We start from the raw sequence: 258,401 nt of genomic DNA, 5'->3' as shown, positions 1-258,401 counted from the left end.
CGGTAGATCAGGGTTGAACTTACGAGAAGTATAGAGGTGCCGGATTGGAAACTACGTTCGGGATTTTACAAGCCCAACCTCCAGTTCAGCCATGTTCGTTCGAATTCACAACTTTTACTGATGTAGGCTATGCAAATTATTAACAGACACCTGTTTGATTACACCTGTACAAAGAATATGGAAAATGAAATCTGGGTCAGCGAACCAGTATCCGGTGGAACACTATGGTGGGTCGACAGCCAACATGAACCATGGAAGACTATTCTATGTCACAGCTGCACTGCAATATGTTGTACTTCCAGGCCAGGTAGTGGTGGTGGGCGGGCGGAGGGGGTCCTTAGCCAGAAAGTTACGGTCCAATATCGAAATTTGCACTCAACCGTAATTGTGATATATTTGAACGTTTTTACAAAGGTCGACAAACTGAAACTGTATATATATAGGAAGTGACGGTCCTATATGCGTCAATATCGAAAGGAACCGAGATCTTTCGGTCTTAAACATATATTGTCATGCAGATTGATCCGGGTGATCCCCCAAAAATATAGAACCCATAAAAATTTTATAAAGTCCTACAAAATTTGCTGGACTTAACTTCAGCCTGTGTACGACCATTCCCCGAAGTTCCAGTTATCTTGGTCGCTTTGCATAAAAGTCATGTTCTTTAAGTTGGTAAAATTAGAATTTTTTATTTAACTTTAACGTCATTTGTCTATACGGTTATATTGGGCATGTCCAAATTAGATTTCAAGCAAATTTTAAGACAAAAGTGCCATCACTTACATAAACATGATAAACCTTGCAATTTACATTTAGTCGTTTTAAACGAGTTTAATAAACGATCGTAAAAAATTCCATTTAACTTGAATGTTTGATAAGACCCTCCCTAGGGTTATTTGGAAAAGAGTATTCAAAACTAATTATATTCTTATATTGGTGATGTACTATAACCTTTGTTCATTGAGTTGTTGGTCTGTGTATTCTTAGTGGTGACAAACAATGAAAGGATTGGGATTAAATTTTTCACTCTGCTGCATCAATGCCATAATGAGTTACTGACTAATCTTCATCAAATTCCAACTGTCAAGGGTTCTTTTTCCTCCAAACCAAAGAATACATAGGTGGGCCTCGTTTTTTGTTTTAACCCTAAGAACTACATATTTTTTCCTTACCATGCCATCCATTTTGCTATGAAATGAAGTAATGAGTGGTAGACAAATATATATATGTAATTATTTAGTCTAAAGTTTGTTTTTGTTTTGTTTTTTTGAAACAGTATATATATGATATCTGAGAAGAAGTACTGATTCAACTATATATATCTGTTTACATTGATAAGTATTAGTGACTTACTAAGCTAAGGGTAGGTCATAAAGTAGGTTTAAAGGTTGGGTTTAAAAGTTGTATCTTAAAGTGGGTTTTAAAGGCTAGGTCTTAAAGTGAGTTAGAGGCTTTGTCTTAAAGTGGATTCAGAGGTGTTTGTCATAAAGTGGGTGAAGAGGTTGAGATAGTTGTCAATAGAGTTTACTGTTAAAATTTCTAAATCAATAAAGTGTATTTAACAAAGATAAAGATTAAATAAATATTAATGATGAAATGAAATGAAATGGGGTTTAATGTCCTACTGCTCCGAACTGGGCTAATGAAGAAGGGCATACGCCTTTCAGCAGCACTGCGGCCTACTCTTATATCGAATTCCAACTGTCAAGGGATCTTTTACTTGCACGCCAATGTGTACATTGGCTTTTTGTCCCATCCGAACGACTAGATAGCTGTCCTTGTTAGGCCCTCCATCCTGCATTACTGACAATGGGGAATCCCGCCGGAAAATCTGGATGAACTTTCTCGGCCAACGCAGAGATCGAACACCCGACCTCCAGGCTAGCGAGCCAGCATCTTACCCACTTAGCCACCGTGATCCAGATCCCTTCTTCAATAGAAATCTTGATCTCGCCTTAACTACATACATCTTATCAAGGCCTTCAGTAATACCCTGCATATTTCAACACTAATTTTGATTGGGTACAAGCCCAGCTTGTGGGCCTATCAGATTCCTCAATCGTCGCGAATACCAAGTCGCACCCTTTCAAGCTAAAATGTCTACTTGTGATAATCGAGTTGCAAAGTTCAAGGTTCATTCAATGTCAAGGTTTCCATGCAGGTCGCGATGTCACAACTTCTGATTGGACGCTACTGCTCATGTGTCTGTAAATAACATAGCTCTAAGTTCGGGAATTGTGAAGTAAACAAGCAACGTCAAGATGTTGTAAAACTCGCAGTCGTTGCTTCAGGAACATGCTGTGACACCCATATTAATGATGAACACATAGGTACAGCCTCTGGCTACTGCTAAGAACAGAAGTGGGTTTTCACTATCAGAAATGTGTGAAAGTGTGAAATGAGTAAATTCAATATTTAAAATTAAATGCAATGAAATTGGCAATAAATAACAGCTGATGTTCTTATTCGAGCACATACCTACAATATTTTATCAAATTTGGTAGAAAAAATTTGCTTAGAAAAGATTATCAAGATAGTCTTAACCAATATACGAAATATGTTAAAAAATTCACACTTATTTCAAATTTCAAGGATTATAAGTATGCAATGTTTTATTCCCAAAGGATGAAAAGTGTTTCAAAGACATTGTTTCTAGGACAAGGACAGTAACTCTTTGAATAACTGACGAATTGTGTTAAAATTTGAAATCATTAGAAAAGTAGCTCTATCTCGGGATACGTCATGCAGTGTACTATAAGGGTAATTTTTTTCCGGACATCCGCGCTACAACAAACACTTATTTTGAATTCCAACTGTCATTGGCTCTTTTACGTGCAAACCAATGTGTACACACCTAGATGCTGTTCCTTGCCAGACTCTCTATGCCAATGTGCTCTGTCCAGACAACTGACGACAATATATGTCGAAATCCACGTTCAATTTAATTTAAATACTCATAAATCAATATTCCATAGTGCATCCATAATATTTAAAAGGTAATTTGCAAAATTGAAAGAAACAATTTCAAACTCGAAAAGTATCAAAAATTGTACTTTGACAAATAAAATAATACTGTTAAAACAAGGTACAGGAAAAAGCATAATATATCATTGTTTAAGAGAAATTTAACCTGATACAGGTTGTATGTTCAATGAAGTATCTCATTCCATCCATAAATATAAATAACATACATGTTGTAAAGCCACTGATCACCCTTTGAATTATTTTGAATCCCTTGCAAACTGTAATATTGTGAAAGTTGAATCTCTAAAATTAATATCTGTGATCAAAAATTAGATCAATTCCATACAATATTCATAGAAAGATATCATGAATAGAAAATTTCATACCATGTATACTATATTTGTGTTTAGTACAAATTTTGATAAGCCTTTTATTTTTATCTGATTGAATCCTAGCTAGTAGCCATATTGATAAATGTTAAATAATCAACTAGATTACATTTTAATAGGGATTAAGCAGGGAAAAATAATATCAACATATTATCAAAAATAAAATGCCGGTCAGCGACTTTAACTGAGAATAATTCTAGATAAATCCTTATGGATTGAACCTGCTGTACCACATAGCACTATGATTAAATTTACCGCTTTGAAAAAATAAATGCATTGACAGATATAACCTACAGGTATGTAAGCAGAAAGATTTCAGTCAACAATAAGGACTACAAAAGTCCAAATAGGTTTAGATGTATAATAATAAATTGCACATTATTCTATAAATCATAAGAATTAAAACCATTCATTATTCATCAACATACAATACACAAATCTGCACAGCGATAAAATTATTACTCATAATTTTATCACTTCAATAATTTTTGCAATACAACAAAATATCCCACACATGTTTTACAATACAATACGATTCAAAGAAAAGTTTTTCTTCCAATAATATGGTATTTAATTTAAAGCTTTGTTTACCCTTAAAAGAAAACATATTTATACATATTGCCAAGTCAAATTGTTAGCACTGTAAGGTCAATCAAATGGAGACAAAAACGGTTCAACACAAAAATAAATCACTCAAGCTCAAATTGTCAATATGAATACACCAAAATATTTGGTGAGTCAAAATCAGTTGTTTTCAAGGAGACTGGAGGTCCAGCATATATTGTCGAAGAGCTCCAGGTAAAGGGAGCATATCCACATTGGCTGCAATCTTCATGTTTAACGATCGATAGATAGAAATTCGTGACATTTGTCTCAAACTTCGAGGATTTTCAGTCAAGTTGTTAATTAAACTCAGAAAGTCCTTTCTGTTATCATCAAACAGATGAAAGCGCACCATTGATTTTGTCACATTCAAACATTCAAAAAGTATTTTGTGATCCATTGTATTATAGAACAAAAGAAGAAGTTGTTCAGCATGCCCATCTGAGAACAATGACTCACGTTCTTTGACTTCTGTTATATAATGATTAACAGGCTGGGTACTGTGTCTCTTTAAGAATATGGAACTCTGAGAGTGAAAAATAACAGGTTCAGACGGGTACGGTTCAATGTTGGGATTAGCACCCCACACAAATAAAGTCTTAAGCCACATAAGAATAATGGAAAAATCTTTTTGGGAAGTAGCATGTTCTGTTAAGCGAACAAATTCTATCAAAGCATTGCCTGTGCCTCCCTTAGGATACTGAGATACCTTTGATGTTACATGATTAGGGTCAAGGCCATATTTAAACAACACAATCAGAATATCATTTGCTAAGTTAGCAAACTTGAATCTGGTTTCTTCGCTAATTGGTTGACCGAGATCCGTTTCACGGGTAAAGAATCGCTTACAAATGGCAGCCATTATAGTAGAACAAGTAACATCATTACCAGCAACAAAATTTACAATTGCACCATTTTCGACTAGAACTTCCACACAATGCAAAACGTCTTCTGCCTGTTGGCACAATAATTTCATATCTTCATAAATAAGACATTGTAACAATAATATAAGAGGGGTATGTCCCTCGGAACATGTAAAACCAGCATCAGCTTTGTATTCTAACAAAACAGACATGGTTTTGTGAAGGGTGTTAAAATCATTACGATAATCAACAATAACATAATCAAAACTTGCTGTCTGCACACAAGTTGGTTTGAGAGTTTTATTACAGGATTTTAGTGCAATATGAAGCATACGGCTTAGAGGCTGTAACCCATGTGCATTTAAAAGATGCGGATCTGCATTAAATTTCAATATTTCTCTACAAGTATTGACAACCTGTTCTTGATAATCACTCTGGACTTGGCTTCGTTTATTTTGCTGACTTGGATCTTCAAAATTGCCACCGATATAAGAAACATGCGATATCAACATATGTAGAGGCGATTCACCTAATGATGTCATAAAGTTTATATCTTGTTCGATGCCTGTCGTTAGAAGATACTTAGTTGTGTCATAAATCGTGAACAGGCCATCACTACTGGCTCGGTACAATCGATGTAAAGCAGTTTCTCTAATGCCCTTGGAGATCAAATGTACATCTGCTCCATTATCCACCAGGATTTTTACACATTCTCTACCCCATCGAACAGCCGTCAACAAAGGTGTGTCGCCATTGTGACCATATTGGTTAATGCATTCTGGATATTTTTGGATAAAATATTTCATACTGTCGGCAGCTCCGGCTTGACAGGCTTGTAAAAGTAAAGAAATGGGACTAGGCCTTTTGTTCAGGGAAATGCTCTTTTCCATCAACACTTTCAAGCACTCTACATTGTTTTTCACTATGGCACAGAAAATTGGAGTGATTTCTTCTTTGTGACATTTATATACTGGAGAATGGGTGAATCCAAAATAGGAACTAGCATAGGAAGTCGGCAGATGTGATTCTGGGTAGCACATTCCACAGGCTTTGGTGTAGCCAGCACCTGAGTGTAGCAGAAGTTTCAGAAGATCAACATCTCCAAGATAGGCTGCTAAATGGACTGGGGGTGTACAATGATATCGATCTGGATTGCAGCGCTTGCTAAGCAGCATATACACCACCCCTTTGTAGCTGCGAATAACAGAATGCTGGAGAACATCAAATCCATTATTTCTGTCAACAACACTCAAAAGATCTTCATCTTCTGGTAAATTTTTCATCAAAGCAATCACATCTTTCTCTTGTGCTGATTCATCCTGTATTTTTGCAATGCATTGTATGAGAACTTCCTTTGTGGTGGATGATAGTTCCTTATAAATCTGACCATAGATGATCGTTATCGGCCATGTTGCTCTAAAATATTGATAAAGCGAATAAAAATAGCTGTATGTCACCTCCATAAAGTGATTCATCATTAATTATACTCCACACCATTCATAAAAAGTTCCTAAAACGAGAAAAAGAAAACTCTTATTAGCTTTTTTACCAAGAATTAACCAACTTCTGAAGACCCTGCTCACAAGAGATTGATAAATATAAAAAATGTCAAACACATGCCCCGAAATGCCCAAATTCCTCAGTTTATGGTAAGTGGACACTAATTCCCATTTCTCTGTCTCTCATACTAAATTCCTGTAACAAATACTAATACCGGTACATCTGCAAGCAAGTTGAAGCAACTAGTACTGGTACTGGGACTACTGTATAATTCAATTAAGTTCTTTATGCGAAGAAGACTCACACAGTTTGCATATTTATAAGTCTGTGTATGTGATCATTTACATGTAGATAGATGGTTTTTAAGTACAAGATTAAAATAATCTACTCTTGACTGTTGAATACACACGTCACAAACATGTAGGACCATTTATCAGTGTTATAACCTACATTATGTAACCTCTTACCCTACTGTAGTGTCTTTACTAATACCCCACTTCTTATGTAGCATCCTTGTTATACCCTACTTTGTACATAGCCTCTTTATACAATACCCTACTTCCTATGTAGCCTCTTTACAATATACCTTACTTCCCATGCAGAGTCTTTATACTATTCCCTACTTCGTACATACATAGACTCTTAAAAACTATACCCTATTTTCTACGTAGCCTCTTTATAATATAACCTACTCCCTACGTAGTCTCTTTATACTATACCCCAGTTCTGTAGCCAGATTGTCCCATGGACTTTTGTAATAATCTATATTATTGAATTGATTTTTAAGAATATGGGGACAGATGTTTGGTAATATTGAATGTTTATCAAACACAAACAAGTTACATGTACTGGTACATGTATGCCATGTCCCAATATGACCAACATCTCGATAAAGTTATAATAAATGAAATACATAAAAATGTGTTATCATACATGTACTTAAATGCAATTATTTGAAAATAAAAATATAATAGATAGTTCTAATCTGATAAATCAGTGCACTAATGCACAATTATATGTACTACCGGTAATGGACAATGTGTTTTTACAAGGGATGTGCCTACGATTCAAGTTACCGGGCGGCAATCCATGAAGTTTTGATCCGATACATGCCAATATCGAAAGGAATCTAGATCTTTTGAACAAAAACCTATATTTCAAGTTCCGTCAAAATCGGATAAGAATTGTGACCTATAGAGTGTCCACAAACAAATTGTGGACGGACAGGGGCGAGGACGATATATGTCCACATGAAAATGTGGGAGTATAAAAAGAATCTTTATTTGTTCCTTTCAACCTCATAAACTGAATAATAAATCATCTTGAGTCACGTCAAACTGACCTCGAATCATAGATATCCCAAATTAACGTAGGGCCTGTTTTCGGGGGAAATTCATTAATTTTGATTTCTTGTTTGCCGTGCATTTATGTAACTGATATATATGTAGACTCTTTTAACCTGTCATATCAGTGCTATTTAACTAGCATGGTTGGTAACGTGACTGGTAAAAAAAGTTTAGTTTGTTTACAGGCACTGCACCGTTGTAGTTTAGCATTATATTTTTAATGGAATATAATTAATAAGTGGTCTTTAAAATATCAGTTTGCTGATTCAGACGGGCATGTCTGTCATCCATCCATCAAACGAACTTAGTTCAGCTATGAACATATATATCTATATAAGTAAGATAAGTTATAAGTGAAATAGTGATCTAATAGATATTGTATAATCATGATAATAGTGTAAAATAATTGAATAAACATCACGCTTAAGACACCGAAGCTCGAGGCAGGAAACCGTGTGGATCAATTCGCTTAATTTTTTTATGTACCGATACTTTTATTATGTAACAATTACAATGTCCAGTGTGTTTCGCGAACTTTCAAATTAATGTATTCTTAATTATTATGGAAATTGAGTATTATATCTGCATACACATCTAATATTGTACGAAAAATTTTGGGGGAGTAAGTCGGTTTATTGGAGTGGCGTCTTTAAGTTATAGACATGTACTAACTTGCCAGTAGTAGCTTTGTTATCGGTTAGTTTTACTCCCCAGATATACATGTAACTATTGAAAACAGAGTGTAACAAATAGATGTATTAAAGTGGAAGTTTCTTGTATTATAAGCTTGTGCTTCAATTTTTTTTCATCAGATTCCCGCTTCAAAATTCCGAACTAGTGAAAAAAAAATGGTTCATTTCAACAAGAATAAGTCGTAAAAACTTCATTCCCAGTTAAATTTTGTGAAAACAAAATAGGCCTGATATTTTTATTAATCGATGCTACTGCAAAAATCTCATTAAGTTAATCTCATTTTTTGGTAAAATTTAATATACCTCCGTATTTTTTCAATCAAAGAAAAATTTGACACCTTGAAAATAAAAGCTATGGCATATAGCCTAGGCCTAAGGCCTTGCTTGCCATGTTTATAAAATTAACTTTTTTTCAAGATGTTACATGCATCAATAATGAAATTAAGTTTGTCAGGTGAAACTAAAGGCAAACAATCGTGGCGTGGTTATAAAAACAAATGAAATGAAATGGGGTTTAACGTCCAACTGGGTTAAAAACAAGCATAGCTTTATATCTCAATATTTTTAGCTATGTTTTCGTAGCTAGATGACCACATGACTAGATAGAGACCATTTGAGTAGATAGAGACGGGAGATTCATAACTATTACATCTATATAGAGTATAGCCCAACCTTGATTCAACAAACAGATCCCAGTTTTTGACACTATATATAAAAACTGATGCAATAAATTTTTCAAACCTATTAGCTTGATTCTACCCCTATATATATATGAATGTATTTTTTATATAGATGTAGGCCACACTGAATTTAATTGCATTATTCATATGGATCAATACAAATAGCACTAGCAAAGAATAACTCAATAAGTCTTAATGTTAATTTAAACATGGACCTTATATGTAAATAACTCTATTGTTTATTTTATTATTTTGTCTTGGTGGCTTTTTTAAATTCAAACATAAGTTGCAAAATAAGAACTGTAAACATTGAAGTATTATCTTGTCATGACACAATTTTTTTTTTACTAAATCATTGCCGAACTCTTGACCCTTTTGCGTAAACAAAACATCTGCTCATATGTCGAATGGTGTCATTTAGCTAAAAACAATAGCTTCTAAACGACAGTAATATGCCTAAAGTCGAAATTTGCATATAAAAGTTATTAAAACATAACACAAATGTAGCATACATTACCTCAACCAGCCATGACATTGTTTTATGGTTGCACTAACACCAGAATCAAAATGCAAAAGATTCATTACATTTGCACTCAGGAAACATGCGATGATTTTAACCTTGATTTTCCATTCGAACAACCAGTCACCTTTTCGTTATTCTTTTTCATGCTCAACAATCACTGGCTTAAATGTTTTTCATTCCTTTGGTCCAAGGGAAAGAAATCTATTTAGATTACTAAATGTAGTTCTCTCCCTTAGACCGTAAAATGAAATAAATTGATAATGTGACACCTAGGCTATTTGATGCCTGAATATAGTTAGTGGAGGTGGATTGTCGAAACAACGGGAAGACGGACCGTAAAATATTGTAAGTTTCCGTAGGAAGTGACAAATCAATTTTGTTTCGTATTAAGCCCTAAGACACATTTTGCGTCCATTGTGCCGTGGAGAGCTTCCCAAGAAATCAAATACTAAGCAGCAAAAAAAGCAAAAAACGTCAGGTTGGTATGTTACTCTGAATAGACGCATTGCATAAAACTTGCCAAATGTTTCTACTGTATATGTTGAGCGCAGATTACCCTCCGAATCTTATCTGTGTCCACATCTCCAAATTTACCAGAGCAATAATATAAGGCTCCTTCCCAAACACAGAATTGAACCCAGGAAATGCAGTTCTCAAAAACGCAACCTGACTTCTGAGATGGTAATGTGTTCTCCATGATTTTCAAGTAACTCATGCTGCACGTGTTGTTCACCGGGACCCACCCTATAAAATGCACCCCCATACCTGATTGAATCATTCACACTACAACGTCAGCAGCATGCCGCGACTCACGACAGCTCAGAGGAACCAGGCACTTGGAAGACTCGACGCTGGCCACACTGCCCAAGCCGTTGCCAATCACTTCCCGGTCAATGTTCGGACCATCTACAGGCTTCAGCAACGCTTTCGGGCCACCAACACCACGGATGATCGCCCCCGAACTGGTAGACCAAGGGTTACCACAAGGCGACAAGACCGCCATGTTGTGCGACAGGACGTGCAGAATCCCTTCACATAGGCATCTGAGACAGCACGCCAGACAGTGGGAACACACGGAAGACAGAGAACATCCATTGCCGTAGACCTTACCGTGGACCGATCCTCACCCCTCGCCAAACGTCTACGGTTTGCCCAACAACACCAGAACTGGCGATACAGGCAATGGAGAACTGTTCTGTTCACAGATGACAGTCGGTATTGCGTATCAACTGCAGATGACAGGGCCAGAATATAGCGTCGACGTGGCCAGCAATATTCTGACCAATGTGTCATGGAACGAGACTCATGGGGAGGTCCAAGCATAATGGTTTGATGTGGAATCGGCCTGAACCAGAGAGTAGGTCCTGTGGTGTTCCAAACTCTTGGTCCAGGGAGAGGAGGCGGCATCACAGCAGTGCGTTACATCGATCAAGCTCTCAGGCCCCACGTCATACCACAATTCGGACGTCATCAAAACAACATTTTCCAGCATGACAACGCACGTGCCCACACCACCAGAGTTACCCGGGACTTTCTACAGCAGAACGGTGTCAACTTTATGCACTGACCAGCCCTTATTCCGGACTTAAACCCGATTGTATATCTTTTGGGATGAAATTCAGAGGAGACTTAATAACGCCGTAGGCCCTACCGAGACCAAACACAGCCGATGGATTGCGCCAGGCTTTTCTAAGAGTGTGGTTTCAGGTGCCAATGGCCCACTCCATGTCCAGACGCTGCGCTGCTGTTATTGACACTCGCGGTGGACACACCAGATATTCATGTATAGGCTGTATACAGACTGTAAACATTCTCGTCATGTCTTGAAATTGTGATGAATTAATCACTAATGTGTCAACATACTGTTCACAAAAAAATGCTTTTGAACTCGGACTAACTGTAAGGTGTAATCCCCCAACATTTTACGATTTTGAACCCATTTTGCTGTCAAAATTTTACAATTCGTAAATTCGATCCCTAGTTATCATTAAAAGCATTATTTTAGAGGTTTAGGGAACGAAGTTCCTGAGAAAATTGTGCAGTTTTGAGCGCATTTTGATCTAATAAATCGCATAAATTCTATTTCCCGTTGACAATGACAGGTCATATTTCGCGCCTTCAGCGCCCGTTGGGAAGCTTCCTAAACAAAAAATTCACATATACGACTTAAAAAAAATCAGCCACATTGTGACTAAGAGCGGCAAAGATGTGGCGAAGTGTTTGTGTGTGTGCGTGGTGTAGTCATGATAAGAATGTGGAGAGCGTGATAGGCAATGGCATGCGCGGCTACTACCATGTCCCAACCGTACTGATCAGGGGCCTGTTTCACGAAATTTTAACTAAGATAAAATCCAAATTTTAGTAATTTGATTGGATAATATTAGATTGATTTTAGTGCTTAGCCAATCAAAACTGAAGTATCTACTAAAATTTGAATTTTATCTTTAGTTAAGATTTCGTGAAACTGAAACAGGACCCTGGCCGTAGGTCGTAGAAAAGTCGTGGTCTGTAATGTGTGAATATATTTTTAGCTTTATTGATGTTTCGTTTTTTACTTTGTTTTTTTTTCTGCTAGGTTGTAACTGATGCACTCGACAAACCTCGGTAGATTCCGTTACTCTACATCTAGCCTCGGCAGTATGACGTACCAATTTACCTACGCCTATAGATACAATTGCGATGCCACTCGGCAAACCTCAGCAGATTCCAGTGCCCTACATCTAGCCTCGGCTGTATGACGAGGTCCGCCATTGGAACTACTTTCACGGATTACCAACGGCGAAGAATGTTTTATCCATAGAAATATATTCTATGGTTTTATTATACAAATATTTCATGCGGCACCGGTTTACTTATTAGGAAAACTTGCGCTTTTAAAAAGAAGTTATCAAAATTGCGTAGTTCGAAGCGTGTGTAGAATTTCAGTGCAAAGTTGTCCTTGTTTGAAAAACAGCTTCAGACTTTGAAATATTTGCATGATAAAACATTCTTCAAATGCGTCGTCATGGGCAACGCCGTTGGTAATCAGGGAACGTGAAAGTAGTTCCAATGGCGGACTTCGCCATACAGCCGAGGCTAGATGAAGGGTACTGGAATCTGCTGAGGTTTGCCGAGTGTAACTGATGGATCGAGGTGACTGGAGCAAGCACGTGATTAGAGCGTCCTGCCAGTGTGGCGCGGTCTTCTAGAGCGCGACGGAAACCAGCCGAGTGCGCGGAAACGTGCTGAGAGCAGCAGGAACACTTGCGAAAAGCGAGCGTAGCGAGGGCGTATGCGACGTGGTGTGCGCGTAGTGAGAATATGGAAAAGGGTTAGAATTTCGGCAATTTTGCGCGTGCCATGGCACGCGATTGGGTTTCCCGCCTTTCAACGGGACCTCACCACAGAAGTTCTGCACGTAGCTTAAAGATACATTAGATACAGAGCTGGCAGTTCTCACTATAATAGTTAAAAATAATAGATAATGTAAAAGGAATTTGCTGAAAATTTCAGTCAAATTGATTCACCCTGAGCCGAGATTTTAGCGATTCAATTTTCAGGCCTAGCCTGGATCATCATTACTAAAGTCGGGACGATAAAAAACTGTCTCGATGATCCATTTCATGATTAAGTCAAGAATGAAAGTGGAGCAGCAAATGGTATCCTAATCCAATAAACATCACGGGCTAGCGTTGACATCGAGAGTTGTTTATGGTCCGGATACGTAAATTAATGTCTAATTAATAATTTAGATAACATTTCAAGCCTAAAGAAAGACCTGCAATAGGCAGATTTAGCTCTTGCATAATGTATGTTTAAGGAATATTTATCATTCTATACAATAGAGTTTGACACGTTCGGCGCCCATTATAATAGCTGCATAATAAAACCAATAGATTTTGATGCCTTCAAAAGAATTGGACATAGAGCATGGCGGCTATAGCAAATATGGGTTGTCAGGCAACGTAACATACGCCCACGGCAGCTAAGTCGTCTGGGGAGTCAACAAGGGTTGTAGCTTATTTTTATACGTCCACATTCATAATATGGACGTATATTGGCGTCGTATGTGTGTCCGTGTGTCGCCTGTAGGGCGCAATTCTTAACTGATCGCCTTGAAACTTTACATACTTATTCGTTATGTATACCCTACGGGTGACCCATATTGTTTTTGGTGCATGCCCGGCCTGCAGGGACAGAGCCACGCAATGACGATTCTTCACCTCAATACCTTAGAGACCTTCTCAACACCAATAAACCTTGCAGAATCCTTCGGTCACAGTCAGACAACCTTTTAATTAAGCCTTTAATTATGGTATGGAATTCAATATCAAACGAAACCAAAAGCGCGAATTCTATTAAAGGTTTTAAAAAGTATCTCAAAACCAAACTTTTTAATCAAATATACAACTGATTGAATACGGTCCTAGCTGTGTTTGTGTCAGACCTTTGCCATGTGTACTAAGTAATGTTCTCCGTTTTTGTTTTTGTCTATTTTAATGGATTAATGTGTTGTGATTGTTGTAATTTTACATTAGCTGTACTTGCGTAAAGCGTCCGAGAGTAGCTCGCTGAGTTGAATTGTTGGCGCTATATAAATCAATTATTATTATACATGTATTAAGATATTTCAAAGTGATCAAGGGTCATAACTCGGGAAGTGATTATTGGAAATCGTTTAAAATCAACAGGTGTCTTCGCCTCATGGCCTTAAACACTGTGTATAAATTTTAAGTAAACCGGAAATTAACTTTAGCCTCTAGATCGCCCACAAGATTTTTTATAGTGATCAAGGGCCATAACTCTGACAGTGATTATCAGAAATCGTTTAAAATCTACAGGCTTCTTCATCTCATGACATTAAACACTGTGTATTTAAATTCAATCGGATATTAACTTTAGCCTCTAGAGCGTCCACAAGACTTTTCAAAGTGACGGACGGACGGGTGCGAGGGCAATATACCACTACATTTCAATGTGGACGTTCTGTTAATGAAATCTAGTTCTGACGCACATATTTCTCGAACATCAGTTGATAAGTGGAGGAGGCGCATCATGGGTTTTTGCGCCCCCTCTGGAGTTTTTCACAATTAAGAACTTCCATGTTTAGATTCTGATCTTCATAATTTCATAACCATTCTGCTCAATCATCGAATCAAACGTATACCGTGATTCAGATATGCTAGTGCTACAGATCGACTCCAGCATTTCCACACCAAGAATCCTTTTCTTTTTCCACACAGCCTACAATAAATTGGTGTGTAGTTTTCCATAAAGCGACACTTTAAAACATCGGTTTCCATAAGCAGAAAATGTGAGTTACTTTCTCTGTAAAACATGATAAATCAACAAATTGTCTATCAATTACTTATTTTTATTAATTTGCACATTACATTAAGTATTTCTGGCAGTACAAAAATGAACGATCTCCCACGGGTATTTACTATTTAGACAATATAGACATATAGACATCTTAATTGGTTATTGTTGGTAAAATTATAACATAAATGTATGAGACAACAAGTCTGTCATCAACGAATTTTCACACCGGTGAAAAACATTTTCTTTGTTAAGTTTATTGACAACCTTGCTACCAGGACTTGGAACAGCAGCATAGTTGCCAACAAAGCTTTATACAAAAGTCAACACCACGGCTGAATTAGAACTTATTTTACAATAGACTTTTTAGTGTTTTCAAGAACAATCAGATATATTTCGTCACCAGGACTTGGAACAGCGGCTAGGATATCCGAACTTCTATAACAATATGACTGTCTAAGTAAAATACATCGTTATTGAAATCTAGAATACGCGGCATGAGTCAAGCCAAAATTCGATTTTCTCCAATTTAGCACAAAAATATTGAGCTCGAAACCAGTGGCTATTATGACTAATATTTATTGTCAAGACGTGCCCCTTTGATGTGCGGTGAGCACGACCGTCTTCTTGGTGTTCTTGCGTCCTTTTACTTTCACCGAAGTTCTACTGTGAACTTAAAATGTTTGGTCAATAAATCCCTGAACCTTAAATAGTAGATTACTCTCACCAACTCAACAACAATCATTTCCACTAGGTTCGGGGATATTTTACAATTTCTTGTAGTTGTTTAAGTTTGTGTGCATTGAACGAAGTAATCGTGGTGCCGTTCCTTCGTGAACTGGTCGAGGGGATAACGTTGGTGTAGATTCTACTTGTCTAGGTTCATTAGATCGTCTCTGGATTGGAAGGACAGGAAAAACTGAAAAAATTCAATTAAAGATTCATTGAAACGGAATGGTCTCTTTATTTAAAAGTGGAAGACTTATTAACCGACCATTTGACATGTTTATGTTATAAGAGCGGGTGCCCATTGGTGTGTGTGGGTGTGTGTGTGTGGGGGGGGGGGGGGCGTATCGAAATAACGTCGAGAAGAAATACTGTCTCGGAGCTTCAGATTTTATAAAATTCGCGGGTAATCTTCCAGACCCCACGCCAAACCAGACCCTCCACTGATAAATTTCTGGACACCCCCTGCTTATATACGATCCATGATATTGTCTGCGATATCATCCTAGGTGGAAGTGGACGTTAAACCTCAGGAGCGTACGAACGGACAATTAAACATACATTATGCAAGAACTAAATCTGCCTATAGCAGCAGGTCTTTCTTTAGGCCTAAAATGTTATACATGTATAATTGACTATTAATGAGATATTTATTAACATGAAAAGACCTTGATCAACTCTCGATGCCATCTTATGTGTTATATTTTCACTGGATTTGAATTCGATCTGCTGCTCAAGTCCAAAAATGGGTAATCGAGACTATGTTGTTTACCTTGGGAATGATGCACGAGGCTAGGCCTAACAAGTACATATGTCTAGTCGTTCGGATAAGACGAAAAAACCGAGGTCCCGTGTACACATTTGCGTGCACGTAAAAGATCCTTTGACAGTTGAAATTCGATATAAGAGTAGGCCGTAGTGCCGCTGCCCGGGCAAAATTTCCGTCATTGCACACTGTATGCCCGCCTTCATTAGCCCAGTTCGGAGCAAAACAGTAGGACTTTAAACCCCATTTCATTTCATTTCCTAAAATTGTATTATCCTGTATACGCGGTCTATTTTATGACTGACCTGTGGGAACGTATGTTTCATAGTTCTGTAATCTAAGGATGTTTCTGTTAATAACTGGATTATCTGCAGGTTGAACTAAAATCTTGTTGACTGGAGCAACTCTGTTTGATCTTCCCTTTACACCAAAACAACATGTAAATAAATCCCGTACCTAGAAGAAAATAAAAAAAAATTACGTTACCCGGTACTTGAAATAAAAAAAAGATCACATTTCTACTCTGGTTGAAATTAAAATAATATAATAGAAACATTTCAGCCCACTTGAAAACCACAATAAAATGTTTTATAAGGTCTACATTAAAATATAACATTTTTTTTTACCAAGATCGACACTAAAATACTTACAGCTCGAATAAAACTCATATTGTTTAAATTCAGGTATTAATCTAATGAAGATATGAATTGATTTTCTGTAGAAATACAACAGAAAAAATCGTCTTTCTTCAACAAAAAAGCCGTGAAAGGTAAGACTATGACGTCAAGGTGATTATGGCGTCACAATATACCTCACCTTTGAACTTTGAACTTCAGTATTCCATAATACTGAATTTAGGGAGATTTTTTCAATAACGTCTCATGACTTGTAGAAAAAAAATGACGGACGACCTGTCCCCCGTCTTGCACCACTGATATGGAGAAATCGCGCTGGGAAACCCCAAGGACTTTTTCGGTCTAAACAAATTAAACTCGCAGCTTCATAGTGCACAGGCCCCTTACTCACCGAGCCACCATGGCTTGGCGGGTTTTGTCGAATATAATTGGTCTTTGTGCAACGGCACTGTTCAATGACGGGGTTGTACATGGCTCATGACCTTAGTAATGGACACAGTCACAAGTCAAAGGGGCCCTTTTCGTGGACATCCTTTTTCAATGATTGAAAGACTGAAAGACACTCATGATCCGTGCATTGGTTGATGCCACCAAGGTAATAATCAATCGCCATTTCGAAACTCGACGAAAATATGTTTATAAACAAAACTAACATGGACCATCGCGTCTATATATCCGCGGATTACTCCCTACGCCCCCGCCCCCCTTTAAATTATTTAACAGAAATAAGATATATAATTTTTTGATCAATTAGATACTTAATAAGATTATAGGTTCATTTCACAACACTTCTACTCGTCCATCCTACATATTTTAAATCAAAAAAAAAAAACAACAACAAAAAAAACAAAAAACAAAATAAAAAAAAAAACACCCACCGAAGTGTTTAGAAAACAGAATATTTGGATTGTTTGACCGGGCAAATGAAACAACGTTTTTAAATTAGCTGACCAGATGAAAGAAAGTTCTCCTGCCCCAGACTGGTAGACTTTTTGGGTCCTTTTTTTCTATACAAATTTCAGCTGTTTTATATTAGATTAGATATTCTTTATTAAAATTAAAGAGTATTCCCGTTGCAATAGGAACTTTAAGTCACGGTTTAGCTACTTTTGTAGATACATTTCAGATTCTCTACTTCGACAGCTCCACCCTATAAAACTAGTAAAGTACCTCATCTCATCATATATTCACCACTTCGTGAGCTATACGTATAATAAGTTGTGCTTGTAAAATAATTGTGAGCTGTTCTGAAAGAAGCTGAAAATTGTGGGTTTGTTTTACAGGTTTATGGGAACGCTCTAAAACACACACACCCCTATTTTCAAAATTTTTGTCTTTTACTTTCAGTTCTATTATCATTATTTCTGTTTTGTCAGCTGATGGAGGTAGAATTCAACACAATCCTCTCGGCATATGGAACGGAGTTTAAACTGAAAGTGTCACCCTATTTAAAAGCTTACTCTTTCTGGAACACTTCATACATTCGAGGACAGCTAACATTTTTATACGCCCACATTGAAATGTGGTCGTATATTGTCGTCGCCCCCATCCGTCCATTCGTCCGGCGTCCACAATTGCTTATAGACACTATAGAGGCTAAAGTTAATATCTGATTGACTTTAAATTTACACACAGTGTTTAAGGTCACGAGACGAAGAAGCCTATTGATTTTCAGCGATTTACGATAAATACTGCCAGAGACGAAGAAGTCTATTGATTTTCAGCGATTTAAGATAATTACCGTGGCTGACAGGCGTGATTTCCATAAAAAAAAATAGTGTTACAGTATCAGTTATGGATGCCGTAATTTTGAACCTGGAAATTTGTAGTCACAAGAGTGTGAAGTCCTTTGTGATAATCACGGGCCAATGATTGGAGATACACAGTTCGATGATATGAAAATTTGCAATTAAAGGATGGACATGAAGAAAGAACAGGGCAAGCACCAAAAACTGCAAAAGACTTTCAGATCAATGGCGGTGGAACAGCGGGGAACAGATATTTTGTATTATTATTGTTTTAGAGGTTAGTCATTTCGTTTTTAAAAGAATGTAAATTATAATTGTTTTTGAACACATATGCTAATCTCTTGGAATTGTGATGAATTAATCACTAATGTATCAACATACTGTTCACAAAAAATTGCTTTGATCTGATCCATTTAGTAAGTCGTTTTCTAGAATGATTTTATTAAAGTATTGACGTTTTTCTTGCTGTTCAGTATATTTTGGCTTTTGAAATGAGTAGTAACAAAGGGTCAAGCTTAAATTAGAAGTGAATGTTATGTTTTGTTTTGTGTCTTGTTCCAACCTCAGCGTGATAAACCTTTGTTAATTTTGATAAGTTCTTTGAAAATTATTTTATTTAAAGATTGGTAAAATGTGTTCAGATCATTCATTATCATTTATCTCAAGTAAAAAACAACATGACAAAATCCTGTGTTAATTTATTTTGTGTAATATGTACGTTTTGTATTTTCTAAAAATGTTTGCTATTTTTTCTTAAAATTATATTTTGATTGTGTGAATTTCCTTTTTTTTGTGATGTTTAGAAATGACGTTTATATCGTGTGTGTTGTTATTATATCGTGTGTGCTGTTACTTTATTGTGTATGCCATCATGTAATACATAAGGTGTCCCACCTGTGAAAATTGTGTTAGATTATTATTATGACGGTTAATTATGGTAATGAGGTGAGAATTGAGGTGAGTTTTAATATAACTCGAGTAATAATCGATGATGTTATATATTATTTTTAAATATAAAATAGAAAACCACCGTCGACTTCATTGAATGGTGTGGTGTTTAAAAGATATAACAATTCCGTACTGATTTACATGATAATATTCAACATGTATCCATGTTTACTTACTAAATAAAAGAGAAGTCGTATCAGGTGTTCTTAAACACGAGCCAATAACTTTGGTTAATTTTGAAAGCAATACAGGGGTGTCTACCTCGGTCTTGTTTTGTAATGAACTTTTTGATTTTATATAAGACTACCAAATTCAGACTTTAAGAAAAACTAAAACGGTTGCTACTTTACACATACGTATGAATAAAAAGGTGGTTTTAGTAGACAATTATATTTAAATTCTTAACATTTACATATTTTCAGATTGATCGACGAATCTGCAGTCACAGTCAGTGATGGGGAAGAATTCTAAAGTAACCTGGCTCCAAGTTCAGGTAGCGGAAGAAAAATCGTTTTCTTTATAAAGAAATTGTTCTTAGGGCATCTAACATTAGGTTTTCTAATTATGTACCTAATTTGTCTGAGTAACCACCCCAAATTACGTCAGCATAATCAAAGTGTGGTAGTAAATGTTATTTAAATATCAAAATTATTCATCTTAGAATATGGCTCTGGTTTGTAGCCGGTTCGTGCATTCAACCACCGCTGAAATAACAATATTACAATACTAAACTGTTATTTCGGAGAGTAAAATTATCCGATATAAATCGATCCGAACCCTATATATCACGATAAAATAGATGGCGTAACTCTATTATCAACAAATTCAAATCATAATTAATATCTATATGTTTCTGCGCCAAACATTAAAAATTATGGTTAATGAAACTAGGAGAGACGGGTATTTTTGTTCTGCAATCTCCGGTAAAAATGCTAATCATGTTAAAAACATATTTTTACAACGAGTAGACAGGTATAGGAGTTGTATGGCTCATCTGAATTCACGTGAGAACAATAACGCATGGTATGTAAACGGTTGGCAACCCCGGTTTTAGATTGATGCTAAGGAATAGAGGAAATTTCAGATTTGTGCTACAAATTGTTATAAATATAATGAGATTTTGGTTCTTGTTTGTTTTTATTTATGATGGTGAAAATTCCGTACATAATGTTGCTATTACATGGTTCGGTCTTCACACTTAGTTTCCACTTGTCAGGTGTAGCATCGTCTTCGGTGATGGAAAGAATTTTTTACGCATTGGTTGCCAGAATCTTTTACAACGTCCTGTCACCTGGGTGAATTATAATACAAGTGTGTCCTGGCACAAGCTAATATATTTAAAAAGAGCAGTCTAACATTTTCCCGACTGCAACAGACCAGGATTGGGGTGCCAAAACATATATTACAGATGACTACTCCCTGTGTGGTGCATGAAAAGGGTCAGGTATAGGGATAGGTAAACTCGTCCAAATTGAGCCATTCCCACAAATACCTGAATTTCAGAATCCAAATCTAATGGAAAATCCGAAGGAGCTTCTGAGCAAACACCGGGATCGAACTAGGGAGCACCAAGTTAACGACCCAGCGCAGGGTATAAGACCACTGATAAATTTTGCGATGGCTGATGTCTCGTATGCCTTAGTACTGGAAACAGTCACCCAAGTCAAATGGGCATTTTTCGGTTTGGTGACTCTGGGGTCTAGCCTTAAGAGTGTTCATATTACGAAGATAAGCGGTTACATTTCCAAATGGTGGACGAGTAACAGTGAAAATCAATAGGGTCCATCCTGTCGAGGTTCAAATGCTTCACATAAACTTTGACAAAAATCATTCAAGAACTTCTACAATAATTTACTGACGCACGGGCGGGCGGATAGACCAACGGAGAATGACAAAATTTATGGGGATGATGCACTCACAGTCCCACTAAATTTGGCCGTATACAAATGTTCAAACCCATCTCTTTAACGGGATATTGTTGACGGACGATGCTAGAAATTAATAGGGTCTGGGCCCCAATATTAGAGGGGCCCCTAAATTAGCTCTAAACACATGGGCTTCGTTTATTTCATAGAAGCACGGGTAGATTATTTTGTATGCATGTTTATTTTTTTCATAGTGGTTGATCTCATTCTCGGTAAAAATAAAACCCCGATAAATCAACAAATTATCTATTTTTATTAGTTTTAATTTAGACAAAAATTGTACATAAATATATTTCAAACCATACATTTTTCAACGTAATCAATTTTTAATGCAGTCAGTGAACATTTTCTCTGTACAATGTACCGATATATTGGCAAACTTTGCTACCGGGACTTGGAACAGCAGCAGGGTTGTCAATAGAATTTTATACAGACGTCAGCAGCACGACAGAATTAAAAGTTATTTTACAATAGATTTGCTTTGATTATTCACCCATCACCAAAGACTTGGAAGAGCAGTTAGGAATTCCAAACGTCTATAACAATATGACTGTCAAAATGAAATACATCCTTACTAAAACAGATTTGCTTTTTCTTTGAATATTGACACATAACCAAAGATTTAGTGTTTTCAAGAACAGTCAGGTATCTTTCGCCACCAGGACTTGGAAGAAAAGCTAGGATACCCGAACTTCTGTAACAATATGACGGGCAAAGTGAAATACATCCTTATTAAAACAGATTTGCTTTTTCTTTGAATATTAATATATAACTAAAGACGTAATGTTTCAAGAACAGTCAGCTATCTTTTCGCCACCTAGACTTGGAAGAGCAGTTAGGATATCCAAACTTCTATAACAATATGACTGTCAAAATTAAATACATCCTTACTAAAACAGATTTACTTTTTCTTTGAATATTGACACATAACCAATGACTTAGTGTTTTCAAGAGCAGCTAGCGCTAGCTAGGATACCCAAACGTTCCTTATTAAAACAGATTTGCGTTTTCTTCGAATATCAATACATAACCAAAGACTTATTGTTTTCAAGTAAAGTCTGGTATCTTTCGCCACCAGGACACTGTATCATCACTACAGCCTACTCTTATATAGAATTCCAACTGTCTTTTACGTGCACGCCGATGTTTACACGGGACCTCGGTTTTTCGTCCCACCCGAAGGACTAGACAGCTGTCCATGTCAGGCCCTCCGTCCTGCATCACTGACAAGGGAAACCAAGCCGGAAAATCTGGATGAACTTTCTCGGCCAATGCAAGAATTGAACGCACGACCTCCAGGTTAGCGAGCCAGCGTCTTACCAACGAACTTCGCAACCACTATGGCTGCCAAAGTGATCTACAACACCGCACAAAAATTCGTGAGCTGGAATTCAATATATATTGTTTGTGATTGTCAATACTAGCCGCTTTTCATCATACGGTACTAATGATGCACCAAGGGTACTGATTCAAATCCCTGCTCCCCAAACGTGAGCACTATCGTCACTGAAGTTCTATTCTGAACTTATGTTTGGTCAATGAATCCCCGAACCCTAAAGTGTAGATTTCAATGATCAGCAACTCCACAACTGTCATTTCCACTGGGTTCAGGGATGTTTTACCCATTTGTTTTAGTTGCTTAACTTTGTGTGCATTGAACGAAGCAGTCTTGGAGCTGTTTCTTCGTGAACTGGACGAGGCGATAAAATTGGCGTAGATTCAACTTGTCTAGGTTTATTAGATCGTCTCTGGATTGGCCGAACAGGAAAAACTGAAATTAAAGATTCATTTAAAATGAAATAATCTTTTTATTACATGTAGGATATGCTAACCGACTAAGACCATGGACAGTACATGTATATTATTTTATATACTGGGGTCTATTTTAAGGAATTTTCTCGGGGCACGTCCCCATGACAAAGTTAATTCTAGGGGGTGGGGGCGTCCGGTATTTTTTTTCTCCCTTCGGCTTTGGAAAATTTTGAAAAATGCATGGTCTGCGGAAACTAGACTGCAGGAGCCCATACCTATATATTAATTTATACTGATGACTGATGCAACTAAAGAATAAATAATAAGCTCGAAATGTAAGTATGATCCGTCGCAAACATGGATTTTTTTTTTTAATTTAATACCCCCTGAAGAGTAGAATCTCTAGCGTATATCCAGAAACAATAAATTCCGTAGAATCAAGAAGAATTCGAAATAAACGTGATTCTGATTGAAGACATTCTAGAGTGAAGACATCGCTCCTCTACTGGCTGGTCTTGATGGCACGACACAGAAACAAATATTGACAACTGACCCAGACACTCCGTAAGTTGAAGACTATCAGGTTCTGGGTGACGGAGTCGGAGACTAGCCAGTAAAACGTCAAAAAATAAAAAATAAAATTTTCACAGATGGCGGCAATGTGAAAAAAAAAGCGAATATGCCAGACTGGAGACCAGGGTAATTCTAGCAAGCTCCAGTTTCAATTCCGACTGCCAAGGTTTCTTTCACGTGATGGGACCTCGGTTTCCGAACGACAACACTATTCGTTATGGCCGGAAGATCACGAGGAACTTTCTTGGCCAACATCGGGATGTTAAGGAACCAGCGCATTAGGCCTCCGTTACTCCTATTTGACAGTTAACTGTGTGCATATAAATTTCTATTATCTTATATAATGTGGCCCATGCTATATAACAACATTTGGCACTTCACATGTGTATTATCTCACATTATATTGTCTATTTTATGACTGACCTGTAGGAACGTATGTTTCATAGTTCTGTAACCTAAGGATGTTTCTGTTAATAACTGGATTATCTGCAGGTTGAACTAAAATCTTGTTGACTGGAGCAACTCTGTTTGATCTTCCTTTTACACAAAAACAGCTTGTAAATATATCCCGTACCTAGGAGAAAATATAAAATTTCTAGCTTAAAATCAAAATAAGAGTTAAATAGTTCGAGCCACATAATGACAATAATATAAGGTTTTATAAATTTTGCCTTAAAATATAAACTATATTACCAAGATCGATATTAAAATACTTACAGCTCGAATAAAACTCATATTGTTTAAATACAAGTATTAATCTAATGAAAGATATGAATTGATTTTCTGTAGATATGCAACAAAAAAAAATCGCCTTTCTTCACCAAAAAGCCGTGAAAGGGAAGACTATGACGTCAAAGTGAGTATGACGTCACAATATACCCAATCTTTGAACTTTAACCTCCATTCCATACGGGATTTCATTTTTTCTTTAGTTTTTATTATTATTGGGTACCGTGTATGTTACTGGGACGAGATAAATTAGGTCTTTCTTATGCTACAGTTTATCTTTTCATGGTGTTAACCACGACCAAGAAATGTACAAAATTGTCCAGAGATGGACTTTATTATGTAGTATGTTATAATAATTGGTATCTGATATCACTGTAGTGACGGTTCATTCCCATATCGCCGACTCGCCGAGTTTTTGGGGAAAAATTTTGGTCGGCGTTAAGGATCGAGTTGAAGCCAAGAACAATAGACCCAAGCTGAAGGATAATTTTCGGAGCATTTATTTTTTAAAGATTTATAACAACCTTTAACACATAACATAACACATAATTTTAACTTTTTGCACGCATAAAGTGTCCAACATAGTCCAAAAATTCTAACAAATTCATTCTTCCTTGTTCATATCTATGTTTCGAATCTTCAATTTTCCTGTTGATATCGCTGTATTTTTTTCTTTTTAGGTGGTTATCGCTGGAATACTGCAATAACTAAATTTCAATCGTCTTTTGCTCTTTTTGCAAATATGCCATATTACTTCAAAAATATTAAAATGAGCTTTTCTAATTAATTATTTTAGGCGTCCGTGCCATCCCTCTAAAGAGTTGTTGGTTCCTGTAATTTAAGTGAACTATATTCATTTTATTAATTAGTGAGTGAGTTGAATTCTGATAAAAATCAATTTAAGCGAACTATATTAATAATGACTGGTCCCTGCCTCATTAACGCTTTCAATCCGTTTTTAACCCATCGACTTTCCAAATTCTGGTGAGTCGGCGATATGGGAAGACCCGTAGTGACATGTGTTTTGAAGACATTTTTATTCTTGAACACCTGATATCACTTCTCATTTATTTCTGATGTTTACTATATAATTTATTTGTACTTTTGAACTGTAAATCTACTTCAGCAAACATTTTGACAGATTGATTTCATGACCTTTCAATAGTGTTGTTAAGCCCCCAACATTTCAGATGGTTCTCATCTCAAGACTCAAAGTCCCCCTCCACTTTAATATAAGTATAAAAATCCTTTACGAAGAATGGACTCACTTGTTCAATAGAAACCAATGACATTGCAAACAACTTATTGGACAATTTAAATCAACATTGATGTAGTTATCTTACATGAAAAGTTGAGCTTCTGATATCCAATATTTAAGACAAAATGAAAATTTTAAAATTGGCACACAAATTGTGTGCCAGAATGCTTTCGAGCACCATTTGTAATGAAGTAACTCGATGAACGAGGCTAAACATATACCACAGGAGAATACTACTGGTGTAGACTGGAATAACTAGACACCAAAGACCGCCACTTAAAGAATTATTTGACCAGAATTTATTTTAAATAGAAGAACCTTGGATTGGTCTTATTCAAACTTTTTTTATTCTGGCAAGTTGGGGATCAGGAGAAATCACAAACTAAATTTATTTATTTTATTTTGTTTATTGCCATAAAAAATAATTGATACAATACACATACAAATGTTAATAATTGCATTCATAGTGAGGTACAAAATATGTCTATTTTAAAATAACATATTAATTGTCATATCATTAGTTATTGAACATAAATCCTATATGTGATCACTTATGACATAAGTATTTCAAACTTTATTACTGTACCTATAAAACCATAAACAAATGTACTATGATATGAACAGCATAATTGCAAAGTGAACAGTAGGTAGAAAAAATAGTAAAGAAATATAACAGAAAATATGTTTTATAACAATATATTATGTGTAATTGTTAGAAGATATCCATGTTTGAAAAACTTTAACCTCTCCAAAAATATTTGTCATATCTGGGAAGATGTCTGTCTTAAAGTCTTTTCCATATTTAATTTAATAAAAATAAGGACCGAAAAAAAGTTGTTTACAGTAATTTGAATGATTAAAAAAAAAATACAATATAAGACAGTGGGATGGCTTTTTCATCTTAATGTTCATGAGTTATTCGTCTGTCATTGACTGATCATTCTAAATTAATAAAGATGGCTTTGTGAAATTATTAAGTAAAGTTAACTTTTGATAGCCATAAGTTGCGTTTAGATTGCCCAATATATTTCTTTCTCTGATTTCTTTTCATTTTGTCTGACAGTAATTTAGAACATGTGTCTTTAAAAATAACAAATCCAAACTTGCACTTGAATTCTCTCTTGTTCCGTAAGTTACTTAAGAGAGACTGATTTTCAGGTCTAGCCTGGGCCTTCTCTTCAGACAACAAAACAGCCCTGATAAATCTATGAAGTTTTCATTCATAATGTAAAACAAATCAGTAAATGATGACATAGCCTACTGAGGTATTTTAATAAATTTTTAACAAACAAAACAGAAAATATTAAAAAGACAAAAAACATTGTCAACAAAGTGATTTAAATATATTAGACCTGCTAAAATACTTGAACCTGCAATAAAACTTCTCTGCAATTTAAAATCAGTTCAAGATACATTATGCAAGATTTAGATAAAGAACTAGCCATTCGTGCTATAATAGTTCGAAAGTAGATGATGTAAAATGAATAATTTGAAAATTTCATTCAAATTACTCTATTGCAAGCGAAGATATTAGCCTTTGAAGATTTGACAGACGTGTGTAATAATTTCAACCACCGTACTGGTTGACCGAAGCTAAGTCTCGGTCCTCCATATTTGATTAAATCAAAGTATCGCTGAACCATTCTAATCTATTTAATATTGGAGAAATCTGATGCCATCAAGGGTTGATTAAGGCCTGGATCAGTTAAATAATGTCTAATTAATACTTTAGAAAACATTTCAGGCCTAAAGAAAGACCTGCAATAGGCAGATTTAGCTCTTGCATAATGCATGTTTAACTTTTTTTAACTCAATGGCGAATATATATTGACGATCCTGGTCAAATTTGACATTGGTGATTTTATAAATGAACAGTTATAGCACAGATATGTATCTCTTTCTTTTTAAAAGAACATATATCAATTTTTTTTATGTTGAGCAATCCTTCAAAAATTATTTTAAGGTCATGAGTTTTTTGGCTATCAAATTCTGTCCATTAAATACTGTAGTCATGTTAAAACAATCTTCAGCTTTGACTTATTTAATAAAACCATGGGAATCACTGTCTTGCTCATTTAGTATTTTGATGAACAAAAATAGAACATGTTCCACCATCCTGTTATTTTCCTTTCACATCATTCACTAGTTCACATTTTGTTTATTTACTCACTTCCATTTCTATAGCACAACTCTACATTTGACCACAATCCACTGCAGTTAAATTTCCTTTAACAAACACAATAATAAATTCTGTGACACCAAAACAATATAATAACACTTTATAGATATCGCAGTTTATATTTTGGCTTTGTCTTTGTTTGTTAAGGTAGTCTTCAGTTTATCAATTTTCTAGGAATGATCTATTCTCACATTCACCACAATCTGTTGAAGAAAAAATTTAATTACATTATAATTCACAGAAGTACATGTTCAATATGCTGACCAGCAGCTTCTGGACCCAATAAGATTTTGTATAAAACAAAGTGCATATTCTGAGTATGGATATGCAAAAATAACAGAAAAACTTGTCAACGTACTAACAGACTATATAAACATATCATATAATGACTGTAATGATATCAATTACACATTGAAGTTACAAAAACATCCAATGAAGACTTCTGCAGTTTGCAATTATCTTGGAATTGTCTCCCTTGCATCAGAGAGAGATATGGTTCAATTTTATTTCAATAATTCGCTTGCGCGTAGGGGTCTTTAGCAGTGGGAGGAAACCAGAGAAAACCCACGAGGTTGGACAGGCGACCCTACTCCTTGTCACGTACAACAGGGAAATCGAAACCATGCCAGTTGACTCAATGACAGGCCGTATGATACAGCGCACACGCTAACCATTCGGCCATCCAACCCCCCTCATATGGCGTTGAGTGAAGCCAGTTGGACAAACTCTAGCATGATGTACAGTCTTCATATAAACTGATTACTTATATTTTTGATGGTCAATTTTCCACAGCAGGAACTGCTTTCTGCTTTGTATCTTTCATGTGAACTGAAAGATTAGGAATTTTTCATTTTCGGTACTTCACATTTCTTCAAAACGTGCAAAAGATGATGTTTTTTGCAAAATTTAAGCAATACAATAACTAATTTGTACTCCCATTGAGCTTGTATACTAAGCAGCAAAAGAAACGTCAGGTTGGTATGTTACTCGGAATAGAGGCATTGCATAAAACTTGCCAAATGTTTTTATTGTATATTTGTAACCACATCTCCAACTTTAACTGAGCAATAAGGCTCCTTCCCAAACCTGACATCTCAGATGGTAATGTGTTCTCCATGATTTTCATGTTACTCATGCTGCACATGCTGTTCACCGGGACCAGCCCTATAAACCACACCCCTATACCTGGTTGAATCATTCACACTACAACCTCAGCTACGACTCACGACAGCTTAGAGGAACCAGGCACTTGAAGACTCGACGCTGGCCACACTGCCCAAGCCGTTGCCAATCACTTCCAGGTCAAAGCTCGGACCATCTACAGGCTTCAGCAACGCTTTCGGGCCACCAACACCATGGATGATCGCCCCCGAACTGGTAGACCAAGGGTTACCACCAGGCAACAAGAACGCCGTGTTGTGTGACAGCACGTGCAGAATCCTTTCACACAGGCATCTGAGACAGCACGTCAGATAGTGGGAACACACTGAAGACCCATCAGTACCGATACAGTGTGTTGACGTCACACCAGAGAGAACATCCATTGCCGTAGACCTTACCGTGGACTAATTCTCACCCCTCGCCATCGACGTGAACGTCTACAGTTTGCCCAACAACACCAGAACTGGCGACACAGGCAATGGAGAAATGTTCTGTTCACAGATGAGTGTCGGTATTGCGTATCAACTACAGATTGCAGGACCAGAATATGGCGTCGATGAGGCCAGCGTTATTCTGACCCATGTGTCATGGAAAGAGACCCATTGAGAGGTCCAGTCCAACCATAATGGTTTGGGGTGGAATCGGCCTGAACCAGAGAGTGTGTCCTGTAGTGTTCCAAATTCTTGGTCCAGGGAGAGGAGGCTGCATCACAGCAGTGCGCTAGCTACATCGATCAAGCTCTCAGATTTCACGTCATACCACATTTCACACGTCATCGAAACAATGTTTTCCAGCATGACAACGTCCATGTCCACAGCAGAACGGGTCAACGTTATGCACTGGCCAGCCCTTAGTCCGAAATTAAACCCAATCACATCTTTGGGATGAAATTAAGAGGAGACCTAATAACATCGTACCGAGACCAAACACAGCCGATGGATTTCGCCAGGCTCATCTGAGAGTGTGGTTCCAGGTGCCAATGGTGTTCATCAATCGTCTGGTCCACTCCATGTACAGACGCTGTGCTGCTGTTATTGACACTCGTGGTGGACACACCAGATACTCATGTATAGACTGTGTACAGACTGTAAACCGTCTCGTAATGTCTTGGAATTGTGATGAATTAATCACTAATGTGTCAACATACTGTTCACAAAAAATTGCTTTGATCCATTTAGTAAGTCATTTTCTAGAATGATTTGATTAAAGTGCCTCTCTGATTTTGAAATCGTACTGATGTTTTTTTTGTTGTTTAGTATATAAGCTACTTCCAGGTATTACAATACATATTCCTAAATTATATTTTTCAGTGCAAAAAGCTATGTATGTATAATGACAATTAAACAAAATGAAATCCCACCTTTATCGTGATGTCAGGGAATGTCATCATCTTCTTCCCATGGTGGAGCAGTAGGTAACATTTGTTGAAAAGAGAAATCAGTTAAAAACACCTGATCGGAACTAGAGTCAGAGAAAAAGGGGAAGGGGTTTAAACTGTCTTCAGGTGAAATTAATGGATGACATGTGACATGTGGTGCATGATCTTTTAACGGTACAGTTCCTATTATAATGTCTACAGGTAGTTTCACTTTACGTCCTAAACCGGATGGCTTAATACACAACTGAAAAGATAAAAGAAAGGTAAAATCAAGATCAATGTAAAAGATAAAAAAGATCTATTTCTTCGAAGGAGGCAAACTCTTTTGATTTCAATCAAAATAAAGTGTTGAATTGGGTTGATCTGTTGTGTTATTTTCATTAGTTATGGGGCAATGATCTCTCAAATGATGATCAGTGATATTATATAAATTTTAGAACAACTTCATTAGTACCGTCTTTTTACAAGTGCTATTGATTTTGTATTTAGTGCAGTATCTAGCAATACACTATTGCGTTATTATGGATATTAAAAAAAGAAGGCATTTTTCACCTGTGCAATGTCGAGTAATGAAAGCACTGGTGGAGTAATAAAATTGATAATGTTTGATTAATGGACTTCCAATTTTCAGATTTACTAATTAAAGATGCATTCTCAGAGAAGTATTTAATGGGTGGTTATTTCGAATAAGAGTATGGAAATTTTGGAATATATGGAGAGTAGAGACACCCAATCTTACTAGAAAAGTACTGGATTTCCTGTAAAACACCCTTGGAGCACACAGGACAAAAATGAGAGGGTGTCACTAAATGTCAGCCCATTGATTAGGGCTGTCTGCTCAAGTGACGTCAAAGGTTACATGTGCAGATTGTCTGACCTCTTTGCATTAGGGAGCGCTTAATGTAGATATTGATAAACATGAGAGCAAGAGGACAAACATGGCTTCTTTAAATAGATTTTTATAGCTTGGAGTATTTCCTCACGCATACAATGTTTTGACAGGGATTTTGAAGCAAAATTTTGATAGATTAATTAGTTTGAATATGTTATTATATCATCAAATCACCCAGTTTGTACATGGGAAGGCATCTTTAACTTAAGTTTAAGAAATAATACATCATTCCAATCTCGATTCCAGAGATAACTTTACCCTTTGTTTATCTCTGATAAAACTTGCCAGCCATTAATCAGCGTGAAATCGTCTCCTAAGCTCCGCCCCCAGTGGCTACTGATTGGCAGGATTTGTTACAATGAAATACTGCCGATTTCTCAACAATTTGGCATTACATATTAATGATCCTTGGAACATTTTCCACCTAAGTTCATTCAAAAACAGCCGAGTAGATGAATTACTGGGAACTACTTTGGCGCACAATGTGAGTGATTTGGCTAAATACGTGAAATTTCTGAAGAAACAAGAGTCTGAGTACCATCTTCGATCTTTGTCAAGCGCGGACGGAAGGATACATCGCGTGACATTTAAAATGGCCAGCAAGTTTTACCAGAGATAAACAAAGGGTAAACTTATCTCTGGGATCGAGATTGACAACATTCAATCCACATAATTATTATGGAATATGCCAGGTTAAAAGATTCTCTGACACTTCATCTATAGATCATTGGTTTTAAAGGTCACAGTATGTGTAAATGCTTGATTTTAAATATTAGATATTGGCCTGGGGGTACCTCTAACTGAATTAGTGAATAGTAAACCAATCTACAGTGATTGTCAATTGTGATTATAACTATAGTATTGTGACTAAGATTACCTCTAAGCTATACTGTACATCTATAATCTTACAACCACGTAAATGTGATGAGGGTACAGTAGGTATACTGAGTAATTCTCTGTTCCATGTTTGTTTACTCCGAGGAGCCACACTTCCTTTATGGATAGTCACTAACACAGTGCATTCACTAAAACGACCACGATAAGAATAATATGTTATGTTCTGAAAAGAAAAAAGATGATACCAGTAAAAAGTATTTTAGAAATGTAGAAAGAGGTTTGTTAGGCCCCTCAATGAGCCCACCCCCAGCAAAGTCGGCCAATCTAAATCTTATATCAATATCATCAAATCCCATGAAATATCTGCAAAAAGTGATAAAAGCTCACAATCCGAAGAATTCTCTCAAGATTTCTTGAATTTGAAAGTAATTGGAGGAGGAGGAGGATAACTTCAAAATATATGATTTTAATTCTGAATTTCTATACGAGTTTCTCTTTATGCCCCTATGAACAATCCCTTCAGGTTGTAATAAATTCCATTAGGAGTTTTTTTTCTGTAACACTCACCAGAGTCAAAAAATGAACATAACCTATTTCAGCAAAATGCTTTTAAAAATTACAATCCAAACATTTTGAAACTCGATTGTTTTTTTTCTTATGCCACAATTGTAGAGAACTCTACAACCTTTTTGGCTATGTAAATTCATGGTTTGAATCACAGAGAATTCAATTTGAATGACCTTTTAAACGTCTCGTTTCATTTTAATGACCTAGAATAATTCAATTCCTTTTAAGGCAACAGGTTAAACCAAGCAGGTCTTTAAATTTACAGAACAGGCTAAATTTAGAAAGTTTCTAAATGAATCACTCAGTTGATAGACTCCATATTCATAGTTTTACATAAACAAGAAAATCCAGTTAAACTTTCAGTCAGAATAAAAATATTTCAGACAGAAAATCAAGTGAAGGTATGGCAAAGATTTAATGAAGCAAAATGACAGCTCCTCTGGGGTTCCTGAACAAATTATATCTTCAAATAGTATTAACTCTGTAATAAAATCTTATTTCACACTTTATCAAATATAAAATACATGAAAGTAAAGAAAAATCTTTTTATAGCCATAGGGTAAACTCTTATTTTTTCTCAAGACTTTGATCGAAAATCAATGTATCCAATTTCTTCCATCATTTTTTAGGGCTTGATTATGACAGAAATAGTGATCAAGAAAATATTTATATAATTTGCTATCTAGAAACAAAAATATCTGAAACATCATGAATGTGTTTATTTCTAATAATAAGGTAAACAAAGCGAAGATAAATTTGGTTTTATCAGTGCAAAATATTTGTTCCCAGCATTGCCTCTAGCTGCAAGATCTAGTTGGGTGCACACGTAGAACTAAAACAGTACGTAATAACAAACTACATGTAAGATAAGTCTGTTTAATAGTTTATAGTTAACAGACTGAGCTCAAAGAGTACATGTACCTAAATACTTAATGTTAATTCCAAAACGTCAAATATATATAACTTTCAACTTTGTGATTTTAGTTTTCTTAACATTAGACAAAAATCAAGTTACAAGCTGAATGGATTCTCCAGTTTGAGAAAAAAGAGCCACATGGAAAATGACCTATTTCTTCAATCAAAAGATGGTCAAATCAAAGAATGAAAAAGTGCAGTCCAATTTAACAAATACCTTACACCAATGGCAGATCAATGCGAGTGCCAGATGGTGCGCCATTTCCAACAAAGTGGCTAAAATAAGATTATAATATCAGGTTAAGTATTGACTTACTGGTTTATAAATTATCCAAGTGGTTATAATAAGCAACTATGTAAAGTAGCTTGTACTTCACAGAGTTTATAAGGCCTAAGGGTATAAACAAACTTTAAGGGGCATTGCCTCCTGGCCCCATGATGTCTTGTGACTTTGTTGCCTGGCTCATGCAGCAATATTCAGACCTTGTTGATTTCACAACCCCAAATAATTTTCAATAGATCCCCTAGCTCCTATTTCCAACATATTAAACTGAATTACAAAAGCTTACAATAATACCCATTTACCATTAACAGTTAATGTGTGAAATATTTAGCAACCACAGACTTTTTTCACACCTTAAATCACTTAACATTTTCCTCCTTTAGTTTCACACGATTTTTATAAATATGTCTTGCTAATGAAGTTTAAAGGAGTCTATTATACATGAACTGTGTCTCCAGCTAATCTAATCACATCGGTAAGAGCTCTTTAATTCCCTGTAGAGACCAATATACCAATGAGATAAATGCACAAATATTATCAGATTGTGAAATCGATGCCGCAGCCATGTTGAAGGGTTTTATCATTCAGAAGTACAACAGTGAAGATAGTCTACTCGCAAAATCACATGGAGCCAGCTAATACAAGTATATGATCATTCTTTTTTTTCTAGCTTTACTTAAATGTCAAGAACCCCAAATTTTACAGTAATGTACCTGAAGATTATAACTGATTTTTTATTTCACGAAGGAAAGAATAATAAAGATAAGTATAAAGTAAATTTACATAAAATTTGCATTTTGTAGTTATGTCAAACTGATTGGAAATGTAGTCTTGAAGGGAATCTTTGGAGAGAAAGACTGAGCAAGCCAAGCCTATCTTGCGAGGGAATAGAGGGAAGTCTCGATTTTCAGTCCTTCAATCGTTTAATAGAGATACTGCAGACAAATTTAGATTAAGAACTGGCCATTCTTACTATAATAGTTGGCAAATTGATAATGCAAAATGATTTTATTGAAAATTTCATTCAAATTGTTCCATTGCGAGTGAAGATATTAGCTTTTGAAGGTTTGACAGGATGTGTGCAATAATTGCAACAACCGCATTGGTTGTTCGAAGCTTAGCCTCTCTTCACCATTTTTAGATTAAATCAAAGTATGGCTGAATTGTTCTAATCTACTTAATATTGGAGATATGCAATGACATCAAGAGTTGATTATGGTCTTGTCATGTAAATAAAAGTCTAATTAATAGTTTACATAACATTTCAGGCCTTAAGAAAGATTTGCAATAGGCAAATTTAGCTCTTGCCTATTTAATTACTTGTATTCTTTGTGTATATTAAAATATATTTCTTCCCAAATTGGCATATAAATCAGAAAATAATGTCAAAGCAGCACCACAAAATATTGTAGCACATACCAGTACTTAAGGACATTACTAGACCGAGGAAGATATTAAACATTGTAAAGCGTAGATGAAACATGTGTGATATAATAGCACAGGATATTGACCTCACTAGAGGGATGGTAAAAAAACCAGATGTGATCATTGTTGGCATGATCAATGATACTTCAATTGATTAGGGAATGTGTACATCAACTATCTCTTCTTGGTTGTCTTACCACTGATTTCATTTCACGATTTATTTACTTTCCCTGCTTCACAAGTTTAAAGAAAGACAGTGAATTAATGAAATAATTACGATTTCAATGTCTTTTATACAAGTTGCTATGCAGTGAACTTCCAATATCACTTCAGAAGTCTGAAGGCACAGACATGTTGAATGTTTCAATATAGGTTGAACATGTTCTTCAGAATTGTGTCATGTGTATGTACACCCCAAATTCAAGAAAACAGTTTAAAATAATCAAATAATTACCACATTTCATTTTCTATCTGTCATCTCCAGATTTTGTATTTTTCCCAACAGACAATTTTTTAACAATTAATTCTATTTTTGTAATTTTCGTATTAAAAGTACTAAAGCAGAATTGTGCTTTTGAATACTCCTGAACAATCTTCATTCAAACAATTTTTAGCTTGAAATTGTTATCATTATTTTGCAAAGATATCTTCATTTGATTTTAAAGTACTAAAAGCAGCAAATTGTGTCGCATGTTTTGAAAACTTCCACAATTTACATTCAAACAAATTTTGGCTGGAGATTATGATCATTATTTTATACCAAAATCCATATTTGACTATGAAATTTTTATAACAAAGATAGGTTGCCAGGCAACGAAACATACGCCCACAGCAGCTAAATCGTCCGGGCAGTCAACAAGTGTTGTCGCATATTTTTACTTCTTTCGGTAATGAAACATTTATAATACACTGAAATCTGATTAAGAGTAACAACTCTTGAAGTAATTATCAGAAAACCATTAGAATTTGTTTGGTTTTTATAAAGTTCTGCCCCATGCTAACGTTTAGTATACAGAACTTTTAAAGATGGGTTCCCACGTACAAACTGGGTGATTTAATGGTATATATGGACCAAAAACATATTCAAACTAATTAATTTGTCATAAGTTTGCTTCAAATCCTTCTCAAACATTGTAATTGCGAAGGAATGCCCTCCTATTAAAATTCGATCAAAGCAGGTCATGTTTACGTCACGTCTCAAGCTCTTAAACTCTGTATAAATCTGAAGTCAACTCTGGCAGTAATTATCGGAAATCGCTGAAAATCAATAGGCTTCTTCGTCTCATGACCTTAAACACTGTGTAAAAATTTAAAGTCAATCGGATATTAACTTTGGCCTTTAGAACGTCCAAAAGATTTTTTGAAGTGATCAAGGGCCATAACTCTGGCAGTAATTATCGAATATCGCTTAAAATGAATAGACTTCTTTGTCTCATGACCTTAAACACTGTGTAAAAATTTAAAGTCAATCGGATATTAACTTTAGCCTCTAGAGCGTCCACAAGATTTTTCAAAGTGATCAAGGGCCATAACTCTGGCAGTAATTATCTGAAATCACTGAAAATCAATAGACTTCATCGTCGGATGGCCCTTGATCACTTCAAAAAATCTTTGGATTTAAGGTGATCTTTTTGTTGGTCAAATATCAGTTAGGTAGAGCATCCACAAGATTTATTGAAGTGATCGATCAGAATTATCAGAAATCGATGAAAATCAATAGGCTTTTTCGTCTCATGACCTCAAACACTGTGTATAAATTTAAAGTCAATCGGATATTAACTTTGGCCTTTAGAGCGTCCACAAGATTTTTTGAAGTGATCAAGAGCCATAACTCTGGCAGTAATTATCGGAAATCGCTGAAAATCAATAGGCTTCTTTGCTTCATGACCTTTAACACTGTGTATAAATTTAAAGTCAATCAGATATTAACTTTAGCCTCTAGAACGTCCACAAGATTTTTTGAAGTGATCAAGGGCCATAACTCTGGCAGTAATTATTGGAAATCGCTGAAAATGAATAGACTTCTTTGTTTCATGGTCTTAAACACTGTATATAAATTTAAAGTCAATCGGATATTAACTTTAGCCGGCCGGCCGGACGGACGGGGGCGACTACAATATACGACCACATTTCAATGTGGGCGTATAAAAATGCTATATTATGAAAGTTAAAATGTTAGATGGAATATATTACAGAGGACAAAAGATATTTAATTCATTAAAGATAACTCTAATTCTTTCAAATCTTTATTACATCAGTGACCATACATGTACTTAACTTATCTTGTAATGAAATATTTCTAGAAAAAAAGGTGACAGAAACATCTTACAGTTATTTATATAATGCTGTCTGTTAGTCTATATCAGTTAAAAATATGAATTACCTACACACAATGTAGGTCAATTACTGTAATAAATGTAATAGAAAAGAAGCTTAACCATAATTATTTTGCTGCAGCCAAATGTAACTCCCCCGCTTCGCTCGTTTGCAGAGCTGATTATCCCAATACTAAAGTGGCAACATCTTGTAATTTGATCAACATATCTCATATGTTTTCTGTAAACTAAAACAATTCACATTTGTACCTTTGGTCAAAATCGTCTTTACGATACTCATCATTCTACATACAAATAAATATTTGCAATCCTCTAAAACTAAATGTACAGCAGATTAAACCTATATTGTTCTTGGTTATAACACCACCTGAACATTCCTTATAATGTAACTGAAAGTAATGAATCAAATGGTAATATAATTGTATATAATATAATGCATGTAATGAAAAGCTATCAAAAGTTAAACAGAAATTACTGAAAACAAGCCAACAGTGAGGCTGATGTCCCCCGCCGAAAATCCCGAAATAAATAGATGACACATATTAATTAATTGCAGGTTATCTTTTTCAAAAGTATTGAACAATCAAACTGATTATCAAATATACACTAAGTTTCATCAGAGAGAATTAAGGTCAAAGAAATTGCTTTGCTCTGCTTAGCTTTAGCGGGAAATGTTAATCATTGAACTCAGTCAAGACATTCACCTAATGAACATCAACATCAAGTTTAAACATTCCACCTCGATTAAAGCAGAGTTGTTAATCTATACTCACAGTTTCATAGCTCTCACTTAATTATAACCAAAGTTATCATGCCCAAAAGCATCAACCAATCAAATTGCTTATCTCTGTTTACCCTAAGCAGACAATGTTCATCATCGAACTCCATCAAGGCATTAACCTAATGAACGCTAAACCAAGTTTGAACATTCTACCTCAATTAGAAGGAGAGTTATTGTGTCTTGACCAATCAAATTGCTTATCGCTCTGCTTACCCTCAGCAAAGTATTGATGTGATGAAACTATACACCAAGTTTCATTATTCTTACTTAATTCTTACTTAATTAGAACTAAAGTTATCGTGTCCCAAAGTATCAACCAATCAAATTGCTTATCTCTGCTTACCCGAAGCAGAAAATGCTCATCTTCGAACTCCATCAAGGCATCAACCTAATAAACCCCTACAACAAGTTTGAACATTCTAGCTCAATAAGGAGAGTTATTGGGTCCCAAAAAGTGTGATGGACAGACAAAAAAGACGAACCCATTTTATATCCCCAGCTTTCTTCGAAAGGCGGGAGACTATAAAAAAATATGTAACTTGAAAGAAGAAAAGCATTTTCTAGTTTATGGGTAAGTAGCTCAAATTTACACTTGACTGATTTAACATTACCCTGATATCTCATCCAAATGTATCCCATCTTCAGAAAAACATAAGCAGATTTGTGTGTAGGCCAACCTGTATGTTATAATTTTTTTAAAAAGAAGCAACTGAATTCTTGGATTTAATTTCTTTATTTTTCACTCTAAATTGTGCTAGGAGATGCTTCAGGAAATCTGCATGCCAGTTCTCTCTTGCTACGTGTATATGTTTGGAACCACTTTCCCTTCCACTGTAGGCATTTTCATGTTTTTATGCTATCAATTTTTCTTTTCTAAAATGCTTTGATACTTGTATACTAACATTATTCAGAAGATCAGGCATTACAGATGTTAGCAATATGGTTCTTACAACTAGTGAACAATTTAAGTTAAACACATTGCCTTCAATGATTTATTCGCTTCAGTTCTATCAAAGGATGCCAGACCTGGCCTGTCTGCTGTAGAGGGGAAGAAAACCTGGTTTTAATACATGCCATATCAAAGATATTGAATAAACAGTTGATCGTATAATTAATGATTTTGACTGGATTAAATTGAGCAGATAGGGGATTAAGGTGTTAGGTCAGACTAGAAATAAACTAATAATAGCAGTAGATTACATCAGATTCTTCACAGTATGAAATAGACCAGTCAATATAAAAATTATGCTTTATTACTGATTATCTAGTGCCTTTTCTTTCTTTAGCACATATGAGTAGGAGATCAGCTGTTTTCTTGTACTTCTATCCCAAAATATATAACATCATTTACTAAACCAGCTTTTTACATACAGACATAAACTAATAAAAAGCAAGAAGTAAAGTAAAGAAAAGCAATTGCTGGAAGGGTTCTCTTTGCTCAGACTCATTTATAAAGTAAAATTGACTTCTAAAATTGACATCAAAGAAAGTTTCGATTTTCAGGCTACCATCTGTAAAGTTCTATAAAATCGCATTTAATCTATAATGGTGTAGATCCTATAGGCAAAATAAGTAATATCAAAGACAATCAAAAAAATTAAAGCAAATAGGACCTTAACTTCTAACCATCAATTACAAATTTATGGCTAGGTATTTCCTTAAGATAATGTAAATGTTTAGGGTTTTTTTTGTCAGTTCTAAGGGGTATGTCTTACTCATTTACAAACCTAGTTCTAGAACTATATAACAAACCCAGATGTCAACTATCCAATTTAGTTTTACAAATTCTAAACTACTTGAACAAACCACACTGAGTTTTAGTTTTAAAAAAATGCCACTTTTCTTGATAAATACAAAATGAACATGATTTATAAAACTTGTCTTTAATTAATATTGTTTTCACCTGAAATCATAGTATTAATATAGTAGCTTCTTCATCTATTTTTAAAATTTATTTTAGATAGTATTCAAAGTTTTTTTGTGTTCCAAACTTAACTGATTATCATAACAATCTGTCCAATATCTAAAGTCTTCACAAGGCCTTTCATAAAATCTCTTGGATATTTACTGCCAATTTCACAGTTACCAATTAGTACCATTACTATTAATGACTAGTGATAAATTTTTATATGTGTATGAAAGTACTAGATGACTCTCCTGTGCTGCAGTAGATCTAATGAGAATATCATGTAATAAACAGTCTTTAGTAACCTTGAAGTATCTTGGTCATCATTTGATTTTAACTATCCAGTTCCTTAATCATTAGAATCAGAATTACATCCTGATCAAAGCATTTCAAATTATGTTCAATTAAAATCTGGTATTTTATCATCTATTACTAACATTAAAGGATGTGAACCTCTTTGAACAAGCCAACAATGAGGCTGACGTCCCCCCGCCGAAATCCCAAAATAAATAGATGACACATATTAATTAATCGCACATTAATTTTTTTCAAAAGTATCAAGCAATCAAACCGATTATCAACTATACACCAAGTTTCATCACTTTCTATCAGATAGAATCAAAGTTAACTGGCCCCAAAAGCATCGACCAATAAAATTGCTTAGCTCTGTTTAGCTTTAGCTCGAAATGTTAATTAATAAAACTATATACCAAATTTCATCACTCTCACTTAATTAGAACTGAAGTTATCGTGTCCCAAAGCATCAACGAATCAAATTGCTTATCTCTGCTTACCCTAAGCAGAAAATTCTCATCATCGAACTCCATCAAGGCACCTAATAAACACCTACACCAAGTTTGAACATTCTAGCTCAATTAGAAGGAGAGTTATTGTGTTCCAAAGTCTCGGCCAATCAAATTGCTTATCGCTCTGCTTACCCTGAGCAGAAAATGCTCATTATCAAACTTAGTCATGGTAATGATGTAATGAAACTATACACCAAGTTTCATTACTCTCACTTAATTAGAATTAAAGTTATCGTGTCCCAAAGCATCAACCAATCAAATTGCTTATCTCTGCTTACACTGAGCAGAAAATGTTCATCTCCAAACTCCATCAAGGCACTGACCTAATAAACACCTACACCAAGTTTGAACATTCTAGCTCAATGAATTAGAAAGAGAGTTATTGTGTTCCAAAAAGTGTGACGGACAGACAGACAGACGGATGAACGGACAGAGAGAGAGAGAGAAAAATGGGGTTTAACTTAACTCGACACAAACTAGGTCATTTCGGGACTAATATATGGTTTAATATTTTTATTTCAATAATTCGCTTGCGTGTAGGGGTCTTTAGCAGTGGGAGGAATCCTGAGGACCCAAAGAAAACCTACGAGGTTGGACAGGCGACCCTACTCCTTGTCACGTACAACTGGGGAATCGAAACCCCACGAGTTGACTCACTGACAGACCGTACGATACAGCGTGCGCGTGCTAAGCATTCGGCCATCCAACCCTCCTTCGGACGGACAGACAGACAGACGGACGAACCCACTTTAATAGTCCCCTGCTTTCTTCGAAAGGCGGGGGACAATTAGGTAAAAGTGTTCATTTGGTTTTATCGGATGTGCTATTTCAAATAGTTATCGGACAAGCTCCATATGAGTAAATTTTCATTTCAAAGTATATGCATCAATTGATATACATTTACATAAATTTTTACAAAATGTTTGGCCATTTCGACCAAAGAGGATTTGGGTTGTTTTGGTTAATCTCTGTTTTGAACTTCTGGCCATGCTCCTTTATATCATCTGCAGAGGATGCTGAATGTTGTGAAATTTTCAATTCATCAAATCAGTGTAAATTCTGAACAGAATTTAACCATTTAGAGATTCAACTTTCACAATATTGTAGTTTTCTTGGGATTCAAAATACCTCAAATGTTGATCAGAGACTTTACCTCAACATTGACTCATTGCTACTCAGTTGTTGGAACCATTTACAAGTGCTTCTTTTTTTATTTTTGTCTTCATGTTAAGATTGTTTGTGCTTAAGGCAAGAAAATCATAATTAGAGAAAATGAGTTTTGTTACCATATTTTTGCTTTAACAAAACCCTTTTTTAAAAGAAATTTTTCTTAAAGTTAAAGAGGCATTATTCAAGAGCTAAATTTGCCTATTGCAGGTCTTTCTTTAGGCCTTAAATGTTATATGAATTATTAATTAGACATTTATTAACACGACAAGACCATAATCTACTCAAGATTTTAACTAGATTAGGACGGTTCGACCATTTAATGATTTAATTTAAAAATGGAGGGGCGAGTACTGTGGTTACGATAATAAACAATCAATGCACACATATTGTCAAAACTGCAAAAAGTGATAACTTGGCTCAGAATAAAGTAATTTGAATGAAATTTTCATTATATTCATTTTGCATTATCTATTTTTGAACTATTATAGCAAGAATGGACAGCTCTTTATCTAAATCTTACATAATGTATCATTAATAGAGATAAGGTAATGGCCTGTGTCAATGGAAAACACTTTTCCATATCCTTTATCACAATCTTCATTTCACCTAAACATTGTACCTAAACATATCCTCTAACAATTATAGAAATATTGTGAGAAAAACCTTCCACATTAAGCTATTATACTTATACTATGCTAAAAAAACCAATCCCCTTATCTTGAATAACTTGTGATGTCCTATTTAAATGTAATTAAAATGTAATTAAATTGAAATAAAAAACAACCATATGAACTTCAAAAGTAGAAAAGAAGGTCAAAACTCAATTTAATTTCATTTTGGCATGGGACATTTATTGCATATGAAGTTAATTAAGAAGTCAATCAAATTAACATTTCTGTGCTTTGGATGATAATTGTCAGTTTGAATAGTTCCAGGTCTTGAAGTTACAACAGAAGAATGGTTTTTTTTATGCTACTATACAGCTTCCCCCCTCATTAAATTGATAATTAAAATACTTTGTTCACAAGAATGCATATCTGCAATAGCATTGGCGATACAGGTGTTATTTTAATGCATAAGAATAGGATACTCTGAATAACAAAGGAAACATTATCATTATAACCGTATTTGTTTTTTAAATTTTCATTTTGAGACTGGTTTTCACAGTGATTTTATAGTTAAGTTTGAATCCAGTTAAAAATTCACACATACATTGTATATATAAATAAATAGTAGACGAAATTGATTAGTCATGATTGGTGGTGTTGCAATATGAATTAGGTGGCCTCAAATTTGCATAAAGGAAAACTTGTCCACATGAAGATTTTATCCCCCCCTCCCATAAATTATAACTTATAAATATCCAAAGTATCTATGTTCATGTATTATAATAAGTGGAAAGGTGTCCAAAATTTTACTTCAGATATTAAGCCCAATGTTAACGCAACATCAGTTTCTTTAACATCACACATAAACTGGTTTGATGATTTGGGAGTGACAATATCTTATAGTTTGAGGTAAATGATAAATTACCTGTTAATGGCACAAGACATATATATACAAAGAACTTGATGCCCTACTTATAATAAATCACATGACTAGCTAGACTATAAGATTTATAATAGACTTTGATTACTTCATCATACAGATACCAGAACTCTTCAGATCAATGGAAAAAATGGATTAAAATCCATTACAAAATATCTGTCAATATCAGACACTTGAAGACTGGTGTTATTATTGATAATTTTTCAGGAAAATTTTTGTCTAAATTCATTTATTACAGAAACCCAGTGGAAATGAAATAAATCAAAATAGATCAAAACAACAACTATCAGTATTGCACAATTAAGCTTGCAAGTAAAACATTTTTTCTGGCTGACTTATAATAAAACAGGTACAAAAATCCATTTAATTGTTTATAAGAACATTTTACATGAATTAGTCATTCACACATTTTTATCCTCCACTTACTCTTTGTTGATTTAAGTGGCCCATGTGAATCTGGAAACCAAAATCTTAAATTAGATCAAGTGTACTTAACTTTAAATTGCTAATTTGATATAGTTTTAACTATATCAAATTAGCAATTAATTTTATTTTAAGACAGTGCATGAATTTAATGTTCAGTATTATTATAAACAAAAAGGATTTTAAATTAATCATCAGGGCTGACTGTTCGTCTTATATAATACTGAACAGAAGTCATGATATGGTCAATGTGCTTGATGACTCATTAGTTGTAAGAATGGGTTAGCACTGATGATTTTGAATGTCTATACCAGTACAGAAAAAGAGCATTCACGGTTATTTTTTGTGGGGATAAATATAAGAAAATCAATCAGTCAATTTCTAATTGTTAATTAGCAAGCTACATATTGTAAAATGACAAAAATATTAATGAGAGAGATAGAGAGAGAGAGAGAGAAAGAGAGAGATGGGGTTTAACGTCCACTCGACACAAACTAGGTCATTTCGGGACTAACATATGGTTTAATTTTATTTCAATAATTCGCTTGCGCATAGGGGTTTTTAGCCAAAGTTTAGCAGTGGGAGGAAACCGGAGGACCCAGAGAAAACCCACGAGGTTGGACAGGTGACCCTACTCCTTGTCACGTACAACCGGGGATTCGAAACCATGCCAGTCGACTCAATGACAGACTTTATGATACAGCGCGTGCACACTTACCATTCAGCCATCCAACCCTCCTTAATAATGAGAAAGACAGGTTGCCCAGCAATGAAACATAGAATGGCAGCTGTTAAGTCATCCAAGCAATGATCCTTGTTTCTTAGCCTCTATAGGTGATTAGAGCATTTAGGAGAGAACAAATGGGATCAAGGACAACAACCCATAAGTAATTATTGGAAATTGTTATAATCTAATATAATTCTTTATGGTCCTAATGTAACTTTATCTTCCAGAAACTCCACAAGATCTGTCATAGTACTCAAGGAGAATAACTCAGTAAGCAATTAACAGGAATTGTATACAAATGGCTTTAAACGATGAACAAATGATGATTATGTTATGATCTGTTAAGTAATTTTCAATATTAGAATACTACTTACCTGAATAAGGGAAACTTGAGTTGAAGCTAAACGTCGAGTACTGAGATTTTTTATTTGGGCCCAAACAGGTATCGCCTCTTTTATTGTATATCCCTTACGATCTAATTTGACAGATGCTGTGACAGTCCCTGATATACAGCACCATGAACCAACTGTTTCAAATGTGTCATTTTCAACAGGCAGCTAAAAAGATCCAAAGTAAGACAATTTAGACAATTATAGGGAAAACTAGAACAATATGGTAAGTGCAGCAGCTCTGGATCTAATAATTAAAATTGGCAAGTTCTGTATTCACAATCAATTTTAATAGGCAGCTGCAGGTTCAGAAACACTGTATTTGCTTTCCATTTATTAATTAATGGACAAAAACATAACATAAACAGCACTGTCATTAGGTATGGTAAATGTATCAAACAAATTTCGAAACATCAATCTGGTACAGTAAGCTTATATATAATCGCTTTATTCTGAAGTTAAATTTTAAAAAAAATAAACCTAAATGACCTGTTCTACGTAATTGCAATTTTGATTTTTCTACCAAAATGTTTTATGAAATAATATAAAGAAATTGCTACTATTGATAAATGTTTCAAAGGCAATGTTTTAGTACCTCTTAACATCTGTTTTCATATAAAAGGTTCGCAAGTATGAATAATAAATATCTCTAAACTTTTATGGAATCAACAGTGCATACCATATAAATTGTACTGTTACTTCTCATAAAATGAAACAGAAGTTATTTGAAGAGGTAAATTTAGATTTTGTATGTTTTGGTGGCACAGATATACCTTACATCATTAATGTAGTGAACTTGATCATCAACAAATAAAGCATATCTTCCCCTTTACACCTCTGTTTACATGATACCTTGCATATCTCCATGCAGTACCTGACAATTCCTAATAATCTTATCCTGATTGCATTCACCACACACCTTATTTCTTTCCTAATCAAGAAGAAAGGTTATGCACAATAATTTTGATCTAAATAATAGAATATGTGACAAATGAAGTGGACAAATTTCATCAAGATTTTTCTTTCATTGGACCAGAGATACAGGCATTTGGTCTGGTATTTTAATCTTTTAATACCATTACTTTTTAAACTCTTGCACAGTTCAAAAGATTTGTGGGTGTCATGCATGAAGTTGAATATGTTTACACTTTCTGAAACAACTAATACTATCCATATCTCAATGACTGATTGAGGGAGAGACCCAGTTGCATTGAGTGTCAATAATGTATATCCAGAATACTGGATATTACTTTGCTATTGGAAAGTCCATCTTAACATGTTCCAGAGGTAAAGTCTGATTTTTTTTTTTAATTTTATCATCCGGGATTTATGGACCTGTTTATAGTCCAACCTTCGACGATGGGTTGTATGTTCAATTTAGTTGGGGGTGTAAGATGTAAGATTGAACAAACAATAATTCCACAACTCATTTCTTCTTGGTATAATCTTATATTCTGTAACAATACTTAAATAACAATATATATACAATAATGACCCACAGGCTAGGTAACTTAATAAGGAACAGCATCTAAGAAATAACTTATAAGAGACCTGCCCTTCAGTCTGTCCTGCTGCCTGCCTGTGGTCAACTCGCCTTTTTTTTGCAATATACAATTTTCAGGATTTTTATAGCTTTAGCTTTATTTCTTAGTAACCCTAACTTTATAATCTTAAATACATTCATGTCTACTGGATTAACTGGACAATAGATAGTAATTTATGAAACAATGTCTCTATAATATAATTACAGAGTTGACTTTGATTAGGCTTCACGTTAATCTGTAATGTTTACCTGGTCATATTTTTAAGATTAGTTCAAAATTTGATATAGTGTTTCAAAAATCTTATACAAAGAATACAAAGAATTTTGCTACATTGCTATATTTTGTGTAGTATAAAATCTTTGCAAGAATTTAATGACTATCTTATCTAACATAATCAATGGTTATACATAAACTATGGTACATGTTGAACCATATGGTATATGTATCATGTTACTGAGTAAATGTCTTTTAACTTCGAACTTCATGTTTTTTTCTTGCATAGTTTACTAGTATTACCACTCTGTTCCAAGGACAGCCTTAGCAAATATTTCTGTTTTTTTAAATAGTTTTCAGAGTTTTAATTTGTTGTTTAAAGGAATTGAGACAAATTAATGTTTAAGAATATATTTTTTCAGATATAATTATTTAATACAACTGGAGTTTTAGTTAACAAGTTTTCCCCAAATCCATTTTACAACTTCTCATTGTTTTGTACTTACAGCAGCATCAGGCTCTGCATTGAGATCTAGAGATCCTATCACAGCAAATTTACTTGTTCTTTCATGATGAGGTCCACCGGGTGAATAGATTGTCATACGCACAAAATAACGTAATCGTCCATGTTTTCCTTTAAATGAAGACGGTAACTTGGATGGAAGAGAAAATTCAAATGGAAAATAATGTGAGCCTGGATGTAATAATCCTTCATCTTCTATCTTTTTTTCACCTAAAAAAACAAAATACCCAAAGAAATGAAAAATGAAATATCAAGACTGAAACCCTGTACTGATAGCTAAACCCAGTTCACGTAATAAACACAATTCTGTAAAGTTCATTACAAATACTGACATTTTGAATGAAAATATTTTGTCAGTTGGAAGATCAACAGCCATGTTTTTCCTCAATTTACCCAAAGTTTTCGCAAGAGGTATTAATCTTTATTGTTGTACAATAACCTTTACCCAAAAAACAGTTTTTATCACCCAGATGATAAGAATCCCTAATCCATGAAATTATAAGCTGAAATGAAATGAGAAACAACCACAAAGGAATATCTTACACCTGAAACAAGACTTGATATTATGCTCAGCTATAAAAAGGAACTCTTTTTTTTTTTAAATCACCCTAATTCCCCAGGGAGCTTTCAGAAAGATAGACTTTGAGTCCAAGTAGTTTGCAATTATGGCACGTCTTAGGGAGAAGTGGAATGACTCAACAGGGAATTGGCAGCTAAAGAGAAACAGGAATTACTTTATTATAGAACTGTAAACAGATTCTATGGTAAATCACTCTTGTTTCAAAGGTCTACAAACTTTATATCTGTCTTCATCAAGGCAGTCATTCATAAAAAAAATAGCTGTCTGATACCCCACTACTTGCCAGCCATTACTGCCAAATGCCTTTCATTGTTATGGGAAAGATTAATTTTGACAATTTCTGCAGTTTGACCACACAATATATTTTTCCCCCATATATTCTATCAATTCTCTCACCCCAGAGTATTGTTTTGTAGGGATTTTATGCATAAAAATGTCTGGTACATGTTAAATGAGATGTTTATCTAGTTTTTCTTTAAACCCTACATTTTCTTTTAAAGTGCTGTCATTTTAAAATTTCACATGGCTAATGCATTCAAATGGGAAGAATATCTAGTGTTTCTTTAAACCTTACTATTTTCTTATAAGTTATTAATATTATAATTACTAATACTAATATAGGATTTTAAAATTTTACATGGCAAAAAACATTAGACAATGAATATATCCAACTTCATCAAGTACTTAATAATTTTGTAATTACTCGTAAATCAAGACATTGACTTTTTAAAATTTGATTAATTAAAGGGTAATTTGAAATCTCTCCCATGCTTTATACTTTCCACATATAAAGGAATCTTTAATGATTTGAATAGTAATTAATGCGAAATTGGAACTAGAAACACATATAAGATTTACTTAGATTGTAAAATTATCTTAAGAGAGTCTGTGATTTGCTTTTAATCTAGCTTACTGCAATTGTAGACTGAAATAATTGAAAACTATCTTGCTAGTGATATTCATAATTTTATTTTTTCATTTCAGATAACAAAACCTAAACAATTATAGTTGTGTCATTGATATATACTGAGCGCCATGGAAAACGCATCACTTAGTTTTTCGTATAACAAAATGATCCTGTAAACATATCTTATTTACTTTGCTTCTTATTGTGAACAATATTCAAATGGGAACACATCAGTAACAACACATTTGTACACTTATGGATGTTTAATCTGTAATCAAGGGTACAAAGTCAGATGGGTCAAAACCAAAAGTACCACACAGATGTCAGTAGCGCGTGTGTCCTCCACTGGCCATCATCACGGTAGGCTACAGCATTAACGCGACCCCTGCAAATGTGTAGGGCGGTTCGGTGATGAAATGTGAAGCCTCCCCACACCATTACACTTCCCCCACCCCATTGATTCGTTTTGAAGACGCAGCAGTCTGCAAGACGTTCCCCAATACGTCTCCACACACGTTGACGGCCATCAGTGTGATAAAGATGAAAGCGACTCTCATCACTGAATAGCACACTTTGCCAGTCTACTCTTCTCCATGTCTGGTGTCCTTGAGCCCATATCAAACGCCGGGACGGTGATGATCCCTGAGGATAGCTCCAACATAAGGTCGTCGTGCACGGAGTCCTACTTCTCTTAGACAACGTCTTACGGTGTTGGCACTTACTGGTCCTTGTTTTCTGACGACTGCTGCACCTGTTCGAGTCGCTGGGCGGAATCTGTCACGCAGATGAGTGACCCGGATGTAGCAGTCTTGAGTCTGGGTTGTAACGCGTTGTGGACCAGGACGTTGACGGTCACGTGTTGATCCAGTAACTCGAACATGTTCCACCAACCTTACAATAGTGGACTGATGACAATTGAAGTGTCTCACAATAGCACGTGTAGACATGCCAGCCCTGGACACTCCCATGGCTTCATTCCTTTGATTTTCAGTAAGTCTCGGCATCTCTAGCTCGATTCCTTCACACGTCCAACAACAACAAATTACGACAGATTGACGTTTCACACTTCATGTACTGCAGATTAAGTTGAAAACATGCTTTTAAAGGGCTCACACACAATGCCGCACGTGAATATTGGGTTTTTCATGTGCATCTCGTCCATTTTTTTTTTGTGCCCACTGGCTGATATTTATTGCGTTTGGGAGCATTGTGTGAAACAATAGTTCATAGTATTGCATAATATTATACATACAAAACCACCTAGTAATAAAATATTTGGGAAAAAAAAGTGATGCGTTTTCCATGGCGCTCAGTATACTTTGTTTCCTTAAAAATGCTGTGTCTAAATTTAAAAAGTCATAATACTCTAAATTAAGCACCTTTTGTTGTACTTTTAGATTTTATACAAACTAACCAGCGGCTGCCTGGCAGGATACACCCTCATTTTGCAAGAGATGGATAGAGAACAAGCTAAAAACAAAAACGATTTTTTGTACAATCTGGGGCAATAATCCAGAAAGTTATGGTCTGAAATGCGCAAATATCAAAAGGGACTGAGATCTTTGGGATATAAAGATATGTTTTAAGTTTCATCAGAATCGGATAAAAATTGTGACCTCTAGAGGGTCCACAACCTTCGTATTGCATACTTTTACACAATTTGGGTACAAAGAGCGGCCATTTTGTCAGGCAGTTTCATTTCGATTTTCCCGAAATTCGATTTCAACCTTCATTATGGTGGAATGGTGAAATATTTAAACGGTTTTTAAAATCGAAAAAAATTTTGACCTTTAGAGAATCTGCAAGCTAAAAATGCAATTTTTCGAACAATCAGGAGCCATAATTAGAAAGTTATGGTCCGATATGCGCGAATATTGAAAGGAACCAAGATCTTTGGGTTATAAACTTACATTTCAAGTTTCATTACGCTATTTAGTACGAGGGGCGGCCATTTAGTCTGTCAGTTTTGGTCCGATTCAAACTCAACCATCCTTAGGGTGTAACTGTGATATATTCAAACGGTTTTTTAAATCGCATAAAAATTATGACCGCTATAGGGTCCACAAGCTAAAAACGTTATTTTTCGTACAATCAGGGGCCATAATTCTGGAAGTTACAGTCTGATATTTGCGAATATTGAAAGGAACCCAGATCTTTGGGTTATAAACTTACATTTTAAGTTTCATCAAAATCAGAAGAAAATTGTGACCTCTAGAGGGTCCACAACCTTGATATACCATATTTTTACACTATTTGACAACAAGGGATGGCCATTTGTCTGTCAGTTTTGGGCCGATTTTCACGAAATTCAAACTCAACCATCCTTAGGGTGTAACGGTGATATACTAAAACGTTTTTTTAAATTGGATAAAAATTATGACCTCTATAGGGTCCACAAGCTAAAAACGCGATTTTTCGTACAATCAGGGGCCATAATTCAGGAAGTTACGATCCGATATGCGTGAATATCGCAAGAAACTGAGATCTTTGGGTTATAAACTCACATTTTAAGTTTTGACAAAATCAGATAAAAATTGTGACCTCATTAGGGTGCACAAGCTAAAAAGGTGATTTTTCGTACAATCAGGAGCAACAATCCATGAAGTTTCGGTCCGATACATGTCAATATCGAAAGCAACCGAGATCTTTTGGAGAGAAACCTATATTTCAAGTTTTCTTAAAAATCAGATAAGAATTGTGACCTGTAGAGTGTCCACAAACAATTGAGGACGGACGGACAGACAGGGGCGACAGCAATATACGTCCAAGTATCTCATGTCATGAAGTAATGACATAAATTGAAGGAGTTAATAAATTAACAACTGTAGGACTCAAATCTCTAAATATTAAAACAACCTGAGAAAAGTTGACTTTACTACTAAATGAATTATTAAGTGTAATAAGAAGAAAGAATGATCATTGCAGATGTTTAATTCACCAAGCATCATCTATCTACGTCATTGGTTTAATTAAATTAGATTGAATATAATTATCAAGTGCATTAAAAAACACCCAATTGTTAATACAAGTAGGTACAGATCGGCAAGCTTTCATTTTATTGTATTACAAAAACACATAATTTTATAGGAATATTACTGGCATAAATTTGAATACCACACAGGAATAAAATATGAAAAATAGTGAGGTGTTCCTATTTGAATATTTTGTTGACATTTTATAAAGAAGAAAACGATTCCTATTCAGGAAGTGTTGCATTCATTTGCTGCATATAAACAAAGACGAGTAATTTTGCAGGAATATTAGGCCTACTATTGTGAATTTGATGTTGAAGCAGGATCGGCAAGCTTTCATTCAATGTATTACGAAAATTAGTTATTTTGTAGGAATGTTACTGACATAATTAAATATGAAAGATAGTTTGCCAGGCAACGAAACATACGCCCACAGCAGCTAAATCGTCTGAGTGGTCAACAAGGGTTGTCGCATATTTATTCCTTTATAGGTAATTGGGGAAATTTACAAGGCAGTTCCATACAGATCAGATTATAATTTTTGCCGTTTGAGGGTTCACAAGGTTCTACAAACTGAAACATGGGACTCAACTCTGGAAGTAATCTTCAGAAATTGTTGAAATTTGACAGGCTTTTTCGTTTTACTAATTTAAATAATGCATATAAATTTCATACTGATCAGATGATCACTTATTTCATTCAAACGTTCACAAGGTTCACAACCGCCATAACACTAGAAATTATTGACGGAAATTGCTGAAATTCAATAGATCTCTGTTTCACAAATTTAAATGATGCATATAAATTTCATACATATCGAATGATAACTTTCATCAATCGATCATTAACAAGGTCGAACAAATTTGAAGTGAAACAAGGGCCATAACTCTAGAAGTAATAAACGGAAATTGCTGAAATTCAATAGGATTCTTTTCTTTACTAATTTAAATGGCGCATGGAAATTTCATACAGATCGGCAGATAACTATTGATGTTAGAGCGTTCACATGGTTCAAGAAAGTGAAACAAGGGCCATAACTCTAGACGTTATAAACAGAAATTGCTGAAATTCAATAGGCTTCTTCGTTTCACTAATTTAAATAATGCATATAAATTTCAGAAAGATAACGTTTGGCGTTAGAGCATTCACAAGGTTCAATAAAGTGAAACATGGGCCATAACTCTAGACGTAATGAACAGAAATTATTGAAATTAAATAATTTAAATCATACATATAAATTTCACAAAGATTGGGTGATAACTTTTGGCGTTAGAGCGTTGACAAGGTTCAATAACGTGAAACGAGGGCCATAACTCTAGACGTAATAACCAGAAATTGCTGAAATTCAATAGGCTTCTTCGTTTCACTAATTTAAATCATGCATATAAGTTTCACAAAGATTGGGTCATAACTTTTGGCGTTAGAGCGTTGACAAGGTTCAATAAAGTGAAACGAGGGCCATAACTCTAGATGTAATAACCAGAAATTGCTGAAATTCAATAGGCTTCTTCGTTTCACTAATTTAAATAATGAATATAAATTTCAGAAAGATAGGATGATTACTTTTAGCATTAGGGTGTTCACAAGGTTAAACAAAGTGAAACAAGGTCCATAACTCTAGAAGTAATAAACAGAAATTGCTGTAATTGAATAGGCTTCTTTGTTTTCCTAGTTTAAATATTGCATATAAATTTCACAAAGATCAGATGTTAACTTTCGGCATTAAGGGCCATAACTCTAGACGTAATAAACGGAAATCATTGAAATTAAATAGGCTTCTTCATCTCACTAATGCAAACAACATATATTAATTTTAAAACATCTGGATAATAACTTTTGGCGTTAAGAGCGTCCACAAGAAATTGTGGACAATGGACGGACTGACAGTAATATACGTCCACATTTCTATGTAGGCATATAAAAATAGCGAGGTTCACCGATTTTTATTACGTAACTTTTTGAATGTTTTGTTGACACATGATTTTTAATTGTGGTATGAATCCGTCTGGTTAAATAATGATAAGAGTTATGCCCCTTTAATTTCAGTAAAATGTCCGACAAGAAAAATTTTGAAATCCCATCACTTCCTTGCATAGAATATGTAAAACCAAAATATCTTGGCAAAGAACATTTTGTTGAATGAATACAGTAGCTAATTCTGTTTTTACCTTTGATTGGAAGAACGGTTGTGTAATTAAAAACTTCTTCATCTGAAGCTTGTATATCACTAGATGTCATCCATTCTACTTTGGCTTCACCAATAGCTTCTAAACACACACCTAAAAATTGTCATAATTAATATAACAATTTGAAACATTAGTGTGTTAACTGTTTTAAAAAAGGGACTTTGTAATGTTACAAATTTTGTTATGTTAAAAATTTAAATAGTACTGATAATACACTTTGACAAATTGGATTTATCACTATATATTTTTTTCTGAATAATTTGATCTCAAGAGAAAATTTGAGCAGAATTTCAAGGACAAGTATAACTTAATAAAAACATAAGTAATGACTCATTTTAACACCAATCCAATGAGTAGACTAGCTTACATGAGATGTTGTTATTTATTCAATAGCCAGTACATGCATACATGCAATAACCCATTTATTTTTTGCATCTGATGAAGCTCTATCTTATTGAAAAAGGTAAATAATAGAGTGTGTTCTCTGGGCTGAGGTTTACATTATTTCTTGAAAACCACTAACAAATGGTGGAATAATTCTTCTCAGCCACTTAATCATTGCTTGCATTAAGAAACGATAAAAAATCCATTGTAAACAATGTGTGCCAAACCAATGATGTAATTTACACATGAAAATTTAACAGTTCTTTGTAGACATCAACACAACCCTGTATACGTCCTTGAAATTAGAAATACAGTAGAACAATTTTTTTTAAATGTTATACATGTATTCTCAGCCATCAAAATTTTCATAAGCAAATCAAAAATGCCATATGAAAAGAAATATCTTTTATTTCATATACTCAAAATAACCTTTGTACATGCACATCATCACAGGAGATTATCTCTTATAATTGTTTTATTAACTAGAAACATTGACATTCTCTGATAATCACAAATGTTCCATGGGATCTAACATAAACATCTCTGATCTGAATATTTGGTCATTCATGTTAAAATCCATAATATTTTATCATTCCACATAACACAATCTTTTACGTGACTAGTCTGATCCAAATCAGAACCATTTCCAAAGAAACCAACTATCCAAGCTTCTCTCTTGTCAAAGAATTAGACATCCTTTTGAAATTTTAATAAAATCTTAACAGTGTTTAGTTTACCTGTACAACCAAGCAGAAGCTACACAATCTTGAAAACATGTGGTAACCAGAGAGTATGAACAAAAACAGACAGGTGAACTGGCAGGGGTGGCAAAAGTACACAACAAAAACAACTGGGAATTTGGTCGCACAGTAAAATTAAGAAAAGAACGCGATATATTTATTGATTATAACGAACATATTTCAATTTAATATTATAAAATATTAAAATACCCAGTCATTAAAGACAGTCTAGCTTCAGTACACACATTCTTTTAATGATGTGAGAAGACAGAAGTATAACGGTAATAACCATGATGAAATTAGTTTCTGAAAATTACGTTTCTGTCTTTATAGCCAACTGAGAAGATGGATAATTTTCTTTCATTTTCCCAGTTCATTCATCTTATATGCTGTGGTAAGGTAATAACTGTCTGTATATTTATTCTAACATAATAAAAGTGGAAAAATAGTAGAGAAATAACGAACAAGATGTTCTGTTACTCAACTAATCTATCATTAAAGATTTCTTTCCAAATTTTGAATGCCTTTTTTTCTAACAGTATTAATCTGATTAGCTAGAGACATTGGTTTACTTTGGAGAGAGAGAGAGAGAGAAATGGGGTTTTATGATGTCCACTCGACACAAACCAGGTAATTTCGGGACTAACATATGGTTCAATTTTATTTCAATAATTCGCTTGCATGTAAGGGTTTTTAGCAGTGGGAGAAAACCAGAGGACCCGGAGAAAACCCATGAGATTGGACAGGCGACCCTACTCCTTGTGACGTACAACTGGGGAATCGAAACCACGCCAGTTGACTCAATGATAGACCGTATGATACAGAGTGCACAGGCTCACCATTTGGCCATCCAACCCCCCGGTTTACTTTGGAACAAGACACAGTAGTATGGTTTAACCACATCAAATTTTTACAATAGATTTATGAAATAGGGTTTCTACTGTTCTGCTCCGACTGGGCTAACGAAGACGGACATACTCCATACAGTGTGCTATGAGGGAAATTTTGCCAGGACAGCGGTGCTACGGCCTACTCTCATATTGAAATAAAATTGCCAAGAGTTCTTTTATGTGCACACCAATGTGTGCACTGGACCTCGGTTTTTCAGACCATCCAAATAACTATACTTGCCAGGTCCTCCTTCCTGCCCTACAGATAAGGTGGAACCTTGCTGGAAAATTCTGATGTTCTTTCTCAACCAACAACTGTATCGAACACAAGACCTCAAAGTTAGTCTGCCAATGAAATACTAACTGATCCACCAAGGCTCCCAAAGTTTTTACAAAAAAGGGCAGTACAATCTGAATAACCATACCGGATATATACCGGTAACTTCCAGAAAGGAAATGAAGGAAAAAAAGTCAAAGTACTCAGGTGTCAACTGTATTGAACAAGAGGATACTATTAATTACCAGTAAATGCAGAATCTTTTTATTTAAACCACAGGAAAGTTTTACATTTTAAATTTATTACTTTTGGAGTACTAACTTATTATAATCTTACAGCACGCAGATAGTGTCTTTTGTGCCTTTGATATAGAAACTTGATGTAAAAATAAAGAAATGTATTTTCCTAACCTAAGATTTTTTTTCTCTTGAACTCTTGCTTTAATCAATCAGCTTCAAAGAACCAAGTTTCTGTTAATTTGATCATAAATTTCTTTTGTCTTTACAAGTTGTTTTTATGTTAACCTTAAGAGTAAATGGTTTCTTTGTTTGATGAGATGATTTTAATATATGGATATTCAGTTCAGAATTTAATTTGTAGATTAAAAGAATAATTTGTTTGAAAATACAGAAGGCAACTTCAAAGATAGGTTGCCAGGCAACGAAACATACACCCACAGCAGCTAAATCATCCGAGCGGTCGACAAGGGTTGTCGCACATTTATTCTTACGTAGATAGTGATGATCCTTAGGGTATAAGGAATAAGTATGGAAAGTTTTTAGTGGATCCATTAAGAAATGTGGCCTGTAGACGACAAACAAATACAAAGATAGGTTGCCAGGCAACGAAATATACGCCCACAACAGTTAAATCGTGCAAGGTAATTGGGGGCATTTACAAGGCAATTTCATACAGATCAAATTATAATTTTCGTCGTTTGAGGGTTCACAAGGTTCTACAAACTGAAACAAGGCTCTTAAGTCTGGAAGTAATTTACAGAAATTGTTAAAATTGGACAGGCTTTTTTGTTTTACTAATTCAAATAAGGCATATAAATTTCATACAGATCGGATTATAACTTTTGTCATTTGAATGTTCACAAGTTTAACAAAGTAAAACAAGGGTCATAAATTTAGAAGTAATTGACAGAAATTGCTGGAATTCAATAGGCTTCTTTGTTTCACTAATTTAAATAATGCATATAAATTTCATACAGATCGGATGATAACTTTCATCATTCCTGCATTCACATGGTTCAACAAGGTAAAACAAGGGCCATAACTGTACAGGTAACTAATCAAATTGCTGAAATTCAATAGGATTTTTCGTTTCACTAATTTAAATGATGCATCATTGCAGCATTCACATGGTTCAACAAGGTAAAACATGGGCCATAACTCTACAAGTAATTAATGATATAGCTGAAATTCAATATGATTCTTCGTTTCACTAATTTAAATGATGCATATAAATTTCGTACAGATCAGCAGATAATTTTCGTCATACGAATGTTCACAAGATTCAACAAAGTTAAATAAGCGTGATAACTTTAGACGTAATTATTATTGGAAATTGCCGAAATTCAATAGGAGTCTTCATGTCACTAATTTAAATGATCTGTACAAATTTCATACAGATCAAGTGACAACTTTTGTCATTTGAGCATTCACAAGGTGCAACAAAGTGAAACAAGGGCCATAACTCCAGAAGAAATTAACGTAAAATGGTGAAATTCAATATGATTCTTTATTTTACTATATTAAATGATGGATAAAAATTTCATACAGATCAGCGGATAACTTTCATCATTCGAGCATTCATAAGGGGCCATAATCCAAGAAGTTATGGTCTTAAATGCTCGAAAATCGAAATATACTAAGCAACAAAAGAAACGTCAGATTGGTATGTTACTCTGAATAGACGCATTGCATAAAACTTGCCAAATGTTTTTATTGTACATTTGTGACCACATCTCCAACTTTACCTGAGCAATAAGGCTCCTTCCCAAACACAGAATTGAACCAAGGAAATGTTCTCAAAAACGCAACCTGACTTCTGACTTCATGCTGCATGTGCTGTTCACCTGGACCAGCCCTATAAAATGCATCCCCATACCTGGTTGAATCATTCACCCTACAATGTCAGCAGCATGCCATGACTCACGACAGCTCAGAGGAACCAAGCGCTTGGAAGACTCAACACTTGTCACACTGCCAAGGCTGTTGCCAATCACTTCCAGGTCAGTGTTCGGACCATCTACAGGCTTCAGCAACGCTTTCGGGCCACCAACACCACGGATGATCGCCCCCGAACTGGTAGACCAAGGGTTACCACAAGGCGACAAGACCGCCATGTTGTGCGACAGGACGTGCAGAATCCCTTCACATAGGCATCTGAGACAGCACGCCAGACAGTGGGAACACACGGAAGACAGAGAACATCCATTGCCGTAGACCTTACCGTGGACCGATCCTCACCCCTCGCCAAACGTCTACGGTTTGCCCAACAACACCAGAACTGGCGATACAGGCAATGGAGAACTGTTCTGTTCACAGATGACAGTCGGTATTGCGTATCAACTGCAGATGACAGGGCCAGAATATAGCGTCGACGTGGCCAGCAATATTCTGACCAATGTGTCATGGAACGAGACTCAAGGTAAAACATGGGCCATAACTCTACAAGTAATTAATGATATAGCTGAAATTCAATATGATTCTTCGTTTCACTAATTTAAATGATGCATATAAATTTCGTACAGATCAGCAGATAATTTTCGTCATACGAATGTTCACAAGATTCAACAAAGTTAAATAAGCGTGATAACTTTAGACGTAATTATTATTGGAAATTGCCGAAATTCAATAGGAGTCTTCATGTCACTAATTTAAATGATCTGTACAAATTTCATACAGATCAAGTGACAACTTTTGTCATTTGAGCATTCACAAGGTGCAACAAAGTGAAACAAGGGCCATAACTCCAGAAGAAATTAACGTAAAATGGTGAAATTCAATATGATTCTTTATTTTACTATATTAAATGATGGATAAAAATTTCATACAGATCAGCGGATAACTTTCATCATTCGAGCATTCATAAGGGGCCATAATCCAAGAAGTTATGGTCTGAAATGCTCGAAAATCGAAATATACTAAGCAACAAAAGAAACGTCAGATTGGTATGTTACTCTGAATAGACGCATTGCATAAAACTTGCCAAATGTTTTTATTGTACATTTGTGACCACATCTCCAACTTTACCTGAGCAATAAGGCTCCTTCCCAAACACAGAATTGAACCAAGGAAATGTTCTCAAAAACGCAACTTCATGCTGCATGTGCTGTTCACCTGGACCAGCCCTATAAAATGCATCCCCATACCTGGTTGAATCATTCACCCTACAATGTCAGCAGCATGCCATGACTCACGACAGCTCAGAGGAACCAAGCGCTTGGAAGACTCAACACTTGTCACACTGCCAAGGCTGTTGCCAATCACTTCCAGGTCAGTGTTCGGACCTTCTACAGGCTTCAGCAACGCTTTGGGGCCTCCAACACCACGGATAATTGCCCCCGAACTGGTAGACCAACGGATACCGCAAGGCAACAAGACCACCATGTGCGACAGCACGTGCAGAATCCCTTTACACAGGCATCTGAGACATCAAGTGGGACAGTGGAACACACGGGAAGACCCATCAGTACCGATACAGCGCGCCGACGTCTCACCAGAGAGAACATCCATTGTCGAAGACCATACCGTGGACTGATCTTCACTCCTCGCCAACAACACCAGAACTAGCGACGATAGCAATGGAGAACTGTTCTGTTCACAGATGAGAGTCGGTATTGCGTATCAACTAAGGGTTCAAGTTTCGGGAAATCGATAGTCGTCTAAAAAATACAGCATGATATAAACCAGTCGCCCGAATATTATAACATGTTTTTTTTAAAAAAGATACATGTATTAACGATCGACAATTATGGGGGCGAATAAGCAATAAGCTACATCATTGATAAATGGTCGACAATAATAATAACGAGACAGTATATACTATATTCTGTAATCGGTCGTGGATATTCTCGCGATTACAAGCGAGTGTGTTTTTGCATACCTAATGAAGTTATTTTAAGAATACGTTATTTGATTGGTCCGTCGCTAAGGTCAATGGTTGAAGTGCCCAATCAGAAACAAGCAATCCTCCAGGTTAGGTCAATAGGCATGCGCACTGAGCTGATGCCCAGATACGCTTTCTGTTTATCACTAATATTATTGATCAATACGTCATTGTTTGAAGTTTTTTATATGTTGTATTTATTACTTTTATTAAAAAGGTTAAACAGGAGATTTGAACAAACTACATAGTACAAACAAAACCAAATTTTTTAATGTACTGGACACATAAAACATAGAACTGTACGTATGTCGCCATTACAGTTTTAAGCTCTGTATATAAAGGCCAGTATATTAGCGTGTATTGTAGACTATGGAAGACTAATATTTTTCAGTTAGTTTTCATTACCGACTAAACCGAATCGGTTCGGTTTTTTAGCTGCTGACTAACCGGTTCAAGTTTTGCTTAGTCGTCACACCCTTAGTATCAACTGCAGATGGCAGGACCAGAATATGGCGTTTACGTGGTCAGCGTTATTCTGACCAATCCATTGTCGCAGACCATACCGTGGACTGATCCTCACTCCTCGCCAACAACACCAGAAATGGCGACGAAGGCAATGGAGAACTATTCTGTTGACAGATGAGAGTCGGTATTGCGTATCAACTGCAGATGGCAGGACCAGAATATGGCGTTGACGTGGTCAGCGTTATTCTGACCGATGTGTCATGGAACGAGACTCATGGTGAGATCCAAGCATAATGGTTTAGGATGGAATCGCCTGAACCAGAGAGTGGGTCCTCTGGTGTTCCAAAGTCTTGGTCCAGGGAGAGGAGGCGGCATCAGAGCAGTACGTTATATTGATCAAGCTCTCAGACCCCACGTCACACCACATTTCGCACATCATCGAAACCTTTTCTAGCAGGACAACATCCGTGCCCACACCGACAGAGTCACTCAGGACTTTCTACAGCAGAACGGTGTCAACATTATGCACTGGCAAGCCCTTAGTTTGGACTTAAACCCAATTGAACATCTTTGGAATGAAATTCAGAGGAGACTTAATAACGTCGTACCGAGACCAAACACAGCCGATGGATTGCGCCAGGCTTTTCTGAGAGTGGTTCCAGGTGACAATGGCGTTCATCAATCGTCTGGTCCACTCCATCTACAGACGCTGTGCTGCTGTTATTGATGTATAGACTGTGTACAGACCGTAAACCGTCTCGTAATGTCTTGGAATTGTGATGAATTAATCACGAATGTGTCAACATACTGTTCACAAAAAATTGCTTTGATCCATTTAGTAAGTCGTTTTCTAGAATGATTTGATTAAAGTGCCTCTCTGATTTTGAAATCGTACAGACGTTTTTTTTTTTGCTGTTTAGTATAGACTGAGATATTTGGGATATAAAGATGTATTTTAAGTTTCATCAAAATCGAATAACCAGCGGCTGCCAGGCAGGATACACCCTCATTTTGCAAGAGATGGATAGAGAACAAGCTAAACAGAAAGCTATTTTTCCTAACATCAAGGGCCATAATTCAGGAAGATACGATCAGATATGCGCGTATATCGACATGAACCAAGATCTTTGGGTTATAAACATGCATTTCAAGTTTCATTAAAATCGGATCAAAATCGTGACCTCTAGAGGGTCTACAATCTTCATATACCAGATATTTACACTAATCAAATAAAAATTTTGACCTCTAGAGGGACCACAAGCTAAAAGCGTGATTTTTCGGACACAACCTTGATATAACATATTTTTAATTTATTTGCGTACAAGGGGCGGCCACTTTGTCCAGCAGTTTTGGTCCGATTTTCACGAAATTCGGACTCAAACATCATTATGGTGCAACGGTGACATACTAAAACGTTTCTTTTTAAATTGGATAAAAATTGTGACCTCTAGAGAGATCACAAGCTAAAAACATGATTTTGCGTACAATCAGGGGCCATAATTCAGGAAGTTACGATCTGATATGCGCAAAATATCAAAATGAACCAAGATCTTTGGGTTATATTATAAACATGCATTTCAAGTTTCATCAAAATCGGATCAAAATGGTGACCTCTAGAGTGCCCACATGCTAAAAACGTGATTTTTCATACAATCAGGGGCCATAATCCATGAAGTTATGGTCCGATACATGCCAATATCGGAAGGAACCAGGATTCTAGGGAGATAAACCTATATTTCAAGTTTCGTCAAAATCGGATAAAAATTGTGACTTGTAGAATGTCCACAAACAAATTGTGGACGGACGTCCGGATGGACAGGGGCGACAACAATATACGTCCACATGAAAATGTGGGTATATAAAAAATTGTGACTTCTAGAGTGTCCACAACCTTGGTATTACATACTTTTACACTATTTGCGTACAAGTAGCTGTCATTTTGTTGGGCAGTTTGGATCAGATTTTGTACGAAACTTTAAGTCAACCTTCATTGATGTGTAACGGTAATATATTTAAACGTTTTTTTTCAATTGTGCCTTCTAGCGGGTCCACGAGCTTTAAATGCAATTTTTCGAACAATCCGGGGCCATAAGCCAGTAAGTTACGTTTGGATATGTGCGATTATCGAAAGTAACCAAGATCTTTGTGATATAAACATAAATTTAAAGTTTCATTAAAATCGGATCAAAATTGTGGCCTCTAGAGGGTCCACAACCTTGCTATACCATATATTTACACTTAATGCGTTTCAGGGGTGGCCATTTTGTCCGGCAGTTTCAGTATAAATTTCACGAATTTCAAACTCAACCATCATTAGGGTGTAGCGGTTATATATGCAAAAATTTTTTTAAATCAGATAAAAAATGTTACCGCTAGAGGGACAAAAAAGTAAAAACACAATTTTTCGTCCAATCAAGGGCCATAATTCAGGAAGTTACGATTCGCTATGCACGAATATCAAAAGAAACTAAGATCTTTGGGATATAAACATGTATTTCAAGTTTCATCAAAATCTGATCAAAATTGTGACCTGTAGAGGGTCCACAACCCTGATCTACCATATTTTTTACACTATTTGCGTACCCGGTACGAGTTTTGGTCCGATTTTCACGAAATTCACACTCAACCGTCATTATGGAGTCATTGTGACTCAATTATTAAATCGGATAATAATTGCGACCTCTAGAGGGACCACCAGCTAAAGACATTTTATTCAAACCTCATGCAACTACCATCAACAAGTCGTAATACCATCAATACAATAGCTTCGGTTATCACACATACATGACTAATATTACATTTACGACATACCCTAAAAGAAAGGGAGATGTCAGGGTATGTCGTAAATGTAATGTTAGTAATCTATGTGTGATAACCAAAGCTATTGATGGTTTTACAACCTGTTGATGGTAGTTGCACGAGGTTTGTATAAAATGTCTTGACTGAGAAGATCTGTTTCTACTAACAGGCAGGGGTGACAACAATATACGTCCACATGAAAATGTGGGCGTATAAAAAGGGCCATAGCTATACAAGTAATTAATGAAATTGCTGAAATTCAATAGGCTTCTTCGTTTCACTAATTTAAATGATGCATATAAATTCTATACAGATCGGATGATAACTTTTGTCTTTAGAGTGTTCACAAGGTTCAACAAAATGAATCAAGGGCCATAACTCCAGAAGAAATTAACAGAAATTATTGAAATTAAATAGACTTTTTCATCGCACTAATGTAAACAACACATATCAATTTCAAAACAATCTGATGATAAATGTTGTCTATAGAGTGTTCACATGAAATTGTGGATGACGGACTTACGTACACACAGGGGTGACGGCAATATATGACCACGTTTCCATGTGGGCGTATAAAAAGAATAGTGATCTAGAGCAGTGGTTCTCAACCTTTTTTTGCCAACGACACACCTTGGAACACATGAAAAAATAGCGACACACCTGGCTAAATATATGTGAAAAATATTTGAATTTTGCAAAATAAAAACATGTCAAGTCATAGACGGCATACAACCGTAGGCACAGACTAGTCATCATAGACACATAGAATGACTCAAACTAAATAAAGAAAAACACCGCTATGAGCTTACTTTATTGCAGTGTTTCGAATTTCATCAGTCAAATAGCTAGCTTCTTTAGTGAGAAATTTTCTTGGTGTGCCGTTCAAAATTTCGCGGCACACTTAGGAAGATTTAGCGGCACACTGGTTGAGAATCATTGATCTAGAGAATAGGTCTGAAAAATTTGATTGGTTTTGCTACATATTGTAACTGACACTGGCAACAATACAAATTAGCAGCAATATAATAATAAATTTAATGCCTAGAATGGCTGTAACAAATTTTGACATTGATCAACCTAAATCATGAAAGTTAAATCAACAGACTTTCCGGTTCCATAATAAGAGCTAGTAATCACTCTTGAAATTTAAGAGTTTCCAGGATATCAGCTAAGGGAATACAAAAGATAGGGTTGTTGAAAAAATAATTCATTTTCTTGCTTATGTCAACTTAAATTCTCTTCTCAAACAAATCCATGTGGGATTATAACGAGCAACATTTCTACTAGCAAATAAGCTAGGAAACCAGATATCGTGATCTCTTGAATACAAATGGTGTGATCCGGTGTCAGTTATATCGAATTCATCAAAATCACAAAAAAATTTCTGGAAAGAAATTGATGGCAATCTCCACGCTCATTCGACTTGAAATAAGAGGGATAAACCTAAAGCAATCATCACATCGTAAAACCACAGAAATGAATAGTTTTATACAGATTCCAGTTGATTTATTTGTCAAATAAAAAGATTCACAGCCAATTTCAATGTTTTAAGCTCATCTCACTATTAACACATAAACTCATAAATAAGCATATTCCCATTAAAATCCAACATTTTCTCCAATTCTGATCACATAGACAACTACAAAAAACGGTTTATGCTGATGAAATTTTCTCAAATTCCTTTGGCTGCATTTTCTTAAAGGATTTCCATGTCAGAACACTTGTCACATATAAAATTTTTACTTAATGCCTTCACTTTATTGATGATTTTGCATGTGACTGAATTAAAAAACAGTCTGTAGCATTGGTTTATTGCTCTTTCTTTTCTGCAATTTCTGATTTATCTGATGGTTATTAAACACTGCCTAAACATGTAGTAAACATATTCAGTTATCAGTACAACCATAAATTCTGTCAGAAAAATACCAAAATATTATTGGTAACCGATTTTTTTTTACCAACAAAACAATATTGGATAACACTTTTCTTAAATTAATTATAACCACTAATTTCCCATTTGAATATGGGGAAATCACCCTGTACTACTTCCGAATATTTTCAGCTGTGGGAGTAAACTTCGGGACATACCATATTGGGGGAATGGGGTTTTAATGTCTTGTCAACACAATGCTTTGGTCACTTATAGACAAACATATAGTAATTTTATTTTCTCTGGTTTATTGTATCCATTAGTCAATTTAAAAACATTTCGATTCACGAATAATGATCGATGCCTGAAAACTGTCACACATTGGCTCCAGACCAAAAAGTCTTGGGATTTCGGGCACTTTATTTTGCTGTCTAGAAGGCAAAAATTGTTTTTTCCTCATATGTTTTTCTTCACTTAACCCAGCTGCGTCTCTCACCCAAGTGCTTATCTTATACGTAAAATTATTCTCTGAAAAATTTCAAATGACATCCTCAGATAAAAATTAACAGACTTGATCAAATACATTTAATGAAGCTTTCCTGTCAAGTTGAAACTATAAGGTGGAGTATTTTATTCACCATCATGAACTCTCTATTGTTTTATGGTATTGATCGTAAAATAAATTACACAATGTATCTCAAGTAAACTAACAAGATTGGAGTTTGATGATTCTATTCAATCAATCTGTGTTTCCTCATGAATTCTTCATTAATCTTAAAAAGCCATTGTTGTTCCTAATCTCCTGTTACAACTCCTGGTAACTCAAGCTGAAATTTTGACAGGAAGATACCCTATGTTAAATTAAACTTGACATTGTGTTGGTAAAAATTTCGAAAAGAGATACAATCTTATAGTGCCAAGTTCTTCTGGTTACCAATTAGAAATTTTCTTTCCTATATCTGATTAAATTAAAAGTGAAGAAGAAAAGAGATGGCTGTACAGTAAATTGATTAAGAATCTTAAATGTCAGTTTACAGAGTCAATAACATTTCTTCCAAAGTTATATATCCTGATGTCTAAGATCACAATGATAAAATGCAGAGAGGAATTAGGGATTGAGGACACTGCCTTATCTTAATACCTTTCTGTTAACATTTCAATTTTCTAAATCAATGATTTAAAGAAGTTAAATCTCTATTCTTTGGCACCTAGAAATTGACACAGATGGGTTGCAACGCATAATAATGTAATATGAATGTATATATGTAGCAAGATTGTTAGAATTTTTGCTCTTTAAATTAATAATAGCATTATATTGTATCTTTAAATAATTATTGGCTTAACATACATGTATTGAAGGGAAGTCAGATCCCATGCACTAAAATGAATGATTGACAAGTTGACATATAAAAAGAGTTATAATTTGATAAACATTTAATTCTAGGTTGATAACAGATATCACTTCTGGTATAAGTTTCCACTATCCACATAAGGGTGGTTTTCGATGTCATTAGGCTAATTTAATTAACCAGTCGTTGTAATTAATTACGTCATATTTGACCAATAATTAGATAATTGAAGGTCCAAAACCCAAAGCTACAAGACTATTATATCTTTGAGCATTCGTCAGACAGCTGCTTGATTCTAGAAGGAGAAGATGTAGCAATTTCTATCAGCAGTCTGGGTGGTTTGCATTTGAGAGTGGTCGTATAAAAACGAACTGTTGAATTGTTATTCCTGGTAAGACAAACGTCTTGACTACTGACTCCGATAGTAAGAAGCAAATACACAATGTGAAGAGCAAGCCAAAAAAGACAATTGAAAATACTAGATGATCACAAGGCTATTAAGATATGTAGTAAGAAAACAATGCATGGGTCATCATAGGCTTACGGGGAAATTTTTGACTGGGGGGGTGGTGGTGGTGGTTGGTGCCAGAAAAAATGTAGTTAGGTTCTTAGTATGTTACATAATAATAAGAAATTTGCTGTTAAATTGGACACATTCAAGAACACAATATTTTTTTAATACAACTTTTACAAAGTACAATTGTGTGCCCAAATTTTCCCAGCATTTGGTACCCAAAATGGAGGAGGGGGGGTCCCCCCAGCTTGTACACCTATGTGGGCCGGGTCATATGTAGGATGTGGCGACCGGTTTCTCGGAGGCCCGCTTTTCATGTCTGACAAAAGACTCATGGTACTACATATGTTATGTTCGTCGAAATTGAATGGCACTCTTTTGTGTTTGGTTATTTCAGTCTACACTGGTAGTATTTTCCTGTGGGATATGTTTAGCCTCAATCATCAATTTGCACATTACAAATGGTGCTCAAAACATTCTGGCGCGCGATTTGTGTGCCAATTTTAGAATTTTCATTTTGTCTTAAATATTGATATCAGAAGCCCATCTCTTCACGGTAAGATAACAACATCAATGTTGATTTAATTTGACCAATAAGTCGTGTTTGCAATCTCGAAGACTGTGGATGATATTGAATTAAAGACGTTCCTCCTTTAACAGGCACGATCAGAACCAAGCATGGATGCAATCACTGATCTCTTTAAATTTCACCATGCAATAAATCTATTTACCAAAATGTTTTTTATAAACATGTAATTTTCAACCTTCATGAGTTTATCAATTTTTTTTATTGATAAATGAAAAATAATCTAACTATTCATCAATCATACTATAAACACATCATTGATAAAGAATTTCAAAGTGGGGAATTTTTAATTTCAAGAAGGAAAAAAATCTTTACAAATTTATCACCTGCTTCTCACACTCCTGTATATTTGGAAGCAAGATCAGTGATAGATATGTCAGATTAATGTCACTTTAATAGCTGGCATATTTCTCAACTTTCTAAATTTAAAGTGATTATTTATATTATCGTGAAGCGATATATCAGATATCTTTACTATTTCAATCAGACAATACACCTCTTGTTTTAGTAATTGACTCATCAGTTTCAGCAGGTGTTGTATGTTCTTTTAACCAGTCTTTTTCCCCCTTCTTTTTAATATTTATGTCCTGTCTACACTATAAGATATGAAGCCAGGTATGTGTTTATAGTGTTATCAAAGGATGGTTTACCAAATTATCTTAAGACATTAACAAATTGATAAATTGAGGACCACCCTAAGGATGGAGATTCTGTGCTATCATCTCATTGAAATATTATTATACCCTGGATTATTAGTACATTACTCAACTATATGGATCTGGAAATTTTCAAATGCATAAAGGGACTATCTGAGCTACCTCACTAAATCATTAAAATGAGAATAAATACCATGTCAGTTACCTCATTTGAACTAACTACACTAGGGCATATGTTTAACAAAATTTCTTAATCAAATATTACTGATAATCTTTAAGTCTTTTTGACCCTTCAAAGTTTTCCTGTCACACCCTTTATTCAAAGACATTTGATCCTAGATTTCGTTGAAATCAAAAAGTTGTAATTGTCTGAAAATATGTATCCAGCGGTTCCCATGCAAGATACACCCACATTTTGCAAGAGAGAACGAGCTAAAAAAATAATGTGATTTTTTTTACAATCAGGGTCCATAATCCAGGAAGATATAGTCCGATATGCACAAATATCAAAAGGAACCAAGATCTGTGGGTTATAAACATGTATTTCAAGTTTCATCAAAATCGAATCAAAACTGTGACCTATAGAGGGTCCACAACCTTGATAAATCTGATGTTTACACTATTTGCATACGGGGGAGGGCATTTTGTCTGGCAGTGTTGGTCCGATTTTCATGAAATTCGAATTCACCAACATTACGGTGTAACGGTGACCTATTTGAACGTTTTTTTTTAAATCAGATAATAATTGTGACCTCTAGAGGGACCATAAGCTAAAAACCTGATTTTTCGTACAATCAGGGGCCATAATTCAGGAAGCTACAATCCGATATGCGCGAATATCGAAAGGAACCAAGATCTTTGGGTTATAAACATGCATTTCAAGTTTCATCAAAATCAGGTGAAAATTGTGACCTCTAGAGAGTCCACAACCTTGATATACCATATTTTTTTTACACTATTTAGCGTAGGAGGGGCGACCATTTTGTCCGGCAGTTTTGGTCCGTTTTTCACAAAATTCAAACTCAACCATCATTAGGGTGTAACGGTGATATATTCAAACGTTTATTTTAAATTGGATAAAAATTGGTACCTCTAGAGGGACCACAAGCTTAAAACACGATTTTTCATACAATCAAGGGCCATAATTCAGGAAGTTATGATTCTATGTGCTCGAATATCGAAAGGGACCAAGATCTTTGTGATATACGCATAAATTTAAGGTTGCATCAAAATCGAAAAAGAATTGTGGCCTCTAGAGGGTCTACAACCTTGATATACCATATTTTTTACAATGTTTGTGTACGAGGAGCAGCCATTTTGTCTGTTAATTTTGGTCCGATTTTCACGAAATTCGAACTCAACTGTCATTAAGGTGTAACGGTGATATATTCAAATGTTTTTTTTAAATCGGACTAAAATTGTAACCTCCAAAGAGTCAGTCCACAAGCTAAAAAATGTAATTTTCCCTACAATCAGTGGCCATAATTCAGGAAGTTATAGTCCAATATGCGTGAATATCGAAAGGAACCAAGATCTTTGGGTTATAAACTTACATTTGAAATTTCAACAAAATCAGATAAAAATTGTGACCTCTATAGGGTCCACAAGGTAAAAACGTGATTTTTTGTAAATCAGAAGCCATAATCCATGAAGTTACAGTCCGATACATGCCATTATCGAAAGGAACCAAGACCTTAGGGAGATAAACCTATATTTCAAGTTTCGTTGAAATCGGATAAAAATTGTGACCTGTAGAGTGTATACAAACAACTGTGGACGGACGGACAGGGGCGACGACAATATACGTCCACTCGAAATATAAAAAGCTATGGACATACTGACTGATGAAGACCATTTCATAACCCCACTGGACAAAAACTGTTTCAGACACATGTACGAAAGATAAAATCAACCAAGGAACAATTTCTGCTGATAAAATTAATTAGTTTATATGGTAACCTTGGGATTAAGGTGCAATATTGCTGTTTAGGTGTTGTCATGACATCAATATTTAAAACTGGTTTCATTAAATCTCTTTCATCATCTACCCTACATCCTAAGGGAAATCAAATACCCATTATAACCTTGCATCCTATAATAAGTCTCTACACAGCCTCAACAAATTTACTTTAACATGTACCAAAACTTCTACAGAATTCATAGGACTCCAAAAAAATGAAATGAAATGGGGTTTAACGTCCTACTGTTCTGCTCCTAAACTGGCCTAATGAAGACGGTGGACTCCAAAGAAGAACAACAAAACATGAAAGAAATGATGTTCAGCACAGCAAATCTTCATTATCTGAGAGATAAACTGGCTTATCCTTACATGCAACTTTTGGAAAATCCTAGTGGATTCAATTCATTCCAGAGATATGGAGTAAGAGAACTCAATGCATTCATAAAATGAAATTATGTTTCATCATGAACAAAATCTCTAAAACAAGTTTTTAATATTCATTGAAGCATTTTATACCCAAGGTTTGATCATTTAGAGAATTTTAAATGAAACACCTGCTGACAACCTATTTGCTTATGATGATGGAGTAAACAAACAAATAATTGGTCAAAGCTAAGTTTAATAGTTATTGAAACCATATAAAAACCCACCTCATTCCTAAATATCCAATAATATTTACTAGAGCATGGGTTATGGGATATTAGGCATGGAGTTTAAGATCTTTCTATTTTATTCTCTTAAAGAGTCTAGACCTTTAAATTGAGGTTTTCTGCTTAAATGATGTTGAACATTAAATGGCTAAGTACTCCTTAAAGGCTTGCATAAAATCTTTTTTCTCGTCAATTAAGCTATATATTTATTGTGGCGACTGAATTTAAGCTGAAAGCTTTTTCTTCAGACAGCTATCACATCTTTTACAAATCTGAAGGAAACTAATTGAACTTAAATATATTCTCATTTAACTAGTCTAAAAAAAGTCAATTCTCCTGGGCACACTCTTCCCATCAAATACAGTGAAGGTTATTTTAATTTGACTTTTTTATTTCACAGATGTATCAAGCTAAGTCGAAGTAAAAAAGTCAGTTTGCTTCAAAACAGTAATTTTGGTACATATCTAATGTTGCAAATGGAATGGGGTTTAAACTCGTCATATGGTAATTTAATTTCAATGGTTATGTATACAATGCTGGGAGGAGAATTTTTCCTGGTAAGTGGGTTTCCTGCTACCATACTCTTCTTTGAATATGAAAAGGCACAAGTTTTTTTGCGTGTAGGTACCAATGTGTAAACAGATGGACCTCAGTTTTTGGTTTCATCCTAATGACAAGGCACACTTTCTTTGTCATTCAAACTTCAAAATTCCTGATAATTCTTCTCTGCCCACATCAGTATTCAAACCTGTGATAGTGTGGTGCAGAGGACACTGCTCTACTACTCAACTACAGTGGTCTGCCTACAACTGCTAGCGTTAATAATGTACAATAAAATAAGAAATTAATGCAATCTGAAGGCAGCATTTAAGACATTAATTTTCTTCAGACCAATAAATGATTATGTTAAGACCTTGGATATACAAGAAAAGAGTAAAGTAGGGATGCATTATGTATTGAGTATTTTTTGTCGATCAAAGCATTTTGAAATTGGTAGGGTTCTTTATAAGTCCATAATGAACAATCTCACCAAAGTTTTTAAATTGCTGTCACATGATTAAAATGTTCCTTCTTAGGTCCCATGAACAATTTTGCTACAGTAAACATTGCGCTGCATTATGCTTTAAAAAAATATTACTCCAAAAAATACATTTTGAAATTTACAATAGATAAGGTTCTTCCTTATACCTAAAATTAAAACTCCACTAAAAGTTTTGAAACTTGATAAGATTCGTCCTTTTAGCCTAATGAACAATCAAGAAATATGCCCTGTATCTTTTTAATCAAACGGGTATATGCCATTCAGTGTACTATGAGGCAAATTTTGCCCTGACAGCGACACTACGGCTTACCCTTGTATCCAATTCCAACTGTCAAGAGTTCTTTTACGTGTATGGCAATGTGTACATGGAACCTCAGTTTTTCGTCCCATCCAACTGACTATACATTGTCTTTTGCCAGGCCATTCTCGGATAACACTGGGATTGAGCATGTGACCTCCAGGTTAGCGAGCCAATGTCTTACTCACTGAGCTACCTTGGCTTCCTAGACAAATGAACCCAACGTATATACAGTGTAAGACAGCATTATGAGTCTGATGATCCTAGATGTGAAACATTTTCAGTTTGTATCTTATTATTTCAATATCAAGAAATTCTCTAACAGCTGGGTTATTTATTATAAAAATCTTAACACTTGTTTAGCCTCATTCTGTTTATAATTTAAACAACAATATTTTTATTGCTTTTCTGTCATGTGATTTGTGTAAGTTAACTATTTTCTAGTGATATAACAAGTTTGTATGTACTTACTTTGAACATACATCAACTCTTTCACAACAACCCAACCATATCCATAAACGGTATCGCCTGCATAGTAGGTGGCCGTGGGATTATTAAATATTATCTGAAATTTATCCAATCTGTCCATCATGCTACGGGCCAACCTAAAAATAAACATAGAAGAACACGGTTATTTATTTGATTTATCAGGTATAAAACAGTAAGGAGTCTTATTATGGATTCAATCATATAATCTCCCTTCATGTGCTCAAAAGATGAGTTTTGAAAAGCAAAACATACTCAAAATGAATCACAACAAAATATTTTGTGCCAGATAAAGAAAATTTAAACAATACATTAGAACTGACTGTTGATACATCACATGTGCAGTTAAAATCATTGAGTTTGACAAGACTGCTACATGGAAATGTTCTTATAATTTTGTTAGTTTCCATGAAAATAGCAAATAATCTTATTATAAGATGTTGCTTAGGAAAACTGAAAGTGACATATGATTATGATTAAACATGATTTAATAATTTTCAAATTAAATGCAATAAAACATCCTTAGAGTACTGCAATTGTTCAATTCTTATAAACATAACATCATTACATGGAAACAGCAGTTAATAGGACGCTGGGGAAGAAAATGAGTTGGAATGTTTCTAATCTGGTTAGATAACAGGTTGACATGTCTTTGATAGAAAGATTCAATAAATCTTTTAGAACTTTCCTATTAAAATTATTATTATTATTCGATTTATATAGCCCTTCATTACACATGAGTATTTCTAAGCGCATTCACAACAAAACAGTTCAAAAACATTTTTGAAATAAGTATGTTTTTAAGTTAGTCTTAAAGCTCTGGATGGAAGAGGACCATCAAAGAGTTTTTGGAAGATCATTCCACATTTTAGCTGATGTGACGGAGAAAGCATATTCACCAGAATGTTTATTATATTTGGGGATCCTCAATATGCTACGATCACTTGAAGAACGAAGGTTGGATCGCCGGGGAGTATAGAAATCAAAGAGTTCTTTTAAATAACTGGGTGCAGTGTCAGAATAAATTGATTTAAACACATTCACAATAAGAGCTTTAAATTGAACCCTCGCTCGAACTGGAAACCAATGGAGTTTCTGTAACTTAGCGGATATATGATCAAATTTTCGTGTTTTAGTTATGAGACATGCAGCATGGTTTTGCGCTATTTGTAGTCTGTTTAAAGCTGTTTCTGGTGCTCCTAATAGAAGAGAATTTGCATAGTCCATGTGCGATGTTACTAATGCTCTAACAACACTCTGGCAAGCATCAGTATTAATTAGATTAGAGCATATTCTCGAAATAGCACTCATTTGAAGATGCATTTTCCGTATGATACTATTGATTTGGGGAACTGGGGACAAAATTCATCGGTAACATAGCCCAGATTGGGAAATATAGAGCAATCACGGATCTGAATGGAATCCGCTTTAAACAATTTACCGGATTGTGATTTTGATGATATAAGAAATTCAGATTTGTCATCATTAAGTTTTAGCCTATTTCTAGTCATCCATCCTCGAATGTCATTAAGGCAAGACTCTAGTCTACTGATAGAATCCTTGGAAGCAAGATAGTTGTTGTGTTGAAAGTAGTCATATATTTGGGTGTCATCAGCAAAGCCGCGTTTTGTACCCCATGTCTTCTTATGATTTGACCAATTGGAAGAATGTATAGAAGAAAAAGTAGAGGTCCCAATACAGATCCTTGTGGAACACCTATCATAACAGCACAGGGTTGAGACACAGACCTGTTTATTTGCACCTTCTGTGTTCTATCTTGAAGATATGACTTTATCCATGACAGTGAGGAACAAAAGATCCCAACCGAACATTCAGGCCTTTGAAATAAAATACTATGATCTATAGTATCAAAAGTAGCACTGAGGTCCAAAAGTACTAGGTGTAAAGTTAAATTCTATTGACCATGAAGTACCAGGGTTTGCAAATGTGGGGTCGCAACCACAAATGGGGTCTCTTGATACTTTCGACAGGTTCGCCCAGTTGCGATGGGGTCGCGACTGATTTCGAGTTTCAATGTGTCTGTGAATTCGATGAGTAAGCTCCTTCTTCTGAAATGCTTGCAAAACGCGTTTTAGTAAATCAGTAAATTTTTAAAAATTTGGGGTCGCTCAAAATAAGTTGTGGAAACCCCTGACGTAGTATCTTCAGATGCAGTTTTACATAATACGGGAAACATATAACACCCTGTGATACGCTTGTCAGCCAGTAGCTATTGATAAGTAAAGGCCAGTCAATACAGTTGGGTCATGCTCGAATGAACACACCAAGTTGCGAGACCTCAGGTTCGTAACAGTTCCTTAGGATTTTCCAGCCTGTAGGAAGGAGGGCAGTGATAGTTCTTCAGGATTTTCCAGGATGGAAGGCCTGGCTGGATCGGACTAAAATCAGAAGTCTTGTGTACACATTGGTGTAATAGTTTGAATTGGATGAAGAGGTAACACAAAAACCACTATTCAGGCACAATTAATTTGACTCAAAGAGCAACGGTTCCGGCAAGTGTGGGAATAAAAAAATTTAAACAACTGTAGAGATGGACGGGCGGACAGACCAAATACTGCAATGGCTGAAATATCAATTTAAGAAACTACTGGCTTAATTTATAATTTTGATATCATTACAATTACTATACTTTTATTTATAATTTTATAAACTATAGGCTTAATTAATCTATAAATTTGATATCATTACAATTACTATACTTTTATTTGTAATTTCATGAACTAAGTACAAGCTTAATTAATCTATAAATTTGATATCATTACAATTACTATCCTTTTATTTGTAATTTCATAAACTATGGGCTTAATTAATCTATAATTTTGATATTACAAATACTTCACTTATTTTCAGTTATTCCAAGTTTGTTTAAAAGGATTGGCTTTTTGATGGTATCAAGTTTACCTAATTATAAAGTCCAATTGCCTTGTATATCTTTCATTAATAGCATGTCAATTTATCCATCAATATAGTAGTAGTTGTTCATCATCTGGGATACTGTAAGGAAGGCAAAATGACAGCTCAATTAGAAAAGAGATATTAAAAGAGGATCGAGTAACAGAAAAATATTACCAGTTCTTCATAAACATTCTGTGTAAGGGTTAACTTCCTTGAAATATTGTTCCTAGATGTCAAGTTTGGAATTTATGTTCATCATGACATTACAATTACAAAGTATTAAATTTACATCATCAGAAAGAATTGTAGGACTCCAATCAAAATCACCCTGTTTAATTATGACATGAAAACGGATAATCAACAAACCATTCCTACTATGTTACGTCACCACCTGTATTAAACTGAATAATTAATTGAAGTAAAGGGCCTCGATTGGGAGGCGAGTGTGTGTGTGTTTCAGCATTCCTGTATATCCAAATTCACACACAAATGAAAATGTGCGAATGAGAAATTACAACAGTGTGTGCACAGCAATTATGATAATCATCGCAGACCATATGGTTGTAAAGTTTGTCTAACTTCCAAATTACAATCTTCAAACTGGGTCTCAACCATTTGTTTTTTTAAAATGTGATTATGAATTGATACCGGACCCATATCCAAACAAAACTTGCAATTAAAAACTGTAGGTAGTTCATAGGAATAGCAAATTATATGATGATGACACACATGATTAAAACTTAATTAATTGCTAATGTATTATCAATAATTAATGTTCTGCATGATTTCAACCTTAGTTAAACTGCTGAACTGTAGTGTGCTATGAGAGAAATCTTGTCTTGACGGCTGTCTTCTATGAATTCCAACTGCCAAGGTTCTATCCTGCACCATTTGACAAGAGGATACCTGACTTTATAATCCTGAGGAACCTTTTCGTAATCAATCACCAGACGTCCTGGTTAATGAGCCATTGTCTTACTGAGTCACAGCAATCGTCAAATTACAAAAGATTACAGCTCAATTTATAGGAAACATCCAAACTAACATCTTCAAAATGACTGCCATTCAACATTATGTGTTATGCACCAGATTGCAGTGAGTTTATAAACAAATCAGTGAGAATATCATGGTGTGATCAGAAGAGTTGTGTTTTGACTGGTCTGTCTATATTGTGATGTTGACAGCAGTAATAATGTCTTTTTATAACTGGTCAGTTGTAAAACTGAGACAAATAAAATGTTAAATATATGGAACATAATACGAAAGAAAACAAATTGTTTAACATTTGATGAAATTTTTAAAACATAACACCACCCACATATGAGCTGACAAAATGAGATGGGGTTTAACGTCCTATGTTTCCGAACCAACAAAGCCAATGAAGATGGGTATCTGCCATGCAGTGTCTTAAGAGGGAAATGTTGCCTGGACAGCAACATCTCCACCTTCTCTTCATTGAATTCCAATTGTCAATGATCCTTTACATGCATTACAACTTATGAACCTTGATTTTTTTTTTCCATCTGGATGACTAGATGTTTTTTTTTAAATCAGATGACAGTATATGAGCAAAATCCTAAAGGAAATTTTAGTTATATTATTATATATTATTGTTACAATTTGACCTTTTATAATACAGACTAGATTTTAGAATAAAATCCATTAGGCAAGTAAACAAAATTCCAAAATTTAAAATCTACCTAGCACCTTTCCCTTACCCTTAAAAATTGCCAGAAAATTTAACAATTTGAATATAACTTACAAAATAGGCACATCATCCTCTTCATGCTTTTCTTTGATACAAGAAGTATCATCATTTATATTACCATTACAGGTATCTTTCTCCATGTCTATATGTATAAGCTTACAGTCACAGTTCTATCCTAACAAGTCAGCAGCCACACACAGCTATTTTGTCCATTATGCATCATACACTAGGTGCTACACTAGCTAAAACCTGAGATCAGTTTTATGTTTAACAATAAAGGTAACAATGCATTTAAGTTTGGAAGAGTAAATCATCATAATGATATCATCATAATGACCTAAATTTAAACAATTACTGACACTAGGCATGTCACTATAAAGTTATTTGCGTACCGGCTCAGTTACATATTCCGCACTGTGAACAAGCTGTAACTTAAAGGTAACATGTCCAATAATAATACTGACTACAGGAAACTACAATATGAAGCATGGAGATGATCCAGTAAAATCAATGACCGTATTATACACAGTGTGTCTCTAGAGTTTCTCTTGTCACACTGTTCACATATCTTTTTGTACAAGACTGTAGGTTCATTTTCTTCATTTAAAAACAAAAATCTTTGTCAAGACCATGTTCAAAGCAGACTAGTTGTTTGATCCTCTATAATTAAAAGTGTGTTAACGGTGCGATAAGCTGGGAATCTCCATACCACTTTGATTCAAATATAAACAAGATTCATCATTCAATTATAGAGTAGTTGGAGGTGTGGTATGATCATATTAGCAATTAATTTTGATATTAGTATAAGTACAAGCTGTTTTGTTTGAACTAAAAAAAAATCTTAATAGTAGTACTATATGGTCAATGTAAAGGGTTTCATAACTACAATAAGTAATTAAATGAAATGAAATGGGGTTTAACGTCCTACTCCTAAACTGGGCTAATGAAGACGGGCATACGCCATACAGTGTGCTATGAGGGAAATTTTGTCCGGGCAGCGGTGCTACGGCACACAGGACCTTGGATTTTCATCCCATCCGAACAACTAGACAGCTGTCCTTGTCAGGCCCTCCGTCCTGCATCACTGACAAGGGGAAACCACGCCGGAAAATCTACAATAAGTAATTAAATTAAAACACATCAAAAATACTTTTCTTAAGGAACATTTATCCAGCAGTTCAATAGTATGCATACCCAACTAATGTGTGAAAACATTGCAACTGACAAAACTATTTCACTCCGAGGATTTGCTAACACTTGGTACCATTTTCTAATTTTTTCTCACTGGTATAATCTTCAAAAAAATAAATAACTTTGATTTCAGTCAATTGCTTACTGCATTTTCCTAAGAACATTTTGCTGTGGTCTTTTTGGGGGGTATTTGTGAATATCATTATCACTGAGTCAATTAAGTCATGGATTATTTTGGTGAGTGATGGACAATTACCATGGGTAAAATTTATTAATAATGAATGAAGTTTACTTTCATCTCTGTAAATGAACACGATTTGTATTGACAAACACAATCAAGTTCTGGTCCATAGATTACTTGTGCTTAGCTGACAGGAAATTATCTTTCAGAATGGCCACAAAACAATATCCATGAAAGTTTATCTTAGCCTAAATCTTTGCAATTAATCTGAATGGTCTATATATAATGTTGACTTATTCAGCTCACTGTAAGACAATATAGTTGCCTATAGTAAATGTTTGTTGAATTCAATATCTATGTATATAATGAATATAGCTAAACAATTTTTTTCTGATTTTCATGTCTAAACTCAGCTTCTAAAAATCCAAATCCATATCATCGCCACACTTACCTTTTGTCAGGCACAAAGCTTAGTATAAGAATACCTAAAAAATTGGGAAGTACAACAGCTTTTTGAAGTACTGTTGTATTTATCAATTTAACAAAGATTTGAACAGTTTTGGATAGTATCTCACAATATATAAAGACCTAAAAATACTTGGTGGTATTTGATTTACAACTAGAACACACCTTAATCATTTTCCATATTCAAACTGCACAACAAAAGTGTTTTCTAAATATTAATCTAGACAATAAAAAATCATAGATTACAAATTTGAAATTTATAAGTAATGGTTTGTTTTACAAGCATTTATCATTAAAGTTTGAAATTCACAATGTTGAATGCTACTTGAATACAGTGCTTTAAAATATTAGATTATTAAAGTGCATGTTGTTGGGCAGGAAGAAAACACAAATTTTTAAAATTTAGAAGAAAAAAAATAATCAACCAGGAAATTTACACTTGAATACAGCTAAAATTCTGCTTAAAACTCTGATTTCCATTATGTTCTCCTCAAGATAAAGTACTTAAGAGCACCGTTATTTTCATTACATCATGAAATCATCTCATCATCTTTTTCTATGATTTCTTAACAGAGAAAATGTGGATCCTGTTTATCAGTGTCATTAAAAGTAGAAACTAGGAACTGTTTTCTATTAGTAGTACTTGAATCAAACAAATCTATTGTACAGATGTGAAGTAATTTGTCATCCAGCATCTTCAGTTCAATCTTCAAGTCTTCTAGAGAATGTAGGTAGCAGGAAATTAGAAATACTACTTGTATACAAACTACAATAAATGTTAAGAAATCCCCTTAATTATCCCTGGCGTCTCACTACTTTGCGTAAACTTCTTGTAAATGAAGCTGACAAGTCGACTGCTTGTTACAGACTAAATGAATCCAGAGGTATTGAAAGACTTTGATGGTTTAATACAAATATTTTTGGAAGAGGATCTTAGTGAAAAAATTAGGTGATGTTTTCATCACTGTTACATCAGGTTTGATTTTTGCGAGGATTATTACGCTCTAGAAATTCTGATTAGCGATTGATGATTGCACACAAATTGTTAACAGAAGATGTAGATATTCAGATATTTGTTCATTTATTGGATTGTACAAAAACGGTGCCCCCCCCCCCTTAAATACCTGATATCTTTATTATCTAGTCCTTCGGATGAGACGAAAAACCGAGGTCCCGTGTATATATTGGAATGCACGTAAAAGATCCCCTGGCAGTTGGAATTTGATATAAGAGTAGGCGATAGTGCCGCTGCCCGGGCAAAATTTCCCTCATAGCACACTGTATGGCGTATGCCTGTCTTCATTAGCCCAGTATAGGAGCAGAACAGGACGTTAAACCCCATTTCATTTCATTTACTATCAAAACAGCATTTAATCAACTTTATCAAGCTTTCAAAAACAAACTCAAATTTTTACAGAAGTAAAACATAGGAAAATATTAATCATACATTGGAATACAAAAGAGTGCAAATGAAAATAATTAGATATCTTTATAAACACAGGATTTAATAAGTGTTGTGGAAGATGAAATGTTATTTCTAATAACATGAGAGGCAATGATGTGGAAACATAATAAATATTCCACATTTTGTTTGTCTGGAAGTAAATGAGCAGAGATCCCATTTACCAAATTCAAAGTCAATTCTGTATTTCAAGCTTTCCAGTATGTTATGATCATTTGTCTAATCCTCATTCTGTTTATTCATAGAGAGCAATAACAAACATGTTTTCATCTTAACCCAATAACATTCTTTCACAGGTGGTAATCAATGTTTACAAACAAAATAAAATCTGTAGAGTGTTGCAAATTGAGATCTAAATTTATTTCATCGCTTACCAGCAAAAACGCTTGAAAAAAAAATAGCATGATGAATGGAATATCAAAGACTCTAATTTAAGCTTCTTTCCCCTCTATGAAGAATAAACTTGAAAAATGATAAGGTCAAACCAGTTTTTTTTTTTTTTACTGTACAATCTTTTGCATGTTGTTCCCTGTCTTTATTACCAATAGATAATTCGTAAAACAATTTCAAGTTGGGCCTACCCTTAATAAATAAATTAAAAGCTATGACTATTTTGTGTGCCTCAATCCAAGAATCAACTAAAACATCTTAATATGGTATAAAATGTCATTTATTAATGATAGACTGTAACAAAATTACGATAAAAATATTAAAGATACATTATGGGAGATTTCAGGCCTAAAGAAACACCTGCGATTGCCAGATTTAGCTCTTGCATAATGTATGTTTAATCAAAATGAGCATTATAAGTAAGCAATAATTAAAATACTGATAATCTAAAATTTCATGGTTGTTTTTTATTTGAGGCATTATCACTTTCAACAAGAAAATAAATACATTAATTCTATACTATATAAACTTATGCTCTAATTTTAAAAATAACTTGAGGCACCACCTACGTATCTAAAATTCACTCAGTGGTATGTGTTTATGGCCAAATCATTTTGAATAAGCATCCTCTGATCTCTTTATAATCTACACGTAAAACTAGTATATATGTGCACTACTTGTAAATAAAATGTCTCTATCTTGACAGTGGATCAGCAGATCCATCTCAAATTTTGCATTGTACCTATTTAGTGACCAACTAAGATAATTCATTCTTGGGAAGTTATTTACTCCAAATCAGAACAGAAATTAACTATCACTTTGATAGTCATATCGGAAAGACATATGAGAAATGTGTTTCACCAAAATTATCAATGCCATCAACTATAAATATGATCAGATGGAAAATTGGTCAGAAAATGTCACATTTATTATATACGATAACATCAAAACAATAATAATGTATAAATTGGTGCCTAAAAATATGTGATAATTCAGTAATTTATAACAATCAACTATTTGCTATGATTAAGGAATAAAACTATTACAATATATCTTTCTACAGCAAATTAAAACATGTTTAGTGACCAACTAAGATAATTCATTCTTGGGAAGTTATTTACTCCAAATCAGAACAGAAATTAACTATCACTTTGATAGTCATATCGGAAAGACATATGAGAAATGTGTTTCACCAAAATTATCAATGCCATCAACTATAAATGTGATCAGATGGAAAATTGGTCAGAAAATGTCACATTTATTATATACGATAACATCAAAACAATAATAATGTATAAATTGGTGCCTAAAAATATGTGATAATTCAGTAATTTATAACAATCAACTATTTGCTATGATTAAGGAATAAAACTATTACAAGTATGTGCTGATAATATCTTACTGTCAGTTCCATTTATTAATCCCACTATCAAAATCTTTGAGATAACATCAGATTCAACAAGAACAGGAAGACATTGTTTAGGAGGTCTTACAAACGCTTAGTAGAAAAGTACCAATGATTTATTTAGATAGCATCTTTAGATTTTTCTTCAGACATTACAGATTATGTTATACCATTTACCAAATATACCGTCCATGCATGGTTATACCAAAATTATTTAAATATGAAACCTAGTTGTCTCATGAAGAGTACCATATCTCGGCTTTCTTTGAAATTTGTCAGTTCAGTTAATAAAGTTCAATTTGGAAACAAAAGGCTCATACAATCATAATAGCAAAGTGTAAGAGGTCTAAGGACACTTCTCGACCACTTGTTAATAATTTGCATTATAATATATCCACTATGTGTGCAATTAAAACTTAGGAAAGAAATTTGTGGGTGTATGGGGAACATCATTGATCAGAACATATAAAGTCTTTAATTTCAAGAAATCTGAATGCTGTCCCTATAGTACAATGAACCCATCAATTCAAAAAATAATCAGTTTTATAGATTTTTAAAATCACAAACAGGTAATATTATAACCAACTGTTTAAACATAATGTTTGTAGAACACATACTCATTGTATTGTTTTATATATAAATAATTCTTGTCTTTTTATTAAAATCAAATATTACAGGGGCAGATCCAGACAGAGTTTTGGGGTCCAAACTGCATAAAAAAAGTTGTAAAACAACACTTTTATGAGAAAAGTGTCCCAGTCGTGTGCTTTATCCTTTATCATCAGATAGTGGGATGGGATGGGCATTCAAAGCGCCAGATAATGATATTGACATGTGATCCTATTAATTCATAATAAAAATTGACGTCAAACAGGGTGTTGGATTTCTCTCTTTACAAAGCTGAGTGTGTACGTATGATTACGTAATTTGGATCCGTCCGTGTATTATAATAAATTGTAGTCTTAATCCATGTACTAAGTACCGGTTCTATTTTATAAAATTCATGTATGGTAATCCTGCCATGGTTATTAGATTGTCCTACGGTATGAAATAGTTAAATCAGATTGGTCTCTAATTATGAGTTCACTCAATGTAGTCATAAGTAATATCTACATTTAAATTAATAGTGATTTATTTTCAATTATCTTGTCAACTTAAATTTCACACTTCAATATGTATGACTAATGCAAGTTTAATAACCTAACATTAAATGAAAAATTTGCCAAACTTTTATATTGCTATCTGATTACCGACCATATTGATATTATTCACCTGTAATACTAACATTTTATTAGCATAAAAGATGAATTGCTACGTTGATTTCTTGATTTGCAATTTACATGCATAGTTATAATACACAGGATGACAATATGTCTGATGATGGTTATGACTAGTAAGGATATCACTGCCTTCACCTTAAATGGTTTAAACATTTTAATCACTGTAATTTCAAATCAATATTTTTCAACATACATCGATCTAATAAAACAAAAATAAAACTTTGTCACTACCAATTCTTGATAAATTCGAGCACTACACTAGACCACAGAATTGGTCCAAAACCAATAGCTTGTTGACGAAAATTTCAACTTGAAAATATGTCCTTTTTCATAGAATCTCCCCATCACTTTTCTTTGCATGTAGAGCTAGTTATATAAAAAATATGATTAAATCAAAAGTTATTTTTCTGAAATGAAGCCTCACTTCCAAATCTTATGAAAAACAAGCAGCTAATGAGATGAAAGCAACAAGCTCTTCAAGTACCTTTTAGAAGTCGCTAGCCTGGAGGTTGGGTGTTCGATCCCTGCATTGGCCGAGAAAGTTCATCCAGATTTTCCGGCGTGGTTTCCCCTTGTCAGTGATGCAGGACGGAGGGTCTGACAAGGACAGCTGTCTATTCGTTCGGATGGGATGGAAAACCGAGGTCCAGTGTTCAAATTGGCGTGCACGTAAAAGATCCCTTGGCAGTTGGAATTCGATATAAGAGTAGGCCGTAGCGCCGCTGCCCGGGCAAAATTTCCCTCATAGCACACTGTATGGCATATGCCCGTCTTCATTAGCCCAGTTTAGGAGCAAAACAGTAGGACTTTAAACCCCCATTTCATTTCATTTTTCAGAAGAAAAACATAGCTGGCAGAATGCTGAACAACTGGACCACAAAATGAACTAGTTTAGAGGTGGCAGATAATCATCTAGATTGATCAAACCATTAGCCTATCTTGTGAAGCTTATCATGATTTCATCTAATATAAACTGAATCTATTTTCCAAGTTGATGGCTATATGGCAAATAGTGGAGTGAGCATGATTGGGAAAAAGAGTAACAAATTTATGCTATGGGAAGCAATTTCAGATATGATAGTTCCCATCATTACTAATAACACTAAACTTTTTATAACCATAATATAATCACAAATAATTCTGCACCCCCATTATAAGGTTAAAGGGTAGCAGTATTACCAACTTAAATTTATATATGGACAATTTTAGTAGGCTACCATTTTATAATTATACTGAGAACCAAATGGATTTTTAAACAGCATATAGCAAGCTAATCTACTTGGTAATGGTCAAATCTTCATTAAGTTTTGAATTTCTGATTCCAATTACAGATCTGTTAAAATGTCAGATAATCGTGTCAAGAAAAGAATTTCAATGAAATCAGATCATCTTGTGTAATTTCAAAAATCAAAAATAGAATATATTTATTTACCATAATTATCGAAATGCATCTTATAACAAGACTAAGTGATTTTAAATATACCGGTAATCAAAACTAAAATGGAAACATCTGAAGAATTTTCAAGCAAAATTGACATAACATTCTCCTTTCCATCTTTGTTTTGCCTAAAAACGATGCCCAATCTCAAAGTCTCTTACTATTGCCATGACATGCTGCCTGATGCTGGTATGATACCTTTTGATGTTAAGAAAGTTATGATTAATACCATTTATAGTTCTTTCATCTTTGTAGTAATGATAAATAGTTTAATTAAGTGGTGAGAAGACTTATAAAGGTTAAAGCTGCTGGTGAGAGGTATAACCTGTCCTTGGCTTTAAAGTTGATAAGTCAGCTGCTTACTCAGATGTAACTATGAACATTTTCCTTTTGAAATACTGTTGGAAAATGTTGTGGTAAAAACTTGCATTAATTAATTGATATGGACATGAATCATATCTAAGATCTATTAAGCTTATTATAAAGAAAACTTCAGGGAAACATTTGTTTTTAAACTGTTTTTCTCAATATTTATCTCAAGATTAAAAGATCTTTCAATGGATAATTATAATTATGTTTAAATTGCTAATTTAATAAATGCACAGAAGTAAGCCAATAATCATTACTAGGTTAGGAAATTCCGCTTCATAAACAATGACCCAGTGCTATTATTAAAACACAGAATCCATGAATTGTTTATTTTTTAAAGCTCTAAATCTAAAAGAGCTTATTAGTTAATTCTATTTAAGATCTTTTACATGGTTTTCTTTCAGACCCACCTCACACTCACTGACCAACTAAAGCTGACTAGTGCCAATTTTAATCACGATGAAGCAATCTGACATCATCTTCATGGTTATCACAATACTGGCATTAACATAAATGGTAGTCAACAGCATTTTTTGACAAGATAATTAAATGGGTGTTACTTCAGAAAGATAAATTTAAAATGTAAGTGATGCATCCCACAAATTCATTTGACTGTCATCCTTGTTAATGGCAAAACATATGATAAATTTTCAGTTATGACTGTATTAAAGTTCTGGTAGTTGCAAGTCTAATTCTCCATTAATGGTATATGTAACTGAACTTCTTTACTAGTCCAAGAATATATCAATCATTTTTTTAACAAAATGCTACTATAACTGGTTTTCATTAAATTTATAATGAAATGAAATGACAAACAATACAGTAACATCAAACTGTGGTTCAGGTTTCAAAGAGCCTCAAGTTTTTTTTATTCAGTTTTATATAATTTGCATGCTGGTCAAATATTTGTAGTAAATTAATTCTACGCATCTAATATTGATTCTTTTGATGTGTTAAGCTGTTGGGGTTATTGAGATTAAAACCTGATTCAACAGCCCAAGTAGAAAATCTACCCACTGAATTGTTTACTGTCTGGCACAACATTTTCCAGTTCCATGAAAAGCAGTGAATTAAGAATAAAAAATATTCATAGCGATAAACCCAATTTCAAACTCATGTATCCCATTTTCATCAGGTGTTCAAACTTTGATCATTTTATCTATATTGATTTTATTGTTATTTTTTAGTCTATTTCTTTCAATTACCAAAACCAACCATGGAATAGAAAAATGGACCGCATAGATGCTAAAGGCAGGAAATCAAGGTTATAGAGCATAAAGAATTTATAGAAAGAGAAAGTACCAAAATGACATTTCTGACCCAACCAAACTTGATTATGATTCCTAAATGGTCAAAGGTCACAAACTATTGTTTCAAAAAAAAAAAAATTTCTACTAAAACAACACATATATATATGTGAGTGAGTAATTCATTTCTTAAGATAAATAAGTAATCAATCACATATTATTGCTCAAAGTTTAGAATGCAGGCTAGCAGCAAATATATGGAGGAGGCTTTTATGGTAATTACTAGTACATGTAGTAGTAATTAGTATCAACAAAATCTGAATATTTACCATCTTTGAGTTAAAATACCTTGTGCTCATCATATACAGTTGCATTTTGAATTGTTAATAATACACACTTTAGGGCTATTGCACAACCCAAAACAATGTTTCTCATCCAAAACATGTACAAATGAAATATGCAGCTTATCTTTCATAAAGCACCTGCGAAAAATACAACCTTACCCAATTTAACATGTCATGTAATATTTAACATATGATTATGATAGTATTTTCAAGTGGAATAGTGACCCCGTTTAGTCTTATTTCGCTACCACTTAAAATACATACTAGTTTCTTTAATAAATATTATTATTCATATTCACAAAGCCGCTGATAGTCATTTGCATTTTTTCAAATAACACTTAATTCTTCATGAATTAATCCACTCTAAAATGTACTTAAACTCTTTAGCATCATTAAACATGCATTATGCAAGATTAAATCTGTCTATTGCAGGTCTTTCTTTAGGCCTGAAATGTTATCTAAATTATTAATTAGACATTGATTAACCTATCCAGACCATAATCAACTCTAGATAGCATCGCTAGCCTGCGATCTTTAGTGGATTATGAGCCGATTTACTGCATAACTTTCCTTCACGATTTAACGATTAAATGGATAATTGAGACTATGCTGTTTATCGTACTGACTTTAGTAATGATGATTGAGGCTAGGCGGAAATTTCAATTGCTTAGTTCTCGGTTCATAGTGGATCAATTTGAATGAAATTCTCAGCAAATTGCCTTCACTTTATCTAGTTTTTAACTATTATAGTGAGAACTGCCAACTCGCTATCAAATCTCCCATAATGTATCTTTAAGTTAAACATACATTATGCTAAATCTGCCTATTGCAGGTCTTTCTTTAGGCCTGAAATGTTATATAAAATATTAATTAGACATTTATTAACAAAACAAGACCATAATCAACTCTCGGTGGCATGTAGATAATATTAAGGCTTGTACTCAGTTGGATTAAAATAGTTCTACCAAAAGATTTTATCCAACATTTATAGTTCATGCTGACTTGTTTATGTATTATTGGCAGAAGGTGCTGAATTTTGGTAATTTCCTATTCATCGTATCTTTGTAAATGCTGAATGGAATTGAAGTATTTTTGGACTGACACTCCTTTTAGAGAATCAATTTTCAAAAATTCCAGTTGACAAGGGATTCAAGATCCCTCACATGACAATCAGTTGCTTGACATTTAACATGGTTTCCAAAAATCTAAATGTTAACACCTATGAAGATAAAGTCTACATGGAATGCAACATTAACCAAATTGGCAATCCATAACTTGAAAATGTCTCCAAGAGTTTGAATACAAGATCATTATTACAGTACAGGTAGGTGTAGATCAAGAGTTTAAAACTAAAAATAGAATATAATCTGTTTTGTAAAGCATTACCCAGCCGGTGTGACATCTTTAAAAAAGACGTTTCATTTTATCAATGGGTGCAACCAGTAGAGATTAACAAATATTTTACCTAAAAGATAGTAATGTTGTATACTGTACATCAGCAGTTCAACTTAACGGTACAATGTACATTCACCAAAAGATATCAAAATATGTCTACCTACCAATTTCAGAAGTATATATAACTCCAGTACAATGACTTCTTTGTTGACATATAATTCTCATGAATCCATCAATAAAATGAATAGAGATACTCAATAAATTCCTTCAGTAAAAAAAAATTCTGATCCAAGTTCAGATACGTATGTATGACGCATGTGTTAAATAAAGTATTTAATTGTGTCAAGTAATTCTATTTTAATAAAATATATTGGACATTAAAGCAGACAACACTTAATCATTATCTAATTTTAAAACTTTTGTATTCCAAATAATGATGCATGTAAATGCTACCAATTAAACCTTTTTGCATTCCACTAAATTTTACAGCACTCCTGTCAAAAATTAATAAATCATGGAAGTGGTGACCATCTTCCTCAGGGAGGGGCAGGTACAGTTTACCCAGTTTATTTTTTGGGTGTTTGATGTTCACATGTTTATGAAAACATTATCTAGGAAACAGTATCCCTATTTATGTGTAATTATTTCAGGATGTATAAAGGTGTATCATTTTCTATTTAATAAACTCAGCATGTTGCACTTAAATACATAGATCTCATATTAAGTGATTAATTGAAATTGATTTCCCTCAAATGGTATACATAAAACAAAACCTAGAAACCATATTGATTTCCAGCTCATTGAACTAAAGCACACATAAAATGTGTGTATTCAATGAATAGTGTAGATAAAAAAAAAAGCTAAGTGCTACAAAAAATTCTTTTACTAAGATACTTTACCTGCATGTAATTTAAATAATTAATACGCATGATAGGCATCGGGTGCTTTTACTTTAAATCTGTGTATTAAAAAATAAATTGACTCTATTGATGAAAAATGTACCCATGTCAAATCTCTGGTTAGTGAAAAAGTAAATACACCATCTTCTTTGGTTAAGGTGTATTTAAGTCTTGGTGAGTTGGCTAAAATAGGTGTGAGAGATATGGGATTTCACGTCCACTAGACACAAACCAGGTCATTTTGGGACTAACACATGGTTCCATTTTATTTCAATAAATCGCTTGCGCGTAGGGTCTTTAGTAGTGGAAGGAAACCGGAGAACCCAGAGAAAGCCTATGAGGTTGGACAAGCGACCCTACTCCTTGTCACGAACAACCGGGCAATTGAAACCAAACCAGTTGACTCAATGACAGATCTAATGATACAATGCGCACGCGCTAACCATCCGCCACCCCCACCCCCTGTTAAAATGGGTACTTTAGAATACAAATGTATGTCAGGTGATCGAAACCACGCAAGTTGATTCAATGACAGACCTAATGATATGAGGGTTAACTACACTCGACACAAACTAGGCCATTTCGGGACTAAGATGGATAGAGAACAAGATTAAAAAAGCCCCCGAAAATAATAAGGCAAGCAAAATAGAGGACAACAAATGATCTCCTGGATAAAGTGTTTTGAACATCACCAAGGCTTTTGATATGGTGAAATTTTTCGTTTATCAAGCACAATACCATTTTAATGCATTTATATGCTCTAATAGAATAGTCCTTGAACATCACCAAGGCTTTTGATATCGTGAAAACATGTAGACCAACAGTTTGGAAAATAATAAGGCAAGCAAAATAGAGGAAAACTAATGATCTCCTGAATATAAAGGAGTTTTGGATTAATAACACCCATTGATATCCTATGCATAGAAGTAAAGAAAGTAGATACCATGTCCATATTATTGACTGTAATGGATGGAAATCCTTTATGAAGGTACTGTCTGGCACTGTAGAAATGGAAGTGAATTATATACATTGTGTAATTCACAATATTAGATAAATAATGAACAGAGTTGAATCTTGTTAGAAACGGATACACCAGAGAACCTGGTCGGAATTATCTAATAATGTTGAATAAACAAACATTATATTGGTCTACTGTCAAATGAAACGCAAAATAATAAAAGTAGCCAATATTTCTAATAGTACACTGATTTCAGCACATTGTACAGGAAAACATAGCACATGAAATAATGTACAAAATTAATGTATCCCAAGTGATCAAGTGTATGATATTCAATGTATACATTATCTTATAATTGCTTCATCAGACAAGACTACTAATTTTCTATTAACTACTTGGACAAGCAAACTAGGTTACTAGGTCTTAGCGATGTCATGAAAATAACTTTGAAACAGAGCTCAATTGAATTCTAAGCAATCTTTGTACTGTATCACAAAGATCATTATTAATTTAAAAATAGATTCATTAAAATTCGCAATCATAAAAAAATAACATTGAAATCAAACAATTTTACTATGGATAAGATGCAAGCAGTGATTCATTTGGTTAAAATTTGAAATTTGTACACACCTATACCGGTCCTGGTGTAACTATGTAAATAAACATCTAAGTACTATACAATTCACAGCATCTGGTAAAAATATTCACACAACTTTGCTTGTTTTTTTTAAATTTCGATTTGAATAAAAATACCAATTTCATTTATTCTATCTCAAAATTACATAGCCTACTTATAGCAGATTTATATTCCTTTTCTGAGAGATTTACTTCAGAGCAAAATTTGAATAATTAATCGTTTCTTTTTTTATCAATGCACAGCCTCTCCTTACTAAACAAACTGTACTAAATACATTGTTACTCTTCCCAACCAATTTGATTAAAACAGATCTATATTTCATTTTGTTTTTTTATACTTTCAATGGTCTCTACTACATGAAGATCAGACCAGTTGTTGTGGAAGGTCACCTCAGGGGTCATACAAGCAGCTTTTGATCCTATGACGTCAGTTTGATTAACCAATCAGTGTTGATGTTTCTAGTGGGTTACCCACAGTTCCGTGCATCTCACGCCAACAACTCGCCGAAACAAACGGTTTCATTGGCTAATGCCTCACATCAACCAAAACACAGGTTAAAATAACAACTCTTCCAGATCCTATTGTAGTAAAGAAAAGTAAAACGAAATTTTGAACTATAAAAAACGAAACGAAATAGGATCTGTGTTTTATCAGATTGCTTCACAAAAGGCTGTCTAAAAAATTAACTTATTTTTTTTCCCAAAAAAGCTTACTGATTCTTTTTTTTGTGAATTGTAAAGATATGTACCATTTGATGACCATACAATATGAATTGATGAACTCATCATATAAATAAACGCCCCTTACCATGATGTGTACACTGGATAATAGCTTTTGATAGAAAATAGCATGTAACACAAAAGATAGTATATTGTACAATATAAACTATAAATACATGTTACCTTTATAATTATATTTACATTGGGAGTTTACAATGCTGACAACATATAATATCTGGTAAAGAAAAAATTAAATTTTCAAACTTCTCTTGAATGTTGAATTAATACAAATTCATGTAAATTATAAATCATACAGTACATACAATATGTATACATAAGCTTATGCCAAAAACTTTCTTTTAATTCGTTTATTTTGCGTTTCATTTGACAGTAGACCAATATAATGTTTGTTTATTCAACATTATTAGATAATTCCGACCAGCTTCTCTGGTGTATCCGTTTCTAACAAGATTCACCTCTGTTCATTATTTATCTAATATTGTGAATTACACAATGTATATAATTCACTTCCATTTCTACAGTGCCAGACAGTACCTTCATAAAGGATTTCCATCCATTACAGTCAATAATATGGACTCTGTATCTACTTTCTTTACTTCTATGCATAGGATATCAATGGGTGTTATTAATCCAAAACTCCTTTATATCCAGGAGATCATTAGTTTTCCTCTATTTTGCTTGCCTTATTATTTTCCAAACTGTTGGTCTACATGTTTTCACGATATCAAAAGCCTTGGTGATGTTCAAGGACTATTCTATTAGATCATATAAATGCATTAAAATGGTATTGTGCTTGATAAATGAAAAATTTCACCATATCAAAAGCCTTGGTGATGTTCAAAACTCTTTATCCAGGAGATCATTAGTTGTCCTCTATTTTGCTTGCCTTATTATTTTCCAAACTGTTGGTCTACATGTTTTCACCAATCAAAAGCCTTGGTGATGTTCAAGGACTATTCTAATAGAGCATATAAATAAATGCATTAAAATGGTATTGTGCTTGATAAACGAAAAATTTCACCATATCAAAAGCCTTGGTGATGTTCAAAAATCCTTACCCAGGAGATCATTAGTTGTCCCCTATTTTGCTTGCCTTATTATTTTCCATACTGTTGGTCTACATGTTTTCACCATATCAAAAGCCTTGGGGATGTTCAAGAACTATTCTAATAGAGCATATAAATGCATTAAAATAGTATTGTGCTTGATAAAGCCTTGATAAACGAAAAATATTAAGACTCTTTATAGTGTTCTTTTGTGTTGATTTGGTATCATCTATATCATTTTCTTGTGTGTGTGCAAGACAGGAGTAGGATGGCCGTATGGTTTAACGTGTGCACTTCACATCATAAGGTCTGTCATTGAGTCAATTGGCATGGTTTCGATTTTCCACTAGTACAAAACAAGGAGTAGGGTCATCTGTCCAACCTCGTGGGTTTTCTATGGGTCCTTTGGTTTCTTGCCACTACTAAAGACCTCTACGCGCAAGCGAATTATTGAAATAAAATTTAACCCTATGTTAGTCCCAAAATGACTTACTTTGAGTCAAGTGTACGTTAGACCTCATTTCTCTCATTGTGTGAAAGATGTAATAAGTACATGCAATAAGAGAAAAAATTGATATTACTATTTAACTGATATTTTTTGACTGACTAGATATTACTTCAAGCAACTGATGAAGCAGGATTTTGAGCAGTTCATATTATGATTGTCTACTAAGAGACTGGAAAACTGTTAATAAGGGTTGCATTAGAATAGATCTAATTCACCCTTTTTTATAACAGAAAACTCCCAAAAAGTTATACCACAGACCATATTACTCGTCCACATAATGTTCAGGGTACATCACTGTTGTAATCATAATTGGCAGTCACAATTTGAATTAATTACAAATGCAATTTATTTTTTTCGTAACGATTCTCCTCTTGGAAATAAATTTATCAAATGAATGGCCATTTGGTGATATTTCTTTGTTGGAACTTCTTCAACTCCGGATCATACAGACTGGGGACACAGTGTATTTTTACATTCTCTCTAGTTTATATAATTCCCAACCACAGATTGATTTAAAACAATTCAAAATGGTTTATTGTAATTGTTTATGACAATACCTTACTGTTCATTGTTCAAAGGATTAAAATGTTCTGTAATTTTGAATTAAAATAAAGTTTATCTGACCAATAACTGAATATCAAAGTGGCTGACATTGACGTAGCAAACAGGACACAAGTTTTTAAAAATGCCTTGAATTCCTGTGCCATATTTGATTCATTCTCAGCGCCGAATTTAGATGAAGAGGGGCCCTATATCGGCTTTTCCACTAAAGACAAGGACAGGAGGTCCCTCCCGATCACTTACCATCCCGACTAGAGGAAGATGAGAGTATGTTTTAAACACAATTGATCACAGCCAAGGATGATGACGGATGTTTAATACTACACTGTGTGTAAGAAAGGTTTATGCCAGGGTCAAAAGTTTCATACACCTTGGTCAGAGGCCCCCTAGATTTTGAAGTCCTTGGCTCCAGTCTGAGAAGCCTATACATGTATAATAATCTGGCACTGGCTCGAGGAAGCTAAATGAAAGTGAGTTTTAAACACAATGGAGAAAATCCGAGAATGATGACAGATATGTTTAAGACTACAGTGCAAGTTTTGGATTTTGAATAGGCGAAACCTGGCTCAAAAATCCTCAGTAACTTTCTCAGCCAACATTAGGGTCGACCTCTGGTACTTCTGGTTAATGAGCCACTGTTTGGGTAAAATTTTCCTGATAATAGCACATTTCATGGCTGTCCGGACAAAACTTACTTAGCACACTGGATATTTCATGTTTTCATTCGTCAGGTTGGTGAAGAAAAGTAATCTCATCTCATTTTATTTCACTTTCCCTTCAATAAATCTCTTTTTGGTACGACTACTCTATTACAACACACCAATCCAAATATTCTCTTGTTGGTCAGCAAGGTGTGTTGGTAAAAAGAATTGCACAACTGTAATGTATAATCCTAAACTTCTTCCAGTCTTTCTCGTGAAGATTGTTTAGTTGGGATTTCCGGAAAATATTAGTATGTCCAAAAGGTAACTAAAAGTACCTTTTTCTGCCGATATCATTTAAAAAATATAAATCCCTGTGACATGCACAAAGAAGAATTTATTTCTTAGGGCATCTAGATGCAAATATATGCTGTTTTCCTGCTAAATATAATTTTATACAATTTAGAAATCTGATCGATAAGGCTGTACAAAGTTTCTCAGGTAATTCTGACGATAGTCTCTAATGAGAGTCTTTCTTCAATTGTTAATATTAATGGGCTGTATTGGTTAACGCCAGGACTAGTCTAGGGTCATTTTGTAATTTGTTTTTATAGGCTATACATGTACGTAGGCCTATATTGCGGTTGGTGTGTCAAAAAGTCAATTTACATTTTTCTACATTTGGTAGGAAATAATCATTTACTTCCAGATCTTAAACACCTAATCCAATCTAAACTTCAAAATACATTACATGGAACTTTGCACCTAGCTTTGTAATAAAAATGGAAAATTTTGCCTCATTATATAATTATAATTATACAGTATAAATTATGCTGCCTCTAATGGGGAATTTAGATCTTTTTATAAGGCTAAATGTTGTTTTTTCAACTCTGTTAGCGACAACATCAAGATATTAATAGGTGTGGGCCGTGTGTTAAGCATGGAGCTAAGTCGATCAGTAGAGTACAAGGCCTACATTGAAAATACATACCTGATATTACCACGTTAATACTGTCACAGCCACCCTGTATTTTAGTCCTAACTTTCACTTTTCAGCGACTTCTCACTCTGTTCTTGTACAGTATAATTTATCTGTCCACTATCGAATTTAATCCTACGTGGTATCGAAACTGAACTTTCGACTATGTAGTATCTTAATACCCGCGAAAGATGTTCTAAAACCCATTGATAAACAAAAAGAACGAAACTTGTTTACAAGTGATGTTGACAATACGCCCGAACGAGACCAGGCGTGCAGACGATACGACTTCGAATGTTGTTAGGTGAGTTTGTGGCAAAAATAGTTTACTAACTTGATAAATGAAAAAGAAAGATGGCTTTCTTCCGACAGTTAATACGTGGTAATTTTTACTGCCCTTAGCTAATGTTGTATTCTTAGCATTTTCACTTTGACAGACCAGAAATCAGCTGAACGTCGTTCACGATTTCGATGCACAATTAGGCTAATATCCAGCAACCCTCTGAGAGCTTGCATAGTGCACGCGAGTGTGAGTAAAGGGAGGTAATAATTTGTAAAATGTAAATAAGAAAATAGATAAATATTTACTACACTAGCCCCACCCCCCTAAAATCAAACACACACACAATTAAAACACAAACTATATTTTTCTTGGGACACTTTCTTTCGTCTGAGCGAATTTTAATAGTCTTACCAAAAAAATACTGTACTAAATGATATGCGGTCAATGCTGGAGCACCGATCCAGAAAACTTATATTATGGCAACAGATAGAGAGAGATCGAGAGAGAGAAATGGGGTTTAACGTCCACTCGACACAAACTAGGTCATTTCGGGACTAACATATGGTTCAATTTTATTGGAATAATTCGCTTGCGCGTAGGGGTCTTTAGCAGTGGGAGGAAACCGGAGGACCCGGAGAAAACCCACGAGGTTGGACAGGCGACCCTACTCCTTGCCACGTACAACCGGGGATTCGAAACCACGCCAGTTGACTCAATGACAGACTTTATGCGCGCACGTGCTTACCATTCAGCCACCCAACCCCCCGCAACAGATAGAACTGTACGATGGCAATGCTAATAAATTATATAATCATATTAACGTATAGTTTACACTGCAGGGTAAACTGGGCTTATTGGTAGGCAATATTTTGTTTGCAGTGTAATTCTTCACCACTTATGCACAGGACCATAGGCAGCTAAAAGTCGCTTTATTGCCTTTATTGGAATGTTGGCCTAGATTAATCAGACAGTGCCGGATTTAGGACAAATGAGACCATACTAGTTAAGTGTAGTGCCCCTTACTTGGGCCCTGTGTCGAAGGTATCTGAAAATTCGTTATATCTGAGAAGATTAATTAGATCAACCTTCTTCTATTAGTGTACGCCCGCTTCCACCGATGGTGATATCGCAGAGAATTTGTCTTATTTTATCATGCTTAGTGCGCGCGTAGGGGTCTTTAAGAATACGCTCCTAGGCCACACATGCTCACCCCAGGGATTGAAACCGCGACCGCAAGCCATCTCCCCTTCGCCTTCCCTCCTTATAAGACCAACCTAATATGTGCAAAAGCTTATGCTGAATCAATGTATATATATTTTAATCCATTTCAGCAGGACCCTGTGCTTAAGCAAGCACACATATGCGTAGGAACTGAATGCAGAGTTAAACTAGGCTATATACCAGTTATACTATACATGTAAGTTTCCGTGGAAAGTCACCGCACGACATAACACGTGAATAGCGATAATGAAATTTACCGGCCTAAATATTGTGGTCACTTTGGATAAAATCTTATTTGTAGAATGATAAACTAATGTTACTAGTGTTATAACACAGATTGGCCTACAGTGTTGTTTTGTTGGGGTTTTTTTAAAAGCTCCACATTAAAATTTATCCAAACACGCTCTAAATACTGATTTACTTATTTGTAACGATTCGATTTGATTTTGGTCTTTAATTTAAATCATTGTTAATAAAGTATATTTATTTCTCAACATGATTTGACAAAATTCTTCCACGATGAAACCGAAAAAACAACCGACATTACAATTTATTAAAACGTTGGAGACTAGACTACTTGTACCTAGACAACTTAAAATCATTCAAAGACAACTACCTATATAATGTTTAATATCTTTCTATTCTTTAACGTTAATAATTTAGATTTTTCTAATCTCTGGCACATAATATTAAAGGGAACTAGAACTGCGATGCAGTAATGACGGGTTTCACCGGTGCCACGTTACCCTAAACATATGTCACTTCCGGTACCAATGAAACCATTAAACAGGTTTCCACCTCATCATTGCACACATCAAATAAAATGGACGCCGAATCAACCAAATCCAGCAATATCAATTCATTTTATATATTTGTTACATGTAAGTGTACAGTACTTCCGGTGATAATGAAAATATTCAATTAGTTTTATGAAATCAGAAATGGCATAAGGCATCACATGGTGAAAATTTTTATGTAAATCGAATAATAATTGCCACTTTTATAGACCAAAAACCTTAAAAAGTGACTTGTAGAAAACCGTCAATTCCTCTGCAACCATACAAGTTAGAAACCATTTTCTGGAATCTGTATGATCGTATGGGTTTATTCTATTTGTTGATTGGAATCAAATATCATAATTTTAAAAACATAACAACTCAGACTCATTTGAGTAAAATATCTGTTTTGAAAGCTAAAAATACAGTTTTTGCCAAAATGACGTTACTTCCGGTGATAATGAAAATCTTAAATTACTTGTATGAAATCGTAAATGGCATTAGGTATCACATAGTGAAAATTTCATGAAAATCGAATAATAATTGACACTTTTATGGACAAAAAACCTTGAAAAGTGACCTGTTGAAAATTACCTATTTCTCTACAACTGAACAAGTTAGAAACCATTTTGTGATACCTATATGATCGTATGGGTTCATTCTATTAGTTGATTAGAATCAAATATCAAAATATTAAACAAACAACAAATACGACTCATTTCAATAAATTATTTGTTTCTAAGGCTATAAATACAGTTTTTACCCAAATTTCGTCATTTCCGGTGACATGGAAAATGTTAAATTGAGTTGAACTAGTCACAATCGACATTATGCATCAAATGGTGTCACTTTTATGAAAATCCAATAATAATTGACTCTTTTACAGACACAATAGCGTAAAGAGTGACTCATGCAAAATTGACCATTTCTCGGCAACTGCTCATATTACAAACTAATTTTGAGATAGATTCTCTTCGTATGGATTAATGCTACAAGTTTATGAAAGTTGCGAAGAAATATTTTAAAATATGAAAAGCCTGAATGGGTTGTAAATAGCTCATTTTTTCACCTTTAAATAAAAATGACCCGAAAACGAAATCGAAATTAAAAAAACTGAGCCCGATGTTTTCTGCGCCTTTACAGGGCACACACTTTCAGTCATACCAGATTTGAAAAAAATAATATTTGCTTTCAAAAAGTGGTACCGAACTGTCAAAATTGTAGTTTTTGCTAAATTTACGTCACTTTCGTTGCCGAAAGGTAACTTTACCGGTAACAAAAAAAATGACATTTTGGATTACGGAGCATATGAACTTTGTTTTATACAAATCGAGCAATAAATAATTAATCCAGGACTGAAAAACTGAATTAGCCAATGGGGGTCAAGGAAATTTACGACGACAAAAAATGGTGTCATTTTTGGTCAAATCAGATGACTCTTTAACCCTGGGTAAAATACCACATTAAAATATTCATGAATAAAAAAGTTTTTTGTAAAAATTTAAATTTTCAAAATTTGGCGCCTAATATCTCAGACGATTCGTGGAAAATCAAAAATCTAAAGAACCGTGGCTATGTGCCTTGTCTCTGGCTATGTCAAAATGTATCCAATGTTAAAATCCGACGATTATTGTTAATATTACGGCAATATTTCAAAAATCGACAAATTCGACGATTTCGGACATTTCGCATTGTCGCAGAACGTTCGAAATAGCTTTAATCTCTAAGTCACACCCACTTTTCCAGTAAAACCGAAGACATCGAATCAATCCGACAAGTAGTTTCTGAGATACAATCAAATTGGAAAAAAAAAAATAATAATAATAACTAGATCTGCATAGCAGATATCAAAGCTTTCATATAAACTTCAAAAGGGGTTATTAGAATCTATGAATCAACAACCACTCTGACGGAAGATATTCTCTGGGCTAAAAAATCTTTTTTCTCTCAGCTACGAGAGATACGTAGAATTAAACCGGCCCAGAGCCGACCGTGTTGATACGAAGCCGCTTATTTGACTTTGACACATAACTGAAGGTGAATAGGCCTACCCGTCCAGTTAATACAATGGGCAATCTCACATCGGTCCACTAAAGAGAGGCACATGCTAGTCCAAACCTTGACTCTCATACATATAAACCATTTGGTACTACATGTACATGTATTTCGTACTTATATCATATTAAACCCCTCGGCCGCCATGTTGAATCACACAGTATATAACGTTCTATATCCTAACATCTTTATGAAATCAACGACAAATCTAAACTTGGGCACTCCAACCATTTTTATTTTTACATCATTCAGTTTTTTTTAAATAAGTAATTCTATCACAAATTATAGTGAAGACTGGACCACTAAACTAGTTACCCATCAGTTTTTCTTTGTGTTAATGCGTTCTACATTTTCAAAGCAATGATTCTTATAATGTGCGAGCCGCCATGACACCGGCGGATATTATAACTTCGATAGGCGAGAAACTTCAGGTAGCAGTTGGGTTTCATCAAATCATATAATTATGCGGTACGGCTTCACCTTTATTTCAATGGGAATTGGTTTATTATATGTGCAGTGCAGTTTTAGGTCAGTTTATGTGTAAATTAAGGGAGCTATACATAGGCCAGTAACCTTTTTGTAGTCATTTGACTAAAAAAAACTTGCGGAAAGGAACTCCGTAGGACAAGCCACTACTGTGGCAGGAGTAAGGCGGAAGACATCAGTAGTGGAACCATTTCTAAGTTAATCCCGAAATGCGTTGCTATTGTAAGAATATATAAAATCGGGTTTCCGTTCCGCTTTTTTTTTGCTGTAGTTTGAGTAATGAGTTAGAGCGTATATTTTGTAGTCAAAAAATCATTGCAAATAGAAGACCTCATCCCCACCACCACCAACCTGTAATACACTAGCTAGCTTGTGTATTTCCATATTCCATTTCCGAGAGATAGATAGAGAACACGCGAAATATAAAGTGATTTTTCTTACAATCAGGGACCATAATTCATGAAGTTACGATTCGATATGCGCAAATATCGAAAGGAACCATATCTTTGGGTTATAAACATGCATGTCAAGTTTCATCAAAATCTTTCACTGTGAAAAACCGGGGCTAAGTCATCTGAAATCAAACAAATTTTACAATGTAGGTAGTGAAAACAAAATGTTATGTTAAGCGTTGTTCGAGGGTGGGGTGGGTGCATAAAATTCCAAATGCAAAGGGTTATTTTTCGTGCACGCCAATATGCACACAGGATTTCGATTTTTCGTCCTACCTAAAAAAACTGCACGCAAAGTTAGTTGTCGGGCCTTCGGTCAAGAACCACAGACAAAGGGAGAGAACGGGGACCTCTGTTTTGCATACCATCCAAGCGACTAGGCACTAATCCTTGTACCATGGACGAGGGGACGGGCGTTTTTCGTCCCATCGAAACGACTAGACACAGATCCTTGCTAGGCCTTCCATACTTCACCACTGCCAACGGGGAACCACTTTGACCTCGGGTTTTCGTACCATCCAAACGACTAGACACTAATCCTTGCAAGGCCTTCCGTTCTGCAGCAAATGAGCCACGCTGGCCTCGTTTTGTCGTAACATACAAACGACTAGACAATGTTTCATAATTTAGTCATGTTCGCGTGGGTGGGTTGGCAGCAGAATTGATATGTACATGATAGTGACACGAGGAGGGGGGGGGGGGGGGAGCGGGGTGTACACAAATCACACAAATCAGAGCTTTGTAATACACGCATATACTTGATATACTAAATACACAAATGGCTGAATTTCGAGACATTTCTGGCACTCTTTTATCACATAATGAGAACACTGCATTAATTTCTATATATCAACAAAATATGCCTCAGACCCATTGTTTATTTTTAAATTTGAATTAGACTTGTAACAAAATATATTTTCTGGCAACAAATAGCATATAAATAAAACTAGATTTACTTTCTGATTATTTTTTTTAAATGAAATCATTCCAGGGCTTTTATTGACATTTCAGAAAATGTAGAGTTGGTCCCATGCACTTGAGGCCAAGGTCCTTGAAGTTGTACAGCTGCACCCGGTGACCGATATTTATTTAACGGGGAATAAGTGATAATTCATATTATAACAGTAAATAATTAAAATATCCCATAGGGATTATAATAATATGTATATCATGTAGGTGTGCATGTAGGTTAAAATTGTGACCTCTGTAAATAGGCCCGTTCCTTGCATTTAGTTTTAGAGTTAGGAGTGCTAAAATTGAGAGAGCGAAATGGGGTTGATCGACCACTCGACACAAACTAGGTCATTTCGGGACTAACGTATGGTTCAATTTTATTTCAATAATTCGCTTGCGCGTAGGGGTCTAGCAGTGGGGGGAAACCGGGTGATCCTGAAAAAATACACAGGTTGGACGGGCGACCTACTCCTTGTCACGTACGGAAAGATACCCCAGCAGTCAAAATAGGTCAAAATAGGCGATTTCGGTTTCTAGTGTCGATGCATCGTTACGGTCAGTTTAAAAAATTGTCTTTTAAGGATAATGTGTATAGTACCAATACCTATCACATACGGAAGAGGCGATAAAATCTCTTTGCATTTCCAATTTCAAAATTAATTAAAACCAATATTAAATTCCGAAAATCGTTTTTTTGCTAAAACTCTTTTCTTTTTAATGTGATCAAAATGGGGGTAAAGCACAGAGTCAGGGGTGGTAATGGGCGTATTGTGTCCTAATTTCATGGTTTTCGGACAATCGGTGCCGGTGTCACGGCGAAATTCCGCTTTTTTCCCCTCATGGAAGCCGTAAATTGACGCAAGGAGTAGGGTCGCCTGTCCAACCTTGTGGGTTTTCTCCGGGTCCTCCGGTTTCCTCCCACTGCTAAAGACCCCTACGCGCAAGCGAAGTATTGAAATAAAATTAAACCATATGTTGGTCCCGAAATGACCTAGTTTGTGTCGAGTGGACGTTAAACCCCATTTCTCTCTCTCTCTCTCTCCGTAAATTGACTTGAGGCCAGTGTCCTTTAAGTTGTACAGCGGCACCAGGTGACCGATATTTATTTAACGGGGAATAAGTGATAATTCATATTATCGCAGTAAATAATTAAAATATTTCATAGGGATTATAATAACATATCATGTCTGGGTATTACAGGGTTAAAACCAATATTAAATTCCGAAAATCGTTTTTTTGCTAAAACTCTTTTTTTTTAATGGGATCAAAATGGGGGTAAAGCACAGCGTCCGGGGTGGTAATGGGCGTATTGTGTCCAAATTTCATGGTTTTCGGACAATCGGTGCCGGTGTCACGGCGAAATTCCACTTTTTTCCCCTCATGGAAGCCGTAAATTGACTTAGAAAAAAAAACGACGAAAGGCAGGTGACAAGAACAAACGACTTGAACGAATGCAGGTATCACCTTGAAATTTTCAGGGTGCCTAGGTACCAACGTGAAAAGTTGCTCGCCGGAATTTAGTACTCATGGTGCCGTTGGTTCCTGTGTAGCTCATGCGCGAAATCAAAACCAGCTAAACTCGAAAACAACCTTGTCGGCACGGAAAACATCAAAGGAGAAATTCGAATTTTTGAAATATTCAAATACCAAACATTTGACCATGATCCAGGCTATCCTGAAATGTATTAATTTCGGTAATAGGAGACAGATTCTCTAAGCCACGACCAATTGTGTATGTTTTCAAGCCCATAAATGTGGATTTTTCACTAATTTTCATTTTCATTTCAAAATGGCGTCCATCAGTTGACCTAAATCAAAATTCTAAACGGATAGATTTTTAGGCTTTCCTTCAAGCATTCAGAAAATGTAACTCTTATGTCTTTAAGTAAAATATTGCAAAAGCCGTATGGACTTTTCACATTTTGAGATGGTGGCACTTCCGGTTTGCTCGACAAACTCCATATTTTGTGTACTCATCAGTACTGTCTTAGCTAGTACAGAAAAAAATTTTCAAGGCAATCTGACCTATATTTCGTCGATTTTTTTGAAAACTTTGATCCTTAATTTCACCAAGGGGAGATAATTTAGAAATTTTCCAAGGACATCATTGAAGTCGCATTGGCAAGATCTACTAACATTCTAAATTTCACGAAAATCGCACAAGTACAACTATTAAAGAAGTTGTCAAATTGGTAATAACTTCCGGTTCGAAATGACAGCGACGAATTTTCGAAATGCCAAAATCCGAAATTGCAGATTTGAAGTAAATGTTTCAAGATACTCAAAGAAAAAAGAATTAGTAAAATAGGTCAAATAGTCACAGAGTTACAGCATTGTAGGTCAAATGCATTCCTTTGTAAAATTCGGTGATTTCGGATTCGTAAAACGTTTTGAAAATATATTTTATCAACAGCCACCACCCATTTCTGGGGGGATAGGTAAAAGTTTCAGAACGATCCTATGGTTAGATTCTGAGAAATCCGATTTGTGGACAAAACACAAAAAAAAAATAACAATAATAATCTTAACAGAAACAATAAGCTTTCATATGTAATATGAAAGCTTAATAAGAACTAGATCTGCATAGCAGATATGAAAGCTTTCATATTAACTGCAAAGGGGGTTATTAGAATCTATTGAAACAATAAGTATAAATGTCATCAGGTATCTGAAAAATTACATTTACCTTATGAACAAAATGGGAAAAATACAAAACAAAAATTGTCGACTTGTGGCTACCATCCAAGGCATATTTAGAAAACCGTATATTATATTTATAGAGTACGCAGGACAGGAATTAGTTGTGCTTCAATGTAAACCGGCCCGTTTCTTGCCTTTAGTTTTAGAGTTAGGTGTGATTTTCAAAAGATTCAATCGGAAATCGCTGAAAATCAATTGGCTTCTTCATCTCATGACCTTAAACACTGTATAAATTTAAGGTCAATCGGATATTGAATTTAGCTTCTAGTACGTCCACAATATTTTTTAAAGTGATCAAGGGCAATAACTCTCATGGTAATTATCGGAAATGGCAGTAAATATCAGATATCGCTGAAAATCAATACTGTAGGCATCTTCGTGTCATGACCATAAATTTAGAGTCAATCGGATATTAACTTTGGCCTCTAGAGCGTCCACAAGATATTTTGAAGTGATCAGGGGCCACAACACTGCGCATAAATTTAAAGTCAATCGGATATTAACTTTGGCCTCTAGAGCGTCCACAAGATATTTTGAAGTGATCAGGGGCCACAACTCTGGCAACGTACCTTTGGTTCCAGCGTGGCATATGCGCGAAGCAAAAAGAAATTACGGTCGATTTTGGGATTTTGGCTATATTTCGGAGTGGTTTGGTAGATGACGGTGGATCAGGGACTCAGATTGATCTAAAATGGCGATCATAACACAACATGATAATCACTTTGAAGTATAGGTACATTTTCGCGACCGGGTTGTTTTGCTCTACCCAGGCAACGTTCCTGTGCTCCGATTGCCTTCAAATTTGCACAGAATGCACCTTGGGATTCTAGCTATCACATATTAAAAATAGAAGAGTGTTGGATTCCGATGGGATTCTAGCTATCACATATTAAAAATAGAAGAGTGTTGGATTCCGAGAACGTTCAAAATAAATTCAAAACCCACCCCCAACAATCAAAGGTTTTTTGCTTAAAAAATTGCCGTATTTTATCGAATTTTTATTGTTCTTGATATCTGAGGATTTTCTCAATTTAATATGTGATAAATATCATCGCGGCGCAGCCAACCGCTAGAAATTCCAGAGATTTGGACCACCGGAAGGATGCCCCAGCAGTCAAAAAAGGTCAAAATAGGCGATTTCGGTTTCTAGTGTTGATACATCGTTACGGTCATTTTAAAAAATTGTCTTTTAAGGATAATGTGTATAGTACCAATACCTATCACATAAGGAAGAGGCGATAAAATCTCTTTGCATTTGCAATTTCAAAATTAATTAAAACCAATATTAAATTCCGAAAATCGGTTTTTTGCTAAAACTCTTTTTTTTTAATCGGATCAAAATGGGAGTACGGCACAGAGTCCGGGGTGGTAATGGGCGTATTGTGTCCAAATTTCATGGTTTTCGGACAATCGGTGCCGGTGTCACGGCGAAATTCCACTTTTTTCCCCTCATGGAAGCCGTAAATTGACTTGAAGCTAGGGTCCTTGAAGTTGTACAGCTGCACTCGGTGACCGATATTTATTTAACGGGGAATAAGTGATAATTCATATTATAGCAGTAAATAATTAAAATATTTCATAGGGATTATAATAATATGTATATCTTGTCTGGGTACAGGGTTAAAACCAATATTAAATTCCGAAAATCGTTTTTTTGCTAAAACTCTTTTTTTTTAATGGGATCGAAATGGGGGTAAGGCACAGAGTCCGGGGTGGTAATGGGCGTATTGTGTCCAAATTTCATGGTTTTCGGACAATCGGTGCCGGTGTCACGGCGAAATTCCACTTTTTTCCCCTCATGGAAGCCGTAAATTGACGAAAGGCAGGTGACAAGAACAAACGACTTGAACGAATGCAGGTATCACCTTGAAATTTTCAGGGTACCTAGGTACCAACGTGAAAAGTTGCTCGCCGGAATTTAGTACTCATGGTACCTTTGGTTCTAGCGTAGCGCATGCGCGAAGTCAAATCCAGCTAAACTCGAAAACAACCTTGTCGGCACGGAAAACATCAAAGGAGAAATTCGAATTTTTGAAATATTCAAATACCAAACGTTCGACCATGATCCAGGCTATCCTGGAGACATATTCTCTAGGTCACGACCAATTGTATATGTTTTCAAGCCCATAAATGTGGATTTTTCACTAATTGTCATTTTCAATTCAAAATGGCGTCCATCATTTGCCGGAAATCAAAATTGTGTTATCTACCGTTTTTCGGCTTTCCTTCAAGGATTCGGAAAATATAATAGCCTTGTCTGTAAGTAAAATATCAAAAAAGCCTTATGTAATTTTCACATTTCAAGATGGTGGCATTTCCGGTTTGAGCTACAAACTCAATTTTTTGTGTACGAATCAGTAGTGTCGTAGCTAGTAAAGAAAAAAAAAATTCAAGGCAATCTGACCTATATTTCGTCGATTTTTTTGAAAACTTTGATCCTTAATTTCATCAAGGGGAGATAATTTAGAAAATTTATAATGATATTTTTGAAGTCGCATTGATAAGATCTACTTACATTCTAAATTTCATGAAAATCGTGCAACTATTAAAAAAGTTTTCAAATTGATCTCAACTTCCGGTTCAAAATCACAGCGACGAATTTTCGAAATTCGAAAATTCGAAATTGCAGATTTTAAGTAAATGTTTCAAGGCACCCCTCAAAAAAAGAATTAGTAAAATAGGTCAAATAGTTACAAAGTTACAGTAATGTAGGTCAAATGAATTTGTTCGTAAAATTCGGTGATTTCGGATTCGAAAAACGATTTGAAAATATATTTAATCAACATTCGCACCCCATTTTTGGGGGGGTAGGTCAAAGTTTCAGATTGATCCTATGGTTAGATTCTGAGAAATCCGATTTGTAGAAATGACACAAAAAAAAAATAATAATAATAGGAAAAAGTGGTATCAGATGCCTCAGAGAGAATATTCAAATGCTCCTTGTGATACGTTTGTAACACAATTATAACCTAATGTATTACACGGGAGTGGAGTGGGTGGGTCGGGGGGCTTTTCGATTGGCAGGGGACTATTAAAATGGGTAAGCAGAGATAAGCAATTTGATGAAACTTTGTGTATAGTTTTATTACATTAGTACCTTGACCATATTACCTTGACCAAGTTCGACAATGAGCATTCTCTTAGTCAGGATAAGCAAAGCAACTTGATTGGCCGGGACTTTGAATTGGTTGATGCTTTGGGGTATGATAACTTTGGTTATAATGAAGTACTGGAACATAACAACCCAGCTTTTAATTGAGCTAGAATGTTTAAACTTGGTGTAGATGTTCATCAGGTCTTGACTGAACATTTTGAGCTACAGCTTGGCAATTTCATTGGTCGATGCTTTGGGACAAGATAACCTTGATTTCTATCTGACAGAGAGTGATGAAATTTACAGTATAGTTTGATTGCTCGATACTTTTGAAAAAAATATGAAAGTGCGATTAATTAATGTGTCATCTTTTACTTTGGGGTTTTGGCGGGAGACATCAGCCATACTGTTTGCTTGTTTAATATCCCCTATACAATATACGCTCGACCTCATTACCCGAACTGGGGTAGAAAAGTGGGATCTTTGACAATGAGGCAATGAACTTGTACATTCTTTTGCAGCTGCACAAGAGGGAACATCAACGCCGGATTAACCATGGTGGTGGGGAGGGGGGCTGATACCGACCGTGAAGCCCCGCAAGGGGGTCGGGTCAGGGGGATTTCCCGCTAAGAAATTTTAATTGGAGGCCGAAAACGTGATTTCATGGCATTTCAGGCACTTGTGTCGGAGCCATTTAGAAATACCTCCCCCAGAAAAATAAAATTCTGCCACAAAATTAGCCACAATCCATGCGGGTGCTGTGAAATTTCTAGAGGAGGGAGCTGGAACCCATGAGCCCGTTAAATTCGCCACTGTAAATGAGCAGAGCTACATCAAACCTAATTTTGAGTCCCTCAGTGATAAATAACTTGATTCAAAATCGTATTATAGCCCCAACGACGATTTGATGAATGGAGACCGTAACGTTACGACAAAGTCTAACACTGTAAGTACCAAATAGTCATACGAGATATGTGCATCTCATCAAATTCAGCTTATACCATACCCACAATAATGTTACGGAGTCAGTGAGTTCAAGTTAGACAATACGCTGACCTTCCACTGACCATGCTTATAATATAAAATCTGTCAATGACAGCTGATTCATTGTTTAGTTTTTTATATGATATATTTAATATCAATAATATATGTATATGCATGCTTTATTTTACTTTACACGACCTCTAAAAATGCCCCAAATCGTAAAAATACGACTTTTTGGATTTCGATCTCCTTTTTTCGGCTACCCCGGACATTTTCAAAAAATGATACAATGATTTCACACAACAGGCCAGCTATTAGCCTCTCGATTGACAAGAGTTTCATCGCCCTCCATTCATTATAACCAATGTCATCGTGCCCTAAAGAATCAACAAATCAGCTTGCTTATCTCTGCTTACCCTAGGCAAAAAATGCTCATCTTTGAACTCAATCATGACATTGACCTAGTGAACGCCTACACCAAGTTTGAACATTCTAGCTTAATTAGAAGGAGAGTTCTTGTGTTCCAAAGTCCCGGCCCTTCAAATTGCTTCTATTTTTCATTTTCAATTCAAAATGGTGACCATCACGTGACCGAAATCAAAATTCTGATCCGATAGATTTTTAGGCATTCCTTCCAGGATTCCGAAAATATGACGCCCGAGTCATATATAAGTAAAATAGCAAAAAAGCCTTTTTGATTTTTCACGTTTAAAGATGGTGGCACTTCCGGTTCGATCGACAAACTCCATATTTTGTGTACGAATCAGTAATTACCTGTCTAGTATCGAATTTTTTTTTTAGGTCAATCTGACCTATATTTCGACGATTTTTTTGAAAACTTTGATCCTTAATTTCACCAAGGGGAGATAATTTAGAAAATTTCCAAGGACATCATTGAAGTCGCATTGGCAAGATCTACTAACATTCTAAATTTCACGAAAATCGCACAACTATTAAAGAAGTTGTCAAATTGGTAATAACTTCCGGTTCGAAATGACAGCGACGAATTTTCGAAATGCCAAAATCCGAAATTGCAGATTTGAAGTAAATGTTTCAAGATACTCAAAGAAAAAAGAATTAGTAAAATAGGTCAAATAGTCACAAAGTTACAGCATTGTAGGTCAAATGCATTCCTTCGTAAAATTCGGTGATTTCGGATTCGTAAAACGTTTTGAAAATATATTTAATCAACAGCCACCACCCATTTTTTGGGGGATAGGTAAAAGTTTCAGAACGATCCTATGGTTAGATTCTGAGAAATCCGATTTGTGGACAAAACACAAAAAAAAAATAACAATAATAATCTTAACAGAAACAATAAGCTTTCATATGTAATATGAAAGCTTAATAATAATAAGAATAATTTTAACAAAAACAATAGTGTTTCACACAAGCTACGCAGTGTGAAACCCTAATTACTTTCGTCTGTGTAGGGGTAAATATTATAGATTGGTACATGAGTTATATTTTTGACAACCACCACAAGCAATATCGACTATGTTATCGATGTCATTAGTGTCTCAATATATGTTGTGTTAATTTCATACTTGGGTGATTCCTGTTTCCAATTCTGGCTGAATCAGTGATCACCGAGGATGTAGTATAGAGTATTTATTACATGATAAGAAATAAGCTGAGAAAATGGCTCCAGTCACAGACGTACAATAAGGAGGCTTAAGATGACATATATCAGACGGACATAGGCCAATGTATCGTAAGGTTTAAACGGCCATTTAGCCTTTGATTCTATAAAACTTAGAATTTCTATGTCTATTTAAGAGGAAATCGGTTGTTGGCATAACAACCTTCTGGTAGATATATTGGATCTAGATATAAAAGTACAGTAAGAATGGTAAGCTATAAATAAAGTCAAAATAGTATATCTACAGAGGTAATATCATGCACGCACAGTCTTATTATAAAATATAATTTCATTGTAAGAGACGTAACATACACTGTGGATATTATGTACACTTTGAAATTACAAAGTCAAAGCCATCAAGGATAATGATCTTAAAACAAACCATGATTCCGATACGAGACCAAAGTTGCAGCTGTGAAAGATGCTTGCAAGAGTTTTGCCAATCTGTTTCACAGAGAATTACGAGTCTCGTATAATATCTCTGTCATAGATGACTGCATGCCTTAACGCGTGCTGTCACAGCACGCTGTGTGAATCATTGGCTGAATGGCGCGTGCATTGTTTACATAAGACATAACTGCTTCGGAGAAAATGCTGCATTTTAGTCATTTTAATACCCATTTACACTAAATCGGAAATAATTTTTAACTACAAATACGTCAAACGCCTTTATTTATTTTTCCAATATATGCAAAAAATGTTTTAGAATTTAATTTGTCGCAGGAAAAAAGTTAATATTTCTAGCTCATTAAGCCGCATCAATGTCATCCTTATCAGTGATTGTCACGGCCAAGCAAATATTCACTGCGGATCAGTGTGGAGTTTTGCAGCTTATGAGTAGCGAAAGGAAGCTGCTGCAATAAAGACGATGAAAGTGATTTTGCAAAGATGTTACAGAGACGTTTACAACTCTGGTTTCGCAGTGCATGAGTGCTGGGATTGTTGTTACTGTCAGGATGACGAGGTTCATTCTTTGATGCAAATGTAATGGTTGCTTCCACAGAGATGGCGGAGTTTTTTCATTAAGGGTAATAATGTTACAGAGCGAACAAGAGCGGATCTAGTGTGCTAGTGTGTGTGTGTGGGGGGGGGGGGGCTCTGGGTCTGCCTTTGGGGAGTGACGGTACTGTTTTAGCAAATTATATGGGGTATGATGACGCCGTTTCATCAACGAAATATTAGATAAAATAATGGTACGAACAAGGATTTCCAATATAAAGGGTGTCACAAAATATTAAAAATAATATATAGTGGACTTGAGATAAATATTGTGCAAAGTCTGGTATTCGTTTCTTATAACAAATGTAATCTTTCGGTTGGACATGTGAAGTCCACAATTCCATACAACCATACAATTCTTAACCAGCTAGTTTACGACACAATATTTAAGACACAATTAACATTTTTTAATCAGTACGCGAGTCGTGTACCCTATATTGTTTCGGGTGCCATTTTGTAATGAACTAATGAAAACGTATCCTACAGCACAATGTTGAAGTAATTAGTAAAGACTGATTCACAAACGACAAAATAATAATTTAAAAACGTGTAGAACGCACTAAGCAGGGGTAAACAACTGCCGTTCAATTTGCACATTTTACGTATTTCACCGAACATAATTGATTAGAAATTACAATATTTTAGTCAAAAATTGAATATAAATCACTTTACATGCATTCATATTACATTAATATGTGATTCTAGAACCATGTTTGTCCCCAGGGCCGTATTTAGCGGGGTAGCAGGTGGTACATTGCACCCCCAGAAAAATAAGGCGCCCCGAGAAATTGCGCCCCCACCCCATCCCCAAAAAAACAACAACAATTATTTGACAATCTTTCAATTATAAAATAATACACTTGATTATGATCACACAGTGATGCTTTTAAGGCACTGATCAGTCGATCGGTTTTAAGGGCGCCCACACGCCAATGGGTTCGTTTGCCCTGATGAGTTAGTTGTATTTTACGTCCGCTTCCACCGAGGTGATATCGCAGACAATTCGTTTGCCCTGATCGAAACTTTCTTATATCACATACGTTGAGGCTATGGCGCCCCACCACTTTGCTGCACCCCCACTTTTAAAATCCTACATACGGCCCTGCCTGTCCCATGACACTACCCCAACCTAATATTCAATCTGTGTCACAGTATCAGAGTATTTTGTATATATATAAATATAAAATGTAGACCTACTATATAATTGTTTGTTTAGTAACCTCGGTGGCTTTATATTATCGACACTCGTCTGCTTATAAAACACCTTGACCCAGTCCTCTAGGCAATTTGATATTAACAAGAAAAAAAAAACACCGGGTATATTGAAACATTGATCACTACCATACCTAATAATTAAACGACATCATTCATGTAGAAATAATGAGAGTTTATATATAGGTCTAACAGCTACCAATATAGATTTTCTCTTCATAGTAATTTATTTTACGCATTGATTTGTATCCATTATACTTATTCGTTTTCGTACATAACGTAAACATTTACACATTTATTACAATTACATGTATAAATAAAATGGAATAAAACCTGTGATTCCATTTATGTATGTATGTCGCGAATTTACTAGTTCGGATAAATCCAAATATATACAACATATCAAAAGTACACTATTAGAAAAACTCGAGACAATGCTTGTGAAGGCAACAAAATGCACTATTAGCAGCAACGAAATTATAAAGTATTCAACTGACAACTTGATCCAGTATGCATTGGAAATATGACAAACGCGCTTGTCTCCCTTATCAAAAAAAAAAAAAAAAAAAAATCCATGCAGTTTTTAATAATATCACTGTAGGCTATAATACCTCTCATTCTCAACCGGATTTAGTCATAAAGTTATACACACAGTCAGATAAAACTAAATAATTAAAGGTATATTTTGTCTTTAGTATTCAACTGAACCCTAGACAGAATTGAATTATCATTTTGCTTTACGAAATAAAATGGGGTTTAACGTCCTACTTAAGTCTGAACCGACATGGCCAATGCAGGTGCTATATGAGAAAAACTTTCCCCGATAGCGGCGCTGGTTCTGTTTCGTGCACGCTAATGTCTAAATGGGACCTCGGTTTATCGTCCCATCCGAACGACTATACGCGGTCCCTTGCCATGTCCACCGTCCTACACTACTGACAAAGGGGAAGCACTCCGGAAAATCCCCATGAACACGGGACCTCCAGGTGAGCGAGCCAGCGTCTTACTCACTGAGCCACCGCGACTCAACTCTTCATGAAACTATTCTGCAAAAGAGCTTTTCAACCGCCAGAACGTTTATTATTATTAAACTCTTTGATTTGGTGTTATATTTCTTGTTTATTTACATATTTTTCACATTTACTTATTATTAGATCAACTTATATAATGTCTATTGTGTACTGCATTGTACTCTATGTATGCCCACTATTTTACTTGCAAAATGCCATGATTGATGTAGTCCCTCTTATTTTAACAAGAAATCCTCCCCGGATAAAAAGGCGTTCGCTAGTGTTTAACATGGTCAGTGACAGGTGGATTGCTTCTCGACTCGTAAATATCTCCTAATACTTTTAAACGATGATCACAGTGAACTAATTATTTATATACCAAACACGAGAAGGGTTTGATAATATACACCTGGTTCGATCATGCCAATTCCTTCAAGGTGTTTCAATTCTTGAGTATTTTTAAAACAATACCTACATCATTATTAGAGTTCTTTTATTTTTGTTTTATGTATAAGCGCTTATTTAGACGTATGATAGAACATTTTCGTACATTGTGCTATATACTCTACATGTAGCATTAATTAATAATTTCTGATTTGTTCTAGAATTATGCAGTTAAGAATACCCATTGTGTTTACCATGCCGCTGATATCACCAGTTTTGTTTTGTTATGCAAGATTAACCACCGATATAATAAACATGGCCCGACCGAAGTTGCATTTGTCCTACACCCAAAAAAGATAACGTGAATCCAAAAAGCACTAACTGCATCCTGATGGAACAATTATTTCTTTTAAGAATCGTTTGAAGATTAATTGGGAACATTGTCGTTTATTTTTAAAACAAAGCATGAAAACGGCCAACTTACCCAATCTTTTTACGTTCCACACCAGCACAACTCATCACAGTATAGAGATTTAGATCTATTAGTCTAATAGTGTTTTCTTTGTCTTTAATTAAAACTACCCAAAAGGCTACACACGTTCACATAACCACAAGAATTGATAAAATTATTAGACAAATCCTTTCAAATCTGGAACATTCCAAAACAAATGTAGTTTTCTTATCCAAATTTCTAAACAAACAGACCAGCTTTTGGTATAAACCTAAATTGACATTCACATTGGAAGTGAACCATTAAAACTGGAAAAGTCTGGCGTATTATTATATTTACCATACAGAACGGCAAATCTGACCCGTAAGCTGTAACAAACGTAACCAGTTTACCACTAAAACTATAGTTGGCCTATCTGGTTGATTATAGACCAGGTTTGGGATACAAGGCAATAACAACCGTATTGCCCTGATAATATTTACTAGTAGACTGGATCACTGGGGTATATACATGTAATTACTGTTAACCCAGAAGAATTCTTTAACTGAATTATGCCAAAAATAACACAAACCCTAGTTTATCTAATTCTGTCAAACATAATCGATAGATAAACGATTCCAAACACTGATTATTTATATTTAGAACTATTTAAAAGAAAGATTGTTTATCACCGAACCAAAAGTGTTTCCGTCAACCAACACGCAATAAATATGGAGAAGCGATAAAACAATATATAATCAAAATATAATTATGGCCATCTATCAACAATACATTGCTTAGAAAATTATTGCCAGACAAAGAAGATCCTCTTTTAGATGCTGTTCTATAATTAGGTACATAGTATCACCATTTTACCATGATAATTTTGCCTTATAACCAAGCACGCTACATATTGTCTAGCATATTGATAAAAAAAGCAGACACTATTTTATTTGATTTGAAACACTTTGGCACAATATATATTTATGTCTATTGGCTTTGACAGTTGAGTTCTAGGCCCAGATATTAAGGATATATTCAATAGCTAACATTTGTATTCTACGAGCATGTCGTGATATTTTTACTATCGTAATTTTGCGGATCATGCCATGGTAAGATTGTTTTTATAAGATTATGATAAATAGATGACAATTTCAGATAATCTAACAATGGCCAATACTAAGGAAAATAGTCCTCTTTGTGACTTGAATCGGCAGGTCAAGTAATAATCGTAATGGAACATTCCATCTGAGATTTGATCCGCTGGCCTCGGACAAGATATGAAAAAAAGACAAAAACGATAGAATTAGTAAAGAATGACGGGTTAAATACTATTATGGAAGGATAGTCCATAGCTACATTAAACTAGGGGTACATTTTTTTATTTTGTAAAATCCACACTTCTATCTTGTGATCATCAAAAGTATAACGTTTCCTTTGAACTCTTCTGATCATCAAGAAACTTCCTAACATAATTAGTTTGTTGATATTGATGGAGATATATTTGGTATTCTAAAAATGGTTGTAAGAACTTATTTTGAATAAGATTTTCGAAATTCCTGTATCTCTTTAGTTCCTAAGAGAATTGCACGTTGTTGTAACGAATAGAAAAATTCACATCGACACATGTATGTTTCTGAAAACTATAAACAAAAACCGTTTTTTCAAAGAATGCATGAACAAAACAGTTACTGTATTCATTATGGGAAAGGAACCATGATTTCCGGATGCAAAAACCTGTTAGCATCGGGGGGGGGGGGGGGTATTAGGTATTCTAGAGTAGGATTTATATGCTTGGAAACCCTTGTGCTAAATTTTCTTTATCCAAGGAGTCTAACTGTTCTATACTGATTATTAATGATGTGAAAGCCTTCTTTCTAACTTAAAATTCATGGGATATGATTATAATGTATGTAAAAAGATGCTTGTTATTCTCGAATTTTTTATTTGATTAAGAGCCATTCCACGAGAAAACCATGCAATATCAGGCAGATGTTCGAAGGTGGGGGTCGGCCGATTGAGTTCATACTCACAGGGTTTGGTCGACCCATCGAGCCTACTCTCCAGCCAAAATCGCCGATTTTAGAAATCAACCGTTTCCGAGATACAGGTAGTAATTAACGTAATAATTCTAAACCCATTTTAGTCAAAGACTGATCATGGTAACTATGGAATCATATTTGAACCATTAGGTCAAAGTCTAAGCGAGTCAAATAGGTGGGAAGGAAGATAAATCATGATATATTTAATGATAGATATATAAACATTTCTTCACTGGGTATATAAAGTTTATATAAAAAGAATAGTCTGTATTTATAGAAGACATAGTGATTATGGGTGGTTTTTATACCTTTCTTTTACCAGATCGCCTAAACTAACACGTAGGTTAATTTTGGGGGCGGACAGGCGTCTGAAATTCCAGAAATGGTAGGCCTACTATACCACTATGCCGCGTAATGCCACATGGAAATAACAGGTTTAAGTTTGTCATGGCTAGCCACATTATAATGAAATGGGTAAAAATTAATAACAAGTTTATAGCGACTGAGACCATTCCTAATAACAGTAATCTTACTATCAAGCCCATAACACTATTTAAGTTTATATTCATTTACAGTTCACAGCCGTTTCTATAAATTTCACGCCGCCGTCGTTATTCGTCGGATGCATGAAATGAAAATAAATCTGAAATCTTTCAATTCATATCAACCTATTCTCTTTACAGTTTTTTTTTGTGTCCTCGGGTTTGGTTAAAAATGTATTTTGTAAGATTTAGATAAAGAGCTGGCCGTTCTTGCTATAATAGTTCAAAAATAGATAATAAAAAATGAATTGAAAATTTCATTTAAATTACTTTATTCTTGGAAGATGTAGCGTAGATTGTTTGTCTCGAATATCCGTTTTATCGTTACATTTTTAAATCTTGCGGGCGTTCTAATCCATTAAAGCTCTGCCATCCGATGGTCTAGAGAGTAGATTATGGGCTTGTCATGTTAATAAATCTCTAAATAATAGTTTATATAACATTCAAACTGGTTAAAACACAGATTCTATTTCGTTTCGTTTTTTTAAAGTCCAAAATTTCGTTTTACTTGTCTTCACAACACAGGATCAGGAAGAGTTGTTATATAACCGGCATTCGAGTTGATGTGAGGAATTAGCCAATGAAACGGCCTGTTACGGCAAGTTCTTGGCGTGCTCTGCACGGAACTCTGGGTAAACGCCCACAAACGTCAACGCTGATTGATTAATCAATGTCTGACTTCAAAGGCTCAAAAGCCGCTCGTATGACCCCTGACGCGACCTACCGGCACAACTGGTCAGATCTTCATGTAGTGTAGGCCATCGAAAGTACTAAAAAAAATAAACGAAATATAGATCTGTATTTTAATCAGATTGTATAACATTTGAAGCCAAATTAAAGCCAGGTGTAGTTCTTGCATAATGTATCTTTAATAGACTCTTATAATTTTAATTAAACTAAAACATACTTTTATTTTACAGATAATTAGGTTGTATAATGTAAAGTAAAAAAACGGAGAGCACCTTCACTCTATTAACATCGATGTACTACTACTCAGCATCTTCGAAGAGGCTCTATTACAGTTTGTGGTGCGCATGTTTGATTGAGAAACAGGTACCGAACTATTTCAAATTGTGCCACCGCTCACAAATAAAATAAAATTCAATTATACCGGAAATTAGTTGCTTTTGGAAGTCTCAATGAAAAATGTCATCGGTCTGATATCATGTTATCCCATCTATATTTTTATCTTCTAAGGTCTACCACAATTAATCAACTCAATACAAACAAGTACACCCGACATTATAAAATTGACAATAAAAATCTGATTTCAATTAGATACCACACAGCTTACCTTGATTTCAATGGCGTATAACTATCTAAATCTCCTCTACTACTTTGATTTACACAATGGAATTCTTGTAAACACCTCGACATCGTGCACATTCTATTCTGATAAATGTCAAATCAATGCTTGCTATTTTATTGTAGGTTTAGCTTTTTAAAGTTCATGTACGATTATTAATTAATTATTCTTCTTAATTGATTGGATCGACGTAAGTGGTACGGAAGGTTGGCCGATAAATTTGAATTCACATCGATTAAATAATGGGTTTTTTTCTGATTTGTTTTGCAACCTAGATTATCCCACTCTAGAATATTGTTTTAAATTAACCTAAAAACCTGTCCTCTTCTACAAAATTGCCACCAATGTCCTCGACTTAGGCAACAAAGTTATAATAAAAGTGCTATATTGTGCTATATTAATATTACCCATGATATGCCTCGAGTACGACACCGGCTAGTCCTTCCCAATCTGATATAACCAGTAGTTAAAATACAAAGTCCATTGAAAGAATTCAGAGCAACAACAAACTTCGGTAAATAAATAGCTTATCTGCATCTGCATACATGCATGTTGGATTTTCGCGTGGTATATATTTGATATATGTATATAAATAATTACCAACCTGCTAAATATTCTGTTTACGATATTAAGGTCAAACTACTACGTATATATTGACATTTATATTATGAATATTATATAAACATGGTTGGTTTGTACCAAATTAACCCTATATCTATACAGGTTGCAGCTGTATTGATGAAATATACAAAATACATACAGTATATATCAACATGTGAACGTTGATGTCTAACATAATGTTTCCACGTTGATATAACATGGTGTCTAACAATGTTTCCACGTTGATATAACATAGTGGAAGTCCGATATTACACATTTCTGTTAAAGTTGGACTGATCATAAATAATGCGTTTGTAAATAATACCCAATATCCCAGCCATCGTCATTAATATTGCCAGGTTTCCAAACTTAAGATGATATTGTTGAGATGTTTTAAAGGTTTTCCCTGCTGATGTCAAGCATTAACCCCACCCACCTAAGCACCTGTCACTCCGTGGTTAAGTTCTTGTCCAGCATTGCCTACCCCCCCCCCTCCACACACATACAAAGAAGAGCTGTATCTTGTAGAAAAGGATCTATATGTGTAGCTAAATACAGAAATGTCTTTGGGGGAGAAATATCGGATTTCTAGAATACAATAAAGATATTTTATTATTGTAATCTGTTCTTATTTCCTCGCCATTTCCAACAGATAATGGCACCATTATTACCTCCTTGGTTTCGTTAAATTCAGTATGATACCAAGTCAGAAAGCCATTCCTTCTACAGACATTCCTCATTGTATATTTATTTAGATGTTCATGTGTTAGTTACCAGTATAGTAAGAGATAGCTACCTGTAGTCTACGGTAGACCGTGTAATATAAAACACTATATAGTAGACTATTTGTTGTTATTTGTAACAGATAGTATTGGTGATCTTTGTCAAAACGAACTCTGATATTTGGTTATTTATTTGCCATGTTTATTGTATATTACCTATAGTTATATCAGTAGATTTTACATACTGCTGTTTATTTACATATACCTATATATATATAGATTAGCTTTACTAACTATATGTATCATATTTATCAGTAATTGTAGCTTTTCTGGATAGTGTAGGTGGAAAGCATGTGTACAGGTGAAGGTTTCGATATACACTACAAATACCATTGTGTGAATGGCAGCGGTCTTTCTTGCTACTATAATCTGGTAGACTGAATACAGTCTTAACGGCGTATAAACGGTCTTGGGGGTCTTGGTGGTGGAGTAAAACCACCCCATGTACGTCCATATTGTATTTTTCAGAGGGAACTGAAATTGTATTGACTACATTACTAGGAGGTTGGCTGCAAATCCAATGTTAAAAATAAATTAATGGTTTATCGAGCCAAATTCGAACTATTGAATAGTTTGATTCCTGTTCTTTGGCTAGCAGCACCTTCGTTAATAATTTGTTCCAAAGTCAAAAATACCTGCATACTCGAACGAGAGCATCGCTAACGCTGCAATATACGTCCACATTCCTGCTTTGATTGGTATGGGACTTTTTAAAATGAAGAGAATGAAATATGAAATGGCTATAATATGACAAGAGGCAAAGAAGGCTACGCGTTTGTTTTGCCAAATTTACAGACAAAATATTAACAAAAAAGTGTGTGTGACACTGCCCCAGGGAGTCGGGGCATGCACCAAAATAAATAGTTGCTGTCTTTACGGTATAAGGAATAATTTATGCAAAGTTCCAAGATGATCCATTCAGAATTGCAGCCTGTAGACGATAAATACAAAAAATGGGCGTGGCTCTGCCCCTGGGGGTTGGATATAGAACAATATAAATAGGTACCACCCTGTTACTGAAATGATTGATATGATGAATTTGAACAAAATATGTTAATTATTGCAACGTGTAGAGTATTTACCGATAAACACTAACAAAAATGTGGGGGGGGGGTACACACCCCTGGGGGTCGGGACATGCGCCAAAATAAATAGTTGCTATCCTTACAGTATAAGGTATAAATATGCCAAGTTCCAAGATGATCCATTTAGAATTCCAGTATGTAGACAAAAACCACAAAAATTGTGCGTGGCTCTTGGTGTTGGAAATGCACCAATATATGTAGGTACAACCCTACGCTGGATCATTCCAAATTGGATCCAAATCTGTTAATAATTACAACATGTATATCATTTACAGACAAAATATCAATAAAAAGTGAGTGTGGCACCGCAGAAAGGGCATGGGGTGAGGTTGAGGAAGGGGTCGTGCACCAACATCAATAGTTGCCGTCCTTCGGGTATAAGAAATAGGTATAACAAGTTCCAAGATAATCCATTCAGAATTGTGACCTTCGGGCGCTAAAGGCAAAAATTAGGCGTGGCTCTGCCCCTTCGGGTCGGGCCATTCACCAAAATCAATAGTTGACGCCAATAGGCTATAAGGAATACATATGCCAAGTACCAAGTTGATACATTCAGAATTGCGGCCTGTAAATGATAAACACAAAAATTAGGCGTGGCTCTGCCCCTGGGGGTCGGGAACACAGAGATACAAAGAACAAAAATGGGTGTGGCTCTGCCCCTGGGGGTTGGGTAATCACCCCAAAAAAATTAGGGGTCATCCTTAGGGTATAAGAAATAGGTATGCAAAGTTTCAATAGGATGTGTTAAAAATTGCGGCCTGTAGGCGAAACACAAGACACACAAACATTGGGCGTGGCTGTGTCCCAGGGGGTCGGGCATGCACCAAAAATAATAATAGAGGTCACCCTTAGGGTATAAGGAATAAGTATAAAAAAGTTTTCAAGACGATCGATTAAGAATTGCGGGCTGTAAGTGACACACAGACACACAAAAAGAAAATGGGCGTGCCTCTGCCCCTGGGGGTTGGGCATTCACCACAAACAATAGGGGTGTTCCTTTGGATAGAAGGAATAAGTATGCAAAGTTTCAGGGAGATACATTAAGAAATGCGGTCTGTAGATGACAAACAAGTAAATACAAGAAATGGGCGTGGCTCTGCCACTTGGGGTCGGGCATGCACCAAAAATAATAGAGATCATGCTTAGGGTATAAGGAATTCATATGAAAATTTTTTAAGACGATCGATTAAGAATTGTGGCCTGTAGGCGACACACAGACACACAAAAAGAATATGGGCGTGGCTCTGCCCCTTGGGATTGGGCATGCACCCAAAACAATAGGAATGTTTCTTAGGGTACAAAAAATAATAATGCAAAGTTTCAAGATGATACGTTAAAAAATGCGGCCTGTAGACGACAAACAAACAAATACAAGAAATGGGCGTGGCTCTGCACCTTGGGGTCGGGCATCCACCAAAAACAATAGGGATCATCCTTAGGATATAAGGAATTCATACGAAAATTTTTCAAGACGATTGATTCAGAATTGTGGCCTATAGGCGACACACAGACATACAAAAAGAAAATGGCGTGACTCTGCCCCTGGGGGTTGGGCATTCACCACAAACAATAGGGATGTTCCTTAGGATAGAAGGAATAATTATGCAAAGTTTCAAGATGATACGTTAAGAAATGCGGCCTGTAGACGACAAACAAACAAATACAAGAAATAGGCGTGGCTCTGCCCCTGGGGGTCGGGCATGCACCAATAGGGATCATCCTTAGGGTATAAGGAATAAGTATGTAAAGTTTCAAGATGATCACTTAAGAATTGTGGCCTGTAGGCGACACACCCACACACACACAGACAGGGGCGACGGCAACATTATATGTGGACGTATAAAAAGGCTTCACAGGTCTCTTCAGGCCAAAATTGTATAGTGTATTAAAACTATGTAAATGGATAGTTTTCATAAATTCAAGAATTCATCTGTCGCTAACATTTTTCAGAATCCATTAGATGGTTACTCAATATCAAAGATTCAGAAAAAGCAAAAACTATAGAAGCAAAGCTCCATATTACACCATTCCAATAAATAATATGCTTAAAATATTTATTTGTTTGGGTTTTTTTTCACAATGCTGTAAGATATTGAATAACACTCTGAATGATTGTTGAACGGGGGTTGTAATTTGCCACAAAGGGAAAAAGAACGTTTGAGGACATAAATTCAAGACTAATCCTAACTATCTAATCAATTAGCTATTATTAATGCAGTGTGCTTTGAATTGGGTATGATATGCTTACTCTTTTAACAACACCTGATACCATTTCTCATTTGAGGGTTTCACATACGTAACAAATATATGTTCTACTTTGTGTTAGTATATTGAATCCTGCTGCGGTTCAAAAAGGTATCACTGATATTCCATTTTTATAAGCTTTAAATAGAGGGGGCGGGGTGGTGCTAAGTTATAAATTGAGGAAAGACCCAATATTTATGGTTAGATTTCCGAAAATCACATTATACATGCACTGATAAATATTTATGTTAAGTTTCAGCCATGTAACTGAAGGCCTCACAAAAATCCCCATTTTTAGGGCGTGGTCGGGCAGACTTTAGAGCAATCTGACTTAGGGAAAGCCTCCAGGCTTTTGGTTAGATTTTTGAAAATTAAATTTTCCAAGTATGGATCTTTGTTTCTGTTAACTTTCAGCCATGTAACTGATGACCATATTATTATTATTAGCCCCGTTTTAGGTCGTGGTCTGGCAGACTTTAGAGCGATCTGACATGGGGAAAGCCCCCAAACTTTTGGTTAGATTTTTTGAAAATTATGTTTTCCAAGTATGGATCTTTGTTTCTGTTAAGTTTCAGCCAACGTAACTGATGACCATATTATTAGCCCCGTGACGAGATATTGGGCGTAGTCTCGCGTGGGGAAGCCCCGGAAATTTTGGTTAGACTTGTGATACCTTTGCTTCTAGAAAATTTCAGTAATGTAACTTATGACCTAATCTTTGGCCCCTTGAGGGGTACTTTAAGGTGCGGCTTAGGCTATATGCCACAGCAGTGCCCGATCTGACCAGTTGATTTTCACTCGTATGGATACCCGCTACAAATTTACGGGGTCAAACCTTTTGCAACAGATGACCATTATTATTTTTACCTCCGGTTTCCTCCCACTGCTAAAGACCCCTAGGCGCGAGCGAATTATTGAAATAAAATTGAACCATGTGTCCCGAAATGACCTAGTTTGTGTCGAGTGGACGTTAAACCACATTTCTCCATCTCTCTCTCTCTCTCTCTCTCTCTCCTGGACCACGTGGGGGGTGGGGGGTGCTAGTATATCTCAAAAGACTGTGCTTATGTAGTTAACATTCATGAAGAATTGGCAGACTTGTATTGACCGAATATTGTTATTACTTTATTTATCTAAAATGCAAAATTGATATCAAACTCGAATTGCGTGCAAGAAAATCATATTCTCTTATTAAGATTGGGCTTTGAAGATTCATCAAACAAACAGACAATAAGGATTGGTAATCATTTATCTCATCAAATGATCTGAACTAATTAGAAAACTGGGATTTGATTTGGAAAGTCTCAATTCCATATGTCCCTTAAAGATTCTATGTAATTCCCTAGACGGATAATATTGCGTCCTGGGTAGGATTTGTCAATCATATAGTCTGATCACATACGAATACCATGCTCTAACGGATGTATGCATAAACTCACAGATCCAATAAGCGGTGATAGATAATTCAGAATTACCGCATACGAAATTTTAAATTACCTACCATGGTTTTAAGTAGGTATTGTGCAGGTGTGTGTGTGTGTGTGTGTGTGTGTGTGGTGGTGTGTGTGGTTGTGTGTTTGATTAAGTCAGTTATTGGGCGCGTCTTATGACAACTAAAACAGACTGAACAGAGGCACCAACATTTGATACATATGAGACGATATTACAGTGATGTGTATAAAATATTAAACATTTATTGTAGAATGGTTAATTACAAAGACCAATGAAGTTGGTATGCGCTCCATGGTATAAACATACGCACAATAACAAAAGGTCATATACTGAGAGAAATAATAGAAACTAACCTTTAATTGTGTTGAGACGGTAAGTATCATACATCATCGGTTGGTACTATAATTGATTGTTATCTTATTAAGTGATAAGTAAAGTGATATTTACATGTTATTTATCTACACTATACTACTGAACCACAACTGATAGCATATAAACAACCAACTTCATTGTTGTCTGTCATTAAACAAAAATAACCTTCCAACCACTGATAGATGTAACATTTGTTTGTCACTATTTCTTCAACCTTTAACTTCCCTTCTGTTTAGTGGTAATACCGTTACTTGTGGTATAATCGTATATTCTTTAAAGTTGTTAAAATAAACAAACTTTTGGACTCTTATTAAGTGTCATTAAACTTTTATCCGACAATTTTATGAAGGGAAGCTTAAAGGTTAACTCTGATACCAATATGCCATGTTCAAACAACAATTTGTTTGACTCGTCTAAGAACCGTCTCTTTATCCAAACATCGCAGTTAATAGTAAATAGTATTCCAGTTCCTGACTATAGAATAGAAAAAGTTGAATCAATGCTTTTAAAACAGATCAATGTTTAACTTCATTTTGCGAATTCACACAGCTATTGTTCAAAATTGACCGCCCCCTTTCATCCAACAAAGAAGTCACAACTTCTACATAACACTAAGAATACAATACATTTAGTATTTAGGCTCATGTTGGGTTGTCTTGAAGTGTCGTATTACTGCTCACGTTTGTCTAAATCGCCCACGGGACACTGATTTTTACTAATGGTTAGGAAAGTTGTATTGGGAACCATCATGGCTCCGTGAGTAAGGCATTAGCGCACTATCTGGGCTGGGGTGGGGGTGTTGAGGTCAATTTCGACCCCGGTGTTGGCCGAGAAAGTTCTTCGGAATATCCCAGACTACTTAGCATTTGTCATTAATGTAATGACGGAGGGGCTGGCAAGGAACAGCTTCTGTGGAGCGAAAAAACGATCAACGAGCAACCGTTCGGGCATAATTGACCACTATCTTTTATTCGACCAAGATGTAACAACTCTACATAATACTCTGAATACAATACATGTACTATATAGGTTAATGCTGTCTAGTTAGTGATGCGTTTTATAAGCAATAGTATATGTTAAGGGTATGCTGTGTAAAGGTGGAGTAAGGTACACGGTATTAGTAAGATGATCTATTGTGTTGATAGATGAATGTAACGATACAATCATTGAACCATCTGTAACAGGTATAACAGCCTCCACACAATATATACAAAACACTGCAGACTAATGTAGATGAACACCAAGAAATGCGCCCGTACAAAATGCGGTTCTGCATCTACCTGCAGGATAATGAAAACGGCCATATGTCATGCAGTGTTTAATGAGGGAAATTTAGCCGGACAGCAATTGAATTCCAACTGCCAACGGTGCCAAAGTGTTCACGGCGCCTCGGTTTTTCGACCCATCCGAACGACTACATCAGACTAAAAATATTAAATGCATGACATTGCACGTCCGATGAAGTTCTTTTCTAAAATCTTTAAATATGTTAAATTTATATTCAACTGTCAACGGCGGTTCTTTTATATTATATGAATGACATTGTATGACCGATGTAGTTCTTTTTCTGAAATCTTTAAACGTGTTGAATTTATATCCTCCCACAAGGCAAATATAGTCTCATATTAATAATGACTGGACGCACGGTGAGAATTTAACAGATCGTTGACAACCAATTTCGAATGACAATTTGGAACATTTTATATATATAGTTTCAAACACAACTCCTACATTTGATCAGTTTGAGCATAGATGACTGGAATTTTGTGTCAAATTTGAGATGTATGCGAATAATCAAAATAATGCTATATACCCAAGAACCAAACATTTGGATTAAAAATTGGAATAATTTTTAAACCTGAGTAAAAGAAAATATGTTAAGAACAGAACGGTGTGTTGAATATATAAGGTCGAGTCGGTGCTTAATCTATGGCCTGTCAGTCATTTTTATAAATAATTTTCAGTTGAATACGTCAGTAGCACAGGTGATGTACCTTAAACAACCCAAACACTTAGTGATTACAATATGCAGACATAATTAATCATTACTTAAAAATCTTGGCCCATAAAGGGTAGTAACAGGTTAGTAATGGCATATTAATTACATCCCTTGCTTGAAGATAATGGGTGATTTGGAAATAAGTATAGTATTATAATACATTATATTAGTAACCCTCAAGAGAATATTGGTATTATACTTATTATAGCAAAGAAGTAAAAACAACTGTTCTTATAGGGATAGTACTCCAGACACTTGGTGTTATGTTTGATATACTATTAGATTGTTGATATATAATACATATAGGAATATCTACAGGTTTATATAGGTATATTGCTGTTTTCAATTGAGGATTTCCATATGCCAGACTAATATGAAAACAAGATCAAATCGTAATCCTTTCCCTGTTTAAGAAGAACAGATGGTTCTGCGATCTATCTATTCCTAAACGACCGTAATAGGTCGTCAAGGGGGAGATATGGATATAGTTCAATAGGTTTTTGACCCAATTTCTTATTATAATTGTATACTTATAGACATTATAAACAGATAAAATTCTACATCAGAAAACAAGCTGAGCATGAGTGGGGTTTATCTTGTAGGATAAGATTTACTGCTAACAGTTTTACTTGTATCATCTTGGTACTGGTGTTTTGTACATCCTTTCTGCGATAGTCTTTGTGAGAAATGACCTAATTTAAATGGATTGCCCTAGATATGTAAATCATCAGATAATTTGTTTGTTTTATGCTAAATTCGTGTACTCAAATTTTAGTGACTGAAGCTGATATAAGGAATAAACTAACTAGCACAAGCGCTGGTCGTGCGGGTGGTGGGACTTATTGTGTTAAAAATAAAGGTAACTCAACGATCAAATAACTAAATATTTACTAAAAATCTGCCAATTAAAAGCGGGAAATACCCTTTCCACTGAGTTCTTAATGCTCTTGTGATTGGGGTGGCGTTAAAGACATGGGCCCTGTTGATTAGTTCCTCGGTCCAAAAAGTGCTGGATTCGCCCATGTGTAATACCCTTTCGCAATAGGCGTTGACTTAATATATTCTAAAATCAAAACCCAGCAACTCGATTTAAATTCCGTAAGTTTGGGTTCCGTGGGAATAAATTCTGAAAGCAAGATTCCAGAAGAAAAAAAACATTTGTTACAAATTTATTCTGAGAACATAACGTTTTTTAATAGAATGAACAGAAAGACATCACAGGTACAACTTTTATATTAATGTCCCTATTAAATGTTTACTTTGGATGCATGACAATGTGTTAATGTTTGCAACAGTAATTACTTATAAAGTTATCATTTGTTTACTTTACGGTTTTTTTTTCACAGAGCGGCGAACAGTCTATCGTATACATCACATAATAATAATAATAATAATAATTTATTTTTATATAGCGTTCTACACATTCGTTTCAGAAACGCTTTACACGAGTTAAAAGTTAAGTGATAGACATAATCACAGATGAAATAAAATATAATGTATACACGTTTCCAGATGATGACCCCGTGATCACAGTACCCAGAATGCTGTTTCTTTAACTCTCATTTCGAATTTATTTATTAAAATGCCTTGCTGAAAAAGTGATCTCACCGATTGTTATTTGTGGTTTTGTTTTCTGCACAATACTGTCGATGATCCCTAAGTATGGTAATCAAATGCAATCTCTAGTGTTAACTAATATCGTACAGTGTGACAATAAGTTCTTGTATGTAAAATTAATAGAACGTATATTATTTTAATATATTACACCACTACCCCACTTCCTGTAGATAATATTTTACCTTCTATCCCCCTACATGTTGATGTTTTAACCAAACGCCATTATCTGTGGGACATTATGTGTATGTGTGTGCAGAAACAATAACCCGTCGTCGAGAGAACTTCGTGAACATGACATGGCTCTTCTGGATGAGTGGAATCAAATCTCCCATATGACAAAATGTAATCTGGTACGAAGTATGCGACGCCGGTATAATGCTTGTTTCGAAGCCAGACGTGGTCCCACCCGGTTCTAGACATGTGTGACTTTTGCACCAGTACCTTAACCAACTTGTTTTCTCCTCAGGATAGTACGTATTTTTGACATTATAAACAATATGAACAATTTGGCTTTCTTGTCTTTCTTATAATTGATACAGCTATATGGGTGGTTAAACAATTATATAAAACCGAACATTGGTGCAGAACAGTGGGACGTTAAACCGAATTTCCATTCATTTACTGTATTATAATGATTACAAACTCGCACATTTCTCAAATGCGGTGTTTGAAAAAAAAGAGAAAAAAAAGAAGCAAATTGAATAACTGACATCCAAAATAGCACATCAGATTAGCAAATTGTTTAAAATGTTGAATACTGAGTCCCTTGTAAGCCGTTTGTCGAAACTCTTCTTTAGTATGATTACTGATGATCTATTAGTTATTAATTTACCTTATCTGTTTTATTTACAATGCCCTTGAATAATAAATTGTTCACTTAACATTAGGTTGCTTTCACCAACGAACCAAGGATTGTAAATAATGGAAAACCGGGACGAGAAATCTAATGAGAAAACCAAGAAAATTACATGAATAAAAGGTATATAATATATGAGAACATAAAGCATACGTTAATATGACATACCCAATGTAAATTATATAACAGATAATACCAAGACAAAATATTGTAAGTTTTTTGTCATACCAGTGATAAGTAAACACACATTTAGTATTTTATCTATTTGACGGTATTATGATAGCTGTATTTTTGCAAGTCAAGGCATACTAGATCATGCTGACATGCCAATACACCGAACATCTACTGATCTGGTACAGCTGCTGAAACGGGAGGACCACAGCAGATAACACCAAGAATATAAACTTCTTTAAATATCATCCTTTGTCATTCGTAAAGGGAAATCAGTATAGTATGGCAAAAATGTTTGCCACGAGAGCTCCACAAACGTTTCTATCAATTGCACAATGCTGTAATAACGCCAAAGAGATATTTGATTCTATTTTTAAAAAGAAATTACTTTATACAATGGGTCAATTTAAGTCCCGGGTTACGCTTGTGTTAAGGTTGTGTTGTAGTGGTGTATAACTGGTGTTCCTTTTAGTGCCTTAACCTGAGCCCCTCGATTTAGCACTAGTGTTTACACCAGTGTCTAACTGAGTGTTAACACCAGTGGACATTAAAAAAAACCACTTATAACACTAGTGTTATTTTTAAATGTTACACTGGGTCAATTCAAGTCCCGGGTTACGCTTGTGTTAAGGTTGTGTTGTAGTAGTGTATAACTAGTGTTCTTTTCAGCGCCTTAACCTGAGCCTCTCGATTTAGCACTATTTTAATATCAGTGTTAACACTGGTGGAAAATAAAAAAAAACTATAACACTAGTGTTATTTTTAAATGTTACACTTTGTTTTTGTCTTCTGTTCTAACGCATTCAATTCTTTGCATGAGCTGGCCAACTAAAAACAATACACCAAAAGAAAGGTAATTGGGGAAAATTAACCGCTTCCAGGAAGTTAAGGAACTAGGCTCAGGTATAAGTTAGTGTTTGGGTAACACAGATACGACACTGGTGTTCATGTTTTGTAAATATATCCATGTTTAACACAACCTAAACACCACAGACCTTAACTCGGATTGATTACAGAGTGGTGCTACACTGATCTAACTGGTGTTAAACACTAGGCCACCTTAACCCAGGACGTGAATTGGCCCAATGGCATGAAATTGGTACACCAGAGCATCCTCACGTATGATACTGGTGGTTCATCATGACAACTGCAGAGTATATATTCTGAGATTCCACAAATTAGGAGTGTTTATTATAGTGCCTTATGCATTTCATAATCTGGGAAATATTCCACTGTGCATATTCGAAACATAGCATAATATATTAATTCAGGTCTCCCACTCCACTTACTATCTTTTCCGTTATCTTACTAAAATGTATATGATATAAAAATATGAAATGGAGTTTAACGTCCCACTGTTCTGCTCCGACTGGACTAATGAAGACGACCAATACGCCGTACAGTATGCTATGAGGAAAATGTTGTCCGGGCAGCGGCACTACAGTCTACTCTTATGTTGAATTCCAACTGCCAATTGGTCTTTTATGTGCAAGCCAATGTGTTCCATCCGAACACCGGAAAATCCCGGTGATTTTTCTCGGCCAACACCAGGATCGAACAAATAATCCCCAGGTTAGCGAGTCAACGTCTTACTCACTGAGCTCCCAGTACAGGATGATATTCCAACTTAGCAATAACTCTCGTCTGTTCACAAATAGATGAGAAATATATATCCACGGATTTTCAGAAATCCAACTTCTTGGTGAATTACAGTAACTAAGATTGTTTGATTTATGTCAAAATAAGAGTAATGAATTGGGTTGATCTGATATGCTGTTTCATCTAGTAATGGGGTATTTTCGAAGTCGGCTTGTTTACTAATTTAAGTTACATTACTGTGTCTCAACACAGGATTTATCTACAGATAGAGTGTCATCTTACAAAACAGATCAACATATAAAATCCACAGAAAGCGGCAATTATTTTCTTAATTCTCATTAACAAGTTCTAGTTATTTTAATTGGCAAGTTTCGAAGTTGTGGTTAGGACATAGACTGAAATAGTAAAAAGCATACCTTTCATCTTCCCGAGATTAAGGGAACATATTTCAGTAAAATTTTGGTTATTCAAAAGGCAAATGAATGGAAATCTGTAAACTTGGACGATGAATGAACAGGGTTATTATTGCGTTTTAGAACATGACGGTAAATAAACAATAATTTTTGGTACATGTATAATATGAAGAAATATACATGATAATACTTACATATCCAGATTCGCCTGTAATCTCTGCCAAGCAGATACACCATTTCAAAACATTATTATATGATGTGTTTTATATACACCACAAGCTACGCGTCTGTGTAAATGAAAGCCAAATGCTGCGGTAGGGATACGGTTGGTACCAATCACTCCCTATAGTGAAACCCAAGTGATGCCACTTATAACATGTCGTATTAGCACTGTACACATATAACTGATGTTTTCTACCTGTTCACTCGGTAACTAGAGACACTTTACTCTTGTTTTCATAACATTTCTTTCTTCCGTCCTGGCTTATGTATAGAGCTGACAATACGTTTTAGCCGATGATTACTGAAACAGTCCAATGAAAATAACACAAGAACTATTTACGAGGGAAATGGAATAGGCTTCTACAATGCAAAATTAGACATTTGGAGCACGGGCCAGGTGATAATGAGTACGTGAGTAGCAATACTCATGCCCCACTACCACAGTGACATTTTTCGCCACTTTTGCTATCATTCTTCATACTATAAAACAAATGAATAATGCCAATGAGTATTTTGATTGTTGTGAGCGGGGGGGGGGGGAGCGGGGGCACTCTGGAAAAGGTAACTTACGTGTTTGAACACTGACGTTCATATTGCATAATCTCCCACTCCCCACTTTTGTTTTCAATTCATCTTTCCAAATTCAAGGTTGACCCGAAAGGGGGCGTACATGTCAAATGCTAGTCCACGGTAAGTGTGATTTTTACGCCGGAATCGAGGTGTATTTTTGTGCCACGTACAATAAATACCATTTCTACCAGATAAAACTATCGGGCTACGTGCATATTGTTAACTAAAAGAACGGTTGGCGTAGAAAATAAAACTCTGTCCTCCATCCCGGGGATTTGCTCCTTTGATGGAAAAGTTAAAACGAACCAAACAAAACTGCCAAAAATGTAATAAAAATTTACCTAAATATACATCAATGGGTTCTTATTAAAGGGCGTATGACTCTATTTTTTGGAACCTTGAAATATATAAAAATGGTTCTAAAAGCAGATATTAATGTAATATGAATATAATATTTGTAAAGTGATTTATATTCAATTTTTGAAAAAAAAAGAAAAAAGGTTATTTCTAATCAATTCTGTTCGGTGAATTACGCGAACAGTTCAAATTAAACGGCAGTCGTTTACTCCTGCTAAGTGCATTCTACACGATTTTTAAATTATTATTTTGTCGTTTGTGAATCAGCCTTTACTAATTACTTCCACATTGTGTTGTAGGATATCTTTTTATTTTTTCATTACAAAATGGCACCCGAAACCAGAGAGTACACTACTGATTATAAAATGTTATTTGTGTCTTAAACATTGGATATTAAGATCATCTAGTTTCACGTCAAGATAACACCAATATTGATTGAAATTGATCAATATTGAATTTTATCCGTGATTTTAATTTCAAATATTATGGAAAATATTGAGTTAGAGATTTAGCTCCTTTAAACATATATTTTGCAAGAGCTAAATCTACCTATTGCAGGTCTTTCTTTAGGCCTTAAATGTTATATAAACTGTTAATTGGACATTTATTAACATGACAATATTTGAATCATATCTGCTGTTTAACGACCGTTGATGACTCACCATAAAAATGGTTTTTGTTTTCGTTCGTTAACTTCTGCAGACAATAAAATTTGTGTAAAGTCAAAACAAAGGAAAACAAAAACAGCCAAAAATCAAAATTTAAAGAATTTTCCGAAAAATATAAATAGCGTTCTGTGGCTTCAGGGAGAGCATTAAAGTTGGTGAATCGTGATATTAGTATGAAGTTAATGAGAGTATGAAAATAACGAATGATATTTATGGGAGCATGACATGAATTTTGCGATTCTGTAACATAAAATAAAGTACGAAGTTTTTGCACTGAAAATTCTACACACGCTTCTAAAGATGCAATTTTGATAACTTCTTTTTAAAAGCGACAAGTTTTCTTAATAAGTAAACCGGTGACGCATCGCAATAGTATAGGCGTGGGTACATATCACTTACCGTCATACAGCCGAGCTTAGATGTAGAGTAGCAGAATCTGCCGAAGTAATAGCTTAAAAATGCGATTTTTACATATTTTGGCGGCCATTTTGAAAATGTGCCCCATTTCAACCCCAAAAATTATCAGATACCAAAAATTCTTCAATTTTCGTTTTTTTTTTTTCAGTCAATTTGTCCTAAGAAACACCCCTGCAGACCAGTAGCATTACGAAAAGGAGAATTATTGTCCCAACCCTGCTGAACTTCGCAAATAATCCGAATAAAACCTTATATATCTACCTCACTAATATTTATAGCAAGATGGTGCAAAAAACATAGATTGATTTAACATATTATCTCTGCAATATTAACTGACCAGGTTCTTTAGCGCTATTAAAGGCACCTATTTGTTTAAATTATTCAATGCAGAACTGATATATATATTTTTTTTTTTTTTGGGGGGGGGGATACTATTTAAAGATACATTATGTAAGATTAAGATAAAGAGCTGGCCATTCTTGCTATAATAGCTCAAAAATAGATAATGTAAAATGAAAATATTGAAAATTTCATTCAAATTACTTCATTCTGAGCCATGTTATCATTGTTTGTAGTTTTTACAAGATGTGTGCATTGTGATAACCATGGCACTGGTATATTCGAGATTTAGCCTCGCTTCCCCATTTTAAAATTAATTTTTTAAATGGCGAACCGTTCTAATCTAGTTAAAATCTCGAGTATCCGATGCCGATGCCACCGGGGGTTGATTATGGTCTTGTTTTGTTAATAAATGTCTAATTTAACAGTTTATATAACATTTCAGGCCTAAAGAAAGACTTGCAATAGGCAGATTTAGCTCTGTCATAATGCGTGTTTAATACACTTCGAATTTAGTGCACGTTTGGCGTTTCTTACGGGTGTATTAAAGTAAAAACATTTTGGAAACCACTGATAAATTCACATAGAATGATACCATTGGGCCGTTAGCAATGTATGTTAGTGTTCTGTCTTTCGAACAACATCACTACTCATATTTGGCGAATTTTAGGGGTTACATGACATAATATTATCTATCACATGTATGTGGTTTTATAAATAATTTATCCTGTGTAACCTACAGAGGCGTGCTGAGCGTCCCCTGGGAAAGTTTGAAATTTACATCGACGTAGATGAGATTTAGACCACTTCCCTGTGGGTTTAGATATAAACTGGAACCGATGGTTTCTTGTCCAAATCTGTGGATAAACAAGCAAATACACCCGTAAGAAACCCCAAACGTGCACTAAATTCGAAGTGTATTAAACACGCATTATGACAGAGCTAAATCTGCCTATTGCAAGTCTTTCTTTAGGCCTGAAATGTTATATAAACTGTTAAATTAGACATTTATTAACAAAACAAGACCATAATCAACCCCCGGTGGCATCGGCATCGGATACTCGAGATTTTAACTAGATTAGAACGGTTCGCCATTTAAAAAATTAATTTTAAAATGGGGAAGCGAGGCTAAATCTCGAATATACCAGTGCCATGGTTATCACAATGCACACATCTTGTAAAAACTACAAACAATGATAACATGGCTCAGAATGAAGTAATTTGAATGAAATTTTCAATATTTTCATTTTACATTATCTATTTTTGAGCTATTATAGCAAGAATGGCCAGCTCTTTATCTTAATCTTACATAATGTATCTTTAAATAGTATCCCCCCCCCCCAAAAAAAAAATATATATATCAGTTCTGCATTGAATAATTTAAACAAATAGGTGCCTTTAATAGCGCTAAAGAACCTGGTCAGTTAATATTGCAGAGATAATATGTTAAATCAATCTATGTTTTTTGCACCATCTTGCTATAACTATTAGTGAGGTAGATATATAAGGTTTTATTCGGATTATTTGCGAAGTTCAGCAGGGTTGGGACAATAATTCTCCTTTTCGTAATGCTACTGGTCTGCAGGGGTGTTTCTTAGGACAAATTGACTGGAAAAAAAACGAAAATTGAAGAATTTTTGGTATCTGATAATTTTTGGGGTTGAAATGGGGCACATTTTCAAAATGGCCATGGTAATGTGGTGATGTTCTGTTGTTGGAGGTAACCTGTAACGATCCTGGCCCTGTGACATCTTGCGTTGTCATCCTGGAAGATGAAACGGCGGCCATGACGTCGTGCGAACGGCACAACATGGACTGCCAAGATGTTGTCCCGGTAGTACTGGCCTGTAACACGCCCTGCAACAACATGTAAAGCCGTTCTTCCAGCAACAGTGATGCCTCCCCACACCATAACAGAACCACCCCCAAATCGATCATGTCTGATGACGTTAACGTCTTGGAAGCGCTCGTTTCGACGACGCCACACCCTCCTACGTCTGTCCAAAAAATCAACAGTGAACCCTGACTCATCTGAAAACATCACATTGCTCCAGCGTCGATTATCCCAGTGTTGACGATCCCTACACCAACGACGTCTTGCCTGAATGTGATGATCTCTCAAACAAGGGATCACGCGAGGACGTCGGGCGCGAAGGTGACCCCTATGCAGTCGATTCCGAATCGTCTGGCCACTCACTCTCACACCAGTGTCTGTTTGAAGACGAGCGCTGATCTGATTTGCTGTGATGACACGATTTCTCAAGGCCAAGGTACGGATAAATCGATCCTGGCTTGAGTTGTCGCCCTTGGTCAACCTGAGCGTGGTCTGTCCTGTACAGATTGTGTATCACGGTATCTGGACCATAGCCTGCTTATGACAGACTGAGAAACATTCATCGTCCGCGCCACAACCGCCTGTGTTGTGCCGATCTGTAGCATGCCAAGGGCACGTAACCTTTCATTTTGGGTAAGCCGACGCATATCAAAATTTGTTTTCTGGTCACTAAAACAATTAAACTGATGTTTCCACCCTGGAATTCAATGCCACAATGACTGTAACATTCAAAGTCAGAGTCGTGCAAATCTTGGGTTGGACCCCCATGATGATCCCAAGCATCACCTGCATTCCATGCGGTAGCTATTGGTGCGTTTGGGCGTCACATGTAACTGGAAATGTTTCTTCTGTTAGGTTCTATAGTGACTTTTTTCGTAGTCATTTGCATATTTTAGTATTATGCCCCCAAAATCAAATATCCCCTACTTTTTTTGAATAGTATATTATAAAATATTTTAAATTTAAATCCCCTATTCTTAGGATGTTTCTAGATTTTTCTAAAAATCGTTTAAAGTAGCCAAGTCTCTAACTCAATATCATCCAAAATCTTTAACATTGAAAACACGATTTATTTGTCAAATTAAATCAACGTTCATGTTGTGATCTTACCAGAAAAAGATGGGCTTTTGATATCCAATATTTAAGACCAAAAACCCCCCATTTTACCATTGGTACACGAATCGTGTACCATAATGCGCTTCAGCCCTAGTTGTATCAAGAGACTCGAGGGACGAGGCTAGACACATTGCACCAAATCAAACGGCGTATGTAGACTCGAATAACCAGATGCTAGTAATTTGCACTCGCTTGAGACTGCTGGCTTATTTCGCCGAACATAACTGATTTGAAATTGGAGTAAAAACGGAAACCATTGAATGTAAATCAGTTTATATACATTCATATTACAGTATTATATGCGTTGCGACCCACTTTTGTCAATTTCTAGGTCCAAAATGTTAGCGATTTAGCTCCTTTAATGTCGTTCTTCGTATCCGCATCAGACTGCGATGCTGTAGGGGCAAGTTTCTTTTATGGAATACGCTAAAGCTTTTTCTTGGCCACATCCCAATTTCAAATTTCCCTGACTTTTTACAAAAACTAGGAGTATATTGCAGGGTCACTATCCAAAAGGTCTGCGCCCAGAATGGCTTCACCAATGTCCAGGTAATGCAACCTTTGTCAGTTGGAATTTTCAATAAAAGTAGGCCGTGGAGCTGCTGTCTAGACAAAGTTTCCCTCATAGCACACTGCATTGGCACAGAAAAGTAGTTTGCTTGATAAATATGCTGGAGTTTAAAATAAATGAAATGAAATGGGGTTTAACGTCCTACTGTTTTGCTCCGAACTGGGCTAATGAAGACGGGCATACGCCTTACAGTGTGCCATGAGGGAAATTTTGCCCGGACAGCGGCACTGCGGCCTACTCTTATATCGAATTCCAACTGTCAAGGGATCTTTTACGTGCACGCCAATGTGTACACGGGACCTCGGTTTTTGGTCCCATCCGAACGACTAGACAGCTGTCCTTGTCAGGCCCTCCGTCCTGCATCAGAGATTAAAATAACGGTGGTCTGTACCTAAGAAGTTTATTTTTGTCACCATGCTGGCTTTTCCATCTAGTATCACGTTGTCAGTGGTGCATGGATGGAAGGGAACAGTGTCTAGTAATTCTGATGGGGGGGGGGGGGGAAACCGTGGTCCCATGTAAGCGTACACGTAATGGACCCCAAGACGGAGTTTGAAATAAGAGTAGGCCGTATCGCCGCTGTCTGGGCAAAATTTACCTCATAGTAGGCCTACACTGCAAAGCGTAAGCCCGTATTCATTGATGCAGAAAAATACCTTGCTTGATGAACTAAGCTATAGTTTAAATAAACGTCGTCTGTCCACAAAATGTTTGTTTTTGTTTATAAAAAGTATATCTATAACTTCTAATAAAAACATTATAGTTTCTTATTAACAAAATAACGTTTTATCACCAGGAACGTTCCAATAACAACATGTAATGATATGTGATTTGAAAATGAAATTAAATGAAATGTGGTTTAACTTTCTATTGGTCTGCCTGACTGGGCTAATGAAGACGGGCATACGCCATACAGTGTGCTACGAGGGCAATATTGCCCAGACAGCAGCGCCACGGCATACCGTTATATCAAACTCCGTCTAGGTGTATAATTGTACGTGCACACAAATGTGTACACGGGATCTAGGTTTTTCGACCCTTCCAAATGAATAAATGGCTGACTTTTTCAGGCCCTCCTTCCCGCACCACTGCCATGGGAAAAACACGCCGGAAAAACATAATATGTGATTTGAGTTGAAATATTATTAGTAGGTTGATTATTGCAGATTCGTAATCTTAGGGAAAATTGTGCTGTTGTTGGTAATCAGTGAACATGCATACGAATTGAAACTTAGGAAGCTCGCATTCTTGTCCTGTTACCTCGCGCTTTCGCACTGTCTCTACCTCGCCTTGATGTCTGGTCGAGATTATGAAATGGCCGTAACAGAGAGAGAAATGGGGTTTAACGTCCACTCGACACAAACTAGGTCATTTCGGGACTAAAACTTGGTTCAATTTTATTTCAATAATTCGCTTGCTCGTAGGGGTCTTTAGCAGTGGGAGGAAACTGGAGAGTCCGGAGAAAACCCACGGGGTTGGACAGGCGACCCTACTCCTGGTCACGTACAACTGGGGAATCGAAACGCCACCAGTTAACTCAATGACAGATAGGCTACAGCGCGCACATGCTAACCGTTTGGCCATCCACCCCCACCCCCCCCTCTGGCCGCAACAGGCTTCCACGCCCAACCGAAGAATGCTTGCCCATGCGCACTGATTGAATTCGCGGCACGACAAACCAATAATAATTGTATTTTGTCGACAAAATGAAGGCGACGATTGTCGGGTTAGTTTGTCGCGTTGTCGGGTTGAATTGGTCAACAACGTACCGGTCAGTGTGATGTACGCACAGGATCTGTGCATTAAACGTTAAAAAAACCCATAATTCCATATTTATAATATCCAAATAAACAGTCCCTTTGGTCGGATTCTCATCCAAACGACGAAGCGTGAACAAAATACAGCAGTAAACTTATGCCAAATCTATGCTTATGAGCGCGTTGAACCAACTACATCACTTCCGGTTTTAATAAAAATTAATTTCTCACTTACAAAAACTTTTTTGCTTGTGTTACAGTGGGGATTATTTATCAATATATATATTTAAGATATATTGAAACCTTCCCCTTTAAGTGCCCAAAGGTTGATCCATGCCTACCCTCATTTGGAACCTCCAGCACGCTTCTGGTAAGCTATAGTTTCCCCATGTAACTTTTAGCAGTAGCCTACTGTGGGCGCTATTGACAAAAAACCTGCCCTAGTTTTCGCTTCTTGTCGATGATTAGTAGGACCCGTGTCTTCTGTCCACAGTTAAACCTGTCGATGAAAACACTGTCTCAAATAAAACATGGCTAATTTAGCGACTATTGGAATTCGATGCTCATTAGATTTCCAGTTTACATGATGATGCAAGTGATGATTGATTGGCTGACAGGTTCTAGTCTCAAATAACATGTCAGGAACCAACTGCTTGAGCCCATATCTGTGATTTAAATGCAATTTCAGTGAAACTATATATCCCTATACATAAACAGTTATTCCTATTAAAAAAAAATAGCTAAGATAGATCAAATTTAAATATTCGAATATCCGACTAGTAATCGAATATTCCAATATCAGACTAATAATTGAATATATCCCAATATCAGACTAATAATTGAATATTCGAATACAGGAGTTCTGCGATCGAGTATTTGAATTCAGGCCAAACACTAATAGATACACTATCTGAACTATTCTGAACCTTGTCAATTGAATAGACATACTAGGTATGCAGAAACATTGCAGGATGTTGCCTCAGATATAGTTCCTGGTTGCTGCAGTATAAACATCAAATAAATTTTTGTAAGCTAAGCATTTTTCTGTATCCTCTATTGATTACTGCAACTAAAAACCACAATGCACATACTCTTTAAAACTCCAAATTTTATTAATTTTGATATTTGCCTTTGATTAGACAATTTTTGTTGATTAATGAAATATTTCCAAGGACGGATAATACAAATTTAAAACAATACATTTATAACAAAATATGTAAATAACATTACTCTTAATATTAGTCAAATAATCTGTTTAAATATTGTTAGTAATAAAGACATCTATAAAGGCAAGCCATTAAACCAAAAAATATATCTCAAGCAGAGAACATATTATATAGCACACATTAAGTATTTTTTCATATCAATTACATAAATAATTTATGAATAACTAGTCCTGAACAGTCATATTAACAGTGATTAAACCCAGCAAATATCAATGATAAATCATCACCATTCCTGACTGAGTTGGTTTAGTTCTGCACAACATACACACAGGCTGTTAATTTAGTGACAAAATTTAGTAACATTAGATAATTGCATAGTAGCACCATAAATTAACTGTGATAGGAAGATATAAAGATAGCAGCTAAATCGTCGAGCGGTCGTAAAGGGTTGTCGCACATTTATTCTTTTGTAGATAATTGGGGGCATTTATTTACAAGACAATTTCATACAGATCAGATTATAATTTTTGTCGTTTGAGGGTTCACAACCTTCTACAAAGGGCCTTAACTCTGCAAGTAATTTACAGAAATTGTTGAAATTTGACCGTTTTTTTCATTTTACTAATTCAAATAATGCATATAAATTTCATACAAAGTAAAACAAGGACCATAAATTTAGAAGTAATCCACAGAAATTGCTGAAATTCAATGTGATTCTTTGTTTTACTAATCTAATTCATGCATATAAATTGCATACAGATCGGATAATAACTTCTGTTGTTGGAGCATTCACAAGGATAATAACTTCTGTTGTTGGAGCATTCACAAGGTTCAATAAAGTGAAACAAGGACCATAACTCTAGCCTTAATTAACGGAAATTGCTGAAATTCAATAGGCTTCTTCATTTCACTAATTTAAATGATGCATATAAATTCCATACAGATCGGATGATAACTTTTGTTGTTAGAGCGTTCACAAGGTTCAACAAAGTGAAATAAGGGTCATAACTCCAGAAGAAATTAACGAAAATTATTGAAATTAAATGGGCTTCTTAATCGCACTAATGTAAACAACATATATCAATTTCAAAACAATCAGATAATAAATGTAGTCGGTAGAGTGTTCACAAGAAAGTGTGGGCAACGGACGGGGGTGACAGCAATATACGACCACATTTCCATGTGGGTGTATAAAAAAGCTAATGCTTATATAGGCATGCCCATGGCGGAAGTCTGAGGGTTAAATTAATGTCATAAATTTATCATCCATATAAAAACAAGCCATATTTATGAATAAGATTTACAGTCCTATATTATAATGTGGAAGATGTGAGGGTCATCCACTAATGGCTTTTACATAAAAAAATAACCTAGATATAATCAGCAATTAAAACAGTTATTTTGATCAATATAATAATAAAATATCATCGATGTACATGTAACTAATAGTTATCAAAAATAAGGTATATGTTGATTAGCATAAATAAGGTAAACAACTTTCTTATTGTAAGTAAAATAAATGTCATGCAAAACACATCTTGGATAAATGGATAAGTCATTGGTTGCCAGGCATCAAAATGAAAATGCTATAAGTGGTTTTAAGCAAATACAGTGACTAATTTTATTTACATGTAGTCCAAGTTAAGAGTGGAATCTATTTTCTTGTAAGCTTTATAATTTAAATACAGATATTACATTTTTAAAAACATAAATTGTTAATTTTCTCATTTTTTCCCCATAAGTCAGATAACATAATACAAATGAGCTGACGGTTATTTCAGAAAATTGCACATTTATTTTTTTTTTAAAGCATTGAGCAATCATACTGCTTATCTAAACATAAATTCCACAATTTGGGAATTGAAAAATCAGATTTTTGATAGTTCTTTGATGTGACCAATGGAACAATCTCTACAAATGTAAACAAATTCCGTTAAGAACTCAGACGTGTAGTGTTCATGAAAAATTGTGGGCAAATGACAGACAATGGACAGAGGTGACGACAATATATGTTTACCATAAATGTGGGTGTATAAAAATGAGTAAAAAATATAATATAATAATAGTAAAGTGACTATATAATTTGTGTATTTATATTTTTGACTAATGCATTTATGATCACCTTTCCCTCCATCATCGGTGGGATGTCAAAATGTAGGATGTAGTAGTATATTTTGGAAGATGTTTCTTTATTATATACAACTATAAATTATTAACCATAACTCCATGTTTCAGCCCTGGATGTTCAATCCAATTTGTGCAGGTATTTACATGTTGTATAAACAGCTACCCGCTACACAGGCATATATTATAGAAATATTGGAAACAATCTTAAGAACATGATATTTTGTGTACATATTGTGACCTGAAACTTTTGTGATTTTTAACAGATATGCATTATTTCGCTCTCGTAAAAATTTGGTAAAACCCATTCAAGATCTTCTGACTCTGCAGCAAGTCAGCATCAATATACACTACAATCCGAGTATCAGCCAATGATCTGCAGAACATCAACAAAGGATTGGTCATTTTTCAGTAGTGACTTGTATTGTTTTATGTTTCAACTTTATGTAAATTAAAAAGAAAATATAATTGTACATGCAAAACAAATTGAAATATGTTTCAGTATTTGGATGTTTTGTCCTGGATGTATGTAGAAACTAGAAACCTTTTCTTTGATCCATGATCGACTGTAGATCAGATAATCACAAATATATTGAAATTTTATGGACATTATATAAATTTTTCATTTACATACAAATATAATTTTAATTTGAAAGTGCAGGCAATAGCAAATGGCATGTCAATTAACCAGTTGATTGGAAGTGTCAAAGGGAACATCAAGAATCAAAAATATACACCGCAAAATAAACATAACCATGTAGGTTCATCAAAATATTTGATTTGGATTTGATGATTTTACAACGTCACACATATAATGATAAAAAATAAATCATAGCTGTTGATTAAAAGACATTTTGAGGATTATATTGCTACACTACAACAATTATATATTTTGAAAGAAACAAATGCAATAATACTGAAAAAAGTGTACAATTCTCAAATATGAACTAGACTTATTTATGGAAGTTGACAAATTATTTGAAACACATATGTTCATGACTGGCAGTTATGCATTTATAAACCTAATTCTAAGAATGCTATCTATGTTGTAATTAGATGTTTGGAAACTTGGGGGTAAAATATATCCTTTACTAAAACCTTTCACAACTTTGATCACATGTGAACTAAAGTATAGTGGGTAAATGAGACTACTTCATTGTGGCTATATTTGTGAAGGGTTGAAGTTAATGTGCCCTTCCTACCCCACTTTCCCCTAGTTTAATCCCTGTTGATTTTTTGCAATTATTTTGAAAAAATATAATATTCCCTGTGAGGACAGCAGGGCTACAATCTTGGGGGTTTTTTTGCATCAAAATTGAATAGTAGTGTAAACTTTATGCTATGTATAAAAAATGTTCTATATCATTTACCAAATCAGTACAAATTGTAACACACCATAACATCATATATTTAGTGACTCATTTATAGTCAATTGTTTCACAGTATAGAATTAAAGATACATTATGGGAGATAAGATAAAGAGCTGGCAGTTCTCACTATAATAGTTAAAAACTAGATAATGTAAAGACTATTTGCTGATAATTTCAGTCAAATTGATCCATTATGAACCGAGAATTAAGCGATTGAAATTTTGGCCTATCCTCGATCATCATTACTAAAGTCTGTACGATAAAAAACATAGTCTCGATCATCCATTTCATGATTAAATGGAAGTCAAGCAGCAAATGGGATCATAATCCAGTAAATATCGCAGGCTAGCGATGCCATCAAGAGTTGATTATGGTCTGGATAAGTTAATTAATGTCTAATTAATAATTTAGATAAACATTTCAGGCCTAAAGAAAGACCTGCAATTGGCAGATTTGGCTCTTGCATAATGTATGTTTAATTTATCCAAAATCTAAGGTTATTCGCAAATTATATGTATATTTAGATATCAAACAAATAACTATAGAGGCAATACTGAGAGAATTTGAAAACCACATTTAATTTCTAAAATATTTCTTGCACAGAATTATATACACAGTGTGCAATTCTATGGAATACAATTATTGTCTATTAGTGACTGACGTTTATACTATAATTCTCTAATCTTTATCAAGAAGTAATAAACAATATTTGTATTCCAAACAATACTATTTCCAGTATTAATTGGGGGTCCTTCCTGACTGGCTAAAAATAAAACTGCCTATTTTACATGATAGTTTATATTCAAACTATTTTTTGATTTCACAAGATTTGGCAGAGAGGTAGAATAAAGAACACATTTTGACTGAAGGGTTTGCTAAATACAGCTTTAGATTTAGATATTACAAGTCAACTTAAATTACCACTAGAATATTGTCATTAACTGATTCAAAGAGAAATGTATATTGAAAATTTGAGATAATTAATTGTATAAAGAGCAATGACAATGTTGTAATTGAGCCTATATAGTAGTTCTATATGAAACTGTGTATAGATTGTGCCAAATGTAAACAAATGAAGTGCCATAAGACTATTATTAACTATTTCCTTGGACCAAACTAGAAAATCATCATATTCCTTTAGGACTGTACAAACTTCTTTTTATTTACATGCATGCATGAAGCTTGACAACAAACTTTTTACAAGTCATGACATAAAATAAAATGGGTGTTTCTGTTTTTTTTTTTTTGTTCTTCTTAAGGCCTTTGTACATGAGTGTCGACACTTGACATAATTCGAATATTCAATATTTTGATCAGATAGAAGAATAATGAAGTTTTTATACAGCATACAACTTCTAGTTTTCAGCAATTCACAAACCCAGAAACCAAGTAGATTAGTTTATACATTCAATGATTTCAAATGAATGAATCTGAAATTTCTAATTGATGTATACCAATCAAACCAGATTCAAAATCTGGAAGGAATCTACATTCAGATTTATCACAAATGAACATTTGAATCACAAAAATCAAACGATACCCTACCCTTATTAAATAAAAGGGTTGTCTATGGTCATTACATCAACAGGCAGAGAAACTCAAACCAATGACTAGTTTGTATGCGTAAAGAGTATTTTATAGGAATTTCTTGCATAAACTGTGTCATAACTTCATAGCTACTTCAATAGCCTGAAAAATATTCATCAATAATTAATAAATGGAAAATAAACAGAATCTTATCATCCAAGTTGGTTTATGGACAGAGAGGTGAAAAATGTTTAAAAGGGGAGCTAACTCTGTACACAATGAAATCTTTCTATTCTACCAACATAATAATTCATTGCATTGATATACACTGAAAATATCTAGGAAGCGGAAACTTGCTGAACACTTAATATATTGATAGGGTTTATTATCACAAACTGCAACCTCTTTTCGTGTTAATGGCGGGAGTTAGGTGGCTGAATGGTTTAAGGCATGCATGTTAGATAATAAGGTCTGTCATTCAGTCAGTGGTGTGTTTTCAATTCTTGCTTACACATGACAGGGCGGTAGGATTGCCTGTCCAACCTCATGGGTTTTCTCTGGGTCTTCCAGTTTCCTCCTACTGCTAAAAACCCCTACATACAAGCGAAATATTGAAATAAAATTGAACTTGACATAGTTTGCATCAAGTGGTTGTTAAAAACAAGGTTTCTCTCTTTCTTTTCGGAAAAGGGGAGGAACAACGGAAGGTAGAGAAACACTGAATTTCGAGAGGTTTCCTCCTCTCATAATGCAATTCTCCATACTAAATTTGGAAAAATAATATATAATGCATAAATCTATAATTGGAATATAAACTGAACAAGAATTACTGATTGTAGCTCATGTTGATCAACAGAATGGACGATTTGACAAAATTATGAATGGATTATTATTTCCACATGTAGGTATCATTTCTTCTTAAAAGATTTTAAAAGTTCTTACGTCTTTAACAGCCTTTTCATTTATATTCACAAGAATCCATGTAAACAATTTCCTACGTGTTATTTGGAGAACTTCATATTGAAGACTATTTAATCCATCTATTTTAAACCTTTTCTGTCCATCTTTTAATAATGTACCTCTGAAAAATTGATGACATTTTCTTAATAACTCTATCCAAGATATAAATGATAAATTAAAATAAAACTGGAACAAAAGGAAATAACAGTATGCAGATAAATGTCTTGTAACACTGTAAGTGTTCCTATGAAACGCATCATCTATCGACAGCATTGTAGACTGTATGTACTCAATAGTTATCCATATCTCAACAAATCCGTCACTTTGTCCTATTCTGAAGATGAGCCAATAGGGGTCATATTAAACATTTGATCTCAAGGATGTCATACCTGTGTGAGATAATTTAGAGTGTTTTTGAGTTATATTGGGTACTTTGCGTGAAAAATCTCAATTAATTATTAATACAATTAAACTACATTTGTTTTTGGTGTATCAAAACACAAGGTCTTCAAACATACCATTTTCAAGCTAGAAAGTTTGTTTTGACAATGAAAGATTAAAATGATTCTTAAACCTACCTTACAGGATTTGGTGCCTCTTTAGCATGCGACATCATTTTATACCGAGCAACCTCTGAAGAATATCTTATAATACTCATTTTATTGTGAGCTATTCTGAAAATATACAACAATAAAACAATACGATAATTTGGTCTCATATTTAACAATGAAAATGCACTATTTGTATTAACGGATGGTTGTAAATCTTTTTTGAGAGATACACACTAAAGGTATTGAGCAGTCTAAAGCTAGCACTGTAAGTTTTGTTCATAGATATGACATTTTTTGTTATTTGGGGTGATAAACTACATATTAATCACCAAAAAATACCAATATTTACCAATTATGTTCCAAACTTAGCCCTAAAGCATGATAATAAATGGTGCTGATGACAACAAAAGTCGAATTTTCTCAGTTATACTTGCATGGATTTTCATCAAATTTGAAAGGAACAATGCTAATTGCTACGGAACAATTTTTGGCTAGAGGCTGTGGTGTGTCTGGCATCCACGGAAATGCAAAAAAACGATGAGTTTTCGTGGAAATTCTATTAGTACATATGCTAAAAAGAGATAGCGATAATCCCCTGCTTGATTCGAAAATAGAGGTTATAAGCGACATTTAATCTGATAAAAACACAGATCCTATTTCGTTTCATTTTTTATAGTTACAAATTTCTTGTCTTTACTACACTAGGATCTGGAAGAGTTGTCATATAACAGGTGTTTTAGTTGATGTGAGGGATTAGCCAATGAAACGGTCTGTTATGGCGAGTTTTTGGCGTGAGGTGCACGGAACTGTGGGTAACCTACTAGAAACATCAACACTGATACGCTGATTGGTCAATGAAATGTCTGATGTCATAGGGTCAAAAGCCACTCATATGACCTCTGACGCAACCTTCCACTATAACCAGTCAGATCTTCATATAGTGTAGGCCATCGAAAGTATAAAAAAAAAGAAATGAAATATAGATCTGTATTTTAATCAGATTAAAGCGACATTTCAACACCAAAAATGTTATGAAATATCAGCTCAAAGTATTTTAAAATATTTACCTTTAAACAAGATTTTGTGATTTTGGGTTAATTCTTTGAAAATTGAATGCGTCCACAACAAGTTTTAAAATACAAAAATTTGGATGTAAAGGTAAATAATTACTTCAGTGAACTACTCTGCTGCTCTCAAAATCATTTTATACATTCAAAAATGGTAGTCTTCGACCATCAAAAAATGAAATTCAGCCATTTTTCAGTCGCGATAGATGGTAGACCTGGATAATTGCATCTTAGAGGTAATTCCTTCTGACGTCATAGATAACTGCTACTGGAGACGGCCATGATTGTTTACTGCCGATTCCGTGAATGGGGTGCACTACATCATAATTTATTCAAGGAATGATCTAGGTTGGGGAAACCTACTCGTTTGCTATAAATATTTTTTTTTCTTTCCACTTGTATCTCCATTATTACACAAAAACGGTCCCACTGTTATGTGTCCTCTGGGTTATGTTACAAATGGAACAGGTGTGCAAAGTCTTAATAAGATTGATCTTGAAAAGTTAGTGCGTATTTAAAGACTACTCAACGCCCTTAATGTAAAAACATCAACATCAGATCACAATGATAAAATTTGAGAATAATGTTTTTATGATCATGTAAATGCACCACATATCAATTCTGTCAAATGCAAAAAATTGAATTTGACAGAATCAAAATGTTGGTAAGAATTATATCAAGGTTTTCTACGTGTTCAAACAACAAAACCAAAAATTTTAATAAATAAAGCACGACATAAATTGTTTGTGCAAATAAAGCAGTCTAATGGACACTGGACAGTATCCAAATCGGGATTCATTTATTTACATTCCAGAAATGGCTATTTAGAGTGAAGCTTTTGACTGGAAATAGAATTATTAGTGGCCAAGTATAAAACGAATCTGGATTTGGATTGAATTAATCCAAACACACCCTAGGTTGAACCATGCAAACTTCTATAATAGCACAGTTCCGATCCTAGATTTAAATGGCTTTTCAAGATATAATTAATTTTGGGAAGTCATCAACTCACCAGATAACCTTATTATCATCGAAAGAATATGTTCTACATAAATTAATAGCATACCTATTATACATGTCATCATCTTCCCCACCCCATCCAAAATATGAATTTGAAAAACCATTAACAGTTTCGAACTGTTCTTTTGTCATTGCACTAACACCTCCAAACAGCTGATTGTAGGGTAATCTGAAAAATATAATATGAAATGAACATTTAAATATTATTATATTGGTATTACACTGTTTATCTTTTAGCAGTAAATTTCTGATTTGTAAACAAAAGATATGTTGCCAGACAACAAAACATACACCCACAGAAGCTAAATCAACCTAGAAGTCGACTAGGGTTGTCGCATATTTATTCTTCTATAATGTGTAGGTAATGGGAGCATTTACTAGAAAATGGTATCAATTTCATACAGATAATGAAAATATTTGAAATTCTATAAGATTCTCTGTTTTACTAATGTTAATAATGCACATAAATTTCACAAATAACGAATGATAACATTTGTTGTTAGACCATTCACAGGGTTCTACAAAGTGAAACGAGGGCCATAACTCCAGTAATTATCAACAGAAATTGTTGAAATTTTGTGTGCTTCTCTGTTTTACTAACTTAAATAATGCCCATAAATTTCATACAGATTGAATAATAGCCTTTCTCGTTAAAGCATTCACATGGTTCTACAAAGTGAAATAAGGGTCATGACTCTAGAATTAACAAAGATAGGTTGCCATGCAATGAAACATACGCCCACAGCAGCTAAATCATCCGGGCAGTCAACAAGAGTTGTCGAAAATTTTTACTTTTTTCGGTAATGAAACATTTATAATACACTAAAATCTGATTAAGAGTAACAACTCATGAAATAATTATCAGAGTTTGTTTGGTTTTTATAAAGTTCTGCCTCATTCTAACATTTAGTATACAAAACTTTTTATATCATAAAAATTCATTGAAAATCAATATACTTGTTCGTCGCAAGATCTTAAAAACTCTGTGTATCAATCTGAAGTCAATCGGATGATAACTTTAGCCTCTAGAGTGTCACAAGATTTTTCAAAGTGATCAAGGGCCATAACTTTGGCAGTAATTATCGGAAATCGTTGATTGTTCGTCTCATGACCTCAAACACTATGTATAAATTTAAAGTCAATCGGATATTTTAACCTTAGCCTCTAGAGCATCCACAAGATCTTTTGAAGTGATCAAGGGCCATAACTTCTGGCAGTAATTATTGAAAATCGCTGAAAATGAATAGACTTCTTCCTCTCATGACCTTAATCTGTGTATTAATTTAAAGTCAATCGGATATTAACTTTAGCCTCTAGAGCGTCCACAAGATTTTTTCAAAGTGATCAAGGGCCATAACTCTGGCAGTAATTATCATAAATCACTGAAAGTGAAAATCAATAGGCTTCTTCGTCTCATGACCTTAAACACTGTGTATAAATTTAAAGTCAAAAGTATTTATAGGATGGTTATTTCCAGTAAAATTTGGTACATTTGGAAAGTAGAGACACCTAATCTAACTAGAAAAATTCTGTATTCCCTGAAAAACACCCATGTTTTTATAGTCCAAATATATCATGAAATCATACAGTTTGTATATGGGAAGGCATCTTTAATAATCTGAAATATTAACTTACCTATACTTCATTTTATCAATGGCTACTGACATGTGACGAGGTCTCTCTGCACATGTGTATAAATTAAGATCATTTTCTGGTATGAGGTCCACATCGTGAAAAATAAAACAGTTATAGTTGTGAAGCTTTAAGGCTTCTACAAACCCAATATTAAATAACATAGCTCTATTAAATTTGACATCAGAAACCTGAAAAAGACAAGTTAATGGAAGCAAGTCTGAAAATAATGATTTTAGTTGTACATGTCAAAATGTCAATCAAACAATAATGAACCATTCCAGTATACCTGACATAAGGCACTAGATGAGTTGTGTCTGACAAAGCCTAAATTTGTGCTTGACAGTATCTGTGAAAGATACCTTATTTCCAAGGCTTGATACGTTATTTCTACAAATGTACCATGTAACCTATAGATAATGGGAATGAGAAATCTTTAGTGGATTAGGTGTGTAACAGATGGACGCATTAAGACTATTACAATAATTATATGCTTCAGCTTCTAATATGATAAAGTTTAGCAGATTTAAAATTACTGGTGATCAATAGACTGTTTATATCATTGTCACCCAGAAGACAAAATGAGGGATTCAAACCAGCTAAAATTTGCCTGGCACTCACTACCTGTCTGTGGGAGGGTGTTATTTTTTCCACCTGAACAGCTTACATGGATTGCAGATATTTATGAGCTGTAATGGATATATGTATGCACAATTTAACGGATAATGATGTCAGAATGACAAAGTGGTTTGGTTAGTTTTTTTGGTTTTTTTTTTATTGTCTGTGTTGATAATGTAAACTATTTCCTCATTGTACATGTATATGACTAGCAATTTCAAACTAAAATAGTTTAACCTTGCCGTTTGAATGGCATAAAGAAGCCTGAATTGAGATTACATTGGGTTGGGTCTTGGGATGCCTCTGTTCAAATACTGTACTAAATTAAAGATCGTGTTCATGACAGAACCATGATAAGCAAAAAAACTGACTAACAAGCAACAAAAAAATATTTAAATTTAAAGCCACTGATTGTCATTTTCTTTTTTTTTTGGAAAAATCAAAATTTTCCACAACTTAATCCATGCTTATAATTATCATGTAATTAAGATAAGATCAACTACTATCTTCTTAAAACATATACTTACCAATTCAATCACAAATATTCCGTAGTCTAATTGTTGTTTTCTCAGGAAAGGATGAATATTTTGTAAGAATAGTTTCAAATGTGATTGTCGATCTCTGTATGGTATTAAGATGGCAACATGGTGACGTGGTGTACAGTTTGAAGGAGAGTAACATCCCCCTGGCTGTAATTCTCTGTTATTATCCTCTATAGTTTTATAACTTAATATATCCCTATTAATTATTATAGAACCAACTGAAATATAACCAAAGTAATATTTCAAATAATAATACTTAGAATTTGTTTCAGTGCTAATTGTAAACTAAAATCATCCCAATAGAAACAAGCCAACAGTGAGGCTGATGTTCCCTGCCGATTCTTTTCATTGATCTATAGAGCCATAGTGTTGCACTGCTTGCAACAATCTCTAATATAATTAAGTTTATGGCATAATGGGACAGGACATACTGTTCGTCGAAAGTCGAAACATAATAGTTATAATACATGTTTCTTGTATTAAATCTTTTATAACTCTTAATTACAAAAACATACTTGATTAAATGTTACAAACATTCTTTATATATATTATAGGTACTGTATACATGTTTTTACTATTCTGTTGTGATCTACTTGTAGCTCGAAAGGTTTCTTGCTTTATTGACAAGACTACACTATATGTACTTTACCCTTGTGGTCAAATATCAATGACTCACTATGTGTATATGCAGTAATACGGTTTCTAAAATTGGCATTCAAGATTGGAATTATGGTGAAATTTGATTATGAGGATTAATATGGAAATCCCCCATACTATTTCATCATGCAGATTTACACAAATGTGAAAAGTGGCAGGTTTTCAAAATTCAATTTAAAATGTATTAATAACACTTCACTGATACATAATCCTCTTCAACAGGTCTGTTGTGTGATATGTTAAGTTTTTATTGTACTTTATTATGTGTAGATATATTGTGAGAAAATTGTTAAATTGAAGTACATAATTATGCACTTCAATTTAACAATTTTCTCACAATATATCTACACATGAAAATCCAGTTATGGTTACACCTCACAAAAACCTTTTAATTCAATTGTTTAGTTAATGCAACTGTCTAATATTGTTATAATAAATGGTATTTATTGCAACAGTAAAATTAATGAATACTAAATACATGTAGTTTTAAATCTGCCTGTTAGATTTGTGTATTGCATTCACAATTGGAAAGTATACGTTGGTGAATAAAACCATCAAGTTTTAATGGATCCAAAATCGAATTGAGATGTGTTTTTTTTCTGTACTGCATTTACAAGCTTTAATAAACAAAACATTCAGAAATGACTTTCTGAAAATATTTAAAATTTACAGAGTTCTTTCTTATGCCACAATGAATAATTTTAACAGTTTTAAAAAAATATGTTGGAAATTTACTATAGGGTCTTTTCTTATACTGTACTCTAATGAACAACTGTAAAACCTTCCATTAGAACACTTTGGTGTATTGTGTACACAAGTTTTCATAAGTTTCAATGTAACCCTTAAAAATAAAATGTCTAACTTACCTAAACCTGGAGGGATGATGGGACATAATGTGGTATTACGGTGGGATGAAGAAAAGTTAATATTTAGTGATCCAATACTGCTATCAGCTAGATACTTTCTAAATTGGAATATACTTAATCTCCGAGAATTTTTATTGGCCCACACCAGATTAAAGAAAGACTTAAAGTTCAGCACTGCACTCTGATTGTATATCATGACATAGCCCAGAAGTAGTAGGATCAACACCACAATCCATTGTACAACTTTACTTCGGATGTTGTTCATGGTGAAAAGTTTTGCAAAACTGAAGCAGCATCGCAGAATATCAGGCATGGCTGACTTGGTCTTGGTTGGTGTGATGTTCAGTTCATCTATTTGAGGCGTTTCATTTCATCTGAAAAAGTCAATCAATAATAATCATGTACATATGCTATCAGCATGTATCCTAATAGTTTATGGTAATTTCACAGACGATGATTAGAGTAATGTAATACATGTATCAGGATCTCAATCTTCAATAAATATTGTTTTTGACCAGGCCATTCATAATTGGCTAATCATTACTATTCCAATTCATAAAGTTGTTCTTGAAAATGAAATTAAGTGTTATTTTGAAAAAACAATGGAACAATAAATAGGGTTTAAGTATTAATAGTCAAAATATATGTATTCAGACAGCAAAAATAGACCCACGGCAGCCCCTGCTGTCTACAAAGGCAGAACATATAAATTTTTCTTGAGCATTGGGAGGATTGACAAAAAACAAAAAACTGAGCAAGTTTAGAATTGGCAGAAATAGTTAAAATCCGCTACTATCAACAAATCCCTTACCTATACATTGTATGTACATAACTGGAATGTATAATGAACTATTAAAGCACTAGATTCCAGTTCTTCATCAGGAATATTTAGTCGTTTTTCCCTATCAATGAGAAATTCTATGGCAAAACATATTGTGCGAACATACAGAGAGTGTTTTATGAGACATAAATAACAATGCAGCAAACAGTTTCAATGGGTCTATTAACAAATTGCACATTGTAGTCAACTTCACTGTTGTAAAAGTCAGTATAAAATGACGATTTTGACTTGTTTGCATCAAGTTTTTCAAATATCCAGTACTTGCTCCTAATGTATACACATCTCTATATTTGATAAATATGAGTTCATTGATTATAAACTGTGGTTAAACTAAATACATTTACGATAGTTGAAAGATACATTATGGGAGATTAGATAAAGAGCTGGCAGTTCTCACTATAATATTTAAAAACTAGATAATGTAAAGGGAATATGCTGAAAATTTCAGTCAAAAGGCTCCACTCTGAACCAAGATATTAGCCATTGAATTTAAGGCCTAAGACTTAGCCTTTATCATCATTACTAATGTCGGTACGATAAAAAACATAGTCTCGATTATCCATTTTTGGTTTTAATCATCAATGTGCATTGAGCAGCAGATCAGATTGAAATCCAGTGAAAATCTGACACATAAGATGACATTGAGAGTTGATTAAGGTCTTTACATGTTAATAAATGTCTAATTAATAGTTTATATAACATTTCAGGGCTAAAGAAAGACCTGCAATAGGCAGATTTAGCTCTTGCATGCTGTATGTTGAACATCTATAATGACTGGTATTAAATTCTTGGCAAAACTGTGGAATGTACAGATAGACTCTCTTATCAAAACACAAAATTCCAGATGGATTAAGCACCTTCAAGTTCGAACAAATCAAATATCAACTGAAAGTTGGAAACGACTGACAAAGAACACTAAAAACCTTGATTTAAAATTACCTGCATAAGCATAAGAAAATTCCCAAAACGCGTACACATGGATGAAAACTGACATGTAGAATAATATAACCTACCGGTATCTACAATCACTTTAAAGAGATATTAAGATATAAACCTGCCACAAAGAGAAGCCACAGTGAAAACACAAACCTCTAAATCTATAATACAAACAGGGTTATGTACTATCTATATCATAGTTTTCAGGAGAAACAATCACTATGTATGCAACCATGCCATTTACAATAAATCCTGTGTATATCATATTTGTATTGTCATTACATTACTCGTCATAAGCATATAATTTCTAGATACCGGCGGTACTGTATATTAAATACTATAGGCATACAGAAAGCATATGTCTCTTCACTAAAATTAATAACTAACATCCAAAGAAGGGTCATATAAGGCATAACATTTATACCACAAATGCTTGACAAAATCTGGAGGGTTAATTCCACCACTGTGCAAAATACATGGTATTTTATAAAGTGAGAACATTAAAATGAAAGGAAGTAAAATGAAACAAGTCTTAATCACTTAATGATATAAATACTAACTATATACTGTCTATAACTACCAGTAAAAGATAAATTTTATATAGTGCAGTATGCACCGTGTGTAGAATACCTTCATTAAAATATCTCATTTCTTGTTCATTTCATTTACTCACGAAATTTTGTATGTCCTTAGAAATGTAAACTACATGTAAGTTGTAACAGTAAAAAGAAATACACGAATATAATCAAACTATTTGAATAGTAAACATGTGTTCATCTTCTTAGTACTGAATGAACTTTGACAAAAATCAAATAAAAAATGATGTACATTCAGCCAAGAAGAACTTTGGGATTTATTCAAGATCAGTTGTCAGACTACATTGATACATACATGTATATAAATAACACATGCAGGATTGGTAATGATGTAGTCTACATGGTATGTCTGGTTACTACATGTATTCATTTATATGACCAAAGCTGAGTTCTATGTCAACTGTTTATACATTAATATGAATTATGAACACAAAGGGACCCCTTGACAATTTGAATTTTATAGTCGAATATCTCAAATGTCATGCTGAATCACACAACAGACCTTTTTCCTGTTATTTGTAGTTAGTAGTGGTGTTGTGCATGAGGCAGTGTATGCTTAATCTTTATAGAGCAAACTGTTCATAATTCTCATTTGAGGTATTCACATAGTTAACAACCTCTTGTAGTACTTTATTAATACATTGTTAGTCTCAAAATATATGCATAATATTAATAAGTTAAAGATATTATGCAAGATTTAGAGAAAGAGCTGGATATTCTTTCTAAAATAGTTCAAAAATGAAGATTTGGCCAGTAACTCTACACACATTTCATGGTCTTGATTGTCAAGTACCTTTGCCACGATAATAAGTCTTGATTGTAAGCCCTTCTTGCAGCAGTTTCCACCCCTATAAGCGTTTAATGCAGATATGACGGGCATTGTCTAATCAACTCAATATCTAAGCCATAATTCAATGATCTAGTGTATTGATTAAGGGCTTGTCATGTGAAAAAATGTCTAAATAATCATTTAAATAACAATTGAAGCCAGAAAGATACGTTGCCAGGCAACGAAACATACACCCAAACCGCTAAGTCGTCCAGGCAGTAAACAAGTGTTGTCACATTTTATTTCTTTTGTCAGTAATGAGAAAATTTACATCACATGAAAATCTGATTATGAGTATTAACCCATGAAGTAATTATCAGAAAACATTATAACTTCTACAAGATTTTTTCAAGGTGGTCAATTATTGAAAATAGTTGAATATCAATAGGCTTCTTCGTCTCTAGAGAGTCAACAAGATATTTCAAAGTGATCAAGGGTTATAACTCTGCCAGTAATTATCGGAAATCGTTGAAAATCAATAGGATCCTTCGTCTCATAACCTTAAACAACCTTAGAGCATCACAAGATTTTTCAAAGTGATCAAGGGCCATAACTTTGGCAGTAATTATTTGAAATCATTGAAATTCAATAGGATCCTTCGTCTCATGACCTTAAACAATGTGTATAAATTTAAAGTCAATCGGATATTAACTTTGGCCTCTATAGTGTCTACAAGATATTTCAAAATGATCAACGGCCATAACTCTGGCAGTAATGATCGGAAATCGTTGAAAATCAATAGGATCCTTCGTCTTGTGACCTTAAACAATGTGTATAAATTTAAAGTCAATCGGATATTAACTTTAGCCTAAAAAATATATTTCAAAGAGATCATGGGCCATAACTCTGGCAGAAACTATCGGAAATTATTGAAAATCAATAGGATTCTTCGTCTCATGAACTTAAGCCCTGTGTATAAATTTAAAGTCAATCGGATATTAACTTTAGCCTCTAGAGCTTCCACAACAGTTTTCAAAGTGTTCAAGGGCCATAAAACTGGTAGTAATTATCGGAAATCACTGAAAATCAATAGGATTCTTCGTCTCATGTTCTTAAGGGAAAATTCCCAAATTGATTTTGGAGAATAAAACTGCTTAAGTTTGTGTGAAAAGCCCTTAATGACCTCTAACTTAGCCTAGAGCAACTACCGCAAGCCATAATCTTTCAGAGGCATTTAGTAACTGGATAGAGCAATACACAAAAACACATACTTATGGAACCAGCGGCTGCCAGGCAGGATACGCCCACATTTTGCAAGAGATGGATAGAGAACAAGCTAAACAAAAAGCGATTTTTGAACAATCAAGGGCCATAATTCAGGAAGTTACGATCCGATATGCGTGAATATCGACAGGAACCAAGATCTTTGGGTTATAAAGATATATTTCAAGTTTCATCAAAATCGGCACAAAATTGTGACCTCCAGAGGGTCCACAACCTTGATATACCAGATGTTTACACTATTTGTGTACAAGGGGCGGCCATTTTGTCTGGCAGTTTTGGTCTGATTTTCATGAAATTCGAACTCAACCAACCCTACGGTGTAACGGTGATATATTTGAATGTTTTTTAAATCAGATAATAATTGTGACCTCTAGAGCAACCACAAGCTAAAAACGCAATTTTTTGTACAATCAGGGGTCATAATTCCGGAAGTTACGATCCGATATGCACAAATATCAGAAGCAACCAAGATCTTTCGGTTATAAACATGCATTTCAAGTTTCATCAAAATCGGATTAAAATTGTGACCTCTACAGGGCCCACAACCTTGATATACCATATTTTTACACTATTTGCGTATAAGCCATGGCCATTTTGTCCGGCAGTTTTGGTCTGATTTTCACGAAATTCAAACTCAACCTTCATTATGGTGTAACGGTCATATATTCAAACGTTTTTTTAAATAGGCAATTTTTTGTACAATCAGGGGCCATAATTCAGGAAGTTACGATCCAATATCTGCAAATATCGAAAGCAACCAAGATCTTTGCATTACAAACATGCATTTCAAGTTTCATCAAAAGGCAATTTTTCCTACAATCAGGGGCCATAATCCATGAAGTTTCGATCCGATACATGCCAATATCGAAAGCAGCCGAGATCATTTGGAGATAACCCTATATTTCAAGTTTCGTCAAAATAGGATAAGAATTGTGACCTGTAGAGAGTCCACAAACATTTGTGGGCGGACCGACCGACGGACAGACAGGGGCGACGACGATATACGTCCACATGAAAATGTGGGCGTATAAAAACAGCTACTTAATTTATATGGGCAAAGTTTCGAAGAGTATTCTCTCAACGTTATCAAGCTAATACATTAATACAAGAATTATGAGATCAATATATACAGAAAGACTACAACAACAATTCATGAAACCATACAGGCCAACAAGATCAAAGGGGGTATTCTACACAAACTAGGGGACTTGAGGCGTAGACCTTTGGGGATGATGTTGTTGTCTCTGCATCGCATCAGGAAAGTGTGGTTACACTTCGTCTTAACATATTTACCCTCTAATCTGTTGACTGTATTGATAGAGGATACTGCCATATTGATGACAATAATAATCTTTCAGAGGAATTTAGTAACTGGATAGAGCAACACACAAAAACACATACTTATGCAAAAACAGCTACTTTATTTATTTGGGTTTCATTTCGAATGTGATACGTTTTCAGACAACTTCCAATTGTCGGTATCACTCTTATGTTATAAGACTGGCGTCCAGGTTGCATGATACAAAGTGCCTGGATAACACACTTTGTTTTGTTCTAGTCCGGTGACAAATGAGTCTTCGTCATTCATATCTCTGTGTTTGACATTTCTGTGCTAAATATGGATATTATTATAGACATAACCACAACTAAACACCATTTGAATCTGGCGTGGAATTATAAAATATCCTGTTTTATGTCTCTTGGCTTCCTCTGTGCTTTTTTGATCAATCTTTTGGATGGGTTGTTGTTTTTATATTTTCTTGTGATGAAATAGATAGGCCTACTTTTGATCTGCAAATGATACATTGTATACTATACTAAAATACAGAATGGATTCTTTGTAATTTTGAAGAGGTTTTGGCTTATAGAGATAGCAGGTTGTCCTGTATAAAAGGAATGGCTGATAATTTTTGTCAGTTGAAAAACTGTCATTCAAAATGGTTGAGAAGTGTGTAAAGTTTAGTAAGGCAGTGAAGAAAAACCAACAGGCAATTTCATGTAACAATGTGCTCAGCGGACTTGACACACAGGACATGTGGTGCAAGTATGTCTTTCTTTATGTAAATTTTTGATAAAACCAAAAACTACCAAATAAATAAAAAGACTATCTTTTGTTGAAAGACTTGAAAAAAGTAATTATGTATTGCAATGTGTATATATGTTTTAAATTCAATAAAAGAAACGTATGACTAATTTATAAACCAAATGACATCCTTGGAATGGTTTTTGTTGATATTTGAATATTTTGTTTTCTTCAGAATTGTCTAGAAAAAGCTATATGTAGAGGCAGCAAATGGGGGAAAGCTATCGATTTTTTGTGCATTATATTCCGAGTAGGTGACACATCAAGTAATCCACCCACCACTATTCCTACACCACTATCAAGTTCTGATGATATTGAAAGTTTGCCGGATTTGCCAACACCAGAAGATGCTACGACTGACAAGGTTGGCAAGGGTGAGATGGATGGATTGATTAATGGATTGAATGTATAAATAACAGTAATTTCTTTACTACAACCCTTATGCTGTATTATGCTTACTGTAGATGAAACGGTTGTGTAGCTACTGCCACAAACCCAGAATGATTTTGTTTAGAGTGCCAAATGACGACAAACAGATAACTGATCAGTTATATCATTTACATTTTGTATGGCATGCAAATCTTTTCTTTTCTTACGTAATAGCAAAATGATTTATCACACAGCACAAGATTACCAACCCAATCCACATTACAAACTTTTAGTTTCCTGTAATCAATTTTGCAACTCTTCCACAAAATAACACTGTCGTTCGTAAATTCGCTCCTGTATGTTGTAGACTTTTCTTGCGTTTCGGAGAGCCAAGGTGGCTAAGTGGGTACGACAAACAAAAGACGCTGGCTCGCTAGACAGGAGGTTGTGTGTCCAATCCCTGCATTGGCCGAGACAGTTCATCAATAGTGCAGGACGGAGCACCTGACAAAGACAGCTGTCTAGCCATTCGGATGGGACAAAAACCAAGGTCTCGTGTATAGATTGGCGTGCACGTAAAAGATCAATTGGCTGTTGCAATTCGAAATAAGAGTTGGCATATGCCAGTCTTTATTAGCCCAGGACATTAAACCCCATTTTATTTCATTTCAATGTTACAGTTCGAGCAGAACAGTGGGACATTAAACACCATTTCATTTCATTCCATTTCTTGCGTTTCCATTATTGTGACAATCTTTTCCTCGTAAAGATTATCTTCAACGGAAACGGAGCAATGGCCGCGCTCGTTTACCGGTATCTTTTCTTTCCCGTTCTTCCCTTCTCCATTCCTGTTAACTAAACCACAAAATTTTAAGATACATGTACTGTAGCTATCAACCACTGGGTCTGAAATATTGAAACATAAAGGACGTTCAATACTAATATTTTAAGGCATTATGTAAGATATATAGAGTTGGCCATTCTGACTATATTTTAAAAATAGATAATGCAGCGGTACGATCGGCCAGTCTCCTTGCGTAATACTTGGCATCGTTGTGAAGCTGTGAATCGCTAGTTTATAAATGTGGCCAAAGTATTACCAATAATCCCAATTTTAATGAATACAAACGAGTTTTAAAACCCATACAATACATAAAAATCATTGGCCCAGACACATTATGGCAACATCTTCGTAAAGTTTGTCATCTTTTCAATCAAAATTAGCTTTGAAATCATTCCAGTTCCCATCTCGCTACTTCTCCACATAAATACACACATTCGTCCTTTACTCGCATATACTCTTTCTTTCTTCTTTTCTTTGCCGTATCTGTTACTGTTCACTCTCTTTGACACTTTCGAGGGTTATCCATGATGAATTGAACAAGATAAAACTCCTAACTTTCAATTTTACCCGGAAGATTTACCTTTTTTAGGCGACAAACTATAGCGATTGGCTGTGTAAAAATCAAAATCCAATCAGATTTCTTTTCTCAAATTATAGCTTACCGCCAACAGTCTGAGTTTATCAAAGTTCTCTATTCATCAAGTTTACCATTGGTATAAAATAGTTGCACTTATCAACTTGCCAACGAAAAGTTTGACTCGAACTTCTTAAAAATGCTTGTGTCCGGAAAAGCAGTTTGGACGATCACATCCAAACAACTCAATATTTTGAACTGAACTTTTTAGACATGGTAAATACACGGACAGGGGGCAACGTTTTCGATATATTTGCTTCCGGACAACGTTTTTAGGGGGGATCTATCGCATTTTAAAGGGTAAATACCACAAAAACCCTAGGTGGATTACGGTGGATTTTCAGTGTGTTGTACTGGGAAAGGTCATCTACAAGATGGTACCAAAAAATGTGTGGTGGGCCTTTCAGTATTTTGACTAGACTAATATGGTCTGATCGTAAGGTGGTATGATATTAAGAATGTCTATTTTGGAATCCAAAACAGAATGGACAATTACACATATGTCAAAAAATGCATATGAGGGTCATTCCATGTCAAGTGGACCAGTGTTTGTAAAGTGAACCCCTCAGAAAATTATGTAAACAATATATGTTATAGTACATACAGCTTTATGTTAAACTGGAAAGTTATATGACTCTAGCATTAATATTGATAATAAAAGGTAATTGAAACAATCTAACAACCTTACTAGGTCTTTAAAATTTAACCTTTTAGGTCTTTCTATCTTAAAATTACTAAATCAATCACTCAATAATCTGTTATACATAGCAGATGACATGATACTTTATCAGTTGGCACATTTGAAAAATGGGTCTTAATTATTTAAGGAAATGTGAGAAATACCTTATTTGTTGCTCTTGCACTCATAAAAGAAAAGGTCAAAGAATGTAAGGTTTTATTTTAGATTCAGAAATCAATTTATGGTCAAACAGTTTATCTATTATTTATATCTAAGATCAAGTAGAAAAGATTAAATCTCGCAACCATTGCATGATATGAGTACATGTAAAAAGGAAACAAGTTCATCAAATGACCAAACTCTAACAACTATATTTTCATCACTGCTAACACGATATCAAATATTCAAGCCAAGATCAAAAGTTACTGGTAGGTATATGGTAGATGTAACAATTTATTTAACATACTTTTGTCTTTCCATATCCAAATTACTTATTGGTACTAAGGAAAAAGTATTGTCAGGAACATTTATTGAAAGATTAAGTCTTAAGACATTTAAAACCATAGTTCAAAAAAACAATTACCGGTAATAGATCCAGATGAATATTTAAATAAACAAGCCAACAGTGAGGCTGATGTCCCCCGCTGAAATCCCAAAATAAATAGATATTAATTAATCGCACATTTATTCTTTTCAAAAGTATCGAGCAATCAAACTTAACACTAAGTTTCATCACTCACTATCAGATAGAATCAAGATTATCTTGTCCCAAAGCATCGACCAACGGAATTGATGACACACACTGAGGTCCCATGTACACATTGGCGTGCACATAAAAGAACCGTTGGCAGTTGGATTTCAATATAAGATTAGGCCACAACGCAACTGCCCAAGCAAATTTCCCTTGTAGTGTATGCCCGTCTCAATTAGCCCAATTGGAGCAGAACTGTCTGTCTGTCTGTCTGTGAGGGGGGTTGGATGGCTGTATCATAAAGTCTGTCAATGAGTCGACTGGCGTGGTTTCAAATCCCCGGTTGTACGTGACAAGGAGTAGAGTCGCCTGCCCAACCTCGTGGGTTTTCTCCGGTTCCTCCGGTATCCTCCCACTGCTAAAGACCCCTACGCGCAAGCGAATTATGTAAATAAAATTAAGCCGTATGTTAGTCCCGAAATGACCTAGTTTATGTCGAGTGGATATTAAACCCCATCTCTCTCTCTCTCTCTCTTTCTGTCTGTCTGTCTGTCACACTTTTTGGGACACAATAACTCTAATTGAGCTAGAATGTTCAAACTTGGTGTACATGTTTATTAGGTCGATGCCTTGATGAAGTTCAAAGATGAGAATTTTCTGCTTAGGGTAAGCAGAGATAAGCAATTTGATTGGTTGATACTTTGGGACAGGATAACTTTAAGTGAGAGTGATGAAACTTGGTGTAGTTTCATCACATCAATACATTGAATAACTTCGATAATGATTATTCTCTGCTGAGGGTAAGCAGAGCGATAAGCAATTTGAATGGTCGAGACTTTGAAACACAATAACTCTCCGTCTTATTGAGCTAGAATGTTCAAACTTGGTGTAGGTGTTTATTAGGTCAATGCCTTGATTGAGTTCGAAGGTGAGCATTTTCTGCTTAGGATAAGCAGAGATAAGTAATTTGATTGGTTGATGCTTTGGGGCACGATAACTTTGGTTATAATTAAGTGAGAGTGACGAAACTCCAAGTATAGATTCATTTTATCATTACCTTGACTAAGTTTGATGATGAGAATTTTCTGCTTAGGCTAAGGAGCAATAAGCAATTTGATTGGTCAAAACTTTGGAACACAACAAATGTTTAAACTTTATGTAGATGTTCATTAGGCGAATGTCTTGACTGAGTTCAATGATTAACATTTCAAGCTAAAGCTAAGCAGAGCTAATCAATTCTGTTGGTCGATGCTTCGGGACAAGATAATCTTGATTCTATCTGATAGAGAGTGATGAAACTTAGTGAGTGTATAGTTTGATTGTTCGATACTTTTGAAAAAAAATAAATGTGCGATTAATTAATATCTATTTATTTTGGGATTTCGGCGGGGGACATCAGCCTCACTGTTGGCTTGTTTATTTAAATATTCATCTGGATCTATTACCGGTAATTGTTTTTTTGAACTATGGTTTTAAATGTCTTAAGACTTAATCTTTCAATAAATGTTCCTGACAATACTTTTTCCTTAGTACCGATAAGTAATTTGGATATGGAAAGACAAAAGTATGTTAAATAAATTGTTACATCTACCATATACCTACCAGTAACTTTTGGCCCATCCTAACAACTATACATTGACCTTTGCCAGGCTCTCTGTCCTACACCAATGACGAGGAAGGGGGAACTATGTCAGAAAAAAATGATGAACTTTCTTGGTCAACACATAGATTGGACACGGCACAACCAGGTTAGTGAGCCAATTCGATTGCTCCTGAACCTTTAGGTAACTAAAAAGCAAAACCTTCATTGGCATTTTGACAAGATATTCTGACATATTCTATGGCAATAACTTTATTAGTGTCTAACAGGCTGCTTCATTTCACTAATCTGAATATATAAATTTCTAGCAGATCAGATATAAACTTTTGTCTCTAGTATAGAGCATTCACAAGATTCTGCAAAGTCAGCAAGGGGTCATAACTTTAGAAGTAATTAATGTCTCACTAATCTGAATAATACAACTTTTGTTGTTAGTGCATTCACAAGCTAGTGTAAAGTGAACAAGGAGACTGGTCAACAACTTAATAATAAGTTATTTCATCACAATTTTCATATGATTTTGATGAAACTTTAAATATATGTTTATATCACCAAGACCTCAGTTCCTTGAGAGAGAGAGAGAGAAATGGGGTTTAACGTCCACTCAACACAAACTAGGTCATTTCGGGACTAACATACGGCTTAATTTTATTTACATAATTCGCTTGCGCGTAGGGGTCTTTAGCAGTGGGAGGAAACCGGAGGACCCGGAGAAAACCCACGAGGTTGGACAGGCGACCCTACTCCTTGTCAATTACAACCGGGGATTCGAAACCACGCCATTCGACTCAATGACAGACTTTATGATACAGCGCGCGCTAACCATTCAGCCATCCACCCCCCCCCCCCCCCCAGTTCCTTTCGATAATCACAACGTAACTTCCTAGATCCTTGCCCTTCATTGTTCGAAAAATCATGTTTTTAGTTTGTGGACCCTCTAAAAGTCACAATTTGGATTCAATTTTGAAAAATGTTTAAATATATCACTGTTGTGTTACACCTCACTGAAGGTAGCGTTCAAATTTTGTAAAAATCCAACTGAAACTGTCGCCCCTTGTACGCAAATAGTCTCAAACTATGTAATACCACAGTTGTGGATCCTCTAGAAGTCACAATTTTTTATGTGTGTTTATAACCCAAACAAAGATCTTTATTCCTTTTGATAATTTCCTGGATTATGGCCACTAAATTGTATGAAAAATTGCATTATTTTTAGCTTGTGAAACCTCTAGAGGTCACAATTTTTGTCTGATTAAAAAAAACCTGTTTAAATATACATGTATCACCGCTACACACTAATGATAATGGAGTTCAAATCACGTAAAAATCAGACAAAAACTGCTTGACAAAGTGGCTGTTTTTTTTTTTTTAAATGGGGTTAAACGTCCACTTGACACAAACTAGGTCATTTTGGGACTAATATATGGTTCAATTCTATTTCAATAATTCGCTTGCACATAGGGGTCTTTAGCAGTGGGAGGAAACCAGAGGAACTAGAGAAAACTCACGAGGATGGAGAGGCGACCCTACTCACATACAACAGGGGAATTGAAACCATGCCAGTTGACTCAATGACAGACCTTATGATACAGCGTGCACACGCTAAACATTCAGCCATCCAACCCCTCCAAAATGGCTGCTGCTTGTACGCAAATAGTGTAAAAGTATGTAATACCAAGGTTATGGACCCTTTAGAAGTCAAAGATTTTATCCGATCTTGATTGATGAAACTTAAAATATATGTTAATATCCAAAAGATCTCAGTTCTTTTTATTTTTGTGCATATCGGACCGTAACTTGATTATGGCCCCTGATTGTACAAAAAATCACATTTTTGTTTAGCTTGTTCTCTGTCCATCTCTTGCAAAATGTGGGCATATCTTGCCTGGCAACTGCTGGGTTTTTTATGAAATGAAATGAAATGGGGTTTAACGTCCTACTGTTCTGCTCCTAACCTGGGCTAATGAAGACGGGCATACGCCATACAGTGTGCTATGAGGGAAATTTTGCCAGGGCAGCTGCGCTACAGCCTACGCTTATATCAAATTCCAACTGCCAAGGGATCTTTTACGTGCATGCCAATGTGTACACGGGACCTCGGTTTTTCATCCCATCCGAACGACTAGACAGTTGTCCTTGTCAGGCCCTGTCCTGCATCACTGACAAGGGGAAACCACGCCGGAAAATCGGGATTAACTTTCTCGGCCAATGCAGGGATCGAACACCCAACCTCCAGGCTAGCGAGCCAGCGTCTTACCCACTTAGGTTTTTTTTATGAACTTAATACAATGCAAAATATACATGTAATAAGTGGTAATTTAAGGTTGACCTTTCAGTCAAGTGGTAATTCAAGGTTGATCTTCTTGTCTTTTCAACCTTGTACCGATACTCATACTGATAATAATGCACATAAAATCATGAATGTACTACATGATAGATCACTCTTGATTTATTTGAACAGCATTCAAAGTCTTTGTGCCACATATGTTTAACAAACCATTAATAGAAAGTAATATGTTAACAGAATGATCAATGTACACTAATATCGCGAAGTAACACAATTAAAAACCTATTATTAACTCTATGTTATTTTATACTGGTTTAAAGGATATAAATCCAGATATCCAAAATTCTGTTCAATGCATTAAATCTATTAAAGAGAGAAAAGTAAATTATTCAAGGCACTGGCAATATGAATAAATTTAATGTCTATTCTGTTTCATTTCAATTCTCAGGTTACATTAGTTACAATACATATATATCATATTTTCTTTGAAGCCCTTTTTCCAGATTACATGAATTTGTCAGCCAGTTAAATTGTCTGCATTGGTATATAGGGTGGCATTTTTTAAATAGTGTTTGAATTCTGCAGTTATAGAAAGTATATTACAATGTACAGTTTAAAATGTAATGAAGCATTTATAGAGTACCTGAACCACATTAATGATGAATTGTTGATTAGCACTATTTCATTAATTAGCAAAGAACAACTCCAATATCTCAAGCTAGCTAAATTTTGGCATTCCCTTTAAGTTTTAAGATTAAAAACATTATCATTTTTAGTATATTATTGGCGATGGCACTGGCACTTTATGCCTGTAGTTGCTGGCCCAAACTCATAGACCATACATTAAGATAAGAAAATGTGGAATGGTTTAAAATCATAAAAAAGACTAGACCATGCATATAAACCCTGTTTGTGTTTGCATAGTCCAAAAACTTTTTTAAAATAAAGTTCCGTAAAGACTATAACACTTGTTTGCAAAGTCTTCAGTAAAAATTACTATTGTAACCATAGACTGGCATTCCCGATATTAATTATTTACAAATTTAATTGATTCTTTTTGTAAGGATTTGCCTTTGTTAACGAAAAAGTGAAAAGTGTTTTTGAACATGTGACATGTACATGTAACTGGCCATATATCAAATAATTTTTTGAGTGAGTAAATTTACAATTAAATATTAATCCACAATCTATACAACATGTTCATTAAAAACACAAAAAAGAATTTAATATTATCCAATATCTAAGACACAATAAATATTTTAAGATCAGTCTGGTTGAGATATTTTTCTTTATAATTATAGACCTCATAACGAGGCGCCTTGATGAACGAGAAAAAAAAGTCGGTGCTTAAGTGATCAAACTGTCCTACTGATTTAGACTCGACTAACCATGGCCATGGGCAAGCGACTGCCATGACTGCTCACGTATTTGATTAGAAATTACAATAAAAATTTAATGTAAATCGGTTTATATATATATATATATATAGACATGTGTGCTCTTTGACCCATTTTTGTCCATTTTAGATTCCGAACATAGGCTCCTTTAAAGGTCACCGGAAAAGCATCAATTTTTTTTTAAATAATGCAAGTAATTGTGCTAACACAGATTGTTTATTTACGGAAAGTTACGACAACCCACGGAGAATGGCGGAAATTACGAATGTTGAAATTTACCTGTTGCAGGTAATATTGACATTCGGGTTCGGGTTATACTTATGGAAAGGATATGCTGACATAATTACTTGCATTATTTGAAAAATTTATGAACCTTTTCGGTGACCTTTGAGTAGGCCGATTTACCCAATATTAACTAAATACATGTACAGGTAATACTAAATACCACCACATACTACCTCATTATTGTGAAAAACAAAATAGTTGAATTATACAAAAAAAATTGAGTTAAAGGAGCTAATCACTAATATTTGGGACCTAGAAATTGACACAAATGGGTTGCATCGCATATAATAATGTAATATTAATGTATATAAACCGATTTATATTGAATCGTTTCTATTTTTACTGTAATTTCTAATCAGGTATGTTCGGCGAAATATGCCAGAAATCTCAATTGAATGATAATCTCTAGCGTCTGGTTACTCTCCAGATAAATGAAATGAAATGGAATGGGGTTAAACGTCCTACTGTTCTGCTCTTAAACTGGGCTAATGAAGACGGGCATATGCCATACAGTGTGCTATGAGGGAAATATTACCCGGGCAGCGGCACTACAGCCTACTCTTATATCGAATTCCAACTGCCAAGGGATCTCTTATGTGCACGCCAATGTGTACAAGGGACCTCAGTTTTTTTGTCCCATCCGAACGACTAGACAGCTGTCCTTGTCAGGCCCTCCGTCCTGCATCACTGACATTGACAAGGGGAAACCACGCTGGAAAATCTGGATGAACTTTCTCGGCCAATGCAGGGATCGAACACCCGACCTCCAGGCTAGCGACCGTCTTACCCTCTTAGCCATGTGATTCCCGACTCTCCAGATAAGAATATGGTGTCACCGTTTGACATGAATATGTGGAATATGTCTCTAGCCATATGTTCTTGGAGTCCCCTGTTATATATATGGCGCTGAATCACATTATCATGGTAAAATTTTTATTTTGTCTTAAATATTGCATATCAGAAGCCCATCTTTTCCCGATAAAATCACAACACCAATGTTTATTTAAACTGACAAATAATTTGTGTTTTCAATGTCGAAGATTTTGGATGATATTTATTGAGTTAGAGACTTCGTCTTAGCTACTTTAATGCAAGACGTTGAATTATTGACTATCATATAACTTTTGCCATACATTTTATGCAATTTTTCCACAAATTAAGTCAATTTTAAAAAAAAAAAAAAAAAGAAAATCTTATGTTAGTTTTTCACTATAATGAGGTAATATGTGGTAGTATTTTTAGTATTGGGTGAGTATTGGGTTCTGTCCGTCTTTGATAATAAAATGAACAGGTAAGCTTAATTAAATATGAAAATTATATCAAACACTGAAACAGAACAAAATTTCTTATATTTAAATCTTTAAAGTATTACAAGTTTACAACCGACAATAAGTCCGTAATGCAAAGATGTTGCAAAAACACACCCAAAAACACTGATTTAATCCAATGCAACTTTGTGCAAGCAATGGAACCTAGCTGTGGTATTGTATAAACAGTAATACTAATATAATAGTCAGTATTTGTAATTAGCTATGACACCTATATTGGAATTTTTTAATGTGAAATTGATTTTAAGCCACCAGAGTGTCCAGAGATAACAGATTTACTTACTGGTAAAGGTTTTTAGAATTGCTCAATTTTGTGGCAAATTAAATTATCTGATTAAAAAAAATATATTGCCCCGAAACTAGCCACAAGGAACAATACAAAATATAGACCAAGGGCAAGGGCTCGGCCTATTATTATTTAGTTTTTTACTTTTTTGACAGTTCAGAGTTATCGACTTTTTTTTTCTTACCATAAACATATTTACCATGCATCTATATTAATATTCATAATAAATAGCCTACCTTAATGCACTTTCCTATTGAAGCTTAAAATACATTTATCTTTATGCATCGCCGTTAAGATAACTTCGGTAACTTTTTTTTCGTCTGTTTTAGTTTTCCTTTATCTTTTTGTCTTTAAGTTCAATACCGGAAGTTAAATGACCAAGTCCAACTTGGTTATTGTGTTCTTAGCACTCACTAATTTATTCAAAGGGGTGTCACTGTTAGGCAGAGGCAAACTTAGCGGTATACAGACAACTCATCCCAAAGACAGCTCATTTTAAGACAGCTCATCCCAATATAAGACAACTCATCCGAAGGTTAGGAGACGAGTCATCCCATGATAAAAGACAACTCATCCCAACTTGGAATGAGTTGTCTTCTAAATTGGGATGAGTTGTCTTCTAACTTGGGATGAGTTGTCTTATATTGGGATATAAACAGACAACTCATCCCAAGTTTTTGTCTGCGATATCACCTCGGTGGAAGCGGACGTAAAATACAACTAACTAACAACAACAACCTAAGTTAGAAGCCAGCTCATCCCATGATAAAAGACAACTCATCCATCTTGAAATCTATGTTTGGTTCCTTTCCATATTATAGCCCCTGATTGTACGAAAAATCGCGTTTTTAACTTCTGGTCCCTCTAGAGGTTACAATTTTTATTCGATTTGAACGGCGTTCGAATATATATCACCATTACACTATAATTACGGTTTAGTTCACATTTCATCAAAATTGGACCGAAATGCCCGACAAAATGGCGCTCCCCTAAAAACATGCAATACCCAGATTAGATCTAAATATTAAGGCCAACGGCAGATTGCGCCAAGATCAGGAGATCTAAATAGGGCTAGTGCCAACCCTAACCCAAAATCTAACCCTTACCCTAACCCACAATCGTCGGCAACAATCACGTGCCCTAACCATGTTTACCGTCGTGGCCTTGACGAAATGTGCCGGGGGCTTTAATATTCAGTTCTGACCGTAATACCCAGGTTGTAGACCATCCAGCGTTTCGAATTTTTATCCAATTTTTATGAAACTTAAAATATATATATATATTTATATCCCAAAGATCTGGGATCATTTCGATACTGGCGCGTATTGGACCGTAACTTTCTGGATTATGACCCCTTGATTGTACGAAATATCACGTTTTTCGCTTATGGGTCCTCTAGAGGTCACAGTTTGCATCTTATTTTCAAAACTGTTCAAATATACCAGCGTTACACCATAATTAGAGTACAATTTTATCCGATTTAGATGAAACTTAAAACGAGTATCACTAGGTCTTGGGCGAGTTCAATTTTCTTACGCATCTGCCCCTGCCTTTACACAAAATGTGAAATATGAATAAAGTTTGTGGATCTTTCATGATGAAACTTAAACTGTGTGTTAAGGATCAAAAGTTCTTGAATGAGTTCGATTTTGGTAGCATCAGATCTTACAGATTAGACTATAGCCCCTGCTTTTCACGCAAAATTTGAAATATGTATGGATTTTGAAAAGGATCAAAAGATCTTGAATGAGAGGATAAGCCCTATTGATTTTACCACTTCCCCATCCATTTCTCGCAAAATGTGGGCATATCTTGCATGGCAACCACTTGTTTTAACTGATCATAACTGATAGCAATGAATTACTTGATGGATAAAGGACACAAGGAAAGATTATAAATGGACGTTAGATGGACTTGGATTAAAGATCGAAAGTTCTGTTATCTAATCGCGACCCTCGCAACCGTGCGTCTCTTAACCCAGGGATCAGTATAAATCAAAACAGGTTTTTCTTCTTCTGAAAGTCTACTGTCTAGAAGTCTCACTTCTAATCACTTCTTTAGAATCCCCGGTTGTACATGACAAGGAGTAGGGTCGCCTGTCCAACCTCGTGCGTTTTCTCCGGATCCTCCGGTTTCCACCCAATGCTAAAAACCCCCACGCGCAAGCGAATTATGTAAATAAAATTAAACCATATGTTAGTCCCGAAATGACCTAGTTTGTGTCGAGTGGACCTTAAACCCCATCTCTCTCTCTCTCTCTCTCTCTCTCTCTATCTCTCTCTCTACTCACTTCTATGTTAAAATCTAGCCTCTTTGTTTTTAATAGAATAGTTACTTAAATTGCTTTGACAGTCGTTCAAATGTACGTAAAATACCCCTTGCAAGTTGGAATTGAAAATAAGAGTGGGCCGTAGTGCTGCTATCTGGGTAAAGTTTTCCTCATAGTACACTGTATAGGGTATGTCCGTCTTCATTAGCCCAGTCGGCGCAGAACGAAATGAAATGAAATGGAGTTAACGTCCTACTGTACTGCTCCGACTGGGCTGATGGAGACGGGCGTACTTCATTCATTGTGTTATGAGGGACATTTTACCCGGACAGTGGTGCTACGGCCTACTCTTATATCGAATTCCAATTACCAAGGGATCTTTTACGTGCACGCCAATGAATACACGGGACCTCGGTTTTTCGTCCTATACGAACGACTAGACAGATGTCCTTGTCAGGCCCTCCTTCCAGCACCCCTGACAAGGGGAAACCACGCCGGAAAATATTGATGAACTTTCTCGGCCAACACCGGGGGCGAACCCGCGACGTCCAGACTAGCGAGCCAGCGTCGTACTCACTTAGCCACTGTGGCCCCCGAAGCAGACTAGCGAGCCAGCGTCGTACTCACTTAGCCACTGTGGCGCCCGAAGCAGACTAGCGAGCCAGCGTCGTACTCACTTAGCCACTCGGGCCCCCGAAGCAGAACAGTTGGACGTTAACCCCATTTCATTTCATTTCATTTTCCAACTTTTCCGAACCAATCGGACTATTCAAGATAGGCATACGCTATGCAGAGTGATGTGACGGAAATTTCCAATGGGCCGTGGTATTTAATTTATTTTATTTGTCCTATCTACAATACTAAACACTGTTCTTTGCCAGGCCCTTTGTCCTGCACTACCGACGGGGAGAAACCGCGCTGCAAAATCTCGGGGAACATAATCCATAATCATAATATATGAGCGGAATATGGCCGATAACCCGACACCACGACAACCCTACATCATGACACCACGACAACCCAACATTTTAACCCGACAATACGACATTTTACACAACATTACGACATTGGCGACACCACGACATCACGACATGATACCAATCAGCCACCATAGTAGTAAGTTAATTGCATAATGTATGTGTCGAACAGCAAGCAAAGGTATTGTATAAAAAGACAGTGTATGTTTAAATAAATGTATACGAAACAATTTTCTTAATACAGTAGTTAAAATTTAATTTTCCAAATGATTGGTCCATATCTTATGTTTTATTCTAGTGAATGTCTACTTTAAACAATTGCCAATAAAAAATGGAGGCGGTTGGGGTGCCCACACTCATTCTCTCTCTCCTAACCCCCGCCCGCCACAACCCTACCCGATGGTCCATGGGAAATAATTCTAGTTTTCATTCACCGTGGTGAAAAGGCTTCCGGAAATGTGAAACGCCGTGCGAAACGAATTTATGTGTTGTTCAATCAAGTACACCACAGTGAGTTTGGTTTTGCATGTGCTTGTTTAGGTTATCGAAATTTGGAGAATTTCTAAATAGTGTAAGTGTGTGGAAATTTTCTACATATTGAAATGGCAGAAGGACTCCAAAAAAGACTTGAATCGGAAATAGAAAAATTTCAAGGTGTCCAGAAAGATTTGCAGAAATACATTTCAAGCCGTCAGAAATTAGAAGCCCAGCTCAGTGAAAATACCCTGGTGAAGGCAGAATTAGATCTTATTAAAGATGACGGAACAGTTTTCAAAATGATTGGCCCGGTTTTAGTGAAACAAGAATTAGACGAGGCTAAACAAAATGTCCAAAAGAGAATTGATTATATAAATGGAGAAATTAAGAGACATGAAAGTCTGATCAAAGATTTGGAGAAAAAACAAGAGGCCCATAAAGAGGTTTTGTCCAAATTACAGCACCAGTTTCAGCAAGCACAAGTGAAAGCAGCAACTAAAGCTTGATAAAATCTAATGACAATTTTTCGAATGATATAATCGTTAACATTGAATTATAAATAAGTTTTGTTATTTATCAAATGAGCACCCACACAACTGAACATTAAAATATCTGTTGAATGCTTGGAATTTCTAATGCAGAAACTGTGTTGAATCTGGCACATAATTAGACCTATATCTTTCTACCTTATCACTTCATACTGAATTAAATATGGAAAGTTTTGTAAATTGGATTATTTTAATATAAAAATATGTCTGATTTTGAATGTTAGTACTACATGTGTATGTTTTCATATTGTTTATTTAATGAATATTATGTAATAACATGCATTCAATATAAAGTTTTGTTTCGATTCTTTTGTGTTCCAGTTTCTCCACAAACCAGATCACCTCAACACTCATTTACTCAATTGATGTAATAATCCCCCCCCCAAACACACCCCCCCAAACACCATCCCACATTGCCCTTCTCATGTAGTTGGGCTGTGTGCATTGTTAAATCCATGACAACCTGGACCAAAGACTACACGAATCAATACTAATTGATAAACCAGTCGGACCAATTAATAGACTAAAAGAGTACTTTGACCATTATGTTTTTGAAATAATAAATTAAAGATACATTATGGGAGATTCGATAGCGAGTTGGCAGTTCTCACTATAATAGATAAAAACTAGATAATGTAAAGGCAATTTGCTGAAAATTTCATTCAAATTGATCCACTATGAACCGAGAACTAAGCGGTTGAAATTTCTGCCGAGCCTCAATCATCATAACTAAAGTCATTATGATAAACAGCATAGTCATGATTATCCATTTAAATTTTAATCGTTAAATCGTGAAGGAAAGTTATGCAGTAAATCAGCTCATAATCCACTAAAGATCGCAGGCTTGCATAACCATCTAGAGTTGATTATGGTCTGGATAGGTTAATTAATGTCTAATTAATAATTTAGATAACATTTCAGGCCTAAAGAAATACCTGTAATAGACAGATTTAGCTCTTGCATAATGTATGTTTAATAATTGTGTTTGTTTTTATAATAAAGGTTACGTACAATACCCGTGTTATTATCTCATCATTGAGCATATAAAAAATCAATGAACAAAAGATAGACAGCTGAGTATTGTGCTTATTTCTTCTGTACTTGGGTTATAAGCTAATCAAATCAACAGACAAAATATGCACCAAATGAATTCAGAAATGAATTCAGAAATGAAATGAAATGGGGTTTAACGTCCTACTGTTCTGCTCCTAACCTGGGCTAATGAAGATGGGCATATGAGGGAAATTTTGCCCGGGCAGCGGCACTACGGCCTACTCTTATATCGAATTCCAACTGCCAAGGGATCTTTTACGTGCACGCCAATGTGTACACAGGACCTCGGTTTTCCGTACCATCCGAACGACTAGACAGCTGTCCTGGTAAGGCCCTCCATCCTGGGTCACTGACAAGGGAAGACCACGCAGGAAAATCTGAATGGACTTTCTCGGACAATGCAGGGATCGAACACCCGACCTCAAGGCTAGCTTGCCAGCGTCTTACCCACTTAGCCACGTGATCCCCTATGAATTCAGTATACGAATAATATAATACATGTAACTGTTAAAATTAAACAAACTAATGACAAACCCAAAAAATCATTTAATAAGAAATAACAATATATTTATTATCAGTATTTTGATTATAAAACGAATTGGACTCTTGATCTGAGTAATCTTCTGTCTTGGTCTGACTGGTCTTTTTGTTTGTCCTAGTGGTCAATAAATTGGTCCGAGTTGGTTGGATACCCATTTTTTTTACCCCCTTTTGTATTCCACATTTATAATTTCTAATCACACTGTGAGAAAGCAAGTATGTACTAAAATCTGAATGCATTTATGGATTAAAAGAAAGTCAATAAGTCTATAGAGACCTCAGCCATATATAGACTTGAGCTCTGATATGCTACCCTTAAAATATTTATAATACAAAAATATATTATGCTTATAGTAATAATAAAAAAAAACTTATTTCATGATTAATCTGAATTTTTGTACTGTGGGGGAGGGAATGGGGTGCAGATGGATTTAAAATGTTTTTACTGAATTGTTAAGGGTTACCATAGCGTTTCGGGTGTACTTGATTTTTTTGTCACAAGTACCGGTATGATCCTCAGTTGATGGATTATCTCCCCTTACACAGGTAAATTGTTGACAATGATATGTGACGTCATTCAGGTAAATTCAAGATGGAGGGTCCAGTTAACATTGTAAACATGAAATTTGCTTTGATCTTCTGGTTTGTTGCTGGTATATCAGGTGAGATTACATTTACGGTAAACACAAAAAAAAAATAAGAACGGTGTTGTGATTAATGAATAAACGAACACCTAACTTCATTGTTTCGATAGTCTGAAATATCAGTCTCCGCCAGCCCTATGAATTACAAAACCCCGAGTTTGACGAATCTCTTAAAATCACCAGTATTTACCCCCCAAATTGTATGTAAATAAATTAACCTTTCGTCTAACACAAAAAAGTTCCATAACATCTTGTTCCCACAAAGTCTTAATTTCGGCTTGATTTGTCCTCTTTTTGTGCCCATTTTTCTGTAAAGAATTCCTTTGAGTGAGTGAGTGAGATATTTTACTGCTGTGTGATTACAATCAGAAGGTATATGATTGTCTACCCGGAGTTACATATAGGTACCGGGACTAGTGTATTTCAAAGAGCTAGAAACAAGTAAATTTGTAATTAAAGACACACAGTACTTTGAAAAGAAACCCTTTGGAAATAATGTAATTTTACTAAAGGATCTTTTTAAGTTTGAACCCTGCAAGTCTCTGTATGGAGGACAAATTGGGTAAAGAACAAAACAATCAAGTCCAACAAGAGCGCAAACCCATTTGCTTTCTTTGTCATGTCCACTAAGGGCTTAAGAATCCTAAAATGTTCATTTGTCAATATCTGTGTGACTGCATCATAATATTATACCTTTGTAGGGGACATTTTTCTACAAGATCGTTACGAAAACTGCGGCTCATATCGTGAACCTGTGGAAATAAGAATTACAGATCGAGATGAAGAGGATATACGGTCACATTCCAATCAATATTACAGTGCAGAGAGAAACTGTGTGGTTACCATCATTGGTAAAAAACAGCACCAGATTTCTTTAGAGTTGACTAACATTGACATAGATGGACATGCTTATCCCACTGATCATTGTGGAGGTCTTTGTTGTAAAGATTATCTCAAGATTTTTAATAGTAAGTATAATCTCCAAAGAGTCGAGTTGCCTATGAATGGATATTGGGCTATAAATTCTTATTACCAGCTAGTGGTATTTATGAATATTGTAATGTACATTATAATATTAAGGGATACGAGACCAAAGCATTTTGTCCAGTCCCACCCCGTGATCAAATACTATTAATTTGTGGAAATCGGCGAAGTTTAAATTCATTAGTTCTCGAGGTATCGCCATCTGAAGTGGTATTTGTTGGAAACAGGGCTACTTGCCTTCAGAATGTCGTGAAATGAAATGGGGTTTAACGTACTACAAGACCTCTGAAGACAGGCATACACCATACCTTTAGGGGTTATTTTACGAACACGTCAACGCCCCACTCGAACGAATAGACGATGTTACTTGTCCGTTTTGTGTAATCTATCTAGTCGTTCGGATGGGAGGGAAAACCGATGTGCCGTATACACGTTGACACGTACGTAAAAGAACCATTGACAGTTGGAATTCAAAATAAGAGTAGGCTGTAGCGCGCGGTCCGGGCAAATTTTACCCCATATCACACTGTGTAGGGTATGCACGTCGCCATTAGCCCAGTCGGTGCAGAAAAGTAGGACGTTAAACCTCATTTCGTGAGGGATGTAGCTTTTCAATATTTAACGAAATGATAGCAAAAATAGCCTTTATTCTTTTTATGTGTAATAAAAAGGGTTTGGGATAAGGCGTCACCGCCACCCCACCCCACCCCAACCTTCGTAGTAATTAGACCAACAGTGTTACATTTTGTGTACATTCATCATTTAAAATATTGAACATCATGATTGAAGAGTGGCCATTTTATATCTGTACAGGTTATAGGATAGATAATGCCCGTCTGTTACCAGGAATAAACCAAGTTGGACTGTGTGGAACTGAATTACCGAGAAAAACAACATTTCAGACGACCAACAACTTTGTAACAATTCAGTTCCGTACTGATGATGTATCTGAATATAAAACTGGTTTTATTCTGAAATTTAGACAATATCCATGGAGGAATCCTGGAATATATCCGGATGGAGGTTTCTATGGAGGTATGTTTTTCTTTTTTTTTTATTGTTTGGTTCTCTTGGTCGAATATAAATTGCGATGTTTCTTTCATGTAATGAGATAATAGTGTAAATTTAAAATCTTAAAATGTCAGGTGCGCATTTCGTCATGTCACATAGTTAGTGAAATAAAGATGTTTTGGAGAAGCAAGGAATGAATTTCTTTTACTCCATTAAAGTAAGACTTTGGTTTTATAGGTTGGAATGACGGTTCAAGAAATGAGCTACAAGTTGATTGGAATGAACAGAGTCAAATACCGGGTGATTATACACCGGATAAAAACCCAGATTATGAAAGTACTGGAGGGAAGTCATGTTATGAGTGTGTTGGTTGTGCTATAGACTATTTTGACGCCAGCAGAGAGGGCGCCACGACTAGAGCTGGCTGTTATGTTTGCTCTAAATCATGGAGTGATGGTGAGAAATTATTGCTTAAATTATAGTTTTGATCAAATTCTAATATCGAATGGCAAATGAATATAAGCTACATTTTCATTGTACATGAATAGTACAAGATTATACTGTAACATTATTGTAATCGACATGACATGTATATACTTAAGAAGTTTTACTTTCCGTTATTAAATAAGGATATTATGATTTTTTACCTTTAGAATTTGCATCAGCTCAACGTCTTTGTTATACAGAAACACAGTATTTTAATCTTCTATTAACGTTGACAGGTAAGGGGATTATATTTTACAAACTATACGTTATATTAAATATACCACCACTTGACAAACAAAGTTTTCGAAGACGGCTATTTTCAGCCAACTTTCACATTAATTGATACAGACTGATAATTTCGGAGATTGGTACTGTTTAGCATGTGGCAATCGAATTAAAAACAGACGTTTTTTTACATTCGATTTACGTTTTCTGTTTTACCCGTGACAAGTTTCATACAGTCAAAAGCCAAAGAAATCGTAACTGTTCCAATCACACCAAGACATTGTCCACTATAAATCACGAAGACGGGTAAACGCCATGCAGTGTGCTATGATTTAAATTTGGTCCGGAAAGCTGCGCTACCTTCTACTCTTATTGGAATGGCAACTATCAAGGTCTTTATTTACCTGAACGCCGATGTATATACGGGATCTCGGTTTTTCGTCCCACCCGAACGAATAGGCACTGTTTTTTTTACTAGCCCCCCCCCCCCCCTTCTGCACGCCCTGCACCACTGATTGACCATGTGGAGAATTTATAAGAACAGGACACTGTTTATGGCACAGGATCATAGAGTAGTAAAGACTGTAGTAAAAATCGTAAGCCAAGAATAGAACCTTTTGCATCGGTACGAATACGAACAAATGTTCGTTTACGTTTACGTAGCTTATAACATAGTGCAGCCTTTTCATTATATGAACCAATTGTATTTGAATCACCCGAAATTCTATTAATCAGACTTTAAATCAATAGGGAAAAGAATTATCATGATAGGCCTACCCCCCCCCCCCCATTTTTATACGCCCACATTTTCACGTGGACGTATATTGTCGTCGCCCTTGTCCGCCCGTCCGTCCACTATTGTCTGTGAACTCTCTATTTTTATCCGAATTCAATGAAACTTGAAATATAGGTTTATCACCCAAGATTTCGGTTCCTTTCGATACTGGCATGTATGGGACTGTGACTTCGTGGATTATGGCCCTTGATTGTACGAAAAATCATGTTTATAGCCTGTGAACATTGTAGAGCTCACAATTTTTATCCGATTTGGTTTAAACTTGAAATGTATGTTTATAACCCACAGATCTCGGTTCCTTTCGATATTCTAGCATATCGGACCATAACTTCCTGAATTATGGCCTATGATTGTACGAAAAATTGCATTTTTAGCTTGTGGACTCCATAGAGGTCACAATTTTTATCCGATTTAAAAAAAACGTTTGAACTTGAAATGTATGTTTATAACCCACAGATCTTGGTTCCTTTCGATATTCTAGCATATCGGACCATAACTTCCTGAATTATGGCCCCTGATTGTACGAAAAATCGCGTTTTTAGCTTGTGAACCCCATAGAGGTCACAATTGTTATCCGATTTAAAAAAAACGTTACAATATATCACCGTTACAGCCTAGGGATGGTTGAGTTCGAATTTCGTAAAATTCTGACCGAAACTGACGGACAAAATGCATGTTTATAACCCAAATATCTGGGTTCCTTTCTATTTTCGTACATATCAAATCATAACTTCCTGAGTTATGGTCCCTGATTGTACGAAAAATGGCGTTTTTAGCTTGTGGTCCCTCTAGAGGTCACATTTATTATCCGATTTAAAGAAACGTTCGAATATATCACCGTTACATCCTAAGGGTGGTTGAGTTCGAATTTCATGAAAATCATACCAAAACTGTCGGACAAAATGGCCGCCCTCGTACGCAAATAGTGTAAATATCTTGTATATCAAAGTTGTGGACCCTCTACTAGAGGCTACAATTTTGATTCGATTTTGATGAAACTTGAAATGCAAGTTTATCACCCAAAGATCTCGGTTCCTTTCAATAGTCGCGCATATCGGATCGTGACTTCCCGAATTATGGCCTCTGATTGTACGCAAAATTGCGTTTTTTAGCTTGTGGTCCCTCTAGAGGTCACAATAAAATTATTATTCGATTTAAAAAAAAAAAAACCGTTCGAATATATCACCGTTACACCGTAATGTTTGTTGAGTTCGAATTTCGTGAAAATCGGGCCAAAACTGCCGGACAAAATTGCCGCTCCTCGTACGCAAATAGTGTAAACATCTGGTAAATCGAGGTTGTGGACCCTCTACTGGCTCTAGAGGTCACAATTGTGATCCCATTTCGATGAAACTTGAAATACATGTTTATAACCCAGAGATATTGGTTCCTTTCGATATTCGCGCATATCGGATCGTATCTTGCTGAATTATGGCCCTTGATTGTACGAAAAATCACGTTTTTAGCTTATGTTCCGTTATCAGGTCGCAATTTTTATCCGATTTAAAGAAAAAAGTGTGAATATATCACCATTACTTACTAAGATCTTGGTTCCTTTTGATAATTGCGGATACCCGAACCTAACATCCTGGATTATGGCCCCGGATTGTTCGAAAAATCGCATTTTTAGCTTGCGGATTCTCTAAAGGTCACAATTCTTTTCCGATTTTAAAAAGTTTAAATACATCACCATTCCACCATAATGAAGGTTGAATTCGTATTTCGGGAAAATCGAAATGGAACTGCCCGACAAAATGGCCGCTCTTTGTACGCAAATTGTGTAGAAATGTGTAATACGAAGTTGTGGTCCGTGGACCCTCTAGAGGTCACAATTTTTATCCGATTTTGATGAAACTTAAAACATATCTTTATATCCCGAATATCTCTGTCCCTTTTGATATTTGTACAAGAACAAGAACAAAGGAATAGATGACGTTTTCGTTTCCGTATTCGTTTCCGTACCGATGCGAAAAGTCCCTACTAGTGGACCTTTTGGAGTTTTATAGCTTAACTTAAACCGTTGATTAAACAGGACAAGGTAATAAGATACAGAAAATCGGCATTTAATTACAGGGATCGCTAGGTAATGGGATTGCCACCGGCAAATGATCTTACATGTATGTTAAGAGCTATATTACACTATCATTAATACTTTCGTTTTCAGATTCCTCAGTTGGTGACGGTAAAGTATCAGAATATAGAGGCTGTAAGAAATTTATGGATAATTTTGGTAGATTTTTAAATTATTGTTTCTGCGATTCTCACAATGAATGCAACAGTGGACAGAACCTTAAGATAAACACATTCCTGTCTCTAGCTAGTATATTTATAATGATGTTACTAAAGTGAAATATATTTATCTTCACAGTAGGCCTATAACTTCAATGTTTTCCATACAGGTACCATTTTAATTTACCACCACATATTAATATTATAAATATTAATGTTAACATCTTAGATGAGATATCAAAATTGGCAAATTGATTTTTAAAATTTTATTAAAGATGCATTATGTAAGAGCTAAATATGCCTAATGTAGACTTTTCGTTTGGACTCAAATTTTTATATAAATCATTAATTAGACATGTATTCACATGCCAAGCCCATTATCAACGTTCTAGGCCATCGGATGCTTTTGATTTTCAACGGATTTAAAAAACCGATGGCTATTTAACAATTTAATTTAAAAAATGAATAATGGAGGCGTTGTTTATTATCGTAACAACGATAGCAATGACAATCGAGACTACATTGTTCTTCAACGGCAATAATCCCGCTCATAATAAAGCGATTTGCTTGAAATTTTCAACATATTACCTTTTCATTGTCTATTTTTAACGATCACAGCGGGGACAGCCTTTATAATATTTTACAAATCATTCACGTCGTTTATTCTATACATAACACTTTTATACTGTAAATTGTTATCATTCCTTTTTTATTTTGAAATGTGATATAATTCCGTCACCCCCGTCCATTCGTCCATACGTCAGTCAACGCGTGGTTCGCAATTGCCTGTGGACAACGTAAAGTGTTTATGTTCTTGAACAAAAAAGCCTCTTTCAGCGATATCCGACTACTTGAACCGTTATATTATATTATAGTTATCATCTGATACAAGTTAATGTTTTGTTGTATACTAAATGTTAGCACTAGGAAGAACTAGACGCCAATCAAATTTTAGTTATTTCTGATAATTACTTCATGGGTTGTTACCCATGATCAGTTTTTGGTGTCTTTTAAATGCCCCAATTACCCACAAAAAATATGCTACTTAGTAGTTGTTGGTGTATGTTTCCCTTCCTCACAACATGTCTTTTTTAATATCATCTATGAACAGATTCATTTTATTATCATCCCAATTATTATAATTATCATCTCGTTTGTACAAATATTTTTCTTATTAAACTGAAAACTAATCTCCAATGCATTTAAGTTTTGATATGATAACCATAAACAAATTCACCCCATACGTTTTTCAAGACATTGTGAAGATATTTTTCCCTCAGATGAATCCACCCTATCCCACACTTTTAACAGTTGCAGAATTTGATTTATTATTAAATACCCAGTGAAATATCAGGAAACTTCGAAATTATTTGAGTATTTAATTAAAATCATACTGTATCGTATTTCCGTGTTCATTAGTCCAGTTGGTGTTGAGTAAGACGTGCAACCCCATATATGTTTGAGTAGTGCTCTCTTTTATTTCCTAAAGGTATAAAAAACGCAAAGAAGAGTAAAAATTGCAATTTGACTGTTATGGAATGGACGTGAACCCCTATAGTAGTAGTAGTAGTAGTGGCGACCATTTACCATGAAACGAATGACTTACTGGCATTAGTGATTTCAACAGAATAGTAAACAACCAACTTTGATACTTAGATTTGGTTTATTTCATAAATTAAACAGAAAAAAATGGGGTATTATCACCAATACAATTGGTTTAAACCTGAACAAACCAGTCGGTCTATCCATAAAAATGTACTATACATTGCAGTTATTTATCATTTCTGCACATATTTACAACAAACTTAATCTTTCAAACTCTTAGATTTACAACGCATACAACTGCTCTTCCGTTCAAGAAATATTAACTCATTATTATTTGGGCCATCAACAACAATAATGGCAGCAACGTCAACCAATTTCTGTAAACAGAGACAATTCCACCAAGGAAAGTATAAAATAAGTAAATAAATAAATAAATACAGTGTTAATTTCAGTGGTTATTTAACACAGTTATTATGATAAGATGGGTCCAAGAAAAGTATTTGTCGGGTGGTTATTTCCAATAAAAATATGGCAATTTTGGTATATATGGAAAGTAGAGATATTCAATCTTACTAGAAAAATACTGGATTCCCCGAAAAACACTCATGGAGCGTATACAGGATAAAAATGTTAGGGTTCCCCTAATCGACAGCCCGACGATTAGAAATTTCTGCACGCGTGATGTCAAAGGTCACACGCGAACATTGAGCGCTTGATGTACAAGTTGATAAACTTTATGAAGAGTTAGACGTACAACACTTTCTGAGATAAAAATGACGGAAAAAAACGCGGGTAGTTGATAATCCGAGAATTTAATTAGGATTCGATATCTGTAATAAATAGTAAGCGATTAAAGACAACATCGTCTTATGTATGCAATGAATTCTCCTCTGACTTCCAAGAGAGGTAAGTCACGTGACGTAAACATGACCTGGTTTGATCTAATTTTTATAGCAGAGCATTCCTTCGCAATTACAATGTTTGAGGAGGATTTGAAGCAAAATTATGACAAATTAATTAGTTTGAATATGTTTTTAGTCCATATATACCATTAAATCGCCCAGTTTGTACGCGGGAATGTATCTTTAATAACAAAATATAATATAAATTAACCCGGAAACGTACACAAATTTGGTTTATCTTAAAATTTGAAAGTGGTACACAGGACACAGACCACCATTAATCCCCCCCTCCACACACACACACTTCGTTCCCTCTGCGCATTAGTATACCTCTCTCTCTATACACCTTGCCATTTTCAATGACAATTTGTGTTTTAGAATGGATGAAAGGGGTTTGAATTTATGATTTCTGCCATGGTTTGTTCAATATTTATGATTTTGAGAGGGAAATATAAGTGATTTTAAAGTGGTTGGTTAGTTGAAATGCACAACGGACTATTACGTGTTTACTAGTATACTAGTTTCATGGGTTTTTTTACACAAGATTTCTATGGGGAACCTCACGGATTCTTTAAAGCAAGAAGTTGCCACAGTTTGTTCCAAGGGGAAATCTTTGGTGATCTGTGGCCATTTACCAGGTGCTTCTTATTACTCTTTTTTTTTTTTTTTTAACAAATTGTTGTTTTTAAATTAGATTGAATAAAACTGTTCAAAATGTTTTCAAAAAGTTTATGGTTTTAGATGTGAGAGCTCTATACAAACAGTCGGCTAGTTATAACGACAAATCAATACTCTCTCGTTGACCAATCATTTGTAGCTTTTCAGTCACATGTCGAGAAGGTCTGTCAAGAGGTGACCCCAGGGAATGGTTGGGTTTGTTTTCGTATTCATTTAATTTCTTCTCCAGCATCTGTAATCGCCTTAAAGCATCGCTGACAATACAAAGATCCCCCTTTAGTTCGCTCACAACCGTAGCAATGCATCTCGTGTTGTCTAAAACATCCACACTGTTGGTGTAAGGATTGTAGCGCACAGCAAATGGTCGTTTTATTGTACTGGCAAATTGCCTGAAAAATATGATACAAAACCAGGTGATATAGTGTTAGTAAGCAAACCTTGTCTGGCTGGAAAAAATTACATGAGCCTGGACTTCATAAACCGATAGACCGGGAGCCCAGGGGGTCAACCTAGCTGAAAAGTGTACCAATTTTCTCCTATATGGTATCAATGTATGTATACATGTATCTGGTATCATCAGAATGTAAGTCTGCCGGGTTTCTGGTGGTGGGTGTGGTATTCCACGCCCTAAATGCCATGATCCCCAACTAGGCTAGATTAGCTCAAAAGTGTACCACACGAAAATCTTACTGCATTGTACCGTACATCTTCAGGTATTACAAAAACACTCTGACAGACACTTCTAGTGGTGGGGTACCCCTGACAGAGCTATTTAATTGCCAGACATTTGTAGTAGTGGAGTATCCCTGACAAGAGTTATCTAATTTCCAGACCAAAGCTAAGCTAGATTAGCTGAAATCTGTACCACCTAAAACAGCTTTGGAGTTGTTCAGTACCACCACAGGAGTCATGAATGACAACTGCCAGACAGTTTGTGCGGTGGGTTACCCCTAACAGACACGCCCCAAAATGCCACGCCCCAAAATGCCACGCCCCCAACTAGGCTAGCTTCGCAGGCACTGTTCCCGTGTTCTAAAAAAATAGATTTTTAGCCAGGATGCGTAGGATACTAATACCTAGCAAGTATGGAAGAGGCGATAAACTGCGATTGCAAGAAATTGATTTTTGGCCAAAAAACATTTTATGGGGCTAAAAATGCGTTTTTGAAAAATAAAATTGTTCCTACAACCGCAGTTTATCGCACCTTCCATATGTGCTAGGTATTAGTATTCTACGCATCCTGGCACAATTTTTAATTTTTTGGACCACAGGAACCGTGCCGACTAATCTATCCTAGTTGGGGGGGGGGGGGCGTGTCTGTTAGGGGCAACCCACCGCACAAACTGTCTGCTAGTGGTCATTCATAATTTCTGTGGTGGTACTGAACAACTCCAAAGCTGTTTTAGGTGGTACAGATTTGAGCTAATCTAGCCTAGCTTTGGTCTGGAAATTAGATAACACTTGTCAGAGATACTCCATCACTACAAATGTCTGGCAATTAAATAGCTCTGCCAGGGGTACCCCACCACTAGAAATGTCTGTCAGAGTGTTTTTGTAATACCCGAAGATGTACGGTACATTGCTGTGCGATTTTCATGTGGTACACTTTTGAGCTAATCTAGCCTAGTTGGGGATCATGGCATTTTGGGCGTGGAATACCACACCCACCACCAGAAACCCGGCAGACTTACATTCTGATGATACCAGATATACATACATTGATACCATATAGGAGAAAATTGGTACACTTTCAGCTAGGTTGCTCTACGATGCTATTGAGTTTAAACCCATCATTAGTCCGGTTGTTGCAGAAAGGTAGGACTTTAAGACCCATTCCATTTGTTATTGGGTAAAGGATAAAACCAACAGGGTAACCCAGACAGGTAATGCTTATAAAACTTTGCTTTCACATCTGGACATACCTGCATTACCAGCGCAGTGGTAATACTGTTATCTATAAAATACTCAGATTCGCCTCAGTTCGTAAACATCAAATGAACATAGTCTGGTTAATGAAAATTCTTATGTGGTCACTTTTACATATACTCGACACCGAGCATAGTGGGCAGCAATAGTCTGTGTGGTACGAGAATGCCGTCCCAGTGCATGGCTGCAAGGGTATTTAGCTACGAAGGTACAATACCTCGCTCGACACCACCTCAAAGTTTACTAAGAGAATGTTTTGTTGTAGCGAATCAGCATTACATTAAATTGGCTCTGTATGAATCGCTCCTACTTTTATCAAGGAATGTTTCGCGTCACCCAATAAACACTCAAAATACACGAGATCGAAGTTCCTACATTATATTTAGCTGAACTATGAGTATATTCTAGCAAATTTGCTATTGGATTGGATTAGGGGTAAGACAATATCCACTTAACTTAATGTATAGTTTTCATTTAATTCAATGACATATCCAGAAAAGTTTCGCGTTCTGGACAATGTCCGTTCCTAGACTTCCTGTACACAAAATAATTCTTTACCTCATTCTTTCCTTGGCGTCTTCAAAGCTATCAGTAAAGAAATAAACATCTTGAAATGTTGTGATCAGACATTCTTGCTGACTTGTTCTCATCGGTTCAAACCTAATCTTCTTTGCTTTATCTGTCAAAGCATGCTGTAATGCAAAATTCCCACTTTAAAATTGGCCTATCTAACATAATATGTAGGCCTAACCCAGTTTTCTCTAATCATTATCAGTGCATCGTCACCATGTAAAATTATTACTATATTCACCGTGAAGATGACTAGGATGCCCCTGATGATATGCAGTTATAAGCTTTGACGGTTTTATAATTCTCAATTGACATATACTATTTAAACCTAAAGACAAAAGGACAAAGAAATGTGTTAGTTGTGAGGAGTGGTGTCAGACGTTCTTAAAAGCGTAAGTATACCCCGCCTCGCTTATCATAACCTTTAGCTATAACTAAAGGGATGGTTTGATTTATGGAACTATATAACCGTGAAAATAAAACTTACTTTTAGTTCTCCAATAGAAGAGAGAAGTCCGGCACCATAAGCTCGTAAATCACCATCTTGTTTACACAAACCAAACTCCACAGTAAAAAAGTAGCACTGTAAGAAGATTATTAAAGTATGAAGATGACCGGAGGGTACAAAAAAAACCCAACGATGGTTGTTAAATAGTTCTACTCGTGGTGATGACCTATTGCAATGCCCGTCTTCATTAGCCCAGTATAGGATGTTATACAGCAATTCGTTTCCTTTATTGCAGTCCTGTTGCGGGGGGTCACGGTGGCTAATTGGGTAAGACCCTGGCTCGCTAGCGAGGAGGTCGGGTGTTCGATCCCTGCATTGGCCGAGACATTTTCCGGTGTAGTTTCCCCCTTGTCATTAATGCGGGACGGAGGGCCAGACAAGGACAGCTGTCTAGTCGTTCGGATGGGACGAAAAACCGAGGTTCTGTGTACGTAAAAGATCCCTTGACAGATGGAATTCGATATAAGAGTAGGCCGTAGTGCCACTGTCCGGGCAAAATTTCCCCTCATAGCAGACTGTATGGCGTATACCCGTCTTCATTAGCCCAGTTCGGAGCAAAACAGTAGGACGTTAAACCCCATTTCATTTTGCAGCACTGTTGCATAATCATGCACAACTGACGTTCGGTTGTTCTCGATGCATAACATAAATAAAGAGAAACTTTCTATGTTCGAATGTCGCCTGACTAATTACTAATTTCTTGCAGTTAATTGGATAAAGAAGTATTATAATATGGGGAAGTAGTACTATTGGTGCTGGTAATTACACCAGAAGTGTGTGCACAAAACACGACGAATGGATAGTTAGTATCTATCTTTTGGAAATAATGATGTTCCACTGAAGCAAGGATGTCCCGCTTTTATTAGAATCGTGTCCAGTCTGATTAAAATGCGAGGGCCATATTCATGGAGAATACTAATGGTCCTTCGTCTGAGCACTAAAATCAAAGCACAAATTTTAGCCCTTAGGCAATGAAAAGGCAGCATTCTTAAAATATTTTAGTCTAGTTTTCTGGAATAAGACCCCAGGTATTTTTTTATTATTTTAAAATTTCGAAATAAAGTAGTGTTTGCATTTTAATTATAATGCTAATTATAAGGTTGCATAATTACCGTTGAAAGTTTAGACACCTCTTCGTCTGATGCACCAAGAGAAGCCAAACCTATTTCCTGAGAAAATTGAGCAAAACTGGCATCCGCCAATAAAGGCATATGACCCATCAGCTCATGACAACAATCTCTGAGATAAAATAAAACACAACAACATTTATTAGACTTATTACTTTTTTCTTAAAAACAATGTTCGGTGAATGGATACTCCATTTTCTAGGGGGGGGGGGGTACGAATGGAAGATCATTAGATTATATAAACAAGGTAACCCCTCCCGCCCCCGGATGGAAGAACATCTGATATAACCCCATCCCGACCAGTTTAATTTTCTAATATGTCAGTACAAGTCAGCTCAATCTGCTCTGCATAGGAAAGTTTCTTATACTTACGGTTCTGGTGTGTAAAAAGGATCAGAACTGTGTCGGATATATTGTGTACAGTGGAATAATCGGAAGGCCAACCCTGCCAGAAAATCACGTGATGATAAATAGCCTGCAACTGGTCGAAGCTGAAATCCGGTTCGAGCTAAAATACAAATACATTAAGAAATAAAGTCAATTACCATGGATATGTACATAATATGCATTTTATCCTAGACATAACGTACGATGGGAAGCATGTTTGATACCGAAAGAAGAGAATGGTGTTTAATTTCTGGACATTGTTTTTATATATACTGAAGTCCAAAAGAAAGTATACACTGTTCATTTCGTCCTGTTTCAAACAAAGTCGTTTTTCCATTGTATGCGGTATTTGGGCACAATGTCCATTTGGTTTGCCTTTTATTTGCTTAGAAATATTGAGTTTGGACGCACGATACTAGTTCAGCGTAGTTTTATCACATGTTTTTGATTTAAACAAAACTTAGTCATATTTTTAGTGTGTATACTTTCTTTTGGACTTCGGTATAGTAACGTACAAACATAGCTGGTTGTATTGGGATTACATGTATATATTTAGCAATGGTCTTACTATTATTATCAAATATATAATTTGGTATAGTTTATTTTAGACGCCAGTAGAGATATATACAACGAGCCAAGATTGCTTTTGAATAGGGTACAAATTAATTTTAGCCTTTAGCCTTTAATAAAAAATGCCGAATAATTACCGATCTTTATAAGCTTAACCAACTAACATTGTTGATACATTAGCAAATATTTATTAAATAGATATTAATCTTTGATGCAAATCAACCGTAATCCACCAATTACTAAACGTCCGAGATTCAATCAGATGATGTTTGTACAATCGATTAAGATGTTACAGATCTAACCGTGATGCCACAAAGGTGTTTCTCAGACATGATTTCGCTTAATTCTTCTCCAAATGCACCCCACCCCACTGACCTTATAACCAATTTAAATATTATTCATTACAATGTGAAAATAGTAAAAGTAAACACATGTACTACCCCCTGTTTGTGTGGGTTGGGGTAAAGGGGTCATGTTTTGAATATAAAAAAGTTACATTCTCGAGATAGAGAGAGTAAAACAACTCTTCATTGAAATGCATTGAACTTTATTAGTTTGACCTACCTTTAAGGAAATTAGAAACATCTTCAAGTTGTGGTACATTGTCTTGTCTGTGTTAATAAACAAAAACAAAGTGATTAACATTAATTACAATACACTGATGCAATGTCACATATCATATTATTATATATTGAAAGGTTTCTCATTTAAACTATTTTGATCATTCAAGTATGTCATTATGAACTGGTACTCTTTTGAAATTGGTTTTATTAATGAACTTACCTGTAGCCACAGTGTTCAACTAATAGAGGTATATTAGTAAGATATTCCCTACAAGCATGAGTTGGATATAATGTTGTCAATTCTCTAAATACTGTTCCCCTACAAACATATACACAAATTGTAATATCAACATTCATACACTTATATCAGACGTTATATATACTAATGGGTAAAGCGGTGAGGTGTCCATCTGTCCCTACTGAAACCTCCATAAAAGCTGAACTTAATGACCAGACATCTATTGCCTATATATGGGAAAGACCTTTGATAATATGGACTCCATTCGATAAATTATGCTAATTATACTCTACCAATTAAGCAATTTTTTATCCTTTTCCCAATTTTCGTCTTGAGGTGAGTACTTAAAGCGAAACGAAGTATTGATAATGGAAGAAATACCGCAAGCCGTCTAGGCAAAGAGTTGGAGAATGGTGCATCATTATAATCCACTATTGTATAATTGTAACAATTACGTTCGACTTACCACGTCCATTTTTCTTCGTTTGAATATTCAACTCTAGGTATGGGTTCCCCACTAAAACACAAAATAGTTTTACCAATATATAGGACATACATTTTTGTTTAACTAACTAACAGTTCAATAGCTCAATTTAAAAGATAATTTATTTGGCTAGAAGCTTGTAAAATATCTACTAGCTTTCTACTCGAAAAAAAAACAACAAAAAACATACCCCCCCCCCCCCCAAAAAAAAAATATAAAAAATTCTTTACAGGATAAACATCTATTTTGGGACTTTAAAATCAATATAAACTAGCAGAAAATGTTCAGGAGCTAATGATTTACCATATTAGTTTGATAGGCAAACATTTAAACAAATGTTTTTGTATCACTAACATCCCTTGCTCCGTTTGACATTCTTGCCAATACGTCATCTTAAATTACATTCATACTTTCTAGTACTTAATTAAATCCTGGATTTGACCCAAAATATTTGAAGCCATATTCAAAGAGTAAACTTTATTTTTTGTGCTCTGAACAAGTACGGATCTGTGCATTGAATTACGAAATAGTAGAATGCAAACATCATTAGCGATGTTTTATAACCGATACTTTTCTCTGTTAAAAGCGGAATACTATGAATACGTAATTTGACGAACGTTTCAGAATGAGATGTTTATCTATACTATGTAAATACGAATGCCGCCTAATTTGATCAATCTATCAAATCAGATAAGTGACACGTACCAGTCACTGGAATAACACCTAATAAATATTCAAACCACCGGATCAAATCTGCCACCAAATCAATAGAAAGCAATAAAATAAGAATAATGGAAAGGGTATCGATCAAATGATAACAATTATTGTTACATGTAACTTTATAGATCCGACGGAGTTCGATTACAAGTTTGTAATACACTAGATTACATATTCTTGAAAGATCTAGTAAGGGAATGGGTTTTCACTCCTCTGGTTCGTTTTAAGTGAACTCATCATGTCTTTAATCAAATTTCGTAGAATTTGTTTTTTGTTATTTGCACAGATGATGTATATCTACAAAATCAATGAAAACTCAATTTTGGTGGGAGGCAAGTACTGACAATAACCAGGCACACCTACATGTATAACCTATATCATGTGTCTATTGTAGACCTTTATTTTGGCTTCAAATGTTACATGAATTATTATTTAGATATTTGTTCACATGACAAGCCTTTCTTTATTGAACTCTCTAGAACATCGGATGGCCGAGATTTAAATGGATTGAAACACCATCGCCCTTTAATAATTTAAGTTAAAAATGGATAATCGATTGTCATGTACCGTTGCTACGATAATAAACAATCTACGTTACATCTTCAAACATTGATACACTGTATCTTCACTCAGAATAAAGTAATTTGAATAATATTTTCATTATATTCATTTTTAGTTATCTTAATTCTAGAAGACAATTTTATTTGCCTTACACGTAAAGAACATGTTTCGAATATGCCATATACACTTATTTGAATTTCTTGATCTCATATCTCAGAATAGTCTGCATTCTGCACATGGGCTTAAAAAATCCAACATTTATATATACAAGTGAACCGTAAATGGACTGAAACACCTTAATACTACTCACTGTTTATATTGCATAGCAATCTTGGAGAAATAATTTCTTCTTTCACGATATACTTCATCTTTAAATCCCTGTAAATATACATATTATTATATTAAAACGCTACAAATATCATTTGGATCCATTGTTTCCACTCCCGATTGCGGCAGTCAGATCTATTAAGAATGGTGGCACCTTTATTCAGTTTCTTATATCTTGTTGCTAAATAGCTGACCTCTAAAACAAACTACACCAAGACAAATTAACTATTATTTAAATTCCTTTAGAAGTTTGACAATCTTGGAACTGAAGCTGTGGTTAAATATACGACACTTAAATATAACCAATACCAATGTATCCGATGGTTTAAAGCCTGTCCTTTCAACATATTATGTTTCTTTTATTGGATATTCACTCAAAGTCTTGGTATAGTTTATTTTAGGCTTCGTGGTTTTCTTTCAGTATTTACAATATTGCAGTGTATTTGAAAATTCGACTTACTGGATGGTCGGCATCTAATTCAGTTCCGTACATTAAAACCCGATGTGCACTGAAATCAAGATCTTGAATACTTCTGGGAAACCATGGTACATTTGACATATCACCTAAAATATAATAATATACCATAATAATATACCTTCATTGTAAATTCATCGTAGAAACGACATCAAAAAATGAGCGCATATTGAAATACGAAACGGCAAGAAGTTCTTTTTGTTATAGCAAAGTCGTTGTAGTATAACATCCACCTCAAGCTGCAATTTAAACGGAGTACCGTCTACAAATGGAGCATAGGTCATTAATACTCCTCACATAATATTTTTAATATTCAGCATGCGTACGTTTTTGGAAGACTATCTGTCTTTGGTAAGCATCACCGGAAAAATACTGCGTTAAAACATTAACCAACGCTACTAACTATAGTTGCTGGGCTTGAAAAAAATATATAAGAAAACTCACATGAATCTTGTACATTTGGTGGTGGAGACAATGGTACCGTTATATCATTAAATGTTATATTAGCTACTTCTTTCTTTAATCTGTTAACCAATTCTTCTAATCTTATATTGTCTGTTTCAACATCAACATATATATCATACTGAGCATCCTTCATCCGAGATTTTCTCGATTCGATATGAACAACATTGATATTATTTTCCTGCAATAATTTATAAAGCTTCATATTCTTAAAGAACATTATCAGACCTTCCACTGAAGTCGGAGACAGAAGGAGGACAAGGTATTTGACATAAAATAATTTCATATTCATTGAAAATATACAAATAATCAGTTTTGACGAAAAACAAAAACAATTTAATAAACTAAAAATTTCAACAACACAGAATATAACAATTTTAAATTAATTTTCTTACAAAAAAACAAAATCCATGTTGGTTGGATACACTCTTCTTTATAAATTACTTGCAATGCATGAGTTCCTATTTCTAAAATCAAAGATATGCTTTAAACTAACCTGGAATATTTGTAGGGCACTAGCCAAATGTCCAATTTGATTTCTTAATGAGAAAACGATGGAGGTAGTTTTACCGAAACCAGATGGGCTGCTGATTCCATCGATATTCCGCAAACTATCCTGTTAAATAAAATAATGAACAACGGATAACCTCATAATTGCAAACACGTCAGTCTGAAATTCATCACATTAGTTTGTTGTATTGATGTTTAACTAAATCTGTAAGTTTTTCTGTCTTTTTTTATTTTATGCAATTGTCGCATGGTATCTGACTTTTTGTTAATTAGCTAACTTTCGTTTGTTCAATAGAAGAACACTTTTACTTAGTAACGTTTCTTTAAAATGCCCTTTTTTACGCGTTATTTTCGTGGAAATAAGTTTTAAAATATTTTGTCTTACCTCCAAAGCTCTCATCTGACTTTCTGATGGTGGTATAATATTATTACATTTTCTTTTTCTTGCTACACTACTTTTACCCTGTGATTCATCTCTAATTGCTGCTACACGTCTGTCCAATGGAGGCGTGGTCATTCGTCTTTCTGGTGGCAAAGAACACCCCGGACCCACTCCAGGGGCATTTCTGATAGCCACTTTACAAATTTCTACGCAGTTCCCCAGTTTGGCGGGTTTTGTGAATCAACAGGAAGACTATGTACAAATCACAATTGCTTGGAGGTGATGCGACGATTTTTGGTATAATGAAACTACCAGAACTAATCAAAGAAAGTCACGGAGAATCAACAAATAAAAGTCAGCACTATGAAGCTAATTACCACAGTATATTTCTTAGCGAAAAACAAGATGTTACTTCAAAATACGGAAATAATAAAATATTTTTAAAAAATTGCAACCTTTTTCTATAAATAACCTATCTAAAAACTAAAGACGGATCGATGGAATACTCAATCCAAAATCAAGAAACAACATCCTCGAATGTCTTCTAATAATACAAAATAACAGGACGAACGATCTGGAAAAAGAGCAACTTTTATATGTCGAGGTCCGTGGCGTGGGCGGAGTTTATCCAACGACAGTTTGGCATCAGATAAAACAGTTATTAGAGCCGTTTTTAGAAACGCGGATAACCGTTTGTTCCCCTAATTATACGCTTGAATGAGATTCTCGTTATCTCAAGTGAATATAAATTAAAGCTGAACAGTTCCTATTGTAATATAGCATGTCATTTAGATTCATTTGTGAATGAGTTGTGACGCAGAGCATCACGTGCTTCTACCTGACCAATCATGACCATTATATTGACCAGATGGGGGAGAGTGTGCATTTGAAATATTGCCTACTAATCGGCAACAAATTATTGTTGTTAATCACCTCGCTAATAATAGTGTGTAATACGTTTTAATTTAGTAAAATGGAAATGCGTATTATTTGTAATGAGGGCACCAATTTATATACACTTTTATTGTCAACACTGGATGTCATTTTATAAGATGTTTACTTTAAAGTAGCTAAGTCTCACACGTTGAAAACACGAATTATTTGTCAATTCAAATCAACATTGATGTTGTGATCTTACCGAGAAAAGGTAGGCTTCTGATATCCAATATTTAAGACAAAATAAACACTTTACCATTGGTACACGAATCGTGTACCATAGTGCGTTTCAGTGTCATTTGTAACAAGGACCAGAAAGAACGTATTCCACAACTCCTGTCAAACGGTGACACCTCTTATCTAGAGAGCATGCGCAATAAACTGGAATAACCAGACGCTAGAAATTGCTATTCGGTTGAGACTCATGCCGTATTCGCTGGACATAACTGATTTGAAATTAGAGTCAAAACGGAAACAATTGAATGTAAATCAGTTTATATACAATCAGATTACATCATTATATGCGTTGCGACCCTTTAGGGCTAATTTCTAGGTCCAAAAATATTAGCGATTTAGCTCCTTTAAAGTTAATTAACGTCGTATTGGTCAGGGTCGTATATTTAGTGCAATTTATCATACGTTAAAAGTCGACGTTACAACAGGAATAATACTGACAGACTCGAACACACAGATTTTATTACTTCCCTTTAAGATTGGTTTTCAATCCTCATTACCACATAAGCGGAAATTAGGTTGTTATCATTAACCAAACAATTGTATTACATAACAGTGATATTAAACAGTTATAATGGAAAACAAATATCACATTATACAAAGATGGTGTGAAAATCAGTAGTATATTCATGTAGGTCTTTTTCTAAAAATAATAATACTATTGAGACGTAATGTGTTTAGCACCTATACATTTGGAATTGAGTTAGGACACTCTTGCTTCATTCCATAAACTTTGGCCAGCTTTAACTTCATAGTTACAAACTGTGAAGGATGTCAAGTAAGAGTAGGACACGCTTGTTATTTCCGGAATATCTGATACCAAATACGGATAGCTTCTAGTCGTTCGAATAGGACGAAACGCCGACGTCCCGTGTACGTAAAATAACCCTTGACAGTTAGAATGAAGAGTAAGCAGAAATACCGCTGTCCGGGCAAAATTTCCCTCAAAGTAAACTACATAGCGTATGGCCATCTTCATAAGCCCCGTCGTCACAGAAAAGTAGGTAAAACCCTATTTAATTTCAACACGAAATAGGACTCGAAATGTTATTTCATGGTGTTAGTAAAACAGCGTATAGTATGTGTCTAATATAAACATCCGAGCGATACTTAAAGTAGCTAAATTTCTAAGTCAGTGTTATCCAAAGTCTTCGACATCGAAAACACGAATTATTTGTCAATTTAAATCAACATTGGTGTTGTTATCGTATCTTGAAAAGCTGGGCTTCTGATATCCAATATTTAAGACAAAATAAACATTTTAACATTGGTACACATACCATAATGCGTTTCAGCATCATTTGTAATAAGGGACTCGAAGAACGAGGCTAGACATATTCCACACGTCATGTCAAACGGCGATGCCATATTCTTATCTGGAGAGCATGCGCAATAAATACTATCGTCGTAGAGTGGAATAACCAGACGCTAGTGATAGCCATTCGATTGACACTTCTGGCGTATTTCGCCGAACATATCTGATTTGAAATTAAAGTAAAAACGGAAACGATTGTATATAAATCACTTTATATACATTAATATTACATTATTATATGCGTTGCGACCCATTTGTGTCAATTTCTAGGTCCCAAATATTAGCGATTTAGGTCCTTTAAGGCCTGGGTTCGGGAAGAGCAGGTTTTTAGTGATGAGAGGCATGTTGTTATTCTCCATCACCCTCACTACTCTTCTATGGGCATGTACAACATTCTGAGGACTTGGTGCTGACAGCAGTGCCGGACTGTGCCCACCTGTCCACCTGTCCGTGACAGGTGGGCCTATGCTCATTAAAAAAAGTGGGCCTAAGCCTATAAAGAAAAAAAAAAAAGAAAAAGGAAAAAGAAAAAAAGGAAAAGAGAAAGAAGGGGGGGGGGGAGAAAAGAAAGAAGGAAGGAGAGGACAGGACACAGAACAGGAGAAAGAAAATATAGGAAAAAAATGACTGACAAACAACACAAAAAAAAAGAAGTGTACTACAAGGAAAGAACTTTATGAGTTTGACCTCATTATACCGAGAACCGTGTAATTCATCTTTTGTTTTTGACATTGAAGAGAATTCTCAAATTCATCTAATTGTATCAGGAAATCAAAAATTTGCCTTGTTCTGCTTTGTTCTGAAATGCTTGGAAAGTGGGTTTGCGGTTGTCAGTTTTCAAAATTTTCAAACTTCTCCAGACCTCCCTGTGGTCCTTGGTCAATGACCTGACAGTAGGGCCTTCGGCTCACCAGTCCGGCACTGGCTGACAGTCTTGTAAAGGTTTGCTCACGTCCAGTTTGTTACTAGTTTATATATTTCTTTCCTGTGGTGATTTATCGTTGACTTCGTGGAAATCTTGTTGAAATAGAAAGTAACTGTCTATTATAATTTGTCTGCATATTGCGCTTTGTCTTAAATAATTGCCTTAAGCGAATCCTTACTGTCGTAAGAAAATTGTTGCCACAAAATCCGGATTTTAAATAGATGTGTCAAAACAGTTTTAAAGAGACAAAATGGTGGCGACCTGATTTGTGGAATGGAAATAAGATCAAACGAAGCCAAGATGAACCATTCAACTTCAACGTCAATATCAATCTGAATAATTACTACAAATTGCAAAATAATTCATATGGATGAATTTCCCGTTTTCTTATCTTGAATTGTATATTAGTTATATATTCTGAGAACTATAATCATCAACTAGGGCCGTTCAGTGCGCATAAAATTCTTGCGCAACATTTACCAATTTTTGATCGTATTGCTCCTTAACCCTTATTATTAAATGGTCGCTTATTTAGGAAAACGTTACCAATACCTTTTTTGAAAGGGAGCCATGCAGGGTGCCAGGCCTGACAGGTCTTAAGTGAACAGTGATAGAATCGCCTATCTAACCTCGTGGTTTTGTCTCCTGTTTACTCCTGTTTCCTTACACTTCTAGAAAGGTCCCTGTGTGCAAGCGAATTTTAAAAATAAAACATGTCATATCTAAGTCATGAAATGACCTGGCTAGTGTAGAAATGACGTTAAACACCATAACCGTCTATTCAACCATGAATTTGTATTCCTAATGTTTCCGTTTGATCATAGTTGGCTTTTATCTAACACGACAGCAGTGAGGGGGAAGGGCACGAGGCAGGGTTTGTTTACCGGTTGGGAAACACGTGGTACCATTATGATACTTTTTCTCCTCTAGCGAGCCTACTTGCTATCCATCCACTGATTTGTATTTGACCACTGGTTAGTAGAGATTGTGCTTAAAGATGCATTATGTATGAGCTAAATATGTCTATTGCATGTATTTTATTGTTTGGCTTCAAATGTTATTTAGACATTTATTAACATGGCAAGATTATAACCATCGGATTGCTGAAATTTAAATGGTTTTAAACATCTGCGAGATTTAAAAACGTAACGACATTCGAGGCTGAATATTGACTGTGAAGAACCGTTACTACGATAATGAACGATCTACGCTATTATCTTCAAACAGTCATAACTGCCCTTAGAATAAAGTAATTTGAATTAAAAAAAAATTCAATATATTCATTTTTCATTATCTATTTTTAAACTATTAGAACAAGAACGCCCATCTCTTTATCTAAATATTACACAATGCATCCTTAATTTTTGTATTCGATAGCAAATCTGCAATCCAAGACAAACGTCGAATATAAAGGAATGTTACTAGGCTATACTTTAAATGAGCTAATTCTTATAATGGGTCGTTAATGTATGGCGTCTTTATTATCCCAGCCATAGCAGAACAGTAGGACGTTTAACCCCATTTCATTTCTTTTCGTTAATGTATGTTAAGTAATTTACATTCAATTTCTTAGATTATTGTAATTTTTATCAGTACTGTTATGTTCGGCGACTTAAATGAGCAGCCCGAACTGAATTACGTCAAAAGTCAGAAGTTCTTCTTTTCAAATCAAAATGCTCATAAATTCGTAATTTTTCCCCGGTGCTCAATTTTCTGGATATATATTATATAAATATATATGAAATGAAATGAAATGGGGTTTAACGTCCTACTGTTCTGCTCCTAACCTGGGCTAATGAAGACGGGCATACGCCATACAGTGTGCTATGAGGGAAATTTTGCCCGGACAGCGGCACTACGGCCTACTTTTATATCGAATTCCAACTGCCAAGGGATCTTTTACGTGCACGCCAAAGTGTACACGGGACCTCGGTTTTTCGTCCCATCCGAACGATTAGACAGCTTTCCTTGTCAGGCCCTCCGTCCTGCATCACTGACAAGGGAGAACCATATAAATATATAAAAAACCTGGCCATTTGTTTAGGTGGAATATGATGCGGATTTAGAACTTTGATATATCAAACATACCGGTATTTATAAGATGTTCATGTAAAACCAATATTTGACATGCTGGTATTTAATGACTGTCTAGAAATTCATGCTTTTACCAAGGATATCAGTTGAAACGGTCGTTTCGCAAGGAGCACCAGACTTCGTTTATATTCATGAAAGTCGAAGGGAATCTTAATTGACGATTCATGAGTTTTCCAGTCTCGGCAGACGCGATAAAGATCGTAGCCAATTTGAATCAAACAGTGTTACTCTACCCACGCGCAAACTTAATCCAGTTCTTCGAATGAAAATCGTTTTAACGGAAAACCAAAGCAACCATAACGATTATAGTAACGTCAAAGTGTTTTTTTAAAAAAAGTGACCGATGTCTTGAATTGTCAGTTTCGTTCATCCTCCTTTTGAGTAAGACCATGTATTTGGTAACTGCTCCTGAACATTGCATAACGATTATAGTAACGTCAAAGTTTTGAAAAAGTGACCGATGGCTTGAATTGTCAGTTTCGTTCATCCTTCCTTTGAGTAAGACCATGTATTTGGCAATTTCAGACTTGTAACTGCTCTTAAACATTTCAATTTCATAGACATATATTTTAATAATTCACATCTTATAAATGATTTCAAACACAGATATATCATTTGTGTAAAATATTGTCTGATGAATCTCTAATGTAAAGATATCGACTGATCGCAGTAATCGGAGAATGAAGAAATGTCACTTTGTGGAGAAAGTTGTAATTTTCAAGATTTCTACGGATATTTTTTGAAATACACTGCACAACAAAACACGGACAGGACAGACAAATACACCACACAACCAGATGCCTATCCTCAAAGATGGCATCTGATCCGTATATATCTTTAAGACAGTTGCATATCCTTGATATCAGACATGCGAGCAGAACGTTTGCAAAATCTGAAAGTTAAATGTATATCGAGAAGGGTTGGTGGGGGAAGGGTAAAAATTGACCCCCAACATCCGCACCCACATATATGGCAGTCGATATTGGTTAATTATGTCAGTTACTGGTCTTGTATTCCTAAGATTCATAATTCGTTTTCCTGTAATGTTCTGGGATTAATATTATTACATTGTTATTGGAAATTATTGGAGATATATAATCTGCCACATATTAACAGCATTAGCGCTAGTTTACCAAGACAAAACATTTGGGAAGTTATACCACACATACCGGTAATCAACCGATGTTCATGACAGGCACGGATATCATACAAATCTTCAATCAAATGATTATTTGACTTTGGTTTAACTGTAATCCTAACAAATTGCCTCCATGTTTTTACAAGCATCCGTGTCGATAATAAGGCTATATAAAGGTTCTATCATGCCATTTAAGCGAATTGATTTTTTGCAACATTCCGTCATGCGTTGGAATCAAACAGGGAAAAACTGTTCTAATCTGTTGCCAATCACCGTAACATACATGTTCAATAACAGTAGAGAAGCCTCTCATTATGTAAATACTTTGAAGGACACATGGTATGACAGGAAAATTAGATACTTTCAGAAATATAAAGCGATGAACGTTACAGAATTACTTATTATATACTTTTATGTAGGTCGTCTTTAGGCCTACAGATTAATTTTTAAAACAAAGTAAAGTATATACCGGTACATGTCTACAGTTTTAATCTGACAAAATTGATTGAAATTCTGAAATATTCAAAGCCGAACAATGCAGCAGTACTTAACTCATATTTCCAACGATTGTTTTCCCAGGTAGGCTGAGTTCTATTTACGCCGGTGTACATCTTTTTCAAACAAACCGGCACATTCTAAATGGTTTATTTATAGAGCTCACTTCACGATATAACTGTATAATTTTTAACTTAGAGGGGGGTGGGGTGGATGGCCGAATGGTTAGAACGCGCGCGCTGTATCATACGATCTGTCATTGAGTCAACTGACGGGGTTAAGATTCACCGGTTGTACGTGACAAGGAGTATGGTAGCCTGTCCGACCTCGTGGGTTTTCTCCGGGTCATCCGGTTTCCTCCCACTGCTAAAGACCCCTACGCGCCAGCGAATTGTTGAAATAAAATTGAACCATGTGTTGGTTCCGAAATGACCTAGTTTGTGTCTAGTGGACGTTAAACCGCATTCTCTCTCTCTCTCTCTCTCTCTCTCTCTCTCTCTCACACACAAATTGCTATGTTACTAAGTAAGGAGTTGAACGCATTAAAGTAAGCATATAAGCATACGCATTACTTGGGTTAAGAATTAGAATTATGTCGAGATTTCAGCTCCATAGATTGACATTGACCAACATGTAATCCCCGAAAAAAACCTCAATAGATACCCCCCCCCCCCCTTCCCAAACACCCCCCCACCCCCAAAAAACCCCCAAACCCAGCCGTTTTCTTAGCCTAATGATTACCAGAATGAAATATCTTAGCGAGTTTTCTATAGATGATCTGTTTTAGTCCATAATTAATGATATAGATATAGTAGATATCAAATTATATCGAAATCATACATTTATTGACGTATCAAGATCAGTTTTTATCGGGTCGTTATTTCCAATTTTGGTATATATGGAAATTATAGAGACGCACAATCTTACTTGAATATTCCCTGAAAAACAACCTTCGGACACCCACAGGACAAAATGTCACGGTAAAGGCTGCCTGTCTCTCGAGTGACGTAAGGGTTACTTTTTATGCGTTGGCCAGCTCTTTCTCTCATAATGCATTATGCATCTTTAAGATTTGCACAAAGAAATTAAAGTAGCTAAGTCTCTAACTCGGTATAATCCAAAGTCTTCGACATTGAAAACACGAATTATTTGTCAAATTAAATCAACATTGATGTTGTGATCTTATCGAAAAAAGATGGGCATCTGATATCCAAAATAAACATTTTACCATTGGTACACGAATCGTGTACTAGAATGCGTTTCGGCGTCATTTGTAACAAGGGACTCGAAGAACGAGGCTAGGCATATTCCACAAGTTATGTCAAACGGTAACGCCGTATTCTTATCTGGAGAGCATGCGAAATAGATACATGTACTATCGGTGTAGACTTTAATAACCAGCCGCTAGAGACTGCCATTTGATTGAGACTGCTGGCGTATTTCTCCGAGGGAGGTCACGGTGGCTAAGTGGGTAAGACGCTGGCTCGCTAGCCTGGAGGTCGGGTGTTCAATCCCTGCATTGGCCGAGAAAGTTTATCGGGATTTTCCGTCGTGGTTCCCCCTTGTCAGTAATGACAAGGACAGCTGTTTAGTCTTTCGGATGGCGTGCACGTAAAAGATCCCTTGACAGTTGGAATTCGATATAAGAGTAGCACACGGTATGGCGTATGCCCGTCTTCATTAGCCCATTTCAGAGAATAACGGTAGGACGTTAAACCCCATTTCATTTCATTTGCATTTATCCGAACATAACTGATTAGAAAAACAGAAACGATTGAATGTAAACCAGTTTATATACATTCATATTGCATTATTATACACGTTACGACCCATTTGTGTCAGTTACTAAGTCTCAAATATTAGCGACTAGAAGAATGCCCGGCTTCGCTCGGGGGTCATAACCCCGAAACCGGAAGTGGTAGACTAACGCCACCTGGCCTATGTTACTCCCCGGTCCGAGCTACCCCTATACCCCAAATTTCAGACTCGGGGCAGACCTAGTGTAGCCGCCAACCCCGAACAGACAGACAGACAGACAAACGACAGTCACAAATATTAGCTCCTTTAACATATTCGGGTATAATCTACATATTAATCGATAAAACCCATCTATTAATTATAATATACTATATCTTTAGCATACTGTATACCGACAGTGAAACCACGTTTTGTATATTTGAACAAGAAACTGCATTAACAAGCAAAATATTTTCTGATCTCAAATAAGAATCAAATATGTATGACGAACATAATTATTGATTTTAACCAACTCGCACTGCATGGCTTGGGAAATTAAATCAGAAAGGGTTCATAAGCCGATAGAATGAGTTCAGTTTTAATGGGCAAGATCTGTTGTATACAGTTCAGTCTCAATCACAGAAATTAGAAACTGTTAAAATTTGAACTGTTAAATGATGTCGTCAAATGAAAAACGATGTAGAATGAAGGACCATAGCGAAGAACCGTGCATAATAGTTTTTAGCAATCATTTCTAAATGGCCAATATTTTGAGGTAAATGGGTCATTTCTTCACTGTTTTGTTTTTGATTTCCATATGTAGGAGCACTTCTTCAGAGATGCACCTGAAAATGTGACCCCTCTTTTAAAAATCCCTGAAAGTTTATTTCTGCAATCAACTATATCTTTCGACCAATTTCTTCTTAAAAAAGAATCCCTAAATCGCTCAGATTAACACCTACAGCAAAATTATATTCCTTCATAAATTTATTGTCGTGGGGTGCAGTGTTGGCTCAGTGACTACTCAGTGAGTAAAAGTCTGGTTCCTTTATTGTATCCCGGTGTTTGCCGAAAAAGTGCATCGCAGTTTTCTTGTGTAGACCCCCTTGTCAATGATGCATGACGGAATGCCTGGCAGGGACGAAAAACTGAGGTCCCATGTACACATTAACGTGCACGTAAAACAACCTTTGATAGATGGAATTCGATGGCATATACCCATCTTAAGACGTGCAGGAAAGTAGGACGTTAAACCTATTTCATTTTGTTACATATCATTTCATTTCCAGGGTTTCGTGAAGAACTGTGAATGTTTAACTTTAAACAAAACAGGCAAGTGAAGTCCTCATGCAGCATGCGCCAACAAAAATTTAAACCGGAATTAAATATAGATCTGTTTTCTTCTTTATTGCATAAGTGGAAGTGAGTTTGTTAGCGAATCTTGTTAGACTTGTTCAAGCTATGTTATGTACGTTTGTTATATTTCTAATGTGGATAGATGCATACACTACGAAACAACCCCAAAACAACGAATTATGAAAAAAACAACAAAAAAACAAATTAGGAACAAAACACCACTAATACTTCTCACCCAAATTAAAGATGTTGGTTTCTATCGATATTTCAAACACTATTTTCATTATTGTGAATAATACAAGTTAAACATCGGTAAACATCATTCATTTTAGGCCGAGAGGAATCGTCAGCTTTTTCAAACCGGGTTTTACTGGTCAGGGATGAATGGGAAAGCATGCTTGGTCGTTCGGATGAGAAGATAAACTGATATCATACCGCCTACTTATTGAACCCTGGACAGTTGGAAATCGAAGTAGAATAGACGGAAATGCCGCTGTTAGGGCAAAATTAATAAGAAATTACCACCCATAAGTTAGTTTCAGTATGGCAGAAATATTGACGAGACATTCAACCCAATCCCATTCCATAAAATATTTTATGTCAACCTTATTTCTTCTGTTTAAATATGAGAGCGGCTTTAATTTTTCTACAATTGTAGAGTCGTGCAGTTTTTCTAATTTTGTTCTATGGGTTTTATATTATGATTTTATAGCTGGGGGCACCCGCGACGGGATTGACGGGCGCCCAACTAATGTCACTCGCCAATCATGTCGTTATATAAGAGCCCCCCCCTCCCCCCAACCCCCCCGCCCAAAAAAAATAAATAAATAAAAAAATGGCGAGGCGCCTCATAATGAATTACACGTACACGATTAACACCACAGCGTGATTGATGGAGTGCCCAAAACGGGTGCCTTATTCCGGAGGGACGCCCATAATGACATGATTGGTGAGGCGCCTTATAATGACAATATATGATTGTCGGGCCGCACATAATGCATAATGCCGAGTGAGATTGACTGGGCGCCCTCGACTTGATCAATAGGGCGCCCAAAACGGCATGATTGGTGGAGTGCCTCATTCCTGAGGGGCACCCATAATGCTGAGATTGGTGGGTCGCCTACGACGAGATCATGGGGGCCCATCCAAGAATAAGACCGCATACCATAAGAAAGCCAACTGGAGATTGTAGGAACGTTTCAAGATCACATTCGCGAAGGGGGTGAGATTGATTCAAGCCCATAATGCTGAGATTGGTGGGTCGCCTACGACGAGATCATAGGGGCCCATCCAAGAATAAGACCGCATACCATAAGAAAGCCAACTGGAGATTGTAGGAACGTTTCAAGATCACATTCGCGAAGGGGGTGAGATTGATTCAAACCCTCACCGGGCGTGATAATCTTCACAATTCAAACAAATCGCACTCTAACGCGATTCCGAACTTTTCGTTTCTCATAAATTATTATAGGTACGCTAAAGTCGTATCCCTTCCTCCAATTTTTATAATGTTCATATCAAAATATCATAATACGCCAATATTGAAATTTTCCGTCATTTTCATAGTTCCTCTCCTCGGGTGCAAACCCTATTTTCCAAAATTTTCTGGGGTGAGAGCAGCCTAGACCCTTCTTTGAAGGGAGGCGCTTCCATGGTACCGTTCGCCGTTGACCGTCAAGTGTAGGTACATCGGCGCTCCCAGAAGCCCCATCGGCGCCCCCAGAGGCCCTTGCCCCCTGCCCCTCAACATTTTTGGGCTAGCTACGGGCCTGTGCATATTTATCGATGCCACTGTTTATTCAGTAAAACCTCATAACCAAACGTAATTTTTCGTTCAATATGAATCAGCAATCAAAACAACCGTTCTGTATGAATTAGGTATTATTACATCAATCAAAACAACTGTTTAGAAATGGTAACGATATCAAATAGGACTCGACATTTACAAACGTTTATCTAAGTCCATATAGTGTAAGGCTTTTGCTAGAATTTTTGCTCTTGAAATTAATAACGGTATTATATTGTATTAATTAATATCTTTGGCAAGTTATTAGATTCACATATATGTATTATGTACTTAAGTTACAATTTCATATTTTCTAAGAAAGTCAAAACATAATTATTTCTATGTCTTTTGCTCAATATTTTGTCACTTTATACGATAATAGGTTATCTTTCCCACACTTAAAAATCTTCACACCGGAAATCATAACACAATTACCTCCCAATTACCTCCCTTGTTTTCCTATTCCCCACCATGGAATAGCTATCTTCAAAGGTTTGAATTTGAAGTTGAAAATGATATTTTTGCCAATTTCTCAACTGGCAATAGTGAATTATAGGATTAATAGGATTAATCTTTAACAAGGTAGGACTGTTTATAGATACCATCTATTTTAGGGCTCTATTTTAATACATTTTAAAAATATAACTTAAAAATATGAAATTGTAACTTTAAATCAACTTAGTGAATGAATGACATATTTTTATATAAAAAAGAGCTCATTCAGAAATTCCTAGTAGCCATTATTATTGAGAACAAAGAACCTTCAAAGCCTTTACAGCTTAGCAATAAAGTTGTAAAACCATTGATGCTGTAGTCTTCTTACGATCACGAAGAAACAAACACAACAAGAAAGAAGTCCGATAGTACTACAGTATGGCAGATAATATCCTTTTAAAGTTGTACTATTACAGGTTGAAGTATATTTGGGATGTAATGTTACTGTTAACTATAGCAAAGATAATAAGATGGATGGTGTAGTTGCAGTAAAGTATTGGCATAACTGAAATTGACTAAATTAATTTTCAATTGAACATTTTACAAATGGATTTGAACAAATCGAAATAGAAAAACGCCCACGGGATGATAAAATATTACAAGTATAGTATGTTATATTTTCAATATATCAATGTCATATAGTTTCTGATTTTTTATAGTCTGTTATTGGAAGGTAATCTTTGGCGTTGCTAGAGATTAATTAACGGTTTGCATGAGCTTCTAGATTTAATTCCAACTTAATAACTTCCTTCTTTTCATATACACGTTCAACCCTTTCTCTTCCTTTTCCAAACCGGTGTTTCAAACAATAAGTAATATAATCAATAATGCCTTTAGGATTAAAAAATCACAAGTATCGTATGATGTTTGAGCACTGCGGTTATCGCGAATTCTGACACAGCTTAATGACGATAGCTGATTGTATGGAGATATCGCGGCTGCTTACAAGACCAATATATCTAATTTATCATCAATTATTCTGGACAGAAAAATAAACATGTACCTTCAATAAAACCACACGATTGTACTGGCTCATTGTAGAAAGTCGGGTGCCTTTGATGTAATAAGGTCACATTCTGGAAGAATAATTATCAGGAGTGACAACAATTACTGATAATATCATAAAGGAACATGGAAATATATTTAGTTTAATATACGTCAAAATAATGGTATATAATTTAAGTTTATGAAATGTATTGGATTATCAAAATAATATTGGTAAGTTTAGATGTGTAATGCAAAATTTAAGAATAAAACCAAATAGTCAGCTTCAAATAATGTACATATTTAATTTGGATCCAAACAAAAATAAATTTTCGATTTCATTGGATTTTATATACCGATTGATCTATGGATAACAATCGTCTTATTTAGAGATTTATGTCTAATGATGGAGAGAAAGTCAAAATTTATACATAAATTAGTAAACAAACAGTCTTCTCTGGCTACATACAATTCAATAAAAATATTTGTATTTAATGACATCTTTTTAAAAGCAATATGTTTGTTCAGATAATTTCTGAAAAAAGATTGGGGCTGTGTCATTCATTTTACCGTTATATAATTAATTTCATATAATATCATACCATACAGAAAGTAAATTTGTATATATTTTCGATGACTGGGAACTTTGTTGTCTCACCTGAACTTCTCTGATATTAAGTAACTGTAAGCTCACGTTAAATAAACCAGCGAGTAATTACTATTCATCATCGGTGTTGTTCATATTTTTCAGATTATTTCATCGGCTACATATTTGTCATCAGCAGGTAAAACAATTTTATTTAAATTATTATATTAGTCTTGAATTTAAGTTCGTATATCAAAGCATCTATAGCAAATAATACTGTCTTAGAACAGATACTGTATTGAACTATGACATTAAGATAACAGTTTTTATTGTCATGTATCAATTTGTATTGAAATATAAGTATTTGAACATAAACAGAACAATTTGAACAAAAACATAACAATTTATACAGAGAAATATATCAATTTGTAGACAAATATATCAATTTGTAGACAAATATATCAATTTGTAGACAAATATATCAATTTGTAGACAAATATATCAATTTGTAGACAAATATAACAATTTGTACACAATTTGTAGACAAATATAACAAATTATACACGAATATATCAATTTGTATACAAGGATCTGTATTGGGATCGGTATATACAGTTCACCCTATACACTAAAGAACTGGGTACGCTTATTAGAGACCGGGGAGGGGGGGGGGGGGTGGATGGCCGAATGGTTAGCCCGTGCGCGCTGTATCATAAAGTCTGTCATAGAGTCAACTGGCGTGGTTTCGATTCCCCGGTTGTACGTGACAATGAGTATGGTCGCCTGTCCAACCTTGTGGTTTTTTTCCGGGTCACCAGTGTAAGCTGCTTCAACAAAATCCAAACTTTTAGGGTGTTATGAACAAATTAAATTGTGGATCACAGCAAATAAACTAAAACTTAATGATGAGAAAACTGAAGCTTTACTTCTTGGTCCTAAATCCAGACGTTAGCTTTGGGGTATAACCCATGTAAATGTTGGCAACCTCTCTATTCCAGTTTCAAACAGTAGAAGAAATCTGGGAGTGATGTTGATAGCAATATCAGTATGGAAACCCATACTAACCATTCTGAGTGACCTCTTACAATCCTATAACCCTGCAACGACCTTAAGATCTGTAGATAAAAAACTCTTTATAGTGCCTAAGCCTAAAACAGCCCGTTTCGGTCAAAGGACTTTTTCCTACTCAGCCTCAACAGAGTGGAATGATCTGCCACTGGAAATAAAGAATTCTCCAGATATTGTTGCGTTTAGATCCAGACTTAAAAAAAACCTTTTTGTTTAAGAAAGCTTTCACTTTGTGACAACTGTGATCGTTTTAGGACTGCGCGTTGAACATGCTCATGGATGGACATTGCGCAATATATAGACTATTATTATATCATTATTATATTATTATTATATGAATTTGTACACAAATACACAATTTGATCATATTGTAGCAATTTATATTCGAAAATAGCTATATGTACTAAATTATAACAATTGTATTTAGATATACCAATAATAATCCGGATTTATTTTTGTACGTTGTACAAATATGTTTTTTTTTATTAAGGAGTAACCAGTTTATGTAGGGACAAGAATAAAATATGTTTCAATGATGCCAATGTACTTGGCTATTTTACTCAACAATGTAGTAATTCCACCTCTGTGAGGGAATCCTGTCCGTATATGTGTGGAGTATGTGGTAGGTAATACTGTTCTATCAAAATGTAATCGATAAAATCAGTAGTAACAATTTAATCGTTAAAACCAGTAGTAAGAAATAAACAAAAACGTTCTAGACACCGTTCAAAACGGTATTCGCATTTTTTTTTATTGCATGTATTCCTTATTGTAATTAGTTTTATTTTAAAAGATGTATATATCTATATAATATCTATACATGTACATTCTATGTTTCCATTTTCTGTATTTTCTGTATATCAGACCATGAAGTATACCGAGAAGCGGAGGTGTACTTTTCCTTTGATGACCTTAATGATTTAAAGGTAGAATAATCATTTCTTTCCTTATTTCCTATCAAAATGGCTTTACAATTGTAATACATTTATTTGAACTGGGAGTAACATTGTAATATTCCCCCATAAGGCAACCATAAACTGTTTTGACAAAAGGCACGGGATGGCTTCGTGCTCATTTTATCTGGATATATTTTCGAAAGTGGATTCATAATCAAATTTAAAACGTTATTGGCAGATGAATTACACCGACTTAAAGCAAGTACTTCCCCGAACAACTTTGTCACGGAATGGATGCACTTTCAGGCCCCGAAATTTAAATGTATAATTGGATCTGGGTATCAATAGAAATTAACTAAGTAATTTACAATGCGTTATCGTTTCCTGCCTAGTTCAATACTCCATGTCTATCAGCAGGTTAAATTACTTTATCACCCACTAATATACATTATACAGAAGATATCGCTTGTGTGATAAATTTCATAATCTACTGCGATATCTCCATATCGCTTTACATGAATTTGATTGGTCAATCAAAAAGGAACTACTTTTTTTTATTTTCAAAAAACAGTTCATTTTGTTTTGTTAAAAGTAACTTCCTTCTTATTAAAAAAGGAACTATCTTTATTTAATTGACTTTCATGGAAACACTGGGTCAATATAAAGGACTTTGCAATGGTTGAATTACTGTCTAAAAATGATGTATCACTACGCCGTAATGTAATCAGGTTCAGTAAAAGTGAAATCTATAGCAAAGAATTATATTTATTTTATTTGTGCATGTACGAAAGGATTGAGTGATAAATAAAATCTCCTACTCGTCTTTTTTGATATCAAAAATTATCAACACTCGCATTGTGTTGATATTTTTTCATATCAAAAAAGATTCGTAGGAGATTCTCTATATCTCATTAAAGTTAGATTACATTTTCGCTCAGTTATCAGGAAAAAAAACCTCGAAACGATTTGATTGAGATTGATTAATTATTATTTTTCTTTGTTTTATGTAGAATCAAATTGTCGGGGGAATTATTGAAGACGGTATTATAATAAATGAAGTCGGACGCCGTAAAGGCAGTCTTTCAATGAATGGCTCTACCTGTTTACAAGTTGATAATAGTACAGCACAAAGTACGTCGATTTTTCTATTTTTTTTCAATTTCCCTTTTTAAAGATACTAAAGTAGCCCACTTTCCTTGGGCATAGTTTTTCGGGTTTTAAGTTTTATTCATATATATATATGCGCAATAATGATATATTTGAAATGGACCCATTCTGTATCAATTAACTATTTTCAGTATCATGTCTCAATGGTCCTATTGGTTGTGATGGAATAAGTTTTGCTTTGTTTTTTGCATATGCTTTACCTGCCAAAAGTAATTCAGATCTAACCTACTTTACATCTGGTAAGTCTTATAAATGTGGAGCTAATTTTATTACCCCACTCCCTATCTTTGACCAAACTAAATACGTCTAGTATAAATGTTAACACCGGACTAAAATAATGCTCTGCGGGTCAATGTTTTAAGATTTAATTCTTAAATTGTGCATGATTTATTTTCTGATTTATCGATCAGTCTTCGAATCGTTGTGAAAATCAAGAGTTTTTGAAGGTTGTTTCACAGGTGCTGTTATTGTTTAACTGGTAACAAAGCGGAGTCTGATTTAAATAAAGTGTCGTGCATCAATGTTTGTCTTAAAATTATTACCCTTGACAGTCATTGAAAAATGCAATTCATTCACTGTGTTGGATTTGTAATCTTCTTGGGATGCTTGACTATAGTTATAGTTATACGTCAATTATTGTTGGAATTAATGCCCTTGTCATTGAAACATTATAATACATGTTACACTTTTTGAGACTTCTTTTAAAACAAAGCTTGATTCGGGTCTGGAGAAATTCTTTTCTAAATTTTAAAACAGTAAATTGTAATACCTTCATTAACATTTGGGTGACTTAGTGGCTAATGAGCGTACATTTCGGTGTACATGATGCTTAATGATTTACCAAAGTACACATTATGAACCAAACGCACTAACCTGTTATCTATCAATTTTGCTTAAATTTAGGAGGCCATACCGATTCTACTGGAATTTATTTTGGATATAGCAGAGCACTGAAGAAATTTATGGTGAAGATAAAAAGTAGCACACGACAATATACTGCTTATTTTAGGGAAGACGACATACCATCAAAACAACGTTATCTTATACACCTAGCAGTAACTTGTTCATTAACAGAAGATACAGGTCTTGTATTAAAGAAAATGAAAAATTATTAACTGGTCTTTTAATTAATAATTCAAGCCGTTAATGCATGATCCGCTACAATGATAGCATAAGATTTTATATTATGTTAGAGTTTTTAATAGCTTGTCTCTAGGATACGGTTAATTACCATCTATGTAAAATGTATTCTCTGCTCTTACATGAAACAAACACCCTTCAAAACAAAAACAAAACACGCAATAAAATCATCATAATAATTCATTTTGTGGTGTTACACCAAAGACAAATGTCATATTGTCTATATCGACGCATCTATTCTCTACAAACGACAGTTTGAAACACCCCATAAAAACTCTGAAAAGCTCAACGTAAACTAAAATCTGGCCATTGTTCTAGTCCATACTTTCTCGGTCTATATCACCAAAACATAGACTAGGAACCTTTTATGTCTTGTTATTGATTCGAAATAATCAAAGCTAATTACATTCTTTTTCTAGGCATTCTTGGATCAATCACGAATGGTTTAGGAAATATACATGGCTTGACAGGAAGTCATCTAGCAGACAGAAAGTTACATCATACAGGTAAATATATTAAAATAGCTATATGGAGAGCAGTTCAAGCCAGCTATTCAGTTTCAGGTTCCATTTTCCTAATCTGGACTCAAAACACTTGATTTGAGGGTGAATCATATCCAGTGGCGAATTTTATGATACCCACCCCGCCGAAATGTTTAATAAATAAATGCATGTTATTTTCATTAAAAGCTAGCTCTATCTAAATTCATTCAGACTAATCAAACTAAGATGCAATTATTTCTGTTGATCGTTTTCCTTATCCAGTCCATACTGTGATCAAAGGCAAATTAAGTCTATCGTAATATAAAACAAATTATAAAATTTACGTATTTTCATAATTCCATATCCTAGTAAGTAATATTTTAACGTTTAGGTATTCGCGCTATTCATACTTTGGATGCCATTTTCAAAGCAATGTTTCAGATGTTTGTGGATTATCAAGTTTATATAAGTATTTATAGAACAGCAGGCTCCAAGTTCACAAAGCATTCTCAAAATAAGTTAAGAGTTTACTTAACTTTCAATGACTGTTATGAGAAATATCTTTGATCCAGAAACACAAAACTTTGCATATAGATTTTTATTGATATATTTGATACAAAAGATTTATAAAAGCTATAATTTTAGTAAAATAATGCGAACAATTTTGAGTAAATTCGTAACTTAAGTCTGAGAATGCTTTGTTAACCCGGGGCCTGATTGTATATGATTGTATTTATCTTTGTAGGTTTAAAGATTTATATTGAAGGTAAACTGTTCCTACATGAGAGAAACTTTACTACCGAGATATTAACAAATACACACACGAACGTTACCATCGGTTGTATTAACAAAGGGTAAGGAATTACACCCACTCACCCTCTGTTTCATTTAATATACTTGATGATTTTTAAAAAAACAAAATTCAAATATTATTTTGATATCATGTTTTATCATTTTAAACTTCTTTGGATATTCACAGGGAGACATGGTACCATTTGCTGAAGATGGACGAATTGGGTGTTTGGAATAGAGTGCTTTCTCCCTCAGAAGTATTTAATATAGCGATACCTAGTTAGTATATATTAAGTTAGTTGCTTCGAATATGTTTCATCCCTATACCCAATCGGTAAATAAACAGCCCCCCCCTCTCCCCCAAAAAACAAAAACAAAAAAACCAAAAAAACAAACAAAAGAAAACAAAAGAAAACAAAAACAAAAGAAAACAAAAACAAAACAAAAACAAAAGAAAACAAATGCATTTATAAAGAATCTGAAATGAAGCTCCTCGGGCAGTCTGAGACAGTGTAACATTATATAGAACATACACTAACACTATAAGAAAATGTTGTTTCTGATTTGAAGTGCTAAAAACAAGCATTTAAGTATAACATACCATCATGCAAGTTTCTTCTAAAAAAATTCTTGATAAGATTCTGTAACGATTTTATGCCTGGATGCGCTTTTTAATTTATAATTTGTATTACAGACATACCAAACAATCTATGCAGATTACATTTGATGACATTCTGTAATGATTTTGACATGCTATTTTATTTAAAATTTATATTACAGATGATAAAATAGATTATCAACAACCGATCAATCAGTTGGTAAGTAAAGTTCTTATCATTTTGATAAAACCTTACTAGGAGGATCACACCACGAATAAACAATGTTGAAACAAGAAATCCAAAAGGCAAAAGAAAAACACGTTCGTTTTAAGCCATAAATTAAAAGCACAAATCAAATAAACGAAACAACTGCAAGAAATATCACACAGTACTTGATCAGGCGCTAATAATATATCATTTGTTATCATCAAAGCATGATATGAAGCATTATCCTTATATAACTTAGAAATCCTGAAATATAATCAGTGAAAGTTAAACCGGGAGCTTTCTTTTAGCGATTATTTCTCTCTGAATTTAACTTTATTTCGCATAGACTAGAATGCGAGCTTTCTCGCAATTATGTACATGTTCTGCATCATATTATTTAAATTAACCCCTTACCATGAATTATACGGCATAGCGTTTCGAATTCCCTCCTTGCATTGTGAATTTCCCCCTTGCTTTATAAGTTTAGAATTCCCTCCGTGCATTATAAGGTTTAAAATTCCCCCACCCATAATAAATTCTAGAAATCTCCCATGCATTATAAGTTTAGACTCCCTCCGTGCATTATAAAGTATAGAATTGCTTTCATGCGTTATAAAGTTTAGAATTCCCTCCGTCAATTATAAAGTTTAGAATTGCCTACATGCTTTATAAAGGTTAAAATTGCCTCCACGCGCTATAAGGTTTAGAGTTCCCTCCCCAAGCGTAATAAAGTTAAGAATTCCATCCGTGAATCATAAAGTTTAGAATTCCCTCCATGCTTTATAACGTTTAGAATTTCCTCCATGCTTTACAAAGTTTAGAATTAACCCATGCATTATAAAGTTTAGAATTCACCCATGCGTTATAAAGTTTATAATTCCTCCATGCTTTATGAAGTTTATAATTCATCCATGCATAATAAAGTTTAGGATTCCATTATAAAGTTTAGAATGCCTCCATGCATTATAATGTTTAGAATTCCTCGATGCTTTATGAAGTTTAGAATAAAACACGGATGTGGAAAATACCACTGAAATTCCAAGATCGAAGTTAATTCCACACACAAAACTGACTCCCACGATCAAAGGAAATTGTAGCCCTGGATTTATATGAAAGATACAAATAATGTAAACACTTCCAAGTCCCATATCTCAATATAATTTATACGTATTATCAGTCGTGTTTGGAATTATGGATTGACCTTCATGCATAAGGATATTAGTGATACCACAAACATGACCCATTTTCTGTTTTTGTTAGGATAGCGAGTTAATCAACACTAAAAACAATCTGGATACTGCTAAATCAGTGGTGGAATCACTAAATGGAATATTCAAAACTAAAATACTGAATGATGAGGATGTGAGGGAAGTTGTCAGTCTTTGGTCTCGTCTAGCAGCTGCCCAGTATACACCTCGGATAGAGCGAATGTCAGTAATCGTTAATACAACACCTAGTCCAGTTGATGAAGACAACCTTGTACAGGTAATAAGAAAACAGACCCCGATTTCACAAAGCATTCTCAGACTTAAGTGTTTACTCAATTTGCAATCAATGTTTATGAGAAACACAAAATCTGATTTTGTATAAAGCAGAATATCCATGATTCAAGTAAAGAAGGCGATATTCTTACAACGATCAAAATAGTGAATTGTGAAATTTAGATCAAATTACAAAATCAAAAACAAAGAATCGATAGTGAGCACCTTTAGCTCAATATTACCTATTCTCTAAAATGTAATAAATATCCGTCAATGTAGATTGCATGATTGAATACATTTATCTGATAACTGTAAATTATAGATTTTTTATTATTGTTTCAGAGAGTTGGGGACACCGTAGATAAGTTCCTTGGGGTATCAAACCGTGAAGCCGTAGCAAATCTATCCATTCAGGTTAGTAGTGATTGAGATTTGGAATCGTAAAATTAACTTAAGCCCCCTTAGCTATATATATATTACCATAAATCTTTTTTAAATAATTGTTTAAGCATAGTAAAACAAAATACAGATATATGACTAATAGATACCCGCCCCTCCTTTGTTTTAGAAACATAATAATCACTTTTATAATTTTCATTTTAGGAACCCGAAGCTTTGCCCAACTTTGTTCAAGCATTAGACAGTTTTCTTGGTAAAATCTCTCGATTTTCCTTGTCACCAGATGCAAATGGTACACTGACTACTACGCAGATTCGCAATACAATTGGTAATGAAACTAATTTTTATATGCGTTGGATTGACTTGTATAGAAACGGGGGTGGGGGGGGGGGCTTACTACGGTTTTCAAAGTGAATACATACAAACGGAGAGATAAAACATATAGTGAAATCATTCCTAATGGAGAATGTTTGGCAAAATAGTAGCAGGGTAGAAAAATAGATTTGTGATGATAGAAGCTATAGACGTTCTATACTTATGGACAATTTCCAATAGAATGGAGATCTTAGCTTGGGTGTTGTCAATGTGCACATGTATATCTTTTTGTGAATGTGTGAAAAATAGAGATTCATATGAAAACGATAGATTCATAGTTTCTAATAGTTCCAAAACTATGAATACCACTAATATGTACATGTACAATTAGAATTAAAAAGCTATGTATGTTTGTAGAGATCCGTGTAAAGGTTGATACTAATGCTGAAGAAGAATATACATATGATGATGGAATCTCGGCGTTTCTAGATACTCCACTGAAAAATGCATCAGGAGCATTACTTGTCAATGTTTTATATAAAGGTGTTGGTAGTCTATTTCCCACAACACACAATATAACATTACAATATAATGCTACTCACAACAACAATACAAGGTAATTTTCAAGGTGTAAGATCTGCTATCTAGAACATCTCAAGTTCTTTTTAGCTTATTCCAGTAATAAGAAATCAATTTTTGAAACCATTAAAAGATACTTAGGCCACCCATTCAAATCCCCAAACTTATTTTTACCGAAAACATAGACCTAGTGTGTTTGTTTTTAAATCAACACAATAATGTCGATTTCTTTGCTATTTTCACAAAAATCGGAATAGACACAATTTGTTTGAACTGACCTAGGAAAATACAATTAAAGCACTGTTACTCGCCAGCTATTCAAATTATAATGCCGCCATATAACGCTAGAATCTGCACACTTTTTCATACTTTCCGGTATTGCCCATGAGTCTGAATGAACAGCGCGAAGCTAAGAAGTGTCACATTATTACAAACTAAAAATATCTGCATTCTGATTTCGCAATTCGATTCATTAGTCTGGTAGCCACATCTCCACATTGATGTATAACTTCTTTGATAGTCATTTAGTAAGTAAACATATTGGTATAAGGTACAATATTATGGATATACCATGCGAGGTTTCGACAAGGAGATGATACAAATATTTAAATATATATACAGAATAGGCACCCCCCCCCCCAAAAAAAAAAAAAAACCAAACAAAAAAACCCCAAAAACAAAAACAAACAAAAAAACAACACCCCCCCCCCCCAAAAAAAAACCCCAAAACCCCCCAAAAAACACCCCCCCCCCCAAAAAAAAAAAACCAAACAAAACAAAACAAAAACATACCCAAAACCTCCAAACTAATGCCAGTTTGTTACAAACTCTAATACGCTTGCCTTCCGATTTTTCAATTCGATTCATTAGTCTTGACATAGATGAATCATTGGTTTGTAAAGACGAGAGTTTCCTCCTCGAAACGTCACGTACTCTGTAATTGTGTATCCATAAAATTGTACTTTGTGTTGATGTAATATTATCGGGTAAACATAAATACATATAAGCATGTTTAAATTTCCAGGAACAATACCTATTTAAAACTGGGAGACGATATATTAGGAATGTCTGTATATGATAATGAATCTTATCCTCCTGCTTCAATAATATATAGATTTAAACTACCTCAAGTACCTGGAGCAGAAGTTTACCCTCACTGTGTTTTCCTGAAGTTTAATAACAGGTACATTAATTCATCTCCAGCATATTAAAGTAAAGATGAACAGCATTTTTCGATTATCAATAATCTCTTTCTTTATCCAAGATTTATCTTCAGTATACCCTTAGTACGTGGAAATGCCCTCGCCTAACAATTATAAAATTAAACCCAATTAAGAAACGGCCCCGGATTCCTTACAATTTGAAACATTAAATAACAAAGCACCGAGATATATTATCAATCTAATCATTCATAAACTACAGTGAAATAAGCATGTTTAATTTTATCTGTGTAGCTCTAAAAGCGAGCAGTACAGCCCTGTTTGGTCTGATGTTGGGTGTGTTTTACTTCAAGTTGCTACCAATTCTGTTACTTGCTCTTGTGGACATCTTACAAACTTTGCTGTTCTCATGCAAGTTGTTCCTTTTGAGGTTAGTAGATATGCTTCTGAGATAGATCGAAGATTAACGAGCGGCCACAAGAACATACACTTACTTGACGATTTCGGAAACGGCAGCAGTCAATCAAGCATTACTTCTTTATTCAAATAATAAAACTTTAGACAATGAAAGTAATTATTTGAATAAAGTAAAGTGAATTCGGTAAAGTGGCTTTAATATTCTTTTTATCTATTTTCATGTTTCAAAATACAAAGTTTTATATTAACGTCGGGTATAAATATGTATCGTGTTTACATGGGGGCAATAAACCCGCAAATACTTGATGTATATGGTAAGAAGGCGGGGCCGGTACAAACTCTAAGTACTCCACTGCAACAGTAAGTCGTATCATTATCAATTGATATTAATGATTGCCGTTTCCATATTTCCATATTTTTAGATAAGTGAATCTGATTTGCAAGCTCTAGAAGTCATTACATACATAGGATGTTCTTTATCTATCGTTGGTGCCACCTTAACCATTTTAACATTCATATTACTCAGGTAAGCTTGTTAATCGTCCTCTACCTGTGAATCCGGACTATATCTTTCCCGTCAGTATGTTTGTTAAACATTTCAATGTAATTTTATATTTAATTTCAGGATCTATACAGATAGAGTGATGATCCATTTAAATCTGGCAATAGCTATTATCGCTGCTCAGATTATATTTTTAATAGAAGAATCGATTCCACGAGCTACGGTTGGTTACCATATTTATGTCGAAAATTATCGAAGTTTTGAAAATTAATTTCAAGGATGCCTCCCATTTTAGATAGAAGTTCTTCTATGGCTCATAAAAAGCTATCTTAATAAAACGGAATTCCCCATAGCAGAATGTCCCGTTTCATGTTAAATGAGTATATGGAGAGGTATCAGAGCTTCAGAGATCTTCACCGGTCTTTGAAAAAATAAGTTTCGCTTCTTATGTGGGGTGTTCAAATTTGATTGCATGCAAAATATGAGAGAGACCTGGCAACCCATCGCCAAGATTTTGCTTTATTCTGGCCACTAGTGGTTTTCAAACGTCCAGTGGACGTTCGTGATCAATAATTTGCTGTAAGTAGGCTAATTATTTTATTTGCAATGGTTATTTACAATATGTTTGATCCCTACGTTGATCGAATGAGTTCATCGAGATTTTCTGATTTAATACCCCCTTGTCAGTGGTTTATACATTGACTTGCTCGTAAAAAACACACTTGGCAGTTGGAAGTGGGAAATAAGAGTAGCCCATAGCGCCACTGTTCGGTCAAAAATTCCCCTCATTGCACAGTGCCTGCAGAAAAGCAGTAAGTTAAACCCTCATTTCATTTCTTTAACTTATAAACCGATAACGGTAAAGCTCTTTGGGGTATATTCTGTGCTCGGAATAACTTGCGGTCTGAAAGTCGGGGGCAGCTTTAGATACATACAGGGGAATTCGGGGTTATTCTTCTGAAAGTTTTCTTTAAACCTGTAACGGGTTATTCTTCCAGCATAGGTTTTTCTTTTCCTTAAGAAAACATGAAATGAGGCTTTTCTTATTGGAATTCTGGGATATTCTCATTTTACGTACACGTAAACATAGCCGGTTTATTAGCACGATAAAGTCCTCGACTACGGTTATACGGGGGAAGAAAGTTGGGTTTTCTTTTTCTAGGGTTATTTTCTTCAGTTTTTCTTTCCCCAGCATAACCTCAGTCTCGTGCTTTATCCTACACATAACACGAGAAGGCGAGAGAGAGAGAGAGAGGGGGAGAGAGAGAGAGAGAGAGAGAGAGAGAGAGATGGGGTTTAACGTCCACTCGACACAAACCAGGTCATTTCGGGACTAACATATGGTTAATTTTATTTCATTAATTCGCTTGCGCGTAGGCGTCTTTAGCAGTTGGAGGAAACCGGAGGACCCGGAGAAAACCCACGAGGTTGGACAGGAGACCCTACTCCTTGTCACGTACAACCGGGGATTCGAAACCACGCCAGTTGACTCAATGACAGGCCGTATGATACAGCACGCACACGCTAACCATTCGCCCCCCCCCCCCCACAACACACACACACCCACACACGAGAAGGCAAGTCATATGTTATTATTTACCTTAAGGAGCAAACAAAATACGATTTTTTGACAGTTTTGTTTTGTATAAAGAATAAAAGTTGATAACAAAATATATTTCAGTCAGCTTGTACGGCCGTAACAGTTTTATTGTATTATTTTAATATGGCTATATTTTGTTGGATGCTGGTTGAAGGGACACAACTCTTCCTACAAATTGTGATCGTGTTTTCGTCGGATAGCAAAATGAAAATTTTCTATGGCATTGGATGGGGTAAGACATCTATCATAAACTACTTTTAGATCAATTACTACCTAACCCCCCAGTTTTATAATAATATTAATAATGGAAATGATAATTTCGTTAATATAATAATTGTGTAAGAACCATACCCTGACTATCCGTCTTTGTTAGTTTTTCCCGAGGTCCCGTGTATAGATTGGCGTGCACGTAAAAGATCCCTTAGTAGTTGTAAATCAATATAAGAGTAGGCCGGGCAAAATTTCCCTCATAGCACACTGTATGGCGTCTGCCCGTTTTCATTCGACCAGCCAGAGCAGAACAGTAGGACGTTAAACCCCATTTCATTTCATTTCATTGTTATTTTTAATTAAAGGTGTTCCATTTGTATTGTCATGCATTTCAATAGCTGTTCTTAATTCTTCAATCGGACAAAATGGAGTGTGAGTTCTATTTTTATGCTTATAGTTTTCGCCGGCGTAAAAGTCGGTCTAATACAAATGTAATGGTGTCGTTTCCACGGGGCCTAAAATAACGTGACTTGGAGCACGAACTTGCTTTGAAATGAAAAATCCGTGCTTCGAAAATAAGAAAAGCGTGCTTTTAAAAGAATGGTGTAGTGCTCTGAAAAAGTGTAAGGTAGCGATGCCTCCTGACCCCTAATATATAGATTCAGTCCCTAAAGCGACTTTAAAAGACAATGATCAGATTTGTTATTTATTTTATACGATTGTTACTGATATAATATGAGTTTTGATGTTGATGTGATGATAGAATTTGAATTATAATTAAAATATTATCGTAACAAAGGGGTGTGTTATCTTCCTAGTGCTGAGTTTTCATGCGAAGAAAAGCTGCACATAGCCAAATAAACTCCTATTTAAACTGCATCAGAATAGTTTTTCAGCTCTGAATTTTCAAAATTTTCGAAGCCCCCATACCCCCGACAGCGTGCTTGGCACCTCCGGCGCTCGCGGTCGGTCGGACACAGAATCCGTGCTACGAGAATTTAACCATATTTTAGCGCTTCCGGAAGCGAGAAAGCACGAGGAAACAAGCTTTTTTTTTATATCGTTTCGCTTTCATCTTGAATATGGCAGATTTTTTTAAAACATGGTGCGTGTTAATGTTTTTTTTTTTTAAAGGCGGCGATTGAGCCAAAACGATATTAAATCACGCTTTAATGATAAATCCTTACTTACTACGTCATTAATTATGTGGGATTCCCCAAAGGTTCCAGCGCTTTTCTGTAAACCAGGAAATACAAAACGTTGGTTTTTTTCCCACTGGCAATAACGCGTACATGGAAAACGGGGCTTTAGTTTAGTTTTAAAAGTAGCAATAGCAGTGACATTAAGAATGAATTGAATTGGCAATGGTGCATAGAATGGCTGGTTATCATATAATGATAAATTATAAGGACATTATATAAGTAATTGTGTGTCAGTAGAGGATCGCAGATTTCTTGTGGGTTTATAGTATTCAAGAAACTCAGAAAGACAGACGGGGTCAATGTATTCAGGCATTTAAACACAAGTAACACTATTTTGTATTCTATTTTGGACCTTTTGATGTTTATCTATCAGTTTAAGTGTGAGGCCTGTGCGTAGGTAATTACAATTATCGAACCTTGATTTTACGCGCTGATTTTGATGGGGATATTAGGCAAGTTCCTATTGGAATTGAATTGTTGTCATTGTCTTTGGATAATTGAGTTTTCGAGCCAAGAATAAGATATACGGTTTTTCCATAATTCAATTTTTATAACATTTTGTGACATCCAGCATCTAATATTAGCAATACAATTTAACAGATTAGATTAAGTGTAGTTAAAATCACCATTTGACGCTTTTTTAAATTAATAGTATAACTGGGAGTCATCGGCGTATAAATGGAATGACAGTTGTGCCAAGAGGTGATATGTAGAGGCTGAAAAGAATCTGACCTAATAGTGATCCCTTTGGGACTCCGTATTTCATTTCGGCATTTTTAGATTTCTCGTTTCCAATGATAATATATATTCAACTCACTTGATTAATTGTATTTACTAACACCGAAAACCTACCTGTTCAAAATCAATATCTAATTAATACATTTCGTTTAATTCAAACTAATTATTTGGCCTACCTGTTTTTGGTTTAATCTTCAAAATCAGTATCTAATTTACACATTTCATTCAATTAAAGCCAAATAAAAATTAACTAGAACTCCTAAGGAGTACTGACGTGTTTTGGTATGTCACGTCATGTCAAGTCACGCCTTGTCACATCAACATTCAAGTTACACCATGAATTATTGAGTATAGTAGCATCCAATACCTAATAAAGTGGAAAAACCTGTCATTTTGAACTCTTAATAAAACCGGAAGTTATACTTCATGACCGAACTTTTCATATTAATTGTTAGTAGACATCAGGGTCATCATACATACAATGGTCAAGGGTCATGGAAAGATTAGGTCACCATCTAAATGGTGAAAAGTCGAACAAACTTCAAAGTGAAACCGGAAGTAAACAAATTTGAAATTGAAAAATCGGCTCCTTAAGAATTGTTGCAATTTGGAATAGGTTCAATACCAAAAAAAAAGTTTTCGAAAATCGGAATTAAAATGGCGGCTGAATATCGATTTATATGTTTTTTGTAAAATCCAATATGGCGGCCAAGCGGTTGAAGTTGTTATCAAACAAGGTCTTTGAAAATAAAAGATAATATCTGGGGCTAACACCACCATATGTCATTTTCTGTCTATTTTTAAAATGGAGAGAACTATTCATGTTCGGAAAAAATCGGAAGGCCTCGGTAATTTCTGGAAGTTTCCGGAAGCCGTCACAAAATTTTTTAATATGCCATTTTGAAGGCACCGATGTGTTCCTTATTCCTACTAAGTTTCAACTTGATACATCAAAATTCATATCTCCATCACTATTTAATAGTGATGGAGATACGCCATCTTGAATGTCGAAAAAATGACGAAGAGAACTTTCGCAAATCTGTGATGCTAATATTAATCGAACGAACTTCAGAATATCGAAACACTGTCAGTCAGACCCCATATGGGATTCGTAAAAAGAATCCAAAAATGAAAACGCGAAGAAGATCCGTTGAGAAATAACCGGGATATGGGCAATCTTAGATTAGTTTTTATACCATCCCTAAAACACTTCCTGTTTGTCAAAAATGACCCAATTTATATTTAATAAATAGATCCAGGGAGGTCAACCACATCTACGTTGGCAGGATGTTTGCACCATGTACAGACTAAATCCCCCCCCCCTCCTAAAAAAAATAATAAAAACACTGACAGAAACAATACGTGTTTCAACCGTTTCTCATCACTAATTTTGAAATCTGAGGTGAACAGACCGGATAAATGAAAAATTCTCATGGAGACGATGGAGACCACCATGTCGATAATATACCAACCACAATATCTTATAAAGATGGGTGCAGCATAATACATTAATTAGCGATTTTGAAGAAAGTTTAGGATGGGTGCGAGAATTGCGATGACGCTAATGAGAAACAAGTAATTTAATTGACCTACTTGCTATTGTTACTCATCCCCTGGAATTCTGCCAGTTTTCATATTGTTTTTTTTTTTCAATAAATAAATAAATGAACAGTGATTTAGAATCTAAAACATGTATTGTATTATTTAGAATGCTTGTCAAATTTTTGAAGACACACCATTTATTTCTCTGAATTATAGGTGCTGGCTGTCGGCTTCTGATAATTCTATTTGGGCCTTTGCTGTTCCTGCTATTTTTGTCATTTCGGTAAGTTGTTCAGGAGTGTAGACCTCATTTAAGCGAAACTATCGAAGATCGTTTAACAAATATACAAACATAATTTGTTCTTAATAATTGTGAATTGAGGATCCCAAAAATTTCTAATATGGAACGCATTGTAAATTTCAGACGAATCTTATTATTCTGACAGCTGTGATGAAGGTTGTGATAAATCTTAGTAAGACAATGGAAAAGTCGAAGACTGCAAGTATCAAGTGGGTACAATTATTCCTTTCGATTTTGTTGTTTTCCAGCGACAGGGTGAATAGGTCATTTTGTCAAATATTGAGGTTGACTTTGAATACTTAAACGGAGGCCTAAAGCGCCAATTATCACAGTATATCCTCTGGGGACAACCGTTCTAACATGAGCTATTTTATTACAGGAATGCCGTGAAAGCGTCTGTGTTTTTGTTACCATTGCTGGGAACGACTTGGTTGTTTGGTGTAATGGCGATCTCTGGTTCCACTGTGGTATTTCAGTATATATTTGCTCTTACTAATTCTCTACAGGGTTTCATGCTTTTCATCTGCCACTGTGTCTGTAATAGCGAGGTGGGTTAGAAATTTAATTACTACTGTTACCTATGTTAGCTATATGTTTTACTGCTCTGGGTCAAACTGTCAAATAGTAGTCATGTAAAATTATGTTGCACAATTAAGACAAACATAACCACACTAAAAGTTTCGCAGGAAACAAATGCGATTTTCAGTTTCTTTACACCCACCCAACCTTGCCATCGTGACCTCATTTCAGCTTACCGATGTCCTGTTATTAAAGGATTGTACTGCGTTTGATCGATGTCGTGTTTTCGGTAATTACGAAGGTAACACCTGAATCACGTTATAAATTATATTTTCAACATTTAAGTATTTAATCACCCGGGTACTCAGGTCAAAATCTGGTAATTAACGTGAACACTGGGAGATGGTTAATGGGTACGATATGTGGTGAGTGTCAATAGTCATTAGAGATCTATGGTGTACGGACACTACTTTTCTATTGGAGCAGGCACATGCACTGATTTATCTTGTGTATTTATGGACTATCCTTTGGATAATTGGTACTCTATTTTATGATTGTCTTATTCTAATGTTGATTTCAGGTGCGAGAATGTTTCATGAGAAGAAAATCAACGTGGGATCTGGGACGGCAGATTAGAATTGAGCCCATTTCGTATGTTCCTAAAATGGCCGAGTCGTTTAGAACGGTCCCCGATCCAGATCCAGATGCTATGTCACGTGCTGGTACGGAATCACCGTCTACTGACAGTTCGGCGATGGGTTCTCTCCCTGGAAGCGCTAAATCTGGTTTCCGCAGACGTTAGAAGCGTTGATATAATAGTTAAAGTGTCTTCATGGCAATATTACTCGCCAAAACATAAATCTTATAAATTCGATGTTAAATACAAAAGTACAACACAAATTTTTAGCGTCGGGTGTTCTAGAAGGAGTAAGCATAGCCTGCATTTTATACGATGCACAAAGCTAGCCAGTAAGACAGTTTCTACTTCGATTTAATAAGTGCTGGCGGTGCCTTGATTATCATTGTGTTCTACCAATTTTACCTTAAGAAAAAATAAATATATTTCCAAAAGCATATTATTACCCATCAGTTGTCTGGTAAAACATCATAAACAGAATGTAACCCAGTGTCCTGACTCATGACCGTGGTAATCGAAATCTGCATAAATATATGGCAGAGCTCGGCGCTTAAAGTGCTGGTTGGATATGAAGATAAGATTAAAGCCATAACACGCAAACATAAAAGACCACGGCCATCCCCAATTAAGTAAAATAAATTTCCTAAAATAACTATATGCCATAAGATTTCAATCCATCAATTTTAACATTTAATAAGGCCATTTGAAGTTTAGCCTCTGTTCTGTAGATTGGTTCTATTGTCTACAAATTAGTAGACATGGCAAGGTTTGGGGGTGTTTAGTTTGGAAAAGTTGAACTTTTCTATTTATTTTCCTGGAACATTAATAGATTATCCTATCGTCTTGTAAGATGTGGCGAAAGTATATTCTACAAAATTGTATTTTGTGGTGATTTTCACTTATTGATTGTTTTTCTTAGTCCAATATCTTGTGGAACTCTTGTGGTAGAAATACACCACACACCAAAACACTTATCAAAATTACATTATACAGACTCGAAATTTTAATGAGCTTTGTTTAGTCGAACTTCTGTCATATTATTTACAAGTTCAATATATTGTGGAACTTTTGTGGTGAGAAATTCCACACAAACACTGACAAACCTTGCCATAAATGTAGAGTCTAAATGGGTTTCACATTGCGTGTGACGAATTGGAGTCATGGCGTGGGGGCAAACCCTATCGATTTTCAACGTAAGCTACCTTTCGTTTCTGTTTCAGAGATATATTATGTGTCCAAGAAAGCTTGTGATCATGATAGAGATTAGATTTCTTGAAGGTGGATCAAATTTGGCCAACAGGGCTAAAATTCCATCTCCGTTTAAAATAATATCCACTACGGCACCACGCAAACTATGTGTATTACAAGTGTGGCGAACAAAGTTAGGGTGGAGTGTGTGTGTGTGGGTGGCGGGGGGGGGGGGGGGGTAGCTTGATGGTTTGATTCTCAAAACTCAATGTTTATATTATCTAATTTATTTATCTAGTTATTGGCGTTAGCTCGAGTTCAGGGTGACTTCCATTGGTAAATATGCGTCTCATACCACTTTTGCGACCCCCCCCCCCCCAAAAAAAAAAAAAAATCCCGGGATATGAAATTTAATCGTTTAATGTCAAATATGTCGAGTTAATTTAAGACAAGAAAATATTAATTTCTGGCTATGCTAATTTGAAACTACATATTGAATAAATTATAAATCTGTAACGACCGAGGGTCGGGTGTCCTTTAAAAGCCCAAACGTTTTAGCCAGAAACGCTCTTTGATTATAATCCTTCGCTATAAGGCATTGTAATGAAATGATTTCAACCTGTTGATTTAATTCTGACTAGTAATCAGGATATTAAACTATCAATACATCTCCTTATATCTTATCAATCTTTGGTTGAAAAAGGTACCGGGGGAAATAACTGTAATCTCAATTGTCTTGTCAATAGGTTTTAATGATTGGATTCAATAGAAAACATAACCAATCTATAATATTGAACTAATGTTCTATTTAATATTGAACTAATTTTCTATTTAATATTGAACTAATGTTCTATTTAATATTGAACTAATGTTCTATTTAATATTGAACTAATGTTCTAGTTAGTATCGAACTAATGTTAACGAACTAATGTTCTATTTAGTATCGAACTAATGTTCTATTTCATATTGAACTAATGTTCTATTTAATATTGAACCAAGCTAGTGTGTGTGTGTGGGATCATGTTTGATGTTGAATATTTTTCAAAATATACTACATTCCATGTTGTCAATATATGTTCCCATAGTGTTAGCTCTTTATATTATTTGACACATATCATATTCATAAAGATATAATTTATGTATATTTATGTCATATAGGGCACATTATATATAATGGCTATTTGTGCCCTTCGACAAAGAAAGCTGTTTTCCCTTGCAGTTTCTTCTTAACAAAACTACCATTCACATTTTATACAATAGAGCATTTATTGGGCGTCCATTTTATACATAGTAGATATAAACTTATACTTATATGTTAATATTCACAATAGTGTCATTAGTAAAATCGTGTTAATTTGACGTCATTTTTGATCCAGTGTGGCTTAGAAAAAGTTAAAAGTCGACGCATATTAAAGAACCGGTAAGTAATGTGAGTTACAACTAACAGTAATTAATACACAGACTTTTGAAAAGTAGGTTGAAGTAGTATCGTCTAGAAGGTACATGTATTGCAGAATGTGTGCTAAATTTTAAACATTATTGGGTGATAAATGGTCACATTCGTTGTAAAGTTGCCCTTTACAGCATTTTTCGAACTTTTCTAGCATTTTGTGTTTCTTTATATATATTAAACAATTCTAACTTATGCGTCAACTATTGTGATTGTATCTATAAGCACGTAAATATTTTTTTATAAACGCGACAGCGGGCAACAAACTCTTAAGTGGTATTGATATTAGGGTTAAGAAAAGAGAGAGAGAGAGAGCTGCGGGCAAGCTTATTATTTAAATAAAATATGCCATATATTAGTCCTAGTTGATCTCTCGCCTGAAATTTGGAAATTTGAATTTAATGGTTGAGATCCGTTGAATGTTTATGGGGTGGTATTTATTTCAAAACATTTTATACCACTTATCACTTAGTATATCGACGAATGGAGAGTGAGAGAGAGAGAGAGAGAGAGAGAGAGAGTTTAACGTTCACTCGACACAAACTAGGTCATTTCGGGACTAACACACGGTTCAATTTTATTTCAATAATTCGCTTGTGCGTAAGGGTCTTTAGTAGTGGGAGGAAACCGGAGGACCCGGAGAAAACCCACGAGGTTGGACAGGCGACCCTACTCCTTGTCACGTACAGACCTTATGACACAGCGCACAAGTGCTAACCATTCGGCCACCCAACCCCCTATCAATAAACAACAGTTTTACCCACTTAATTAATGTTTAATTACAACAAATTACATTCAAAACATCGATTATATTTTCTTGTATCAATATTTGATTCAAATTGATGGTTGGTATGATAAACACAAAACAAGTGCCTACTTTTTCATAAGTATATCTGTGTGTATGAAGTAGCTTTATTTGACGTCCGGTTCCACCATAATATGTTTTTATATGCCCACATTTTCATGTGACGTATGTTTTCGTCCGTCTGTCCGTCCGTCCACAATTTGTTTGTGGCCGCTCTACCAGGCGATACGTTTCAAGTCAGTAGCTTGAAGCGTATATATGGTATTAGTGTCAGTGGCCTGTGGCACGAAGTAACAGTATATTGTCGCATACATAATATATTATGTCAACGCTTGGGCGATATAATATATTATGTCAACGCTTGGAACTAGGATGGAGGTGACTAGGCATGAACTTGCAACGATAGATTTAATTGGCGCTTTGATAACCAATGAATGCTTTGGAGACATATTTTGGCGGTATTTTCCATCATGGAATCGGTAAGTTTCGATTGTTTTTTTCTTTTCTGTTTTTTCTCTCTTTTCTGTGTCCTAACCCTAACCCTAACCCTAACCCTAATCCGAAAGAAAAGTGCCCTTTTTTGAAATTCTGACATCACAGGTGCCCTTTTTCTGATAAGGATGCCCTCTTTTATTTACAGGGACACTTTCTATTGTTAAGGGGGTGGACCGGTCCCCATGGTCCAACCCCTGGATCCGCTCTGATGACGCGTACATTCCACTGAGTCTACAGGTCTAATATGCTAACACGCTTGGAGCGTCAACACAATATATTATGTCGCCCAAGCGTTGACATAATATATTATGTATGCGACAATATACTGTTACTTCGTGCCACAAGCCACTGACACTAATACCATATATACGCTTCAAGCTACTGACTTGAAACGTGCAGGGTGGCTCTACAGGTCAGAATTTTTATCCGATTTTGACGAGACTTAAAATATAGGTTTATCTCCCAACAATCTTTGTACCTGTCGAATTGGCCTGTATCGGACCCTTAGGACACAATTGTCATCCGATTTTGATGAAGCTTGAAATGTATGTTTATAACTCAAAGATCGTGGTTCACGGCAAAATGGTTGCTACTCCTCTAGAAATCACAATTTTTATCCGATCTTGATCCAACTTAAAATATATATGTTTACATACAAAAGATCTCGGTTCCGTTTGATATACGTGAACATCGGGCCGTAACTTCCTGGATTATGGCCTCTGATTGTACAAGAAATAGCATTTTTTTTAGCTTGTTCTTTATCCATCTCTTGCAAAATGTGGGCTTATCTTGCCTGGCAACCACTGGTTTTGTTGAGTCATTAAAATATTGAATTATAACAAGAATTTTTTTTCAGTTACGATATCGGTTATTCTGTAAAGACATAAATAGCATACTATGCTTCATATACTATTGGTATATGGTAACCTGGAGGAACCCAGCAGGGTCATCATACAAACGTACACATGTATAAAAAATGTTATACTGAACGTTTCCCAGAAGCTTTACAACATAAACTGAAAAACAGAACGTTAAACCCCATGTTATTTCATTTACATCAATAACCAATTATTTTTCAGAATTCATGGCATTAAAACAAGGCAATTCCCAAAACCGACACCTCGGTCGATCATGGAGGCACATAGCAGAAGACAGATTATCAAATCAGGACAATGTAATTTTATCAACAGTTAAGCAATTAGTGGAGAGTGGCTTAGAACAGAGTCATCAGACTAAATTTAAAAGAAGTGACATGGATGCTTCGAAGAAATACACTTTTGATCTTCACGTTCCCACTGGTAAGAAGTCAAAACTAGGGATCAAGTTGACACGGAAGTTGACGGTGGATGAAACGAGGCTGACTATCAGACGTATAGATGCCAGAGATTTGCCTTATTCAGCTTGTAAAAGACAGCAAGGGACAGAGGAATCGAATATAGATAAACTTTATTGTAATTTGTTCGGACCCAATCTTTGCCCTCACTGTATCCAGGTCGCAGATCAAGCTGAGTTTACCCACATTCAGGACACAGCTTATCCTAAAATAGGCATCAATACCCGATATATTGTGGCAGGTGGTAAACTCAATAAAAAGAAAACAGGAAGTAAAGGTGTATTTATTTCCCCTTTTAACCGTCCAGTAGACGTAAAAACCATAGAACATGTTGTTTCCGATGAAGACATTCATAAACGATTACGAGGAAAATACATAACTTCAGGCAATACATTAGCCATAAACTATACTCCGCATTAAGAATAGCTGTAATAATAAATATTTATGTATTCTTACAATGATAGGAAGCTTTTGTGGCATGTGAACCTAATACCGCTAATATATTAAAAAGCCCTCAACAGGGGCGTGTTCAGGAATTCAAGCAGGGTGTTGTTGGGTGTGTGGGGGTGCCGGTGGGGTGTACAAGATGGGTCACCGTCAAGTTTGGCCTTAGGTTTGTGGACTTTCTCGAGAATTTGATAAAATCAGAAGCTCTGAGACAAGATTTCTGCTCATTTAGATGTGTGGGGTAAGGCCAAGACGCCTACGGTTGTCGACTGAACGTTCGGCAAACGCACGTTTGGTTGTTCCAAGTTATTTCGATGAATGGAGAAAAATAAATACTCTGCCCGAGAAGTCGAGGGTCCGGAACCCCAATCCCCTCTGGAAACGCACTTGCTTAAGATTTAAAAACAAAAATACAACAGCAATTATAAGCCGTGTAAACTTTTCAATAAACCCAGAGTCAGATTAAGATCCACGTGGATCTAGTGCAAGAAATCTGTCACTCTATAAACATTTAAGGATTCCAAAAATTGTAATAAAATTAATATTTTTTATCTGTATTTTTGTGCTTTCATTTCACTGCGTTGATTTCTTTAAAGAAGTTTCCATTTTAACCCAACATTCTAGTTTGCTAGTTCTGCAGCGACTGGGCTAATGAAGACGGGAATACGCCATACGCCATACTACGAGGGACAGCGACGCTACGGCCTACTTTTTACGTGCATGCCAATGTGTACACGGTACCTCGGTTTTTCGATCCATCCAAACGTCTATACATTGTCCCTTGTCAGGTCCTCTGTCCTGAACAATTGACAAGGGGGAAGCACGAAGGAAAGTTCAGATGAACTTTCTCGGCCAACATTGGGATCGGGCCAACGTCTTACTCACTGTGCTACCGCGCCTCCCCAGCTCTATGAACCGAGGACGATTAAGGATTACTTAAACGTGCCCTAGTTCAAAAACTACGGAGAGATGATTGCAAAAACAAAATGTGTGTATGTCACTTTATTATTCTCTGGACATTTTTTAAGGAAGCTGAACTGGACATTTTTAAGGAAGCTGAATTACTGAAACAATCAGAGACCCAATTCACAGCAAGAGAAAAGCAAATTTCGTGTTTCGGGATGTATTCGAAATAAAGGACCGCCGGTCTGCCTAATGGATATCAACAAAATGTACCAGTTTCCAAATATTTCTATGAACGCTCAATCTATAGTAATTACCACAGCCTTCTGTGCAGTAAAAAAAATTAATGACGCAGAGCTCACTCTAAAATCAATCTTTATTAATAAGATGAAAATGTAATCACATCGTTAATTATTCTTCAAATGAAACCATATAACTTTTGTTTGCACATACATAAACGCAGGGGCGGATCCAGGAATTTTTGCAGGAGGGGTTTGCCAGGTTCCTGAGAAAATGTATACCCCCCCCCCCCCTCGGCTTGAAATTTTTTGAGAGATACATGGTCTCTATCGTCATTTTGGCGTATATACATACACAATGATCTTTTTAAACAGAGAAATCCAACATCCTGTTTGACGTCAATTTTTATTAGGAATTAATACGATGACATTGTGATTCAATTTCATTGATACAAAGCATTAACTGTGATATCACATTATGTCTATATCATTATCTCGCGCTTTGAGTACCCATCCTGTCCCACCATCTGACGATAAAGGATAAAGCACAATTATGACACTTTTCTCATAACAAAGGTTGTTTTACCAAATAAATTATGTAGCTGAGCAGGGGGGGGGGCAAAAAAAACCCTCTGGATACACGCCTGAAACTACCCGGACAAGTCGATCCTTACATGACACCAATTTATTAAAGACTCTATGTGTGATGTTAGAGTTATAGAATACCCTCACAATATTGTGAAAGTTAAATATATATTCTATATTAGGAATATCAGTCCAAAAATTGTTTAATTCCGTTCAGTATTCACAAAGATATGACTAATTGAAAATCCCATAGATCTATACTGCTCCCTATATAATATGACGGCCGCCATGTGAATCCACGGATATTATCTAGCGTTGCTTTTTTGATTTTGTTTTCTTAAGTAAATGCTAAAAAATCAATCTGAGTATATATTACCGTGTATTAAAGGAGCTAAACATCTAGATCCATATATTCCATATTATTGGAAATTAAAAACACGAATATTAAATATTAGTCCATTTCAATCAATATTTGTGCCACGATGCCTAATTCACAAACGAGAAAATGATTTATTAAAAGCTTTTTAGAATAGACTAAGCAGGCGTAAACATGGTCGTTCAATTTGAAATGTTCGTGTATTTCACCAAATATAATTGATTAGAAATTACAATATATATTTTTTGAACAGCGTGTGCTTGCTCTTTCGAGAAAACCCGTGGTTCGAACCCGGTTTTGATCATGAAAGCGCCTCTTGTCTGTGGGTGCAGGACAGCGTCTAGTCGTTCGGATAGGACAAAAATTTGAGGTACCGCATTCACGTTGGCGTGCACATAAAAACACCACGATAATTGGAATTCGAAATAAGAGTAGGCTGTAGTGCCACTGTCTGTGCGAAATTTTCCCCCATAGCACACGCTATGGCGTACGTCCGTTTTTATTAGTCCCTGCTATGCAGAAAAGAAGGGCGTTAGACCCCATTTCAAAGGGGGTTAACGTCCACTCGACTCAAACTAGGTCATTTCGGGACTAACATATGGTTAAATTTAATTTCTATAGTTCGCGTGTGCTAAGGGTTCATTAGCAGCGGACGGAACCCGGAGGTAAGATAACATCAATATTAAAGTGCACATAGATATATCTATATACAATATTAGTTGCTTAGTTTGCTTACAAACATTTTGATTGCTTTTTAACGCAATAAATTTTTTTCTTTCTTGAAATAGTACAACAACTCTTTATTTAATAAATTGAGAATTTGTTTATGTTATCTAAGCCTATTTTGTTTAGGGTTTTCTTTTTCGCTAATATATATCCCGGATTACATGCTTATTTGACACTGATACTGACGACAAGAACATTTGGTGTTCTATTGTCGTCAGTATCAGTGTCAAATAAGCATGTAATCCGGGATATATCAAATTCATTGTTTGTCTTTAGTTTAAACTTGCCAACATACTTGTGCATGATTACAAATGCATAACACAGGTCAATGATTCTCTTCTATTTTTTTTGCAAAATGTACACAGGGCTGATTTCATTATTCCAGACTTATCTTAAGATTTATTAGAGCTAATATTTATTCTATTGAAATGATTTTAGCCTAGTAGCCGTAGTAAATCGTAGTAAATTCAAAAGTATATTTAATTTAAAATAAACACAACAGTTCTATGGATAACAATTACTATATTTAATTAAAGCTACGTTTCAACAATGATTCATTGTTGAAACGTAGCTTTAATTAAATATAGTAATTGTTATCCATAGAACTGTTGTGTTTATTTTAATGTGTTCAATTACTAAATGCCATTCAAACAGTATATATTTAATTTCATTCCCAGATCTGATTGGTATGAACATATTGAGATTTATGTTTTTAAGTTGTTTTTTTTATCTAAGTAATGTGTTTCTTAGTATCACGCTTAACGATAAATTATAATGTTTAAGATCTATATTGTTTAATTCATATAAGCGTGGAGATAATTTAAAAACGGGTTTGAACGTGTCATACGTCATAAAAAATAACCTTCATCGAAGAGATCATATATGTATGTTTTCTCGTATGAAACATCTAAATATTATAATTATTGTTGGCCGGGAACTTGGCAGCGAGGGATACTCATCTTGTTGTTCTTGGGGGTGACACTCCTCAAAGAAGTCCAAGGTACGATCAAGATGAAACTTTGCATTCTGATGGCGAACTTCGATATTTGATATGGTGTTGAAATTCCAAAATGGCGGTAATCACGTCATACTCGATTCTTGGTCCCATAGTAATACTGTACTTGTTTTATTATTGATTTGTATATTTTAGTTCTACCACGATGACCGACGCAGAATATTCAATATCTCCGTCATTCAGTACTGGTTTATTTATGCAATTTAGACCTTTATTTCCACAACCTTATTGCGCAGGCTTTGAAACTTTATAAAATAAATCATCCCCAAAAGAGCGAAGCAATGACCGTTTATTAGGTAAAAAAGAAAAGAGCAATTTTGATCAGCCAGTGGTTTGATGTTTTAAGAATCTTTTGATATATATACAAAAATGTTAGCCATACAAAATTTCTAATTAAATAAACACTGCTGGCATAGTTAACCCCAACAGGTAGCTTAACCCAACAGAGCATTACAAACAAATACAGACAAAAATTGTCAAAGGTTTATTTATGCTCATAAAAAATACATTGTATTTAGTATTCCTCTCCTCCTTCTTCTTCTCCCTCGCCTTCAACAGAATCAACACCAACTTCTTCATAATCCTTCTCCAAAGCAGCTAAATCCTCTCTGGCTTCAGAGAATTCACCCTCTTCCATACCTTCGCCAACATACCAGTGGACGAAAGCTCTCTTGGCGTACATAAGATCAAATTTATGATCAAGACGAGCCCAGGCTTCAGCAATAGCAGTCGTGTTACTCAACATGCAGACAGCTCTCTGTACCTTGGCTAAATCACCTCCAGGTACAACAGTTGGTGGTTGGTAGTTGATACCAACTTTGAAACCAGTTGGACACCAGTCAACGAACTGGATGGTTCTCTTGGTCTTGATGGTAGCGATAGCAGCATTGACATCCTTGGGAACAACATCACCCCTGTACAACATACAGCATGACATGTACTTGCCGTGTCGAGGATCACATTTTACCATCTGGTTGGCGGGTTCAAAACATGCATTGGTGATTTCAGCAACAGTTAGTTGTTCATGGTAGGCCTTTTCAGCAGAGATGACTGGAGCATATGTAGCCAGAGGGAAATGTATACGTGGGTAGGGTACCAAGTTGGTTTGGAACTCGGTCAAGTCGACGTTGAGGGCACCATCAAATCTTAGAGAAGCTGTGATTGAGCTGACAATTTGACCAATTAATCTGTTTAAGTTGGTATAGGTTGGTCTTTCAATATCCAGGTTACGACGACAGATATCATAAATAGCTTCATTGTCCACCATGAAGGCACAGTCAGAATGTTCTAAGGTGGTGTGGGTAGTCAAGATGGAGTTGTAAGGTTCAACTACAGCAGTGGAGATCTGGGGAGCTGGGTAAATGGCAAATTCAAGCTTGGATTTCTTGCCATAATCGACACTCAATCTTTCCATCAGAAGGGAAGAGAAACCAGAGCCGGTTCCTCCACCAAAACTGTGGAAGATGAGAAATCCTTGTAGACCGGTACACTGATCAGCCAACTTCCTGATTCTGTCCAGAACCAAATCAATGATTTCTTTACCCACTGTGTAATGTCCTCTAGCGTAGTTATTAGCGGCATCTTCTTTACCAGTGATGAGTTGTTCAGGGTGGAAGAGTTGTCGGTATGTACCAGTTCTTACTTCATCTACAACTGTTGGTTCCAAGTCAACAAACACAGCTCTTGGTACATGTTTACCAGCACCGGTCTCACTGAAGAATGTGTTGAAGGAATCATCTCCACCTCCAATAGTTTTATCTGATGGCATCTGGCCATCAGGCTGGATACCATGTTCCAAACAGTACAACTCCCAACAGGCATTTCCCATCTGGACACCAGCCTGGCCAATGTGGACGGAGATACATTCACGCTGAAGGGAAAGACAATAAATAAATACACTATTAGACCAATCGTTGTCTTAATTAAGTTTTCTCCGAACAGGGATATCTGCAAGTTAACATATTTTGATGTAGTTTGTGTTACAAAACATAATATTAACACCAACTAGGTCATTTCGATACTAGCATATGGTACAATTGTATTACAGTAAGTCGCTTCCGCGTAGGGTTCTTTGGCAGTGGGAAGAAACCATAGGACCAGGAGAAAACCCACGATGTTAGGTATTTGACCCTACTCATTTTCACGTACAAGAATGGGACCGAAACCACATCGCTTGACTTATTGACAGGCCTAATGATTGTAAGCAAACGCATTGAACCATTCGCTCGCCACTTTCGAAGGGGGATGTCACCTAACATACAAAATGAAATAAAATGAACTGGGGTTTTGCGTCCTACTTTTTTTTATACCGACTGGGCTAATGAAGACGGGCATTCGCCATACAGTGACTTACAGCCTACTCTTATATCGAAATCAAACTTTCAACGGTTCGTTTACGTGCACACCAGTTCATATGGCCTCGGTTTTTCATATCATCCGAACGACTAGACGCAGTACTTGGCTGGGCCTCCATCCTGCACGACTGGCAAGGGGAAGCCACACTGGAGAATCCTGGGGAATATTCTCTGCCAACAACGGAATTGAACCCAGGACCCACAGCTTAGCGAGCTACCACCTTATGACTGAGCCACCTAGAGTCTAGCAATGTAAAACAGCCAGTAAAAATTGAGAAGGGTGGTATAATCTAATATACTTTACAAGTCTAAACAACGCTTCACATTTGCAAAATATTAAATAGAATTGTACACCATGGAACAAAAAGGGCCTTGCATTCGGCTAAAACACAATTTAACGTTTTAAAAAAAGATATCGTTTCTACATATTTAAGTTGTGCTTTATTTTATATAAAGAGGTTCAGTTATCTACCATAGAAGATGTTAGTCAAATTATCAATTACTGAAATAATGTTGAAAAAACTTACCATTTCGACGAGTTTTTTTAGAATACGAAAAAAGGGTAAACTACTTCGAAAGTTGATGGAGATATTCTTGTAATGAAGATCACTGCTGTACAGTTAATGACTGTATTTAGTTCCGTGAATTTATATATCATCCCAGTTTGTTGTGGATACCGTTATAATCACTATATTATGGATTATTTCATTGGCGCAAGTTACAGCTATACCGATAATCCACTGTTAGTTAGTTACATGTAGTTGTTGCGCTACAATTAGGGGTATAAAACCACTGATTTTTAAATAGCTAATATCATTATATCGTAGGTGTTCGTCGTAAATACAGTATATATTTGAAGTACCTGTTTGTATATTTTAAAGTATTCAAAATGGTAAGTAATGTTATTTGTGATTTATTATTAAGTAATTTTATTTGTGATTAATTATTAAGTAATTATCTAACTATAAATAATTAGCACATTACAACTGACCTCCAAACATTTTATTTCACATCGTTCTTATATCAGTATTGGACGAACTTAAAATTAACAATTATTTGCTAGACTAACACGTGGAATTTTGCGTCCGTATACATCAAACAACATTTCGATGCAAGCACGCGTAGTAAAATATTACATCTAAGAAAAATACGATAACTATGGACTCGTTCATAATTTTCTTTCTTTTTTTTCAGCGTGAATGTATCTCCGTCCATATTGGCCAGGCTGGTGTCCAGATGGGAAATGCCTGTTGGGAGTTGTACTGTTTGGAACATGGTATCCAGCCTGATGGCCAGATGCCATCAGATAAAACTATTGGAGGTGGAGATGATTCCTTCAACACATTCTTCAGTGAGACCGGTGCTGGTAAACATGTACCAAGAGCTGTGTTTGTTGACTTGGAACCAACAGTTGTAGATGAAGTAAGAACTGGTACATACCGACAACTCTTCCATCCTGAACAACTCATCACTGGTAAAGAAGATGCCGCTAATAACTACGCCAGAGGTCATTACACAGTGGGTAAAGAAATCATTGATTTGGTTCTCGACAGAATCAGGAAGTTGGCTGATCAATGTACCGGTCTGCAAGGATTTCTTATCTTCCACAGTTTTGGTGGAGGAACCGGCTCTGGTTTCTCTTCCCTTCTGATGGAAAGATTGAGTGTCGATTATGGCAAGAAATCCAAGCTTGAATTCGCCATTTACCCAGCTCCCCAGATCTCCACTGCTGTGGTTGAACCCTACAACTCTATCTTGACTACTCATACCACCTTAGAACATTCTGATTGTGCCTTCATGGTGGACAATGAAGCTATTTATGACATCTGTCGTCGTAACCTGGATATTGAAAGACCAACCTATACCAACTTAAACAGATTAATTGGTCAAATTGTCAGCTCAATCACAGCTTCTCTAAGATTTGATGGTGCCCTCAACGTCGATCTGACCGAGTTCCAGACCAACTTGGTACCCTACCCCCGTATCCATTTCCCCCTAGCTACATATGCTCCAGTCATCTCTGCTGAAAAGGCCTACCATGAACAACTGACTGTTGCTGAAATCACCAATGCATGTTTTGAACCCGCCAACCAGATGGTAAAATGTGATCCTCGACACGGCAAGTACATGTCATGCTGTATGTTGTACAGAGGTGATGTTGTTCCCAAGGATGTCAACGCTGCTATCGCTACCATCAAGACCAAGAGAACCATCCAATTCGTTGACTGGTGCCCAACTGGTTTTAAAGTCGGTATCAACTACCAACCACCAACTGTTGTACCAGGAGGTGATTTAGCCAAGGTACAGAGAGCTGTCTGTATGTTGAGTAACACGACTGCTATTGCTGAAGCCTGGGCTCGTCTTGATCATAAGTTTGATCTTATGTACGCTAAGAGAGCATTTGTCCACTGGTATGTTGGTGAAGGTATGGAAGAGGGTGAATTCTCTGAAGCCAGGGAGGATTTAGCTGCCTTGGAGAAGGATTATGAAGAGGTTGGTGTTGATTCTGTTGAAGGTGAAGGAGAAGAAGAAGGGGGAGAGGAATATTAGATGTCTACAAACAATCTAGTTATTTATTCATCTGAATAAAATACACTATTACTTGACTTAATTTTTGATCGAAATTTCATTATTTAATTTTGTGTTATGATTAAAATAGCCTTACGACCTACATCCCCTCAAAAATAAATCTTGACTGAAGTCGCTGTAAATGTTATGAATATAATTATGTCCAAGGAGTGCACAAATATATTCTTTAATTACCCTCGATGCTCTTTATTTATAATGGCTGAGATGTAACGTCTGAATCATGCGCATCGTGTGCAAATTGGTCAGCTCGGGGTGGATGTCGCAAACGCATTTAAGTTAAAATCACTAGGGGTTCATATATCTGCTATATAGGTGTCTCCGCACAAAATCATATATCTTCTCCACAAATTCACATCCAATGGCATAATTGCTTTACCCCACCCCTCGGCCCAATACACCTAATCTTTTGAGAATGCCTGTGTTGTCAGCTTTGTCATAAATATTTAGATACAAGAAACAGAATGAGAGAGAGAGAGAGAGAGAGAGAGAGAGGGGTAATGTCCACGCGACACAAATCAGTTCATTTCGCGTTTTACAGACGTTAAACCATTTGAATCCCCCCATATACATTGATTTGTGACAAAAGCTCTGATTAATGCAATGTGTGGGTATTATAACAGACCATGTATAAATCCTATCAAATAAAATATAAACAAAATACAATATGTGTAGATGGAAATATTAACACTAATAAGAAAGGCATTCGCTATGTGTTACATACGACAAAACACGATTCGCTGAGGGGTTGGATGGCCGAATGGTTAGAGCGTGCGCGTTGTATCATAAGGTCCATCATTGGGGCAACTGGCGTGGTTTCGATTCCCGGGTTGTACGTGACAAGGAGTTGGGTCGCCTGTCCAACCTCGTGGGTTTTCTACGGTTTCCTCCCACTGATAAGGACACCAGCTGCGGGCAAGCTTATTATTTAAATAAAACGAAATGACCTAGTTTGTGTCGAGTTGACGTTAAACCCCATTTCTCTCTCTCTCTCTCTCTCTCTCTCTCTCTCTCACACACACACTCTCCATTCGTCGATATACTAAGTGATAAGTGGTATAAAATGTTTTGAAATAAATACCACCCCATAAACATTCAACGGATCTCAACCATTAAATTCAAAATTCCAAATTTCAGCGAGAGATCAACTAGGACTAATATATGGCATATTTTATTTAAATAATAAGCTTGCCCGCAGCTGGTGTCTTTAGGAATATGAGCTTACGCGTGAGATTAAACTATGGTTTGCATAAATTACAGATTTGTTCTCTATAACAATTGGTGAAATATAAATGATTATGTAGTGGTATACTAGATGGCTGGTGCACATTTCAGTTAGTTTATTAACCCAAATATATGTAATTATGTGTCGTTAGCTTGTTATAAACAAAACAAGAAGATTTTGATTTAAAAGAACTTACTCAGTTTTAATTTAATAGGAACATTTGACAGTATTCAATGTCATTTCATCTTCACCAAAATCGTATAAGCTAGTAGTGTACAACTCGAAAAGATCGTGAACTATTAAAACGGTTTTACGTGGCTAACAACTATTGTTAGCTATGTGAAAATTACTACAAAAGTACAATGTTAAATGCGATACTAAAATGAGAGATTTCGTTCTATGCATCCGGCAGTACTTGTATGCTGTCTAGAATAAATCCCATAGCCCTTGTTTCAACACGTCTAGGTGTCTCTGATCGTTAATTGAGGGATTGTGAATGTTGAATCGTTCAGTTTTAAATTATCTGTCAACATTCGGTATCCTCTACAGACGATATAAACGGGAAATGGCCTAATCAAATGAGCGCCACCTATAATCTTCGATAAATCTTTTGATGGGCGTTTTGTAATACAGTTACTATCCAAACCGCGAGATATTGTACAGTTGATATTATGATTTTGTTTGGTAATTTTGTTGATTAAATGTTAAATAATCCACTTGGGTACATTTCAGTTTGGCTTAATTCATGAAATATTAGATATTATAAGAAATGCAAGTAACAGTCAATGGCTTAATTAATCTTTATAAGTGATTTTCCCCAGCTAAGAACTATCAAAACATTAAGGCGATAAACAATCAAGATTTGGCGTCACACATGTGAGTTCTCTCATCAAGGTGTTCGATTATTTTTTTCGTAGACAATATACTTTAATGTACAAACAATATGAATGGTTCATTAAACATTAACAAATGTCTATTATACAATTTATATTCGAGCGCTTAATGTCTTTGCTAAGTAGATTACCTTATCTAATCCTATTATACGATCTTGTAAGATCATAATTAGAATATAAGATTACTGATTTAATGTATAACTTTATAAGCTATATTTGATATCTGTAACCAAGTAACACGGTAGTTAACAACAAATGTATACCTTTATAAATTATAATGTTAACTATTCTAATCATCATTTACTGACTGTTCTCCTTGTAAGAACATCTACATTCAGTTAAACCAGATCTAACTTCAGTTTATATACTAAATACCTACTACTACACTTCAAAATGGTAAGTAAATAATACCTTTCAGATACACAAATTGAGGGCTTTAAGCAATGAAGTCATGTATTTTGTTGATTACGTTAAAATATTATAAACAAATATACTTTCTTATTTTTCCGCTTGAAGATATATTTTACAAATTTCATTTAATATAAATTTCATAACGATTTAATGATTATAATATATAACCAATATATTTGATATCTTTTAAACTGAATATACCACATATCTGTACTTAATGATTCGTTTCTCTTCTTTCAGCGTGAATGTATCTCCGTCCATATTGGCCAGGCTGGTGTCCAGATGGGAAATGCCTGTTGGGAGTTGTACTGTTTGGAACATGGTATCCAGCCCGATGGACAGATGCCATCAGACAAAACTATTGGAGGCGGAGACGATTCCTTCAATACATTCTTCAGCGAGACCGGTGCTGGTAAACATGTACCAAGAGCTGTGTTTGTTGATTTGGAGCCAACAGTTGTAGATGAAGTAAGAACTGGTACATACCGACAACTCTTCCACCCTGAACAGCTCATCACTGGTAAAGAAGATGCCGCTAATAACTACGCTAGAGGACATTACACAGTGGGTAAAGAAATCATTGATTTGGTTCTCGACAGAATCAGGAAGTTGGCGGATCAATGTACCGGTCTACAAGGATTTCTCATCTTCCACAGCTTTGGTGGAGGAACCGGCTCTGGGTTCTCTTCCCTTCTGATGGAAAGATTGAGTGTCGATTATGGCAAGAAATCCAAGCTTGAATTCGCCATTTACCCAGCTCCCCAGATCTCCACTGCTGTGGTCGAACCTTACAACTCTATCCTAACTACCCATACTACCTTAGAACATTCTGACTGTGCCTTCATGGTGGATAATGAAGCTATTTATGATATCTGTCGTCGTAACCTGGATATTGAAAGACCAACCTATACCAACTTAAACAGATTAATTGGTCAAATTGTCAGCTCAATCACAGCTTCTCTAAGATTTGATGGCGCCCTCAATGTCGACTTGACCGAGTTCCAGACCAACTTGGTACCATACCCACGTATACATTTCCCTCTAGCTACATATGCTCCAGTCATCTCTGCTGAAAAGGCCTACCATGAACAACTAACTGTTGCTGAAATCACCAATGCATGTTTTGAACCCGCCAACCAGATGGTAAAATGTGATCCTCGACACGGCAAGTACATGTCATGCTGTATGTTGTACAGAGGTGATGTTGTTCCCAAGGATGTCAACGCTGCTATCGCTACCATCAAGACCAAGAGAACCATCCAGTTCGTTGACTGGTGTCCAACTGGTTTCAAAGTTGGTATCAACTACCAACCACCAACTGTTGTACCAGGAGGTGATTTAGCCAAGGTACAGAGAGCTGTCTGTATGTTGAGTAACACTACCGCTATTGCTGAAGCCTGGGCTCGTCTTGATCATAAGTTTGATCTTATGTACGCTAAGAGAGCTTTCGTCCACTGGTATGTTGGCGAGGGCATGGAAGAGGGTGAATTCTCAGAAGCCAGGGAGGATTTAGCTGCCCTGGAAAAAGATTATGAAGAAGTTGGTGTTGATTCTGTTGAAGGCGAGGGAGAAGAAGAAGGAGGAGAGGAATACTAAATACAATGACATAATAATTAATGTACTTTTTTGTGTATTTGTTTATGTGCTTAAATAAGTTGGTATTGATTCTGTTGAAGACGAAGGAGAAGAAGATGGAAGGGAGGAATATTAAACTATTAAATTAAAGCATTAATAAAGCGTTAAGTTAACACCTGTATGTTTTCAAATTCAATTTTTGGTTAGAATTTATATAGTCACTATTAGTGATTACTGGGTAGAAGGGTCATAGCACGCGGGTTCCAATGTTTTGCGATTAATATTGATGTTAGTTTTTAGCTATTAATTTTCCAGTTAATCTATATCATTAATATCAGATCTGTACCTATTTTTATATCAGTTTCAAATAATTAAAAAAAAAATGTGTCACTTCCCCAAACAAGAGGCGATGGTCATTAGAATGCGAGATACTTTTGTCTTATGTGTTTTTTTTTTCGGGGGTCACGGTTGCTAAGACGCTGGCGCGCGAGTCGGGTGTTCGATCCCTGCATTGGCCGAGAAAGTTCATCCAGATTTTCCGACGTGGTTCTGCCCTGTCAGCGATGCAGGACGAGGGCCTGAGAAGCACATCTGTCTAGCCGTTCGGATGGGACGGAAAACCGAGGTCCCGTGTACACATTGGCATGCACGTAAAAGATCCCTTGACAGTTGGAATTCGATATAAGAGTAGGCCGTGGTGCCGCTGTCCGGGCAAAATTTTCCTCATAGCACACTGTAAGGCGTATGCCCGTCTTCATTAGTCCAGTTCGGAGTAGAACCTTAGGACGTTAAACCCCATTTCATTTCAATTTCTTTTAAGTTTCGAGTGCTGTATACGAAAGGGGGTCTACAACATCCGATGACACGTCAGCCCCAACTGGGCTATATTGCGCCAAATTCCTATTTAAGCTAATACACATGTGTTTACTTTTGTATTATGGTGAAGCTATTTGGAAGTTTCCAGGAAGATGAAAGATTAACATGTGGTGCTTGTTTAGTGTTTGGTACAACCATAAATATGTAAGTCTAGGGGGTGTCAGTCTATACCAATGCAATTTTCTCGGCGAAAACAGGACTAATGTAAGAAGGCAATTTGATATAATAACGATATACAGTTTGTATATCAAACTTTTGCTTAGTCTAAAGGGGTTTACTCGGTCAAGTCATCGTTTATTCGGTTAATGTTAATGTGACTCGGTCTCGGACATGCACACACAACAGGCCGCGGGTTCACAAAACATTCTCAGACTTAATATAAGAATTTACTCAACTTTCAATCACTGTTTATGAGAAATATCTTTGACTTAGAAATACAAAACTTTACACATAGTAGTTTGTTATTGATGTATTTAATACAGTAAAACAAAAAAAGCTTTATAAAAGGCCATATCTTAGTTAAAATAAGGTGAACAATTTTGAGTAAATCCTTGACTGAAATCTGAGAATGCTTTATGAACTCGTGGCCAGGCGTTTCTAGTTAAAACTATCTTCTGGGGATTTTTAAATACATTTTAACGTCATACATTACCATACTAATACATTACTTGACGTACAGGATTCAAACTATCATTTTATTGGTCTGTATTTATAGTACACGATAATATACGTAATGCAGCTAGCTGGGTTCCTTGTTTACATTTTAGATAATCAGTAGGCCTCTGAGATGGGTTGATGGCTATACACCATGACTGATATAGCTACAGACATTTTTACCTTTTTAACTCAATAATCAAGGCATGTATAAAGAGGTAGGTTGTTATTGCTAATAAGTTTATATTCCAAACACATTACATTTTGTTCTAAGTATTTGAGATTACATCATGGCATATCCACAAAATATTATTATGCGTCATCAAAAAAGGAGTTATTTCAGTTTCACGTGATGTTGAACGTGTAGCCGAAGATAGACATTTGGTAAACCCACCATCTTAGCAAAAGTACATTCAAAATGATGCGGAAATAATTTACATGGTACGGATCTCGTAATTACGACAACTATCTAACAATTACGATACCCGGTATAGAAGACCATTAAGATCAATCAAATGAAAACAAAAATATTCGGAGTATATTGTAATGTCGACATAATTATCTCGTAATTATGACGTAAGTAGAAGACCATTAGGGTCGATGAAATGAAAAAAAGAAAGTATTCTGATTATCTCGTAATGACGACACAATTTAAAGGTCGCCATACAATAACATAACATTTATTTACCGCGTAGCTATGCCAACATATTGAAATGAACTGTGATAGTATGGAAGAATATTTGGGTCACTACTTATTGAGATAATATCGCAACACATCGAACTAAAATATGTCAACTTCATGAGTTATATTACAAAAAATCGACTTAATAAGTCGACTCGACACATTAAATTCACCTCTAAACGACAAAAACTATGTCGATATGTTTACATCATGCCAATAGTCGATATTTTAATGCAATATATAGACTTAATAATGTCGCCGTTTTCTGTTATGTACCACGTGCTTAATTTCATTGCCCGAGATTGCTTATTCATGAAAGTGCAGCCAATGATGGGGTTTAACGTCCACTCGACACAAACTAGGTCATTTCACGTACAACCGGGAATTCGAAACCACGCCAGTTGACCCAATGACAGGCCTTATGATACAGTGCGCATGTGCTAACCATTAGCGAGTATTGATGTTTGCTCCTGATGCATCAACACGTACAATTTTACTTGATATCAGTACTAACAAACATTGCGGTTTTATTAGGTGGTCATTCCCGTTAAGCCGTCAGTTTACAATAGACGCACTTCGTCAAAACCCCAAGATTGTGCTATCAGTACATTGCTTCGGGAATATGGTAAAAGTCACAACATTGTTAACTCTATTGTTCGTTCAAATAGTATTTAGTCTTGACAGTTCACAAGGTTCAGACTAGTAGTATTGACAAGGACAAAGCCGATACTAAAAATAGCACAAACATGTCCATATTGAACTGCAATGTTCTATCCAAAAACATGATAATCCAAAATTTCTCCTAAAAATCTCCCCGCGTTTTCACACAGTAATCACGTAGTTCTTAGTTACACTATACACAAGTTTCAAATATCATATTTGAAGAAATCAGAGCAAAATAACCCAGTTGTAGTCACACATGGCAAAACAACTCTTTTGGTGCTTGGAACAGTAATTTAAGTGCTGATAGTAAGTCTTTTAGGATTATATACAAATTACCACCCTCAAAGAAAAAAAATAACAAACAATTTTTTTCACCGATGAATTTTCAGCTATGGTAGATATAATTGACAAGAAAGGGGAGAATTCTACAATTATTGTCGGAGATTTTAATATCCATTATGGGGGGGGGGGGGGGGCGGTGGTGGTAGGGGGGTGGATGGCCGAATGGTTAGCACGTACGCACTGTATCATAAGGCCTGTCATTGAGTCAACTGGCGTGGTTGCGAATCCGAGGTTGTACGTGACAAGGAGTAGGGTTGCCTGTCAAACCTAGTGGGTTTTCTCCGGGTCCTCCGGTTTCCTCCCACTGCTAAAGACCCCTAAAATTAAACCATATGTTAGTCCCGAAATGACCTAGTTTGTGTCGAGTGGACGTTAAACCCCATCATTGGCTGCACTTTCATGAATAAGCAATCTCGGGCAATGAAATTAAGCACGTGGTACATAACTGAAAACGGCGACATTATTAAGTCAATATATTGCATTAAAATATGACTTGTTGATTTAGAGTCAAATCGACTATTGGCATGATGTAAACATATCGACATAGTTTTTGTCGTTTAGAGGTGAATTTAATGTGTCGAGTCGACTTATTAAGTCGATTTTTTGTAATATAACTCATGAAGTTGACATATTTTAGTTCGATGTGTTGCGATATTATCTCAATAAGTAGTGACCCAAATACGCTTCCATAGTGATAGGTTGCATATCGTGCATATCGTCGACAGATGATGTCTAAATTTGTGAAATATTCAAATCACATCTGTGTAAATACGGAATTTACTTGAACCAATTTTATACTGAAATTACTTTTAGGGATTTAACTTCACAATATTGACGTGTACAAGAGATCAACAATCCCTCTAATAATAACGTTTGGGGACTTTTAATATAATTCATTAAAGGGACTATCCCGATTTGAACAGAGTCTCAAAAATAAAAGTCTGAGTACGTATGATATTTAAGCGTCAAAATATAGAGGTATGGTGTATTTACCTTGTCTCAAAGTTTCAGCGTGAACGTCAAAACTGCTTATCCGGACACGTAACCCTTTTAAGATTTCGGGTCATTTTTTTTGTTGGGTGACCTGATAAACGATTCCCGTTTCATTAGGGGTCTATACAATGAATGACCCATGTGCTGTACTTGATAACAAAAGGTAAATTTCACCTACACATTATTTTTTATAAAATTAAAGCCTGGTTTTATCCAGACACCGTATAATACAATTTGGGACAACAGTCTCCATTTCGAGATGAAGACTGGCAGGTTTAAGTTGTTTGAAAATATATCACATATATTGAGCCAGTTGCTCGGCCCTAAGCTAGAGGATTTTAAGGCATTTTAACACAAAATTAAGCAATTTTCTTCTCCAAAATATTATCGGGATTGGCCCTTTAATATCTTGACGCGCTCACCAATTTTATGCTATCATTAGTTATATTCATTGATTTCATGCTCTTATTAATATCATTCGTTAATTTCATATTCTCATTAATACCATACTCTCATTAAACTTGTTGGCGGCCTTTAAATTATTCTGAGTATCTTGTAATGTTTGTTTTTTTCCTATCAAGCTTTTCAAACTATTAATATTCATTTGGGTGGGAGTTATTGGGTAAGAAAAGGGGTGGGGTGCCTTTCGTCCATACTCACAAACCGTGTGGCTTTTTCCATTATAAAGATACACAGAGTGCTTATCAATGATATATCTATATTCTTTTTGTTTACTATATAATTTAATAATATTTCAGGTTGTACGTTCTGTTTCTACTGAATCAATTTTTATACGGGAGGAATCTAGTAATAATTACGATTCTGCTTTCCTGAATGTAAAACGGTATCATGACGTAAGTGTTATAAAATCTTTGATTTCCAAAGTTAAGTAAAACAGGGTGTGGGATCGCGATCGAAACATTTCTATCACCTTGTTATTCATATAATACAAATGCAACACCAATTATGCATGTGGTAGAATACATTCTCACTACCCCTGTGTATGAACACCCCTCGTACACAGCCGCTTTCTATTTAGATTACCAAGGTTGTATTTGTATTACCCCCCCTCCCTCGATTTTATATTACGACTAGCAGTTGACCCGGCATAGCACGGGTATAGCTATGAACCGGAAGTAGCATACCTCCGGGACAGCCCTTGTGTAGCCGCCAACCTTGGACAGACAGAGAGACAGACAAACGACAGACACAAATATGCACCGCCCGGGCTAACAACGACAGGCATACGCTATGAAATGTGCTACAAGGTGAATTTTGAACTCTGTTTTTCGACCCAGCCCTACGATTATATGCATCCCTGACAATGAGAAACGACGCTGGAAAATCCCAAGGAACAAGACTGGTCAGCACTATAACGTCCAGGCTAGTGAGCAAGCGTCTTATTCTCCGAGCAACTGTGAGAGACTGATCAGTTACTGAATCGTGAAAAAAAACTAGTGGTTACTTATAATCCTTTAGTGGTATTTAGCAATTGGAAACATAACAAAACTGACACAGTTATATGGGACAACAATCACTAGTTTATTATACACAAGCACGACGTTTCGATAAGTATTCGCTTATCGTTATCAAGCACAATGACATTTAGTGTGAAGTAGAAGTTTTACGACCGCTTCCACCTAGGTGATATCGCAGACAATGACATTTAGTGATGATGAGTTAGTTGTATTTTACGTCCGCTTCCACCGAGGTGATATCGCAGACAAATGACATTTAGTAAACTTGAGGGTCTATATATATGTACAATGTGAAACCATTCTTATTACTAATGATTAGAAGACTTCAAACAATTAACAGACATATTAACTCTTCTGCGATATCACCTCGGTGGAAGCGGACGTAAAATACAACTAACTAACAACAACTAAATGTCATTGTGCTTGATAACGATAAGAGAATACTTATCGAAACGTCTTGCTTTTGTATAATAAACTAGTGATTGTTGTCCCATATAACTGTGTCAGTTTTGTAGTGGTTACTTGCTTAAAACATATGGATACGTCATTAAAATATTAATGCAGTACATACAAATAAACCGAAACGTAATATTAACATATGATTTTAATCAGATTGATCTATTTTCAAGGACAGAAAGGTTACGAACCACAATTATATCACTATCAAAGGAGATGTTGATAACTTTCAATCTGGTGACCACAATAGTTTGAACAAGCAAAAAAATGAATCGATAAAACGAGAAAAACCGAACAAAGAACTTCAGAGGTTGAAGCGAATAACTAAGGAACAAAATGGTCAAATTGCGGACTTAAAAGATGATTTACATACCACGCAAGAGAGAGTTGGTGTTTTGGAAGAAAACGCGGTCAATGACAAGATGAAACTGCAGATGAAAGAAAAACAAATTGACCGAATAGAAGAAAGACTTCACATCCTGGAAGTGCAAGAAAAAGATGGGCGCAAAAGAGAAAACGAAATCCAGGGCCAAATACGTGCTTTTTGGGGTAAATTACACAAGAAACATACCAAAAGAACAAAAAGGGACTTGGATAAGGCTTCTTTAGATATATGTCAACCAAAGGAACATCCAAATAAGCAGTTCGTCACAGTTCAAGTTACTCATCTATCTACTTGGTAGGTTATTTCGTCACTTTAGTTCTGTAATGCTTTATTTTTAAATTGAAGGGACAAGTGTTGACCTTAATACGACCCAATTAGCTACGGACTGGCACGTGTTTAATGTTTTTTCCTCATATTATTATTTTGACTGACGGGCGAGCGTTGAGCAGTTTAAGATGCAAATTTTAAAGCTAGCACTGTAATTTTTGTTGATAAGATATGACATTTTTTATTTGGGGTGATAAACAACATATCAATCACCAAAAAAAATACCAATTTTTTTTACCAACTATGTACCATACTTGGCCCAAAAGCGTGATAATAAAGGGTGCTGTTGACAACAAGAGTCGAATTTCCTGAAATTTGGCATGAAGGATGCTAATTGCAAGTCCAAAAAAGCTAAAAGACAAATTTTGGCTATAGGCTGTGGTTTAGCATTTAGTACATGCTAAAAAGAGATATTGATAATCCCCCCGTAGATCTGAAGTAGAGGTTATAAGCGACATTTCGACACCAAAAAAGTTGTCAACTCAAGTATTTTCAAATCTTTGTTGATTATTTACCTTCAAACGAGATTTGAATACGTGTATGTCCACAGCAAGTTTTAAAATACAACAATTCGGATGTAAAAACAAATAAATTACTTCAGTGCACACTCCGCCGATCTCAAAATCATGTTATGCATTCAAAAATTAGTAATCTTTCACCATCAAAAAAAGAAATCCAGCCATGTTCCATTTCGAATAGATAAGTAGACCTAGATAATCGCGTCTTAGATGAAGTTCCTTCTATATAAATAGATACACATGGATCAGAAGATAGACGTCATTTTACCATTATGACCAAGATCTATACGGCTTTGATTATGACGATTGAAACCAGTGACGCCATTTTGTTTAACCCAAAACATTAAAATTAATTGGTTGTGTGGAGTAAAAAAAAAATCGAGAATTTGTTTTACACAGTAAAAAAGCAACACATATACAGATATAAATAATAAATAATTAAGTTGTAATAAATCATGTTATGTCTATAAAGTTATAGAAATAAAAATATCCCAAACAGAGTAGCCTATATACAGGAGATTGTATAGATTTATGAATATAAAGTTTAATAAATCAAAAATTAATAGAATTAAAAATAGTCTATAAACAACAGATTGTATAGATTTATGAAAATTTCAAAACACGTGATGTATTTCATATCTAATAAAATAAAATGAATATTATGAAAGAGAAAATGAATAGTCAGACCTTTTATGCTTCTTAACGCCGTCACGTGTGTTAAAATAAAGTAGATAATTTGAGTTCCTTGTTGAATTAATATGCCAATAACAATATATATATATATATATATATATATATATATATATATATAATATAACGGAAACGGTGTTTAAAATTGTATACGTATGTATAACATCAACGATAAATATACTGTTGGTGTAATTCATTATTTATACATTTGAATCATGGCGTGATTTTTTAATAACCTGGAGCCTTTTATCAAGGCTGTTTCACCGGTGCCCTCTTACCAAGAAAATTGAGAAATATTAGATGCATAGGCGTAAGGGCTCGATGAATTTTAGGGGGAGGGGCAGAACCAGAAATGCCCGAAAACATTTCCTGCCATTCCAGCCGGCCAATACAGCAACTTTAAAGTGGTCCAATATAGCCTAACTTCGGTGGCTGACTCGAATTCCAATCAACCATTTACAGTCCACGGAGAAAGTTTTACTGCCGCAGACGCGTTTTCCTGTTATTTCAGCCCGTGAATAAAGCAACTTCATTTTGGTTCAATATAACTTACCTTAGTTGACTTACCTGAATCTCAAACAACCAATCAACCATCCGGGGGTATTGGGGCCTCGCGCGCCCGAAGAAACTTTTGAAAATTTAACCGGTGCAAATGTGTTTTTCTGCTATTGTAGCCCCTGAATTAAGCAGCTTCAAAGTTCCAATCGGTTTGCAATCGAAATCACTATGCCGATATGAATTCCAATCAGACTGTTGCTGCTGCATTTACAAATAATAATCGATGTTCGAAAAATGTCGCACAAAGTAGGGTGGTTCCAGATAATCGATAGTCAATCCAATTCGTGGTGTTCAACTAAAAGAAAAGTAAAATTAGTGTTTTATTAGATTTCAGGCACTGTGTTTTGCCAACTTTACACGTTTTCTCTTTATCCGTCTACCCGAAAAGTCCGATTCTCCCCCTGGCTCTTACACGTATGGATATTTCACCCATGGAAAATTAAAGCCATCCGCGTATTTAAAAAGAATATTACATTACATTTATATCAATTTAAAATTGAGTGCGCGCTACATGAATCCTCTGCAAATTATTAATATTGTGAAAGCTGAATCGTTAATACGAATATCAGTCCAAAAATGGTTTAATTCCACCAATCTATGAGGTACCTTATATAACAAGACTGTCGCTATCGTTTTTGCCAAATTGATGGGCCGGTTACACATGGAATAAGGGTGAAAAGTCTTAAAGATACGTTCCCTTGTAGGCTACAAACTGGGTGATTTGTTGATGTATTTGGACTAAAAACATATTCAAACTAATTAATCTATCAAAATTTTGCTCCAAATCCTTCTCAAAACACTGTTTATGCGAGAAAATACCTTGCTATAAAAAAAATTATTAAAAGAGGTGATGTTTGTGTCACGTGACTTCGTTGGCAAACTAGCTAGCAAAGGGTGCGAAGTCGGAGGAGAATTTATTGCATACACAAGACGACGTTGTCTTTAATCGCTATCCATTTATCGTAAATATCGAAGCCTAATTAAATTCTCGGATTATCCATTGCCCACGGCCTAAATTTGTTTTTTTAATTAACAATCTGTGGGTGACAGTTTTAGTTATGCTCCTGTGTTACCGGAAAAGAGCTTTGCTCAAAGAACCTCAAGGTCCTTCACAGCCCACGTTGGGATTCAAACCTGGAACATTCTAACTGTACATCCTTACCGCTCAACTATATCTTGATTTCAGGAACTCCAAGACAGGAAAATCTGGTAAATATATGAATATAAGACGTAATTTAAAGATTGGTGAATTAGAGAAAAGATTAAAGAAAGGACCCGAGGAACCAGATATTTTCATAACAAATATTTATCGACCCGACGAGAAAGTATTTGTAGGATGGTGTTTCAGTGAAGGAAAGGATAAAACTATAAAAGAATACAATGTAAAAGACAGTGACATTATATTGTACTTATATACATGACAGAAATATTTAATATGTCTTCCATATGATACGTTTTTGTTATTTTATATGAATATACACGTTTTGACCTTTATTCTTTTGTAAAAATCATGACCACTAAAGTTTTATTTTCACATTCTCGGAGTTGTCTTTGCTAAAAATGAAATGGGGTTTAACGTCCTACTGTTCTGCCCCAACTGGGCTAATAAAGATGGGCATACGCCATACAGTGTGCTCTGAGGGAAATTTTGCCCGGACAGCGGCACTATGGCCTACTCTTATATCGAATTCCAACTGCCAAGGGATCTTTTATGTGAATGCCAATTTATACACGGGACCTCGGTTTTTCGTACCATCCGAACTACTTACCGCTGTCCTTGTCAAGTCCTCCGTCCTGCACAACAGACAAATGAAAACCACGTCGGAAAATCCCGATGAACCAGCGCCTTACCCACTTAGCCACCGTAGCTCCCATCTTTGCTAAAACGGATCAGTCGAAGCTGATTTGCATCCAGTCAAATGTATAATAATACGGCAAGATCTGTATTGAATTTGGGGTCAATCATTCTACTTGTATACAAATATTTTACAATTTAATTGCCGCTAAAGAAAACACCCATTATCTCCAAAATTGGGCTGTAATTTATAGCCGTTAAAAGATCAAGGTTATTTCCTAACATTGTTGTACACAGAATTTAATTCTGCTCTCGAATGTAAAGAATAAACGAAATGGCGCTTAAACGTCTTACTATTTATAACCAAACAGGCCAATGAGGAAACCACTTGTTCAATTTGAATTATCTTCACCTGGATTTAATGTTTTCAGATCTATCAAATCGTTCACATCCAATCAATGGTTTAATAGTTCAATATTCGTTCACTCTTATCTTAATCGATGTCATAAGAATCCGGCGTGTATAAGTCGTACTAACCAACTGCTTTCCATGAGCATTCAATGAAATCAAGAGGATGCAGTACTCTGGTAACGAAACAACACCGAAGAAGCGACACAAGTATGTTGATATGCCAAACTACTTGATAAAATTAAAGAAATGAAATGAAATGAAATGGGGTTTAACGTCCTACTGTTCTGCTCCGAACTGGGTTAATGAAGACGGGCATACGCCATACAGTGTTCTATGAGGGACATTTTGCCTGGACAGCGGTACTATGGCCTACTCTTATATCGAATTCCAACTGTCAAGGGATCTTTTACGTGCACGCCAATATGTACACGGGACCTCGGTTTTTCGTCCCATCCGAATGACTAGACAGCTGTCCTTGTCAGGCCCTCCGTCCTGCATCACTGACAAGGGGAAACTACGCCGGAAAGTCTGGATGAACTTTCTCGGCCAATGCAGGGATCATAAAATTAAAGAGACAACACCTAAATGAGAAATTCACACCTAGTACAATAAACCCCTTCAAAGATACATTATGTAAGATTTAGATACAGAGCTGAAAATTATTGCTACAATAGCTCAAAATAAATAATGTAAAATGAACATATTGAAAATTTGCTTTATTCTGAGCCA

General features: G+C 35.3%; 9 protein-coding genes and 2 long non-coding RNA genes across 18 annotated transcripts; 6 read left to right on the top strand and 5 right to left on the bottom strand.

Annotated features, from left to right (window-relative positions):
• Window positions 1–2,436: 2,436 nt before the first annotated feature.
• LOC126810923 (uncharacterized) lies at window positions 2,437–9,684 on the bottom strand. The gene is made up of 2 exons (XM_050536312.2): window positions 9,555–9,684; window positions 2,437–6,329 (listed from the first exon to the last, which is right to left on the bottom strand). The coding sequence occupies exon 2, from the start codon at window positions 6,295–6,297 to the stop codon at window positions 4,108–4,110; it is 2,190 nt and encodes a 729-aa protein (XP_050392269.1). The 5' UTR covers window positions 6,298–6,329; window positions 9,555–9,684; the 3' UTR covers window positions 2,437–4,107.
• Window positions 9,685–26,315: 16,631 nt separating this feature from the next.
• Window positions 26,316–132,668, bottom strand: LOC126810930 (arrestin domain-containing protein 2). 7 transcript variants are annotated; one of them, XM_050536328.2, is made up of 8 exons: window positions 132,368–132,668; window positions 73,637–73,770; window positions 54,549–54,659; window positions 47,905–48,131; window positions 45,627–45,809; window positions 32,406–32,588; window positions 30,619–30,880; window positions 26,316–28,300 (listed from the first exon to the last, which is right to left on the bottom strand). In XM_050536328.2, coding segments are annotated over exons 1-7 (1,089 nt in total). In that variant the 5' UTR covers window positions 132,370–132,668; the 3' UTR covers window positions 26,316–28,300; window positions 30,619–30,631. The 7 variants fall into 7 exon arrangements, with proteins under 7 accessions (XP_050392285.1, XP_050392288.1, XP_050392287.1 ...); XM_050536331.1 differs by lacking the exon at window positions 132,368–132,668 and adding an exon at window positions 125,500–125,521; XM_050536330.2 differs by lacking the exon at window positions 132,368–132,668 and adding an exon at window positions 119,391–119,491.
• Window positions 132,669–141,132: 8,464 nt separating this feature from the next.
• On the bottom strand, window positions 141,133–171,402 carry LOC126810931 (beta-1,4-N-acetylgalactosaminyltransferase bre-4). Its single transcript, XM_050536332.2, has 8 exons — window positions 171,270–171,402; window positions 154,125–154,498; window positions 152,587–152,819; window positions 151,445–151,632; window positions 149,856–149,978; window positions 147,750–147,845; window positions 147,154–147,292; window positions 141,133–146,373 (listed from the first exon to the last, which is right to left on the bottom strand). The coding sequence occupies exons 2-8, from the start codon at window positions 154,435–154,437 to the stop codon at window positions 146,347–146,349; spliced, it is 1,119 nt and encodes a 372-aa protein (XP_050392289.1). The 5' UTR covers window positions 154,438–154,498; window positions 171,270–171,402; the 3' UTR covers window positions 141,133–146,346.
• A 6,029-nt stretch (window positions 171,403–177,431) lies between these two features.
• On the top strand, window positions 177,432–184,464 carry LOC126810932 (uncharacterized). The gene is made up of 6 exons (XM_050536335.2): window positions 177,432–177,559; window positions 178,243–178,509; window positions 179,339–179,560; window positions 179,774–179,992; window positions 180,190–180,258; window positions 183,208–184,464. The coding sequence occupies exons 1-6, from the start codon at window positions 177,490–177,492 to the stop codon at window positions 183,390–183,392; spliced, it is 1,032 nt and encodes a 343-aa protein (XP_050392292.1). The 5' UTR covers window positions 177,432–177,489; the 3' UTR covers window positions 183,393–184,464.
• Window positions 184,465–184,922: 458 nt separating this feature from the next.
• Window positions 184,923–196,743, bottom strand: LOC126810924 (tryptophan 5-hydroxylase 1). Of its 2 annotated transcripts, XM_050536313.2 has the most exons (13): window positions 196,208–196,743; window positions 195,809–195,928; window positions 195,295–195,493; window positions 194,836–194,939; window positions 194,359–194,426; window positions 192,753–192,803; window positions 192,269–192,367; window positions 192,050–192,096; window positions 190,901–191,036; window positions 190,514–190,640; window positions 189,381–189,476; window positions 188,882–189,015; window positions 184,923–186,786 (listed from the first exon to the last, which is right to left on the bottom strand). In XM_050536313.2, exons 1-13 carry the CDS (start codon window positions 196,337–196,339, stop codon window positions 186,492–186,494), a joined length of 1,608 nt encoding a protein of 535 aa, XP_050392270.2. In that variant the 5' UTR covers window positions 196,340–196,743; the 3' UTR covers window positions 184,923–186,491. The 2 variants fall into 2 exon arrangements, with proteins under 2 accessions (XP_050392270.2, XP_050392271.1); XM_050536314.2 differs by lacking the exons at window positions 184,923–186,786; window positions 188,882–189,015; window positions 189,381–189,476; window positions 190,514–190,640 and having other exon boundaries at window positions 190,897–191,036.
• Window positions 196,744–212,219: 15,476 nt separating this feature from the next.
• On the top strand, window positions 212,220–213,637 carry LOC126810940 (uncharacterized). The gene is made up of 3 exons (XR_007675333.2): window positions 212,220–212,279; window positions 213,260–213,380; window positions 213,548–213,637. It is a non-coding gene; the product is annotated as an uncharacterized LOC126810940 (long non-coding RNA).
• A 696-nt stretch (window positions 213,638–214,333) lies between these two features.
• On the top strand, window positions 214,334–228,629 carry LOC126810922 (adhesion G-protein coupled receptor D1). Its single transcript, XM_056098920.1, has 18 exons — window positions 214,334–214,499; window positions 214,976–215,062; window positions 215,784–216,109; window positions 216,611–216,648; window positions 217,897–218,121; window positions 218,460–218,531; window positions 218,721–218,844; window positions 219,249–219,447; window positions 220,435–220,593; window positions 220,865–221,000; window positions 221,410–221,513; window positions 221,613–221,712; window positions 223,171–223,321; window positions 223,665–223,731; window positions 226,998–227,064; window positions 227,206–227,291; window positions 227,462–227,630; window positions 228,182–228,629. Exons 3-18 carry the CDS (start codon window positions 216,043–216,045, stop codon window positions 228,401–228,403), a joined length of 1,986 nt encoding a protein of 661 aa, XP_055954895.1. The 5' UTR covers window positions 214,334–214,499; window positions 214,976–215,062; window positions 215,784–216,042; the 3' UTR covers window positions 228,404–228,629.
• Window positions 228,630–230,692: 2,063 nt separating this feature from the next.
• Window positions 230,693–234,507, top strand: LOC130010732 (uncharacterized). Its single transcript, XR_008786019.1, has 2 exons — window positions 230,693–230,846; window positions 233,256–234,507. It is a non-coding gene; the product is annotated as an uncharacterized LOC130010732 (long non-coding RNA).
• A 2,205-nt stretch (window positions 234,508–236,712) lies between these two features.
• On the top strand, window positions 236,713–242,969 carry LOC130010730 (tubulin alpha-2/alpha-4 chain-like). The gene is made up of 2 exons (XM_056098709.1): window positions 236,713–236,724; window positions 241,349–242,969. The coding sequence occupies exon 2, from the start codon at window positions 241,391–241,393 to the stop codon at window positions 242,702–242,704; it is 1,314 nt and encodes a 437-aa protein (XP_055954684.1). The 5' UTR covers window positions 236,713–236,724; window positions 241,349–241,390; the 3' UTR covers window positions 242,705–242,969.
• LOC130010731 (tubulin alpha-2/alpha-4 chain-like) lies at window positions 238,222–239,676 on the bottom strand (the record flags this gene model as incomplete). Its single annotated transcript, XM_056098710.1, has 1 exon — window positions 238,222–239,676. A coding segment is annotated over one exon (1,362 nt), but the record flags the coding sequence as incomplete, so codon positions are not given.
• Window positions 242,970–245,143: 2,174 nt separating the features above from the next.
• On the top strand, window positions 245,144–257,002 carry LOC126810929 (tubulin alpha-2/alpha-4 chain). Its single transcript, XM_050536324.2, has 5 exons — window positions 245,144–245,254; window positions 245,510–248,592; window positions 251,813–251,908; window positions 253,162–253,667; window positions 256,653–257,002. Exons 1-2 carry the CDS (start codon window positions 245,252–245,254, stop codon window positions 246,863–246,865), a joined length of 1,359 nt encoding a protein of 452 aa, XP_050392281.1. The 5' UTR covers window positions 245,144–245,251; the 3' UTR covers window positions 246,866–248,592; window positions 251,813–251,908; window positions 253,162–253,667; window positions 256,653–257,002.
• The last annotated feature ends 1,399 nt before the right edge of the window (window positions 257,003–258,401 follow it).

The sequence above is a fragment of the Patella vulgata genome, chromosome 2, assembly GCF_932274485.2.
Source record: "Patella vulgata chromosome 2, xgPatVulg1.2, whole genome shotgun sequence".
Lineage (NCBI taxonomy): Eukaryota > Metazoa > Mollusca > Gastropoda > Patellidae > Patella > Patella vulgata.
The sequence above is the reverse complement of the archived record's forward strand: the minus strand, read 5'-3'. Positions and strand labels throughout refer to the sequence as shown.

Coding starts and splice junctions, on each gene's coding strand:
- LOC126810931 (XM_050536332.2), bottom strand. CDS start 154,437: ATGCCTGATATTCTGCGATGCTGCTTCAGTTTTGCAAAACTTTTCACC. Junction 147,846..149,855: donor GATGATGACATGTATAATAG/GTATGCTATTAA, acceptor GTATATTTTCAG/AATAGCTCACAATAAAATGA. Junction 147,293..147,749: donor GAGGCACCAAATCCTGTAAG/GTAGGTTTAAGA, acceptor TCAATTTTTCAG/AGGTACATTATTAAAAGATG.
- LOC130010730 (XM_056098709.1), top strand. CDS start 241,391: ATGGGAAATGCCTGTTGGGAGTTGTACTGTTTGGAACATGGTATCCAG.
- LOC126810922 (XM_056098920.1), top strand. CDS start 216,043: ATGGACGAATTGGGTGTTTGGAATAGAGTGCTTTCTCCCTCAGAAGTA. Junction 221,001..221,409: donor TGCAAGTTGTTCCTTTTGAG/GTTAGTAGATAT, acceptor CCATATTTTTAG/ATAAGTGAATCTGATTTGCA. Junction 227,292..227,461: donor TCGAAGACTGCAAGTATCAA/GTGGGTACAATT, acceptor ATTTTATTACAG/GAATGCCGTGAAAGCGTCTG.
- LOC126810932 (XM_050536335.2), top strand. CDS start 177,490: ATGGAGGGTCCAGTTAACATTGTAAACATGAAATTTGCTTTGATCTTC. Junction 178,510..179,338: donor TTATCTCAAGATTTTTAATA/GTAAGTATAATC, acceptor ATATCTGTACAG/GTTATAGGATAGATAATGCC. Junction 179,993..180,189: donor CTCTAAATCATGGAGTGATG/GTGAGAAATTAT, acceptor TTTTACCTTTAG/AATTTGCATCAGCTCAACGT.
- LOC126810930 (XM_050536325.2), bottom strand. CDS start 119,063: ATGTGCACGATGTCGAGGTGTTTACAAGAATTCCATTGTGTAAATCAA. Junction 48,132..54,548: donor AACCGTTCTTCCAATCAAAG/GTAAAAACAGAA, acceptor TTGTTTTTTTAG/GTGAAAAAAAGATAGAAGAT. Junction 32,589..45,626: donor CTCAAGTTTCCCTTATTCAG/GTAAGTAGTATT, acceptor TTTTCTTTTCAG/AACATAACATATTATTCTTA.
- LOC126810923 (XM_050536312.2), bottom strand. CDS start 6,297: ATGATGAATCACTTTATGGAGGTGACATACAGCTATTTTTATTCGCTT.
- LOC126810924 (XM_050536313.2), bottom strand. CDS start 196,339: ATGACCACGCCTCCATTGGACAGACGTGTAGCAGCAATTAGAGATGAA. Junction 194,940..195,294: donor ACCAAATGTACAAGATTCAT/GTGAGTTTTCTT, acceptor ATTATATTTTAG/GTGATATGTCAAATGTACCA. Junction 189,477..190,513: donor AGGTGTCTAAACTTTCAACG/GTAATTATGCAA, acceptor ATCTTCTTACAG/TGCTACTTTTTTACTGTGGA.